The sequence below is a fragment of the Narcine bancroftii genome, chromosome 3 (assembly GCF_036971445.1).
Source record: "Narcine bancroftii isolate sNarBan1 chromosome 3, sNarBan1.hap1, whole genome shotgun sequence".
Lineage (NCBI taxonomy): Eukaryota > Metazoa > Chordata > Chondrichthyes > Torpediniformes > Narcinidae > Narcine > Narcine bancroftii.
This window is the reverse complement of record NC_091471.1, coordinates 43,119,791-43,403,646: the sequence shown is the minus strand read 5'-3', so window position 1 is coordinate 43,403,646 and position 283,856 is coordinate 43,119,791. Positions and strand designations below refer to the sequence as shown.

At 42.1% G+C, this 283,856-nt stretch overlaps 1 protein-coding gene and 1 pseudogene across 5 annotated transcripts; one reads left to right on the top strand and one right to left on the bottom strand.

Annotated features, from left to right (window-relative positions):
- Nucleotides 1-19,580: 19,580 nt before the first annotated feature.
- Nucleotides 19,581-103,509, bottom strand: poli (polymerase (DNA directed) iota). Of its 5 annotated transcripts, none has more exons than XM_069923912.1 (10): nt 103,235-103,509; nt 85,370-85,501; nt 83,243-83,407; nt 83,079-83,120; nt 43,290-43,445; nt 36,547-36,783; nt 35,746-35,924; nt 25,568-25,659; nt 24,355-24,488; nt 19,581-21,366 (listed from the first exon to the last, which is right to left on the bottom strand). In XM_069923912.1, exons 1-10 carry the CDS (start codon nt 103,464-103,466, stop codon nt 20,390-20,392), a joined length of 2,346 nt encoding a protein of 781 aa, XP_069780013.1. In that variant the 5' UTR covers nt 103,467-103,509; the 3' UTR covers nt 19,581-20,389. The 5 variants fall into 5 exon arrangements, with proteins under 5 accessions (XP_069780013.1, XP_069780015.1, XP_069780014.1 ...); XM_069923914.1 differs by having other exon boundaries at nt 43,341-43,445; XM_069923913.1 differs by lacking the exon at nt 83,079-83,120.
- A 13,498-nt stretch (nt 103,510-117,007) lies between these two features.
- On the top strand, nt 117,008-250,354 carry LOC138757120 (methyl-CpG-binding domain protein 3-like; annotated as a pseudogene).
- Nucleotides 250,355-283,856: the final 33,502 nt, after the last annotated feature.

Genomic DNA, 283,856 nt, shown 5'->3' with positions numbered 1-283,856 from the left:
ACACATTAAGAGAGTCACCCCGACGGTGAGTGGCATCAAATGGGCAATGTCATTGAACATAACTTTATTCAGCCAAGCACGACCAAGGCACACTGCTAGCTGAATATTTGCTCCCATCTTCACCAAAGGTCTATGTGTTACTTCAGAGAATATTTACTTCTACAATTTTACATTTTTATTTACATTTTCATTTATTCTTATTTATTTTATTTTTTTTATTAATTTATTATCCACAATATTTTTTTGCCGCTTGCTTGAGGTTGCCGGTTGCTTGAGGTTGCCGGTTGCTTGAAATCCAGACAACAGGGGTTTTACTGTAATATGTGCTGATTATTTTAGATCTTTGTTCATGCTGCTATGAAAATGCAAATTGAAGTTTTTGTTTTACAAATGGAACAAACTAATTTTCTAGTTTTAGAACAGGAAAAGACTAATTTGAAAACAATATGTGCAATCCAATAGGAAAGTGAGGCAGGTTAATATTCGATCTGTTTTCTCAAAAAAGATCTCAGCTAAGATCTCAGCTAATTCCAAACTACAAAGTTTATGCATTCATATTAGGATCACTGCAATGTAACTTGAGTAATTTGCTAATCAAAAATTAGTTTCTCTACTCACAACACAAAATCCACCTGAAAATGTCAGTTTTCCATCTAGACCTTTTAAAACTGAATAAAAATCTGCCCTCAGCTGAAAGTAACTGGGGACATGGGTGGGAAAATCATCAATTTGGTCAGGAAGTTATTCCACCCATTAATACTACTCCACCTGATGCTGGTTTGACAATTTCATGGATTTTGATCCTGCCTTGAAAATTTAAAAAATTGTAAAGCTGAAGGAAAACAGTAACTGCCGAGAATACTCAACAAATCAGATAGCATCTTTGAGGAGAGATGCAGCCTTTCATTTCAGATTATCAGTTAAAATTCATTAAATGATTTCTTATCCCATAGATTCTGCTGGATATAACCATATAACCACTTACAGCACAGAACAGGCCAGTTCAGCCCTACTAGTCCATGCCGTAACAAATACCCACCCTCCTAGTCCCACTGACCAGCACCCGGTCCATACCCCTCCAGTCCTCTCCTCTCCATGTATCTATCCAGTCTTTCCTTAAATGTAACCAATGATCCCGCCTCAACTACGTCTGGCAGAAGCTCATTCCACATCCCTACCACCCTTTGCGTAAAGAAATTTCCCCTCATGTTCCCCTTATAATTTTCCCATTCAATCTTAAACCATTCCCTCTAGTTTGAATATCCCCCACTCTTAATTGAAAAAGCCTATCCAGATTTACTCTGTCTGTCCCTTTTAAAATCTTAAACACCTCTATCAAGTCCCCCCCTCAATCTTCTACGCTCCAGAGAAAAAAGCCCTCCAGACCATCCTGCCACCTCTCGGCAGTAATGTCCTCCTTGACAAGCAGAGCAACTCCTCCCCCTTTTTTACCCCCTGATCTATCACATCTAAAACAAATGTATCCTGGAATATTAAGTTGCCAGCCCTGCCCCTCCTGTAGCCAGCTCTCACTAATTGCTGCAATATCATGACCCCAAGTATCTGTCCATGCTCTGAGCTCATCTAGCTTGTTCACTATGCTTCTTGCATTAAAATATATGCATTTCAGAGAATGACCCTCACATATATTCTCTTTTCTACCTTTTACCCTAATCTCCATCTTACCTTTGTTATCGTTATTATTCCTATTGAGGTGGCCATGCTCCCTTGACACTGCTCTCACACTCTGTTCCCCATCCCCCTGCCAAACTAATTTAAACCTTCCCCCACAGCTCTAGAAAATCTGCTTGCCAGCACATCAATCTGTATTTTCAGCATTTTCAGTTTTGTGTTCATCACAAAATCAATAAAGGAGGTTTGATACGACACCAGAAACCCTGGCAAATTTCTACAGAGGTGTGGGTGGAAGGTTGCTATCAGCTGCATTATGGTCTGGTATGGGGACACCAAAATCCCTGAGCATAAATCCCTCCAAAAGATAGTGGACATCTCAGGAAAAACCCTCCCCTCTATAGTGCACATCTACAGGGAACGCTGCCGTCTGCCAGTAGCAGCAATCATCAAAGACCCACACCACCCAGCGCACAGTCTGTTCTCACTGCTGCCATCAGGAAGGAGGTATGGGTGCCACAAGAGTCATATCACGAGGTTCAGGAACAGCTACTACCCCTCCACCATCAGACTCCTCAATGACAAACTCAGTCAGAGACTCATCTTACTTGTGCACTTTATAGATGTTCTTTTTGTTCTCTCTGTATTGCACAGTCAGTTTGGTTACATTTGCTATCTGTTTTACAGTTCTTTTGTTTACATGTTTAAGCTGTGTACAGTTTTTCATTTGCACTGCCAATTAGTAGTAATTCTGCTGCGTCCGCTGGAAAAAAGGATCTCAGGGTTGCATCTGCTGTCCTGCGTGTACTCAGACAATAAATCTGAAATCGGAAAAACTATAGCATGGAAAAGGCAGATCCGTGCTGAAGTGTTAAAATACAGAACTTGGGTCAGACTTTGTTCAATGAATATTTCTTGCTTCAAAGGGGATTGCTGACTGGTTCTTTGCTTCCTTATTGCTACTGTGCTTATACTAAGATCTTCCAAGATGGACATTGGAGGGAGGAAGCAGAGTGATCGTAGGCAACGCGTTCATGAGCATCATTATGTTTCTCAATAACTGTAGGAAAATATTCTTATAGATCAAGGCATCTGTTCCTTCCAACTGAATTTTGTATGCACAGCTTGTACTGTTAAGGGACATTACCTCAAAATAGTCTCCTGATGAAGAATAACTCAGCTAAAATTTGCAAGACAAGAATTCTCTGTTTCCCAAAGGCAATTAAATGAAATGCCCGAGTGCCAACATTAGATTGTACCTTATTTAATGTTGACTAAATTAGTTCCACAGATGACATTTTCAGGGCCTCAATAGTATTGAGCCTATATCAATCAAAGGACTATTTGATCTGTCATACCTCTTCTACTTTTAGTCTCTTTTCATCCAGGCCCTTTGTATCAGTTAATGAAACACTGCTTTTGAGAAAACTAGTGTCCACAAATGGATGCATGAATTTTTAAAATCTCTTGTCACATGAGGCTTTTAATTTTGAATTAATCATTAATTCTGCTGTTACGGCTTAAAGGTATTGACATTAATGAAATGTCATTGGGCAGCCTGAATATATTAGAGAGCAGAAGCACTCTGTGTCAGACAAAAGTGCTTTCAAATGGTACTCTAGAAATAAGCATGAAATCCAGGTTGATTCTCCAGTACAATGCTAAAGCAATGCTATCTTCATAATTTCAATTCAAATCTAAGAGACTAAATAGAGCACAACTGATAGAAATTCTACCCAAAGTCAGACTAAATGTAATATATCTGACAGAAATGTTTGTTCTTTAAGATTTTTATATTTCAATCTTAATGTAAAATAAAAAATGTCTAAAAAGAATTTTAACTCACTTAACTGACTTAGATGGTTCTTTAGTATAATACAGAATCATCTGCCTGTTTTTCCACATTCAGATGAAAGGCTCAGGCCTGAAACATAAATTGGTTTTCACTTCATATGGATCCTGTGTGACCTGGTGAGTTTTACCAGCACTTTTGTGTACTGCATTGGACTGAAGCATCTGCAGATTTTCTTGTTGAACTCCATGTCTCCTTGTCATTCATGTCAAATTTGATTCCAGTGGGAAGTCCTTCAATAAACCCCATGGTGGTGAATTTGCTGATGGCAGAATGGCCTTTAGTTCATTAAAAGTCAACAGGAGAGTAAAACTACACAGATCTGTTCCATCGGGTTCTGCATCAGGTAGCATGTTCAAGGAACACATGATTCATAGGACCAGACGAGACAGGAGCAGAATTAGGCCATTCATACTGGAAAGGGAGGTTAGTTCTTCTCCCTCTAACATGAAGTCTGAATAGATTGCTCCACAGAGCCAAAGTCAAGTTGTTAATTGTCATCTGATTGTACAAGTACAACCCACTGAAAGAATGTTATCCAGTCCTCGGTGCAAAACACAGCCCAAAAAATTAGCTGCAACAGAAATTCACTAAGGCAATGGCTACTTGAACAAAACTGGTTTTATTTTGTTAATACATAATAATAAGATCAATACTTAACATTACTATTAACTTACCCCCTTTCTAATTCTAAGCGCACAAATAATATTAATGTGTACAGGAAAGTTCTTTTTCACTGTCCAATCATTCGCTTTTAACTCCTCCAAGTTCACTGGTATCAGACAACCTTCCACACTGTGCACAGAATTAAACATTTATGATCTTCACCAGGCTTTGGTCCTTTAACTTAGGAACTTAGGAATATACCGCACAGGAGGGTCTTTGCTGGTTTTAAAGAAATAGACATTGTTCATTGGACACACAAACTGATCTCCTTCAATCAGCAACTGAAGTGTCTTACCGAAGAAACATGCCCCTCTTGGGTTTTTCCAAAAGATAACCTCTTCTTCCAGGTTACCACAAGGTCTTCTTTTTCCCCTATTTCAGGAGAAACAACATTAACCAGCTGCAATCTCTGCCATTGACCACAGAGATTTAGAATAGGATGAATTCAGAACTCAAATCTCTTCTTCAAATGGGGTCTTGCAGCAGGTCTAATAACTTGCAGCCTTCACACAAACTGTTGCAGAATACTCTGACAAACAATGATTGTATTAAATGCCGAGCTGAAGTCCATGAACAGCTGCCAGGCATATGAGGCGTTATTCTCCAGGTGAACCATGACGGAGTAAAGTTACAAGCCTACAGCATCTTCTGTGGAGCAATTTCTTCTATAAGATCATTTAAATGGGTTCTATGTCTCTGGGAAGTGTGCTTTGATGCCTTCTGTCACCAAATGTTCGAAGCATTTCATATGGTGGAGGTAGGTGGGCATGCCAAAGGAGGACTTGGTCATAGGTTACCATATTATATACATGTGTATAATGTGTTTGTATTTGTTGTTTTTGCAACACTGTTTAAATCTTATAAAAACAAAAATATATATATTTTAAACACTCTCTATATATATGGTAACCTATGACCATGTCCTCCTTTAGAATGGCCATCCTAGAGGTCAGTGCCACAGGGCAGTATTCATTGAGGCCTGTTATTGACACCCTCTCAGATTCCAGGATGATGATGGCTGTCTTGAACCCTGCAAGAACGATGGACTGCTTCAGTGAGGTATTGATGAAGACCTCTGTCAATTGGTCTCCACAGTCTTTCAGTACCCGACCAGGTCTGGTTCTGTCACCTTGTGTGGGTTCACCTTGGATAGAGTTCTCCTCGCTTTGGTCATGGCTATGCAGGGAGCCTGTTCATCAGGGAGCATTCTTTGGCATCATCCTGTCCTTCTAATCAAACTGTGCATAGAAGATTTTCAATCTGTCTGGAAGGGAGGTGTCATTGTTAATTGGCAAGGTAGATTTATGATCCATTATAGTCTTGATCCCTTGCCACATATGCCTCCTGTCGCTAGTGTCTATGGATCTTCTGTGCATAAAGCTACTTTGCCCTCTGATTGCACAGAAGAGTTCAGCCCTGGCTAATCTTAGTGCCGTCCTATACCTTACCCTGAAGGCAGCATCACAAGCTCCGAGAAGTCCCCAGACCTCTGCATCCATCCATGGTTTCTGGTTAGCCCTGATTGTGAAGCTTTTATATATAACCATATAACCACTTACAGCACAGAACAGGCCAGTTTGGCCCTACTAGTCCATGCCGTAACAAATCCCCACCCTCCTAGTCCCACTGACCAGCACCCGGTCCATACCCCTCCAGTCCTCTCCTCTCCATGTAACTATCCAGTCTATCCTTAAATGTAACCAATGATCCCGCCTCAACCACGTCTGCCGGAAGCTCATTCCACATCCCCACCACCCTGTGCGTAAAGAAATTTCCCCTCGTGTTCCCTTTATAATTTTCCCCCTTCAATCTTAAACCATGCCCTCTAGTTTGAATCTCCCCCACTCTTAATTGAAAAAGCCTATCCACATTCACTCTCTGTCCCTTTTAAAATCTTAAACACCTCTATCAAGTCCCCCCTCAATCTTCTACGCTCCAGAGAAAAAAGCCCTAGTCTGCACAACCTTTCCCTGTAACTCAAACCTTGAAATCCTGTCAACATTCTTGTGAACCTTCTCTGCACTCTCTCTATTTTGTTTATATCTTTCCTATAATTTGGTGACCAAAACTGTACACAGTACTCCAAATTTGGCCTCACCAATGCCTTGTACAATTTCATCATAAACTTCCCTATTCTTGAATTCAATATTCCGATTTATGAAGGCCAACATTCCAAATGCCTTCTTCACCACACCATCTACCTGAGTATCAGCCTTGAGGGTACTATTTACCATCACTCCTAAATCCCTTTGTTGCTCTGCACATCTCAATAGCCTATCATTTAATGCATATGACCTATTTAGATTTGCCTTTCCAAAATGTAGCACCTCACATTTATCTGTATTAAATTCCATCAGCCATTTCTCAGCCCACACCTCCAGCCTTCCTAAATCACCTTTTAATCTACGGTAATCTTCCTCACTGTCCACAATACCACCAATCTTTGTGTCATCCGCAAACTTGCTTATCCAATTCTCCACCCCTACTTCGAGATCGTTAATATATATAACAAACAATAGTGGACCCAGGACCGATCCCTGAGGAACTCCACTAGTCACCGGCCTTCAATTGGACAAACAATTTTCTACCACTACTCTCTGACACCTCCCATCCAAACATTGCTTAATCCATTGCTCTACCTCCTTATTTATACCTAATGCCTCCACCTTTTTTCCTAGCCTCCTGTGGGGAACTTTGTCAAAAGCTTTACTAAAGTCTAAATAGACAAGATCCACAGCTTTCCCTTCATCAACCTTTTTTGTAACCTCCTCGAAAAACTCAATCAGGTTTGTCAAGCATGATCTACCCCTGACAAAACCATGCTGATTACTCCCTATCAATCCCTGTACCTCCAAATGTTTGTAAATACCATCCCTCAGAACACTTTCCATCAACTTGCCCACCACAGATTCAGACTCACGGGCCAATAATTCCCAGGTTTACATTTGGACCCTTTCTTAAACAGTGGAACCACATGCGCCACCCTCCAATCCTTTGGCACTACCCTCGTGACCAGTGACATCCTAAATATCTCTGTTAATAGCCCCACTATCTGTCCACAAGCCTCCCTGAGTGTCCTTGGGAATATTTTGATCTTAGTGACATCCTCAAAGCATTTGCTGATGTAGCCATTCACTGAACTCATGTACTCATCTATGTTTACATGACCATTGATGGTATAGACTGGAAAAAAAATCTCACTCTTATTCTTTCTACTCTATAAACTTCAAGTCATCGAAAATTCTGTGATCTATCCCATCCAAGAACTATTCACCTGGCCATCTCATGCATATTGGCTTTCTGCATTCTCTATCACTGAACTAAATCATTCAAAATTACTTTTAATTGCCTTTGCAGCCATGCTCCCCATTGTTGTTTAAACTTCGTCCAGCCCAACAACCCATCTACAACTCTCCATTACTGTAGCTCTGGCTTCCCATTCAATTGGCCAAAGCAAATACAATAGAAGCATTTAAAAGGCTTGTAGGTAACTGCATGAATATGCAGGGAGGTCAGAGGGCAAGCAAAAGTCATTTGTTTCCTTTGGCAATGTGTTCAGCACAGACATCCTAGACCAAAGGACATGTTCCTGAACTTTCCTGTTCTCTGCGATGTTGAGCTTACATGTTTGTACGTCAGATTTTCAGATTTCAAATTTATTGTCAGAGTACATACATGACATCACATACAACCTTGTGATTCTTCTTTCTTGTGGGTGAGGCAGAATGACCACTTATTGGTAGTACAAAAAAACTGTACTGGACGTACACATGCAAACAAATGAAGAAATGTAATCAAACAGTGCAATACCGAGAGAAAATACGTCCATAAAGTGCAGAATTCCTTAAATGAGTCCCCGATTGAGTTTGTTGTTGAGGAGTCTGATGGTGGAGGGGTAGCAGCTGTTCCTGGACCTGGTGGTGTGTGTCTTGTGATACCTATATCCCTTTCCTGAATGAGAACAGGGTGTGGGCTGGGTGTTGTGCACCTTTGATGATAGCTGCTGTTCTCTGACAGCATATTACATGTAGATTTTCACCACGGTGGGGAGAGTTTTGCCTGCGGTATCCTGGGTGTGTCCATTATCTTTTGCAGGGACTTATGCTCAGGAGTATTGGTGTCCCCATACCAGACCGTGATGTAGCCAGTCAGCATACTTTCTACCACACATCTACGGAAATTTGGCAGGGTTTCCAATGTCACATCAAATCTCTGCAAACTTCTGAGGAAGTAGAGGTGCTGACTTGCGTTCTTCATGATGCCATTAGTGTATTGGGTCCAGGAAAGATCACCTGAGATAGTGATTCCCAAGAACTTAAATTTGCTCACCCTCTCTGCACTTCTGAAGAGAAGCAGAATTTATGAGCGAGGGATGGCTCATTCCCCACAAAACTGCAGCTCCATTCTTAGCTATGATTATCAAATGAAGATTTGGTGCAGAAGCATCTCAAGGGCTGGCAGGCTCGTGAGTGCATCTGATGGTCACACAACTAAAGGCATTGAATTCATCCTAAGGCTCCACAGTGCAGTAGGTGTGCATTTCTTGATAGCTGGCACAGAGGGGAATCGGCAATCTCAGCAAGCCAGGGCTCCCAGTTACTATTTCTGGTGGCTCATGGAGGTGGCAATTAGATTCTTTGCCTTAATCAAACATGGCATTATCTAAATAGCTGGAGGAAAGAAAGAAATGTAGATTCACTAATATTACTAATGATACTGGCAGCACGGAAAAGCCTGAAGCAAGTGAACAGCTCTGCTGGCAATGGGAGTGGGTTTTTTGGCAAAAGAAAGTTCGGGTCCATTGCATCGTCTCTGGTAAAGAACAGTTTTTCTACTCATTGTCTCTCTGTGAAGGGTAGGTACTAGTACTATATTTTGGAAGGCCCCCTCTCAGTGGGTTCCTTGCATCTGTGGTTTGATATAAATCATTATAGCTCTCGTTGTCTTCAAACATAAACATTTTAGGCATAAAATCTATGGAGACAAATTGCAGAGAAACACTGCAGAACAACGAGGTTCTGCACAGTCAATCATACTGTAGGGTGTCTCCATTTGCAGCATATTTTGCATTCACAATTATATTGAATATTTTCTCATATCTCTTGCCCAAGAGGTTTTTTTTATAGCAAGACCAGCCCTCCAGTCCAAGCAGGTCCCAGACTGATATTTCTCTCAATGAGTGCAAACAAGCCCTTTGATTCGCCATGTCTGTGCCAAACGTAATGCAAAGTTAGGTCTGCTGCCTGAGCATGGCTGTCAGAACGTAAGAAATAGGAGAAGGAGTAGGCCATCTGTCCTGTCAAACCTGCTCCACAATTCAATGGTTGATCCAGATGTAGACTTGGCTCCACCTATCTGCTTTTTCCCATCACCCTTGATTCCTCTGTTGCACCAAAATCTATGTAACTGACTTAAATATATTTAATGAGGCAGTCTCTACTGTTTCCTTGGCAGAAAACTTCACAGATTGAATACTGTTACAAACTAACTGACCCTCGTTAGTACTAACACAGGAATAGCAATGCAAGATTTTACAGACTGATAAATTCAAAATAATAGTGTTTATTTAAACATTTTATTAATCACATAACAGTTCTCACTTAACTCTAAAGTTATTTAACTCTAAGCTTAAACCCCACTCTGTGCAAATGTAATTGTATAAATGTGTGTGTGTGTGTGTGTGTGTTTCATTTTAAACTTGAGTCTGAAAAGTTATTTTTAAAGTATTGTTGAACTTGAGTATCTATTAAATTGTAGATCAGAAGTGATTAGAAAATATTAAGTTTCTTTAAATTGTTGCTTAGAGCTGCACTGTACTAGTATGTGTGTTAATACTGATTCAGTCCTTACTGTTGTTCAAACTCAAAAATCTTGCTATTTTCCCAGGAAGAAATTTCTTCTTTAACTCTCACACTGGTAATCTTCAACTCCCTCTTAGCTTCTTAAGTGTTCTGGAGCTTCTTTCCAATTTGAGGCTGCCTTCTAAACAAAAAGAGACAGTCAGAAGGGATCTGGCTTACTTTAAAGCCACTAAGAACAGCGCCTCCTCCTTCTCCAGAGAATACTGTCAATCTTTTCTTTCGGGTTTCTTCTGTTTTCTGCTTCTTTTGGGCTAACGATGCCCCTGCCTTCGGACACGCACGCACGCACGCACGCACACACACACACACACACACACACACACACACACACACACACACACACACACACACACACACACACAAAACTCCTTAGACTCATATGAAATAACAACATCAGTGAGGTAGACTTAATTTCTAGAAAATATGTGATCAGTTATTGGAATTTTAAACAGTTGCTAACTCCAGTTTCTTGTAAACCATGTGATTTTCATACCTCTGGCTTGTAGATGTAATAGCTCTGTTACAAGCCCAAAGGACCCCAAAACCCAACAGCAATAGACATTCACCAAGACAAGTGGCTTTCAAAACAAAAGTTGTTTTTAATCAACTTCAAACATGAAAGTAGAATCAAACATTAACTTAACTCTGTAATTAATTCCCCCAAATTAACCCCCTTCTAATTCTAAGTGCACCTATATGCAATGTGTGTGTAAATTCAAGAAAAGTTCTTTGGTTCACAGTTCAATCTCACTTCTCCTTCTTCAAGTTCTCTGGTTGCAGGCAATCACTATACTGTGCACAGAATTTAACATGTATAAAGTTCACCAGGCTTGGTACTTGAAAGGTAAATGTTTACCGCTCAGGAAGGTTCTTGTAGGGTTTGCAGAGAGAGATATTTGTTGCTCCAGGATTTCCACAACTGAAGTACCACCACTAGTCACCTCAGGGTCTCGCTGATGAAACTTGCCCCATCAGGGTCTTCTAGATGGTAACCACTTTCTTCAAGCTACCACAGAGTTCCATTCCTTCCTCTATTTCAAGAGAAACATCAGATAGATAGCTCTTCCAGCCATCTACTGCTCTGGAACTTGCTTTCATCAGTTTCAAACAGTTTTCCCTGGATTGCACTTGTCAGTGTCCCACACTGACTGACTGACCGACTGAGCTGTTAACTCAACTCTCTCTCTTTTCCAACTGCAACTCCAAAGAGAGCATGTGACCCATGTCTTGCAAAATCCGCACCTTCCTGAGCAAAACAATAAGAGTTCTTTCTTCTGCTCCCATCCGTTGTTAGATAAACAAAATCCAGGAGTGACCTTTCTATGAGCACTTTGCAGAAAGGGTACTGATAGACAGCATGACTCCAACAAGAAAATGGTCAAGCATTTTATGAAGTCAGTTCAATTAACACCCACTTGCGAAAGGTTCTTACATTCTCCTGAGATCTTGCAATGTGAATTCTTCATTCTTTCAATAAGATCTGTTTTAAAATGCGTGTATGTATGTGACCTACTCTAAATCTTATAAATTCTCCCCAAATATTAATATTGTTATAACTCCAAAAGATTATCTCACTTCTGTTTCAAAGGGTTAAGTTTATCACTCATATGGCTCTGAGTTTCATTTCTCTTGTTCAAGATGCCTTAAGTGGTTTAGTTTAAAAACAGAAGGCTTCCTTCAGCAGTTGTTATCGAGTACTTTGATATTTCTATTTTTAATAAAGAAAACACTCCATTGTTCTTGAATAATCAAGACCCCCTTCAAATCCATTAGCTGTCTTTCCAAGACACATCGACTCCGAAAATGAACACTCTGAGTTTAATAGTTCTCTGTAAATTTGCTAACATTTGTGTGACCATGTACCAACCCACAACTAACTTACTAAGAGTATATACACAATATTTTAACTCTGTGATTTACTTTAATAAGACATTTTTATAAGAAATAAAGCTTAATCATATATCTAAATATTACAATTAACACAGATCCATTACACTACTCTCTGTGAAAATGAATGTTCGTCAGTAGAGTGTCCAGACCCACCTTTTGCAAATGTGATGACATGTAACTTTTGCATGTAAGGCTTGTTTGGATCAAGCTACACATCAACTCTCTGGATCTGATTTGGGTGGTTTCCCCTCCCAACATTCCTCCACCCCACATTGAACTCCCACCGCCCTCAAAAGTTTATTCTCGACATCACATGTCATGATACCTATCCATCTGATCGGAATAAGGTGCAATAAAAAAAAAACAAAAAGGCTGGAGGAGCTCAGCAGGTCTCACAATGTCCATAGGAGGTAAAAATATATAAATAACATTTTGGGCCAGCTTTCCAGTATGTGTCTGAACATGAATTACATGTTGTATTGCAGTCAGTTTGTTTGGATTTCTTTGTTTGTTTACATGTGTACGGTTTCTTTTTGCACTACCAGAAAGTGGTAATTCTGCCTTGCCCACAGGAAAAAGAATCTCAGGGTTGTACGTAATGTCATGTATGTACTTTGACAATAAATCTGAAACCTGCAGCAGGCTGGAGAGGTAGTACCAGCACTGGTTTCATGATAGCCTCTAAATTCACTGGCAAGATCATTAATCTAACATCATTATCCCCTCCTGCATCGACGGGATCCTAATTACCTCAGTCAGCTCTGATAAGGAAGTCATGTTGTTCATTTGTTCTGCATTGGTGGACAGAGGGAACCAGCCATGGATAACTTCAAAGAACTTGCTTCTCTTTCTCTGACTGTAAGGAGTGCTTGGCAATCTCTGCTGATGGCGAATCTTTGCCTTAGGTTAGGCCAGTGGTTTTCATACTGCCCCTGAACTCACATTCCACCTTAAGCAATTCCTATTCCATAGGAGCTCTGTGATTAGTAAAGGATTGGTTAAGGTGGTATGTGAGTGGGAAGAAAAAGGTTTGAAAACCACTGTTTTAATCGTACCTAATTGACTTGTTATGTACACGGTTTCATAACTCCAAAGGAAATAGGCCAATGACCATTTTTCTCAAGCAAAATATTTCAGTAATAATTGGGTCTACAGCAGTGGTTCTCAACCTTCCCTTCCCACTCACATACCACCTTCAGTAATCCCTAACTAATCACAGAGCACAGGAATAGGGATTGCTGAAGGTAGAATGTGAGTTTAGAGATAGTTTGAAAACTACTGCCGCAAACTAAAGGAATTTCTGTGTAATATCACATTTCCTCTTTTATTAGATGACAATAAAACTATTTTGAACTCAAAAGGGAGAAGAAACATTTGAAATGATATTGAGAACCGAGCATGCCTCTTAAACTACCCAGCTCCTGCTCCTTTAAGCAGTCCCTCCCCCACCTCAGCTCTCCCTTGACCTCATCAGCCATATCAGAATCAATGTGTGATAGTATGGGATACTATCACCAATGTATGTATTTACATATAGTAGTTGTGATTGGCTGAGAGCTGTGGCCATGCCTACTGGCAGGTCATAAAGGGATGCTCCTAACCAGACCCAGGTCAGTCTGGACTGGTCGACCTCGATGGACTACGCTCCAGTCTTTTGTTAATAAAAGCCTTGGTTTGAGTCAAGAAGTCTTTGAATCATTCGACGCGCTACAATTTTATTGACAAAAAGTTTCAACAGATGGAGCGAATGCTGCGACCAGAACACCTCAGCATCGACCTGCAGTCAGCTACTGCCCAGAGTGATTTCAGGCACTGGGTGAGGTGCTTTGAGGCATATCTGCAGCGATCAGACCCCATCATGGAGGAAGACTCTGATAAAATGCTAGTTATGATCCCCATAATGTCCACGAGGGTCATGACCTCCTACACAACTGCCATGAATGTGCTGAAGGGACTCTACGAGTGGCCTGTGAATAAGGTCTATGCCAGGCACATGCTGGCAACAGAAGGCAGCAGCCCAGAGAGTCTTTCAGAACCTACCTCCAGGCACTGAGGTTACTGGCTAGACCTTGTGCATGCACCGACAAAACTGCAGCAGGGATCACCAACGGCCTCATCAAGGATGCTTATGTGCTGGAGTCTGATCCAGTGAGGTGAGGCAATGATTGCTGGAGCATGGGGGAGACAGCCTGACAGAGACCGTTCAAATCGCTGAAACGATGGAGGCTGCAGCCTTAAGCATGGACGCCTATACACAGGGCTGGGCCCCCCATTACATGTGAGTAGAACGCCTGCATTTAACCCAGCCTCCCCACATCCCCGTTGATGGCCTCGCCGCCACCTCCACACTACCTGACACAGCCCCAAAGTGCTACTTCTGAGGGAGGGAGGAGCACAGTCGATCCCTGTGCCCTGCGAGGAAGGCCTGGTGCCAAAAGTGCCGAAAGAACAGCCACTTCACCACAGTCTGCCGGTCCAAACTGGCCGCCGCTAAGCACACTGCCTTGTGCGATGCCCAACTGCCTTCCCCAAATTCAAATCACTCATCCTCAGACCTCTCATCCAATGAGAGCGAGGAATCGATCGGGCGGCAATGCTTGACAACACAACGCAAGCACTGGGCATGGAAGGCGCAACCCTCGCAACGCTCCACCCTCTCTGCCGCGATGCAGCGCTCTACCCTCGCCCGACGGACCAGAAGATCTCACTGGCCACCAAAGCCCACTCAACGGACATCAAGGGGTATTGTGTGGTGACCTTGAAAGTTCAGGGCATCAAATTTACAGGGTTTAAGTTGTTGGTCCTATCTCAATTATGTGCGCCTGTGTTGTTGGGGTTGGATTTCCAATGTTATTTTAAATTGGTATCACTGCATTATGCGGGTCCTCTCTCTCCACTCGTTGTCTGCCATCACTCTACCCCAGAGACCACCTGCCAGTGACAACCCACGCCAGTCCCCGCGACCCGATGCTCCTCTTGCAGCCTCTCCACCCTCCGGGTCGCTCCTCCAGCACTCTTCGCCAACCTCACCCCTGGCTGGAAACCGATTGCCACTAAAAGCCAGCAGTACAGCTTCGGGGACAGGAAATTTATTAAAAGTGAGGTGCGCAGACTGCTGGATGAGGGCATCATCGAGCCCAGCGCAAGTCCCCGGAGTTGGTAGTTGTGAAGAACGGGGAGAAGCTGCGGATGGTGGTTGACTACAGCCAACCGGTCAACCACTTCATGCTCTTGGACGCTTACCCTCTTCTGTATAGTCTGGTCTGGTATTCCACCATCGACTTCCGATTGGCCTACCATCAGCTCGCAATCCGCCTGGAAGACTGTCCTTTCATGCCCTTCGAAGCGAACGGGCATTTGTATTAATTCCTCAGGGTCCCCTTCAGTATCACAAATGGTGTCGCGGTCTTTCAGCAAGAGATGGACTGAATGGTAGACCAGAACATTCCCGTATCTGGACAATGTCACCATCTGAGGCCACGACACCAACCCTGAGAAATTCTTCCAAATGGCGAAACGGCTGAATCTGACCTACAATTTTGAGAAGTGTGTCTTCTGGATCACTTGCCTCATAATTCTAGGTTGTGTGGTGGAAAACGGGGTGGTACAGCCAGATCCTGACCACATGCGCCCTCTCATGGACCTTCCTGTGGTGAATGTCTGCCAAGCTGCCTGTCTCCCTTCTGGCGAGCCTTGCTGTACTAACATTGGCTGTGCATTATCTCTACTGTTAAGGATACTCCCCTTGGATATAACAGTATATGCATCTATTGTCTTTCATTATTGTACCATGAGTTTCTGCTAATAAAAGCCATGATTATTGTTTGACCATATCGTCTTTGTCTACTTCATCAACCGGCACTTCATTTCCACCGCCCCAAACCCAGAAGCCACTCAAACACTGCCTAGGGTTTTTTTCCTATTACGCCCAATGAGTCCCACAGTACGCTGACAAGGCACGGCCACTAATTAAGTCCATCTCCTTCCCCTTGTCAGCGGAAGCCAGAGCAGCCTTCGACTGCATCAAGTTGGACATTGCTGCGGCCTCTCTTCATGCCATAGACGAATCGATACACTTCCAGGTCGAGAGCGATGTGTCCAACTTTGCACTGGCAGCCACCTTAAACCAGGCCGGTAAGCCTGTCGCCTTCTTTTCTAGGACCCTCCAGGGCCCAGAAAGCCAACATTCCTCTGTCGAGGAGGCCCAGGCCATCGTAGAGGTCATACATCATTGGAGACACTATCTTGGAGGTAGGCACTTTACACTGCTGACCGACTGACGCGTGGTCTCATTTATGTTTAGCAGTAACCAACAGGGTAAGATCAAAAATGACAAAATTGCCACGTGGAGAATTGAACTCTCTACGTCATTCTGTACCGGCCTGGCAAATTCAATGACCCGCCCGACTCCCTTTCCCATGGGACATTCGTCAGTGTATAACTGGACAGGCTGCAGACACTGCACGAGGAGCTCTGTCACCTGGGGGTCACCAGGCTCGGCCACTTTGTAAAGGCCCGCAACCTGCCCTATACGGTTGAGAAGATCTGCTCCATGACCTGAGCCTGCCCAGTATGCATTGAGTGCAAGCCCAACTTCTTCCAGCCCGAGAAGACCCACATCATCAAAGCCACCCAGCCCTTCGAACATCTCAGTGTGGACTTCAAGGGGCCCCTACCATCGATGAACCGTAACACTTACATTCTCATAGTGGTCGACAAGTACTCCCACTTCCTGCTCACTATTCCCTGCCCGGACATATCTCGTCCTTAGTCATAATGCACTGCACAGCATCTTCGCCATTTTCAGGTACCCCAGTTACATTCACAGTGACCGGGGGTCCTATTTTATGAGTGCAGAGCTGTGGAAGTAACACGGTATTGCTTCGAGCAGGACCACGAGCTACAACCGCGTGGTAATGGGGAGGTCGAAAGGGAGAATGCTACCGTCTGGAAAGCAATCACGCTTTCCCTCCGTTCTAAAGGCCTCGCCACCACTCGCTGGCAGGACATCCTCCAAAACACCCTAAACTCCATCAGGTTCCTGTTATACACTGCAACCAATGCTACCCCACACGAACGTATGTTCTCATTCCCACAGAAGTTGGAATCAGGGACGACCACACTGGCTTGGCTTGACAGTCCCTGGACCTGGTTTGCTGAGACGTCATGCCCGGTACTTAAAAAATTACCCCTAGATGACTGGCCACGCCTACTGGCAGGTCATAAAGGGCTGTTCCTAACCAGACCTTTGAGTCATTCGATGCGCTACACAGATTGTCCTCATCCTAAAGGGAGAAGGAAACATGAAAGGCTATGCCCAAAAGGTGAAACTTCCAACTGCTAATGGGCTTGCTCTAAACTTGCATCAGGTTTTTCTGTAGCCTGCCCAACAGGTTCTATGCATATTCTTGCCCCAGGTTCTCCACTCCTTTTGGTTTATTCTTGTGATCACCCCCCCCCACCCCCCCGCCGATAAACAATTTCCTTTGCATTCACACATCAGATATAATGAGCTACTCTTTACTTCCAATTTATTTGAGCAGACCAAACAGATGATGAACCATTGCATGGCTCTTTGCCTTTGGCAGGAAAATTTCTTCTTTCATGTGTCCAAGATGCTTCTGACAGTCCTTCCTGTGTGAAAATGGCTTGGTTGTCTTGAATCATGATTTTGTAAAAGTAGGAAATTAAAAGGGACTTAAATTTGGAGGTGAATGAGAATAATGAAGTAATAGGGTGGCATGGTTAGCGCAACACTGTAACAGCGCCAGCAATTGGGACCGAAGTTCAAATCCCACGCTGTCTGGAAGGAGTTTGTTCGATCTCCCTGTGTCTGGATGGGTTTTTCCTGGGGGCTCCGGTTTCCTCCTACCCTTCAAAATGGTGGGGTAGGTTAATTGGGTGTAATTGAGCACCACAGGCTCATCGGCCAAAAGGGCTGTAAGCCTAAATTTAAATCAATTAAAATTAATTTTTTTTTAGATTGATTTTGATCAGAAGTGAGTTTCAAGCAGGGAAGGACTAAAAAAAATCCCACAATCCCAGAGCATTTTAGTTTACTGCTTCTTTTCTTGTTTGAATCAATTAAAAGGGGGTGCAGAGTGGCAAACCATAGGGAATATGGAGCAGTGTTTGCCCATCTGTCATTTCTTATGTAGGTTGTGGGGTGTTTAAGGATAGAAGAGACCGCTTAGAAGGGGTAACCCTATACCTCCTCCCCACAGTCCAATAGTTCTTAACGTGGCTGTAGAGTTTCTTCATTCTTCCCACCTCCTCCTAACCCGCTTAAGCTGTGTAAGAAAGTACCAGTGGTCTCTTCACTGAGGCCATGGTAAAAAAAAATGGCTCTTTGATTTAATAGGACCCTTAATTCACAATTAATATCTGCCAGCAAGTATTTGTCAAAATGAACAGCAACAAATCAGCTGCTTTGGTTTCAAACACATCAGGGGAAGCAAAATTCAGTTCCCCACCTTGACATTCAATACTATTGACAAATAATTTGTTATGTAAGCAATTTTCCATCCCCATCAATTTTTGTCATAATACAGGATTCCTAAGTATGGAGAGTGTTCGTTCTAAAGATGAGGATTCCTGGCACTATGCAGGGCATTGCATTTTTCACTCACAGCTGCAGTTACAGTCCATGGCTACCTGGTGGTGCTGCAAAGCAAGTTTCTCTGATTTTAACTCCAACCACTGAAGACCAAAGAAATAGTTGCTTTCATTTACGAAGGTCGTAGCTGATCAATTAAATGTTGCTTTGAAATGTATCTGATACTATTTAAACTTTTCTTGACCAATTCCTGTCTATTTGGGTTCCTGATCCTGATCTGTCCTTCGTTGGTGCTCCCTGCCATACTCTCTTCTATGGCAAATCCACCCCATCTATCCCTCTGCAATGCCCCCTTTCCATCTCCTCCATGGTACCTTTGTTGCTCCATAGTTTCTACGTCTTTTCCACAAAATCCTTACTCTGCCTTCCTCTCTCCCTCTGCGATCAGTTCAAGAGCCTTTTTATAAGCACACACCTTCCTCAGGAGTGGTTGTTTGCCTTTGCTCTTTGTAAACAATGAAACTCTGAGTCATTAATAATTCTTCTTTGGCACTCCTTCCCTTTATTCTCTCTTGGATATAGCCTACTCTTTTATTTACTCTTTCTCTTTTATTTACTCTGGGTTCATTCTCTCCTCAGATTTTGAGATCTGTTCTCTCTCCTAATGCTCTGACTCACCCTTCTCTCCTTGGCTGGCAACCATTCCCCCACCCCCCACCCCCCCCCCCCCCCCCCGTATCCCCACACACACTATTCAGCCTTCCTTTTCATCTTTCCAATGCCTCCTCATCTCATCCATCCTCTTCAGTCTGACCTCCTTGGGGACCCTGTGATATATTTCGAGGTTTTTTTTCTTTCCTGTTGGCTCCATTTCACAAGAACAGGCTTGGCCATTACCTCATAAAATCCACACGTCATTCTGTAAAATTAACCACAGGTGATTTATGTGAACACATTTCCACAATGTTGCTCATTCTCATTCAGGTTCAACTGAACTGTTGATTCAGAACAATGTTCTTAGAATCAATTTTAATTTAGTGCATTGTTACAGAATGGTAAAATGGCCAGAGTTACCTACATTCGCATGTCAATATCTTTAATGACAACAATTCAATTGGTTAACTGTATTTTTATAAAAATAGCAAGTTTATTATGATGAAACCAACGCTCTAACACAACAGTCTGTTGCAGTAGCAAAGAGGAGCAGTTGACCTGCAATGCAGCACAAACCACAATTTCCAGTGCACATCTAATGGTTTCTATGAAGGACATAATATGTTTTGAAATGCTCAGTCTTTTTGTTCCATCATTACATTTGAATGGGGTCACGTACATTGTTTATCAGGTTAAAATATTGAACATTAAGTCTCAGCAGCTTCTGTCTTTGGAAATCCACATTTCAGCTTTAATGATACAGTTTCCAGGTTGTCCTCAACTGCTGTACTATTTTCGGTGTGTGTGTGTGTTTGTTGGATGGACAAATTTGCTTTCATTCCCCACTGTTGGAGGCCTTCGAAGTTTGTAACAACTTTTCTGCTCACAGCAGGGTTAGTATTGTTAACACCTGGAAGCAGCTGTTCCCTCTGAGCAATTTGGGAGAAAATAAGGTGGAAAGAGGAAGAGAATAATCGCGTAGTCAAAGTATCTGGTTTGGGTTTCTTCTCTTTTGGTGCCTATTGGCAAAATTAAATACTTGCTTCTTATTACTTTAGGAGAAAAGACCCTTTGGTTTCAAATTTCAAAAGTATATTTCACCCACTGAAATATACTTTTCAATAAATATACCTTTATTCCACCAGTTTGGCCTCTTTGAAGTTCTAATACTGGTGCTGCCATTTTTGCCTCACAATTTTTAATTGGAAGAGATTCATCCTGTTTTGTGGTGTAAACGTAAAACCTTTGTATTGAGATGAACAAGAGAGACTGCCCGTTTTACCTTTTGCTAAAGTACTTCAGGATACTGTTAGACTTGGGAGCCTTTTGGGGATGTCTTGCTCCTGCACTGGATTTGACTTTGCTGGCTCGCTTTGCAACATTTACCTTTGACACAAACCTCTGCTGCTTCCAGTCAGTCAGCAGTTCTTTCTGAAGTTCAGCAGGCAATTCCAAAAACACCTTTACATCTACATTGGTGGGGAAGGGTGGGGAATTTTGATGGGTGGGTGCTCCACGATCCACCTCTGCAGTTGCTAAGGCTTTACATGGAGATTGAGGATCTTGCACATTAAGGGCACACACCTCTAGCTGGGTTCCAGGATTAGCCGACATCATGCTACAAAGATCTACATTCTGGCAATTAACTGCATTTGAAATGGACGGGCTACTCTCAGGGTCTGCTGATACAAAATGTTTCCTCTCATCCTCTGTTATTGTCCTGAAGGTAAAGTTGCCTTTACAAAGTGCTTTCTCAGTGCTCTGCTTTTGGCAACTGAGATATTTTGGCTGCTCGTGTAAAGTGCTAGCTTCTGTTAGAATTTCCTTCTGGATCGTAGTTGGGAGTTCTTTAAATATGTCAATGTCTATCTCAGGTGGTAGATTAGAATTTGAGAATACCTGGTTTAAATCGGAATGTGTGGCAGCTTTGGCATGCTCTGAAGCAGACTCAAGGTTATTTACCATTTTTTTCAATGGACTTGCGGTGCCTCCTAAACCCACACCATCAGATTCTTTGCAATGTCTGAAAAGCTGTCTACTCTCTTCTATCTTTGGACTTGTGCTTGATTTTCCAGGTGATTTCTGTGTTAAATAGAATCCAATTGATCCTTTGATAGGGGAGGAAAATGTGGGCTGAATAAGATTTGCAAAGCAAACGCTCAAAAGGCTCACAAAAAACTGAAATTTGGTGTCCACCATCTTTTGAAGCAACTTGATCAGGATATCAATCAAGGGAGTCACAAGCTCCCAATCACCTAGTAAACAAAAGAAAGAGGAAGAGTGATATAATGGGTGGAAAAGCCCATAAGTTTAATTTCCTTCCCCTCGATACCCATAAACTCCTTCCTCAATTCAATCCATTTCTTTACGCTTTAACAGTAAAACATTACCAATGCTGGAAATCTAAATTAAAATGAAACATTACTGGTAAGACTCTGCTGGTCTGGCAGCACCTTAATAAAAGGAAAAACAAAGGTATACAGTGGGGTTCATTGTCATTGCATGAAGCATTTACTCTGCTTCTCTCTTGATAGCTTTCTTGGATTGTATTTCCTCGCCCTTCTAACCCTGGACGGCTAAGCTTTTCGGACAAAATATTCCTGTCGCAAAACATAGCCGACACAATGTGCACTAAATGCATCTCAGCTCAAACCCACCTTCATCATTTGGTTTACATTTTCTGCTGGCTTCTCCTTTCTATGGCTGAGGGCACTGAATCTAGCTTCGGGCTGGAAGACTATTTGACTTTGAAATGAAGTGCAAGTTGTTTGCTACTGATCACCATCTGCTGAACTCTGTTAGATCATGGCTTTGTGCAGGTGCTAAATGAGGAGAAAATTATGCTCTCCTGGATTAAGAGAATCCTGGCATTCCTAGTCAGGGCTGCCAATGAGGAATCGTGACCTGCCTAAGAATTGCCTCAGTCTTTGAAATGTAGCACAGCAAGTAACTGCTTTGACAGAAGAGAAGTAAATAGAGAGGTAGCTTAAACATTCAGTTAAGTTCTAGATGAAATTAAAACTTTTGAAATCAGTTCTAAGCTTGTTAAAAAGAAATAGTAAGGGAGACACGGGGTGCAATGAATAATATGGAAAAACATTCCGCACAATTTGACATCCAAATGACCAATTCCTTTTAATACAGTATTCACAAATGCAAGATTTTAAATTATGAATTGAAGGATGTCACAAAGAAAATGGGATAAGCACGCAAAGTTTTCTCAAGCGGCACGGTTGGCACAGCAGTTAGCGCAACACCTTTACAGAGCCAGAGATTGGGTCTGGGGTTCGAATCTCACACTGTCTGTAAGGAGTTTGTATGTTCTCCCCATGTCTATGTGGGTTTTCCCTGAGGGGCTCATGTGTCCTCCACCATTCAAAACATGGTGGGGGGGTAAGTTAATTGGGTGTAAACTGGGCAGCACAGACTTGTAAGCCGAAATGGCCTGTTATCATGCTGTATTTCTAAATTTAAATGTCTGAATTTTTTTTAAAATTCACGTTGTTGGGACAATCCCAAATTTTAAAATGAAAATACAGTGTTGAATCAAACTTTCCTTAATTTCATTTGAATGCACCTGAATTTAAAATGGTAATTAATTAATAGAAACAATCAAAGCCTGAAAAAGTACAAGATCTCCTTTTAAAAATCCTATAAATGCTTCATGAAACCTCTCCTCCTCAATCTTCCCGAGAGTTATTAGACCTAATTGCATTGGTGAATCAAAGGTGCTGCCCTCCACCCACTCCATTCCTCTCTCGGTATGTTTCGAATGGTGGGAGGCAACCGGAGCCCCCGGGGAAACCTGCATGACATGGGGAGAATGTACCAACTCCTTACAAACAGTGTGGGATTTGAACCCTGGTCCTAATTGCTGGCGCTGTAAAGGCCTTGTGCTGACCATTACACCAACTGGTTTGCCCCCAGGTTAGTTGGATGAAGTATCTGTAAAACTTTGCCTGACCAGGAATCTCTGTATATGTTTTTACTTCAACCACGGTGTCTGTGGGACTTATCTCTGCATATGGCTCTGGATGGAGGTGAAGGGGGAGCTTATAGATGCCAGCATCTGCAGTTCTCGTGTCTCTTGAGAGAAAAATGGGTCTGTGGGACTAGTTTTTGTTGCTCTCCACATCAAGCAATTAGGACATACAACAAAGAAAGAAGTAATTTAACCTTTTTTGTTTCAGTCCTTCTATCCTATCTTATCTAATTCCATCAGAATGTTCTTTCATTTGATCATTCCTTCGTTTCCCCTCCTATCCCTTTATGTGGTTCCATTTTCTCCTCATTCGTTGGAGAGAGTATTTTCTTCTCAATTCTCTATTTGATTGTCTTATAATGGTAGACAGATTGCTCTGTCTGCTTTAAAACCTTACACGATTTCAAAAATTTTAATTTTTTTTCTCTTCATTATAAAATAGGCCAGGCACTCAAAAACTAACATCACTGTTTAGATACTGCTTGGTGGCTTTTGTTGACCTCCCACAAAAAAAAATTACCGATTTGCACATGATTTTCCCAAGTCCTTTTGCTTCTTTACTCCATTAAATTTTTTCCTTTCAAGTAATATGAGATCTAATTTTTCTTACATGTTTTAACATACTTTATGTAACTCATGCTGAAACGCATTTGCTGCATTTTCATCACCCTCATTTAACTTAAGAGCAATATTAGAGGAAGCTGGTCCTTGCTTTTGAGGTGTATATAAGTGTGCCTCAAAAAACCTACTCAATATTTAAAGCTGTGTGAGCTGTAACAAATAATTCTACAACAATGGCTTGTTTGGAGTTCCAGAAAATCAGGGTTGGCCTGCTGAAGACACAATTGCTGAAGGCAGCCAGCCTCCTACTCATCACAATGTAGTCCTACCCCTCTTTCAGTCAGTACAGCATTGGAAATGAAAATCAAGACCATGTAAGATTTTGCCTTTCTGCTTAATGGCAGGGTTTTGTCCTCCCTGAGTTCACCTTAGAACACCTGTCTTGCAATGCGACAGGAAGGTTATATCAACACGCTTCTAACCAGAAGCAAAATCCCTTTGGGATACCCCACTTCACCTCATCAGGTAAGTGAGAAGGGAGGAGCACAGTAGCACTGCCTCACAGCTCGAGCAACTCAAGTTCGATTCTGACTACTGTAGCTGCCTGAGTGCTCTCAGAGCTGACATTACCTCAGTCGGTTGAACAGACTCCTGCAAAGTTGTGAGGAAATGTGAGAAAGTTTAAAAATAACAACATCACCTGTGTTAAGTTTCTGCATGAGTTGGTTTGGAACAGGGCACTGTCGACTCTCTCGATTGAACCATTTGTTAGTAGTCGAAGAGCGTCTAATTGTTAATCTTATGGTCCGTGGTACTCGCCCATCTTTATGCAATCTGCAAAACATATCTACGATGTCTTCAAGGCAAATATAATCTGTTCACTGAAGCACAAACCCCCAGAGATATAACAAAAAAATTGTCACGCCATTGTGTTTAGTTCGATTGCTAATACCACCAGCAGGATCGACACCACATGTCTGGAACTGCTCATGACATATACTATTTCTTCTTTAAAAATACTTATTGCACACTTAATTTATTAATTTTATAACCTGATCATAAGATACACTAATGGTGGGAAACGCCACCAACTAGTTTTCACTGCAAATGATCGAGTACACTTCCATTCCAGGAATACTGGATCAATAACAACCTTATGTGGTGATTTATAAAAGCAAGTTGTTTATTTTATGATAGATTTTCAAGGTGATCGCTACAATGAGCGTAACATGTCTAATTAATGCAAAATACTTGACACATTTTGTGTTCAAGAAAAGGGAAACTCATAAACAAGCAATTGCAACATTCTTGAAATGTTACAATTAGTATGCATGGAAAGATAAGCAGTACTTTCTTCGTATTTAGATCTACTTTAATGAAGTATTAAGCTCCATCTCTTTTGCATTCATCTCAATAAATTAAAAACAGCACCTGTTTCCTTTTTATTATAAAGAGAAATTTTAAAAAAAGAGCAGCCAAAAAATCACTTGTGGCACTGGCAGATTAAGTCAGGAGCTTGCTCAAACAGCTGGAAACCAACGCTCAGCATAACCAATTAAAATTCTAACCTTGTGACAGGGTTTTCATATAACTTTGTGAAGGAATAGCCTTCATCTGTCTCGTACGAGGACAGTGATGGAAGGAAATGTGGAACCGGCAGAATCAAATGTCAACATTCCCACGATCCTTACAGCTTGCAAAAGTTGAATTACATCGTGTATTTTACGTTTTTTTTTTGTATTATGTGACAATAAAAGGAATCCTGAAATAATATGCTGGCATGAAATACCTGAGGAGGTGGCCCCCTCTGTTAAAAATTATGAATTATTTGTAGAAACATGGGAAAATATCATGATGTAAATGTCATTAGTCGTAAAGATTTTTCGAAGGTCAAGTGAAAAGGTCTCACAAACCTGATTAGAAGACTGATCAGCAGCTCTTCAAGTTTCTTTCTGATTTCAACTAATGAGGAACATTTCCTAAAGGAATCTTCATTACTGAGGGACTGAGGAAAATGTGCAGGTAATTAACGAACAGTTTTAAACCCATGCAGGAGATTAATATTAATACGCATGAAAAAGCCAACATTAAATGATGACTGATTAGTAAGTATCTGGAAAGGCTACACAAGAATCTAAACATTATTAGAAATTTCAATTTATATTGAGTTAGCTGAACATAGCGGGCTAATGATGGTGGGATTTCAGATCTTATCCAGTTCTATCCCTTTATGAATGTCGTTTGTTGCTTCATTACAAATGGTCTGAGTGTCTCATGCACCAACATATTTAAAATAAATAACCAGTGCTCCTGGTTGCAGTCAGAATGATTTCAGCCAGATTATATTTTGTACATGGATATTTAGGGTGGGGAAGAATGAGCTCAGGGGAAAAAAAATGCTTTCTTTCTACCTGACCCCACTCCTAAACAGTTGAACAACCGCCAATTTTCACTTTCAATGCTCACACATGACCGATAACCTGCTGAGGCACCAGTGAGCTGATAAATTCTGTGCAAGTAAACACAGGCGGAGTTTTTACTTCAGGAAGAAGGTCGAAGACTGGAAATCTAACACTTGTTTACAGGGTGGTCAGGGGAAAAAGGGAGATTAGAGGTACAATTCTAGATATTTGCAGCATAGAAGTGGACCATTTGGCAAACTGTGTCTATGCTGGTATTCACTCAATGCAACACCAGTCATTAATAAGATCAGGAAAAATAATGGCTGCACTGCCAGAGCTGCTGCAACAGCAGCGCTGCCGTTGTTGTGGGCCTGCAAAAAGTAGAGACATATCGCTCCTCCACAGGGTTCTACCACCCACCCAACTACCAATGATTCCATAAAGGCTTTAAATGACAGGTTAAAGGAACTAACAGTCGTTTAGTTTAAGATCCTGCGACCATAGGGTCTGAGCCCAAGATGGCGGTGCACATGTTCAGAAGAGGCCTCGAGGGGTTACAGATTCCGGGGAAGCACAGGACTGGCACAGCATACTAGCAACAGGGAGAACAAACCCCGTATGAGAAGGAGAAGCAGAGGAGATGACCCTACGGGAAAGGGACCAGAGTGGCGGACCAGTGACGGGCTCTGTAGATGAAGAACCCACAGGTGGCAGTCTGGTGGTGACTCGACGCAAAGAACCCACACAGGCTGAGGGATGCTAGTGACTGTGGTCAATGGACTCACGCCAGGCTGCGGACTGCTGGAGACTGGCTGAAGGGTACTAGGTATCGGAATCGGGATACGAGAGGGTGCCAAGGGTGCTGAAGCCTTCCTCATTATGTCAGATATTTGAAGCTCAGGCTGTCGATGGTTTGGACTAATTTTTGTGTGGCTGCAAAGGCTGCAGGAATGCTGGAGGCAAATCCATGGACACTCAGTGACTCTGAAGGGACTCTTTATATGACAATAAAAAAAATTGAAACTTGAAAATAGCACACAAAACAACATCTGCTTATTTCATTGGGTGACCTTCAGCCAAGCTTGAAATCAGTAACGCACTCTCTCTAATAAATAATGTAGATATCACTTGTAGAATCTTCATGATGCTATTAAAGTCTCTTAAAATGGTTGTACTTCAGCCTTGCATGACAAATTAGCCTGCAATGTCTTCCTCAATTTATCTTTCAGCTAACCATTATATGATTAATATTGTCCAGTTTCATCTGCAAACATTAAGGCTTAGCCTCATAAAAACTTGTCAAAATTCAATGGTACAAATGTTTTGGGCAAATTATTCTTTTAGGTTCAACGTGGTTCATTCTGAATACATCATTTAACCCTTGGCAAAATTATTTCCTGTCTCGTTGTCTCATGAACTCTCAGCTGCTTGATGGCTCAGTGAGATGGTACTTTTAGACCGTGACCAAGTGATTCATTGAGATGGATATGTGTTGGGGTCGAGAGCAGGGGAAGACCTGTTGGAAATTTATTGCACAGAAACAACAATGCGATAATAAGTAGGTCTTTTTGGTCAAATTGATTGACAAGAACATTAGAATATTCTTTTGACATTTTCAGGCATTTAACTAAAAGGCCAGGAAACCTAAAGTCAGATTTTCTTTCATGCAAAATAAGAGATATTTCCTTTTGGTCTTCTTCCCTCAAACAAAAGCATGCAAACAAAATGTTGCTGTTGGATATTCATTATATACAATAGCTATTTTGCCAGTATGAATAGCAGTCACTACATTCCATGAAAGAAAATCAGTAGATTTGAGGTTTCTTCTTGAAAAGTCATGTACACTTGTGCAATATATTCCAAATTTTAACATCAATTTTTTTTCTAGGTTTTCATGGGTACAAAGCCTTCCATTCCTTCAGTCTTTGCCATCCCTGCTATATAAATATGTACACACATATATACGCGTGCGCCTATATGTGTATGTGCGTGTAATACACATAGATGCGTGTAATACACACATACACATATATGAAATAAGAGTTATGGATATAATGCTAATTCAGCAATATATTTGTAATTATGGAAGCTCATACACATTTACAATGAAGTATTTGCAAAGTTTTACTTTCACTGTTTGATACCATTTATTCCCTTCATGAAATTGAAGGTTAACCAACGTATTAAACTGTATTATTCTTTGCTCTTCCTGTTTACATCCTCCTATTTTCAACTTCTCAAAAATCCTTGCACAATTTCCTTATCCCAATTCACCAACATCAACATTGATCTATGCACATGCCTTTCAGCAATAAACCCAATTTTCTGATCAAATTACCAGCAGATGCTATGATTGTAGTACAATACACAAAAGTGCTGGAGAAACTCAGCAGGACATCCAGCATCCATAAGAAGTTTTCAAAAAAGAAACCAAGATATGAACAAAAAACAGGCAGGTGCCTGAATAATGAGTTGAGGGAAGGAGAGAAGAGGAGGGAGGAAGGGAGGAAGAGTTCATAGGTGGATATAGATGGGAGAGAAGAAGAGAAAATGCTGAGGTGAAAAGGGGAGAGGACAGCTCTCTGAATGGCGAGGGAATAGGATGGAGAGCTGGAGGAAGGGAGTGAGAGGGATAGGGCAAGACAGAGAGACTTGGGGAGGGGTTTAATGGAAATTTGAGCTTTATGTTAATACTGTCTGGTTGGAAAGTGCCCAAACGGTTGTTCCTCTAATTTAAGAATAGCCTCGGTTTGGCAGCACATAAAGCATGGTTGGCCATGCCTTTTACTGGGGCATTCCTGTTACTGCAGCGTACAGAGCAGATGTGCTCAACAAAATGATCTTCCAGTCTGCGTCCCATCTCTCCAATGTAGAGGAGCCCACCAGATGACTCCCATACATCCACAAGTGAAGCATTGCTTTGGGGCCCAATTTTATTATGTCAATTTTACCACCATGTGGGGAAACCACTATTGTATATGTAAATGACATGACCTCATATGTTAGACCCTGCTCTCACTGGCTGCTCCCTTTTATCCCCCATGAAGCCACAAGCCTGCCCCCATTTCTTCCGAGTCAGGGAGAGCCAGCAAAACAAGGGATGCTGTCCATCTCTTGCTAATAAAAGCCTTCAGTTTCAGTAACTTCAGCTTTTATGTAATTGATCATGTTTCAATTTTATTAGCAAAACTTTGTTTTTCCGGAACATGGACAAATATTTGAAGCTGGACCGCCTAGAGATTGACCCGAGTGAACTGAAGCAGCCGACAAATTCGTGCTCTGGCGCCACTGCTTTGAAAATTCATCGCAGATTCTGCAGCTGTGATCCAGGACGATGAAGACAAGCTCCATCAGCTATTTTCATACATCGGGCATTGAGTCTACCAGATGGTCTGGGACTACCAGATCTACAGAAAAGCCATGGACACCCTGAAAGACCAGTATAAGGTACAGGTGAATGGTCTTTACATGGCACGTACTCCACTTGTGCAGGCAGCGACCTGGGGAAACATTCAATAACTGACAGGGCTCTGCAGGAGCTTGCAAGGGACGGCAACTGCCTGGCTGTGAGTGCAGAAGAGCACACACAGCTGCTGAACAGAGACACCTGTGTAGCAGGCATCTGCTTCGATTGCACGAGGCAGAGGCTACTCGAGCAGAAAAGACTGAGCCTACGTCAAACAATCGAACTGGCAAACACTCTGGAAGTAGCCATCCACAACGCAGAATCGTTCTCTAGCGAACATGTGGCCACCTCGTGGGGGACACATGCGCTGCCATCTTGGGAGGTGGGATCACAAACCCCCTCCCACTCCGAACTGACCTCCACAGCCGTTAGCGACCACCCAAAATGCTATTTCTGCGGGCAGGGCAAGCATCTGAGGAAATGCTGCCCTGCCAAATATTCCGTCTGCTCCAACTGTGGGAAAAAGGGACGCTTCCCATAAGTCTGTAAGTCGAAGCAAATCCCCAAACCCAGCAGCACTGCATGCGAATGGGGACTGCCATCTTCGATGCAGTCACTTTTGCCGCCACTTCCACGGAGATCACCAATCGCGATGACATCACTTCCATCTCCTCCCTCTTCCCTTCCAGCGAACGATGGCCAGGCCGCATGCGCGCCATGGGGCTGCCATCTTACCGGACTGCCGGCAGCCAAAGGAACTCCTCAGATGATGAGCTGACACTGGCATCAGTGACCCTAGATCAACGCAGACTACACCAACTTTCCAGAGTCATGATGGATGTTGACAGTGGAGGCACGGTGAGCTTCATTCACCCAAGAGGCACAGCATCTCCCTCGCCTCACAATCCAAAATGGCAAAAGTTCGTGGCAGTTGTGCTGTGACACTAACTATGCAAGGCACGGTATACTGTGACGTCAAGCTCTTAGTACTGCCACAGCTCTGTGCACCTGTCCTACTGGGGTTAGACTTTCAGTGCAACTTAAAGAGGTGTCACCATGGAGTATGATGGGCCCCACCCTCCCCCCACGGTCTGTAACGGACAGTTTATGAACTGCCTGCCCCTCTCTCACTACATAGCCGACCAGCAACCCCAATCCCATGGGGCCAATCAACAGCCACAAACTCAATCACTGCACATTCCGGAATCCACCACCCTCCCCCCACCCTCCCGACCCCTTGTTCGCTAACATCACCCTGGACTGTAAGCCTGTTGCGACTAAAATTCAGTATTATAGTGTCGGGGACAGGGTATTTAATAAGTCTGAGGTTAGACACCTCTTCGCCAAGGGGGGTGATAGAGCAGAGTATCAAAGCCAACATTGCAAAGGCCACGATGCATGCAGTGGATGAGTCCATCCCATTCCAGGTGGAGAGCAACGCATCAGACTTTGCCCTGGCCTCCAGACTTAACCAGCCCCTGGAGAGCCCAGGTCATGGTAGTGGGGAGAAATAATAGATGGTCATAGATTACTCCCAGACCATCAACAGGTTCACCTGGCTAGACGCATACCCCCTGCCCCGCATATCTGACATGGTGAACCGGATTGCTCAAAACAGGGTGTTCTCGATCATAGACCTTGAGTCTGCTTATCACCAGCTCCCCATCCTCCTTGAGGACCGGCAGTACACTGCCTTCGAGGTGGGTGGCTGGCTGTACTACTTCCTGAGAAATCTTTTTAGGGTCACGAATGGAGTGTCTATCTTCAAAAGGAGATGGATCGGATGGTGGACGAACACGGGCTGCGAGCCACTTTCCCATACCTTGATAACGTCACTATTTGCGGCCATGACCAACACCTCCAAAAATTCCTCCACATCGCGAAATGCCTCAACCTGACGTATAACACAGGGAAGTGTGTCTTCAGCACACATCACCTAGCTATACTTGGCTGCATTGTAGAGAATGGTATCATCAGCCCTAACGCTGACCATATGCACCCACTGTTAGAACTCCCTCCTCCCCACTGATCCAAGGCCCTGAAAAGGTGCCTGGGGTTTTTCCCCTATTACGCCCAGTAGGTCCCTAGCTGTGTGGAGAAGGTTCGTCCCCTCATCAATATCTGGAAGGCATTCGACCGTATCAAAGCCAACATTGCAAAGGCTACGATGCATGCAGTGGATGAGTCCATCCTATTCCAGGTGGAGAGCAACGCTTCAGACTTTGCCCTGGCCTCCAGACTTAACCAGGCGGGCAGGCCAGTTACTTTTTTTCATGCACCATGACCCTGAAATCCAGCACTCCTCCATTGAGAAAGAGGCCCAGATTATCATCGAAGCAATATGGCACTGGAAGCATTACCTCACCAGTAAGCATTTTACCCTGTGACTGACCAACGGGCATTCGCATTCATGTTCAACAACTAAAAGCGGGGTAAAATCAAGAACAACAAAATCCAGAGGTGGAGAATTGAGCTCTCCACCTACAACAATGATATACTGTACCAGCCCGGAAAGCTCAACGAGCCCCCAGTCTTAAGGGACATGTGTCAGTGCCAAGACAGACCAGTTGCAGGCACTGAACATCAGCCTCTGCCACCCCAGGATCACCTGGTTTTTTCACTTTATCAAGGCCTGTAATCTCCCCAACTCCATCAAGGATATCAGGACGAAAATTGCCGAGTCTGCATGTCTACCAGCCCAACAGGTCACACTTAATCAAGGCCACTCACCCCTTTGAACGTTTGAGTATGGACTTCAAAGGACCCTTAAAGTCCACATACCGCAATGTGTACTCTCAGTTCCCTTTTGCCATCCCCTGCCCGGACATGACAACAGGTACTGTCATAAAGGCTCTGAACATCCTGTTCACCATTTTCAGATACCCCTGCTATGTTCACAGTGATAGGAGTTCATCCTTCATAAGCAATGAGCTGCATTAATATTTGCTGTCCAAGGGCATTGTCTCTAGCCAGACCACCAGCTATAACCCCAAAGGGAATGGCCAGGTGGAACGGGAGAATGGCACAGTCTGGAAGCCCCTAATGTCCAAAGTCCATCCCCCACTGGCAAGAAGTCCTCCCAGACACCCTCCACACTATCCGGTCCTTCCTGTGTATAGCCACCAACGAGACACCTCATGGGAGACTCTACGTTTCCTAGGAGATCGGTGTCAGGAACCACTTTACCCACCTGGCTGTCATTCCCCAGGCCCATCCTACTTCGCAAGCACATGAGGACCCATAAGTCCAACCGACCCTCTAGTTGAGAGGGTCTAGCTGCTTCACCTTAACCCACAGTACGCCTATGTGGCATTCCCAGATGGATGCGAGGGACCCCCCCCCCAACCCCCCTGCTCCAGCTCTCCAGGGTTTCAGTTCCCTACCCCCACCACCCTGGCCAACCCGGAAGCTGACATACATGCTCCCACCTTTCCAGCTCAAACTAGTACCCCAGCCGTGCTAACCGAGATGGAGCAGCCAGAGCTGAAGGAGACCACTACAGACCCCCGGTCACAACGCCAATGGAGGCCACCGGACAGACTGAACTTATGAGGTCATCTCACCGCAACATACTCCTCGGGACTTGTTTTTAAAAATATGGGGTGAATGTGGCCTAACCATTATTGTATAACCAAATGACATGACCTTTTCTGTTTGACCCTGGTCTCACTGGCTGGCTTGTGACTCCTCCCCTTTATTCTCCATAAAGGCTGTCATGCGACAATCCTGCCCCCAGTTCGAGCCTGGGTCAGAGAGAGCCAGCAACACAAGTGATGCTCTCCATGTTCTGCTAATAAAAGCCTTCAGTTCCATTAACTTCAGTCTTTGCGTAATTGATTGTGCATCACAGCATTAATAACAAATCATACTAGTAGGGTTCTAGTTTGAGTGATTACAACTAAACTGGAAGGGAACTAATATTTTTGCAGGGAGGTTAAATTCTCCTACTTAGGAGGATTTAAACTAGAGTGGCAGGGGGATGGGAACTTGAGGAGTAGAGCAGCTAGTGGAGGTGATGAGGGGACAGCAAATGTTATGGCAAGTACATCTGAAAAGAAGGATGAGAAGGGAGGGGCAAATGAACACAGGGAGACTAATGGCCTGGTGTGTTTATATTGATGAAGCAGTATTATGGACAAGGTTGATGAACTAAGAGCATGGAATTATGATGTGGTGGCCATTACTGAGACATGGCGGCAAGAGGGACAGGACCAGCAGCTAAATGTTCCTGGGTTTGATGTTTTAGATGTAAAAGAGGCAGTACTAATTAGAGAGAATATCATGGTTGAGAGAATGTACTAGAGGACTCATTCACTGAGAGCATGCAGATTTTAATTTTTACCAATATTGATTGGACATTCTTGGTGTCAGTGGATTAGAATGGGGCAGAATTTGTTAGATACATTAAGGGGATTTTTTGAAGCATCATGTGGATAGTCAAATCAAGGAAGGGGTCACATTAGACTTTGATTTGGAAGCAAGCTTAGCCAGGTGATGGAAGTTTCAATGTGAGAGCAAAGTAGGAATGGTGATCATAATTCTTAAGTTTCAAGTTAGTTATGAATAAGAATAAGCCTAGAACTCGTAAAAAAGTACTAAATTGGGGGAGGGCAAATGAAAACATTTTTAGACAGGAGTTAGGGGGAGTTAGTTGGAAGCAGCTATTACAGCACGGGAACAGGCCCTTAGGCCTAACTCGCCCATGGTGACTAAAATGACCCAGCCACATTAGTCCCACCTGCCCATATCCCTGCAATCCCATCTTATTCATGTATGCCGTTTTTTTGTTGAACAATGCAATAATGCTAAACTCAACCATGTCCTGTTCCATACACTCAACACCCTCTGGTAAAAAAGTTACTCCTCAAGTTCCTATCAAATCTCACCCCCCCCCCCCCCACCACCACACACACACACACACACACACACACACACACACACAAAAAACTTACCTTATGTCCTCTGGTGACTAATTTCCTTACTCTGGGCAAAAGACTCTTTGTGTTTGCTTGATCTATTCTTCATGATTTTGTATACCTCCATGAGATCACCCCCTCATCCTCCTGTTCTCCAAGGAATAAAGTTCTAGCCTGCTTAACCTCTCTTTGTAGATCAGGTCCCCAAGTCATGGCATCATCCTCTTTCATCTTCTCAACACCCTATCCAGCTTGATCATTCCTTTCCTGCAGCACAGTGGCCAAAGCAAATAGAAAATCCACAGATGGGACCTCACCAAGAGATTACTCAACTGCAACATGATCTCCCAACGTCTATATTCACTACTCTGATGAAGGTCAATGTGCCAAAAACATTTTTGACCACCCAATATATACTTGCGATACCACTTTCAAGGTACTATGTACCTCTATTCCTGAATAATCACTTTGCTCTATAACACTCGCCAGATCCCTACCATTCACTTGGTAGGTCCCACCCAAATGTAGCAGCTCACATTTTTCTGTATTAAATTCCAGTGACTATTCTGCTATCCACCTGCCCAATTGATCAAGATACTTCTGTAACCTTCTTCATTATCTACAGTACCAAATACTTAATGTCATCAGTAAGCTTGCTAATTCTTTCTTTGTTTTACGTAATAGCAATAGGCAGTTTATCCTCTCATACATTTGAGAAAGAAACATTTGCAACTTATCATTTGGGTACAGATTTGTTTGCTCGGTTTTGAAACATCAACTAATTGCAGAGAATGATCACTCAAGATCACCAGCAATTGGTCTCAAAAACAACTTACCTAGTGGCAGCTTCTAAATGTTGTATCTATTCAGAAGATAAACTGGCGCACAGGTAATTAAGAAGGAAGAAAAGTAAATATTTGAGAGAGAACTAGTGCATGAAAGCAACAAGCCTGAATTTTGGAATGCAGGCAGGAGGTCCATCAGGGTTGTCAAAGATTTTTAAAAATGACAATTTGGTTTTAAGTCCTTCATTGGTCTCATTATATATTTAAAAAAATCCTGGTTCTGCTACTAAACAAAAATTAACCTGTGCAAAAACTTCACAATATGTACTCTATTTGGTTTATCAAAGTGTTGGGGATGGTTCCTCAATGATGTACAGGTTCTTCTATTCCAAATTTAAATTAAGCCTTACTACTTTCAGACAAGTGAAAGAAACAACTAAAATCAAGGAACAACTAGTTCCTGAAATGTTAGTGCAAGATGGACATAAAGCTTCATGGCCAGAAATCTTTTTTTTCTAAGAATGTTACACCTGAAAGACGTTTTAGAATTGCTCATGTGACCTGCAGTGCAGAAGAACTTACCTGGGGTGGACCTCTGGGGATAACAGGAGAGTCATCCTCTCCAAAGCTGAGTTTATTTATTCGTTGAGCTGTGCATACTCCCAGATCCTTCTCTAACAGATCCAAAGGAAATGTTTGTAGAGCATGTATGGTGTGAATTCCAAAAAACTCAAGGCGCTTGACAGTTTTAGGACCAATACCTAGAATAACAAAACAGACAATATTAAAAACAAAATTTAACTGATGAATATTCCAGCATTAAATATGTAGTCTTGCTTTCTAGTTATCTCAGTTTAAGCATGGCAAAGGCTCGAGGGTCCTTCATTCAATCCCAAGGTATTTTGAAATTACAAAAGGTACTTGCAAAATGTCATTGGGTTTCAGTCCCTCCTGAATATGCATTAAAATATTCATATATTAAAACTTTAGTTTGTTAACTGATTCCCTGTATGTAAAACATGCAGATAGAGAACAAGTGGCATCCCATTCACTAAACTAAGCATTCACTAGTGTCGCTACTGACATGACAACATGTGTGCAAGATGCAATTATTTCTTGGACTATATCTTACAAACTGAGAAGATCAAGGATTGCAAGTGCATAGAAACCTACAGGCTTTACTCCAAGTCACACAGAATCGAGATTCATAAATATGCCACGTATTGTTTTGAGAATGAAAAACTACTGCAAAGGTTTCTTCTACAATGCAATTGTAAAGGATCAAGAAGGTGGTTCACTGTCATTTCTTAAGAACAACAAAGATGAAAAATATAGAAATGATCAGATCCCACAAATGAATACAAAAACACCTGAAAGTCTTACCAGGTACTTGTTTGAGTTGCATGAGGTTCCCCATGCGGTCTTGAATGCTTTCTGGAAGCAATATGGTTTGCTGGTTGGGTTTAAATGTTCCTGAAACTAGCTTGGCCAACAGTTTATTGGGTGCAATTCCTGCACTACTGGTGAGACTAACCCTCTTGTATATTGCTGTTCGCATTTCAGCTCCAATTTGTGATCCAAGAGCCAGCCGAAGATGTTTTCCATCAGCTGCATTTAATGCTGTACAGAAATAAATCAATGAACAAGGCTTCAAAATCTTCTTCACTTATAATGGTATTATTGCCATTCCTTATGACAAAATGATGAAGTTAACTTAAATTTCTCACTGAAACTCAATATTGCAAACAGAGTATGAGCAATTTTCTTGCTCTGTAACACCTGTACATTTCTGAAAAAAGACTCAGGAAGTTTTCGATAATGCTGCACTTTGTAAATAAAATGAGGAAGTGTATGGTGTTACAGTAACATAGGTCTTAAAATATGTAACCCACACCACTTTTAGCATCCTTCCTGCTTTACTGAATATTTTAAATTACATACTGTTAGCTCTATCTGGGACATATACAATGGAATTTTAACTTAGGGAAAAGAACCAAGAACAATTACCACTGCCAATTCAAGGTTCAAATAAAATTAAAATTATGCTGATTTTTTTTGGAGCAGTGAGTGAGGAATTTATCCCTCGACCAAATAAGCAGGAACAGTGAGGAGTCAAGATCTGAAATCACTCCTGGGAAGAAGGAATTAGGGGTGAACAGCAGTTATGAGTGGACTATGTGAAGGGAATTTGGAAGATGTGGAGAGAGTAGGTAGGCTTCTTTCATGTGACAATTTAATTCCCCTCAGGATCTGCAGTTGGGGAGAGTACTGAACTTTACCATTTCATGCCAGGATATCAGTGGAGGTCATGCATCCCACAAGTGACAACTGTGTGTCATTTGTCATTTGAAATGTGCAGGTAGCATGACATAGGAAGGATCGGCACAGGGAGAAATGTCTTGTAGTCATTAAAAATGAACACCACAGAGTTTAAGAGGAAGTGGGCTGGTGAAGGACGGCAATAGTAATCACATTCACATCAGTGGATTTCTTTTCCTTCCATTTCTGCAAAACGAAGGTTGTTGATTCATTTAAATATCTTAAAATGTTTTCTCAATGGATTTTAAGTAATTTGCTCCCCATTCATTGCAGTCACTACACTTGTGGAGTACTTCAGGATCCATGGGATGTCCTCACATTGTGAAAGACACAAATATAAATATACCTTCCTTCTTTGTTTTATTCCTATTTTTTGTCCATTAGTACTTCAATTGTCTGCTAAACTCCACCGAAATTTCCATTTTATTTTGTTAGAACATTGTGCATTGGGTTCTGTAAGTTTGAAAGCATGTAGTTCATGTGGAACAGGCTCCATTTGAAGACAGAAACCATAATGAATGTTCTGATGCATATCCTGTCACACTTGACACAGTCACATGTTATATATGAAAGAGTTAAAAAAAATATCCAATGTATGTTTTAATCTTCAGTGCAAGAGGAACACTATATCATTAAGCTGGAAAGGATGCAGAAAAGATTCAAGAAAATATTGTCAGGACCAATAAGCTTAAATTATAAAGTGAGGTTGGATAGGCTAGGACTTCTTTCACTGGAGAGGTGGAGGTTAAGGGGAGACATTATAAAGTCATGTGGGGCATTGATAATAGGTATTTTCCCCGATGTTAAGGGAATCTAAAACTAGAGAGCATAGGTTTAACATGAGAGGAGAAAAATATAAACAGGTCCTGACAGGTGAAAAAATAGTGGGTAAATTAAATAAGCTTTTGGAGGAAGTGGTAGGCATCGTTTAAAAGACACTTTCAACAGGTACATGAATAGGAAAGGTTTGGAGAGATATGGTCCAAATACAGGCAAATGACACTAACTTCGTAAGCACAATTAAGTAAAAGAGCCCATTTCTGTGTTGTATAACTCTCTGATTCTGACATGAAGTACTTATCACTTGAGAGTACAGCACTTAATTAATGTCAGGTAAATGTTGAGAACATTTATTAATATATTTGTTGGGGTTAGAAATCCAGCTTTGCTTGCGGACAAGTTCTGTAAGTTAGAGCAAGTATTGTGCTTTTGGCAATTTAAATTATTTGAGCAATTCTTTGCACTTTAAAAATAAATAGCAAGAGATTTGTCTGGACTAAATAATATTTACTTATATTTCCAATAACCTTATGTAAAGTGTAATCCTATATTGTAACCCTGTGGGTATGCACATAGACTAATCCTTTGAAATTATATTATAGAGATTGATTGTGCTTTGATTTAAACAAGAATAAATGAATCCAAGTATGCCACTTTCAGGATAAATTAATTCTGATCAAATTTTGAGACCATATATGTGTAAATAGTCAAGTTTCCTCTGTAGGGCTTATCAATGACTAAATACATCTTAAAAGGAGGCCATTCAGATTGCCAGGTCCATGCCAGACCCATGTAACAGCAACCTATCTAGTCATAGTACTTTGCCCTCCCTTACATGGCCCTGCAAATTCTCTCCTTCAGATATTTGTACAGCTTCCTTCTGAAAGCTTAAATTCAATTTTCCCCTGGCAATACATTCCAGTCCATGTCCACAGAATGCATCATGAAGTTTTCTTTTTCCTCATGTCTCTTTTGATTCTTTTGCTGATTCCCTTCATGTTATATCTCCCCAGTTCTTCCACTAATGGGGGTAATTTGTCTCTATCTTCTTTGTCTCTACTTTTAACAGATCCCCTCAAAAACCCCTCTGATCCAAGGGGAACAATTTCAGCTTCTCTATATAATGTTATGCCTGGAATCATTCCAATAAGTCTCATCTACTTCCTTTCCAAAATCTTTACATCTTTCCCAAAACGTGGTGCCTCGAACTGAATACAATATTCCATTTGTGGCCAACCAGTGTTTTTCAATGTTCATTACGGCTTAACTTTCTCTTCTGCCCCGATGCCTCTACATTCTGCTACTTTTACTACTTTCTCAATCTGATCTGCCACATTCAATGAACTAGGTACATATATCCCAAGATTTCTCTGTGCTTGCATGCCTTTTAGAATTGTGTTTAAATTGCCTCTTCCTGCAAAATATAATACTGTACTTCATAGGATTATATTTCATTAGATACCCATTTGCCCTCCCATCATCCTGTTGACATCTCCTTGAAGACTATTTATACACTTCCACAAACGAGTCTGCAGCTGACGTGGACATTACCCCTCCATAAATCTTCATCCGCGAAGCCAAGCCAAAGAAAAGACTCTTCATTATACCTACATTCTATGTAACATCTGCAGATTTGGGAATTATGCCTTATTCATCCATGTCCAAGTTGTTAACATAAATAGTTACAAAAGTTGTGGTTCATGTACCAACTGCTGTACATCTCCCTTGTATAAAAGACAACCATTCATCCTACGTTCAGTTTTCTGTTAAAAAAGAATCACAACCTGAACCACTGATGAACCATTTCTCTCCAGGGATGCTGCTTGTCCTGTTGAGTCCCTCCAGCTTTTTACTGTTTGCTCAAGATCCCAGAAATGCACTTGAATTTCTCCATTTCACACCCCCTCCCATGTTAATATAGTCCATTTTAACCACATCCTTCAATATAGTTGACAAGCCACCTATGGGGCACTATTTTGGAAGTCACAACAATCCTCATTAAAAAAAAAATCCATCAAATTATAAAAAGCATGGTTTGCCTTTAATAAATCCACACTTTCTCAACTTAATCCTCACTTGTCCAATTAACAGCTAATTTTGTTCACAATTAATTGTTTCTATAACTTTCTCCACCACTGAGGCTATGTTTACTGAGTAAAAATGCTGGAAGAATTCAGGCGGTCTCACACCGTCTAATAGGATGTAAAGATGTTTCAGACCCGATCTTTTCTTTAAAGACATTTTGGTGATATATCTTTAGCTCCTATGAACACTGCAAGATCAACTGAGTTCCTCCAGTATTTCTGTGTGTTTTTACTGCAATCGCAGTATCTGCAGACTTTTGTGTTTCACTATCATTATTGAGATCAAGTCTATAGTCTTTTTTGAATGTAGGTGTTATATTTGGAATTATTTTGACCTTGGGCATCATCTCTAAGCCCATAGATATTTAGCCCAAGTTCTCTCTTTTTCCTCTGCAATCTTGGATACAGTCAACTGGACCAGGAGATTTGTCTACTTCAGGTGCAATTTTTAGCCCACTAGGAACATTAACTGCATCTTCCTCTGTTGACACTCCACCAGCAGGTTCTTCCTTAATAAAGCACTTCATCTTATGCTCAATGCAAACAACATGGACAAAGGACCTGGTCCTGCTGTGTACTGTTCAATGTTCTAACATTCTCCTTCTCCAACACTACAATATTTTCCTTGATCAATGTGGCCTCTACCCCTGCTGTTTTCCCCTATTTTTCCAGACTATTTTGTCAGAAAGAATATTTGGAACCTATTCCTAGCACTTATTACCACATGTCTGTTGTTGACATGACTTCATAATCCCATGGGGTTAATTGCAACTGCAAATAACTGATCCTGTTTAATATGCTTCTTCTTTTTATCTACGTTCACTGTAACCCAGCATTTCTGTACATTCTTGTAACCTGACCCTTTGTAAAAAAAAACTTTCCATTATGTGTTCTGCTATTTTCAAACATTGGTGCATTCCACTCAATCCCAGCATCTGCAGAATTTCTTGCTTAATTCCATTTTGTATTCTGATGCTCTTTTTTTCTCTCAATTTTTTTTTGCATCTTATTAATACTCTTTCCTGTGTCCATTTCTCTGTCAAATTGGTTGAAACCACACTAATCTCCATTCTGCTGAGGTGCAATCCACTAATCCAGTACACATTCTACCTCCCTAACTAGAAAATATTTGACAACTATTGCCTTCTTGACACTTCTCCTCTACCATTATGCAGTGGAGCCTCTCACGGTGTTCCAGTCCTGGTTCTACTTTCACTCTGCAGAACTAAAAACTGCTTAGAATGATCTTAGAGGCTTCCTGAACCACCCATGAAAGCTTTTTGTCTTCTGGCAGTCCTTCACCCCCTCTTTGTCAACACGCTGTTTAATCATGTCATTTTCCGGTCAACCTTGTAGATATTCATTATGACATCAGCTGCTGCTCCAACTCCTCCACACTTTCTGCATTTATGACTGTCCAGGGAGCATCCTGAAGTTTCCACAGACTGTAGAAATTTGTATTTCATGGGTGTGAGTTGCTCTACACTGCCACTATTTAATTCAATAGATACAAACATAACTGAAATAATCTACTATCAATATTAATTTACCTATCGGTACATAAGAGGCTATAGATGCTGGAATACTGAGCAAAAAAAACATCTGTTGGAGGAGCACAGCAGGTTGAGAGCAGCATCAATGGGAGAGAAAGAATGATCAACGTTGTCCCGGCCCAAAATGTCGACCATTCTTTATCTCCCGCTGACGCTGCTTGGCCAGCCAAGTTCCTCGACCAGATTGTTTTTTTTATTTACTTTTTGTTTTACTTACACTGAATACCAATGATTTTTTTTTTAAATCTTTGATTAAAGCAAATACTTGTTTAACCCAATGACATTGCTTCCCATTCTTCTTTTAAGATTAGTGGACCTGTTTCATACATTCCTTTTACTCTCTGTGCTAAAACAGTTCACTTGTCGAATGTGTTAGGAAGGCCCTCAGGGACCGTTGGCTAAATCAATCCAGAAATCCAGCTTCTACTCATTAGAAGGTGAAAAATACACATGGTATCAAGATTAAATGGTTGAAATAATCATCCTCCCTGTGAAATAGCAACACCCAACACTCACATATAAAGAATAAATCCATGAAGAAGAAGGTGGCCATTGACCACAGAATTACAGATCTGCTTGAATCAGTTCTTTAAATGCAGAAGCACAAAAAAGATTCGAGAGATTTTAAGAGAAAATACTTTGTGCATTTGAGTCGCTCAACTTAATGTGGGACAGCTTGTTTTCTGCAAAGTGTTTAATAACATTTTGTGCAGCAGTTGTAGGAAAGGAAAAACAAAAAGCTGTAGCGGCGGCTACACGGCTCCTGCAATAACACACACAACCGGACGGGTTGAGCTCAGTGAGCAGACTAGTTTATTGCAGGCTGCTGGGCTGCACTGATACTCCCAGCCCGGACCTGGCTGAGAACCGCGCTGGAGGGCGCTAACGTCACCTGGGCGTCACGTGGTCCCCCAGTGCGGGTTTCTGAGCCCCGTGCTGGAAGGAAGGGAAGCGCCCTCCCGACAGTGCCATTTTGGCCGGCTGTCCCGCCGTGTGGCTTACAAGATGGGCCGGTTTGCCTGCCTTGTGGTGAGCCGCCACAATGCTATGTTTGGATTTATTCCAATTTTTGATGAGCAATCACGAGTTGAAAACAAATAACCATACAACTTTGTTGTTCAGGGTGTTTATTTGGCATCTTTAATAAGGTAAAACAGCCCAGGGGTCTTCACATTATCAGACAAAATTTGATTCTGATTAACATAAAGAGACATTCGGGCATCCAATCAAAACAGGACAGAGAGGTAGATTTTAAATTATCTCAAAAAATACACAAAGAAGTAGAAGGTTAGAAAAAGTCAAAGACAAAATTGAAGTAATTGGACCCAAAAGGTTGAAGGAACAGCAATCAATAGCTGGACAATGCAGTTTGTGGTGGCAGTGCACTTACCCTGGTTACCATACACATGACCAGACACACAAAAATCTGCAGGGATAATACCTCTTTCAATCTGTTGCAATCGCTTCTCCACTAGTTCAGTTACGTCGACAAAATTTTCATCAAGGACTAGTCTTTCCACCAGCGGAGTGAATTCCTCCAATAATTCTGGAAACACATCGAGTCAATACAGAGAAGATTACTTTGTGGTCAATTATTGTGGAATATCAGCAGAGCTGGCCAATCTTGTGGAATTTGTCTGCAATACACCAAGTGGTCACATAAAACATCCTTGACATTTCAAAAAATGAATTCCTGTTGAAGAAAAGTTATGGAGACATTTATTACTTCTGTTCTACAGCGAATGACTGATTCCAAAACTGCTACTGCCTAAGGTCACCATGTTTTCGTGGCACCATATAGTGGGTTTGTTTCACCTCATATCAGATACTATTCAATGTCATATAATAAAACAGAAATATAATATTACACAAAATTGCCTTTAGTCTCCCATTAGGCAAAGATTCACCATTTGCATTAGCTTTGCCGGCACCCCTTCCATCAGAGAAAGAGAAGCAAAGGAGAGTCCTCCAGAGTCAGAGGGTCCATGGATTCCCGTAGCCTCTGCAGGTACACAACACTCCAGTTCATTTCAAACCATCGGCAATCCAAGCCCAGATCCAAACCTCCAACACGATGAGGAAGCCCTCAGTGACCAGGGCCCTTTGGGAGTCTGCCTTGCCCTCAGCACCCTCTCGAATCCTGGTTCCAACACCTGGTTCTCATGAGCCAACCTCCAGCAGTCCATAGCCTGGTGCGAGTGACATCAAGTCACTAGCAGCTCACCACCTATGAGTATTCTTCAGCCACAGAGCAGCTCGTTGGATCGCCACTGTTGCACCATCCTCTGTTTCTCCTTCTCATTCTTGCTGTTGATGCCCTGTGCCAGTCTGCTGCTCTCTAGAGTCTGTAACCCCCTCACTGCTGAACACAGGCTAGATCCCATGGTTGTGGGATTTTAAATTGAACACCATTGGCTCCTTTAAAGCCGGTATGGAGCTGTTAGCAGTCAGATTGGGTGGTAGGACCCCACAGGGAAGCGCTGTTTCTCCACTCCCCATATTCCCCAGATCAATGCCACTGGCAGCACTGCTGTTACAGCAGCTCCCGCATTCTTCTTATTGCGTGTTTCCCAACTTGTAAGAGGTTTCCCTTCTCTCTCTCGAAGAAAGGTTCCGACCCAAAATATTGACCATTTGTTTTCTCCACTGATGCTGGTCAGCCCACTGTGTTCCTCTAGCAGATTGTTTTCTGCATATTGGCCTGGTTCATCCAATTTCAGCTATTGCACACCACCATGTTCCTTTCTGTCTGCCCAAGCAGGTTCCTTCACCCCTCTTCTTTCCATCATCCCCCCTTATTTTCCCCACATTACCTCCAGCACGCTGTTTTCCTACCTCCCACTTCGCCCATCACTGGTTCCATCTCCCCTTCATCCATCTGGTTCTATTTATCCTTACTTATCAGATTCCAGAATCTGCAGCCCTTTGTGATCTCCACTTATCACCTTCTGTTTCTACCTCTACCTTCTTCTCCCGTGACCTGGCTACATTTGCTCATCATCACCTTCCCTTCCTGGTTCTACCTTCACCTACGAGCTCCTGTCTCACCACTTCCGTTTACCTCTTCCTGCCTTCCCACCACACTCACTGTCCTGGTGCATGATCTTGACTCAAAATCTCAACTATCCCTCTTGCTTCCACAGATTTCTTTCACATATGTGGTGGGAGCAGAGGGATAGTTGACGAAAAGGGTGGAGAACATGCACCAAGGCTGAGGAATCTTCAGCAGTTCGTGCATTGCTCCAGATTCCAGCATCTGCAATCTTGGGTGTCCAAGGCCCTGAGAGATCAAAATAGGTGAATGTGGAGAGATTATTTATTCTTGTGGGATAATCTGGAATTAGGTATAATTGTTTAAAAGCACAGAATATCCATTAAAATAGAGTAAGATGATTTTTTTTTCTCTCTTATGGATAGGGTGCCTATTGAACTCTTCCAAAAAGTGGAAGCATGGTTTTGTAGCGGCCCGCGCACGAAGACACGGACCGGCCCGCAAAATGGCTGAAGATTGCAGTGACTGAGCAGACCTCGGGGTCACACCAACCGTTATCCCAGGTGACCTCCGTATGTCGGAAAGTTGGGGAACTCTGGCAGGAACGCTGGCCAATCCCAGGCCAGCGCTCCAATGACGATGGGCCCTGACATCGGCGCCTGGGGCCCATATAAGTGTGACAGACAGAACAATAAACCAGTCTCGTTTTCCAAGGCTTGGGTGTGCATGTTGTTCTCCTCCACGCTCGCGTAATGCGAATGCTACCTTGGTGACCCTGACAGATCCAACTGGCAATTGAACCAGAAGATGACAGATCAAGCGGAGCCAACCACCATCTGCGCGGTCTCTTTTAGGATCCGAATGTTTTCGGTGTCGCAGCCACACATGTGGTTCGAGCAGGCCAAAGCTCAGTTCCAGCTTTGGCACATCACTGCCGACAACACACTCAAACAGGACACAATGGTAAGGGTCATAGATTTCCTATGGCAGCCTCTGGAGCAAGGCACATATGCAGTCCTCAAAGAGTTATTAACCCACACTTCTGGGTTCTCCCAGCACGAGCTGCATATGGACGGATTGGGGGACAGAGCTCCATCTGGCATAATGAGTGAGATGCTTGCTTTAACCAAGTGCCACAAACCTTGCCTGCACTTTGAGCAGATCCTTCTGGAGCAGTTACCTAAGGATATTCGACTCTTTCTCATGAACGAGGACTTCAGCGATCCTCGGAAGGTTGCGGCCCAGGCAGACATGCTCTGGAGAGCGAAGAAGGACACTAGCACCGCCATAGAAAACATCAGCAAGGTCCACAAACAGATGCCTGGAAGCAGGGCCCAGCATTGAGGGCAGTCAACAGCTTCTCAATTCGGACTTTTTGGACCCGCACCATGCTCCTTTGTTTCTGCAGCAGCTGGTTTACGTGGACCTTCACCCTTGCAGTCATGGCGTAACCGCTCCTAGGGGTCGACTTCCTTATCCCACTGCTTCCTTGTTAACCTTAAGGGACGGCACTTGGTGCACGTCAGAACTTTTCAGACTCTGCCTCTGGGAGAAGCCAAGCTACCCTCCCCCCCCACCCCCAAACCTAGATCTAAAACTCTGTCGGACAATGAATTTGCTCACATCTTGGCGTCACAGTTCTCTGCGGCTGTGCCAAAACACAGGGTAAGGCAGCACATTTTGACCAAGGGCCCCCCCACCGCTCCATGCCAGGGCTTGTCAACTCCCTTCCGAAAAGCTCACCTAGCAAAGGAGGAGTTTAAGAAAATGAAGGAGCTGGGGATTGTGAAGCGTTCCGACAGTCTCCTCCACTCGGTGTCCAAATTAGCAGGGGGTTGGAGACCATGCGACGACTACCGCCACCTCAATGAGACCACCATGCCTGACAGATATCCCATGCCCCTCATCCAAGACTTTGCTGCCAACCTGCGTGGGGCACGGGTGTTCTCCAAGGTGGACCTCATCTGGGCTACCACCAAATCTTAGTTCACCCCAAGTCTGCAATCATAACCCCCTTTGGTTTGTTTGAATTTATCTGCAGTCCCTTCAGTCTAAAGAACACGGCACAAACTTTTCAGCAGTTGATGGACGCAGTGGGCCAGGACCTTCCATCTATGTTAATCTATTTGGATGATATCCTCATCGCCAGCCACAAAGACCACATCGCCCACCTGACACAACTGTGCACCCGGTTGAGTAAGTTTGGCCTGACAATTAAACCCACAAAGTGCCAATTTGGCCTGGTCACTATCGACTTCCAGGGGCACAGGATTAACACACCTCCCTGAGAAGGTCAAGGCGGTTTGTCACTTTGCTAAGCCATGTATGGTAAAAGGGCTATAGGAATTCACCGGTATGATAAACTTTTACCACAGGTTCACATCATGCGTCCCCTCTTCGAGCTGATGGCAGGCAAGTCAAAAGACATTACTTGGGACAATGAGTCTTCCAGGGAGTTCAAGAATGCCAAAGTTGCAGTGGTCAATGCCAGCCTCCTGGTCCACCCCTGACCGGAGGCACCTACTCCCCTGACAGTCAACACCTCCAGCACAGCAGTAGGGGGCATGCTGGAACAGATCACTGAGGGTCAGTGGTAAACTCTGCCTTTTTCAACAGGCACCTCCGCACACCTCAGAGTTCAAATACAGCACTTTTGACCAAGAGCTATTGGCGCTGTACCTGGAAGTAAGACATTTCCATTACTTGCCCCTACAACAACCCAAGAGGGGCCCTACAGGGTCATCAGAGACAACGGTTCCACCTTCGTCCTTGACAACCGCAGGAAGGAGAAGTCTTTTACCATTGACCGCCTAAAACCGGTATATCTGGACTGTAATGAGCCAGTCTCCAGACTCCACTCTTCCCCCTTGATGCAAGGGCAGACCGCCCAAGGCTATGGACAATGGTCCATTTGCTGGTTCTGGGGGGGGGGTGGGTCTTGTAGTGGCCCACCCACAGAGACACGGACCAGCCCGTGAAATGGCCGACAAATGCAGTGACTGTGCGGACATGGGAGTACCACCGGCCGTTGTTCAAGGTGTCCTCCACACAATGGGAAGATGGGAACTCTGGCCAATTACAGGCCGGCACTCCAATGACGCGGGGCCCTGAAGTCAGTGCCTGTGGCCCATTCAAGTGTGATGGCCAGACAATAAATCAGTCTTGTTTTCCAAGGCTTTGGTGTGCGTGTTGTTCTTCTCCATGCGCGCGTTGCGCAAGCGCTATAGATTATGAATATTTTTATGGTGGTTTTTGTATGTCTGTGCATGATAAACAAGAGGGTGTACAGTTTAGTGGATGTGCGAAGTTGAGTACCCGGATGGACAGGAGGACACAGTCTCGGTAAGGGACCTGGCCCAAGCCGGATCAGGGGTCGTTTATGAAATGCTGAAGTAGACTAATTTTACTTCTTTTTCTGTCTTTATTTATTTTAACTTTAAATTTCCAAACTACTGCTGTCCCATCAGGAGTTAACTCAACACCAAAAGCAATCTATTTTATTTTAAGTCTCCATCCTCTCTTTAACATATGAACATAGAGCAGCCCAGCACAGGAACAGGGCCTTCAGCCCATTAAGTCTGTGTTGAGTATGATGCTGTAGTGCGCGTTGAAAGAACCAAAGACTCGTTTATCCAAACCAAGGCTTTCATTAACTAAAAGACTGGAGCGTATCACAAATAGGTCAACCAGTCCAGAATGACATGGTCTGGCTAGGAGCAATCCTTTAAGACCTGCCAGTAGGTGTGGCTACACTCTCAGCCAGTCACAGTCATCTGTACATATGTACATATACACATTGGTGATAGAATCTGTACTATCACATTCACCCCTTCTTTGAGAACCGACCGCAGGGTGGATGGAGGTTAGGGGCTGTACCGGTCAGGGGGCCTGACCATCCAGCGTGACCGCCGTGGCACCAGGATTGGGGTTGCCGGAGTCGTGTCGCCGTACACCGGTATGGTCATACCCGACTCGGATTTCCTTGGGAAAGAGAACATCCTTTCATGGGGGGTGGCATTGGTCACAGTGCATAGGAGGGAGCGGATGGAGTGTAGGGCGCTAGTGAGCACGTCCTGCCAGCGAGAGGTGGGGAGACCTTTGGATCGGAGGGCAAGCGTAACCGCATTCCAGATGGTGGCATTCTCTATTTCAACTTGCCCTTTACCACGTGGGTTATAGCTGGTGGTCCTGCTTGAAGCAATACTTGAAGCAATACTCCAGAAGGTACTGCCGCAGCTCTGCGCTCATAAACGAGGAACCCCAGTCATCGTGGATGTAACTGGGGTACCCGAAGATGGCGAAGATGCTGTGCAGGGCCTCTATAACTGAGGAGGTAGTCATGTCCGAGCAGGGCACAGCGAACGGGAAATGGGAGTACTCGTCGATAGCCTTAAGGATGTAGGTGTTACGGTTGGTCGACGGTAGAGGCCCTTTGAAGTCTACGCTGAGACGCTCAAAGGGGTGGGTGGCTTTGATGACATGGGTGTTCTTGGATGGAAGAAGTGGTGCTTGCACTCAGCGCACACTGGGCAGGCTTGGGTCATGGAATGAATCTCCTCGACCGTGTTGGGCAGGTTGCAAGCTTTGACAAAGTGCGCAAACCTAGTGATTCCTGGATGACAGAGCTCCTCGTGGAGTCTCTTCAGCCTCCCCAGTTGTATGTTGGCGCAAGTCCCGCTGGAGAGCGTATCTGGCGGGTCGTTGAGTTTACCAGGCCGATACAGTATGTCATAATTAAAGGTGGAGAGCTTGATTCTCCACCTGGCGATTTTGTCATTCTTGATCTTACCTTGCTAGGTATTGCTAAACATGAATGAGACCTGTTGGTCGGTCAGCAGCGTAAAGCACCTGCCAGTAAAGAAGTGTCTCCAACGACGTACTGCTTCGACTATGGTCTGGGCCTCCTTCTCGACAGAGGAGTGTTGGCTCTCCGGACCCTGGAGGGTTCTGGAGAAGAAGGCTACCGGCCGGCCGGCCTGGTTCAAAGTGGCTGCCAGTGCAAAGTCGGATGCATCGCTCTCAACTTGGAATGGAATGGACTCGTCGATGGCGTGCAGTGTTGGAGCAGTGATGTCCGATTTGATGCAGTCAAAGGCCGCTCTGGCTTTGGTGGACAGGGGAAAGGAGGTGGTCTTGATGAATGGCCGTGCCCTTTGTTGGCATAGTGTAGAACCCATTGGGCATAGTAAGAGAAAAATCCCAGGCAGTGTCTGAGTGCCTTCTGTGTGTGTGTGTGTGTGTGTGTGTGTGTGTGTGTGTGTGTGTGTGTGTGGCGGGGGGGGTGGCAAGTCCATGAGGGGATGCATGCGGTCAGGGTTCGGCATGACCACCCGTTCTCCACCACACAACCCAGAATTGCGAGCTGAGTGGTCCGGAAGACACACTTGTCGAAATTGTAGGTCAAGTTCAGCTGAACTGCAGTCTGAAAAAAATTATATAGGTTGGCATCATGATCCTTTGATTCATGGACGCAGATGGTGACATTGTCCAGATACAGGAAAGTAGCAGTCAGCCCGTTCTGGTCCACCATCCAGAAGACCACGACGCCATTTGTGACCCCAAAGGGTACCCTGAGGAATTGATACAGCCGCCCATTCACTTCGAAGGCCATGAAAGGTCGGTCTTCTTGGCGGATCGAGAGCTGATGATAGGCTGAACTTAAGTCCTGGATTTTCAAGGTCGCCACGCAGACCAAGTGCGATCTGGTTGCCAGTGAAATTCTCTGTGCAGTGGGGAGAATGGCTAGTCCGCAACGGTGGGCCAGGTCTGGGCGGATAAAACTGTCAGTTGACCTCGAGTCAAATAAGCAATTGGCATAGTGTCCATGCACTTTAATCAGTTCCATTGCTTTTGTGAGGGGTTGGAGGAAGTCCTGGTCGAGGGTTACTGATGCAGAGACTTGTAATGGGGACAGTGTTTGACAGCAGCCATTTTGGAGCGACAGACTACAGCAAAGTAGCCATTTTTAAACCACTTCTGGCACATGGCTTTTCTCGCCAGGCACTGGGACCTGCTGTGCTTGTTCCTCCCGCAGAAATAACACTTTGGGGTTGCATCGGGCAGCGTAGAAGCAGTAGTAGGGTAGAGGGAGGGCATCCTACTCACATCAGAGTGTGGGGTCCAGCCCCAAGCGTACATGTCCATACTTAAGACCGCAGCCTCCATCGTCTTTGCGATCCGGATCACGTCCTCTAGGTTTTCTCCTCCGTGCTCTAGCAGGCGCTGCCTCACCTCACCCCGGCCACATAGGCATCCCGAATGAGATCGTCTGTGGTCTCCACAGCAGTTTTGTCTGTGCAGACACAGTACCTGCCCATTGCCCTTAATGCTTGAATATAAGCTCTACAGGATTCACTGGGCTGTTGCCTCCTTGTAGCAAGTTTGTACCGAGCACAGACCCTGTTCACCGGTCGCTCGTAGAGCCCTTCCAGCACCTTCATGGCTGCGGCATAAGTGGTTGCATCCTGGACGCTCTGGTAGACTCTCGGGGACACCATAGTCATCAATATTAGTAGTCGATGGTTGTCCTCTAGCACGGCAGTCTTTTAGTTAATAAAATTTTAGTGAGCATCGAAAGAACCAAAGACTCGTTGATCCAAACCAAGGCTTTCATTAACTAAAAGACTGGAGCGTATCACAAGTAGGTCAACCAGTCCAGAATGACCTGGTCTGGCTAGGAGCAATCCTTTAAGACCTGCCAGTAGGTGTGGCTACACTCTCAGCCAATCACAGTCATCCTACACTACCATCTGTTCTTTGGCTTGGCTTCGCGGACGAAGATTTATGAAGGGGTATGTCCACGTCTGCTGCAGGCTCGTTTGTGGCTGACCAGTCCGATGCGGGACAGGCAGGCACGGTTGCAGCTGTTGCAAGGGAAAATTGGTTGGTTGGGGTTGGGTGTTGGGTTTTTCCTCCTTTGTCTTTTGTCAGTGAGGTGGGCTTTGCGGTCTTCTTCAAAGGAGGTTGCTGCTTGCCGAACTGTAAGGCGCCAAGATGCACGGTTGGAGGTGATATCAGGCCATGGCAGTGGTCAATGTGGCAGGCACCAAGAGATTTCTTTAAGCAGTCCTTGTACCTCTACTTTGGTGCACCTGTCTCGGTGGCCAGTGGAGAGCTTGCCATATAACATGATCTTGGGAAGGCGATGGTCCTCCATTCTGGAGACGTGACCCACCCAGCGCAGTTGGGTCTTCAGCAGCATGGATTCGATGCTTGCGGACTCTGCCAGCTCAAGTACTTCGATGTTGGTGATGAAGTCATTCCAATGAATGTTGAGGATGGAGTGGAGATAGCGCTGATGGAAGCGTTCTAGGAGCCGTAGGTGACGCCGGTAGAGGACCCATGATTCGGAGCCAAACAGGAGCGTGGGTATGACAACGGCTCTGTACACGCTGTACCCACGCTCCTGTTCGGCTCCGAATCATGGGTCCACTACCATCTGTACATACATACATATACATATTTGTGATAGAATCTGGACTATCACGGATGCCAAATTAAATTTAAACTCTGCGGCTTGGACATGATACATACCCCTCCATTTCTTGCATCTGGAAGCCTCTTAGGCACTATTTTCATATCTGCTTCCAGCACTCCTCCTGACAACCTGTTCCAGGCATCCATCAGTCTCTGTACAAAAAAGAACTTGCTCCACACATCTCCCCTAAAGTTTTACTCCATTCACTCTAATGACCTCCAATATTTGACATTTTTACCCTGGTGTAAAGATTCTGATTGGCTACCTTATCTATGCTTCATATAATTTTATAAACTCTTCCCTTAGCCGCCAATGCTACAGAGAAAACACCCTAAGATTATCTAACTTCTCCCATAGCTTGTACATTCTAATCCAGGCAGCATCCTTGAAGATCTCTTCTGAATCCTTTACAAAGCCTCCATGTCCTTTCTATAGTGGGGCAACCCAAACTGCACACAGTAAGTGTGGCCTAACCAAAAGTGACCTTACTCTTCCACTCATTGTTCTTATCAAGCACGTCATATCCCTGCTCTTTCACCCTATCGATTTTCGTGGTCTCTTTGCGGAAGCTATGATATTAACTATATTTATTCTCTCCCAAAATGCAACATCCTGCACTCGTCCGCGAAGCCAAGCCAAAGATAGAACCATACAACATTACAGCACAGAAAAACAGACCATTTGATCCTTCTGCTCTGTGCCGACTAATAAAACTAGCTAATCCTACTGACCTACTCTCATTCCATAACCCCTCAGGCCACTCCTATCCGTGTATTTATCCAATTTATTTTTAAAACTCACTACATCAGATGGCAGCTCATTTCACTCTCCTACCACTCTGTGAGTGAAAAACCTTCCCCTAATACCTCTCCCCTTTCAGCCTAAAGCTATGACCTCTCGTATTTACCTCCCCCAATCTAAGTAGAAACATCCTACTCTCATCTACTTTGTTCATACCCCTCAATCTTATAAACCTCTATTAAGTCTCTCCTCATTCTTCTTCGTTCAAGTATAGTCCTAACCTTTTTAATCTTTCCCAGTAACTCAACTCTGAAGATCAGGCAACATCTTTGTAAATCTTCTCTGCCCTCTTTCAATTTTATTGATCTCTTTCCTGCTGCTGGGCGACCAGAACTGCACACAATATTTGAAGTGTGGCCTCATCAATGACTTGAATAACTTCAACATAACATCCCAACTTCTATATTCAATATTTTGATTTATAAAGGCTAAAATGCCCAAAGCTTTCTTTACAACCATGTCCACATGCGACATCACCTTCAGGGGACCATGTCTATGCATTCCCAGATCTCTTTGCTCCTCCACACTCCTCAATGGCCTACATTTTACTGTGTACAACCTAGCCTGATTTCTTCCAAATTACGACACCTCACACTTATCTGCATTAAGTTCCATCAGGCATTTACTGGCCTAATTTCCCATCTGGTCCAGATCCCACTACAAGCTTTAAAAATCTTCCTCACTGTCCACTACGCCTCCTATCTTTGTCTTATCAGCAAACTTGCTGATCCAATTCACCACATTATCATCTGGGTCACTTATATAGATAACTGATCTATATCCTGCTATATCCTTTGATCACCTTTTTATCCTGTCCCGTGCTCCACTGATCTTTGTGTCATCTGCAAACTTACCTAATCCTCCTTCCTTGTTATTCATTCAAGTAGTCATATATATATATATATATATACATATTAGAAACAGGGGTCCCAGCACTGATCCCTAAGGAAATCCACTACTTATTGACCTCCAGCAGAATAACAACCTTCTACCACTATCCTCTGCCTTCTATGGGCAAATCAATTGTGAGTCCAAACTATCAATTCACCATAGATCTCGTGCGTCTTTATATTTTGCATCAGCTTACCACAAAAAAACCTTGTCAAATGCCTTTGTCCATGTGGACGACACCCTCATTAACTACCTCCATCACCTCCTCAAAAAGTTTAAATCAAATTTGTAATATTATTGCATGACAAAGCTATACGTTATAAATTATCACATCCCTCTCACATTTAGCTTTGTGTTTGTAAGATGGTTATGATACCATAAATTCACTATTACATAGCTGAACCCATGCATTGCACAATTTTTATGTTTGCTTCATATGCACTTCATGCTTACCATGTCTTAATGAGCTGCTATTACTCTAAATCACACATGTCAAACTCAGGCCCGCGGGCCAAATTTGGCCCGTGATATAATTATATTTGGCCCGCAAGATCATATCAGATATGTATTAGAGCTGGCCCGCTGGCTGCCGTGCCAGTATAGCGCATGCACAGCTAATACTACAAATCCCAGAATGCTTTGCAAATGCATTGGCACCGGCCCGTCAGCCCGCTAATCGCCCCCACCTCCTCTCTTTACTTTCATTAGCCTAACTCACATGTAATAAACCCCTTACGAAAAATGGCCAAACGAAAGACAGAAAACAGGACCTTTCAAGACAGGTGGGAGGCAGACTATATGTTCATCATTTTAAAAGACAAACCTGTTTGTCATTGAAGCAAGTTGTTATTTTTTTGACTTGTTGGCTTGTGAAAAAAAATACATTTAAAAGGAGTTTAAAGGCTATAGAGAAATATTATTTATTGAATATTTTATTTCTCATTTGTTAATGCTTCTTCTGGAAAGAGTTTAACCAAAACTATTATTAAACATTTATTTTAATAAGAAAAAGTTTAACATTACATATGTTGAAAGAAGAGAAAACATGCAGATGTTGTTGAAAATTTTCAATAAATATTTAGTTTGGCCCACGACTTAGTCCAAGTTTTTAATTTTGGCCCTCTGTGAATTTGAGTTTGACACCCCTGCTCTAAATCAAACACATTCCCCATGATACTTCAAAACTGTGAAATTCCTTAAGTTTTTCCATTTTCATTTCCTTCTAAAATCCAATATTTTGGGCATAACTTTGGTCTAACGTTTTGGATTATTGATTTTCATCTTCAGTAGTGTTCTCCTCGCCTGTTCACTGACATGGTTCAGTAACAAAAAGAATTACACCATTGATTCCAATTACAAGAACTCGAATTGAGATGTTCAAAGGAGAAACACTAGAACTCCAGATGCTGGAACCTTGAGCAAACAATGAGCTGCTGGAGGACTCAGCAGGCCAGGCAGCATCCACAGGTAGAAGTGTTTTGAGTTAGGGCCCTTTAACAAAACTAAAATAAGGAAGGTTGATGGTCAGTACATGGAGGGAGAATGAAGCTGGGAAGAGACCAAGAGATGATAGGATACTGATGCTGAATTCTTTTTCCTTTTTGTCCGCCTTCATGCCTAGATCTTGGTCTAGGAATTTCAAAATCCCACCTATGATCCTTTTACCCCTCTCCAACAGTCCTTCTCCTCTTGGTCAACCTCCTCCAGCAAGTTTCCTGATCTTCACCTTTTATCTCCAATTGCTGATGGAACACTAACTACCTGGCTTCTCCACGCCACTCACCCTAGGCTCAGCTCCTCTGAATGTGCTGCTCTCCACTCACTCTACAGCAACCCCAACTTCACTGTTAAAACTGCAGTCAAGGGAGATGGGGTGAAGGTAGAAGTACAACCAGTTGTGGTTGGTGTACTGACCTCCTAATAGGTAGATTGTGGAGGAACACGAGGCCTCCCTGTCTGGAACATTGTGGATTACAGACCTCCCTTTCTGAAACTTATTTGGAAGTTGCATCACCTGCCAATCAAGGTTGGACTCCGGCCATTCATTAGTGCATACCTTACCATGGGCTCATTTAAATGACTCAATGTCATCAATGGCTAGATGCCCAGCTCAGAACAGTATAAAACATCAATGCACACCATATTCTTTCTCTCTGCCTCTTGGTCCAAGCCCCAGACATTTCTCCATGCCAGGTCACCACTGTGAACGTTGCTGGAGAAGTCACGGGTAAGGTGTCCACTACACTGAGTTGAGCCATAGTACTGCAATGTATCAGTGTTTGCAGAGAGCTGCATCCCCATTGGTACAGGGAATCGGGAGTGCGTTTGAAAGTCCCTGTCTGTGAAGTGCATACACATGCAGGAAGAATGTGGTAGGGTAAGCATCCATAGATATTGGTGTCCCTTGTGCCCGATGTTCCTGCTTGCACTGTTATAGTTTTTGTCTCATACTGTGTAGAAGCCACTAGTATCAGAGTCCAACCTGGGTCTGATGTGAATGTCTATATAGTTATTTAGTAGTAGAGTAATTGTGTTGTTTGACGTTTTCCCTTTTGTCTCCTGTGTGTTCAATAACGTTACCTTTGATTGTAACACTTGTGTCCATACTCGTCTTTCTGTGAACCCACTGAACCTGATAGTTTCCAAACATAAAAGACCTCTACATTGCAGAGGCCAGACATCAGCTCTTGGACACCCCCTCATATCTATCCCTAAACTAAAATCACCTAACTCCCAACAATGATGGACCTCATTACTTTGGGTGATTCACCCCTAATCGCCTCAAATCAAAATTCACAAACAAAATAGACCCATTATTTCTGCCTGCTCCTGTTCCACTAAATTTATCTCCTTGTTCCTCAACACCATTTTGCCCCAATCCTCCTTCCGTCCAGTACCTTCTCATCAACATCCAGGACACCACCTCTGGAAAAATTCCAAATCTCCACTTTTTCATCTTAACTGTTTATGTGCAAGGCCCCTCTGCTTCTTTCTTGAAAACTAAACCATTCATTTGCTACCTATTAACACTCTCCCCCACTTGCTAGAAATTGTCCTCACCCTAGCAACTTTTACATCAACTCCTCCCATTTCCTCCAGATCCACTGTGTAGCCATGGGCACAAACATGGGCCTCAGCAGTGCCTGCCTTTTTGTTGAGTATGTAGAACAATCTCCGTTCCAATCCAACTCAGGTGTCACTCCCTGACTTTCACTCCAGTATCTCGATGGCTGCATTTCCGCCACCTCCTGCACCCATGCGGAGCTTGACAATTTCATTAACTTCACTGCCAAACTACACCTTCCTTTAAATTCACCTGGATCTCCCTCACCCCTTTCTGTATCTCTCTGTCTCCATCTCAGGAAAAAAGGTGTCCATGGACCTCTGTCACAAATCTACTGATTCCCAAATATATCTGAATTACCCCTCTTCCTGTCCCGTCTCTTGTAAGGACACAAAACCTTTCTTCCAACTCCACTGCATCTGTTCTCAGGATGAGGCCTTCTATTCCAGGACATTCAAAATGTCCTCTTTCTTAAATAAATATATATTGCTCCCTACTGCCAGTGATTAAGCCAGTAGCTGTATCTCCACCATCTTTTGTACTTCTACCCTCACCCCATCTCCATCCAGGGTCATAAACTGACTAGAGATAATGTACTTATTCTGCCCCCCTTCACATCGGTGAGACCAAACAAAGATTGGGAGACCAATTCGCTGAACACCTTTTCTCTTGTCAGTGCGTCTTAAGTTTGATCTTCCACTTGCCAACCACTTTAATTCCACACAATTCTTACACAAACATATCTGTCTTTGGCCTCATCACTGGGAGGGTGCGGGCAAACATAAACTTGAGGAACAACACATCACATTCCCCCTGCATGGTTTTAAACATCATCATTTTTTTCTAATTTTAGATAACCCCACCTCTTTCTGGATTTACTGTTTCCATCCCTTCTTTAACTACTCTCGTTCTTACTTTTCTCTCTAATCTCTCCCTCTACTGGTATTTCCACTTCTCTCACTGTCTGCCCAATAACCTCTCACCTTTTGGCCACTCCTCATCATCCTTCCCCCTTTATATACTTAATATTACTCTGTTGCGGCGGCTCCACGGCTCTCCTGCAATAACACACACGCAACCAGACGGGTTGACCTCAGTGAGCAGACTGGTTTATTGCAGGCTGCTGGGCTGCACTTATACTCCCAGCCCAGACCTGGCTGAGAACCGCGCTGGAGGACGCTGACGTTACCCGGGCATCACGTGGTCCCCCAGCGCGGGTTTCTGAGCCCTGTGCTGGAAGGAAGAGGAATGACTCGACGGCGCCATTTTGGCCGGCTGCCCTGCCACGTGGCTTACAAGAGGGGCCGGTTCGCATGCCTTGTGGTGAGCTGCCACACAGTTCCTCCCCCCCCCCCCCCAGAACCGGCGCCAATGTCCTTTTTTGCCAGGCAGCCTCGCTTCCTGTGCTGGGCTACGACCACGGGCTCGGTGGGATCGAGGTGCGCTAGCTTCAGCCTGTCCATGGTAAACAGCTCCCACCTGCCACCCATGTCCAGCGTGAATGTCGAGCCGCAACGCTGTACAACCCTGTACGGCCCCCGCCAAACAAAAACGTACTCTACGGAAAGCAGTTCGCCGGGAATGTGAGACGGGTGGGTGCAATGCCTAAGCGGCAGTTGAGGTTCGAAGGAGTCCAAGCGTGCCCTGAGGTGAGGAAGTAGTTCGTGCTGTGACCGCTTGGGATTGTGAGGTGCATTGATGAACTCACCAGTTAGTGCCAGTGGCGCACAGTAGATCAGCTCAGCTGATAACGCCTGCAGATCTTCCTTAGGAGTGGAGCGGATGCCCAGGAGAACCCAAGGCAATTCGTCAGTCCAGTCGGGACCGGTGAGGCGGGCCTTGAGCGCTGACTTAAGGTGGCAGTGCAGACATTCGACCAGTCCATTGGCCTGTGGGTGGTAGGCCGTGGTGCGGTGTAGCTGGATCCCCAACCTGTTGGCGAGTTGTGCCCAGAATGCAGATATGCACTGGGCGCCCCGATCGCTGGTGAGGTAAGCCGGGATGCCGAACCGGGCGACCCAAATATGCAACAGTGCTTGGGAGCAGGAGTCGGTGGAGGCATCTGGCATCGGGATAACCTCGGGCCAGTGAGTGGTGCGGCCCACCACCGTAAACAGGTAACGGATGCACCGGGAAATGGGTAAGGACCCGACGATGTCCACGTTAATGTGGCTGAACCGTTCCCGGACGTGATCGAATTCCTGTACGGGTGCCTTCTGGCCCAGCCTGCGATCTGCTTCCACAGCCCATGCCATATGAACCGTTCTGCCACCATCCAGACCATGGACCTGATGGATGGATGTGAAAGATCGTGGATGTGACGGAAGACCTACCTGTGCCACTGCTGGGGAACCACTGGCCGTGGGGTGCCCAAGGATGGTGCCTTCGCCGCTCAGAGTCGGGAGGTCTCGGAACTGCAGGCCGGTGATGGTGGTCTTGAAGGTCCTCGTCTCCTCATCAGCTTCCTGGTCCCGGGTGAGCTGGTCGAAGTTGAGGCCCGGTGTCAGCGTGTAGATGGCCGGTCATGACAGTGCATTGGCAACCACATTGTCCTTCCCTGCTTTGTGCCAAATGTCGATGGTAAACTCTGACACGAAGGAGAGGTGATGCTGCTGGCAGGCCGACCAGGGATCCTTTGCCATCACAAACACCTGGGTGAGGGGTTTGTGGTCGGTGAAAATGGTAAAAGTCCTCCCCTCCAACAAATAGCGGAAATGCCGCACTGCCAGGTACATGCCCAGAAACTCACGGTTGAAGGCACTATACTTGCGTTCCGGAAGGCAGAGGAGGTGGCTGAAGAATGCCAGTGGCTTCCAATGTCCATTCACCTGCTGCTCCAGGATGGCACTGACGGCTGGGGCAGAGGCATTGACAGAGAGTGCCATATGCAGGTTGGTGTGTGCGTGGGTGAGCATGGTGGCTTTCGCGAGGGCATCCTTAGTGGCCTTGAATGTGGTGGGTTCCAAGTGAGCGTCTTGTGCTTGGCTGCGATGAGGATGAACAGCAGCTGCATGATGTGCGCAGCTCCCGGGATGAAGCGGTTGTAAAAGTTGACCAGACCCGCGAACTCCTGCATCCCCTTGAGGCTGTCCGGGTGTGGGAACTCCCTGATAGCGGCAATCTTTGCAGTGGCGGGCGTGGCTCCTTCGGCCATGATGGTATGGCCCAGGAACTGCATGGACTCTTTCCCGAACTGGCACTTGGCCGGATTGATGTTAAGGCCAAAGTCGGCCAGCCAGGAGAAAAGGGCACATAGGTGGGCCTTGTGTTGCGCCCGGTACTTGCTGGCGACAAGGATGTCATCCAACTAAATAAAGATGAAATCCAAGTCCCTGCCCACAGAGTCCATGAGACACTGGAAGGTCTGAGCGGCGTTCTTGAGCCCGAATGGCATGTGCAGGAATTCGAACAAGCCAAAGGGGATGATGATGGTCGTCTTGGGTATGTCCTCAGGGTGCACCGGGATCTGGTGATATCCACGCACCAGGTCAACCTTGGAGAAGACCCTCGCGCCGTGCAGGTTGGCTGTCAAGTCCTGGATGTGAGGGATGGGGTAACGGTCAGGAGCGGTTGCCTCATTGAGGCGTCGATAGTCTCCGCCGGGACGCCAGCCTCCGGAGGCTTTTGGGACAGGTGGAGCAGCAAGGCCCACGGGCTGTCGGACTGCCGAATGATCCCCAGCTCCAACAGATGTGAAAACTCTTCCTTCGCTACCTGGAGCTTATCCGGCAGGAGCCAGCGTGCCTTGGCTTGAACTGGCGAGCCCTGGGTGGGGATGTGGTGGAACACCCCTTGGCGCGACGAGGCAGTGGAGAACTGTGGCTTGAGGAGTGTCAGGAACTCGTCCAGGATCTGCTTTAACTCGCCTCTGGGCGTGCTGATCATGGCCATCTGCGGTTGCTTCGAGCAGGAGGCGTCAAGGCGAACGACCTGGAAGGTTTGGGCATCCACCTACCTTGAACATCCACCAGAAGCCCGTGTGTGAGGAGGAAGTCTGCACCCAGGATGGCAGTCGGGAGGGACAAGACGGTGAACCTCCACACGAAATTCCGTTGGCGGATCTGGAAATGGACTGTTTCGGCTCCATACGTCCAGATTGCCTTTGCATTGGCCGCATGGAGGGGAGGTTCATGAGGTCGGTTCCTGGATTCGATGGCCGTGGCTAGGATGACGCTGATCTGGGCTCCAGTGTCAATGAGGAACTGCCGGCCGCTGACTGAGTCCTGCAGGTAGAGGAGACTTGTGTCCTTGGCCAGCCACCACAGCCATTAACAGCGGCCGGCCAGGATGTTCCCCTGGAATAAGCAGGGCTGAGGACACTTCCGAGCCTTGGCTCCCCAGTACTGGTGGTAGAAACAGAGGCCTGAAGCGGATACTGTGGCCTTGGTTATGCAGGGGCTGGGTGCTCTACCGCAGCGCTAGGGGCAGGCTTGGTGTGGTCGTGTCCGTGCCTCATGACCTGCTTGTCCATTGAGCCTTCCAAGAATCATGCGAGCCATAGCTCTTGGGCCTTCTGGGCGACCTTCCTCGGGTCAGTAAAGCTCTCCTGAACCAGCAGCGGGCGGATGTCCCTGGGCATATGTTCGAGGAAGATGTGCTCGAAGAGTGGGCAGTTGGTGTGCTCACCCATGAGCGCGAGCATCTCGTCCATCAGCTCCATCGGGAACCTGTACCCCAGGGCATCGAGGTGTACCATCCGAGCGGCACGCTGGTGTCTGGATAGTACGAGAGACCCGTTAAGCACTCACTTGATGGTCTTGTACTTGTCCTAGGCAGGTGGATGCTGAACAAAGTGCAGCACAAACTGGGTCTCCGCGTGGCCAAACCAGGTCTCCAGCTCCTGAACCCAGAATTCAGGCAGTTTTATCGCTATAGCACTGATCCCAGGCTCGCTCATGATGGGTTCAAAGACGTTTGAACCAGTCGGGATCACCAATTATAGCGGCAGCTACACTGCTCCTCCAATAACACACACAACCAGATGGGTTGAACTCAGTGAGCAGACTTGTTTATTGCAGGCTGCTGGGCTGCACTTATACTCCCAGCCCGGACCTGGCTGAGAACTGCGCTGGAGGGCGCTGATGTCACCCAGGTGTCACATGGTCCCCCAGTGTGGGTTTCTGAGCTCCGTGCTGGAAGGAAGGGAAACCCCCTACGGCGCCATTTTGGCCAGCTGCCTCGCCGCGTGGCTTACAGGCGGGGCCGGATCACCTGCCTTGTACATTGTAGATTAGACTACATGAAAAGGAAAGGTTTAGACGGAACACAGAAGAATGTGTTGAAAATTGGGAAAAAGTTTGTTTGGCATTTCTGTGCTTTAGCTCTAACTCTGTTGCGGTCCTAATTCATGTCACATCACCCATCACACTAATCAATGGATCAGTTACGCAATGCATCATTTTGTTATCATTCAAATTCAAGTTTTTCAAATGACTTCTTATCTCTGTGACCTTTTCAAGTCATAGAGAAAATCTTCCTCCAATTCAAGCCTATTTAGCATATTCAATTTCAGTTCACTGTTAACAGTCTTGATGCTACAAAAGGAACTAAATTAAAGGATTCACATCACAGACCAGATGCAGTGATTTCTCTTTTATTTCAAACGAATTGGAGGTAAGGAATGAATGAACATTATCATTGAATAGATGATAATGTTGCATGAGAACAATTTTAATCTCCTTTAACAAGGAAGGTTAACATCATTGAAAGAGGAACTGGAGTAGCACATTCAGGACCACAATGAATAGGATCATCATGGGTGATCTGGCTTTCGTAATTCATTTCATTTCATTTAGATATGGAGCACAGTAACAGGCCCTTCCAGCCCATGAGCTGTGCCGCCCAAAATCCTCAAATAGCCAACAACCCCATACATTTTGGTGGGAGGAAAACTATGAAGACACAAAATATGTACAAACTCCTTACAGACAGCCCCCGATTCGAATCCAGATCGCTGGAGATGGAATAGCATTGTGTTAAATGCTACATTAACCATGCCAGCTTCTTGTTCGTCTTCTTGTCCTTTCCCCATCATGTTAGAAACCCTTACTGAATAGAAATCTCAGCCTTAAATATATGCAATGGCTCTCTCCTTCTGTGGCAAGGAATTGCAAAGGCTCTTAACCTTCTGAGAGGATAAATTCTTACTAATTTCTGCCTTAAATTGATGGTCCTTAATTTTAAGGTTATGTTCTCTGGTTCTGGGCTGTCATGTGAGAATAATTCCTCGTGGCATACACTCAATCTGATCCCCAAAAATGTATACCTTTCAGGGTAATAGCCTCTTAATCATCTAAACTCAAGTGAGTTTAGAAGATTGAGAGGCTGTTTTATTTGTCCTTGAAGGTTAATCATCCATACCAAGGAGCACCTGAGTAAATCTTCTCTGAAGTGCTTTAAATGAAACACATTTCCTTAAAAAGTGGGACAAATAGTGTTTGCAGTACACAGCATGCAGTCTCACTAGTGCCTCGATTATTTTCAGTCACATCCCAACTTTTATACTTCAATCTCCTTGAAAAAAGAGCCAATATCCCACCAGCAGGTACAATTACCAACTATATTTGTGAGTTAGTTTTCTGTATTCCAAGGATCCCACATCTGCTCCAGGTTTCGATATTACTCCATCTAAATAATACTGTTTTTTGTTCTTCCTTCCAAAAAAAGAACATTACACTCAATTGGCCAAATTTTTGTCAATTAATTTAACCATCAATATTTCTCTGTAAACTGTCTGATTCTTTCTTGCAACTTGCTTTTCCATCTATAATTGTGTCATGTGGCTATCATTCACCTGCTGTTATCAGACTCTCATTGGTGTAAGATGTGCCCTTGCACCTGCTTTAACTGGACTTTTTTCGGTATCCTGCACTTTGTCATTATACCCTACACACTTTGACTTACTGTAACAGAACCTGCAATTTTGGGGTTTTTTTTCGCCCTACCTGCTGTACTCAAGCATGAGTTGACTTGCTTGGATAGTGCATACACTAAAGTTTTTCAATGTATCTTGGAACACTAACAATAAACAATTCAATTCAAAAATCATTCCTCAAAATAATCAGTTGTGGTCCCAGTATTGATCCTTATGGTACCCATTGATCATAAGTCTTCTTTGGCTTGGCTTCGCGGACGAAGATTTATGGAGGGGGTAAAGTTGTCAACCTGAAAATGACCTCCTTTTTCCTACTTGCCTCAAACAATTACCTTGCTATGTTAATATGTTACTTCCAACAGCATGAGCTCTCACTGTCTGACAACTTTTTCTGAGACATTGTGAGGAATATCTTTTGAAATTAAAATATTGGTTCTCCTTTATCAATTCTGGTCAAGACTTCCTTGACAAACCCTTATGAATTTGTAGATGTGATTTAATCTTCATGTCTCTTCCAAATGTGATTATGGGTTTCCAAACATATTGCCATTACTTTTTTTTTTAAATTTTTTATTTTTCACACCATAAATCACATTAGCCATGATATACACTATTTCTTTTTCACACATATACAGTGACTTTTTCTCCCCCCCCCCCCTTTCCTCCCAAACCACCCCCCCACCCCCCCCTCATCCATTTTAGGTATACAATCTAGGTTGCATTAAGCCAGTCAGACAATGTTGTCATTCAACAAAAATACACCAGCAATTCTACTGAGTCCATTCTTTTCTTTCCTTCTCCTTCCATCAACTTAGGTAATGTTTGTCCCCGGTAGGTTTTTGCTATTGTATTTAATGTAAGGCTCCCATACTTGTTCGAATATTTCAATATTATTTCTTAAACTATATGTTATTTTTTCTAATGGAATACATTTATTCATTTAAATTTAGTAGTTTCTTCCTTTTAATTTGGTTATGTATTCCATTAATATTTAAAGTCATATAGTTCAGCGTAGCCCTTTTATATTTTGTTTATCTTCTCTTTCCGTTTTTCTATCATTACCTTTCCTCCTTTTCCATTTCTGTTTTCTTATTTTCAACTCTTTATAAGACAACATTCCTACAACATCCAACATTTTCCTTATTCTCCTATTTCTATCTTCTTTATCCCCAATCTCCCCTTCCCCTCCTGAGTTGTCCTTTATCCCTTGTCGGACAACCACATCTCCCCTCTCCATTTGGATTTGCGAATCCACTCGCAAGCGTCAACTGATTTTGCAGTGACCGCTATTTCCCCTCACCCCGCCCCCCCCAGAAAAGATTTCACTTTTCATATGTCACAAAGGTCACTCTTTTAGTTCCCTCCTTATTCTCTCTATTCCATTACCTTCCCTTATTAATTCTTGTCTATACTATCTATATTTTCCTCTAAGTACAGATACATTCACGTATGCACATTGTCTCTATTCACTCTTATACCTCTTTACCCGCATACATATCAATCGTGATCATTTTTACTCTCATTACCCGTCTTCATCCCTCAGTCTATTTTTGTAATTGTTCTGCAAATTTTCGTGCTTCTTCCGGATCCGAGAATAGTCTGTTTTGTTGTCCTGGAATAAATATTTTCAATACCGCTGGATGCTTTAGTATAAATTTATACCCTTTCTTCCATAAAATCGCCTTTGCTGTATTGAACTCTTTTCTCTTCTTTAGGAGTTCAAAACTTATATCTGGATAAATGAAGATTTTTTGCCCTTTATACTCCAGTGGTTTGTTGCCCTCTCTTACTTTTTCCATTGTCTTCTCCAGTACCTTTTCTCTTGTAGTATATCTTAGGAATTTTACTACAATAGATCTTGGTTTTTGTTGTGGTTGTGGTTTAGAGGCCAATACTCTATGTGCCCTTTCTATTTCCATTTCTTGCTGTAGTTCTGGACATCCTAGGGTCTTAGGGATCCACTCTTTTATAAACTCCCTCATATTCTTGCCTTCTTCATCTTTCTTAAGGCCCACTATCTTTATGTTATTTCTTCTGTTATAATTTTCCATTGTATCTATTTTTTGAGCTAGTAGTTCTTGTGTCTCTTTAGTTTTTTTATTAGATTCCTCCAATTTCTTTTTTAAGTCTTCTACCTCCATTTCTGCTGCTACTGCCCGCTCTTCCATCTTGTCCATTTTCTTTCCCATTTCTGTTAAGGTCATCTCTACTTTATTCATTTTCTCTTCTGTGTTGTTTATTCTTTTTCTTAAATCCTTAAATTCCTGTGTTTTCCATTCTTTAAATGACTCCATGTATCCTTTAATAAGAGAAAGTATATCCTTTATCTTGCCTTTCTTTTCTTCTTCTATTTCACTGTACTCTTCCTCTTCTTCTTCCTCTGGGTTGGCCATCTGTTGTTTCTTTGGTGCCCTTTCCTTCTCTTCTTTCTTGTTTCTATTGTCTTCTGTGGTCTCTTCTTGCTGCAGGTGTTCTGCAGCTGTCGTTGCCGGCTGTGGAGATCGACTCCCCAGCTGGTCCCCCCTCCCGTCGGTGTGTTTTTTTTCATTCGCATCGCGCATGCGCGATTCCTCACGCATGCGCGGTTGCGCACTTTTACTCGGCTCAGCGAGCCATTTTTGTAGTCCATTATTTACCGACCTGAGGGAGCGGGTTTCTCTCTCCGCAGCGGGCCTCTTCGGACAGGTAAGGCCTTCACCTTTTTCCTCCTTTGTCTTCTCTTCCTCTCTTCTTACCGTTGCTTTCGATTTTTCTTTTTTTGTCGCCATCTTCTTTCCACCTTTATACTCACTTTTCTGTAACTTTTATTTCTGTGCCTTTGTGTTTTCCTTTGTTTTTCCCGACTTTTCTGGAGAGGGCTGGAGTTCACCGTCTGGCCACACTACTCCATCACGTGACTCCTTCCCACATATTGCCATTACTTTGATAAACATTTTTTTTCTGAGTCATAACTAATTAACCTATAGTTACCTGCTTTTTCCTCCTTTTTTCCAATAAGGTTGCCATGTTGATAATTTTCTAATCTAGCATTTTGCTAGAATCTAAAGCATTCATTATCACAGTTGTATCTTCTTTTAGAATCCTACAATGTAAACCACGAGCTCCATTTGTTTATCTAATAGAATTTATCTACTGTGGAGTTGGTACTTAATTCCTTCCCAGTGTTGTGCAGTATTAATGAGATGCTTGTAGTGGCCCGCGCCTTGGGCAACACTGAAAATGGCCATCGAATGTGGTGACCAGCAAGACCTCACATGGGCTGACAGGCCCATTTTCATAGGCTGCTGGTGGAACGGTGAAAGTGGCCAATCACTGCCGCTGGATCCCAGGGGGCCCAATTGGGGCCCGGAGCTAGAACCAACCAATCAGTGGCAGGCCCACTCAAGCCACACCCCAGTGGTAACATGGCCTAGCTCACTATAAAAAGCAGAGCTGTCCCTGAATAAACTCAGTGTCGAATTCATCTACCAGTATGCATGTCTTCTTTCTTCCGTGAGTCTTGAGCTACAGTCCAAGAGCTATAACCGTGAGCTGTAATCTGGCTGTAGCAGTAGCGACCCCACTACAGTGGTGACACCGACCGGTCCAAATGACGTTTTGGACCCGACGATGGAGCAACAACCCGAGATAAATACTATAGCATTGAAACTGCCCGCTTCTGGACCACTCAACCACAGGTGTGGTTCCAGCAAGCCGAGGCGCAATTCACCACTTGAAGAATTTCTGAGGATGACACGCACGATTACTACGTGGTCAGCACCATCGACCAGGACGTGGCAGCTCGGATGATCGATTTCCTCCAGCAGCCTCCGGAACAATGAAGGTATGTGGCCATCAAAAGCTACTAACCTGCACTTTCAGGATCTCAAAGCGTGAGCATGCTGTCCGTCTGTTGTATATCGACAGTTTGGGGAACAGGGCCCTATCCGCTCTCATGAGTGACATGCTCCCTCTCAACGATGGCCACACCTCCTGCAGGCTGTACCAGCAAATATTGCTGGAGAAGCTGCCCGAGGACATCAGCTGTTCATCGTAGATGAGGATCATGAGGACCCCAGGAAAGTGGCTGCCCGAGCAGATTTGCTATGGGTGGCGAAGAGGAATGCCTGCACTTCGATCGACCAGGTGACGGCACCACGTCAACAGCACCCGGCCATGAGGAACACCGACCAGCCATCCAACTGACCAACCAAACGAGATTCCCCACCACTGTACAGCTGCATTGTTATTATCATCAACGTGGGGCTCCGATGCCCGGCAATGCTGCTCCCCCAGCACGCTCCAGGGAAATGCCCAGGCCAGCTGTCCTTAATGGCTGCAATGACAGGGCAATTGTATAGCCTCTTAAGTATCCAGGACTCGCTGCTGAGTTGATGTTTCTTAGTGGATGCTGGGGCACAATACAGCGTCATCCTCCTCTTCAATCTCAAGGCTCACTGCGGCAAAATGCACCAAGAACTCCGGCATCAAACGGCTCCAGTATCCGGTCTTTTGGTACCTGTTCAATGCCCTTCCACTTCAGGGACTGCTGGTTCACCTGGAAGTTCACCGTGGCAGTCGTGCAGTAACCACCTTTAGTTGCTGACTTCCTGAGGGCCCGCTGCATCCTAGTGGACATCAGTGGGCATTGACTAGACATTCCAATCGCTCTCCCTCAATGGTACCAAGCTCACCAACCCCCACCTACACTCGGTGAGTTCTGCCACCAACGAGTTTGTCAAGATCATGGTGGATTTCCCCACTATCACCACGCCTCACTTCCATTCTGCAGAATCCAAACATGGAGTAAGGCACCAGATCATGACTGAGGGCTCTCCCCTCCACACCAGGGCGTGCCACTTCCCCCCTGAAATAAACTTAATTTGGCCAGGGATGTATTTTTAAAAATGGAGGAATTGGGCATCGTGTGGTGCTCCAATAGCCCCTGGGCCTCAACTCTTCACATGGTCCCTAAGTCAGCGGGTGGCTGGAGGCCGTGACTACTACTGTCTCAAAGAGGCCACTGTTCCGGACTGATATCCTCTGCCCCATATTCAAGACTTTATTGTGAACTTACAGGGAACACAGATATTTTCAAAGGTGGACCAGATCCCGGTTCACCCATGTGACATCCCAAAGATGGCCATCATAACTCCCTTTGGATTGTTTGAATTCCTCCACATCCCCTTCAGGTTTAAAAACATGACTCAGACTTTCTAGAGGTTGATAAACGCAGTGGGACGGGATCTTCCCTTTGTCTTCGTCTACCTCACCGATATTTTAATCGCCAGCCACACCCACGCCGACCATGCCACCCTCTTTTGGCAACTGGCTGAGCGATTTTGGCCTCACCATCAACCTGGACAAGTGTCAATTGGCCAAGAGGCTATCAACTTCCTAGGCCATTGAATCAATCATCATGGGGCCAGACCATTGCCAGCGAAGGTGGAGACTATCTGCACTTTCCCCATGTCTTCAATGGTGAAAGGGTTACAGGAGTTTGCAGGTATGACCAGCTTTATCTCTGGTACATACCTGCAGCAGCATACATCATGAGCCACTCTTTCCCCTCCTGGCAGGGCCCAATAAAAACTTACAATGGACCCAAGAGGCCACTGAGGCCTTCCAGGCCACTAAGAACACCCTAATCAATGCTGCCCTCCTCGTGCACCCCAGGACAGATGCCCCAACTGCCCTCACCATAGTCACCTGTAGCACAGCTGGTCGGGGGTGTACTGAGCAGCTCGTTGATGGACATTGGCAACCACTCGACTTTTTCAGTAAACACTTCAGGCCACCAGAACTCAAGTACAGTGCCTTTGGAAATTCTGCACTTTCATACTTCCTGGAGGGCACGAAGTTCAAAATATACACGGACCACAAACCCCTTACATTCACCTTCCTTAAAATGTCCGACCCGTGGCCAGCCAGGCAACAGCGGCACCTGGCCTACATCTCTGAATTTACTACGGACATTGAGCAAATAGCTGGCAAATCCAACATAGTGGCCAACACCCTATCCCATCCAGCGATTTCTCAGCACATGACCCTAACCCTGGCATCAACTATACGGCCTTGGCAGAGGCACAGCAGGCAGACCCTGACATTCCACCATACCGGACAGCGCTCACTGGCTTACACCTGGAGGATGTTCAGATCGCCTCCCGGCAATCGCACGCTGCTCTGCGACACCTCGACAGGTAAACCTTGCTCTGTTGTTCCAGCCACATGGAGGAGGCGAGTGTTCGACTCAGTCCACAACTTGGCTCACCCTGCCATCAGGACTACTGTTAAGATGGTAGCGAGCAGGTACATCTGGCACAGCCTCCGCAAAGAGGTCACACTATGCCAGGACTTGTACTCATTGCCAGTTGTCCAAAATTTAAGGCCCCCCACGGACATTTGAGCCGACACATCGCCAGTTCAGCCACGTGCACGTTGAGATTGTGGGGCCCCTACCTGTGTCCAGAGGCACACATTATCTCCTCACACTGGTCAACTGGGTGACCAGATGGACCAAGGCGGTGCCACTATTGGATGCTTCCACAGAGGCATGCACACAGGCCCTACTCAACACTTGGGTCATGTGCTTTGGGGTCCCCGAACACCTCACTTCAGACAGGAGGGCCAATTCACTTCTAGTCTGGGGACCGCCTTAGCCCATGCCCAAAGGACTAAACTCCACCGCACCACAGCATATCACCTGCAGGTCAACGGGTTGGTGGAGAGGTTCCACTGACATCTCCAGGTGACTTTAATGGGAAGGCTGACTGGACATAACTGGGCTGACAAACTTCCCTGGGTCCTGTTGAGGACCTCAAGGCATCCTCCACTGAGTTGCTCTATGGAACACCCATGATCATACCGGGCAAATTTGTAATGACTCTTGGCCGCCACCAAGCCTAGTCCCTATGGCCTGCCCAACACGTACATTTGCAAGGACTTGGCCAATTGTAAATACATATTCGTTAGGGGCGAGGCACTCCAGCTACCTCTCCAAAGACCTTATGAGGGGCCATACCATCTCATAAGAAACAATGGCTCCATCTGTGTTCTGGACATTAATGGCAGAGAGGAGACTTTTACCATTGACCAGTTGAAACTGGCCTACTTAGACTTTGACCAGCCCATCACCCATCCGACCCCATGGCACAGGGGTCGGCCTCTCAAGAACTCTGTTCAATGCCGGTTCGGGGGGGGGGGGAGGTGGGTGGGTGGTGTGGTGGCCCGTGGCCTGCACCTCGGGGCAACACCGGAAATGGCCATTGAACATGGTGACCAGCAAGACCTCGCTTGGACTGAGACACTCATTTCCATAAGCCGCTGGTGGAATGGTGAAACTGGCCAATCACCGCCAGCGGATCCTAGGGAGCCCCAATCGGGGCTGAGATGCTGGAACCAACCAATCGGTGGCTGGCCTGCTCAAGCCATGCCCCGGTGGTGACGCACCCGAGGTCACTATAAAAGACAGAGCTACCTCTGAATGGCTATAGCAGTAGCAACCCCGCTACATGCTTGCTAACACCATTTTCTACCTTAATGATTGATACAAAATATCTGTTTAAGCCTTTTGATTTCCGCGTTTCTTATATTCACTTGGATGTTTCTCTATATTGTAAAGATACATTTATTACCTGTTTTTTTTATTCTTGTCTGGTTCACGCTCACAGTTTATTTGCTCATTATGCATCATTTTTTCTCCCTTCCTTTGCTGAATTCTAAATTTATTCCAGTGTTACAGAGTTCTGTGTTGTGTATTGGCCTATGTGTTGTGTGATTTTGTGTTGAAAAATGACAGTTTGCCTTAGAAAGCCACGGTGAAGGTGGACTGCAGAGAGAGTGGGAGACGGACAGAGCATGTGCAGAAAATGATCTAAACATTTCTGGACTTGGACGATAAACCACCACTGGGTGGTGCTGTGGAGTGGAAGAAGGCCCAGAGCATGAGTCATGGTCCGGAGGACAGTTTAGAATGTTGGGATTTCCAAAAGGATGAACATTCTGAAGGCAGCCAGAAGGATCCGGACCAAGCCAGTTCCTCTCTCTGTGAGCAATACAAGACCACTTCGAATTTTGTGCTCTCTCTCTCACAAAGATCTTTTGGCTTCAGTTTACCAAACAAACTGAATTTTGTTTATGATCTTTGTTTCTGTTGAGATCGAAGTTTTGTGAGTCTTGTGTGTTTTGTGTCTCAGTTTTTCTGTGGGCTGGTTGAAAATATAACTTAGACTTTAATTGCATATGTTATATTTAGGCTGGGGAATTTATTAGTTTTACACTATTATAGAAATTTGCATAGTAACCAGTGGGCATTGTTATAAAATAGGGGTTTTAGAATTAAAGTTTGAAGGTGAATTTTTGTTAATAAAGTAATTGTTTATCTTTACCCCTGTGTGATATGCCTTCTTTGTGGTTGCTGGTTTGATCTTGTAACATAATTTGGGGGATTCGTCCAGGATCAAACCAATTTGGAAGCTTTAGGGGCGATTGACGTGCTTAGTTATCATTCATCTGAGTTTGACTCAACCTCCAGCTTGAAATTAAAAATAAACGGTGAATGTATAAATCACCAGCAGAAAAACCAGCAACTATGAATATTGACCAGTTCATAGCTAACCCTTCAGTGGTTAATTTAAAAATGGCTAAAAAGTCAGAACTGATGATTATAGTTGGCAAGTTAAAACTTCTTACAGTAAGAACTGGGATGAAAAAAAAGGAAATTGTCCAAAAGATTGTTACGCACTATGTAGGAAAGGGGGTATTTGAAGAAGCAGTTTCCAAAGGAGAAAACTTCAGAGGAATTAAAGTTGGCTTTGAGAAAACTAGGGTAAGAGGAAAAAAGAGAGGCAGAAAGGAAAGCCGAACAGGAAGTAGTAAGGCAAGCAGAAACGGAAGAGAGAGAGAGGAAAAAAAGAGAGGCAGAAAGGAAAGCCAAATGGGAAGCAGTAAGGCAGGCAGAAAGAGAAGAGAGAGTGGAAAAAAGAGAGGCAGAAAGGAAAGCCGAACGGGAAGCAGTAAGGCAGGCAGAAACGGAAGAGAGAGAGAGGGAAAAAAAGAGGCAGAAAGGAAAGCCAAAAGGGAGGCAGTAAGGCAGGCAGAAAGAGAAGAGAGAGAGGAAAAAAAGAGGCAGAAAGGAAAGCCAAAAGGGAGGCAGTAAGGCAGGCAGAAAGAGAAGAGAGAGAGGAAAAAAGAGAGGCAGAAAGGAAAGCTGAACAGGAAGCAGTAAGGCAGGCAGAAACGGAAGAGAGAGAGAGAAAGAATAGAAGCATGAGCTAGAACTAGTTAAATTAACGCTGAACCTAATGCAAGGAGAGGGAGAAGCCCAAAACCCACATGCTGGTCAGGAGGAGAGGTTTTTAGTCAGTAGAGAAGTGAGGTTAGTTTCTCCATTTGAGGAAGCTGAAATAGACCAATATTTTCATAATTTTGAGAAAGTAGCTGTAAATTTAAAATGGCCACCAGACCAGTGGTCACTCCTGCTTCAAAGTGTTCTTAAAGGGAAAGCCCAACAGGTGTATTCATGTCTCAAGATACAACAATCAGCTGATTATGAATTTGCAAAGCAAGGACTAAACTCTGATTTTATGAACTCGTCCCAGAGGCTTAAAGACAAAAGTTCAGGAGTTTAAAAAAAAGCAGCAACCCAAACTTACCTGGAATTTGCTTATAGGAAGGTTGTGTGTTTTGATCGGTGGTGTGCCGCAATGAAAGTAGAAAATAACTTTGATTTATTGAGGGAAATCATTCTGATTGAGGAGATTAGAAATTGTGTTCCTGACAAAATTCAAGTGTAATTGGCAGAGAAAAATATAAAAACTTGGCAAGAATTGGCTAAATACGCAGAGGAATATGCTTTAACCTACAAGCCTAAGTGGGCACCAGGGAAAACCTTTCAAAGGAATACTGCTGATAATCCAAGTAGAGTAGAAAGAAAATCTAGAAGTGAGGTTAAAGGAAGAGAGGAAGAGAAATGGGTGAAGAACATTTTTTCGAGTGTTATTTGCCACTATTGTAAGAAGCCAGGGCACAGAATAGCAAATTCTCCTGTACTGAAAAGGAGAAAGAGCAAGGGGTGGTACCAACCTACTGTGTTCAGAGTGAGAAAGTTAGGGATATTTTTAAACCATTCATGACTGAAGGTTTCATTTCAGTTAAAGAAGGATCCAATCAAGTGCTTGTTAAAATCCTGAAGGATACTGAAGCAGCCCAATTGCTTGTATTAAGCAACGTTTTGAATTTTGGTGAGGAGACCGATACTGGAGACATGAATTTAATTAAAGGCATTGGTGGTGAAGCAGAGCCTATACCTTTGCAGAGAATAGTAATGAAATCAGACTTAGTTAATGGCCCAGTTACGATAGGGATAAGATCAAGTCTGCTGGAGGATGGAGTTTCTCTTTTGTTAGGGAATGATTTAGCAGAGGGTAAAGTCATACCTGCAGTGAAACACACAAGTAAGCCATTGGTTTATGAGTCTGAAAAGGATTTGGAAATCAACCCTGCATGTGCCATTACTAGAGCCATGTCTAGAAAAAAGGTAGAGGTGGAGAAAGTCTGTGATGATCCTGTAGTGGAGGCAAGCATTGAGGACAAACCTAAGGATCCAGCATTGCTGTTGTCAAGAGAAGAATTAATAGCTAGACAAAAGCATGATCCTGATCTTGCTGGGATAAGAGATAAGATTCTGTCTCACCAGGAAATTGAAACTGTGCCAGTTGGTTACTTTGTTCAAGATGGAATATTGATGAGAAAGTGGAGACCACAAGTAATACTAGCCAGTGAAAACTGGGCGGTAATAAGGCAAGTTGTAATTCCCAAAACTTACAGGAATGAAATATTAAAGTTGGCTCATAGTACACTTTTAGGAGGTTATTTTGGAGAGAAGAAGATGGTAGAAAAGATAAGGAAACAGTTTTATTGGCAGAAATTAAGAAAGGATGTTGTGAACTTTTGTAGAACCTGTCACATTTGTCAACTGGTGGGCAAGCCTAATCAAGGACCACCAGTGGCACCTTTACAACCCATCCCTGCTTTCGGGGAGCAAAAGTGATAGTGGATTGTGTTGGCCAATTGTCAAAAGCCAAAGCTGGAAATGAATATTTGTTAACTCTCATGTGCACAGCTTCAAGGTTTCCAGAGGCTATTCCCCTGAGAAACATTAAAGCAAAAACAATTGTGAAGGCTATGCTAAAATTTTTCACACTGTTTGGCCTACCAAGGGAAATTCAATCAGACCAAGGGAGTAATTTTATCTGTGGAATATTTCAACAGGTGGTGTATGAATTGGGAACCCATCAAATTGTGTCGTCTGCCTATCATCCTGAAAGTCAAGGGGTCTTGGAAAGGTTCCATTTAACTGTGAAAAATATGATGAGGGCTTATTGCATGGCAAATAAAAAAGATTGGGATGAAGGAATCCATTTGTTATTGTTTGCTGTTAGAGAGGCAACTCAGGTGTCTCTTGGCTTTAGACCATTTAAGTTGGTGTTTGGTCATGAAGTCAGGGGTCCATTACTATTGTTGAAGGAACAGTGGATACATAATGATATACAATCAAATCAGTTGGATTATGTTTTCAAATTTAAAAACAGATTACATCAGGCTTGCAAGATGGCAAGGAAAAATTTAAAAACCGCTCAGGGAAAAATGAAAATTCGGTATGATCAAAAAGCAAAAATTAGGGACATTAAACCTGGCGACAAAGTATTGATTTTGTTTCCAATGCAGTCAACCCCTTTGAGAGCTCAGTTTTCAGGACCATATAAGGTGAAATCAAAAATTAACCAGGTTACCTATGTAATTGAGACACCTGATCGTCGAAGAGAGACACAGGTCTGACAGGTGAACATGCTTAAACCTTACTTTGTGAAAATGACTGAGGAAGAGACTAGGATTCCAACCAAGGTGCTAGTTATGGAGGAATGTAAGGAGGAGATAAGTTTCATGGAAGGTCATGGAGCACAGGCTGGAAAATTCTATAGTTTTGCAAAACTTAGACACCAAGTTAATGCATTTGCCTAAATCAGAAAGGGAAGAAATGAAGACATTACTTATGAAATTTAAGGATTTATTCCCAGATGTTCCAAGAAGAACTACTGCGGCTTGTCATGATGTGGTGGTCAGTGATGCTAAGCCTATTAAGCAGCATCCTTACCGAGTTAATCAGGAAAAGAGCAGATTGTTGGATCAAGAGGTGGATTATTTGCTCAAAAATGACATCATCTGAAAATCAAGTTCAAATTGGAGTTCACCCTGTGTTCTGGTGCCTAAGCCAGATGGCTCAATTAGGTTTTGTACAGATTATCGAAAGGTAAACATGGTGACAAAGACTGATGCGTTCTCTATTCCCAGAATAAATGATTGTATAGATAAAGTGGGGAAGGCTAAATTTCTTACAAAGATTGATCTCTTAAAAGGATACTGGTGTGTTCCTTTGACAGAGAAAGGCAGGGAGATTTCTGCCTTTATTACACCTTCAAAATTGTATGAGTATAATAGTATGCCTTTCGGGATGAAAAATGCACCTGGCACATTTCAGAGAATTATTAATGCAGTAATTCATGGTTTAGAGCACACAGGAGCCTATATCGATGATTTAGTAATTAGTATGGATGTATGGGAAGAACACATGCTTGAATTTGAGCAGTTATTTCAGAGACTGGGGGAAACCACACCCCACAGTGAATTTGCACAAGAGTGAGTTTGGACATGCCACTGTAATTTATCTGGGTTATGTGGTAGGACAGGGACAGGTGACACTGGATGGAGCGAAAATATTTGCTATCACTGTGTTACCTATCCCCGGTAATAAGAAAACTCTTCGGAGATTTCTAGGTATGATTGGCTACTATCGTAGATTTTGTAAAAACTTTGCAGAAATTGCACTCCCATTAACAAAACTACTTGGAAAGAATGAAAAATTTATCTGGTCAGATGCATGCCAGGAAGCGTTTCTGTAGTTAAAGGCCATTTTATGCCATTAGCCTGTACTTGTGTCCCCTAACTTTGAAAAGTCATTCTCTTTAGCCATGGACGCCAGTGACAAAGCGGTTGGTGCTGCACTGTTACAGAAGAAGGATGGTGATGGAGTAGAACATTCTATTTCATACTTCTCAAAAAAGTTTAACGACCGTCAACGAAATTACTCGACCATTGAGAATGAGTTATTAGTGCTTGTTTTAGCGTTGCAACATTTTGATGTGTATATTTGTACTGCTCAAAAACTGTTAATAATATATACTGATCATAATCCATTAGTTTTTCTGTCTAAAATGAAAAATAAGAACAGACAGTTATTGAACTGGAGCTTAATGTTACAAGAGTATGATTTAATTATTATACACGTAAAGATGATGGATAACGTAATAGCAGATTGTTTGTCAAGATGTTAATCTGGGTAGATATGAATCTAATCACATACTGTAAAAAAAAAGGAGTGTTTATTTTATTTATGTAATACTTCCATTAATTGTTACAAATTTGTTCTTGTGGACCAAATTTTTTTTTAGCAGGGGAAGTGTTACAGAGTTCTGTGTTGTGTATTGGCCTATGTGTTGTGTCGTTTTGTGTTGAAAAGTGACAGTTTGCCTTAGAAAGCCACGGTGAAGGTGGACTGCTGAGAGAGTAGGAGACAGACTGAGCATGTGCAGAAAATTGTCTAAAAATTTCTGGACTTGGATGATAAACCACCACTGGGGGTGCTATGGAGTGGAAGAAGGCCCAAAATATGAGTCATTGTCTGGAAGACAGTTTAGAATGTTGGGATTTCAAAAAGGGATGAACATTCCAAAGGCAGCCAGAAGGATCCGAACCAAGCCAGTTGTTCCTCTCTCCACAAGCAACACAAGAAGACATCTTCGAATTTTGTGCTCTCTCTCTCTCTCTCTCTCTCTCTCTCTCTCTCTCTAAGATCTTTTGGCTTCATTTTACCTAACAAACTGAATTTTGTTTATGATCTTTGCTTCAGTTGAAATCAAAATTTTTTGAGTCTTGTGTGTTTTGTGTCTAAGTTTTTCTGTGGGCTGGTTGGAAGTGTAGCTTAGATTTTGATTACATATGTTATATTTAGGCCTATATTTATATTTTTTTCCACCTTTAACTCTTTGGTTAATATTCTTTGAAGAAATAACAAAGCTTCATTGAATTTAATAAGATAGGAAAAATTATACCAGAATCAAAATCTATAAAAGATGCTCTGATTTTAAAACATTTGTTTAGTGTTTGGAATAAAGTTAAATTAAAAATTGATGGAAATCTTCTGTTGTTAAAAATGCCATTAATGAATCCTTTATTAATTTTTTTCAAAAGATAACTTTTTAAGTATATGAATTAAGAAAGGAATTTGAAAACTGGGAAATTGCTATGATCATGGTAGATTGATGTCTTTTTATCAATTAATAATTAAATATGATATTCCTCATAATACATTATTTTGTTATTTTCAGTTGAGAGCTTATTTATGAAAGAAATTAGGATCAGAAATGGTTTTGAGATATCTTTCAAATTTAGATCAAATTATAGTTGATGGAATGACTAAAAAATTTATTTCAATTGTGTATATTTTGCTACAAGAGAGGGAGAAGGAAGAAGGTTCAGAATAGATCAGAAAGCAAAGTTTGTTTGATTCAAGAGAAAGGTGGGAACAAGATTTAGATCCGATAATAGATCAGGAGGATTGGCAAAATTCATGTAAAGAAGTTATGTCTAATTCTATCAAGGTAAGATATAGATTAGTCCACTATAATTTTTTTTTACATCATTTGTACATTACACCTCAGAAACTGAATAGATGGAGATCGTATTTATTGAATCAAAGTTTTAGATGTGGAAGAGAAATTAGAACTTTATTTCATTCTACATGGTCTTGCTCAAAGGTTAATTCTGGGTCTCTGTTAGTAAATTTTTGCAATGTATCACTGGAATGATTTTTCTGTTAAATCCTGAATTATTGTTGTTAGGAAATTTTGAAAGTGTTACTCCTAAATAATCGTTATTGGATTTTCAATTAAAATTTAAGTTAGCTTTAGTAATAGCAAGGAAATGTATTGCTGTAAAATGGAAATCCAATGTTTCATTAACATTAGACAGATGGCATGCTGAGATTCAAAGTTGAATTCCTTTAGAGAAAATTACTTAAAATTTGAGGGGTAATTATTCTTTATTTCTGCAAATTTGGAGCCCATATGCTAGAGTTATGAGGTTAAAATTATAATTTATTTTTTTTTAAATTCTTCTGTCCAGTGAAGTTTTACTTGAATGAATAACAAATTTTATGTTAGTTGGTTACCTTGAGTGTTATCTGATGAAATCCGATTTAACTATTATGCAGTTGTGACATCATGTCTTTTAGTTATGGGATTAGATTAGGTTTAGAGGGTGGGAGGGTCTGGAGAGTTTTTTTATTAGTTTTAGTTTATTTTTTTATGTATATTTTCAGCATATATTTGTTTACATTGTATTCTGGTTACTTATTGTTGTTAGTTATTATGAGCTTATTAATTGATTAACTATGATATTAAAAAAGAGATTAACAAAGTTAAACAATGGATGCCTCCTCTACATCAGTGAGACTCTTGTTCATCTGTGGCAGTCATTTACTGCATCTGATGTGGCCTCCTCTGCATTGATGAGACTGGACGCAAACTGGGAGATTGTTTCATTGAACACCTTCGCAGGACAACCCATTTCACCTCCACACACATTTGCCACACTGACATGTTTGTTTTTAGCTTCATGGACAGGCAAACCAAGGCTCCCTGAAAGTTGGAAGTAAAGCACCTTCTATTCTGTCGGGGCACTCTCCAACCAGACACCATTAACATCTATTTGGATTTCTGTTCAACTCCTCCTCCGAGTCTCTCTCTCTTTCCCCATTCCCTTCCCTCACCTATCAGAGAGCTATCCTCTCCTCCTATCACTTCTCAGCTTTTTTTTCCCCTTTGACCTTCTCACCTGGATGCACTAATGATCTCTTTCTTACCTGTTAGCCTGTGCTCCTCCTCTGTCCTGCTTTCCCTCTACTCCTCTCCTCCTCCCCCTCCCCCACCATTTTAGATGCCAGTTTTTGCTTATTCTTGATGAAGAGCCCAGACCCTTTACTTCCTAATGATATCATGCCTCCAGCACGTTGGTGTATTGCTCATATTACAATGTTACAAAACATTGCATTTGGAAGGATGTGATTGAACTGGAACAGCTGTTAAGAAAATATTTGTAAGTACATTTCATAAGGAGAGATTGGATAGGTTGGATTTATTCCCCGCTGGAGCATGGGATGCTCTTATGGAGGTACATGAAATCATGAGAAATGTGGGTGGGATTGATAGTAAGAATTTTTTTTCATGACAGGGTGACCTCAAACAAGAGGACAGAGGTTTAAGGTGAGAGGGAGAAGGGAGAAGGTTCAGAAGAGATCAGAAAGCAAAGTTTTTCACACAGAAGAGGTGATGGAGGGAAATAATAATTGCAAAATTTAAGAGGCATCTAGACAGGCACTTGAATAGCTACTGACGTATGGGGACAGATGAGATTATTTTTAATTTTTTTAAATATAGATAGGTACAAGAGTTGGCATGGATTTGGTAGGCTGAAGGACTACATAATTCTACTTCTCTACTTCTCTACTCATTCCCTCCAAATCACACACCATATGACTGGGAAATATATTGCTATTTCTTTAATAATTGATCATTTCCCACCCGATAGCACTGCCAAAATGCCATCATATTGGCTGCAACAATTCAAATAATTGTGTATTGGCAATAAATACCAGCATTGCCATTGATACCCATACCTCACAAAATGCACTAGGTAGTTTCAGTTAATTAATTTTGTTTTCAATTAAGTTCATTGAAATATATATAGCATATAATTATTTGAGCATTTTAATTTTTTTTAATGAAATACATTTTACTGAAACATTTTTGTGCAGATATCTGTTATCAGGTCCATCAAAAATGCTTTAAATCAAGCTTTTCTGTTATTTTATCAATTTATATATGATTTGCATTTAACCAAAGATTCTTAAATGAGAAATTGTGCAATAGTCAAGATTTCCCATCAATGTTCCTACTTTGATTTATTATTTTTCTCCCTTTTTTTTGGTATCTACTAGGATCGTTATCTCATATACATTTTGAAATCAATGGAATTGAATGCTGGAAGGCTTCAAAATGATCAATGGATGCTATTGCACCCATTTAATCGGGTTTCTCTATTCCCATATTATTTTGTAGAAGAGCTTTAATTGATTAAGAGCAAAATATGTGTCAAACAAACTGAAATTACTGATTTTTCCCATATCAAAAATTAAATGTGTATTTTCTCACTTCCACATTTTTCTGTAGGGAAACACGATGCTCCGCAGTGGAAATTTTACTGATTATGGCACTATATATTTTTGCTCACTGTGAAGCAACTTTTGTTTTTGAACCATATTCAGCTGCGTTTACACAATGAAAGAAAACTTTTGAGTCCTTTCCATCTAAACTTGCAAGACCTCAGAAACACTTTCTAAACTCAAGATAAATCTGCAGAGTTTGTAATTCTGGGGTAATATGATAATATGCAACTGTTCAAACAGAACTATCATCAACATCAAATTCAGCAGAGGTATTTTAGGTAAACAAGCCAGCAATGCCAAGACACATCTTTCTGGTTATTCTCAGGCTTCTTACAGTCATGTAACAGCACAGGAACAGGCCCTTCAGCACATGTACAATAAATAATGTAAAACAACTTACTGCATTAAACTGTTGGACTCTCTTGATAACATTTTTGGAGGAGCTGAGTAAGTGTGCTGAGGGTATATGGACCTCACTGAGACCTCTGTCAAAGACGCACACAAGGGATATGTCCAAATAGCATCTACAACAATCCAAAATGGATTTGGTAAAAGGAGGAAGATGATGGTTGAGGAATAAGTCTTGATGTTGGTTGCAATCTGGATGTGAACGATTGGTAAATTCACAGATGGCTCAAAGATTGATGACATTGTTTCTAGAATGACGGCTCGTAAACTGTCTCATGTAATGTCAGGCTTTTGATTAATGACAGCTTCTATCAATGTCACTGCTCAGGGCACAGTGAACTGAAGTCTCAGGGATCGACAATTTTATTGCAAAGGAACACTGAATTTAATGGTACAAATTATTTTGCATAGCAGAATACAGCAAAACACTTTTCTGTGTTAAGTAAAGGAGATTAAAATATAACTACTAAACATAATTGGATATATACTGTGTGGTTCTTGAACAAGTCCAATTTGGTTCTTCTCCTTCATGTAAATGATGAGTTTACAATTGGAGATTATAAAGTAAAGGCCCTCAATGAATAGTTTAACAAAATTTTTATGATATTCATTTCAAAATATGCCACCTGTAAATAGCACAGACCACTCAAGCAAAAGCAAATCTTTATAAAGTAGGCAAGGCCCATTTCAAACAACTTATGGGTGATCAGCTTGACATAAGACCCCCTAATGATTTTTACTTACCTCTCTTCCCACACATCCCTCTCTCCCTGCAATAGACCTAGCCTGAGCACATCCCTACTTCTCCCTCAATGAGGTCCTGATCCACGACTTCAACCCAATTGAAGCTGGGACTCTTCCTATTCCACTTTCCTCAGGGTTTTCACTTGCAATACCCACCCATCCCAACTTGTTTTCCATTCATTGAATGGAGGATATTTCTAGACCAAGAGTATTACCATGTCCTTGAACTTGGCGAGAGAAACAAAATCAACCAGACTTTCTGTCCTTTGTCAGCCGTGTTCTATTTAAATTTAAAATGTACTTACAACACAATATAAACTGATTGCAGCCATTGAAACCCATGCTGCCCAATTACATCCAATTGACCTACAACCCTGTACATTTTTGGATGGTGGGAGGAAACTGGTGCACCCATGGAAAACCCACGGAGGTAATGGGGACAATATACAAACTCGTTACAGACAGCACTAGATTTGAACCCTGGTCGCTGGTGCTGCAATAACATCGTGCTGACTGCTACACTCTTTAAATTGAGCATAGAAGGCTCATCTTTAAAGCCTTTTAAGTTCTGTAATTTTATGATACTTATGAGACAAGAAAATATCTACCTGAATGAAGTATCTGAGAATGACTGGTATTTGAGAAACTGCCTACATATAAGAAGGGGGAAAGCAAAAAATGGAGTATCAAGACTTTTATACAAAAACAGCATGAAGAGAAAAAACTTTAAAATTACAAATATCTAGCTATTTTCTAGAGAGGATGCACGTACCTGTGATTTGGTATGATACTTCCCTGTAGGGTGTCAAATCTTCTCCACAGATAAGGATCACATGGGGGCACCTGTCTTTTGCTACATTGACTGACATTATTTTATTAACCCCATACTTTCTGGCTTCATAATTACAAGTGACTACTAGATGTTTTTGATGAACAGCTGAAAGAGAAAAAAAAGAATTTAAGGGATCAGGATAAAATTAATTTTTTTAATAGACACTCCTATGAAATGAATCTGTAGAGCATTTTCTGTCATAGATTCATTATTCTAAAATATTTTCAAATAGGTGTTAGCTGTCAACTCTTGGGGAAAGATGAAAGAGTTGCATGAATGAAAGGGGTGCAGGGCAATATACTTACGTGTACCTGTAGAATGCAGAGTCGTCAGCCACACATGGCAAGAATAAACCATACATGTATTTGAAGTCATGCTGAATGTGTAGAGGCAATAAAGGGCTCTACTTTTCACCTGCAAAGAGTTTCCTGACAAGCCTGGTAACCCAAATTTCACATTGGCCCATAGGAGTTTACATGCATTGTTTTAATGCTTACTCTTTGCAGGAGTAAACTATCCCAAATTGCATGTTCACGTCTTGTAACTTCAATTTGAGAACTGCTTTCTTAAGGGAGAAATATTTTCCTCATCCAATCAATGTGGCAGATATACCGCTTTAAGAAACATTCCTTGTAAAGAAAATCATCCCATCCACTCGAATTTGTGACAATTTTATGGATTCTCCAACCAGAGTAATAGTCTTTTACTTCCTGTTCAGGGGAACACAACCTAGTCCTCTTCGAGGGCTCAGTAGTGGAGAGGGTCAAGAACTTGAAATTCCTGGGTGTCAACATCTCCAAGGATCTGCAATCACAAAGAAGGCTCACCAGTGGCTATACTTTGTGAGGTGTCTGAGGGGATTCGGTATGTTACCCAAGACTTTCGTAAACTTCTATAGGTGCACTGCGGAGAGCATTCTGGTTTGTTGCATCACTGCCTGGTGTGGAGGCGTCAACTCTCAGGACAAGAATAAACTCCAGAGGGTTTTTAAGTCGTCCTGCGACATCACAGGCACCAGACTTCACTCCATCGAGGACAGATACAAGATGTGGGGTCTTAAAAAAGCAGCCTCTATCCTCAAAGACTCCCACCACCCAGGTCATGGCTTCTTCACTCTGCTACTATTGGGAAAAAGGTACAGGAGTCTAAAGAGGAGCATTCAATGGCAAAAGGAGAGCTTCTTCTCCACTGCCTTCAGATTCCTGAATAATCAATGAACCAAGGACACTGCCTTACTTTTCGTGCACTTTTTTTATACATAATAATGCTGTAAAATGGACAAAATATAAATGTTTGATGCTATGCTGCTGCAAAGCTTGTCCAAGACAATAAATTCTGACTGATTCTGAATACCCAAAGACATTTTGAAACTCTATATTAAATTTCTTATTTTAATGCTTCTGTTTCCTTAAGCATTGCCTAATTCGGACAAGAAACATTTGAATATTTAGCTAATTGCTTCACTCACTAATGCCTGGAGGCCGACCAATTTAGGTTAGGCAGGTACATTTACCGCTGTAGGACCAGAAAGTACACTCATGTTCCTCAAGACCCAAAAAAATCAACATTTGGGACCACTGGTATGCTGTGCCTCAACCTCCAGTTCCAAATCTCACCCAATTAATACCAACAATCTTCAATGCACCTTCCCACCAAGAATACCCTGACTTTCTGACCCAGCCCAGGCCCATTTATCTTTGCAGAACCAGGACTATGGAGTTGCTCTGGCAACCCAGTTCAAGTGGACAGCCAACTCCTCTCACTGCAGTTCGTCAGATTGTACATTTTCAACTTCCCATTTGGTGTTTCTGGTTCCTGGTTAAATTAAGTATTAGGGTGACAGAGTCAACTGGGAAGTCAACAATATGAAAATAATGGTGTTTGGAACTAAACACACACCATCATCTTCAGAGAAGATATCTTCCTGGGCTCTATGCATGATTCCAGACCAGTGATATGCTTAATAACAGACATTTTAAGTAGGCTTGCTACAGATTAGTATATTACAAATGCTAAAATTACAAAATGTGAAACAACCCTTTTTAAAACAATAAAATGTTTAATTACCTAAAGGCATTCCTTTGTATTCAGGATGTTTCATTGTTTCCACCTGAGCATAGAAGCAATCGATATCAATGTGCACAATTACCCTGAATCCCTGGACATCAGAATCTTGGAAGGTATCCTTATAACAATCACCTGCCAGAGAAAAACCACAATGTTCAATGGAGCTTTCCAAATTTGAAAATAAAACTACATACATTTCTGCACTCTGAGTGGGAAAGCTGTGCTCATGATAATAGTTTGATGAAGACAGGTTATGTGCAGATTATGGAAGGGGGTTAGATTAGTGCAGAGGGGAAAGTGTTTATTCCTACACGACCTAACCCACCCGCAGTGCTGTAAAGGCACTTACTCAAGCAATCCAGTTGGTGGAGGTACGATGACTATGGTAGTTGGGTCATGGTGATGAGTGAATGAAGTGATCCCACATTAAAGGGGTCAAAACAGAGCTGCTTGTCTTACACTTAATCAGATTTAAAATTAAACATTGCATGTTGGTTTGCCAAGGATTCAGAAAAACTGATAGAGGAAGAGAGAGAGGCAAGAGAGGCTGGGTAGCTCAGATATCTTTCAGAATTAGTCAACAGCCAGGAGCAGCCCTCCATGCACCCATAAACAACTTAACATTCCTTATCTTCCCCTGACATAACAATGACCCTATAAGGATGGGTTGATCAAATCGGATGCTTTTTTTAAAGTAGGTTGGTTTGATCAACTTTGAAAGGTGAATCCTAAGCAAACAGAACCTCAATAATATCAGTTACTTCGAGAATATTTGCACAAAAGCAGACTGACTGCCTGTTCTGTGTATATGCCAGGTGAAAGTTCCTTTCTACTATTATTTTTTTATTTTCCATCTTGACAGCTAGCTAGCATCTCAATCCTTGTTGGCAATGAATTAAAATGTAAAAGAGGTCTTCTTGAATGTTTTTTCACCTCTGAAGTATACTTGAAAAAGGAAAACCAAAGGACTATGGGGAAAGAGTAGAGAAGTGTGACTAATTTACAGCTTTTGCAACGTACCACATTGACTTGATAGATCAAATGGCCTCCTTCTACCTGAATGTTATTTTTTTAGTAAATATTATGTACTGTTCCTTCTCCTCAGAAACTTTTCAAAAAACTGATTTCATCAACTCACTCCTCATTACGGCATCTCAATCCATCAAAATACTACTTCATCTCTCATCTCTTTCTCCTCTCTAAATTTCTTGAATGTTTTGGAACCTGCCAAATCTGTGAATGTATTTTCTCTACTAACTCCATGCTTGATCATTTGACAACCTTTGCTGCATCAGATCAAACATTACTCTCCCTAGTCATCCATTTGACTGCTCTCACATGGTTCCATTCTTAACTGCAAGGGCCTGCTGTTAGTTTGAGTCCCTCAATAGTTTTTGAGTCCTCCAACTTCTTCACTACCTGTTTGCAACATCAAAGAAAATCATGACTGGTCACATGATTATCTTGATAGCGCCTGTTCACTCTAATCTTTTCTTTTGATCTCTCAATTTGCTGCACTGTGTGCCTAATGACTAATCCAAGTCAAGCAAAGGCAAACATGAGATTGACACTTCCTCACACCAAATATTAAGAAAACCAAAGTCGTTGTCCAAATTTGGTTCCTCTCAAACTTCATTCCTAAGCAATTCTCTAATGCTTTTTTTCACTCCTTTGACTATGTGCTTTTTAAAAAAAAATCTCAACTGCCTTTAACATCCCTGCAAATATGTTTTAAAATATTATATCAGAAAGTGTTTATTCCCCAACAAACAGTGCTGTTGGAATTTGGAGTGTCAAGCAGCATCTGTGGAGGTAAAATGTGACATTGAAAATTTTGTTTGAAACCCTGCATAGGATTAAGTGGGAACAGGAAAGATTGCCGATATAAAACAGTGCCTAGCGTAGGGAGGGAGTGTGTATGAAATAGAGGTTGCAGGTAATCGGTGCAATCAAGTTGGAAGAGCAGGATGGAAGATAAAGCTAGATGGGCAGAGTATGATGGGAATATGGAACCAGGGCATTGGAGAGATGGGAATAATGGGAGAAGAAAGCTAAATTGTGCGGGAGAGCACCAGGGTGTGTAGGTTACTAATTAAAATAATTTTTATTCTCTGTCCCTGCCACAGTCTTTGCCTGATGCAGATATTTAAAAATTTAGCATTCTATCTGACCACATTGACCATATCACCATCAGTTATTGAATCCATATCTTTTCCTTTCTAGAGTAACAGCACAAAGAACATAGAAGAGCACAACACACAAACAGGCCCTTTGGCCTACCATGTCTCTGCTGACCATGATGTCAATTTAAACCAATCCCATGTGCCTGCACATGGTCTATATATCCCTCCACCCAGTTCCAAAATGCCTCTTAAATGTTATTGTCATCTCTGTTTCCAACACCTCCCCTGGCAGTATTGAAATCTTGCAAATCTCCTTTAAACCTTTCTCCTCCAACCTTAAATCTATGCCCTCTGCATTTGACATTTCCATCCTGAGAAAAATATTCTGACCCTCTCCCCAGTCTATGCTCCTCATGTTGTTCTTCAGCTTCCAATGCTCGAGAGAAAACAATAAAAGTTTGTCTAACCTCTGTTATTACGACTACTCCCTAAACAAGGTGCACCTTTTCACCCCCCTCAAAGCCTCCAGATCCATTCTGTAATGCAGTGATCAGGAATGCATGCAACCCATTCCAATGTAAATGTGATATTCCATATTCCACTTTATAGCCACACACTGCAGATATTCAACTAAATTTAATTGAGCATATCCAATCTGAGGGCTCATTTATGAGAGGAGGCAAAAACTAGGTTCAATTACTGTCAGTTGATCTCAGCTATGGAGGGAGGGAGGGGAGAGTAGCAAGGGACTACCATTTGTCTCCGCATCCTTTGACTAAGGGTGAGGGGAAAATGTGTGCATTCACCTCTGGAGTTGCACAGAAACCAATTATTGTGTTTCTAGTTATGGGTTGGATCCTATCTTTACATGATAGTATAAAACTGACTGAAGAGTCAATGAAAACGGACACACAGTAAATAATGTGAGAGGCTAAAATTGAGTCACTGATTTACAAGCTTTTATTCACAATGGACAGGGACCTCCTCCTGTGCCGTGTCCTGGGCTTTCTAGAAAAGGATCAAGGGGTAGAGGGTTTATACAAGGTTTAAAGAGGGAGGGGCCACAGAATGGGGCAAAGCCAGGTAATCAGGAAGACAACAGTTCACCACGTTCACTCCTTGTTTTTTTTTAATTGTCTGGCAGGGTGACGAGGGTTACAAGGTCTTACAGGTTAAACCGGTCTGATGGCATTATCTTCCATACTGACTGGTGCAGCACTGGTTGTTGGGTTGCAGCTGGGTCTGCTGTCTCTCCTGGACTTCGAGCACTGTGTCAGTCTGCTGGGGGCATGATGGCTTGGCCAGAGTGACTGGGGTGAGGGGAGAGTGCAACGGTACATATTACACGTCTGTGGAAGTGGGAGGGGGGGTGCTGCTTGGATGGTATGCTCCTTGGGGGCCCCCACATGCATGAGGTCCCAGATGGAGACCATTTCCTCACGCCCCTCTGGGTAGATCACATATGCCTAATGGGGGTTCGCGTGGAGGAGCTGAATCCTTTCAAACAGGTGGTCAGTTTAATGGCACCTCATGTTTTCATACCAGGACTGGCCCTGGAGATGTCAGCCAGGAGGGTAGTGTGGTTCCTGATGCAGACTTCCTGGGGAATGAGAAAATTCTTAGGTGAGAGATAGCATTAGTGGCAGTACGCAGCAGAGATCAAGTGGCTTGGAGTGCCTCTGGAAGGACCTCCTGCCAGCGAGAGACAGGCAGTCCCCTGGACTTTAGGTCAAGGAGGATGGCCTTCCACATGGTGCCATTCTCTCTCTCTATCTGACCATTCCCCTGGGGGCTATAACTTATAGTTCTGCTGGTGGTGATAACCTTGGCCACCAGGAATTGGAGCTGCTCAACGGTGATAAACGAGGACCCCCGGTCACTCTGGCTGTATGACAGGTACCTGAACAGGGTGAACAGGTTGCTCAGGGCCCCAATGACTGTCAGGGCAGGGGATGGCAAAGGGGAACTGTAAATACTCGTCAATAACCATGCGGTGGTGCTGGGGCTAGAGTGCTATGATCGCATACTCTTGTATAGTGGCCCTTCTTCCTGAACTTGAAGCACATCACGTCTCTCTCTTGGGGGGGGGGAGTTTGCCTGACCAAGTAGCACTACGGGTGCTGCTGGGAGACAGCGGCTGTGGTAGTCTCATTAATTGGGCATTGTAGCAGATCGGTAGCACAATGGTGAATCCCGTGTTGGCCTATTTGCAGAACACTTCTGCGGTGCGGAAGGCGACCTCCAGTGACTTTGCAAGGTTGATTGCCCCTTTCAAGTCTAACTTACTCTGCTCAAGTAACCTCTGGTGCACATAGTCAGACCTGATGCCTGCAACATTGGCATCTCATATCATGTCTTCCATGTTTTGGGCTGTCAATAAAGCTGGAGGGCCCAGAGGAACTCATTGCCAGATTCGCTGTCTGCAGGTGGCCAGTATATGTCTGGCGTATACTTCGTTAACTTTCTCCCTGTATTGTCCTATTGTCCCTTGAGTATATCTATTGCTTCCACGTATGTGGTGGTGACCCTGATCATTGGGAACACTCGAGGTCCAACTTGGGAGAAGATGCAGTCTGTTTGCATTGGTGACCACAATGCTGGCTGAGTTTTGTAGGAAGACCTCGAAATAGCGTAGCCAGAGTTCGAAGCTGTCTGAGGCAACAGGCAACTGTGGAATAATCTCCAGCTTGTCAGGTTTCAGGAGTTGGCCCATTATCAGCGAGGAAATAAAAAAAAATTGTGAATAGAATTGACACGCAGTAAATAATACGAGAGGCTGAGACTGAGTCACTGATTTACAGGCTTTTATTCACAATGGACGGGGACCTCATCCTGTGCCGTGGCCCGGGCTTTCTGGGAAAGGGTCAAGGTGTTAGTGGCATTATAGAAGGTCAAAAGAAGGAGGGGCCACAGGTACAGTCATAGAATGGGGCGGAACCAAGTAATCAGGAAGACAGCAGTTCAGCATCTTACCACAAAAACAAAATAAGGAGAAATGCAAAACATGTTTGCAATAAACTATTTGCATATTGCACAAGTCAAGATCTGCCTCAGAGTGGGATCATTGAATGAAATCAAGACTAGAAAATCCTTATTATCCTAATTTTACTTCAAAGGTTGGTGAAGGACACCCAAGAATCCTACAACTGTAAGACAGAGGAGTGAATGTCTTGAAAACAGAGAGTAAAAACCAGTTGTAGCAAAAATAAATCTTTGATATCCTTCAAAAAGAACAGGATCACAATTGTTTGAACTGGATTGAAAGTATTGATTCTAGGGTTGAGATGACATTGACTCCAGGGATAAACAAGCCAGCAACTCTTGAGTTTTTATGAAATGTCTGTTGCATTTTTCAGGAAGATAAATAGAGATATCTAGCACAGAAACAGCCCCTTTGGCCCACCTTGCCCTTGTCACCCTGTATGTTGGATTTAAGCTAGTTCCATTTGTCTGTGCTTGGCCCATATCCCACCGACTCTTTCTTTTTCATTCACCCAGCTAAATGCATTTTATAATCACAATTGTACAGCTTCTTTTGGCAACTCATTTCATAAATCCACCACCCTCTGTGTGAAAAGCTTGCTCATCAAGTGCCTTTTAATTATTTTCCATCTCACATTAAACCTAAGCCCACTAGTTAATAACCCCGCTCTGCTTGGAGAATGATTGTGATTCTCTATGCACCTCATGATATTATTGTGGTGGTAAGTCATACATGATGTCATTACCCCACTAGGTCACCAGGTGGCTCACCTGGTGACCTTGTATATAAGCCGGGGGTAGGGGGGGGAGGGGGAATCCCTTCCCCCTCATTTGGGCCTAGGTTTGTACAGAGGCAAGACCAAGGCCTCAAAGCTTAGCTGTATACCAGTCTATTAAAACTAGTGTTTTACCTACACTCTGCCTCGTGTGGTTTGATGCTAGTCGCCTACAATTTAATAGACTGCTATACATCTCCAGAATGGACACCCCGCTAGACCTCGACTCAGCCGAGACCCGACTCGGGGCCCAGGAATGGAAACGGGCCCTGCGCACGTGCAGCCGAAAACGGACCGGCCAGAAAGCAGTGAGATCAGGATCGAGAGAGAGGGGGTAGCCCACCCCACAGTCGTGGTGTATTTTGGAGGGGTCAGAAACACCCCGGGACAGGTAACGAGCAGCAGATTGCCCTAGCACTTCACAAACGCACCGGGACCAGGATCAGCCATGCAGTACGCAGAGATCCCGGGGCAAGTAACGAGCAGCAGAGTGCCCTACCTGTTTGCGAACTCACCAGGGCAGCAGGTGGGGTACCTGGTGTACGACCAGGTGTCATGCCAGACATTGTCCAGCTAAGGAAAAGGACTGCTCGAGTTGTGGAAAGAAGAGGCAATATGCGAAAGTATGCAGAAGCCTCAAGGCTCCCGCGAAAGCCCTCTCTCATGCAAATGAGAGCCGGGAAAGATCTTCTCCTTCCCCCACAGGCAAGACGAAGCAGAGTGCCATGTGCTGTCGGCCATCTTGGAATGCCGGGCAGAGAACACAGTGACTAGATGACGTTTTCGGTACTGAGTATTGCGATTGAGGTTGGGATGAAAGCTCTTAACAGAATGGAGGTAGCGCCAGGCTGGCCTCATTACGACTGAATCAGGCGAGTCTGCATGACCTATTGGACGCGACTATTAGTATTAAGGTTAACGGGGCTACTGTAAATTGTTTGGTAGATAGTGGGAGTACAGAGAGATTTATAGACCAAGGGTTGGTAGAACACCTAACTTTAAAAATGTACCCCAGTGACCATCAGATCCTAATGGCATCAAACAACTTTGTGACTAAGGGCAACCACTTCTGCAGGATCACTCTGGAGATCCAGGATACGGCGTATGAGGAGTTTAAATTGCTGGTGCTCCCACACCTCTGTGCTCCAGTGCTGCTGGGGTTGGATTTTCAGTGCCAACTGAAAAGCATCACAATGGTGCACAACGGACCGCTTCCCCCATTAATCCTTAGAAGGAAGTGCTACAGCAACCTCACGGACCTGAACATAGAGCCCCTCCCTTTATTCATGCACCTTACGCCTGACTGCACCCCAGTGGCCACCAAGAGCAGGAGGTACAGTCCAAAAGGCAAGGAATTTATTGGTGCAGAAGTCAGTAGACTCCTGCAGAAGAACATTATTGAAAAGAGTTCCAGCCCCTGGAGAGCATAAGTAGTGGTTGTGAAGTCCGGGGAGAAGAGGCATATGGTCGTAGACTACAGTCGGAACATCAACAAATTCATGCAACTAGATGCATACCTGCTTCCGCGTATCGCGGACATGGTAAACAGCATTGCCCAGTACAAAGTGTTCTCCACCATCGACATCAAGGGAACGTACCACCAGTTGCCCATTAGAAAGAGCAATAGGATATACATGGCGTTTGAAGCGAACGGCAGGTTGTATCAGTTCGTCCGCCTCCCCTTTGGTATCACCAACAGGGTATCCCTGTTCCAGCGGGAGATGGACCGCATAGTAGATGAGTACCACTTAAAGGCGGTGTTCCCGTACCTGGACAACGTTATGATCTGCGGCCACTCACAAGCTGACCATAATGCTAACCTACAACATTTTTTTCAGACAGCAAAGGACCGCAATCTAACGTACAATAAGGATAAATGTGTTTTTAGCACCAGGAAGTTAGCGATCCTAAGCTACGTGGTACAAAACGGGGAAATCAGCTTGGACCCGGCCCGCATGCGCCCGCTGCTAGACCTCCCCATCCCTAATTCTCAAAAGACATTAAAGAGGTGTCTGGGGCTGTTTGCATACTATGCGCAGTGGGTCCCCAATTACGCTGACAGGGCCCGCCCACTCATAAAGGCCTCAACTTTTCCCCTCAGCCCTGCTGCTATCAAACCCTTCAAAGAGATCAGGGATCAGATTTCGAAGGCAACCCTGCGATCCATTGACGCGACAATGCTTCAGACATGGCGTTGGCTGCCACCCTGAATCAAGAGGGGCGGTCGGTGGCCTTTTTCTCGCGGACCCTCCAGGACCAATAATCCATGGCATTCATGTTCGATAACCAGAACAGGGGGAAGATAACGAATGATAAAATCTTACGCTGGAGGATAGAATTGTCGACATACAGCTACGACATCCTATACCATCCAGGGAGGCTCAATGAGCCCTCAGACACATTGTCCAGGGGCACTTGTGCGGCCCTTAATCACATGTCCAAGCTGCAGAGCTTGCACAACGAGCTGGGCCACCCGGGAGTCGCGAGGCTCTTCCACTTTGTCAGGGCCCAAAACCTCCTGTTCTCAGTGGAGAAGATACGGACGGTAAGCTGGGGTTACCCATCTGTGCGGAGTGTAAACCGCAGTTCCACCGGCCAGACAGAGTCCCCTTAATAAAAGCTACCAGGCCTTTTGAGCGGCTTAGCCTTGATTTCAAAGGCCCGCTCCCGTCCTTTGACAGGAACATCTATTTCCCAAACGCTATCGACAAATACTCATGGTTCCCCTTTGCTATCCTGTGTCCTGATGTCACCGCAGCCACAGTTATAAAGTGCCTGCAATCTATAATCAGTTTACGTGGGTACCCTAGCTACATGCACATGGATAGGGGTGCTGCCTTCATGAGCATCGAGGTCCAACAGTACCTCAGGGATAGAGGCATTACAATCAGTTGCACTACGAGTTATAACCCTAAGGGGAATGGGCAGGTAGAAAGGGAGAACGCCACCATCTGGAAGACGGTTCTACTATCTCTCAAAGCAAAGGACCTACCAGTAGCAAGGTGGCAAGACATGTTACCGGAGGCTCTGCACTCCATACGCTCTTTATTGTGTACTACCACTAACGTGACACTACTTGACCATATCTTCTCTTTCCCGAGAAAAGCCATGACAGGCACTGTGCTGCCTAGATGGCTGATGTCGCTGGGACCAGCCCTCCTCCGCAAGCATTGCAGATGCCACAAGACGGACCCGCTGGTGGAGCCCATGGAATTGTGGCACACGAACCCTCACTATGCCTATGTCGTGTTCGAGGATGGACGGGAAGACTCAGTGGCCACCAGGGACCTCGCACCGGCAGGAGACATGGGCGGCGCAGAAGAACTACAGACCCCTACAGTTCGGCAGGGCGGGACAGCAGACGACGCAGGAGCACCACAGGCTCCGGTGGATCAGCAGGAAGGAACCACGGTCTACGTGGGAGGGTCACGGACCCCCATGGAGCAGCATGAAGAGCGGCAGATGAACACACCCCCATGGCGGAAAACCCTGCAACCACGCACCATACCCTCACCCAGGGCCAAGACCCCCAGGCCCTGGCACCCCCCACCTCCCCCGCCCCGACCCCTTGAAAGTCCAGAAGGAAGAGGAAACCACGTCAAATACTGGACTTATGAACGGGTGCAAAGAGACAGAGGGGGTGGGGGGGAGGGCCAATCACAATTTTTTAAGGGGGGGTGGTGAATGTGGTGGTATGTCATGCATGATGTCATTACACCACTAGGTCACCAGTTGGCTCACCTGGTATATAAGCCCGTGGGGATCCCTTCTCCCTCATTCTGGCCTTGGCTTGTACAGAGGCAAGACCAAGGCCTCAAATCTTAGCTGAATACCAGTCTATTAAACCTAGTGTTTTACCTGCACTCTGCCTCGTGTGGCTTGATGCTAGTCGCCTACAATTATACAGCTTTTTAAGGTCACTCTTCAACCTTCTACACTCCGGGGAAAATAGTCCCAGTCAATGCAGCCTTTGCAGTTCCAGGTTAAGATCTACATGAATATTCTCCTCATCCTTTCTAGCTTAATGGCAGCTGAATGCCCAGAACTGCACACAATGAAGAAAATGAAATTAAATGTGCCCTATTATAGTTAACCAGAGGCTATTTGGCCCATCATGCTTGTGCCTTCTCTTTGAATGCCAGAGACTCAGAGTCCAACAGCAAATAGAACCTTCACCCCACATAGAATTGACAATGACAATCAAACATCCCCATAGATTTTATGAACCACCTACAAACACATTGGAGGCAATTTACAGTGGACAATTAACCGAAATGCTGGAGGAACACAGCTGGTCTTTTACCATCCATATATTGCCGATGTTTCAGGCCTGAGCCCTTCAAGGAATAAGCAGAATGAGCCAAAAACAAGAAATCTCAGAAAATCAGACAATGCTGGTTGGGGGAAGAATCCAGACCAACAAAGTGTTAACTTGATATGATAAGGGGAGAAGATTTATCATGTCTGTGCAAAAGGAGACAAGGACGGGAGAGACAGAGCTGAGGGAAGGGGATTGGGGAAGGAATAAGAACAGATGGGGTTGTAGGGGGTTTAATGAAAGCCAGAGAAGTCGATATTAATGTTATACGGTTGGAGGGTGCCCAGTCGGAAGATGAGGTGTTGTTCGTCCAATTTGTGGGTGGTCTCAGTCTGGCAGTGCATGAGACCATGGACAGATATGTTAGCAAGGGAATGGGATGGGGAATTGAAATGGGTGGCCACTGGGAGATCCACACTATTGCGGCGGCAGAGCCGAGGTGCTCAACAAAGCAATCTCCCAGCCTGCGTTCAGTCTCTCCGATGTAGAGGAGACCACAACAGGAACTCCAGATGCAGTAGATGACCCCTGCAGATTCACAGTGAAATGTTGTTTCACTTGGAAGGATTGAACACAGATCACTGGAGTGGTGAGAAAGCAGTTCTATGAACGGTACCACTGGGCTCTCCAAACAGCAATCTAATTTTTCCCACTTGCCTGTTCATTTCCTAAAACCTGAAAATTATTTCTTTAGAGTTAACTGAGGGCAGTGATAAATTTTAAATAGTCACAAATACTAATAAAGTGTGGTTGTTACTGTCCAAGCCCAAACGTTCACCAGAGAATATATTAGTTCTGTAGACAACTCTTACAAGCTTCAAATATTGAAAAAAAATCTATAATTTTTTCAAAAAGAAAAATAATTCTCACTAATTTTAGTTCAACTTTTATACACAAATACACAGTTTCCTTCAACAGCCAGGTGCAGAACATAACAGATTCAACAGATGTTGATTTGCACAACAGAAATATTCCAATCAAGCAAGTATACATAGAAGATAGTTGAGGAGTAGATCTTGTTGCAATTAAGATCTCTAAAAAGAAATATGCATATTTCCAATTTGGTTTGTGCCACTGGACACGTGGGCCATCCAGAAGCATTCTTTACCTACACCTGAAGCATCAATAGACAATAGGAGTGGGAGTAGGCCATTCAGCCAATCGAGCCAGCATGGCTATTCATTTAGGTCATGATTGATCTTCCACTATCAGTACCCTGTCCCTGTCTTCTCCCCATAACCCTCAATTCCCCTATCCACAAGAACCTTATCTAACCCCCGCTTGAACTTATCCAGAGAACCCTCCACAAGCATCCACAATTCTCTGCGGCAATGCATTTCACAGACCAACAACTCTCTAGGTAAAAAAAAAAGTTTTCTCATCTCTGTCCTAAAGGACCTTCCCTGTATTCGTAAACTATGGCCTCTAGTCCTGGTCTCCCCCAACATCGGGAACATGAAATGAGTTTCTATCGTGTCTAATCCCTTAATAATCTTATATACTTCAATCATATCTCCCCTCATCCTTCTAAATTCCAATGTATACAACCCCAGTTTATCCAACCTTTCAGCATACGTCAATCCCACCATCCAGGGAACTAACTTTGTAAATCTGCGCTGCACTCCCTCAATAGTGAGAATGTCCTTCCTCAAATTAGGAGGCCAGAATGGGACACAGTACTCCAGGTATGATCTCACCAGGGATCACCAACTGCAGAAGGACATCTTTTCTCCTATACTCTATTCCCATTTTTATGAAGGCCAACATGCCATTTTCCTTTTTCACAGCTTGTTGAACCTGCATACTAGCTTTTAGTGACTGATGTACAAGTACACCGAGATCACATTGCACTTCCCCACTCTCTACTAACTTGACTCCATTTACAAAATAATCTGCCTTCCTGTTACAGCCATGAAAGTAGATAACCTCACATTTATCCATATTAAACTGCATCTTCTATGCATCTGCCCACTCATCTAACCTGTCTAGGTCTCCCTGCATTTTCCTGACATCCTCCCCACACTTCACACTGCCACCCAATTTCATGTCATCTGCAAATTTGCTAATGTTATTTATAATTCCCCTTATCTAAATCATTAATATATATGATAAACAACTGAGGACCCAACACCGAGCCCTGCAGGACCCACTTGTCACATCCTGCCATCCCGAAAGTGACTTATTAACCTGTTTCACAGGTCAAGACAAGTATTTTGTCAGAAAGCATTGTGACAGAGTATATAGAGTATACAGATATGTTTTTGGGAGATAAATTGGGAAAGTTTTGTTAGAGTAGTTTACATACAAACACTTTAAAACAGATCTTATTTAAAATACTGGAGTTATGCCCATGGTAGAAGTATTGGCTCCAGAGCTTTTGCAAGAGCTTTGAAGAGTGCTCAAGAGACTTTACTAATGGATTGTTGTTTACAAAAGGCAACAGATGAAAGAGCATGTTGGAGCTGCTATGTCTGGAACAGAACTTGCTGTTCTGAGAGGGTCATGTGGATTTGCAAGCAGAGAGAGTCAAACATGCTTTCTCTCATAGAGTCTGAAAGAGAGAGAGAGAGAGAGAGAGAGAGAGAGAGAGAGAGACAGACAGACAGACAGAGACAGAGATCATTTGTACAGTTTTACAGCCAGCAGACAGCAGCTGGGACTGGAACAGGACAAGCTGGCAAGCCCATTATTTTGGAAGACAGCCTGGTCAAAGTCCTTGCAAGAGGAGAGGACTGGCTAGCTAATGTTTCACTTGAAATTAGAGAAACAAAAAGGAACTCTGTGGTGACCTGAAAGAAAGAGGATATCATTTGGAGAACCCTGAAGGGACATGTCTTTTCAGCAAGACAATGAAGTGGCTGATTAAAAAGGAATCAGTTGTGTGTGTCCAGTGTATAACAAATCTCTCTCTGAAAACTGACAAGAACCTTCCCAAGCGGTAACCATTTACCTTTCAAGCACCAAAGCCTGGTGAACTTTATAAATGTTAAATTCTGTGCAAAGTATAAGAATTGCTTGCAACCAGTGAACTTGGAGGAATGAGAAATGAGATTGGACTGTGAACCAAAGAACTATTCTGAACTTACACACACATTACATACATATGCGCTTACAGTTAGAAGGGGGTTAAGTTAGGTTAATTACATTATAGAGATAAGTTAAAACGTGATTCCGTTTTCTTGTTTAAAGATAATTAAAAGCAACTTTTGTTTAAGTAACCATTTGTCTTGGTGAATATCTATTGCTGCTGGGTTTTGGGGTTCTCTGGGCTCGTAACAGCATTTACTCAAAGAAACCTTTTACCATTGTACATATTTTGTATGTTTCATTTATTAATAAAGTTGATAATTATCTAATAGACAGGGCCTGTTAAATATTTTCATTACAGATAATTTATTTTCTTATTTCATACTTCTTACAAATTTCCACGTCAGAATGAATGGGCCAATTTATATGAGGCATAACTGGTGAGGAAAAAAGTCACTTCTGCATCTAACTAACATGGCGCTTCTAAGTGATTAGCAGGACTGAAAATCTGTGTGCTTCATTACAGTGAAGTACGACTGTGGCAAAATATACGCTTTGCTTTTTTTTCCACTTTATAGGGCAGTAATCACTGGGCTGCAGTCCACAATTTCCTATGCACATAAGGGAAGTAAAAATTATTCAAGCTCTACCCTCGCCCCACCTGCCCCGAGCAGAACAAGAACAGACTTCATCAGGTTCTCACTTTCCACCTATCAGCCTCTGCATCAGACACGTTAACCTCCAACACTTTTGCCAACAATAAGATAACTCCACTACTAGTCACATCTTCTCCTCTCCACCCCTATCTACTTTTCATAGGGTTTAGTTACCCTATTTTGTTTTTCTCCTCCCCCCCCAACCTTCCATCCCCTTAGGCACTTCCCACTCAAAGTACAGAAAGTTCAAAACTTGTCTCCACATCTCCTCTCTCACCTTCATCAACTACAGCTTGGCTTTCAATACCATCATTCTCTCAGTGTTGGTCTGTACCCCCCTCTCCAAGTGGATCCTTGATTTTCTCACTGGAAGACCACAATCAGTACAAATGGAGAACAACATCTCCTCCTCACTGATTATCGACACAGGCTTAGCCCACTGCTCTACTCATTAAACACCCATGACTGTGTGGCCAGGCACAATTCCAATGCTATCTTTAAATTTTGCCAATAACGACACCATAGTTGTCGGCAGAATTACCAACAGCAATGAAGAAACATACAGGAGGGAGAGAGATCAGCTCGTTGAATGGTGTAACGACAACAACCTTGTGCTCAACATCAGCAAAACCAGGGAGACGATTGTGGACTTCAGGAGGTAGTCAGGGGACATGACCTAGTTCTCATCGAGGGCTCAGTTTCAGAGAGGGTCAAGATCTTCAAATTCCTGGGTATTAACATCTCTGAGGATCTGTCCTGGAGCCTCCACATTGATGCAATTACAAAGAATGCTCGCCATCAGCTAAACTTTGTGGGGTGTCTGAGGGGATTCGGTATGTCACTGAAGACTCTCGTAAACGTCTTCAGGTGTACTGTGGAGAACATTCTGGCTAGTTACATCACTGGTATGGAGGCACCAACTCTCAGAACAAGAATAAACTCCACAGGGTTGCTAACTTGGCCTGTGACACCACAGGCACCAGACTTCAATCCATCAAGGACATTTACATGAGACAGTGTCTTAAAAAAAAGCAGCTTCTATCCTCAAAGACTCCCACCACCCAGGCTACGCCCTCTTCACTCTGCTACCATCGGGGAAAAGGTACAGGAGCCTAAACACAAGCACTCAGTGGCACAAGGACAGCTTCTTTCTGCTGCCATCAGATTCCTGAATAACCAGTGAACCAAAGACACTGCCTGACTTTTCAGGCACTACATTTTTTTGTAAGATGGTTATAATATGATTGTTTGCTCTATTGATGCTGCTGCCAAACACCGAGTTTCATGACTCGTTCATGAAAATAAATTCACAAACAGACCAGGTGAAGCAGAGCTTTACATGCACATCATCCAGCCTTATCAACTGCATTCAGTGTACCCAGTGTGGCCTCTTCTACATTGGTGAGGCCCAACACATTGGGTAGTCACTTCGCCAATTTGTTTGTGTGTCTAACTTCCTGTAGTCAATCATTTTAATTCTTGCCACCTATATACCCACAGTATTTGGGACAAAAACATTTTTTTTCCTTTATTTGCTCCAGTTTTACATTTGTAATCAAACAATTCATATGTGATTAAAGTTCACATTCCAGATTTTATTCATTTATTTGTACAAATTTTGATTTGACCATGTAGAAATTACATCAATTTTTGTGGGCTAAGTGGAAAAATGGATCAGCTCATGATTAAATGGCAAGGCAGACTCAATGGGCTGAATAACATATTTCTGCTCCTATTCCTTACGGTCTTATATTGTAAGCTCCTCTTCATTGGTCAGGGCATTGAGTAAATAAATCATGTTGCAGTTATATAAAATTTTGTTATGTCTCATTGGGAGTATTTTATGCAATTCTGATTGCCACAATACAGGAAGGATGTGGCGGATACAGAAGAGATTTACCAGGATGCTACCTGGATTAAAGGGTTTATACAGAGAATGGTGGATGCCTGGAAAGGGTTGTCTCGGGAAGTGATGGAAGAAGTTATGATTGTAGCATCCACACAAGTACATGAGAAATAGGAGCATGAGTGTGATATCTGGCTTGTCGAGCTCTCTCCACCATTCGCTAAGATCATGGCTGATCTAGCCCTGACCTTGTCTCCACTTATTTGCTTTTTCACCATCACCCTTAATTCCCTACAATGTAAAAATATATCTTATTCTGTCTTAAATAAATTTTGACGTATCCTCTCCTGTTTCTTTGCGCAGAAAATACCACAGATTCACTACTCGCTGGAAAAAAGGAGTTCCTCCTCATTTTTGTCCCAAATCTACTTCTCTGAATCCTGAGGCTATGTCCCCAGGTTTTGGTCTAACCTACACGTCGAAACAATTTTCCTGACTCCACCAAATCTATCACATTTATAATTTTATGTTACTATAGTATCGTCTCTTATTCTTCTTGTATAAGAAGCTCCGAGAGACACTTGTACATGCAGAGAAGAGAGGTCTATGAATCATGTGCAAGTCGAGTTTTAGCTTAATTTGGCCATCATTTTCAGCATGGACAATCATGGGCTGAAGGACCTCTTTCCTGCTGTCTTGTTTTGCTTGAGTTCATTAAAAAATGAATCATACATTTCTCTGCAATATTTTCCATACGCCAAATTCGGAATTCTTCCTGTGTTATGTAAAATGCACTTGAGGTCCATCCAGCCTTTTTCATCCATGTTCATTGCAGCTTCAGTGAATGGATCATGATGGGTCACACCAATGAACGAAGTGCTATGAAGCCAGCTGGGGCTTGTGGTGGTTCAGAAAGGTCTACATTTATTTTAAAAGTTGCTGAGTAAATGCAGAATACATGCCTGCACCCGCCTCAAATGTGGCCCTTTTACAGGGCTGCTCAAATTAATTCTGCAGTGCAAAACTGACATTTTAAAAGACTTTTAAAAAGATTCCCATGCCTCTAGACCCATAGTTCTAGTGACAAATATTGCTCCATGGAACCCACAGAAGCTGGAAAGATAGTTGCGGTAATGCAATATTCATGGCGGAATCAAGATTGAACTAATGATACTTAGTGGGGAGGAGGGGAGGGGTGAAGGAGGGAGGGAAGGGGGGGTGTATATTCAAAAGGGAAATGTTTGTGTGTATTTTGGTCAGCATGGTTCAGTGTAAAAAATAAAAAAAAATTATAAAAACACTTGATACTTTGACACTACTGCGAAGACTGATGAAGGTGGAAATCTTCTTCTTTGGCTTGGCTTCGCGGACGAAGATTTACGGAGGGGTAATGTCCACGTCAGCTGCAGGCTCGTTGGTGACTGACAAGTCCGATGCGGGACAGGCAGACACGGTTGCAGCGGTTGGAAGGGAAAATTGGTGGGTTGGGGTTGGGTGTTAGGTTTTTCCTCCTTTGTCTTTTGTCAGTGAGGTGGGCTCTGCGGTCTTCTTCAAAGGAGGTTGCTGCCCGCCGAACTGTGAGGCGCCAAGATGCACGGTTGGAGGCGAGATCAGCCCACTGGCGGTGGAAATAGTCCCTTTCTAAAGCTCAAACATCTGATGGGAGCAATTATAAATTGCCCTGATATAGGTCCAAGGTGCACAATACCCTCACTTATTCCCTCCCTGAAAGGCTCATCAACACCGTCAGGTCTCCCTCATTAGTAACAGCGTGATCATGTAACATAATCAGGCGATCACGTGACCAGTTTTTTTTTGCATGGGATCCCAGGAAATCCCTGCCTTGGGATGAGGCACTGTTAAAAATGGGCACATTTCTTTGGTTTACTTCTATTTTGTATGGACATGTTTCGGCTACTTTTCAGGCCTAAAATGAGGAGGAACTACCTTTTCCAGCGAGTAGTGGTAGATCCTGGGCAAAGCCAATAATAAAAGCCACGCTCTTCCAGGTCGCCTGCGCTTGGTTGCATCTGATCATCAAGTCCCCTGCAGGTCCGCTCCTAGTTTGTTGAGCCCCCCACCCCCCCTTCCCCTTGCCGTCGACAAGATAGAGGTTGCCTTTCAGTTTCACTGGTACCTTTCAATTCACTCCTGGCTTCTGCGAGGGTCCGACGGCCGTCAACTGTGCAACGCCATTCTCGATCGTCCTCCTCCTGCGAGCTGAAACGGGGGTCAGCTGCAGGTCCACTGTCATCTCGCTCCATCATCGGATAACAGACCTTCGACAGCATCGACCCGGAACTCCAGCGAAGCAGCAATAAACCCAGAAACCGCACAAGCGGTGGACAACCAAAATAAATAGCAACCATTGAATCGACACGTTGCCGTGATGGTGAATTGGCTCACGGCCACACACACACCCACACACACCCACACACACACACCCACACACACACACCCACACACACCCACAGACACACCCACACACACAGACACACACCCACACACACACACCCACACACACACACCCACACAGACACGCACCCACACACACACAGACGCACCCACACACACACACCCCCACAGACACACACACACACCCACACACAGACCCACACACACACACTCACACAGACACACACACCCACACATACACACACACAGACACACACCCACACACACACAGACACACACAAAGAACCCCCCATGCTTTTATTTCTTCATAGAAAATGCATTTCTTGAAAATCAATGAAAAGGCAACAATTAGACGAACCCTCAATGTTCGAACGTATTCTTAAAATGAACAAGCGTAACATTATCCCAGTACCACATCTGAAAAATCCTCATGGCCTTTAAGTCTCGAAATTATGACAGAGCAACTGGTTCCTTTCAGATGAAGGACTCTCCGAATAAGACAGAAAACCAAGCGCATCGAATGAAACTCGAAACAAATCGGATCAATCTTCAGTGTCACATTAGACAAGTTTCTGAGCTATAACATTATGCTGTTCAATGTCATTCTCTGACGTGCAACCCATTGTTCTCGTGATTAATATAATTTCCATTGAGCCTGAGTTCTGCCCTTGATGTCAATAAGTAAGCCTAATGTTTTTTTTAATGGAAATAATCAAAAAACTGTTAACAGATGGAAAAATACTGCAGACTTGCCTCTTGGTTTGCTTATTAGCCTCTTTGACCAAAGAGCTTGGACCATTATACACCAGTGTTTCCTGGAAATAATCAATTTCTCAGAACAAACAAGGTAAGGCTGTGGTGAAATGCAGCAGTGGTGGCCACTGAAGGAAGCTGTGTCTGCATCAACCATTGCCTCTAGCAGTTCACACTCTTCTGCCATGGTACTTTAAAAACTGATTTATTATTTTTGACATATTCCACTTCATGAGGCTGCAGATCTGTGCATTTTATTGGTTTCATTCTGATGTGCTCTTACATTGGAACTCCATGCAAGGCATAAAATCATACAAATTTAAAGCACTGAAGGAGACCATCTTGCCCAGTCATTAAAAAATGTGGCTGAATCCACTTCCAAATTGTCAGTCTATATCATGTCAATTTGAAAGTTCAATAGTTCATCCAGTTATTTTTTGAGCATGGTGATTGAGATATAAAAACAGGGATTTCCAGACACCAAGCTTGATTTGAATTACTTTTAATCAGCTCCTTTGCTAATCCTACTCAACATACCCTAAATCAAAACCACCTTGTTATTTACCTCATTCTAAAGGGAAATTGATCCTTCCATTTCACCATTTTCTTTGCATTTTGCAATTTTAACACTCCCCTTAACATTATTTACTCCACAGAAAACAACTGCAGGCCAGCAGATCACCCTCATGATCAAAATTCTCCAGATTTTACAAACTTAACTGAATCCTTTAGAGCACTGTCTCATTTTCTCTGTTCATGATGATCATATATGTACACCATAATCAGTTAGCCTGTTTATATAACATGTTCTTAATTTCTATGACTTTGCATAGGAAAGTAAAATTCCCATGCACATTTGTAACTACTTCTCCAAAAATGTGTGGCCATGCACTACATCTGCTCCATCTCCATGATCCATCTCCTTGAAACTTACCATTTATTATACAAGTAATGGATGTGGAATCGAGGCCAAAAGTCCTTGTTCTGTGCTGTATGATTCTATGACTCTATTGTTAAGTTCCCTGAGTGACAGAATATAGATATGTTTTTGGGAGATAAATTGGGGCAGGGTTTTTAGTGTAGGTCACATACAAACACTTCAAAACAGATCTTATTTAAAATACTGGAGCTCTGCTCATGCTGACATGTTGGGGCCAACAGTCTTTGCAAAAGCTTTGGAAAGTGCCCAAAAGACTTTACCAATGGATTGTTGTTTACAAAAAGGCAACAGAGCTGTCTGGAGTGGAACTTGCTGTTCTAGGAGGGTCATGTGGTTTTGCTAGCAGAGAGAGTAAAACAGGCTTTCTCTCTGTGTTTGTGTGTGTGTGTGTGAGAGAGAGAGAGAGAGAGACGTACACACACAGATCAGTTTTACAGTTAGCAGCAGCAACTAGGACTGGAACAGGACAAGCTGGCAAGCTTGTGGAAAACCCCATTTGGAAGATGGGTTGTGAGTGCTTAGTTCAGCCTGGTCAAAGACATTGTGGTTCATGCAAGAGGAGAGGACTGACTGTCAAATGTTTCACTTGAAATAAGGAAACATAAAGGAACTCTGTGGTGACCTGAAAGAAAGAGGTTATCATCTGGAGAACCCTGAGGGGGCACATTTCTTCAGCAAGACACTGAAGTTGCTGTTAAAAAAGGAATCAGTTGTGGGTGTCCAGTGTATAACAAATCTCTCGCTGAAAACTGACAAGAACCTTCCCAAGCGGTAACCATTTACCTTTCAAGCACCAAAGCCTGGTGAACTTTATAAATGTTAAATTCTGCAATTTCCTGCAACTAGTGAACTTGGAGGAATGAGAAATGAGATTGGACTGTGAACCAAAGAACTATTCTGAACTTACACACGCATTACAGACACATGCGCTTACAGTTAGAAGGGGGTTAAGCTAGGTTAATTCTTCTTCTTTGGCTTGGCTTCGCAGACGAAGATTTATGGAGGGGGTAAAAAGTCCACGTCAGCTGCAGGCTCGTTTGTGGCTGACAAGTCCGATGCAGGACAGGCAGACACCGTTGCAGCGGTTGCAGGGGAAAATTGGTTAATTACATGATAGAGATAAGTTAAAACGTGATTCCGTTTTCTTGTTTAAAGATCATTAAAAGCAACTTTTGTTTAAGTAACCATTTGTCTTGGTGAATATCTATTGCTGCTGGGTTTTGGGTTCCTCTGGGCTCACAACACCTGCTTTATGTGTTCTCCCCAAATGTTTTGTTCATCCTTCTATCGGCTGAATTCCATTTGTTAATGCTTTTGTCACCTGATTTGTTCATTTATAAAACTTGCTTCTTCATTATCACAACTGTATCAATCTTATTCTGAAATCTTCTTAATCATGGTCCTTACATTTAAATCAAAATCATTGAAATTTACCATGTAAAGGGGACAGCACGAGACCCACAGTTTCCAGTTAAAGTATCCATCATCCATTATCATTTGGTTTTGCTGCTGCAAAAGAGGTTTGAAGAAAAATTTCAATTGGCATATCCAGAATTTATTGTTATCTGTAATTGCCCATTAAAGTGTGGTGAATCTGTGTGGTATTTGAGTCAAGGTATTTCCACATTTCTATTAGGTAGGTATTTCCAGAACTTAGACCACATCAGTAAAAGAACAATTTGATTTGAAGTCAAGATTCTGCAAGACTTTGAGAGGAACCTGCAGTTGATGGTGTTTTCAGGGGCTTGCTGCCCTTGTCCTTGGTGGGAAAGAACATTGGTTTTGAAGATTCTGTCAGAGTATCCTGGCAAGTATCCACAAGGCATTTTATAGATAGTATACATTGCAGCTACGGATTAAGGAAATTAATGTTTAGGTTACAGGTTAGGCAAGGGCCCTCAACTCTTCCTCTGGTACTACATCAGGGCTACCTCATGCACCCGCAATGAGCTTGCCAACTTTATCCACTTCACGGCCAACTTTCACCCTGATCTCAAACTCACCTGGTACATCTCTGATAACATCCTCCTCTTCCTGGATCTCTCTGTCTCCATCTCGGGAGACAAGCTTTGCACTGTCATATACTACAAACCCTCTAATTTGTACAACTACCTGGACTACACTTCCTCACACCCATCTTGCAAGGATTCTGTCCCCTTCTCTATATTTCTATCTCTGCCGCATCTGCCCCCAAGATGAAGCCTTCCAGTCCAGATCTTCCAAAATATTGTCTTCTTCCACAAACGTGGCTTCCCCTCCACCATTATCAATTCAGTCCTCACCCACATCTCCTCAATTTCCCACTCATCTGCCCTGGCTCCCTTTGCACCCAGACACAACAAACATAGAATTTACTTCATCCTCACCTACCACCCTACTTCCCTCCACATCTAACACATTTTCTGCCGGATATTCCAGCACTTATTACAGGATCCCACTACCAGATACATTTCTCCTTCTCCTTGCCTCTCCACCTTCTGCAGGGATCACTCCCTCTGTGATTCTCTCATGCATTCGTCCCTCCCCAACTATTTCCCCCCTCCCCCCACCCAGGCACCTTCCCCTGTGACCGCAGGAGATCTCCTCCCTCACTACAGTTCAGGGCCCAAAAAGGCCTTTCCAGCGAAGCAACACTTCACTTGTATATCCACAGGACTTATTTACTGCATCCAGTGCTCCCTTTGTGGTGTTCTCTACATTGGAGAGATCGGTCGCAGATTGGGAAATCACTTCCCTGAGCACCTCCTCTGTCCGTTACAATAGTGACCTCCCAGTACCAACCATTTCAATTGTAAGTCACACTCCCAGACTCACATGTCGGTCGAAGGCCTTATGTACTATCCCACCCTGACCACCCACAAATTAGAGGAACAGCACCTTATTTTCCATCTGGGCACTCTCCAGCCAGATGGAATTAACATTGACTTCTTTGGTTTCAGCTAAACCTACTCGCCTTTTCTTTCCCCTCCACCTTTCCTGTCTTTCTAGTTCTCCCCTCCCTTCCCCCTTACCTACCCAGTCATCCCTCCTCCCCTTCATTGCTGATATCCCCTTCCTCCTTTCTCCACCTATCATGTCCTGCCTTTGCCCCCCCTCCCCCCCGCCCCACCCCCCGCCTTTACCTTTTTGATCAGACGCTTGCCAGGGTTCTCTCATATCTTGATGAAGGGCTCAAACCCGAAACGTCTGTTATGTATCTTTACCTTTGCTATATAAAGGTCACTGTTTGTTCTGTTGAGGTTGTCCAGCATTTTGTATTTTTACTTCAACCACGGTGTCTACAGAATTTTGTGATTTATTTAATGTTAAGGTTGATCGATAGCTCACTTATCAAGTGGGCTGCTCTGTCTTGGATGGTATTAGGATTTTCCTGAGCTGTTGGAAGTGCTCTCATATTTGTGGAAAGATTAGTTTGGCTGAAGTTACTTTCCTAGGAACAAAGGAGGCTGAGGAAATTTTAATTGAGCTGTGTATTTAGTCCTTAGTGAAGAGTGAAATAATTCACTTTTCTCAAGAGGTCAAATAGTGAAGGGGCATGGATATGTTAATTCTTCTCTTTGGCTTGGCTTCGCGGACGAAGATTTATGGAGGGGGTAAATGTCCACGGCAAAGACTCAGAAACCTGGCCAGGAATCCTGGGCAAGCATGGCGTCGGCAAGTGCAACGACAATGGGCGCCTCCTGTTGGAGCTCTGCGCAGAACAGCGGCTTGTCATTACAAACACCCTTTTTCAGCAGAGGGACAGCCTTAAGACCACCTGGATGCATCCCCGATCCAAACACTGGCACCTCCTGGACTACATCCTGGTGCGAGAAAGTGACAAACGAGATGTGCTCCACACCAGGGTCATGCCTAGCACGGAATGCCACACTGACCACCGGCTGGTTCGCTGCAAGCTCAACCTTCACTTCAAGCCAAAGCCCAGGAACAATAAAGCCCCCAGAAAGAGGTTCAATGTTGGAAACCTGCAGTCAAACGAAGCGAGAGGAAACTTCCAGGCAAACCTCAAAGCAAAGCTCGACGATGCAACCCGCCTCACGGACCAGTCCCCTGAAACCCTCTGGGATCAGTTGAAGACTACCATACTGCAATCCACTGAAGAGGTACTGGGCTTCTCCTCCAGGAAAAACAAGGACTGGTTTGACAAAAACAGCCAGGAAATCCAGGAGCTGCTGGCAAAGAAGCGAGCTGCCCACCAGGCTCACCTTACAAAGCCGTCCTGTCCAGAGAAGAAACAAGCCTTCCGTCGCGCATGCAGCCATCTTCAGCGCAAACTCCAGGAGATCCAAAATGAGTGGTGGACTAGCCTCGCCAAACGAACCCAGCTCAGCGCGGACATTGGCGACTTCAGGGGTTTCTACGAGGCTCTAAAGGCTGTGTACGGCCCCTCACCCCAAGTCCAAAGCCCGCTGCGCAGCTCAGACGGCAAAGTCCTCCTCAGCGACAAGATCTCCATCCTCAACCGATGGTCAGAACACTTCCAATCTCTTTTCAGTGCCAACCGCTCAGTCCAAGATTCCGCCCTGCTCCAGCTCCCTCAACAGCCCTTAAGGCTAGAGCTGGATGAGGTTCTCACCCTGGATGAGACATATAAGGCAATCGAACAACTGAAAAGTGGCAAAGCAGCAGGTATGGATGGAATCCCCCCAGAGGTCTGGAAGGCTGGCGGCAAAACTCTGCATGCCAAACTGCATGAGTTTTTCAAGCTTTGTTGGGACCAAGGAAAACTGCCTCAGGATCTTCGTGATGCCACCATCATCACCCTGTACAAAAACAAAGGCGAGAAATCAGACTGCTCAAACTACAGGGGAATCACGTTGCTCTCCATTGCAGGCAAAATCTTCGCTAGGATTCTACTAAATAGAATAATACCTAGTGTCGCCGAGAATATTCTCCCAGAATCACAGTGCGGCTTTCGCGCCAACAGAGGAACTACTGACATGGTCTTTGCCCTCAGACAGCTCCAAGAAAAGTGCAGAGAACAAAACAAAGGACTCTACATCACCTTTGTTGACCTCACCAAAGCCTTCGACACCGTGAGCAGGAAAGTGCTTTGGCAAATACTAGAGCGCATCGGATGTCCCCCAAAGTTCTTCAACATGATTATCCAACTGCACGAAAACCAACAAGGTCGGGTCAGATACAGCAATGAGCTCTCTGAACCTTTCTCCATTAACAATGGCGTGAAGCAAGGCTGTGTTCTCCCACCAACCCTCTTTTCAATCTTCTTCAGCATGATGCTGAACCAAGCCATGAAAGACCCCAACAATGAAGAAGCTGTTTACATCCGGTACCGCACGGATGGCAGTCTCTTCAATCTGAGGCACCTGCAAGCTCACACCAAGACACAAGAGAAACTTGTCCGTGAACTACTCTTTGCAGACGATGCCGCTTTAGTTGCCCATTCAGAGCCAGCTCTTCAGCGCTTGACGTCCTGCTTTGCGGAAACTGCCAAAATGTTTGGCCTGGAAGTCAGCCTGAAGAAAACTGAGGTCCTCCATCAGCCAACTCCCCACCATGACTACCAGCCCCCCTACATCTCCATCGGGCACACAAAACTCAAAACGGTCAACCAGTTTACCTATCTCGGCTGCACCATTTCATCAGATGCAAGGATCGACAATGAGATAGACAACAGACTCGCCAAGGCAAATAGCGCCTTTGGAAGACTACACAAAAGAGTCTGGAAAAACAACCAACTGAAAAACCTCACAAAGATAAGCGTATACAGAGCCGTTGTCATACCCACACTCCTGTTCGGCTCCGAATCATGGGTCCTCTACCGGCACCACCTACGGCTCCTAGAACACTTCCACCAGCGTTTTCTCCGCTCCATCCTCAACATCCATTGGAGCGCTTTCATCCCTAACGTCGAAGTACTCGAGATGGCAGAGGTCGACAGCATCGAGTCCACGCTGCTGAAGATACAGCTGCGCTGGATGGGTCACGTCTCCAGAATGGAGGACCATCGCCTTCCCAAGATCGTGTTATATGGCGAGCTCTCCACTGGCCACCGTGACAGAGGTGCACCAAAGAAAAGGTACAAGGACTGCCTAAAGAAATCTCTTGGTGCCTGCCACATTGACCACCACCAGTGGGCTGATATCGCCTCAAACCGTGCATCTTGGCGCCTCACAGTTTGGCGGGCAGCAACCTCCTTTGAAGAAGACCGCAGAGCCCACCTCACTGACAAAAGGCAAAGGAGGAAAATCCCAACACCCAACCCCAACCAACCAATTTTCCCCTGCAACCGCTGCAACCGTGTCTGCCTGTCCCGCATCGGACTTGTCAGCCACAAACGAGCCTGCAGCTGACGTGGACTTTCTACCCCCTCCATAAATCTTCATCCGCGAAGCCAAGCCAAAGAAAAAAAGAAAAAAAATGTCCACGTCAGCTGCAGGCTCGTGAAAGGAGTGGTAATTCTGGTGTATATTATTTTGCTATTTTAGTTATAGAACGAAGGGAATAATGGTGAAAGTTATAAATTGAATTGTACAATTCTTAATGAGGCTTGAATTTTGTTTGTGGTTTATGCTCCATTTGTTGAAGATATAGATTTCATTGTAGATGTGTTTTTATTATTTGGATATCTGAATTTTAACGTCATAATTGGGGATATTTAAATGTGGTATTGGAGCTTTTATTGGATAACTATTCAAGAGTAAAAGGGAAAAATGGTGGAAGAGTACTAAAATTGAATTGTACAATGCTTAATGAGGTTTGAATTTTGTTTTAAGATGGTGGTTTATGTGACTAATATGATGATAGATGTGAAGTTAGTTGATATTTGGTGAAGGTTTATCTCTATAGAGAAAGTTTTTTTTTCATGCTACTATTTTTTTTAAGAATTGATTATTGTTTAAGAATTTTTGATAGATAATGTTACTAACTTTACTAATTTTTAATATTAAGTTTGAGTTAAATATATGTTTCATCTTAAATATATGCATTTAAGTTTGATTTAAATATGTTTTTTTAAGTCTGATATCTTAGTATTAATTACTTTTCTTTTTGTTAGTATTTTAATCGGTTATGTTTTTGTTTTTTTTTGTAAGTGGGTTTTTTTTCTCATATATTATTAACTTTATTAATTCTTCACTCTTTATTTTGGGGGGAAGGGGGGGTTGGACTAATTTGAGTTGGGTTATTAATGTGTAATAATTATTGGGGAGGGTATAGTTTATTTAGATTACTGATATTGTATTGTAATTTTATTATTTTATTCTTAATTTTTTTTAATGTAATCCTATATGTTATTCATGTTATAAAATCTTAAATAAAGTTTAAAAAAAAGGAATAAACTGCCTGAATTGGTAGTGGAGACTAATCCTTGGTGGATTGAAAAAGTACTTGGATGATTATTGGTTGTGTCATAAACTATAGGGCTATGGAAACAGACTTGGGATTGGAATAAGGCTGGAAAGCTCTTTTTTGATGTCGCATTGATGGGTCTAATATTTTCTTTTGTGCCACCCTCAGACTGTGCTAACTTACCCACATGTAACCAGTTAGTCAGTGCTCACCATCATGTCTCACACATGCCGACTAGACATTTATTTTTTATGAGTTTTTAGCTTAGTATAAAAATAGATTATTTATTGATTTAGCTCTGAACTAAGAGGTTCACTGATGCTTTTCAGAGGCAGTTGTGAGTCAACCACCTGGCCTTGGGAATGGAGGGAAATAGAGGGTGGCGTGAACAGAGAAGACAGATTTTCCTTCCTCAAAGAACGTTAGATAGGTTTTTACAAAATCAGTAGTTTGAAGTTCACTGTTGTCAACACCATCTTTCCAGATTTATTGAAAGAAACCATTTCAAATTCCCTAATTAGTACCTGTAAAATAAATGTGAGCTCATATCTCACAATTATTGGTTGAGGTTTCAGTATTTCCATCCATCAACAAAACATAGAATTCCATTTTTGTTATTGTTTCTGATACAGCCAGCACTCGAACTTAATATCTGAGGCTCGGTTTTGCCTATCAGCTTGATGAGGGCACTTCAATGAGGAGAGAAGCAAATGTGCCAGAAGGGCAGCACCTTTAGCATCGGGGCAGCAATACTATCACAGCACAAGTCACCCAGATTCGAATCCAGCACTGCCAATGAGGAATTTTTGCATTCTCCCCATATCTGCATGGGTTACCTCCAGTTGATTCGGTTTCCTCCCACCCTTCAAAAAGAATTCTGGGATTGGGGAACATGGGGTTGTGGGCCAGAAGGGCCTGTTACTGTTAAATTTAAAAAAGTATATAGCAATAAGTACAACATCCAGAACAGCTATCAGTTTCTGATCTGAAACACTTTAAGTAGAAAGAAGTCGAGCAGAGTCCACAGAGCTTTTTGGTAAAGGAAGGAAAATTAGCATGGACAGTGTTCTGTCAACTCCTGAGAGTACCTGCAGGGATAACTTTCAATAGAAATAGACAAAAACATAAAGTGCAAATATAACAAAGCAGGTCACTTATTTTAAGAACAAATGCAAGATGCTAAATGGAAGAATAGAGAAAGGGAAAACAATTAAATGGGGGGGGGTGTCTAAAATATAGCTAGAAAAAGAAAGCAATAGCTGTTGAAACTCAAATGCTAAATTATTTTTTATATTTTCACAGAATATATTTTAAATAGATTTGTAATTTATTTCTCTTATTTGTTTTCACTCACAGGATATCCTTCTTGCTGATGACTTTGTAAAATGTGAAAAATCATAAAACTATTATTTACAACTCATGAAAATAATTTTTATAAAGTCCTATGTTTTTGCACCATGGAGGAGAAAATTATGGCCAGGAGCTGACAATCTCTAATTGTTAAAGAGCCACTGCATTCTCCAAGGTCCTTAATCAAATGTTTTCTTTCTTACAGTAACACAGTTTGGAAACCACTTTAAAATTTTAGGCAGTAAAAGAAACAAAACATAGTGAGTGTGTGTGTGTGTGTGTGTGTGTGTGTGTGTGTGTGTGTGTGTGTGTGTGTGTGTGTGTGTGTGTGTGTGTGTGTGTGTTGTGTGATGCTCTTGTTATGAGAGCCAATAGATTAGGAGCCTGCTTGTTAGCAAAACAGAAGAACAGACGTCAAGAAAAGATGTGTTAGCCGCCAACACATCCTGACATTATGCACATCCTGCCATGACAGTCATTCAGGAAACAAGTTGTGCAGTTAGCTTTGGCCTTGTTGGGTGTAGTGAGATGGTGCAAGGGATGGCTGAGGATCCCTAATTTTATCCAAATTTTGTCCAAATTATTGGTATGAGCAATCTTTCACTGATTAAGGTACTTCTTCTACAGAAATTCACTCTATTATGTCCACCAGGTTTCTCAAAATTCACTGCATTCACTGTGAAAATAATAAAGACATTGGAAAATTTACAATAAAAACAGAAATGTTGGAAATATATAACAGGTCAGGTTGCATCTGTGGTAAGAGAAATATGTGGCCTGACCTACTGAATATTACTGGCATTTAAAAAAAAATATTCCTGCATTGGTTATCTGTCAGGTTATTGCCCAGGAATGGTGAGCATTTCAGACAGAACACTGTATTTGGAAAAGCTTCCTGCTGCCCTGATGTAAAATGGCACTGTGGTAATTAATCTCTTTCTGAACCAATATTTACATCTTGGCCATTGCACTCTTCTGAGCATAAGATAAATTTAAGTTCAATGTCAGAGGTTCTAGCCCATTTTTACATTGTGTCAGTTTTTTTCTGATTTTAGATCAGTGTGTAAGATGAGCAAATGAGAAAATGTTTTAGGTATGCTTGTAAATCTGCTGTCACAAATACAGACATAAAAGATGACTGGAGAAATGTCTTTGAGATTGCTAAACCTTACGTTGGTATATTTTGGTTCAATTTGAGTTCATTGCATATTATGAATAATAAATATACTGCATCATGAGGATCTCGGTTCAGTCCTGATCTCCTGTGTGTCTGTCTGGAACTTGCATGTTCCCTGTGTCCACATGGGTTTCTTCTAATTGCTCTGATATCCTCCCACATCCTTAGTTAGCTCCTATAAATGGTCTTTTCCCCAGGATAGCGGATCAAAAAGTAGAGGGAATAGATTTACGGCGAGATAGATTTAAAAGGCACCTGAGGACAATTTTTTCCACACAGAGTGGGTATGTGCAATGAGCTGTCAGAGGGAGGTTGAAGCAGGGACAATTGTAATATTTAAAAATTATTTCGACGGATGAAGTTCAAGTTTATTATGATCTAGTTGTATATGTATAATCCGACGAAACAGCATTCTCTGGCTCTTGGTATAAAACATGCACACATAGACCTAATAGAGTGCACATACTGGCAAATGATACATGTGCACAGTAGGAATATACATATATTAAAATAAATATTATTATGGTGTTAATTAGCAGAGTCTCAGTCTTCTTGCCCCTTCCTGACAAGTGAGATATATGTTCAGCATAGGCCTGTTCTTAAGTGGACTCCCAGGAACTTGGAGCTCTTTACTCTCTCCACTACCAAACTATTGATGTGTAGTGGAGGGTGGTTATTCCTGGTCCTCCTGAAGTCCACAATCATTTCTTTCGTCCATGTTGAGACTCAAGTTGATATTCTTACAATACATCACGAGATGTTCAACCTCTTCTCTGTCGTGTGGCTCATTGTTGCTGATAACACCATCATCACTTTACTGCACACTTTATTCTTGGAGCTGGATCTGGCATTGCAGTTGTGGGTCAACAATGTGAACAGAAGCAGGCCGAGCACACAGTCCTGAGGGCTGCCAGTGCTCAGCATGGATGGTGCTCAATATTCTGCCGTCGATCCAGACTGTGGTCTTTCCATTAGGAGGGACAGGATCCAGTTACAGAGAGGGGTGTTGAGTCCCAGCGAGGACAACATCTCTGTCGGTGAATTGGTGCATTTTGGCGGCATGGGATCATGCTGCATCTCCAAATCAAAAATTTTAAAAAATAGCATCAAGCAGGAGAGCGGGGAATAGGATTTGACATTGATCTTTCTTTTTTGTTTTAAAACAAAGACTGAGTGCCGCACGGGCCAAATGCCAGTACGAAGGACTAGGTCCACTGGGTACTTTAGTCAGGCCAGAGGGGTTGGGCTCAAGGGTCTGTTTCCATGCTGAATAAACTGGGACTCTTCTCCCTTGTGCACAGGAGGCAGCGATGCCCTTAATAGAGGTTTATCCAATAATGAGGAGTCAAGATAAAGTCAATCGTCATGGTCTTATGTCCCCCCACCCATGCCACTTGAGGGCATGGAATTCAGGAGGTGGGGGTTGTTTTAAAAGGGATCCGAGGGCATATTTTTTCACGCAAGGGGGTAGTGGAGGTGAGAGAAGCAATTAAAACAAAAAGTTGTGCAGTACATGGGCAGGAAAGGTTTAGACTTTAGGGGGGCATTGGCAGGCAAAGAGGACCACCTGGTCAACCTGTCAACCTCCCAGTGGGGGGGGGGGGGATAGAATATTTATGTTGTTTTGGTTGATTTTAAAAAGAAACCCCTTCCCAACAGATGGGGAGGGGGGAGGGCAGCTGGAGCCCTGGCGTGGCGTCCCCCTTCCCAGCGTCGGTCACACTCGGCCACCAGTGACGGGGGGGGGTCCGGCGGAGGGATATCCTTTTAAAAACTTCGCTCTGCAAATAAATGTTTTAAAGTTTGATCGATGAGTTTATGACAACATTTTTTTTTTGATTCAAAAAAATATATATGGCATTGCTCGGAATTCCTGCGACGACATTCCCTTTGACCCGGGCACTACTTCGCAGTGCCTTGCGGAAGGGTCGGCGGCGGTTGCTAGGAGCGCTGTGGCCCCGTCTGCTCCAGCTCGTCGAATGAGGCGGAGGGAAGGAGGGGAGAGAGAGAGAGAGAGCTCCAGCGCGGAGGCTGAGGGGAGGAGGCGGGGAAGAGCAAGAGGGTCCCAGCGCGGAGGGCCCCGAGAGAGAGAGAGAGAGAGAGGTGATCCCACCGCGGTGAGGCGGAAAGGTCACGCACACGGCCCCGGCGCGGAGCGGCGGGAAAGGGCGGGTCCCAGCGCGGAGCTGGATGAGAAGGACAGAAGGTCCCAGCACGGAGCGGGAGGAGCCCGGCGCAGAGAAGGAGGGGCCCAACTCGGTCGCCTCGCCAGCTCACCCCCGCTGTCAGCTTAACTCTGACCGGTCGTCTCTCTTCCCGGAGGCCGCCACCATGGAGAGGAAGCGAACAGTCTGCCCGTGTCTACCCCCCGGGTGGAAAAAGGAGGAGGTGATCCGGAAATCGGGGCTGAGCGCCGGCAAGAGCGATGTTTATTACTACAGGTATCTACCCGGGGGGGGGGACCGAGACAAGTAGAGGTGGGTGGGGGGGGGGGACCGAGACAAGTAGAAGTGGGGGGGCCGAGACAAGTAGAAGTGGGGGGGGACAGACAGAGACAAGTAGAGGTGGGGGGGCAGAGACAAGTAGAAGTGGGGGGGGCAGAGACAAGTAGAAGTGGGGGGGGGCAGAGACAAGTAGAAGTGGGGGGGGCAGAGACAAGTAGAAGTGGGGGGGGCAGAGACAAGTAGAAGTGGGGGGGGGCAGAGACAAGTAGAAGTGGGGGGGGCAGAGACAAGTAGAAGTGGGGGGGCAGAGACAAGTAGAAGTGGGGGGGCAGAGACAAGTAGAAGTGGGGGGGCAGAGACAAGTAGAAGTGGGGGGGCAGAGACAAGTAGAAGTGGGGGGGCAGAGACAAGTAGAAGTGGGGGGGCAGAGACAAGTAGAAGTGGGGGGGCAGAGACAAGTAGAAGTGGGGGGGCAGAGACAAGTAGAAGTGGGGGGGCAGAGACAAGTAGCAGTGGGGGGGCAGAGACAAGTAGCAGTGGGGGGGCAGAGACAAGTAGCAGTGGGGGGGCAGAGACAAGTAGAAGTGGGGGGCAGAGACAAGTAGAAGTGGGGGGGCAGAGACAAGTAGAAGTGGGGGGGCAGAGACAAGTAGCAGTGGGGGGGCAGAGACAAGTAGCAGTGGGGGGGCAGAGACAAGTAGCAGTGGGGGGGCAGAGACAAGTAGAAGTGGGGGGGCAGAGACAAGTAGAAGATGGGGGGGCAGAGACAAGTAGAAGTGGGGGGGCAGAGACAAGTAGAAGTGGGGGGGCAGAGACAAGTAGAAGTGGGGGGGCAGAGACAAGTAGAAGTGGGGGGGCAGAGACAAGTAGAAGTGGGGGGCAGAGACAAGTAGCAGTGGGGGGGCAGAGACAAGTAGCAGTGGGGGGGCAGAGACAAGTAGCAGTGGGGGGCAGAGACAAGTAGAAGTGGGGGGGGCAGAGACAAGTAGAAGTGGGGGGGCAGAGACAAGTAGAAGTGGGGGGGCAGAGACAAGTAGAAGTGGGGGGGCAGAGACAAGTAGAAGTGGGGGGGCAGAGACAAGTAGAAGTGGGGGGCAGAGACAAGTAGAAGTGGGGGGGCAGAGACAAGTAGAAGTGGGGGGGCAGAGACAAGTAGAAGTGGGGGGGCAGAGACAAGTAGCAGTGGGGGGGCAGAGACAAGTAGCAGTGGGGGGGCAGAGACAAGTAGCAGTGGGGGGGCAGAGACAAGTAGCAGTGGGGGGGCAGAGACAAGTAGCAGTGGGGGGGCAGAGACAAGTAGCAGTGGGGGGGCAGAGACAAGTAGCAGTGGGGGGGCAGAGACAAGTAGCAGTGGGGGGGCAGAGACAAGTAGAAGTGGGGGGGCAGAGACAAGTAGAAGTGGGGGGGGCAGAGACAAGTAGAAGTGGGGGGCAGAGACAAGTAGAAGTGGGGGGGCAGAGACAAGTAGAAGTGAGGGGGCAGAGACAAGTAGAAGTGGGGGGGGCAGAGACAAGTAGAAGTGGGGGGGGACAGACAGAGACGAGTAGAGGTGGGGGGGACAGACAGAGACGAGTAGAGGTGGGGGGGGACAGACAGAGACGAGTAGAGGTAGGTGGTGGGGGACAGACAGAGACGAGTAGAGGTAGGTGGTGGGGGACAGACAGAGACGAGTAGAGGTAGGTGGTGGGGGACAGACAGAGACGAGTAGAGGTAGGTGGTGGGGGACAGACAGAGACGAGTAGAGGGTAGGTGGTGGGGGACAGACAGAGACGAGTAGAGGATAGGTGGTGGGGGACAGACAGAGACGAGTAGAGGTAGGTGGTGGGGGACAGACAGAGACGAGTAGAGGTAGGTGGTGGGGGACAGACAGAGACGAGTAGAGGTAGGTGGTGGGGGACAGACAGAGACGAGTAGAGGTAGGTGGTGGGGGACAGACAGAGACGAGTAGAGGTAGGTGGTGGGGGACAGACAGAGACGAGTAGAGGTAGGTGGTGGGGGACAGACAGAGACGAGTAGAGGTAGGTGGTGGGGGACAGACAGAGACGAGTAGAGGTAGGCGGTGGGGGACAGACAGAGACGAGTAGAGGTAGGTGGTGGGGGACAGACAGAGACGAGTAGAGGTAGGTGGTGGGGGACAGACAGAGACGAGTAGAGGTAGGTGGTGGGGGACAGACAGAGACGAGTAGAGGTAGGTGGTGGGGGACAGACAGAGACGAGTAGAGGTAGGTGGTGGGGGACAGACAGAGACGAGTAGAGGTAGGTGGTGGGGGACAGACAGAGACGAGTAGAGGTAGGTGGTGGGGGACAGACAGAGACGAGTAGAGGTAGGTGGTGGGGGACAGACAGAGACGAGTAGAGGTAGGTGGTGGGGGACAGACAGAGACGAGTAGAGGTAGGTGGTGGGGGACAGACAGAGACGAGTAGAGGTAGGTGGTGGGGGACAGACAGAGACGAGTAGAGGTAGGTGGTGGGGGACAGACAGAGACGAGTAGAGGTAGGTGGTGGGGGACAGACAGAGACGAGTAGAGGTAGGTGGTGGGGGACAGACAGAGACGAGTAGAGGTAGGTGGTGGGGGACAGACAGAGACGAGTAGAGGTAGGTGGTGGGGGACAGACAGAGACGAGTAGAGGTAGGTGGTGGGGGACAGACAGAGACGAGTAGAGGTAGGTGGTGGGGGACAGACAGAGACGAGTAGAGGTAGGTGGTGGGGGACAGACAGAGACGAGTAGAGGTAGGTGGTGGGGGACAGACAGAGACGAGTAGAGGTAGGTGGTGGGGGACAGACAGAGACGAGTAGAGGTAGGTGGTGGGGGACAGACAGAGACGAGTAGAGGTAGGTGGTGGGGGACAGACAGAGACGAGTAGAGGTAGGTGGTGGGGGACAGACAGAGACGAGTAGAGGTAGGTGGTGGGGGACAGACAGAGACGAGTAGAGGTAGGTGGTGGGGGACAGACAGAGACGAGTAGAGGTAGGTGGTGGGGGACAGACAGAGACGAGTAGAGGTAGGTGGTGGGGGACAGACAGAGACGAGTAGAGGTAGGTGGTGGGGGACAGACAGAGACGAGTAGAGGTAGGTGGGGGGGGGAACCGAGACGAGTAGAAGTGGGGGGGGGGAGGAGGGGGGGAACCGAGACGAGTAGAAGTGGGGGGGGGGAACCGAGACGAGTAGAAGTGGGGGGGGAACCGAGACGAGTAGAAGTGGGGGGGGGAACCGAGACGAGTAGAAGTGGGGGGGGAACCGAGACGAGTAGAAGTGGGGGGACGGACCGAGACGAGTAGAAGTGGGGGGACGGACCGAGACGAGTAGAAGTGGGGGGACGGACCGAGACGAGTAGAAGTGGGGGGACGGACCGAGACGAGTAGAAGTGGGGGGACGGACCGAGACGAGTAGAAGTGGGGGGACGGACCGAGACGAGTAGAAGTGGGGGGACGGACCGAGACAAGTAGAAGTGGGGGGACGGACCGAGACAAGTAGAAGTGGGGGGACGGACCGAGACAAGTAGAAGTGGGGGACGGACCGAGACAAGTAGAAGTGGGGGGACGGACCGAGACAAGTAGAAGTGGGGGGACGGACCGAGACAAGTAGAAGTGGGGGGACGGACCGAGACAAGTAGAAGTGGGGGGACGGACCGAGACAAGTAGAAGTGGGGGGACGGACCGAGACAAGTAGAAGTGGGGGGACGGACCGAGACAAGTAGAAGTGGGGGGACGGACCGAGACAAGTAGAAGTGGGGGGACGGACCGAGACAAGTAGAAGTGGGGGGACGGACCGAGACAAGTAGAAGTGGGGGGGACGGACCGAGACAAGTAGAAGTGGGGGGGGGGGACCGAGACAAGTAGAAGTGGGGGGGGGGGGGACCGAGACAAGTAGAAGTGGGGGGGGGGACCGAGACAAGTAGAAGTGGGGGGGGGAAACAGAGACAAGTAGCAGTGGGGGGGGAACAGAGACAAGTAGAAGTGGGTGGGGAAAGAGAGTGGTTAGAAGTTGGTGGGCTGGGGTGGTTTGGGCTAGATGATGATGGGAAAGGGTGTTTTGATGTAAAGAGTGGGATTAGCAGGCAGTGGGGTGGGAGGCTTTGGGGCAGGAATAGGTTGGAATGGAAGTAGCTTGTTGAGGTGGAGAGCTGGAAACGGGTGTGCAAAGTGGGTGATAAAACCCCTTGAGTCTTGGCCAACTGGTAATTGGAACTTGAATAAATAAGCCTTAAAACAAAGGAAGATTTTGTCTAATGTATTTTTGAAAGTAGAAAAGCTGTGATGGGAGTATTTAAGCTTCTTGAATAGTAATTGGTATCTTTGGCTTGGCTTCAAGAACAAAGATTTAGGAAGGATCGACATGGGCATCTCTTTCGAGCCTGCACGATGGATTTTTTGTTTCAGTGGATGGAAGTGTGTGCGCACTCGCCCCACCCTTGACACCCAGGGTTCATTTGCCGTGGCCCAGCACACTGGGGTGGAGGCGACCAGGTCCTCGGGTTGTAGGGGTTGACGTCAGAGTGTCCTAAATGGACGACCTGACGAATGAGCCCCATCTGCCTGGGTTTGAAATCAGTTTTCCTTCTCGTAGGTGGGCTGCCAACCAAGGCTAATGAACCTAGCCTACCCATCCAGTTATACTCGGTCTCGCCACGACATAGCAAACTCAGTGAAAACAGGGGACATCAACGAGAAGGTGTTGCTACAGACGCAGAAATGTAGGAGACCCTGGCAAGCCAGACGGTGGCAATCACTACAGCGAGAAAGGAAAGTGGGGGGGGGGACTTTCTCTGGGTGAGCAGGACTTCAGGCCCAGACCTCACTGTCCCTGGTATACAGTTAGTTTAAAATACATAGGTTTCTAAATTACACTTTGGAGATTTTACTTTTAACCAGTATAAGGAAAGCCCAAGAAGAGGGTGTTGGTAGGGGTTGTAATATTGGCTTCATAGAGGCATTTTGAATGTTTAATAGCCTGGACAGAGTAGATGTGGCAAGGATGTTTCCCATGGTATGTGAATAGAGGACAGGAGGCCACAACATCATGATAAAAGGTTGTCGATTTAAAACAGCAATGTGGAAAAATTTCTTCAGTCAGATGTCATGAGTTTGTGGAACGTTTCCAGAGGCGACTGTGGAAGTGAGGACGTTGGGAGTATATAAGGCAGAGATTGATAGGTATTTGATTATTCCGAGCATCAAGGATTATGGGAAGAAAGCTGGGGAGTGGGGTTGAGTGGGAGGATGGATCACTAATGGATTAGAATGGCAGAGCAGACTAAATGGGCCTACTTATGCTCCTTTGTGCAATCTCACCCCATTTTTATAACAAGACAATCTCGAGGTGCCTGGATGACAAGATGCTTAATCTTTCTAATTTGACAAAAAGTCTGGAAGAGGAATAGTAGGTGTAAGAATAAAATTGAGTAACTTGAAAAGTCAGGCGAGAATGTGAGAAATATTGACAAATAACATTTTTAAAATCCAAAGATATTTTTATGTTCATAATCACCGAGAGGATAACATGGGCCAATTAGGAACCAAATAGATAACTTGTGTGTAAAGCTATGGGTTGTGTGTATTGGCAACAAGGGGAATGATGGCAATTGTGTGGTTTCGGCAAATGAATATTAGATTTAGAGGAGGAAGTATTAAAGTGTTTATCATTGAAAATTGAAAAAGTACCTGATCCAGATGAATGTATCTTGATTTCTTAAAAGAAGCAAGGGAGAACATTGTCAAGGCTTTGACTACAAGTTTTCAATCTTTGTCTCTTGGAGAGGATCAAGAGGTGTGAAGGGCTTCTTGCATTCAGCTGTTGTTTTAAAAAAGAGATATGGGTATAAACTATACAATTGCAAGTCTGTTATCTTAACTATTGGTGGGCAAATTATTGCCATCCATTTGAAACAATAGAATACTTATTAGAGAGGCACATGTTAATCTGGGCTAGCCGCACAGATAGGAATTTTGAAGGAAATCATCCCTGCTTAAACTACTTTGATTGAATTATTTGAACAGGTGAAATGATAATGAGGTTCGGCCATTTGATGTATTATATTTGAATTATAGCGGGATGGTCAGGAAAATTAGTGAAAGCCAGATAGGTCCAAATTTGGCAAAGTAGCAGGAACTGTGCTGATGGTTGATGGTTGCTGCTGCTCTCCGATGGCAGTGTTCTCTGTCGATGTTCTCGTTCGTGGGAGGGTTTTGCCCAAGATGTCCTGGGCTGTGTCCACAATTTTTTGCAGGGCTTTACTTTTGGAGACATTAGTACCAGTCTGTGATGCAGCCAGTCAGCACACTTAACACCACACGTCTGAAAAAAAAAAAAATTGTCAGGTTTTTGTGATGTCATATCAAACCTCTGCAAAACTCCTGAGGAAGTAGAGGTGCTGACTTGCTTTCTTTACAATTCCATTAGTGTGTTGCGTCCAGGAAAGATCCTCTGAGATAGTGACTCCCAAGTACTTAAATTTTCTCACCTTCTCCCCTGATTTTCCCCAGTGATCACTGGATTGTACACCTCTGTTTTTCCCTTCCTGATATTGAGTGTGAGGTTGTTTGTGCACCATTCAGCCAAGTTTTCAATCTCCCTTCTGCATGGCTGACTCATCTCCCCTTTATATACAATCCACCACTGTGGTATAATCAGCAAACTTGTAGATGGTGTTACTGAGTCACACAGTGTAAGTGTGAACTGAATTGACTGCGGTGTTCATTAATAAGGTAGAAAGCATTAAACTGCAGGAAGGTATAGGTGGACCGTTCAATTGGGCAAAAGAATGGCAGATGGAGATTTCATGCAACAAGCCAATGGAATATACAAGAAGTAGGATATTGAATGGAATGGCCGCAGATGCTTGAATGTAACAAGACAGGTAGTTAAAAAATGGAGATGGCTGTTCGTCTCTGGTTGTGCCAGAGCACATGAAACCAGGAAGGCTATGGTAGAACAGTCTTCTTTGGCTTGGCTTCGCGGACGAAGATTTATGGAGGGGGTAAAAAGTCCACGTCAGCTGCAGGCTCGTTTGTGGCTGACAAGTCCGATGCGGGACAGGCAGACACGATTGCAGCGGTTGCAGGGGAAAATTGGTTGGTTGGGGTTGGGTGTTGGGTTTTTCCTCCTTTGCCTTTTGTCAGTGAGGTGGGCTCTGCGGTCTTCTTCAAAGGAGGTTGCTGCCCGCCAAACTGTGAGGGGCCAAGATGCACGGTTTGAGGCGTTATCAGCCCACTGGCGGTGGTCAATGTGGCAGGCACCAAGAGATTTCTTTAGGCAGTCCTTGTACCTTTTCTTTGGTGCACCTCTGTCACGGTGGCCAGTGGAGAGCTCGCCATATAACACGGTCTTGGGAAGGCGATGGTCCTCCATTCTGGAGACGTGACCCATCCAGCGCAGCTGGATCTTCAGCAGCGTGGACTCGATGCTGTCGACCTCTGCCATCTCGAGTACTTCGACGTTAGGGATGTAAGCGCTCCAATGGATGTTGAGGATGGAGCGGAGACAACGCTGGTGGAAGCGTTCTAGGAGCCGTAGGTGGTGCCGGTAGAGGACCCATGATTCGGAGCCGAACAGGAGTGTGGGTATGACAACGGCTCTGTATACGCTTATCTTTGTGAGGTTTTTCAGTTGGTTGTTTTTCCAGACTCTTTTGTGTAGTCTTCCAAAGGCGCTATTTGCCTTGGCGAGTCTGTTGTCTATCTCATTGTCGATCCTTGCATCTGATGAAATGGTGCAGCCGAGATAGGTAAACTGGTTGACCGTTTTGAGTTTTGTGTGCCCGATGGAGATGTAGGGGGGCTGGTAGTCATGGTGGGGAGCTGGCTGATGGAGGACCTCAGTTTTCTTCAGGCTGACTTCCAGGCCAAACATTTTGGCAGTTTCCGCAAAGCAGGACGTCAAGCGCTGAAGAGCTGGCTCTGAATGGGCAACTAAAGCGGCATCGTCTGCAAAGAGTAGTTCACGGACAAGTTTCTCTTGTGTCTTGGTGTGAGCTTGCAGGTGCCTCAGATTGAAGAGACTGCCATCCGTGCGGTACCGGATGTAAACAGCTTCTTCATTGTTGGGGTCTTTCATGGCTTGGTTCAGCATCATGCTGAAGAAGATTGAAAAGAGGGTTGGTGCGAGAACACAGCCTTGCTTCACGCCATTGTTAATGGAGAAAGGTTCAGAGAGCTCATTGCTGTATCTGACCTGACCTTGTTGGTTTTCGTGCAGTTGGATAATCATGTTGAAGAACTTTGGGGGACATCCGATGCGCTCTAGTATTTGCCAAAGCCCTTTCCTGCTCACGGTGTCGATGGTTTATAAAACACCAATTAGCTTGCAATTTGAGTACAGACAACCTTTGGTTGATAGCTGTTTTGTCCAGGCGAAGTTCTGTTACCTGAATTCACAAATCATGATCCAAACATTTGAGATGTAGCAGAAAGTTTGCTTTAGTGGAATTTACAAGAATCAAAGCAAGTAAATAAACATTTTTTTTAAAACTCTAGTTGTTTCAACCAAAGTTTCCTGCACTGATATTTAAAAAAAAATTAAATTTAAATTTAGACATGCTGCATGGTAACGGGCCATTTCGGCCCATGAGCCTGTGCCTCCCAATTAACCTACACCCCCGGTACATTTTGAGTGGTGGAAGGAAACTGGAGCCCCCGGAGAAAACCCATGTCGACACGGGGAGAACATACAAACTCCTTACAGACAGCGTGTGATTCAAACCCGGTCCTGATCCCTGGCGCTGTATTGGTTGTGCTGCAATTTTGTGTTACTGAAATCGCGATACAGAAAGTTTTCTAGAAATGCAACTTCCTTTTTTAAAACATTTTTAAAATTTTTCACACTATGAACCTTAATGACCAAAATACACATAAACATTTCCCTCTTGAATATACACAGTGTCATTTTCTCCCCTTTTTCCACTAAACATTTAACATATACGATACATTAAACCCATTAAACAATGTCGTCACACAATGAAAATAAACAAGAAATTTGTGTCTTCTACTTTTACATACTGGGTCAGTTCATTTCGTCGTCTTCTCATTCTGTCATTTTAGGTGGTGGAGGTCTGCGGTAGGACTTCTCTGTGTTCCATGTACGGTTCCCAAATTTGTTCGAATACTGTGATGTTATTTCTTAAATGTTATTTTTTCCAATGGAATACATTTATTCATTTCTATGTACCATTGCTGTATTCTTAGGCTCTCTTCTGATTTCCAGGTTGACATTATACATTTTTTTGCTACAGTCAGCATAATAAATCTTTTTTTGTGCTTCATCCAAATCGAGGCCAAGTTCTTTACTTGTATTACTTAGAAGAAAGATTTCTGGATTTTTTGGTATGTTATTTTTTGTGATTTTATTTAATACCTGATTTAGATCTTCTCAAAACTTTTCCACTTTCTCACATGCCCAAATTGCATGTACTGTTCCCGTTTCCTTCTTACAGTGAAAACATCTATTTGGTACTGTAGGGTCCCATTTATTGAACTTTTTGGGCGTGATGTATAGTCTGTGGGACCAATTATATTGTATCGTGCGTAACCTAGTGTTTATTGTATTTCTCATAGTTCCGGAGCATAGCTTTTCCCATGTTTCATTCTTTATGTTTAGATCTTGTATCCACTTTTCTTTGGGTTTACAGCTTATTTCATCATTCTCTTTCTCCTGCAGTTTGATATACATGTTTTGTTATAAATCTTTTAATTATCATTGTGTCTGTAATTACATATTCAAAACTGCTTGAAATGCAACCTCCTTAATGAAGGGAACATCTATATTGCATTTAGATCTGGTCACTGCATTATAGGAAAAATGTGAACAGGTACAGAGGAGATTTATTTTTGCCAAGATTGGAAAAAAGTAGCTCCAAAGAAAGATTGGATAAACTAAAATTTTTCTTAGAGCAGAAGCAAGTTGAATGGAGACATAATTTTTGTGTATCAAATTGAAGGGACATGATGGAGTGAATAGGAATGAGTTGTTTTTCCTTGACAGAGGGGTCAAAAACCAGGGGATTTAGATTTAAAGTAATTTGTAGAAGAAATTGATAGAAGCTGAGGAAAAGGCATTTTTCTCACTGATTGTTGTATGCATCTGGAAGCTATTGGCTGGAAGGGTGATTGGGACAGAACCCATCAATGTGTTTAAATATTACATTGATGAATACATGAAGGGTTGTGATCCACAGGCTTCACACCCAAGGTAGGATTAGGTTAGTTTTTTTTTGTTTGAACAACAGAGCCAAGATTGGAATGGCCTTCCATGTCATAGATTTTCTCTGATTTGGTGGTTCATTTGATAAGGTACTGTTATGAGCCCAGAGGACCCCAAAGCCTAGGAGCAATAGATATTCACAAAGACAAATGGTTACTTAAACAAAAGTTGTTTTTAATTATCTTTAAACGTTAAAACAGGATCAAACTTTAACTTATTACTATTAATTGAACTAACCTAACTTAATCCCCTTCTAATTTTAAGCGCACGTGTATGTAATGTGTGTGTAAGTTCTCAAAAGTTCTTTGATTCACAATCCAATTGCACTTCTCATTCCTCCAAGTTTACTAATTACAGACAATTTAACATTTATAAAGTTCACCAGGCTTTGGTGCTTGAAAGGTAAATGGTTACCGCTCAGGAAGGTCCTTGTTGGTTTTCAGAGAGAGATTTGTTGTTCGTTGGACACCCATAACTGATTCCTTGTAATCAGCCACTTCAGTGTCTTGCTGAAGAAACTTGTCCCATCAGGGTTTTCCAGATGATAACCTCTTTCTTTCAGGTCACCACAGAGTTCCTTTTTATTTTTCTTATTTCAAGTAAAACATTAGACAGCCAGTCCTCTCCTCTTGCATGAACCACAAGGGCTTTGACTCACAGCCTGTCTTCCAAATGGTGTTTTTCCTCCTGTTCCAGTCCCATCTGCTGACTGTAAAACTGCAGGACTGAATTCTCTCTCTCTCTCTCTCTCTCTCTCTCTCTCTCTGAGAAGAAGCCTGTCTTTCTCTTCCTGCTTGCAAAACCACGTGACCCTCTTAGAACAGCAAGCTGCACACAAGACAGCGGCTGCAGCTCCGACAAGTTCTTTCATCTGTTGCTTTTTTGTAAACAGCAGTCCATTAGTAAAATCCCTTGGGCATTCCCCAAAACATTAGAAAAGGATCTTGGAGCCTGACTGTCTAGCTTGAGTAGAGCTCCAATATTTTAAATGAGATCTGTTTTGAAATGTTTGTATGTGACTGACACTAAAAAAAATAACCGACTCCAATATATCTCCCAAAATCATATCTATATACAATCTTTCTTTGGCTTGGCTTCGCGGACAAAGATTTATGGAGGGGTAATGTCTACGTCAGCTGCAGGCTCGTTTGTGGCTGACAAGTCCGATGCGGGACAGGCAGACACGGTTGCAGCAGTTGCAAGGGAAAATTGGTTGGTTGGGGTTGGGTGTTGGGTTTTTCCTCCTTTGTCTTTTGTCAGTGAGGTGGGCTCTGCGGTCTTCTTTAAAGGAGGTTGCTGCCCACCGAACTGTGAGGCGCCAAGATGCACGGTTTGAGGCGATATCAGCCCACTGGCGGTGGTCAATGTGGCAGGCACCAAGAGATTTCTTTAGGCAGTCCTTGTACCACTTCTTTGGTGCACCTCTGTCTCGGTGGCCAGTGGAGAGCTCGCCATATAACACGATCTTGGGAAGGCGATGGTCCTCCATTCTGGAGACGTGACCTACCCAGCGCAGTTGGATCTTCAGCAGCGTGGATTCGATGCTGTCGGCCTCTGCCATCTTGAGTACTTCGATTGTTAGGGATGAATAATACCTAGTGTCGCCGAAAATGTTCTCCCAGAATCACAGTGCGGCTTTTGCGCAAACAGAGCAACTACTGACATGGTCTTTGCCCTCAGACAGCTCCAAGTGCAGAGAACAAAACAAAGGACTCTACATCACCTTTGTTGACCTCACCAAAGCCTTTGACACCGTGAGCAGGAAAGGGCTTTGGAAAATACTAGAGCGCCTCAGATGTCCCCACAAGTTCCTCAACATGGTTATCCAACTGCACGAAAACCAACAAGGTCAGGTCAGATACAGCAATGAGCTCTCCGGACCCTTCTCCATTGACAACGGCGTGAAGCAAGGCTGCCTCCTCGCACCAATCCTCTTTACTATCTTCTTCAGCATGATGCTGAAACAAGCCATGAAAGACCTCAACAATGAAGATGCTGTTTACATCCGGTACCGCACGGATGGCAGTCTCTTCAATCTGAGGCGCCTGCAAGCTCACACCAAGACACAAGTGCAACTTGTCTGTGAACTACTCTTTGCAGATGAAGCCGCTTTAGTGACCCATTCAGAGCCAGCTCTTTAGCACTTGACGTCCTGTTTTGCGGAAACTGCCAAAATGTTTGGCCTGGAAGTCAGTCTGAAGAAAACTGAGGTCTTCCATCAGCCAGCTCCCCACCATGACTACCATGAAAGTGTGAAGAGTTTGATATATCTGTGTTGCTTAATCATACAGTATCAAAAGAGGATGGAGCAGTATATAGGCTGGTTAAGCAAGTGAGATAAAGATGGCAGGTGGAATATATGTAGGATAATACATGTGAGTTGTGTATTTTGTAGGAAAAATAAGAATAAAAATACTTTTTAAACTAGATGAAATCAGTAAAACATTTGTTTACTGTGGTATGTTGATCTGTTAGTTTTTGAGATGTGGAAAGTTAACATGAAATTGTGAAGGCAAATGTTAGAGAAATGTCTTCAGTGATTAAGTACTGTATATTCAAGCCTCTGATACCAAACAATTTTTGAACCCCAGACAAATAGTGATTGAGCCAGAAAGCTGGAAATGCATTAGATTCATCCTTGTATCATTCAATGGCAGAGCAGACAAGGGATCTATGGGTCTAAACTTTTTAGATTTTTGGGGAGAACTGTGACTAGACCATTACTGTTGACAAGAGTCACTGTGTTTAGGTGTTTTAAAAGGTATAGGATAGGAGGTTAGAAAGGGGGAGGAGTAGGTTTACTGGTCAGGGATAGTATCATGGCTATAGAAAGGAAGGATGCTGTAGAAGGAGTATCCACTGAGATAGTGTGGTGGAAGTCAGAAATAGGAAGGAAGCCAAAACTCTACTCAGAGTAGTCAATAAGCCCCCAAATAGCCCTCGGGACACTGAGGAGCAGATAAGCAGGTAGATTTTGGAATATTGACTGGCATTTCTTGCCTGGAAGAGGGATAGATGGGGCTTAATTTGTCAGGTGTGTTCAAGAGGGATTCCTGACAAAGTATGTGGAACAGCCTACGAGAGAAGAGGCCATTCTGGGTAATGAACCTGGTCAGGTGGCGGACTTCTTGGTGGAGAAGCATTTTGGTGAGAGTGACCACAACTCTGATTTTTTGCATAGCTATGGATAAGGATAAAAGCAGACAAAATGGGATAGGGTTTAATTGGGAAAAAGCTTATGAGGATAGGATGAGGTAGGAACTAATGAAAGTGAATTGGAAACATGTTCAGGGTCAAAGCACAGAACTAATGTGGAGGAAGTTGAGGGACTATGTGCTGGGTTCAGGATAGGTTTGTCCCATTGTGACAGGGAAAGATGTTAGAAAAAGGGAACTTTGGTTGACGAAACAGGTGAGGCAGCTAGCTAAGAAGAAGAAGGAAGTATACATTAGATGTAGGAAGCAGGAAACAGGACGGGGTCATGAGAAATATATAGTAGCCAGGAACGAGCTTAAGAAAAGACTTGGGAGAGCTCGAAGGGGGCATGAGAAGGCCTTGGCACGTAGGATTATGAAGAATCCCAAGATGTTCTGTGCATATGAGAATAACAGAAGGATGACTTGAATGAAGGTGGGGCTGATAAAGTATAAAGGAGGCAACATGTGCTTACAGATGGAGGAAGTTGGGGAGGTCCTAAATGAATACTTTGCTTCAGTATTCACAAGAGAAAAGGTGCTGGAGGATTGGTCCCCTTTTTTTTAAAAAAAAAATAAATAGGGAGAATCCTGGGAAATATATGTTGGTGTGTCTTGCGTCAGTGGTGGGCAAACTATTGGAATGGATAATTAAGGATAGGGATCTGTGAGCATTGGGAGAAGTACAGTCTATTCACGGATAGTCAGCATGGCTTTGTGAAGGGAAATTCATGCCTCACGAGCCTAATTGAGGAGGTAACAATAAATTGATGAGGGTAGGGCCGTAGATGTAGTCAGTATGGATTTTAGTCATGCATTTGACAAGGTCCCTCATGAGAGACTTGTTCAGAAATTCATGAGGCATGGGATCCATGGAACCTTGGATGTGTGGATAAAAATTGGCTTGCATGTAGAAATTAGAGAGTAGTAGTTGAAGCAAAATATTCTGCCTGGAGGTTAGTGACTAGTGGAGTTCCACAAGGATCTGTTCTGGGACCCCTGTACTTTGTGATTTTAAAAAAAAAAAAAAAAAAAAAAAATGCCCTAGATGACGAGGGTCAGTAAGTTTGTGGTGACACGAAAATTGGAGGAGTTGTGGATGGAGCTGAATGTTGTCATAGGTTACAAAAGGATATAGAGCTGGGACTTTTCTCTTTGGAGCCTAGAAGGATGAGTGATATTTAATAGTTTACAAGATTATAATCCAGCGCCTTTTTCCCCAGGGCATGAATGGCAAACGTATGAACATAGTGAAAGAAAGGAAGTTTTTTACATAGTTGTCGGTGCCTGGTATGTCTGGCCAGAGATGGTGGTGGAAGCTGAAACAGTGGGGGAATTTAAGAGACTCTTCGACAGGCAGACTGGAAAGAAGTAAAATAGAGGGTTATGGGATAGGGAAGGTTTTGCACTTTTTTAAAGGAATATATGGGTTGGCACAATGTTATGCCAACATTGAGGGCTGAAGAGCTTGTACTGTGCTGTAGTGTTCTATTTGACAAGCGGCAGAATATTACCATAATTTCTTTGAGGGCAATTGAGGGAGAGGAAGTTGGTTTTACTGTAGAAATAGTGCGTAGTAATTTTGTAGCTGCTAGTTGCTTTGTAGTACATCTCATCTCTTATTTCCATCTCCACCCTGAGGTGGAATATTTAGAATTGAACACAATAACCCGCTAGTAGTCTGATCAGAGTTTTACACAACAGTAAATTTGACCCCTTCGGTTCCAGTCTTTTTGAGTTTAAAAAAAAAACAACATTTCAGTAGTCTTTTACATTTTGTACTTGCTTATTATCCTTGAGTAATTTCTCAATTCGAGCTTTAAATCCTCTGCGCTCTTGGAAATTTGCTCTGATTAGTCCATTTGGATCCAGAGTATATAGCTTCCCTGTTCTTCATCATTTTGGAATGCATTCTTTGGTGTGAAGTGCCTTCTTAAGACGGCACTGCTGATTGAGACCAAGGGTCGTGTTGGTCATTTCAAATTAAAAATGACAGGCTTTCAATGGAATGCCTGCCAAGTCATGCCTCTGGGCCTGCTGGCTGTTAAAGCTGTCAGAGATTATGTATGTTAAAGAACATTCAAAGTTATTAAAAATTTAACAGAGGAAAATGTGCAAACTTTAAAAATTAATAAAGATGAGAATAGAATCATGAAAACTGGAAAATGCTTTACGCACTAAAGGAACAGCAGTGTGGATTAAAGAAACGGTACTGGATTATGGATTAAAGAAATGGTACTGGTCTGCTGTAAATTACAACATTTTGTAGACACCGTGGTGGAAATAAATGAACACAAAATGCTGAGGTCCTCCCCCATCCCCTTCCCAGTTGTGCTGCTGTCTTCCCCCCCCCACCCCCCATCGCCCGCCCAACTTGTGCTGCCGGTCTCTCCCCCTCGCCGGACTCAAGCTGTTGGTCTTCCTCCCCTCGCCTGCCCAACTCATGCTGCCGGTCTCCCCCAGCCCCTCGCTTGCCCGACTCATGCTGCCGGTCTCCCCCCCGCACCCGACTCGCGCTGCCGGTCTCCCCCCCCGCACCCGACTCGCGCTGCCGGTCTCCCCCCCCGCACCCGACTCGCGCTGCTGGTCTCCCCCCCCGCACCCGACTCGCGCTGCTGGTCTCCCCCCCCGCACCCGACTCGCGCTGCCGGTCTCCCCCCCGCACCCGACTCGCGCTGCCGGTCCCCCCCCCCCCCGCACCCGACTCGCGCTGCCGGTCTCCCCCCCGCACCCGACTCGCGCTGCCGGTCTCCCCCCCCCGCACCCGACTCGCGCTGCCGGTCTCCCCCCCCGCACCCGACTCGCGCTGCCGGTCTCCCCCCCCGCACCCGACTCGCGCTGCCGGTCTCCCCCCCCCGCACCCGACTCGCGCTGCCGGTCTCCCCCCCCCGCACCCGACTCGCGCTGCCGGTCTCCCCCCCCGCACCCGACTCGCGCTGCCGGTCTCCCCCCCCGCACCCGACTCGCGCTGCCGGTCTCCCCCCCCGCACCCGACTCGCGCTGCCGGTCTCCCCCCCCGCACCCGACTCGCGCTGCCGGTCTCCCCCCCCGCACCCGACTCGCGCTGCCGGTCTCCCCCCCCGCACCCGACTCGCGCTGCCGGTCTCCCCCCCCGCACCCGACTCGCGCTGCCGGTCTCCCCCCCCGCACCCGACTCGCGCTGCCGGTCTCCCCCCCCGCACCCGACTCGCGCTGCCGGTCTCCCCCCCCCGCACCCGACTCGCGCTGCCGGTCTCCCCCCCCGCACCCGACTCGCGCTGCCGGTCTCCCCCCCCGCACCCGACTCGCGCTGCCGGTCTCCCCCCCCGCACCCGACTCGCGCTGCCGGTCTCCCCCCCGCACCCGACTCGCGCTGCCGGTCTCCCCCCCGCACCCGACTCGCGCTGCCGGTCTCCCCCCCGCACCCGACTCGCGCTGCCGGTCTCCCCCCCGCACCCGACTCGCGCTGCCGGTCTCCCCCCCGCACCCGACTCGCGCTGCCGGTCTCCCCCCCCCCCGCACCCGACTCGCGCTGCCGGTCTCCCCCCCCCCCCCCGCCTACTTGCCGGATTTTGGACTTTCAGGATTTTAGATGTCTGAATAAAGGATTGTGTACCTGTATAGCAAAGGTAAAGATACATAACTGACATTTTGGTCTTGATGCTCGTCTACTTGCCTGCTTGTAGGCAACCATTCACACACCACCATTGACACACAATAACTGTGCCAATAACACCATGTACAGGATACAGTAAAAGTCCTGAAATCCAGACTGCTCAGGTATTGGGTCAGTCTAAATTTTCAGATTTTCTGGATTCTTGGGCAGTTCTTTTAAAATTCAGATTTAAGGAGAATAAAGAGTTGAACACGTACATTTTAATAGTTTGTGAACAAAACATTTTTTTCATATAAAATACAAAGTACAAAAAAAATAATTCATTTCCATGTCTTCTGTGCATTGGATGCATCCACTCATGCAAATCTTGCTAAATTTAAAAAGTTTGAGAGTTTTTGAGAAGTTCCAATTCTCGAGTGGCTTGCATTTTTGGACTTTTAATGTACATTGCAGCAACAAATTCATGATCTTTACCAGCTGGAAGCACAAGGATGCCCAAACATTGTAGTGTCGTATCTGTGCAAGTTGCCATCCAAGTTGTATGCTTGGAAATGTATTGCTATTCCTTCACCATTGCTGAGTCAAAAGTCCTGGAGCTCTCTCCCTAACAGCATTAGGATATACTCACACATCAAGGACTGCAGTAGTTTGCAAAGGCAGTTTAACACCATCTTATCAAGGACAATTAGGAATGGGCAATTAAATGCTGCTTCGCCCAGTGATCCCTACATTACTTAAATGAAGAAAAAAAAACCATCAGTTCAAAACAAAATGTGTACAACTTCATGCTTGCCATATCTTCTCATTGAAATTAGCCCAGATTTCCCAAAGAAATCTGTGTCGGATTGCATTTTGCTACTGGATTCCATGAAAGTCCCTGTGCTGGAACCCAATGGGAAAACCCCAGTGACCAACAGTATGTAGATTTGGGACTAAAAATAAAAACACATTGCTGGGGAAACTCAGCAGGAGAAACTGTGAACTTGTATAGCAAAGATACAGATACAAAACCAATGTTTCAGGCTTGAGCCCCTCATCAAGGTAGGGAAAAATGTTGGCAGGCGCCCTAACGGAATGGTGAGGGTGGCGGGGTTTAGGTTTAGAACTTGAGCTTTTATTATTGATGCAGAGCTTGCATTCTCTTGTGACCACTTTGATTTTTTTTGTTCCTGCTTTCCTTTTTCTCAACATTGTATTGAAAGCCTGCATGAAAGCAACAATTTTGGTTATAAGAAGTTAAAAAGAGGCAAGGAGTAGGCCATGTCTATTCTGTAGTTTAATAACATCATGGCTGCTTTTTAACTAACTACTTCCATTTACTAACTCAATGTTTATTGATACTGCGGATATTTAAAACTGTGAACCTCTGTTTTGTACTTGGTCACTGAGCCAAGGCACAGCTCCAGCAATTTTGTTCTCAAATGCTGTCTGTGTAGAGTTTGCACATTTTCCTTGTTATTGTCTAGGTTTCATTTGCTCCGCTGGTTTATCTCATATCCCCAAAACCATGGTTAATTGGCAAAATAGATGGGTGGTATAGAATTACTGGTAGTTTAGGGGGAGAATAGTTTACAGAATAAGTTATTGGGTGAATGGGTTTGCTCTGAGAAGCAACATGGACTTATTTGGTCAAAATAGTCTCTTCTTATATTAGAGTCACAGCATGGACACAGGCCCTTCAGTCCAACTTGCATGTGCCAACCAAAATGTCCCATGCATACTTGACCCACCTGCTGAGTTTGGCCTATATCCCTCTAACCCATGAATACGAGATTCTTGGAGGATTAGTGTCGTTCAGTGTTCTTACTGCCCATGGGAAGAAGCTTTTCCTCAGTCTCGTGCTGTTGGTTCTTACACTCCTGTAACTCTTTCCTTACAGGAGTAGCTGAAAGATGCTGCATACAGGGTGGAAGGGATCCTCAATGATTTTGAACACCCTTTTCAGACAAGGATCCCGGATGATCATGTCGATCGGGAGTGGGGAAGCCTCTTATGGTCCTGTGGATTGACCTCTGATCCATTTCTCTGTAGCAACTGTACCACACTGTGATGCAGCCGGTCAGAATGCTTTCGATGGAGCTCCTGTAGAAGGCTGACATATGGTCCTGGTAGCCTTGCCCACTTGGGTCTTTTTGGGAAATGTAGTCTCTGTTGTGTCTTCCTGAGAAGTTAAGAGATGTGTGTCCATGATGGGTCCAAGGAGCTTGGTGCTCTCTATTCTTTTTTTCTACATAGTTGTTACTGTGTCATGGAGGGTGGCCGTTCCTGGTCCTCCTGAAGTCCACAATCATCTCTTTTGCCTTGACCATGTTGAGACTCAGGTTGTTAGTCTTGCACCATATCACAAGATTTTCCACCTCTTCTCTGTTGTGTGACTCATCATTGTTTATTGATGTTGGGCTGCTGACCACATTAATCATAATATAAGTTTCCTATCACATACTTTTTTTTAAGCAATCGCCTATTTTTGTGATTTCCTGTCATATTTTAAGTCGACCATTCAAACAAAGCCATGAAGTGCAACATTTCATTGAAAAATCATTTTCTACTTTTGCTGATCTTGGTGCAGTCAGTGATGAACATGAGAAAAGTTTCACCAGAACATTGCGACCATGGAAAAGCAGTATCAGGGCAACTGGAATCCATAAGTGCTGGCTGAGTGTTGTTGGACACTGACATGAGAGGCATCAGGAGCTGAGTACAAATGAAAATCATATTTGGGTCAGTTGAACTAATGCAACGTGTCAGCATCATTATGTGATTAAATGTTGTATAGTCAATAAAATTTAACTTAATTCTTCTCCAACTGCCTCCATGACGTAGGAAATCTGACGTTATCTTTGTGTTCAGGAAGAAAACTTATTGAAAAAATGTTCAGTTTTATTGGCTACAGTGCCAACTCACCTTTATATTTTCCACCTCTTGTAGCAATTGTGTCTCCTCTTGGGTTCAGTGAACCACAGGAGCTCCAGAAACTCCCTATTTCCTGCCTCCCATGTTGAAAGGACAGAGGAATCAGTACGAATTGGAAACAATGTCTCCTCCTCATTGACTGTCAACACGGGCGCACCTCAAGGATTGCATACTTAGCCCACTGCTCTTCTCATTATACACCCATAACTGTGTGGGCTAGGCATAATTCCAATGCTATCTACATAGTTTGCTGATGACACCACAATTGTCAGCAGAAACAGAAATGGCAATGAGGAAGTGTACAGGAGGGAGATAGATCAGCTCGTTGAATGGTGTCACACCAACAACCTTGCATTAAATGTTAGCAAAACCAACGAGATGATTGTGGACTTCAGAAGGAAGTCAGGAAAATACGAACTAGTTCTCATCAAGGGCTCAGTAGTGGAGAGGGTCAAGAACTTCAAATTCCTTGGTGTCAATATCTCCAAGGATCTGTCCTAGAATCTCCTTGTTGATGCAATCATAAAAAACACTTGCCAGCATCTATACTTTGTGAAGTGTCTGAGGACATCCGGTATGTCACCAAAGACTCTTCATAAACATCAAGAGGTGCACTGTGGAGAGCATTCTGGCTGGTTATATCACTGCCTGGTATGGAGGTGCCAAGTCTGAGGGCAAGAATAAACTCCAGAGGGTTGTTAGCTCAACCTGCGACATCACAGGCACCAGACTTCACTCCACTGAGGACATAGACATGAGGCGATGTCTTAAGAAAGTTCCTCTATTGTCAAGGATCCCCACCACCCAGGCCATTCTCTCTTCACTTTGTCACCATTGGGGGAAAAAGATAAAGGAGCCTAAAGAATTCAAGCACTCAGTGGCACAAGGTAGCTTCTTTACCTCTGCCATCAGATTTCTGAATGATCAATGAACCAAAGGCACTACCTTACTTTGACTTTTCGTGCACGATTTATTTATTTGTTGATTTATTTATTTTTATGGTGGTTTGTATGAATGTTTCCACTACGCTGTCAGAAAACAATGAATTTCATGACTTGTTCATGACAATGCATTTTGATTTGAATTTATGTCCTTCTTGATGTTTAATACCCAGTTAATTAAATCACTTCAAATCTTGAAGTAAAATTCCATCATAATGTGATCACTCTTCCCTATAGACTGCCATGCAGCGTGATTATTAATCCTGCTTTAGAAATCCATCTTCTAGAATCTCCATACATTTTTCTCTTTCCATGACTTGCAAGATTGGATTTGCAGGAATCCACTTCATAAAAATTCTCCCATAAGTTAAAGTGGCATTCAGATAAAAAGCTTACAGTTTTATTTTTAAACCATTTTCCATCAACGCTGACTCATTGGAGATGTTTCCACCTAAATTTTCTCCTCATTTCTTAGCTTCGCCCAGACTGATTTTTTTTAAAGTATTCTTGACCAGGTTTATTCTATCTACATTTGGCCTACCCTTTATTAGAAGTGCTCCTTTTACTTTTAAATTTACCCATTTTCAACCTGTAGCAATATCTCCTAAATTAAAGTTAGATCTTACTCACTTGTACTCATATGTGCCCTCAACTCGTATATACTCAGATAAAGAGTGTATTTTTAAAATATTTTTTTCAACTCTAACTCACATTGGAGGTAAATTAAATTTCTTTTGTCTGATCCTTTCTGACTTAATATGACCCATTTCAATGCCCTTCTCTATTACCTTGTCATAACTTGATTCCTCTTGACTTGAACCCTTGACTCACCATTTTGTGGAAAGCCTAATCCACATCCCAGCTCAGTTCAAAAGATGCCCATTCCATCAAAACTGCTTCTTCTTGCCCTTTTACTAGTGACAGAGCCCTGTGAGTTGAAACCTTTTTCTGACTCAAATATTTGGACCATCCATTCAACGCGCTGCTCTCATTTACAGCATGCCACTTTGCCTGTGGTCAGGTAGAAATGCAGAGATTACCTTTGTGGTTCTGCCTTATAGTTTAGTCTCTTGGTGTTTGAAACAGTTGTGCAGAACCCTCTTCATCCTCTACTTATTGTTTATCCCATCAGTTGGGTCACTCACGTTCATTGGTTCTTGTATAGATTGGCTACATTATCCAAACGTGGAACTTTGCCACATCATCTAAATGCACAGCCTATAATTCTTTAATTCCACTGAATCTCCATCGTAATGCTACCCATAATCAATCTAATGTAAGACCTGCAGCATCATTTCATTAACGAATACCACATAACATCATTACTTCTTTCATGAAAAATGCTTAAAATGAATGGGAGTATTTTGATAAAGTGGTTTTCTGAAAGTGGAGATGCACAGAAGACCCATAGACAGCTTTGTGACACTGACGACTGAGGAACGGGGGCCAAGGGATCAGAACTATTAACAGACGACAAGACAACCTTACGAGTCAAAGACCATGATTCCTCCCTTCTGGGTAGAATATCTTCTGTGCAAGGTTTTACAAGAACAGGCTGACACTGAAGAAAGCTCTGTATCTCCCTGATGAACAGGCCCCCCCTTGTACAGGCACCGCTGAGGTGAACAAGGCAACGGGACCAGACATCATACCCAGCTGGGTACTGAAAGACTGCTCATCAACTGTCGCAGGTTCTTACTGATATCTTCAACACATCATTGCACAGTCCTTTGTCCGCATGGGTGTCCCGACAGCCACCATCGTCCCAGTACCAAAGAGGACGACGGTAACAGGCCTCAATGGCTCCACCTAGTTGCACTAAGCACCACCATTATGAAATGCTTTGAGCGTCTGGTGATGGAACACATCAAAGCACTCCTCCCAGAGGCACTGGACCCATTTCAATTTCCCTACAGACTGAACTGTTCCACTGATGATGCTATAGCCTTGTCCCTCCACTCTGTCCTTACCCACCTGGAGAATGATAACTCGTGCACGGGCTGCTGCTCATCAAACTCAGCTTGCTCCTTCATACAGTCATTACCCAGAGGCTGTGGAGAAGCTGTCCTCTCTGGGACTCAACACCCCTTTCTGAAGCTGGATTCTGGGCCGCAGTCTGTCCGTTTTGGCATGAGGACATTTGGCACCATCACGTTAGTGTTAACACACTTCAGGACTGTATGTTCACTTTACTGACCCACGACTTCAATGCCAGATTCTTCCAACAGAGTCATAGTTTGCTGATGACACAATAGTTGGCCTCATCAGCAACAACGATGAGTCGCCCCACAGAGAAGAGATGGAAAATCTTGTAATGTGGTGTGAGAATAACAACCTTGAATCTCAACTGGGATAAAACAAAGGTCATTAGTGGCCATCTTATGTCAACCTTGTGTAGAAGGTCTGTTGAGAATGTCCTGGCATCTCAGGGTGGTGTGGTTGTTGCAGAGAAATGGATCAGAGGTCAATCCACAGGTCCATAAGAGTGACAGAGAGGATCACTGGAGTCTCCCTCTCTCCCCTCCATCAACGTGATCTATTAGGATCTTTGTGTGAAGTAGACATGCAAAATCATTGAGGAACCACCCCTTCCATCCTGCGCACAGCATCTTTCAGCTGCTCCTGGCAGGGAAGAAATACAGGAGTATCTGAGCCTGCACCACCAGGCAGAGGAACAGCTTCTTCCCACGGGCAGCGAGAATGCTGAATGACCAAAGGAACTGCTCATAAGAACTGTCTAACCATCCGAGGCTCTTGTATGTACAAAACAATATTTATTTATTTGTATAGATGAAATACTTGTCCTGCATATGTATTGCCTGCCTCTTTGTGCGTTATGTCTGATTGTGTGTCTGCATGTTTTGCACCAAGGACCAGAAAATGCTGTTTCATCAGATTGTACTTGTACAATCAGATGAGAATAAACTTGGGGATTAAAAAATGACAACTTCAAGCTGAACATAAAGGTAATTTCAGATTTGCTGTATCATGTTGGAAATTGGAGAAACATTAAATTTTATTGAACTTGGCATATTTAATTGCATAATGATGCTGACGTTAGTTCAACTGTCCTAAAAATGTTTTGTTTCTGATTTTCATTTGTACTCAGCATCTGATGCCTCTCGTGTTGGTGTGCAACAATAGTCTGCCAACATTGATGGATTCCAGTTGCCCTGATACTGGTTTTCCATGGTTGCAATGTCCTAGTGAAATGTTTCTCCATTTTTGACACTGACTGCTCTAAAGTCAGTAAGGTAGAAGTGCGAATACAGAAACTGAATTTTCAATGACATGTTGCCCTTCATGGTTTTGTATGCTTGAAGCATATTGTCAATCAGCTAGATGTAGTTTGGTGCTCTGTAGTTGCCAAGAGAATTCTCAACAACATATTTAAATGCCCAGACCTAAGACAACATTTGCATAGCACCTACCCAGGCATAGTTGGACTGACCAAAACAGCTTGCTTTGTGGGCAATATACTCGTAGACTTAAAATATGACAGGAAATCACAAAAATAGGTTATATCTTAAAAAAAAGTCTGTGATAGGAAAATGTTAAGGTGATGTTCGTGATCAGTAGCCGAAAATCCATAAAATACACTCATAACTCATAAGTGTTCAGGAAGCTAGTGTTCAGGTGCAAAGAGATAGACAGGATGGTAAGTGAGGTGGAGTTGCACTCTTAATTAAAGTTGAGCTCCAGGCAATAGTGAGGGATGATATAAGATCTAAAGAGCAAAATGTTGAGTCCATTTGGGTAGAGATAAAGAATAACAAAGGGAAAAAATTATTGGTGGGTGTTATCTATCGCCCACTAAATAACAATAGTTTAGTGGCACAGGAAATAAATAGAGCGATAAATGAGGCATGTAATAATGATACGGCAGTAGTCATGGGGGACTTTAACTTCCACATAGATTGGGAAAATCAAGTTGGTGGTGGGAGTCTGAAAGAGGACTTCATAGAATGCATCCGTGAAAACTTTCTTGAGCAGCATGTTAAGGAACCCACAAGAGAAAATGCTCTCCTGGATCTAATGTTGTGCAATGAGATAGGTAGAGTAAATGATATAATAGTCAGAATTCATCTGGGAAATAGCGATCATAGTATGATTGAAGTTCTCATTCAGATGGAAGGGGAAATAGTTAGATCTAAAACTAATATATTATGCTTAAACAGGGGTGACTACCATAGGATGAGGGAGGAATTGGACAGAGTGGACTGGGATCTCAGGCTAATTGATGAAACAGTTGAGGAACAGTGGAAGATTTTCAAAGAAATATTTTGTAATGCTCAACAAAAATATATTCCGGTCAGGAAAAAGGGCAGCAAGAGAGGGAAAAATCAACCGTGGTTAATAAAGGAAATAAAGGAGAGTATAAAATTGAAGGCACAGGTGTACAAAGCTGCAAAGAGCAGTGGGAAACTGGAAGAGTGGGAAAACTTTAAGAGACAACAAAGGGTTACAAAGTGGGTAATAAGAAATGGGAAAAAGGATTATGAAAGTAAATTGGCACAAAATATAAAAATGGAAAGCAAAAAATTTTATAAATATATAAAACGGAAGAGGGTGGCCAGAGTTAACAGAGGACCCTTGGAGGATGAGAAAGGAAAACTGGTAGCAAAAAATGAGGAAATGGCCGAGGCATTGAATGAATATTTTGTGTCAGTCTTTACGGTGGAAGACAAGTCCAGCATGCCCAAGTGCGGAGTTAAGGATGCGAATGTTGGGGAAGGCCTTGATAAAATAGTTGTTACAAAGCAAGTAGTGATGGAGAAACTAATGGGACTAAAGCCAGACAAATCACCTGGTCCTCATGATATGCATCCAAGGGTTCTGAAGGAAATGGCAGAAGTTATAGTTGATGCATTGGTGGTCATATACCAAAATTACTTGAATTCTGGGCAGGTCCCGGCAGACTGGAAGACAGCAAATGTCACACCACTTTTTAAGATGGGATGTAGGCAGAAGACTGGAAATTATCGGCCAATTAGCTTGACGTCTGTAGTTGGAAAAATGCTCGAAGCTGTCATTAAAGATGAAATAGTGAAACTTTTGGAACGTAAGGGTTCAATCAGGCAGACGCAGCATGGTTTTAGAAAGGGAAGATCTTGTTTGACAAACTTGTTAGGATTCTTTGAGGATATAATGGGTGTGGTGGATAGAGGGGAACAGGTTGATGTATATTTGGATTTCCAAAAAGCGTTTGATAAGCTGCCGCACAAGAGACTTATCAGCAAGTTACAGGAAAGTGGTCAGGGGAAGTATATTGGCATGGATCGAAAATTGGTTGTCTGACTGGAGGCAAAGAGTCGGGATAAGTGGGAGTTTTTCAGGTTGGCAGAGAGTGGTAAGTGGGGTGCCGCAGGGGTCGGTGCTAGGCCCACAACTGTTCATCATTTACATAGATGACTTGGAGGAGGGGATAAAATGTGGTGTAGCCAAGTTTGCAGATGACACCAAATTGAGTGGAAGAGCAAATTGTAATGAGGATGTGGAGAGTCTGCAGAGGGATATAGTTAAGCTGGATGAGTGGGCAAAGGACTGGCAGATGGAGTACAATGTTAGTAATTGTGAGGTTATCCACTTTGGCAAGAAAAACAAAAGAGCTGAATATTATTTAAAGGGTGCAAAACTACAGCATGCTGTTGTGCAGAGGGACTTGGGAGTGCTTGTGCATGAATCGCAAAGAGTTAGGTTGCAGGTGCAGCAGGTTATTAAGAAGGCAAATGGAATGTTGGCCTTTATCGCTAGAGGAATTGAATTCAGGAGTAGGGAGGTAATGTTGCAACTGTATAAGGTACTGGTGAGACCGCACCTGGAGTACTATGTCCAGTTCTGGTCTCCATATTTGAGGAAGGATATACTGGCTTTGGAGACGGTCCAGAGGAGGTTTACTAGGTTGATCCCTGGTATGAAGGGGTTGACTTATGATGAAAGATTAAATCATCTAGGATTGTATTTGCTCGAGTTCAGAAGAATGAGAGGAGATCTTATAGAAACATATAGGATTATGAAGGGTATGGATAGGATAGAAGTAGGAAGGTTTTTTGAGCTGTCCGGGGAAACTAAAACGAGAGGACACAGTCTCAAGATTCGGGGGAGTTGATTTAGGACAGAGATGAGGAAAAATAGTTTTTCCCAGAGAGTAGTGAATGTTTGGAATTCTCTATCCAATGAAGTGGTTGAGGCTGCTTCATTAAACATATTTAAAATTTGGTTAGATAAATATTTACATGATAGAGGAATTAGGGGATATAGGGAGAAGGCAGGTAGGTGGAGTTAGGTCATAAATTAGATCAGCCATGATCATATTGAATGGCGGAGCAGGTTCGATGGGCCATTTTTGGCCTACTCCTGTTCCTACTTCCTATGTTCCTATGTTCCTAAGCAAAATCTTCATTGTCCAGTGATCATGGTCTTTGCTTTGAACAAAATTGATGGTTGGTCCTCCATTGATCTTGGCGTAGATAATTCCAAAGATTTACCTTCCTCTGTGAAGAAATTTTTCTCAATTTCAGACAGAAATAAGGCTACCCCTTATTTTAACATGACAGCCACTGGATCTCGAGTAGTTAGCCATGAAAATGTTTGTGCATCCTTTGAGTTAAACACTCAAAGTATTTTAGTTGTTTCAATAAATTTCATTCTTCTAAACAAGAACATAGAGATTGAATTTACCCAACCTCTCTTAATATGATACTTGAAGAACCAGTTGGGTAAGTCTTTGCTTCACTCCATCTTGCACATAATATTCCAACTATGTTCTCTTATAACTATGGAAATGTATTTTTTTTCCTCTTGTACTCAAATCCTCTTGCATGTCCTGGTGATTTTTTTTTGCATTCCAATTTGAATGTGATTCTTGGATGGTTTGAATATGCATATTCATTATCTATATTTCAACACCCTATAATTCTGCATATTGTGTGTAGTTCTGATATCAGTGTGGCGACAGCCTGCGTAGAACTGCTTGGTGTGAGTCATTGACTTGTCATATTTTAGAATGAGGTGTGGTGTCAGAGGGAGCATTTTTTGTGTGTACTGAATTTGCCAAAAAAAATGATGGCAAACTTTCTAATTTCAAAGCAAATTTTACTGATTTAACAAAATTACCAGATGGTTATCTTGCTTCAAGTGAAAGATGGTGCATTAGAACCATAGAGGATTACTGCACAGGAACAGGTCTCTTCAATCCTTCTAGTCTGTGACAAACCATTTTATTATGCCTAGTCCCAATGACTTCCACCCAGTTCATAGCTCTCCCTCCATAACACTCCCATAGAAACATAGAAACATAGAAGATAGGAGCAGGAGTAGGTCATTCAACCCTTCGAGCCTGCTCCGCCATTCAACGAGATAATGGCTGATCTTAAAGTTCAGTACCCCGTCCCCGCCTTCCCTCCGTAACCTTTAATACCCTTATACTGAAGAAATAGATCTAATTCCCTCTTAAATATATTTAATGAACCTGCCTCTACTGCCCTCTGTGGCAATGAATTCCACAGATTCACCACCCTCTGGGTAAAGAAATTCATCCTCATCTCGGTCCTAAATGGTTTGCCTATTATCCTCAAACCATGGCCCCGGGTTCTGGATTTTCCCATCATTGGAAACATCCCATCTGTATCCATTCTGTCCAGTCCTGCCCGAATTTTATAGGTCTCTATGAGATCCCCTCTCAATCTTATAAACTCCAGCGAGTACAATCCCAATTTGCGCAATCTTTCCTCATCAGTCATTCCTGCCATTCCAGGTATCAGCCTGGTGAATCGCCTCTGCACTCCCTCCATTGCAAGAACATCCTTCCTTAGATAAGATGACCAAAACTGCACACAATACTCCAGGTGGGGTCTCACCAAGGCCCTGTACAGCTGCAGTAAGGTATCCTTGTTCCTATACTCAAATCCTCTTGATATGAAGGCCAACATACCATTTGCCTTTTTAACCGCCTGCTGTACCTGCAGGCTTGCCTTCAGAGACTGGTGTACAAGTACCCCTAGGTCTCTCTGCACTTCCCATCTCTTAATCTATTGCCATTCAAATAGTAATCTGCCCTCCGGTTTGTATTACCAAAGTGGATAACCTCACATTTATCCACATTGTAGTGCATTTGCCATGTATCTGCCCTGTCCCTCAATTGATCCAAATCACACTGGAGCTTCCTGACCCCCCTCTTCAGTGCACACAACCCCTCCTAGCTTAGCGTCATCTGCAAATTTGGAGATATTACATCCAATCCCCTCATCCAGATCATTAATGTAAATTATGAACAGCTGGGGTCCCAGTACAGATCCCTGCGGCACCCCACTGGTCACCGCCTGCCACTCAGAAAACGAGCCATTTATCCCAACTCTCTGTCTTCTACCTGCCAGCCAGTTCTCAATCCACATCAATACTTTGCCCCCAATCCCATGAGCTTTGATTTTGTAAGCCAGTCGTTTATGCGGGACCTTATCGAAGGCCTTTTGGAAGTCCAGGTACACCACATCCACTGGCTCTCCCCCATCTATTTTACCTGTCACCATCTCAAATAATTCCAATAGATTTGTCAAGCACGATTTACCTTTTGTAAATCCATGTTGACTCCGTCCGATCCCTTCTCTGCTAGTCATATGCTCCACTATTACATCCTTAATAATGGATTCCATCATTTTGCCCACTACTGATGTAAGGCTTACCAGCCTATAATTCCCTGTTTTTTCTCTACCCCCCTTTTTAAATAGTGGGGTAACATTAGATACTCTCCATCCTGAGTCTATCGAGTTCTGGAAAATAATTCTTAAAGCATCTGCTATCTGAATGGCCACTTCCTTAAGTACCCTAGGATGTAGATTATCAGGCCCTTGGGATTTATCTGCCTTCAATCCCATCAATTTCCCCAAGACCATGTCCTTAGAGATACTGATTTCTTTCAGTTCCTCCCTTGCATTAGTCTCTATGTTTCCCAACATCCTTGGGAGGTTATTTGTATCCTCTCTTGTAAAAACAGAACTAAAGTAAGAATTTAATTGGTCTGCCATTTCCTTATTCCCCATTATATATTCCCCTGATTCCGACTGCAAAGGACCTACTCTGGATTTCACCAATCTTTTCCTCTTGACATATTTATAAAAGCTTTTGCAGTCGGTTTTTATATTTGCCGCAAGCTTACTTTCGTAATTTATTTTTGCTCTCTTGATTAATCCCTTTGTCCTCCTTTGGTGCATCTTGAACTGCTCCCAGTCTTCGGTTGCGGTACTTTTTTTGGCCAATTAATATGCTCTCTCTTTGGACCTAATGCTGTCTCTAATTTCCCTTGTTATCCATGGTTGAGTCACCTTTTTTGGTTTATTTTTATGCCAAACCGGTATAAACGATTTTTTGCAATTTCTCCATTAGATCTGTGCATGCTTTCCATTGTCCATCCACAGTTAAACTCCCCATAAACACCACCCAATCAATCTTACTCAACTCCCGTCTCATACCATCATAATTCCCTTTATTTAAATTCAGGACCTTAGTCTCGGTTTTAATTTCATCACTCTCCATGTCGAGTGAGAATTCGATCATATTGTGATCACTCCTACCCAAAGGGCCTCGTACATAAGATTGTTGATTAGCCCCTTATCATTGCATAATACCCAATCTCAAATGGCCTGCTCCCGAGTTGGTTCCTCGACATATTGGTCTAGATAACCGTCCCGTAAACATTCAAGGAATTCCTCCTCCTCAGTATTTTTACTAATTTGGCTAGTCCAATCTGTATGCAAATTAAAGTCTCCCATGATGACAGCTGTTCCCTTATTGCACGCTTTTCTAATTTCTCTTTTAATGCCTTCCCTCACCTCTACACTACTATTTGGAGGCCATCCATGTACCTGTTCAAATTCTTCTTAAATGTTAAAATTGAGCCCACATACACCACTTCAGCTGGAAGCTCATTCCACACTCCCCGTCATGTTCACCCTAAACTTTCCCGTTTCACTCTTAACCCATGTTCTCTGGTTTGTATTTCACCTACCTTCAGAGGAAATAAGCCTGCTACATTTACTCTGTCTACCCCCCTCATCATTTTAAATACCTCTATAAAATCTTCTCTCATTCTTTTACGCTCCCGGGAATAAAGTCCTAACTTGTTTAACCTATCCCTGTAACTCAGTTCCTGAAGTCCAGGCAACATCCCTCTAAATCTTCTTTGCACTCTTTCTGTCTTATTGATATATTTCCTGTAGTTAGGTGACCAAAACTGCACACAATACTCCAAATTTGGCCTCACCAATGTCTTGTACAATTTTACCATAACATCCCAATTTATGTACTCAATATTTTGATTTATGAAGGCTAATATGCCAAAAGCTCTCTTTTTTTAACCCTATCCACCTGTGATGGCACTTTCAGGGAATTATGCATCTGTATTCCCAGATTCCACTGATTTACCACACTCCTCAGTGGCCTACCATTTACTGTGTATGCACTTTTGTCCTTCCAGAATGCAACATCTCACATTTGTCTGCATTAACTTCCATCTGCCATTTTTCAGCTCATTTTTCCAGCTGGTCCAGATCCCTCTGCAAGCTTTGAAAACCTTCTTCACTGGCCACAAAACCTCCAATCTTGGTATAATCTGCAAACTTGTTGATCAAATTTACCATATTAATCATCCAGATTATTGACATAGATGGCAAACAACAATGGTCCCAGCACTGATCCCTGAGACACACCACTAGTCACAGGTCTCCAGTCTGAGAAACATCATCCACCACTTCTCTCTGGTTTCTTCTGTCTAGCTGTTCGAATCTACTTCACTACTTCACCATGAACCTTCCTGACTAACCTCCCATGCAGGATCTTGTCAAAGGCTTTACTGAAGTCCATGTAGACATCATCCTTAGGCTTTCCTTCATCAACTTACCTGGTAACCTTCTCAAAAACTATAAAGTTGGTTAAACACGAGCTACCACGCACAAAACCATGTTGACTATCCATAATCAGTCCATGGCTATTCAAATAATTGTATATCCAATCTCATAAAACAACTTACAATAATTTACTTATTACTGACGTCAGGCTCACCAGTCTATAATTTCCAGGGTTACTTTTGGTTCCTTTTTTAAACAACAGAACAACATGAGCTGCCCTCCAATCTTCTGGCACCACACCAGTGGATAAGGACTTTTAAAGTATTTCTGCCAGAGCCCCTGCAATTTCTACACTAGCCTCCCTCAAGGTCTGAGGGAATATCTCGTCAGGCCCTGGGCCTTATTTGCTTTAAGAGACCAAGCACTTCCTCTTCTTTAATCTGTTTAGGTTCCATGATCACACTGCTTGTTTTCCTTACTTCCCATGACTCTGTGCCCTTTTCCTGAGTGAATTTAGATGGGGAAAAAAAATCATTTAAGATTTCCCCCATCTCTTTTGGCTTCGACAAAGCTGACTACTCTGATCTTCAAGGAGACAAATTTTGTCTCTTAATATACCTGTGAAACCCTTAGGATTTTCCTTCACATTGTCTGCCAAGGCAACCTTGTGTCTTTTAGCCTTTATGATTACTTTCTTGAAGTTTTTCTTGCATTTTTTATACTCATTTGCTCCATGTTGCCTATGCCTGTTATATACCTCTCTTTTCTTCTGAACCAGATCCCCAATATTCCTCAAAAATCAAGGTTTCCAATGCCTTGTAATGTGTCTTTGGTTCTTACAGGAACATACAAACTCTGTACTATCAAAGTATCATCTTTGGAGGTCCTCCACTTACCTTGCACATCCTTGCTTGAAAACAACTTATCTCAATACATGCATTCTAGATTTTTTTTTCCCTCAAAATTGGCCTTTCTCCAATTTAGAATCTCAATCCGAGGCCCAGAGCTCCATAATTAACTTGAAATTAATGGCATTATGATCATGGGACCCTAAATGTTCCCCTACACATACTTGTGTCACCTATCTTTTCTTGTTTCCTAATAGGAGATCCAGTATTGCACTTTCTCTAGTTGGTCCCTCCGTATATTGATTTAGAACTTCCCTGAACACAATTGTCAAATTCCAAGCCATCCAGCTCTTTTACAGTATGGGAGTCCCAGTCAGGATATGGAAAGTTTAAAATCTCCTACTAACACAACTTTGTGCATCCTGCGGCTGTCTGCTATCTCTGTACATATTTACTTCTCCAATTCTTGCTGACTATTGGCAGTCTATGATACAAACCCATGAGTGTGGTCATACCTTTCCCATTCCTCAGCTCCACCCATATAGCCTTTGGTCTGTCCTGCATGAGCACAGCTGTGATTTTCCCTGATGGGCAATGACACTCCTCCCCTTTCAATCCTTCCCATTCTATCGAGTATGAAGCAACAGAAGCCCAAAACCTTGAGCTGCCCCTCTTGCAAACAAGTTTCATGAATGGCCACAATGTTATAATTCCATGTGCCAATTTACATTGTTATGTCACGGACCAGCAACAATAGAAAATTGCCATAACAATGTTATTTTTAAAAATAATATTTTTTATTATTAATTACCAATAATATGACACCCTATCTAAACTTAATACCCACTATACACAAATCTACGTGCGTGTGTTTACCCAAACCCATTACAGCTTAGGCACAATTCTGGAAAGTTATTCCAAAGTCAGTCTTAGTGTAATGTATCTGTGTTAATATTTAGGTAATGTTAAAGCTGTATTAAATATGTGTATATATATTTTAGTAAAAGTTAGTTTTGGGTGGACAGGACTCATTTACATTCTACAAACACTCATAATTCTTTGTTGCTTGTAGCTGGTTTGAGCATCAACAAATGTATTTGCATTCTAAGTACCATTGATCACAGAAGCAAGATTGAAAGCCATAGAGTCTGCTGTTACATTGCAAGGAGAAGACATGAAAGATTTTTATGATAGTTCTTGAGAAAAGTGGAACATTGGATTGTTTGCTTGAGTATACAAGAAGCCATTTTGTTCGTAAATTTCAAACAGGCCGGAAACAGAAGAGAAACATCAAAGTTAATTACTTTGATTCTGTAAGTAAGTGGACAGAGATAATTTTAGCCTAAGTGTCGAGACATTATGAACTCCAAAGACAGAAATGATGTCACATATCATATGACATGAGAGATTTGCAAGAAATATATTAAAATGAGAGATGAAGAGATCAGTTTAAGGGAACTCGCCATCCTGTCCAGATAGGATTGAAAGCAACAATATTTCCTGCAGAGGTGGAAAAAATCTGCTGAAAAAGGGGAGCATAGAATAAGTGGAGTTGAAATAAGTAAGCCCACTTCTGACCGTCTCTTTTAGAAAAAGAGGGCAGTTCATTGTTTGGAACACAGTTTCTAAAGTCTTAATTGAAGAGAAGAAAACATCTGTGTGAAGAAAATCTCTTTGAAAGACAAATCATCGAAAGGATTGTGAGTTAGAGAGGACTGAAGATTTGATGTTTAAAAGCACTGCAGAATAAGACTCTACGAATGAGGTGGAAGAGACTGAGAGACTGAGAGACAGAAAACCTTCATGAGTTACTTCCAGAGCGAATCTCCTTTCAGATGAGTGGTTCTCACAACTCCCTTTTTCCTTTCGTCAGGGAACCAAAATGAGTGACTTTCATAATATTTCGAGAACCCAGACAAGGGTCAGCTCTCCTGCTTCCGATACCCATATACGGATCAGTCAAAGTGACCTTTCCTTTGGTCACAGTGGGATTTCGTAATTCCCCTTCAAAAACGACCTTTCCTTAGGACACGGTGGGGATCAAAACTTCTTTGGACAGGGAGAAACAAACATTACCACATCGAGCCACTCCAGCACAATGTTCCTTCAAAGGCCGCTGCTCAAAGTGCTGTTCCTTTAAAATGGCTGCTGATCACAAAATGTATGATCATTTAAATCTGTTGCTCACATGACTCCTCACACCTGTGCCTGGATAAAAGCAACAAACGTTCCTTTGCTTCCTCCAGAGGATAAACCTTGGGCACAGTCTGTTCCTGATTGTTGCCAACTCAGTTTGTGTTAGCCCTTGATTTGACAGGCACACTAAAATGAAATGCCTCGTAATACTGCTCTCAGCTCGCCTGTCTTTCCTTCAATACTCCTTGCCTAGAAATGGATGCACCTGAGAACATTTCCACTTCTAACAGTGCATGGAATTTAACATCACCTTTTCCTCCTCCACCCCTCTATCTTCTCTGGCACTGGTTCCCCTCCTGCAAATCTTGCTTAAGCCTACTGGAGCAGCACTAGAAAACTTTCCTGCAAGAATATTAGACCCCTTCCAGTTCCGATGCAAACTGTCCCATTGGAACAGGCCCCATCTTCCTTGAAGAGAGCCCAATGATCCAGAAACCTGAAGCCCTCCCTCTTGTGTCTTTAGCCACATGTTAAGCTGTATTATCCTATTTCTAACCTCACTAGCAGGTGATCTTGAGATCACTACCCTGGAGATCCTGTCCTTCAACCTAGTGCCTAACTCCCTGAACTTTCCTCACCCTTCCTACTCATGACATCTGGCTGCAAACCTTCCTCCTGAGAATGCTATGAATTTGGTCAGAGATATCTCGAATTCTGGCACCAGGGAGGTAATATACCACTGGGATAGTTGATCTCTTCAACAGAACCTTTTATCTGTCCCCCTAGCTATGGAATCACCTATTACTACAGTTTGCCTCTTCTCCCCTCTCTTAGTTACAGGACCAGACTCCATGCCAGCGACCTGATCTCCATGGCCTGTACTTGGTAGGTTCTCCCCATCCACAACATTTCCCCCCCCCACCCCAACAGTATTCAAAATAGTATACTTGTTATTGAGGGGGACAGCCACACTGTTCTCTTTCCCTCTCCTGACAGTTACTCATCTACCCTCCTCCTACCTCCCAGGTGTGATAGTGTCCCTGTAATTCCTGTCTATCACCCCCTCTGCCTCCTGAATCATCCAGAGTTCATCCAACTCCAGCTTCAATTCCTTACGACGGCATGTCAGGAGCTGCAGCTGGATGAAGTCGTCGGATTCTGTTGACAACCCACATTTTATACTGCTGCCATTCCCACTGTCGATGACTTAGAGAACAAAATATATGATATCTTTAAAAACTTGTCCTACCTGCTGAATCATTTTTGTTCCTTGAATATGGTGGCCCTTTCTAACTTCAACTCATACTATTCCTCACCTCTTAAATGTTCTCGCCAAAGCCTTACCATTCTGACTCAACCCACTCTGATGATGCCTGCTCCCTTGATGACTCCTCTACTCTTTTATAGGGATACTCAGCTTTTTCCTCCAATATTTTCAATGTTGAGCATCGTGCTTAAATACAGCCCTGTCACTCTCATTGCCTGGTCTTTAATCTGGCCATTGCCAGACCACAGAAAATGTTGGAAAGCAGAAATTGACCCCTAAAAGAACCCCCTATGTAAACATATCAAAGTTAGAACAAAGCTTAAAACAGGAAATAATACTACGGGGCAGTACGGTTGGCGTAGTAGTTAGTGCAATGCCCTTACAGCACCAGAGATCGGGACAGGGGTTCAAGACCCATGCTGTCTTTAAGGAGTTTATACTAACAGAGGCAGATTCAAATGTGTTGGACCATGGGAGTTGCCAAACCAGAGTGCCAGATAAGAGAGGTACAACCTGTGCTATGATACCCAAAAATAATTATCCTCTGGGTCTGCTCCAGTGTCTAGTGGTCCTTGATTTACAAATCAATGTTTATTTTTTTTTAAACTTCTTGGCAGTCACAGAACTTTGTCTGAAGTGCTAGCTGACAACCTGTGATGTCCCTCATGGGTTTAAAAAAAATAGTTTTACACTGAAAATACTTCTAAAGATTTCTCTTGTGAGCTTTCACCCCTGTCAAGTCATGTTTTTGACCCCCTGAGCCTCGTTTGTCCATCTTTTTGATTGATGATTTGGACTGTGCATCGTTTAGTCTCCTTTCTGAACTTACCTCCAATAAAAAGCAACAGATCTGTATTTATGACAAATCATTTACTGGCATTCCATTAGCATACAGTCATGGTGCAAGCACTAACTTTTCCAAGAAATTATGGCCATGTGTTTACTTCCTGGTATTTTCTTGCCTTCAATGCATCACGCATTACCGTATGTCTCCTCTCCCTATCCACATTTCCAAGAAAATGTATGATTTATTCTTCCTTTTGAGTGTTTTCCCTACCTTTTCTTATTTTGTTACATTTTTACTATTATTTAACATTTGTGTACTTTGGCCCTCATTTGTTTTTTCCAGTCTTTGCCAACGAAAGCGGGTACACCAGCTTATCAAGCCATTGTTTTCTGCGAAGTTCATTCACTTCGTATTTCCCACACCAATTGCACTTCTCCTAGGGTGGCCATTCCAAAGGAGGACATGGTCATAGGTTACCCCCAAAAGACTCAAAAACCAGCACAACAGAAAGATAATGGCTACTTAAACAAAAATGGTTTTATTTTCTAAAAACATAATAATAAGATCAATATGACTCAACATAACAACCCCCTTCTAATTTTAAGCATGCATGTATATAATATTTATGTGTTCAGGAAAGTTCTTTTTCACGGACCAATCATTCACTTTTCACTTCTCCAAGCTCAGTGGTATGAGGCCATCTTCCACACTGTGCACAGAATTAAACATTTATTATCTTCACCAGGCTCTGGTGCTTTAACTACGTTCTTACCGCTCAGGAAGGTCTTTGTTGGTTTCAGAGAGAGATATTCGTTGTTCGTTGGACACACACAAACTGATCTCCTTCAATCAGCCACTGAAGTGTCTTGTCAAAGAAACACCCCATCTTGGGTTTTTCCAAACGATAACTGCCCCAGGTTGCCACAGAGTTCTTTTTTTCCCTATTTCAGGAGAAACACATTAATCAGCCACAACCTTTGCAGTTGACTATAGAGATTTATAATAGGTTGAACTCATAACTCAAAACCCATCTTCAACACCAACAGCTGCTGAATCTCTCAGTCTCTCTCTCCCAAAGAATGAATATTTTCTCTGTTTGCAGCGTTCAACCAGCAATTTAAAGTTCTGGCACTAGTCTTAATAGCAAAAGATGTTCAGTTGTTGAGCTTGGGTACTGTATAAACATGCTGGTCCATTAACACCTACCTGTAAATATCTCACAAGTACTCTTCCATTGTCTCAGTAAAACTAGTTGGAGACATGGTCTTCTCCTGCATGGCACTTGAGATGTTTGTTTCAATGAACGTAGCGACTGCGCAGACCCCATGGGGGCCAACAACCTTCAACCCAAGTGACCACCCACACGGCAGGAACATCACCCTGTGGGAGATTGGCACTGCCGTGACATCACTCCTGATGTCAGGAACGAGGAATGAATGTAAGCAGAGCTACCAGTGCAGTAAATCAATCTTTCACTTCGACTCCTCGTGTACGTGTTTTCTTTCCACACTTTGTGGTAGCGCACACACTACATTGGTGACCCCGACCGGTCCAACCGGCAGTTGAACCCGAAGATGATGGAACAAGGAGCTCTCCATGTGGTTTCGTTGAAGCTGCCAATGTGTGATTCAAACAGGCCAAGACCCGGTTCCACCTTCAACAGATCAACACTGACGACACACGTTACTACTATGTGGTGAGCTCGCTCGACCAGGAAATGGCAGCAAGGGTCATTGATTTCCTATGGCAGTCTCCAGAGCAAGGCAAATACGATGCCCTCAAGGAGCTATTAACCAGCACTTTCGGGCTCTCATGGGGTGAACTCACCACCCGATTGTTGCATATGGACGGTTTGGGGGACAGGGCCTCATCTGCCCTCATGAGTGAAGTGCTTGTCCATGTTGAGGGACACAGGCTTTGCCTGCTCTTTGTGCAGATTTTCCAGGACTCTTGCTTGCCAATGAGGACTTCAGTGACTCCACAAAAGTTGCAGCCTGGCAGATGTCCTCTGGAGAGCAAAGAAAGAAAATGGCAACTTGGTGGTGTAGGAAACTAGGCTCTGCACACAGGCAGCAACAAGGCCATAGCAAACAGAGAGGCAAGTGGACCCCTTGACCCAAAAGTATTGCTATTATCATCAACGATCGGGTGCGGGGGCCCATCAATGCTGCCCATCTTGCATGTTTCAGGGAAATGCCGTGGTCAACCATTGTTAATGGCTGCAGTGGTTGGCCAACGTGACAGCCTCCTCTACGTATGGGACTCTCTGTCAGGAAGGTACTTTCTTGTGGCTACTGGTGCTGAAATAAGTGTTTCTCCCATTCTCTCCCCCCCCACCCCCCACCTCTGCCTATGACACCCAGAATGGCAATCTGGGCCTGGCACTGAGGGCAGCAAACAGCACTACTATACAAACGTTCGGCACCCGCATCGTCCTCCTCCGCTTCGGTAGCAACCGGTGCGTGCGGTCATTAATAATTGTGGTAGTGGCACAGCTGCTCTTGGGAGCAGACTTCCTATGAACCCACTGCTTGTTGGTTGTCCTTAAAGGGCGGTGATTGGTGTATGCCAGGACTTTTCAGACCACACCTCTGGGGGAAGCCAAGTTGCCTTCCCCCCACCTCGACTCTGTTTCGTTATCCAACAATGCATTCATGCGGATCCTAGCGGAGTTCCCTTTGATCCTTTGATCATGGTTCCACAGTTTTCTGTCACCGAGCTGAAACACAGGGTAAGGCACCATATACTCACTGGGGGGAGGGGCCCGTTCCATGACAGAGTGTGCCACCTACCCCCAAGAAGCTCAACCTCTACAAAGGTGAGTTTCTTTTAAAAAATGGAAGAGCTGGAGATAGTGCAGCGTTCTGACGGCACCTGGGGATCTCTGCACATGATTCCAAAGGCAGTAGGAGGGTGGAGGCCATGTGGTGACGCCACCTCAACAGGTACCCCTTGCCCCACTTCCAAGACTACCGCTAACCTACAAGGAACACGGACGTGTGTTTTCAAAATCCGATCTCATCAGGGGCTATCACCAGATCCCAGTCCATCCCGTTAACATCCTGAAAACCACCAACATTACCCCTTTTGGATTCTTTGAATTCATGAGAATGCCCTTTGGACTTAAGAATGCAACCCAGACCTTCCAAAGGCAGATGGATGTGATGGGTCGGGATCTCCATTCACGTTCCTCTGTTTGGACGATATTGCCAGCCACAGCAACATGGACCACAGGGTCCAGCTAAGGCAACTTTGCACCCAGCTACGGGAATTCAGGCTAATTATAAACCCCACTAAGTGCCAGTTCGTTGGAAACTATTGACTTCCTGGGGCAGCGGATCAACAGGCATAGAGTGAAACTCCTGCCCGAAAAGGTAGACTGAGGAAAAAAATTGACATAGACACGTCTAACAATGTCCAAGGCCAAGATGTGTTTTCCTGCACCCAGTGGATGTAACTTGGATTGCCAGTATATTCATACAGTAAAGAGCAGTTTGCAAATAGACTAATTGTAGGCGGGACATTGCCAAGCCCCACTGTATAATTCTGGGTGCGGCACCCACTCAAAGAGACACTATGACTATGGACTTTGTATGAAATGATAATTATTGAAAGAGAAAAAAGAAAATGCAACACAGAGCTACTTTGAATATTAAACTCTCCAGGTGATATGCACAGGCTTTCAGAAATGAATAAAACTGAACTCTTCATACTTAATCAGGAAGCTTGACTCATTTTCTCCCCGCCCACCCTCAAAAATCAATGTCCTTTGCATTTTCAGTTTTATCTGGGAATCTGACCTTGAATGCTCAAAGTGTAAAATTAGAGAAGTAGCCTGGACCAGGAATAGTAATTCAAAGAATCTTAAAGCCAGTTGTGCTTGAACTAGCTTTTTAAGAGCCGTTTGAAATAGGAGACAAGGCCAGTGAGAGACTTGGTGCACATGTTAGGGGCTTGGGTTGGGTTCTGGTTTGCATGTGCAGATCGAGCATTCCATGAGAAGTGGAGACTGGATGGATAGTGAGTCTTCAGCAACTGCTACTAGTTCTCCAATTCACAAAGGTTCACAGAATTATGAGATCAGAATATCTCCTTATATTGATGCTGTGCCCTTATGTTTCTTGTATCATCCATTTATGGGACAGGCAATTTTTCTTTCAATAGTAGGAAATCCTGAATAACCCAGGACTATTGGTAACTTTGTGTAGTCAGTTTGTAAAAGGGTTATAAACCAAGGCTGGGACACTTTTGGAGCTATGAGGAAATGTGCTCTTTTGAAAAGAGTGCTGACAATCTTGGGTAGCATCAGCACCATTGTTGGATTAATAATTTTTTTCCCGATGCTCTTCTGTTTCTTCACCTGATTTGTTGCTTTATCTCGCCCATTGAGGGAAATGTGATTGCTTAAATGGAATCTCAAAAATGGGTATTGTGAACCTCTTGGCAACAGATAAGGAGAACTGAATGGAGGTACAGGAAAATTCTGACACTATTCTCAAACCTTTGCATAGCAAATGTACAATGGTACGGAGTAAATATGGGGAGCTTTTGACAAAGGACTGGAGACGTCCTAATCATATTTGATGAAGATTGCGTGGCTGGTACTAGAAATGTTTATAACTATTGGGCAATAATAAAGATGCAAATCAGAGGGAGCTAGTTGAGTGTGAGGGTTAAAGATGAATTAAGGCTATGAAGCAATTCATAAACTTTGGCACATATTTTGAAATTGATGAATGTGCGTGGGCGGAGGGGGGAGGGTGGAGTGGTGCAATGGAGGTCAGTAAGAAGCAGTATGATCAACTAGTTGCAAACTTCTGAAGATGAGAAAGGAATTGCGATGAATGAGCCCACAGAAAGAATATTCGTTAAGATGCAAAGTTGGTTTCTGGTGGGCACATTTTTGACAACATTGCACTCAGACAAACTTAACAGATTTTGGCTCACACAAGTAGCGTTCTGTACATTTGATTCTCCTGAGAAAGTAATGTGGAATGTAGTGTATGACAGGAAATGAGTAAGATAGCTTAGCCCAGAGTGAGTAACTTGTGTTTAGGACACTGACTGTATATGATGAATATGGTGACTGAAGGGCTGCAAGAATAAGCCAGGAAATTCTGATAAGGGACAGGATCTGCATGTATTTGAAAAGGCAGATACTGATTAGAGAGTGTCTGCAAGGGAAATCGTATCTCATGGATTTAAATTTTCTGAAGAGATGTCTAAGAAGATGGATGAGGGCAGAATGGTTGGCAAGGCCTTTGGTAAGATCCTGCATGGAAGTCTGGTCTAGAATGTCAGATCACAAGATCCAAGGTTAGTTGGCCATTTGAGTGCATAATTTGTTTAGTAGTAAGAATTAGTGGGTGGCATTGGAAGGTTATCATTTCTGATTGTTGACATGATCAGTGATGTGCCATAAGAATTAGTGCTGGATCCACTGTTGTTTGTCCTTTACGTTAACATGATCATGTAGTTAGTGTGGTTAGTAAATTTGTGGATGACATCAGAATTGGCCACATTTAGTGGGTCGTGAAGAACGTGATCTGAGATTACAACAGGATTTAGGTGAACTGGGACTATGGGCCAAGGAATTACATATGGACAAGTGTGAGGTATTGCACTTTGGTAACTTAAATGTAGGTTGAACTTGCACAGAAAATGGGAGGGATTTGGACAGTGTTGTTGAACTTTGTGTAAGGACAGGGATCTAAACTAGACTGAAGAGCAGGGGACTGAGGCCTCCTCTTTCATTCACACTACTGGCAAATGTTCAGATTGCTTTATTGGAGATGGTTAAGACAAATGTCTGTTGTTTGCTAACAGAGAACACAAGGGATGCAGCGATTCGACTGGAGGGCTTCACTATTTACAAACTGTATTGGAACTCCGATTCTGGCAAAGAGAAAAGGGATGGTGTGTGCTTTTTAGTTAATGCTATTTGGCACCTGGACGTTGGCGGGTTATGTTGACCTCCAACTCCACTGCCTTGGAGCAAATATTAATTAAGCGCAGACCTATCTACCCCAAGAGGTCTTATCAGTGATTCATACCAGAGTTTATATCCCTCCTGATGCTGATTACAAACCAGCACTTGGGGAGCTGCACGATGTGATCAATAAACAAGAGATGGTCATCCCTGATGCACTACAAATCATAGTTGGTAACTTTAATCAGGCCCGTCTTAAAACCCTGCCTAATTTTCACAAGCATGTAACCTTCTGTAGTAGAGCTCCTACCACACTTGATCACTGCTAAACCAAGATGAGGAAAGCCTATTGTTCTTTCCTGAGAACAGGATTGCCTCAAGACAGTGGATTGGGTGGTGCTCAAGAACTCATCTGAGGATCTGAATGCTTACACCAGGCCCTGTTAAAGATGATGGACACATCACAGGCAAAACCCTTCTCACCATTAAGAACCTCTACATGGAATGCTGCCATCAGAGAGCAGCAGCAATCATGAAGGATCAACACCACGCAGGACGTGTTCTGTCTTCACTGCTGCCATCAAGAAAGGGGCAGAGATGCTACAGGACTCGAACCTCTAGGTTCTAGAATAGCTGCTACCCTTCAACCTACAGACTTAGAGACTTGTTTAAAGACTCTTACTTTACACATTATTTATTAACAAGTATGCAATTTTTCTGTATTTGCACAGTTAGTTTGTTTACATTTCTTTATTTATTTACATTTCTCTCTTTTGCATACAAAACTTTCATCTTGAATATAGTTTACAGGCACCGATAAGTAGAAATCCTGCCTGGCCCACGTGGCAAAGAATCTCTGGGTTGTATATGATGTCATGTATGTACGATGACAATAACTTTGAACAGAGAGAATGAGGGATTCACACACATTATTCAAAGAAGGTGGCGACACAGGTAGAGACAGATAAGATATTTTGAAAGGTATATGGATAGGAAAAGTTTTGAAGGATATGGTCTGAAAACAGGCACATTATATGAACATGGGTAGACAATTTAGTCAATATGAACGAATTGGTGATTGCTTCCATTCCATAAAACTCTGTGACTTTTTTACTCTATGAAAGGATGTGCTTGGAGCATATTTAAGCTCTATTAGAACTTTGAAGGAAGCTGAGGACTTTGAGAATGGCACAAAGAATTAAATGGCAGTCTCTTGAATGTGTCCTCACTGCTGCCATCAGGAATGGTTAATATGGAAGGTGAGGATACAGGAATTCCAACCATAGTTTGGCAGGCAGAGAGAAGAATGTTAAGAATAGTGTTGCATGAAAAAAAATTATTAATTTATCTGTGTGATGGTGTCATGTACAAATTCTTGCAATAACTCAATCTTTTTGAGGCATTCAATAGCATAGACATCATACCAATCACAATATTGGCATTAGGAATGAATAATATTTAGTTTTCACTTACTTTTCAATAATTTCTATTTTCTTTAATACTTGCACTTTCTTCCATTTAATCAACACAAAATTGTAATTTTTAATTTTTTTAAGGTCACAATTTTATTTTGTCTCTTAAATGAGACAAATATGTGTGTTCCCAAAATGCATTTTTTTTTTGTCTTCTGGAACAGTTTTGTGAATGGTTGTGAAATAACTGCTGTTAGAAGAGTGAATTAAAAAAAAATCATCCATTGAGCTATTAGCAATCAAATTTTTTGGCATGTTTGAATTATTTTTCACTCTTGACCTTTTTAATTTTTGGCCTCTGTATTACACTTGTAATGAGCCCAGAAGACCCCAAAACCCAGCAGCAATAGATAGATATTCACCAAGACAAATGGTTACTTAAACAAAAGTTGCTTTTAATTATTTTTAAAGATTAAAACAGAATCACACTTTAATTTATCAATATTGATTTAACTAACCTAATTTAACCCCCTTCTAATTCTAAGTGCACATGTATGTAATGTGTGTGTAAGTTCAGAAAAGTTCTTTGGTTCATAGTCCAATTTCACTTTTCATTTTTCCAAGTTCACTGGTTGCAGGCAATTCTTATACTGTGCACAGAATTTAACATTTATAAAATTCACCGGGCTTTGGTGCTTGAAAAGTTAATGGTAACCACTCAGGAAGTTTCTTGTCGGTTTTCAGAGAGAGATTTGTTGTTCACTGGACACCCACAACTGATTCCTTTTTAATCAGCCACTTCAGTGTCTTGCCGAAAAACTTGCCCCATCAGGGTTTTCCAGATGATAACCTCTTTCTTTCAGGTTATCACAGAGACCATTTTTGTGTCTCTTATTTCAAGTGAAACTTTAGGCAGTCAGTCCTCTCTTATTGCATGAACCATAAGGGCTTTGACCAGGCTGAACTAAGCACTTACAACCTGTCTTCCAAATGGGGTTTTCCACAAGCTTGGCAGCTTGTCCTGTTCCAGTCCCAGCTTCTGCTGCTAACTGCAGAACTGATCTCTGTTTCTCTCTCCCTCTCTCAGAGAGAAATGCTGTTTTACTCTCTACTTGCAAAACCACATGATCCTCTTAGAACAACAAGCTGCACTCCAGGCAGTCTGCTGCTCCGACAAGTTATTTCATCTGTTGCCTTTTTATAAACAACAATCCCTTAGTGAATTCTCTTGGGCACTCTCCAAAGCTTTAAAAAAAAAAGTCTCTGGGGCCGACATGTCTTGTACGAGCAGAGCTCCAGTATTTTAAATAAGGTCTGTTTTAAAGTGTTTGTATGTGACCAACACTTAAAATGCTTTGGGCTTGAGGCCTTTATCAAGGCATGAGGAAAATGTAGACAGAAGTCTGAATAAAATGGTGGGGGGGGGCAGAGGGAGGAGCACAGGCCCACAGGCAAGAGGGGAAAAAGGGCACAAGATAAAATTGGGAGGGGCGTGGTTCTGTAAATGGAGAGAGGAGGGGGTGGAGAGCAGGAAATGGGATAGGGAAGAGGAGGGAGAATGGGGAGTGGCCTAGCAGAAACCAGACAAGTGTTCATGTATTGCTTTACTTGAAAGGACTATTTGGCGCCCCAAATGGTGGTGAGGGAGGATGTGTGGGGGAAAGTCTGACACTTCAGGGGAGGTGTCAAGGGGACAATTAGTGGGAAAGGATGAATGGATGAGGGAGTCATGGAAGGAGAGGTCCCTATGGAAGGCAGATGAGAGGAAAGGGAAAGGTGTGTCTGTTGTTGGTGGTGGAAATTACAGAGGATAAGATAATGTGTTGAACACGGAGGTTGGTGTGGTTGTTGGTGAGGACAAGGGGTATTTTGATTTTGTTGGGACTCATGGCAGAGGGGGCCAGGACAGATGTGCGGGAAATATAGGAGGTAAGAGTTGAGTTGATGGTGGTGGAGGGGAAGCCTCTTTTTTTTGAAGAAGGAGAACATTTCAGATGATCTGGATTGGAAGACCTCATCTTGGGAGCAGATGCAATGGAGAAAGATTTGAGAGAAAGGAATAGAATAGAATCCTTGCAAGGGACTGGGTGTGAAGAAGTGTAGTTGTGGGAGTCGGTAGGTTTGTAGAACATGACTGCAGAAAGATTTTCTCCCAAGATGGAGAGAGAGAGAGAGAGAGAGAGAGAGAGAGAAAGGAGAGAGTGTTGCTGGAGAAGGACCATGTGAATTTGAGATCTGGGTGAAAGTTAGCAGCAAAGAAAATAAAGTTGACAAACTCATCATAGGTGCATGAGGCAGTACCAACGTAGTCATCAGTGTACTGGAGGAAGAGTTGAGGAGACTTGCGTCTATAGGCTTGGCTTGACAAAGCCAACCAAAAGGCAGGCACTGCTGGGGCCATTGCATGTACCCATGGCTATAAGTTTGACTTGGAGAAATTGGGATGAATCAAAAGAGAAGTTCTTGAGGGAAGAGTCAGATGGTGTTTGGGTTTGAGGTGCTGTTACCCTGAGATTTGCCGGTCTAGGAAGAGACCATAAATGCACGTTGGTGCACAGAATCCCACAGAAGCTCTTTGAACACATATTGGTTTGTTATGAACAAGCACCATTCCTTCATCACTGATCACAAATTCTGAGCACAATTTCTGGGTTCTTAATTTGGAAGACCCAGTGGCGGTGCAATTTGATGTTTAAATTGTGAATAGATTAGGAAATTAGAGAAATTGTTTTATAGTAGAGTCTCTTTGGCTTGGCTTCGTGGACGAAGATTTATGGAGGGGTAATGTCCACGTCAGCTGCAGGCTTGTTGGTGGCTGACAAGTCCAATGCGGGACAGGCAGACACGGTTGCAGCGGTTGCAAGGGAAAATTGGTTGGTTGGGGTTGGGTGTTGGGTTTTTCTTCCTTTGTCTTTTGTCAGTGAGGTGGGCTCTGCGGTCTTCTTCAAAGGAGGTTGCTGCCTGCCGAACTGTGAGGCGCCAAGATGCACGGTTGGAGGCGATGTCAGCCCACTGGCGGTGGTCAATGTGGCAGGCACCAAGAGCTTTCTTTAGGCAGTCCTTACAATTGAGTTAATTGAAGTCTTTGACTCTTGACTTTCATTTCTGAAGCTGCCATTAATGATATTATGAACCTGATCAACTGGACATTGCTATGATTCAAAATTCAAGATTCAATTTATTGTCATGTAATAAAACAGTGTCATATTACACAAAATTGCTTTTGCCTACGGCAAGGCAGATAGATTCGCCATCGGCAGAAACTGCCTAAAGTGCCTCCTAACAGTCAGAGAAAGAGAAACAAAAGACAGTTCCCCCCAGAGTCACTGAGTGTCTGTCGATTCATCTCCAACACTTCCACAGCCACACAGTCCAATCCAAAGCATTGTCAACTCGAGCTCCAGATCAGAACCTCTGACATCACACCCCAGTTCCAAAACCTGGTACCCCTTTAGCCAGTTTTGAGTCAGTCTCCAGCAGTCCACAGCCCGGTTCTAGTCCCGCAACAGTAGTCTCCATCAGCCTACAGCCTCTGAAGGTTCCTTGCCTTGAGTCACCATCAGCTCCCACTGAATGCATGATCTTTCAGGCCTAGAGCCACCACAGTGGTCGTCTCCTCTGTTTCTCCTTCTCATGCTGGTGATCTCCCCACTTTCTAGTGCCCTGTGCCAGTCTTCTGCTTCCCTGGAGTCTGCAACCCCTTGTGGCTGCAGTGCCATCTTGGATTTTAAATAAAACTACTGTCACCTCCTTTAACAGGCCTGTGCAGAGCTGACGATGGTTGACTGGGCGGTTGGACCCCGCAGGAGCGCTGTATCTTTGATCCTCGCTCTCTGTGGGTTTGTGGCAGCACCGTTAATTTTATCAGCTTCAGCTACCGACTAGTTCACACAGCAGGCTCTGGATTTGAATGGTATTTAAGTATTCTGCCATTTAGAATGAAATTCACATTTCCACTGTGGATTTCAAGGTTGTTAATATTGTGACATGCACCTTGCTAAGAGGCCCTCCATTAGCTACCACAGCAACACTTGGATGAGCTGCAGCTTCAGGTCTGAATGCAGTCAGACCTTCCCAATTTTTGGCATTTTTACATGAATTGAAAGTGTCGCATCCCAAGGCCTATTCTCCACACACTGCAATATTCCAATTTTAGCTGATTCATCATGGATGGGCACATAGTCAATACTATTTCTTCACCTATAGTTATTTATTTTAAACTTTAAAAGATAGAAGAATGGGTTTACTTCTGTGAAATATTACATTTGAATATACAGGAAGAATGATTTGAAAATATAAAAAAAATAGAAGGAACAGATTAGATACAACCATATAATGACAGCCTTCTGCATGAAGAGATAAGAGTTACCTGCTGAGACAATGTCTCAAAATATTTTAGAGAAACCTCATTACAAAATTGTGAAGTAGCAAGTTTTTGTTATTTTGAGTTGGCCTCAGTGAAGTTGAAATACATTTGCCAAATGCCCTTGCCCATTTGATGGCCTGAAAACTGATCTCTATTGTTCTCTCTATTGGGAGATGTTTGCTCACAAAGACGTTGCTAATGTTTTGGTGATGTTTGTGCAATTTTTTTTCCCTGAAACCACTGCTGCATGTCACAATTTTTTGATTTGATAATGTTACCAAACTGTATCTGCTGCTCCCTGTGAACTTCTATTATGGCTTAAATGCCTAGTTAGCTGTTAGTTTTCAGATACTGTATCAGCTCTGGAACAAAGTAACAAATACAAAGATTTTCTTTTTGATACAACTTTTGTTGAGAATAAATGTATCATTTGTATAGTGTACATGAACATTTTCTCTTGCATACTTTTGGATTGATCTTCAATGCGTTTTTGGTACTGTTATATGGCATGCATTTTCTTCATCAACTGGTACGAGACCAGGTGTTTTGTTATTTTCTCTTCCACCTTTCAGCCCAAGTGGTAAGAAGTTCAGGAGTAAACCTCAGCTGGCTCGATATCTGGGAAATAGTATCGACCTCAATAGCTTTGACTTCCGGACTGGAAAGATGATGCCCAATAAACTACAGAGGAATAAACAACGTCTTCGGAATGAAACAATGAACCAAGCGAAGGTATTGAATTTTTTCCATATATTGTTTCAGTTTTTAAATTTTAATTGATTTATGTATTTTTCTACATAATATTTGGAGCACAGATTACAGATTGGACCTTTTTGATTTCCTTCATGTGCATTCTGTTTACTAGTGATCATATAGGAAAGTCACTGGAGAAAGATTGTTCATGGTTAAAGTTTGTGTTGAATTAAACAATTCTTGCTGTTCTGCAAATACATTTAAGAAGGTGAAGCCTCCATATTAATGGACTGTTCATTCTATCTAGTAGGGTGAAATATACAAGTTTGGGTAACAGATCTTGTATTCAAAACCTAATGGAAGAATTGAACAAAAATTGAAATCCACAATTTTGCTATTGGCAATTTTAAGATCTCCATTATAATAAGCTATCGATGAATGTAATTTACTTCTTTCATTTAGCATTATTTATCTAATTTTTGCCTTTTTATTGTAATTGTATTTGATTGAGATGAACAAAATGGATATGTTTAATTATGGGATTTATTAGGTTTACTTTTTCACCCATTAATTGGGAAACGCTGTGATAACTGGCTTCTGAAGTGACTTTCTGCTCATTTCCTTAAATTTAAAAATCCATGTTTATATTAGTCAATTACAACATTTAATTTACCGTATAGGATCTATTGGAACAATTGCAGTGGATTCAAATGGTATTTTCAAGATTTCTCTGAGCTATAATGGCCTGTTCCCTTAACTAAGGATCTGCCACAATAAATCTTGAAATTAAACTGTGCCTGCAACTAATTTTGTTTTATAGTTGTGAAAGATTTGATTGGGGAGATCGTTTGCAACTTATTTATGTGGGTCTCGGATAAATTCCCGAAATACCCAGCACGTTGGAGCTTCCTAAACTTTCACTGTTGATAGCTGGTGTCTAACCTCTTGGGACATTGGAGTTCAAGTCCATCAAAAATTGCATATGCAGAATCTGTTCTCCATTAGAGCTGGTTAATTATCACCAGTTCCTCAGAATTACTGAAGGATGCACCTGGCTCAGATATCAAATTACCACAGCAAGTTGCTTCATTACAGCTGCACATTACGGGCCAGCTCATTTTGGAGCCACGCAAGATGCTTTCCCTTTTTCCCATATGCTTCATAATATTGAGATTCATCTATTTTTATTTCGGAGTCGTCAAGAGGAGATAAATATCTGTTTTTTTTTACCCCTTTTTAAGTTTTTCAAGAGGATTACAAATATAGGGCATAGTTTGTTTGTCCAAATATATGGGAGTGCTTTGTTGTCCTATAAGCACTGATCACATCAGTGCAGGTGCAAAGCCTTGGTGGTTGCTGGTTTTATTTTCTTTGTATTGGAACGATGATCAGCAGTGAACCTCAGAACCTATGCAAGGTGTTTTTAAAAAAAAAATATATCAGGACCCTGTTGGGCCCAACAGATGGCCTCCATAACGAATTTTAATGATAAAGCTTCTGCCGATGTTCATCTTTTTTAGTGTTTGTGCACTGAACTAAGTTCACCACAAAAGGCATTAATCTAGAAGACTGAAAGGGGATCTTGCTGATTGGGGTCTGATTTTGCCAGGATGTAGCCTTGCCAAGTACTCTGTACCAGTGGTTCTCAACCTTTTTCTTTCCACTCGCATACCACTTTAAGTAATCCCTATGCCATCGGTGTTCTGTGATTAGTAAGGGATTGCTAAAGGTGATATGTGAGTGGGAAGGGAAAGCTGAGAATGACTGCTCTAGACCCAACTGTTACTGAAATATTTTGCATGAGAAAAATTGCCATTGGCCCATTTCCTTTGGAGTTATGAAACTGTGCACATAATTAGTCAATTAGGTATGATTAAAACAATGGTTTTTGAACTTTTTCTTTCTACTCACATATCACCTTAAGCCAGGGGTCTCAAACTCAATTTACCCGGGGGCCGCTGGAGGTAGAGTCTGGGTGAAGCTGGGCCGCATCAGGTTTTCCACAAGAAAAGCTCTTACAAAAACATTCCAATGTTATCAAATGTCTTTATTTTTATTTTTTAAACACAAAATAAGATGAAAAAATAAATAAATTAACAATTCATAAGAAAAAAAATAAAATCAATCAGTAATAAATAAATAAAATGAAAATAATAATAATACAGCAGATATAGAAGACTGAAGAAACCACATATAGTTGCTGACTGGAGAAATGTAATTATTATTATTCAGATTCAAATGTCTGTATTAACAGTTCTTTAACCTTTAACTTTCTGAACATGAATGGAACATTGAACATAAACTGTTATGAACATGTCTTCTTCTGCCTACTTCTTACTGCTAGAGATCTGGCAGCGCTTCCTCTCGCATAGTCGAGCCACATTTGGCTTAAGGGAGGAGCAGTTGAGACCCTCAGTAGGGCTTGAAGATGCTCGTCAGTAAGTCTGGACCTGTACTTGGACTTATTGAAGTTCAAGGTAGAGAAGAGCTTTTCGCACAAGTATGTGCACCCAAAAAGACACAGGGTCCGGTCCGCTTGAACATTCGGGAAAGCTCAGGGAAGCTGGGGGGTAATTCTCTCAAAAATTGCCCAAGCTTGTCTGGTTTTCCACTCACCTCCCTGAACTTGGTTATGAGTTCAGAGTTGCACTGCAGGTCAATGAGCTCCATTTGAAGCACAGGAGGGGCATCTTGCACATCAAAGGAGAAGGGGTCTGCAAAAATTTGAAATGTGGCTCTGTGCATCTTGAAGTCTGCAAATCTGTGATCAAATTCCTCCTGTAGCTTCAAAATGACATCCACATACTTCTCATTTCTGAATGGTGTGCCTGAATCCATGAGTGCCTTGCATGCTGGGAAATGGCAAAGGTTTGTCTGAGAAAGCTGGGCTTTCCATAACATAAGTTTCGCAGAGAATGCTCTCACGTTGTCATAGGCAGCACTGACAAGTTGCCCCTGGCCTTGTAACTTCTTGTTCAGTACATTAAGCTCTTGTGTAATATCAACAAGAAAAGCTAAGTCCATGAGCCATTTGGGATCACTTAGCAAGGGAACAGCAACCCCATCTTTCTCCATGAAGGCTTTCACTTCTGCTCTCAACTCAAAAAACCTCTTCAATATGTTTCCCCTGCTGAACCAACGTACCTCGGTGAAGTAGAGCACATCCCCATAATCTGACTCCATTTCCTCTAAAAAAAGCACGGAAACTTCTGTGTTTTAAGCTCCTGGATCTGATTTGGTTGATGCATTTCACAACGACAGACATCACATTGTCAAACTTCAGGCATTTGCTGCAAAGAGCCTGCTGATGGATAATGCAGTGCAGAGCAATGGCCTCCTCCACACTCTCCTCTTCCAGTTTTTTTTTAACAAGTGCCACCAGTCCATTTTTCCTCCCTGTCATTGATGGCGCTCCATCGGTTGTTATTCCAACAAACCTCTTCCATGGCAATCCGGCATTCTCAATGGCATCACACAGCTGGTAAAATATCTCCTGAGCGGTGGTCTGGCCATGCATTGGAATTACTGTGAGCAACTCCTCTGTGACTTCAAAATTGTCATCAACACCACGAATATAGATTGCGAGCTGAGCAGTGTCGGTGATGTCTGTGGTCTCATCAAAAGCGACTGAGTATACACTGAAACATTTTGCTTTCTCACACAGTTGATCATAAACGTCACTTGACAGGTCAGAAACGCGCTCTGCCACGGTGTTGGCAGAAAGACTGATGTTGCTAAACTGACCTTTCTTTTCTGGACAGACAATTCTTGCAGCCTGTAATATGCACTTTTTGACAAATTCACCTTCTGTGAATGGCTTTCCTGCTTTAACAATCATCTCACTAACCACGTAGCTAGCTTCGACTGCTGCATCATTCTCTTTGGTTACTTTCTTAAAGAAATCTTGTTGCCTCACTAGACATGTTTTAAGATTAGCAACCCGGTTGGCTCTCTCATCTCCTTGGTATTTTGCATACTCCTCAGCATGTCTAGCTGTGTAATGACGTTTCAAATTGTATTCTTGTGCACTGCAACTTTTTCTGTGCAAATAAGACACGTCGGGATACCCCTGTGCTCAACAAAGAAATATTGCACTTCCCACTTTTCCTGAAATTGTCTGTGCTCATCACCAACCTTTCTCTTCACTGCAGGCTTTGAAAAAGACATGTTTGGGGCTGTATAATATATATAATTCCACTTGGTGACACTGTTGCTTTGAAGTTTCAGTGTTTAGCCGATGCGTCTTTTCCGCTTCTTTTTCTGTCCCGCTGAGCAACAACTTCCGGGTTCAGACTGGACGCCGAAGCGCGTTAAGCGGGAGCGGCAGTGGAAATTGCACATGTGCCGTGTGCATATAATGACAAATAGAAAATGCACACAAATATGCTTATATTCGCAATAAGCCCAGCCGATGTCCCGCCCCCGAGAGCAATATACCCCACCGTGATTGGTGGGTTCGTTCAGCTCCGCACACAACACTGAAAAGTGCCAATCAAACTCGCGGGCCGCACTAACATTAAACTTTCATATTAAGGCGGGGCCACAAACTATCGTCCCGAGGGCCGCAGTTGGCCCGCGGGCCGCAAGCTTGAGACCCCTGCCTTAAACAATCCCTTACTAATCAGAGCACCTATGGCCTAGGGATTACCTAAAGTGGTATGTGAGCGGAAAGAAAAAGATTGAGAACCACTGCTCTAGACTTTAAATGAGTAGAAGCTTCCATGTTTTTGAAACTGGTTGGAGGGAGATTTTAATGGAAAGGTTCCTATCTGCCTCTGTTTCACCTCTCTACATCCGCCCATGCCCACACAACCATTCCATCCTCCCTTGGAACCCAAAAAATGATTGAGTCCAATTAAGTTTTGGGCCATTTATAATTCCCAGGATCATCATGTTATGAGAATCAGTGATTTAGATGTTGAAGAGCTGAGGAAGCTGTGAAAATAATTGTGCCATTTAAACCAGTAGTTGTGAATTCAACATCATTGCAGAAATTTCACAAACATTTACACTAAGGAAAAGCAGCACCGTTAAAAATATTATCTTTTGGTTGAAACTTTAAGCAAGGTTCTGCTTGCTCTCCTTCATTGTCAATCTCAATGACAATTTTCAAAAAAGCAGTGTTCTAACTTGATCATTATTTATTCTTGAATAAAACATTATGTAGTCATTATCAGATTGCTACTTATGGGAGCTCACTGAAATTGGATTTTTTTGTTAGCTACGTGATATCTATTTCAAAATTGTCTCTATAAAGTGTTGTGGACTTTAAATTTAAAGTAGTCTTTAGATTGCAAGCCTTTAATTTGTAGATGAATAGATGTAGATGGACAATCCCACTTTAAATGTTGCAGCGGTGAGTTCTGGCTGCATTGTTATGGGTCCAGTAATGGCCTTCAGACTGAATATTACCAATAAATTTAGACATAGAGTACGGTAACAGGCCTTAAGCCCATGCCACCCAATTAAACCCAATTGACCTACGACTCTCATACATTTTTGAGGGTTGAAGGAATACGGAGCTCTTGGAGGAAACCCACCCAGACATTGGGAGAACCTACAAACCCCGAAAAGTCAGTGGTGGATTTGAACCCAGGTCACTGGCGCTGTAACCCCTTAGCGCTAACCACTCTGTTAAGCGTACCGCCTGCACTGTTGCTTGAATTTTTAATGTTTGTTTGCTGAACTAACTGCAGATCCAAAGAGATTGATCTAGAAGACAGAAAACGCGTGATTTCTTCTTGATGACGTTTTGTGCTTCTGGTATGTTCTCAGCTACTTTTCAGCTGACCTCCGCTGACCCCAGTTTTGCTTTAATCCTTGTTGTCATTTTGTTGAACACTGCCATATACCATTACTTTTGCATTTAGCTTTTAGTCTTAATCCAACTCTGAATCTGAGATGTGAATTTGAAATAAGTTCATTGGTTTTGGCAAAATTTGTTTTACTGCTTAGAAGATGGCTAACATAATAGTAATTATCCAGGTTAAATTTGGCCATTTTGAGATTATGCTTGAAAATGTGGGGATGCTTAGTCCACCGCTCTATTCCCTGGGCATACATGACTGCATAGCCAGTTCTGCTCCAATGCAAATTATCAATTCGCTGATTATGTTACCGTTGCTGGCCGAATTAAAAAGTAATGATTAGTCAGAATATAGGATGGAGATGGATAATCTGATTGATTAGTGTTAGGACAATAATCTTGCAGTCAGAGTCAGTAAGGCCAAGGAGTGTATTGTGGATTTTAGGAAGGAGAGAGCAAGGGACCACACACCCGTCTCTTTTCATTAGTGGTGTGATAGTGGAGAGGGATAGTACAGTAGAGTCCCCGTTATCTGACACCTATGGGGATCATGGATGTTGGATATGTGAATTTTCCAGTTGATTGAGACTCACTAATACACCTGCATTAAGAATGCACACAGTTTAAAAGACAAAGCAAAATGTGAAAAAATTAGTATTGTAGTCTTTAATTATGTAAAGTTCACTTTAATCAGATAATTCCTGTAACTTATGAAATTTATACACCCCTGTCACTGACTCTGTAACAGTGTTGCATAGCTGCTAAGCTAACCGTGCCGCTGTCATAATTACTCCCCCACCCAAGTGTTCAGATAAAGCCTTACTAATATACTTAATACTAATAAAGATAAAAGGCAGTTACTAGGCAAGGATAGGGAGCGGCATTGGCTGGATCTTCATCCTGTGCGCCACTATTTCATTCCAACGCAACGTATTGAAACATCACCACCTTCGTTGAGCTGACAACACTGCTCATTTCCACGCAAGTGTCCTGGTCAAGCCCTCGATGCATCTTCCTCGCGCTGACGACCTGACTCACCTCCACGCAAATGTCCTTGTCAGGCCCTTGGTGCAACCTCCTTGCACTGAAAACACGACTCTCCTCCTCGCAGACCCTCAGCACACTTTCCTGTTGATGACAACTTGACTTGCCTCCACAGCAGTGTCCCGGTCAGGCCCTCGGCAAACCTTCCTTGCACTGACAACCTGAATTTTCTCCACGCTTGTGTCCTGAACAGGCCCTCAGCGCACTTTCCCAATGCTGACAACCCGGGTCAACGCCACGCAAGTGGTGACAGCGAAAATATTGTGTGCGCATTGAGGGGCATTGCTAGTTCAGTAGGGCGAACTGCATGTTCAATGGAGTCTCAGCTCTCCCCTGCTGAGTCCTATTCATTCAGTTTATCTATCTATTTATTTATTTTTGCTGGGTATTTGAGTTGCTGGATGATTGTATTCTGGATAATAGGGATTCTTAAGAGTTGGAGGATCTTTCCTGGAGCCAGCACAAGCATACCAATGCCTCTACTTTCTAAAAAAAAATTAAGGTTTGGCATGTCTTCAAAAAACAGCATCAAACTTCTGCAGATGTTCTGTAAAAAGAATACTGACTGGTTGCATGATGGCTTGCTTTGGGACTGTTTTTGGGCACCATTCCTTAATCTACAAGTTTTCTTTAAACCAAGACCTGCCCTACGCATGTGAGACAATTGCAAGTTCCAGTGAAGAATTACCAAAGTATCAATTTTTTTTAATATACATTCCAGAGACGTTCATAGTCCATTAACCACAGATTTTCTACCTAAAATAGAATTAAGCAACTTCAGTGAAATGGTATATTTCTGTAATTTGAATGCTTCTCTAGATATTATAATATGTTTAACTGAGTCTTGATAAATTTACCATTGTAGTTTTACATTAATCTAATTGATGGGTTGAATCCAAGATTTTTGAAAAATGTTCATATTGCTGTTTGGTGATATTTTTGATTATAAATTTTTAGATAATTGAGTGCTATTGAAATGAGTTCTAAACTGGTGTTTTTTTAAAAAAAAAAAAAAAAAATTCCTTTAGGAGTTTTTAAATCCAGGGGTGGCCAACCTTTTAATTTTATTTGGACATACAGCAGTAACAGGCCATTTTAGCCCAAGAGTGGGGGGTGTAGGTTAATTGGGTGGCACTCAGGAAGTTCCAATTTTTAAAAAAATCTGCTAACATTTTCTCAATGTCTAATCTACGTAGTTGTTATAGTTTTAAGAAAAGTTCCAAGTGTAAGAGCGGAGAAGAGTCATGAATTCATATGTTCTGGACATAGTCTAGAAAAATACTGGAGTGAGGTTTTCCATACTGTATCAATAATTTTGAATATAGATTTAACGCCAAAACTTTTCGTGGCCTCCTTGGTACAACAGGAGGGAATGATTCTTCTTTATCTTTGGTTCAGAGTCGCGTAATTTCTTACACCTCTTTTGACGAGGCATACAATTTTACTTAAATGGAAAGATGCTGCCCAGCCTACTCATGATCAATGGTTGCATGACATCATGTCCTGTTTGAACATGGAAAAAAAAAATTGTTATTCAATTAATAAGATTCCAGAAATTATGGGGGTCACTATCTTACTTTATAATTTTATTATAATGTAATTAAATTGTTTGACTTGTATCTTTTATTCCTTTCCTTTTTTTATATTATTAGAGGTATTTTTTTCCCAAAAAAAGGCATGTACTATTTAGAATATGAATTAGATATGATTTACAATTTATATTTCTTAGTGATATACAGAATATCTTATTTAATTTATGTAACTGTCAATCCTTGATGCTTTTGAGTAATACAGTATGCAGCACAGAAACAGGTTTTCAGTCCAACTCATCCATGTCAACCAAGGTGCTTACCTTACCTTGCCCATTTACCTGTTTATAGTAAATCTTTCCTGCCCATATACCTACCTAAATGTCTTTAAACTGCAATTGTTATTGTCTCTACCACTTTCCTTGGTAAATCGTTCCACATATTTAATCATCCTCTGTTTTTTTTTTAAAACATGGCCCTCAGATCCCTTTTAAATCTTTCTTTTCTCACTTTATTGTATGCCCTCTAGTTCCCAAACCTGTGATCGTCTCGCTTTTCTTTTCCTGTCATGATTATGAAACTCAAAGATCAGAACTCAGCATCCTTCACTCCATGGAAAACTGTTCTCGCCTATTCAGTTTTTTCTTGTAACTCCAGCCCACCTGTCACAACAATATTCTTGTAAATCTTTGCTGTATCTTCTCTAACTTAAACCAATGCTACCATAAGATGTAGGAGCAGAATTAGGCCATTTGGCATGTTGAGTTTGGTCTGCTATTTGAATTAAAGGCAGTAGATGTACACCCTCAAACTGGAATTTTGCCATGTTATTGATTAGTACTTCTTGTAGAATTTATAACTAAAAATTGAATTAATCCAACCTATTGAAACTTGGATTGCAAGACACTGGAAGTGGCATATTAGTTGTCTGTGTGGCATTTTCACATTTGTTCTGTCAACATTAGTTTCTTCTGGGTGCTTTGGTTCCTTTTCACATCTTGAAATCATATGGGTTTCTAGATGAATTAACTACTATATATTGCCGTTGGTGTAACTGAGTGGTAGAATCTGGGAGAGGGGATGGGAACTGATGGATATGTGGGGAGAATAAACATAGTATTTGTGGAGATTCATGTCAACTAGTGCATGGTCAGTGTAAATATGCTGGATGAAAGAACCTGTTTTATGCTCAACAATTTGTTGGAATGACGTTTAGAATTTTGAGGCATAAGTAGTTGGTAACGCAGCCAGTTGTGGAAAGAAGGACGTGAAGAATTGAAGCAAGGTTAGAGTAGGAGCAGAAGCTTTTAAAAGTCTGTTGGTTACCATAATAAGAGGAATGGGCCAGAAACATTTTAATATGATGACTTTAATTTGGACATGCAATATGGTAGCAGGCCATTTTGGCCCTTGCATACATGCCGACCCCAGTATGTTTTTGAAGGGTGGGAGGAAACCAGAGCACGCAGAGGAAATACATGCAGACCTGGTGAGAATGTACCAACTCTTTACAGACAGCAGAAGATTTGAACCCAGGTCTCTGGCATTGTAACAGCGCTACACTAACCATGCTGCCCCACATATAAATGCTACCATCATGCCAAAGAGAGTGGACTTTTCTATTATACCTTACTAGTACGTGGGGGTAGATCACAAATCAAAGTCATAAAAATACATATCGATCATTGTACAAGATTTTTTTTTCATTACAATCTTGTTGTAATTATTTATTTGCTTTGTTTTACTTTAAACTTGCAGGGCAAGTTGGATTTGAACACATCCCTACCAATAAGACAGACTGCATCAATTTTCAAACAGCCAGTAACGAAAGTTACAGATCACCCCAATAACAAAGTAAAGATGGAGCTGCAGAAAGTAATAGAGCAGCCTCGGCAAGTAAGTTTAATTCCTGTGAATATTTTCATCATTAGGCATTTTTTCTATGTACACACACATACACATCCTTTGGTTTCATATTTCTTCATTGATCATCTTGTATTACCACTGACACCTATAACAAAATCTACTCTACTGGAAAAACAAATCAAGCGCTCATCGACCTGGCCTTATAAAGTATAGACATTAAAAATGTCGAAAAGTTTGAAGCATTAATATATAACCATATAACCATTTACGGAGCGGAAACAAGCCATGTTGGCCTTTCGAGTCCGCATCGGTTCACTGATTTTGTGCGCCCTCTTCAGGCAATGGTCCCGATGGGTTTGGCCCTTGAATTCCAACTTCAGTGGCTGAATTCTTCCGTTATTCCACCTTGGCAAACTCCAAGAGTCTCGTTTGCAAAACCTACAAATTGGGCAGATAAAGAGGTCCACGAGCTCCTTACCCTCCAAGCTCCATCAAACTTCTCCTGATGCACTGAGGAAAGTATACTGTCTGATTGGATCATAGCCTGGTTTGATTTAATTTAAGTGCTTAGATATGCAGAAAGTTGTACAAGGTAGCACACAATGCCAGGTCCTCATGTTCTGACCATTGCCGACATTAATGTAAGGCGCTGCCTCAAGAAGGCAGCCAACATCATAAAGGAATACCCATTGTCCTTTTCAGTGACCTCTTCTCATTGCTATCTTCAGGCAGAAGATACAGAAGACTGAAACCAGCACCTCTTGGTTCAAGAACAATTTCTTTCCAACAGCTATCAGGGTCTGAATCACCAATTTTTTTTGCTCTTTCCAGCATTTGTTCCCTGTAGCATGAAACAGATTTTTCCAGCAATTACTTGTTCTAATAGATTTTCTAACTGGTTTACACTGTTTTGAGTAGATCACTGGAGGTATTTAAAAATGAGGTAGTTAAAGAATGGTGAATTGATGGTTCAGTGGCACAGAGACAACCTTGGGCAGAACAGCCGTAATCCTATTGAATGGCAGGCAGGTTTGAGAAGCTAGGTAAACTATTTCTGCTTCTACTTTTGTATGTTGTTATGTTCTCCTGTTTGTCTGATCAATATATATCCTACAGATGACAGCATGAAAGAAGAGTATGTGGGCATCATCATCCATTTCAACTAAGGTGCTTACCTTACCTTGCCCATTTGCCTGTGTATAGTAAATCTTTCCTGACCATGTACCTATCTATGTGTCTTTAAACTGTAATTGTTATTGTCTCTACCACTCCCCTTGGCGAATTGTTCCACATACTTACTATCCTCTATGTTTTTTTTTAAACTTGCCCATCAGATCCCTTTTAAATCTTTCCTTTTTCACATTAATGTATGCCCTCTAGTTTCCAAACCTGGGGAGCAGTCTGTGATGATCTCGCTTTTCGAAGCCCATCATGATTATGAAACTCGAAGATCAGAACTCGGCATCCTTCACTCCATGGAAACCTTTTCTAGCCTATTCATTTGTTTCTTGTATCTCCAGCCCTCCTGTCACGACAATGTTCTTGTGAATCTTTGCTGAACCCTCTCTGACTTAAATCTGGCTGTCTCTTTTTCAACATTTCCACACTTTAATTAACTTTTGTATTTAGTCTTCTCCCTGTAAAGTGATATTCCATGGTCCACTATGCGCAGTTTTTTTTTTTTTTTGGACCTTATATTTGACTCTATGATATTTATTTGGTCTCTTTTGAAGGTCAAACTCAAGGAAACTTTTTTTGTTATTGAATTTTTGTTTTTGATGAATAAAGTTAATTTCAAAACTTGGGTCACCTCACTGCATATCCAGTGCTTTATGAGAGCAGGTGTTCAGAAATTTCTTAACTTACCAGTAATCTCATTACTTTGATAAATGAGTGGCTTGGAAGTTAGATATGTAAACAATAGTTAAATATAATAAAGCTGATCGTAGTTTGGTTTGAGGAAGTTCTCTCCCAGCTGCAGTTAATACAATTAAGATTTAATTGTTTTATATAGTGTAATGGTTTTACCTTTAATGTACAATGAATGAATATTCATCCATTTGGTAAAATGTGGTCTTTGGACCAGGCCTACAACTACGAAGGCATCCCTGAGGAATACATCATTGGTGTTTTAAAGGCTACAACAAATTTTCTATAGTGCAATACAACTCCTATTATACAAAATCCTCATTTATCCAAAAAAATTTTGGACCCGGAAGTGAATATCTGAAATCTTCAGTTATCCAAAATTTTGGACCCGGAAGTGAATATCTGAAATCTTCAGTTATCCAAAATTTTTCTGGAGCCAAACTGACTTCACAGGTTGAAATAAAAATCACCCAACATGAAATTAGAATGATGATTGTCCTCATTTCAGGTAACTCCAAGAACCAAGGTGGGGGGAGAAAGGAGGTATGGCATCAAGGTATTGTGTATGAATGCAAGGAGTGTAAGGAATAAAATGGATGAGCTTGAGGCGCAAATGGCAATGGGAGGTTATGACATTGTCGGAATAACGGAGACATGGCTGCGGGAAGGGCAGGATTGGGAAATAAATGTTCCAGGGTACACGTCCTTTAGAAAGGACAGAAAGTTAAGAAGAGGAGGTGGGGTAGCTCTGTTGGTAAGAAATGAGATTCAGGCGTTTGAAAGGAAGGACATTGAAACAGGTGAGGTAGAGTCTGTTTGGATTGAATTAAGAAATTGCAAGGGCAAGAGGAATATAATGGGGGTCATTTACAGGCCTCCGAAAAGTAGCTCAGATATCGGTAGTAGTATAAATCAGGAATTAAGAGTGGCATGTCAAAGTGGTAGCAATACGGTAGTTATGGGGGACTTCAACATGAAGGTGGACTGGGATAATCAGACGGGGGCAGGAACACAAGAGAGCGAGTTTATAGAATGTCTACGAGATACTTTCTTGGAACAGCTAGTGGAGGAACCTACCAGGGGGAAGTCGATTCTGGACTGGGTGCTGTGCAGCGACGCAGACTTAATAAGTGACCTTGATGTAGGGGAGCATTTAGGGAATAGTGACCATGGTATGGTTACTTTTAAGCTGCAATTAGAAAGGGAAATGGAAAGGAAGTCAGAAGCATCTGTACTTCAGTTAAATAAAGGGAATTTTGCAGCTATGAGGGAGGAGCTATCCAAAATAAAATGGGAAGATACACTAGCTGGGAGGACAACTGGGGAAAAATGGCAGGTTTTTATGGACATTTTTCACAGGATTCAGGACAAATTTATTCCAAAGTGGAGGAAAGGCTCTAGGAGATGCAAATGGCAGCCCTGGCTAACTAAGGAAATCAAGCGCATTATCAAGTCCAAAGGGAGTAATTATAAGATAGCGAAGCGGAGTGGGAAATTAGAGGATTGGGAAACCTTCAAAGAACATCAGAGGGTAACTAAGAAAGCCATAAGAGACGGGAAAATGAAGTACGAGAGGAAATTAGCAGATAATATTGCGGAGGATAGCAAAAGCTTTTTTAAGTATGTGAAGAGGAAGAAATTGGTTCGGTCTAAAATTGGCCCTTTGAAAATGGGCAAGGGTGAAATTATTACCGGAAACAAGGAGATGGCAGAGGAATTTAACAAATACTTTGCAACTGTCTTCACCAAGGAGGATATAGGTTATAGTCAGTTAGGGGGTAGTGGTCATGCGGTACCAAGAGACTTGGGGAACTTTACTGGGGAGGTAGGGGATCTAATGGATATCCGGATCCAGAAGCAGGAGGTTATGAGTAAATTGTTGGGACTGAGGGCTGATAAATCCCCAGGGCCTGATGGGCTGCATCCTAGGGTGCTTAAAGAGGTGGCTATGGAAATTGTGGAGGCACTGGTCGACATTTTCCAAAGTTCCATAGATTCCGGGGAGGTCCCTGAGGATTGGAGAGTGGCTGATGTGGTGCCGCTTTTTAAGAAAGGAGGGAGGGAGAAAACGGGAAATTATAGACCGGTTAGCCTGACATCAGTGGTGGGGAAAATATTGGAGTCCATCATAAAAGGAGAAATAGCAGAACACTTAGTCAGTAATAGTAGTATAAGGGCTAGTCAGCATGGATTCCTTAAGGGTAAGTCATGCTTGACTAACCTTCTGGAATTTTTTGAGGATGTGACAAAGAGGGTGGACTCGGGAGAGCCAGTGGATGTGGTGTATTTGGACTTCCAGAAGGCCTTTGATAAGGTACCGCACGGGAGTCTAGTGGGCAAGATCAGGGAGCATGGTATTGGAGGTAAGGTACTGACATGGATAGGAAATTGGTTAAGAGATAGGAAACAAAGGGTTGGAGTAAATGGGTCTTTTTCAGAATGGCAGGATGTGATGAGTGGAGTGCCTCAGGGATTGGTGTTGGGTCCTCAGTTGTTTGTAATTTATGTTAATGATTTGGATGAGGGGATTATAAATAACATGAGCAAATTTGCAGATGACACTAAACTGGGTGGCGGTGTGGGGTGTGAGGAGGATGTAAGGAAAATGCAGAGGGACTTGGACAGGCTGGAGGAGTGGGCGGCTAAATGGAAGATGAATTTCAATGTGAACAAATGTGAGGTTATTCATTTTGGGGGAAGTAATAGGAAAGCTGAGTATTATTTAAATGGAGACAAGCTAGGGAGTGGGGAAGTGCAAATGGATCTGGCTGTACTTGTTCACTGGTCACTGAAGGCTAGCATGCAGGTTCAGAAAGCTCTGAAGAAGGCAAATGGAATGTTGGCTTTCATAAAGAGGGGATTGGAGTATAGGAACAGAGACGCCCTTCTGCAGTTATACAAGGCCCTGGTGAGACCCCACCTGGAGTATTGCGTCCAGTTCTGGTCTCCAAACTTGAAGAAGGACATACTAGCTATAGAGAGTGTGCAGCGCAGATTTACAAGGTTAGTTCCAGGGATGGCAGGGTTGTCATATGCAGCAAGGCTAGAAAAACTGGACTTGTATCCATTGGAGTTTAGAAGGATGAGGGGGGACATGATTGAGGTATACAAAATCATCAGGGGGATAGACAAGGTGAAGTCTGATTACTTGTTCCCAATGATGGGGGAGACGAGGACTAGAGGGCATAGTTTAAGAATACAGGGTAGGCCCTTTAGGACGGAGATGAGAAAGCATTTTTTTACCCAGAGAAGTGTGAATCTGTGGAATGCTCTGCTACAGAGGGTGGTAGAGGCGGATTCGCTGACTATGTTCAAAAGAGAGTTAGATAAGACTCTTGTGGGTAACGGAGTTAAGGGTTATGGGGATAAGGCTGGAAAGGGGTACTGATGGTAATGATCAGCCATGATCTAAAATGGCGGTGCTGGCCCGACGGGCCAAATGGCCTACTCCAGCTCCTATTGTCTATTGTCTCCCGTATCTTTTTTTCCTTCCCCTATTGACTTTTCTCTCCAACACTCCTGTTATGAACTAACCGACCCCCGTTAGTTCTAACGCAGGAACAGCAATGGAAGATATGCCAGACGGTAGTAAATTCAAAATAATAGTTTTTACCTACTATTAATCACATAACAATTCTCACTTAACTCTGAACTTACTTAACTCGAGGCTTAAACCCCAGTATGTGCGAATGTAATTGTATAAATGTGTGTGTATATTAAAGTCCAAACTATTTCAGTTTAAACTCGAGTCTGAAAGGTTAGTTTTGAAGCCCAGTATTTTAAAGTTGTACTTAAAGGTCTATTTAAGAAGTGATTATGAAACATATACAGTTCTTTTAAATTGTTGCTCAAAGCAGTAATGAAATGTTCCTTAATATTGATTCAGTTCTTAGACTGTTCAAACTCATAAATCTTGTTGAGCTATTTTCCAGAGATTTCTTCTTAAACTCTCACACTGATGATCTTCAACTCCCTCTTAGCTTCTTAAGAGTTATGGAGTTTATTTCCTTTAAGCGGCTGCATCCTTTATCTTCAAAAGAGCACTTGAGAAATGGTCTCCCTATAGAAATCCACTTATTTCTATAGTCTCCCTTTGTTAGGAGTCACATAACAGCACTTATTCTCGTTACTGTAATTCAACCCTTTGCTTCACAAAGGTCTAACACCGGTGTGTCCCACAGGGACTCCTCCTATTCTGGCTACTGTGATGTAGTACTGACCAGTATCTCCCTCTCTTTCTAGAGATTACTGTTTTACTCCTGTGTGTGCCACAGGGTCTTCTTTTCAACTCCTCCAGTTTTTTTTTAATATCTAGCTTCAATCTGTTTTGCAAAATTTTTCCTGTTCCAACATTTGATTTTGCAAAGTCTGACACCTGTCAACTCAAAGGGATCTTGGGATTGCAGCACTGTGAGCACAAGGCTGAATGTATTGGCTTGTCTGCTATACTCTGCAATTCCAAACTAAATCTTTGCAAGATGAGAAAAAGTGGTAGGCCATACGGCCCATCAAATCAGTTCTTGTTCCCTCTTAGTGTTTGTCAAATGTGCTGTGTGTACCCCTGAAACCAAGCCGAGTTCATCACCCAAAATGTATAATTCTAAGTTAACTTCAAAGATTATCAACACATCCGTTACACTCCCTCTCAAATTACGTGGCACTGTCTCCCAGCCACAAGTGGTTAGAAGAATCCCGTGTCCCAGCATCATCAAAGAAAGTGGCCTCCCGGGCAGGAGCAAGAATATATCAGGCTCCTGGGCAGGAGCGGGACCTCGGTGGGAAGGGGGAGTGTGCCCAGGCGAAGACTGGGTCTGTGTCGGACTCCAACATAAAAAATACAAAGCTGGAACAGGGAGACAGGAACTCGCCGACTCACCACTGAGAGTTCCACCGGCCTGGGATGCCTCCCCAGAGATCGGCAGAACTGCTGGGGTTGTGTTGGGGTTTGGCGGCAGAGATTGGGAGGTCTTGGTAATTGGCGGCACTGTTGGGGATGTGTCTGGGATCAGCAGTGGCCAGTATTTTTTTTTAGAGAGAATTAAACATTATTTTAATGCTTAAAAAGCCTTCCTTTGTTGTTTGTTGTTGTTTAAGCATTGTTACAAATGATGTGGTGTTGCTACTGGGCTATTTTTTTTAAAATGACTGGTTATCCTAAAAATTCAGTTATTCAAACTAGGTCTGGTGCTGAGTTGTACTGTATTTTCTGTGGTGGGTGGCATTATGCATAATTCTCACCCACTAAATCACTCTGTTTTAAAACTATTACTCCTTTGCTCGGCATTTTCTCCAAGTCATATTCTGGATTAAAAGAACAAACTGCTGGAGGAACTCAGTTGGTTGGGGACCATCTATGGTAGGGGGAGGAAATTGTTGGTGTTAAGGAGAGAGAAGGAAGGATGATTTAACCCAGTAGGATATGGATGGACTAAAGGGAGATGAGAGATGAAGGAGATAGATGTAGATGGGAATGGGGGGGGGGGTTGGGAAACAGAAACAGGTGGGTCATAGGTAGAAGCAGACAATGGAGGGGGGGTGGTAACGGCAGTTAGAACCTGATTTAGAGAGTGAAGGTGAAGACAGCTGCTGGAGGATGATAGAAGGGGACGCAAAAGTGATCATGGGAATCGTTAAGGGAGAGCTGAAGGGCAGATGGAATCAGATGGAGTAGGAGATCCAGTGGGTGAAGTGTTTGACATCTAGGTGCTTAAATCCAGGATGGGAAAGAAAATGGGCAAGGGCATGCTGGATGAGGACCAGAAGTGGATCAGAAGGAAAGGGGTGGGGTGGGGAAACAGAATTTGGGAATTGAGGGTTACCTGAAATTGAATAAATCAATACTCATGCCATTGGGTTGTAGATAACCCAGGCAGAATATGAGCCATTGCTCTTGAGATATTCCAAGACAATTATCCCCATCACATTCAGCTTGGTGCAAGGTCTTGACCTGAACATCAACATTTTCTTTCCCTTCTCAGATGCTGCTTGACCCACTGAGCTCTTCCAGCAGTTTTTATATTTCAGATTCCAGCTGCGGAGGTTTCTGTGTCAGCTTGATGGAAAAAGTGATAGGCTTCTATTATATGATGCGATCTACTTCTGTTACATTAGGATGTTTATAATAAATGTATTGTTCACTTACAATTTGACTTTCAACTACCTGCACCTGAAACCTGTGTCCAAAATATCATTGGAATGAGCAAACATTATTCGGTCAACCTGAAGTGCAAGTGATGCACTCCCTCGCATACTATCACTGAGGATGAAGGACATTTTGTGTAATACAAGATAACTCCGATTATCTGAATTCGGATTCTCAGAAATCCTCATTTATCTGAAATGTTTTCAGAGATGAACTGACCTCACAGGTTGAAAAAACAAATCACTTGGCATGAAATAAGAATGACGATTGTCCTCATTTTGGGCAACTCCCTCCCCTCTCTCTTTCCATTTCTTCTTTACTTTCCCCTATTGACTTTTCCCTCCAACTCTCCATCTCAAAGCGTATGTCACTGTCTGCCAGCCGCAAACGGTTGGAAGAATCCCTTGCCCCGCATCTTTAAGGAAAGGAGCCTCCGGGCAGGAGTGGGGACGTCGGGCCCCCAGTCAGGAGCGGGGCCTCGGTGGAGAGATGTCGGTGATTGGCGGCAGCCAGCAATTTTGGTGAGGATTAAATGTTATTTTAATGCTTAAAAAGCTTTCCCTTGTTGTTTGTTGTTGCTTAAACACTGTTACAAGTGATTTGCTTTTGCCTCTGGGCTGTTTTTAAAAAATGACCAGTTATCTGAAAAAACGCTTATCCAACATGAGCCTGGTCCCAACCATTTCAGATAATCGGAGTTGTACTGTAGTACATATTCTGTATTACCACATGACAATAAAGGAATCTTAACTACCTGTAATTTTTAAGCATTATTGATTTTTGGAAGGTCGCACAATTTTTTTTTCATGAATAATCATTACTTGATGGAGCTGACATTTGCACAGGATGATAGCTTCAATTAAAATCCACTGTCAACAGATGCCAAAACTTCTTTGGATACCTTTCATCTTGGTTTGATCCTCTTGTAATGTGGAAATGTTTTCTTTTAAAAAAAGAAATTTTATCCTGGTAATTTCTTCATTTTTTGAATGACATTATATTCGCAGCATCGGGTTTCGATTCCATCGAACATGATCATCACTGAATCTTATCTTAAGCCAAGAGAACATCAGCTGATATTTCTGGAACTTGGGTTGAAAAAAAATCCTACCTCTTAGCAGTGATAGCAACCACTTCACTTGTCCATCTTAGCGTGTAAAAAGTCCTTGGATGCTTCACAGCTGCATTATCAGATTGATATCCAGACTTGTGTGGAGATGTTAGGACACTTATCCAAGTTCAAGTTCAAATTTATTTTCAGAGTGCATACATGACATCACATACAACCCTGAGATTGTTTTTCTTGCAGGCCAAGCAGAATTTTGACTTTTCAATCGTGTGAACTATACTCAAGAAAAATAGACATGTACAAAACAGAAAAATGTAAACAATGAAAGAAATGTGCAAATACAAAAAAATCAGCATGTAAAGTAAGAGTCCATAAGTGAGTCTGTGTCTTGTTTCGGAGTCTGATGGTGGAAGGGTAACAACTGTTTCTGAAGCTGATGGTACAAGTTTTGTGACACCTATATCTCTTTCCTGATGGCAGTAGCGAGAATAGAACATGTCCTGCCTGGCATGGATCCTTGATGATTACAGCTGCTGTCTGACAGCCACATTCCACGTAGATTTCCTGAGATGTACTAGGCTGCTTCCTTTACCTTTTGCATGGCTTTTCACTCAAAGGTATTGATGCCCCCATACCATGATGCAGCCGCAAAGCACACTTTCTACTGCACATCTGTAGAAGTTTACTAAGGTTTCCGATGTCAGACTGAACCTATGTGAACTCCTTAGAGTTTTCCCCCACAATGGCATTAATATGTTGGGTCCAGGAAAGGACCTCCGAGATAGTAATTCCCAGGAATTTAAATTTGCTCTACCTCTTATCTCCAATGTTCACTGGACCATACACCTCTGGTTTTCAGTTCCTAGTCTTATAATCAGCTCCTTTCTTTTGATGTAATTGAGTGAGAGGTTGTTGTTAGTTCACTATTCAGCCAAGTTTTCAATCTCGCTTCTGTATTGCCCCTTTTTATAAAGCCAACTATTGTGATAATGTCAGCAAATTTGTAAATGGTCCTGTCATACTGAGCCATGCTCAGTGTGCTCAAGTGTGTAAAACAAGTAGAGCAGGGAGCTAAATACTGAAACCTGTGGTGCCTCCTTGCTGAAGGACATTGAGGAGGAGGTGTTCTTGCCAATCAGCCCCGATTGGTGCTGGAAATAAGGAAATCCAGGATTCATTTACACACTTAAACAAAAAAATCTGCAGATACTGCGATTGTCGTTTACATGAAAATGCTGGAGAAACTCAGCACGCAGTAATGTAGCAAAACATCGGTTATGTTTTTTATCTTTGCCACATAAAGAACGCTGCATGACTTGCTCAGGTTCTCCAGCATTTTTGTGTAAACTCCATTTACAGTAGAAGCCTGAAAATCCAAAGTGTTTGAGGATTGGGTCGGTCTGGATTATGCACAATCTCGGGCAGTACTTTTAAAATTCAAATTTAAGTAGAAAATTGTTGCATTAGAACAGTATTGCTCACACCACATCTAATTTCTTAATTATTTCAAGTTTGTCGCTCATTTTCAACGTGTTCTTTCTCTTCACACCACAAAGATTATCTATTTTAGGTTATAGGTTTGTAAATACATATACTATACATGGTAAATGGAAAGAGTAGGACACAAAATTGTAGCATTGTCACAGTTGAATTGCAGTACATCTATGGCGCTTCTGCATGCATGCACACAAAAGCACGCTACATTAAAAAAAAATTGGGATTTTTCAAAAAGTCCGGATTCTCAGGTGGTCCAGATTTCTGGTATCTGGATTTTTTGACTTCTACTTTACTCAGTGAGGTAGTGAGGCCCAAGTCTTGGAATTTGCTGATCAATTTTGAGGGGATGGTGGTGTTGAATGGTGATTTGGAGTTAATAAAGAGCATATTGATTTATGCATCTTTGCTTTCCAAGAATTCCAGGGTTTCGTGTAGAACCAGTGAGGTGACATCTGCTGTAGACCTTTTGCTGCAGCAGACAAATTGGAATGGATCCATGTCAAAAGGTTAAGACTATTTTAAAGGAGAAAGAAATGTTGCAAGAAGGTTCCACAGGTTAAGGATTTGTTGGGAGAAGGAAAGGCAACCCAATTTTTAAACGGTACAATTCAGGATTGATTGAGCCCACAGATGGTGTTGATTTTTTTGAGGCCATTAATCTGAGAGGGATGATACCAGAAAGGGACTTGAAAACAAGGCTGAGAATTTTCAAATTGAGGTTCTGCTTAGCAGGGAACCATTGTAGATCAAGAAGCACAGTAGTGGGTGAATGATGTTTGGTCCTACGTTGAGAGCAAGGTTCAGGTAACCTTGATAGGTCAATTACAATGTTAAATAACTAAACTGTCAGTGAGAATTGTGTGGGTGATGTGGTTGGTCCAAAAGGCAACAAACAGGTTGCTGGATCCAGGGCAGTTTGGAAATTGGATGCAAATCTATCTTGGTAATAGGAAACAGGGAATGATGGTTAGGCCTTGTTTTTGTGATTGGAAACATGTGACAATCAAATATAATATGATTGGGTGCTGGAATTCCCTGCTATTTGTTATATGCAATAACATTTTGGATGTGAAATAAATCACTGATAAATGTTGTAGATGAAGATTGGTGCTGGTGATAGTGAGGAGGGTAATCTCAAGCAATAGAACATAATTAAATTGTTAGTAAGGTGGGCAGAGGAATGGCAAATTAAATTTAATCCCTCAAAATGTGAGGATCAATGAAGTTAGGATATATACAATGGTAGTTCTCTAGGAAGTACTGAGGAACTTGGGGATCTACGTATACATGTCCAAATAGATTAGGTGGGTTAGGAGGCCTTTTTTAACCAGTATTGTATCCTACCTACCCTCCACTAAGGATAGGTGGGAAACAAATCAGAGGGCATAGTTTAAGGGTGAAAGGGGAAAAGTTTAAGGTGAACATGAAGGGGAACTTCACACAGAGAGTGGTGGGAATATGGAACAAGCTGCCAGATGAGGTCGTGAATGCAGGTTTAATTTTAACATCTTAAGAAGAATTTGGCAGGTACATGGATGGGAGAGGTATGGAGGGCAATGGACAGAGTGCAAATCAGTCATAGACAGAAAAATGGTTCACATATTAGAAGGGCAGAAGGGGCCTGTTTCTATGATCTATATTTCTATAAGAACAGGGAGGTTATTTTGCACCTCATTAAACATTATTTAAGCCAAAGCTTTTGTATTTTGGACAGTTCTGGTTGTCACATTATTGGAGGAATAATTGTAGTGGAGAATAGAAAGGATATTCACCAGGTTGTTGCATGGGATGGAAGATTTTAGCTGCAGGGTAAGACTGGGTCGGCTGAGTTTGCTTCCCTTGGAGTTGACAAGACTGCAAGGGGAACTGACTGAGCTGTATAAAATTATGAGGGGCGTAGATAGGGTGGACAGTAAGAAATTCTTTCCATAAGCTAAGTTAGCAAAAATGTCTGTAACTGGAGGTCACTGGTACCAGTTAAATGGGTGGAGAGGAAGTGACATTGCTAGCAGAAAGAGTATCACAGCTGCAGAAAGGGAAGATGGATTTCAAATTTATTCTCAGATTGCTTGCATGACATCACATACAACCTTGAGATTCTTTTTCTAGCAGGTGAGACAGATCACCACTTATTGGCAATGTAAAAAATATTGAAACAGCATACAAATGTAAACAAATAAAGAAATGTAAAGAAACTGTACAATACAGAGAGAGAAAAAAATCAATAATTTGCAAAAGTCCTTGGCCATAAGAGTAGTACTGGAGGATTGGAGTATGGTGATTGTTCAAGAAACACGAGGGACAATCCTGGGAATTATATATTAGTGGTAGGTAAATTATTGGAGAAGATTTTTGGGGACAGGATTTGTGAGCATTTGCAGAATCATAAGCCCCTTTCACACTTGCCGGTGGTCCCAGGAATCGAACGCCAATTGGCCTTTAAAGTGGCAAGTGTGAAACCAAACTCTGCTCAACACCAGCGTCTGGTGATGTCATCTCACACTTGGGATTACCGGCCTCGACCCCTAGTACAATCCCCAGCATCTGCAGATGCCGGCGTTGAGATCAGGCAAGTGTGAAAATGGCTACTGCATTGCAGGCACTTCCAATTAAAGGTAGAACAGACCAAACACCGGAGATAAACCCTTGCAAGTGTGAAAGCATTCAGTGTCTCAGTTAGGAGTGGTCTAGTGTGAAAGCCCAAATCCCCCATTCCTATCCCAGGACATTGAACAGCCAATTTACTGGGATGCAAATGTGAAAGGGGCTATAGTCTTATTAGGGATAGTCCACATGACTTTGTGAGGAGCAGGTCATGCCTTATGACCTCAATTGTATTTTTTGAGGAGGTGAGAAAATAAATAGATGAAGGTAGAGTGATGGATGTGTATGTGGATTTTAGTAAAGCTTATAGCAAGGTTCCCCATGACAGGCTATTTCTGAAAGTAACGAGGCATGGGATCCATGGAGAATTGGCTGCTTGGATTTGGAATTAGCTTACCTATGGAAGACTGAGTGGGTAATAAATGGAGTGTATTCTGCCTGGAGGCATTCTGACCAGTCGTGTTCTGGGTCCCCTGCTTTTTGTAATTTTTATAAATGACTTGGATTGGGAAGTGGAGGAGTTGGTTGGTAAGTTTGTAGATGACATGAAGTTTGGAGGTATGTTGGATAGTGTAGAAGGTTGTCAAAGGTTACAGTGGGACATAGGATGCAGAGTTGCGTGGAGAAGTGGCAGATGGAGTTCAATCTGGAAAAGTATGAAGTCATACAACTTGGAAGATCAAACTTGAGGGTGGAATACAGGGCTAATGCTAGGATTCTCAACAGTGTGGAGGAACATGATGATCTTGGGGTTGGTCTCGATCCCTCAAGGAAAAGCTGGTAGGTTAGTGAAGGTGTATGGTATGCTGGCCTTCATTTGTTGGGTAATTGTGTTTAGACATTCTGCCCATGAAGTGACTCTATTTGCTTCTCTTTTTCACTCACGGTAGTGGAGCTGGAATTGTGATGTATCTTTGTGTGCCTTTATAGGCAAATGGTCATGAACAAATTTTGTAAATTTATGTACATATTTAGGTTAAGGTGAAAGGAATCATGATTCTTGACATGTGAGGTAATGTAGCAGTTCTATCGAACTGGTTAGACTGCACTTTGAATATGAGTTAATTCTAGTTGCTTCATCATAGGAAGAATGTGGAGGCTTTGGAGAGGCTGCAGAGGAGATTTATCCAAATGCTGCTGGGATTGGAGAATATGTCTTGTGCAAAAAGGTTGAGAGAGCTTTGGATTTTTCCTTTGGAGCAACAGTGAATGAGAGGTGACTTAATAGAGTATAAGATTGTGAGAGACATAGTTGGGTATAAAACCAACACATTTTACCCAGGGTGGCAATGGCCAATACCATCTACTTAAGGTAAGAGAGCAAAGTTTAAGGGGATGTCAGAGGTGGTTTTCTTTTTCACATGTGTGGGTGCTGAAATGTACTGCTGGGGGTGGTGACGAAGGTTGATACAATGGAAATATTTAAAGACTCTTCGATAGGCATACGGATGTAGAAAAAAGTGTTGTGGGTGCATGGTATGGAAGGGTTAGATCAGTGGTTCCCAACCTTTTTCTTTAAGTATTCCTATGCCATAGGTGCTCTGTGAATTAGTAAGGGATAGCTTAAGGTGGTATGTGGGTAGAAAGAAAAAATTTGAAAACCATTGTTTTAATTGTACCTAATTGACTCGTTATGTGCACGGTTTCAAAACTCCAAAGGAAAGGGGCCAATGACAATTTTTCTCAAGCAGAATATTTCAGTAACAATTGGGTGTAGAGCAATGATTCTTAACCTTTCCTTCCCACTCACATACCACCTCAAGCAATCTCTTACTAATCACAGGACACTGTTGGCATGGGGATTACTTAAAGTGGTATATGAGTGGAAAGAAAAAGGTCGAGAACCACTAGGTTAGATTGATCGTGGAGTAAGTTTATATTGATGGGCACATTGTGGGGAGAAGGCCTGTACTGGACTTTGCTTGATGTAAATTATAGATTTAGAAGGAATTTGAGGACAAATCTTTTTACCTCCATTTTGTTTGAAAGGTGAAAATAGTACCCGAGACAAATACCCTTACAACATTCAAATATTTAGATGGACACACAAAAGGATGCAGTATAGAGGCTATGGACTGTTTGGAGCAAAATGGAATGAGTGAACATGGATGTGAGTGGGTCAAAGGGTTTTTTTCTAAACCCTATGATTCTATTACCTCTAGCAAGTTGTTCGGCTAAACTGATACTTGTTCAGTGGCTGGGTAGGGGTTTGTGTTAGTTTATTGGAATGGACCTCACAATCAAATGAAAGAGATCTTTTGTGGTGCTTCGGAGACACGATTATGTAATCGGACATTAATATTCCAAGCTCAGCTTTTCAGTTAAATTACTGAATTATTATATGTCAAACAGTAAACTATCCAAATTCTGAGCAATTTTCTGTAAACTTCCAGCATGGTATGGTTAACTTTTACTTACCACATTCTGAAGACACTTGCCTTTAACTTGTTGCTTTATATTTGGAATTATAAGGCAATAAATTACAGTCTCTCCCATTTAAAAGGTAACCATTATTATCCATTACCTTGTCGGCGAAATCTACTTATGCAGACCAGTAACGGTGAATTATTTTCACTCTGATTTGAATCCTGAAGTCATTGCGAGACCTGTTGACTGCAGGTGAGATAGGAAGTGCATGGTGATGTATTTGGGTGGATGGTCTGACAGAGATTTGAGACTCTTGGTGCCATCTCAAATGTTTCTCCACTATTTTGAGTGGTAATGAGCCAGGAATTTCCATGTCAATGGGGTGTTTCAGTATGAAGTGTCTCTGAATGCATTCTTGAGTTGCTTTTGCTTTTCTGGTAATCTTTTGTTGTGATGGACTGGATAAACTAATGGAGGGACTGAAGGTGACTTTGATATTTTGTATATATCATTAAAAACATTGCAGATGCTCATTGAAGTAAATTATTTAGGTCAAACGATTTATATTGTTTTCACATGAATTTTTGTCATATTCTGAATAAATAATAAAACTTTAGAAATAGTGCAAATGACCTGGGATTGAATCAGCTGCTGTCTGTAAGGAGTTTGTATGTATGTTCTCCACATGTCTGCATGGGTTACCTCTGAGTCCTCAAGTTTACTCCCACATTTGAAACACTTGTGAGGTTGGTTTGTTTGTTAATTGGTCACATGGGTGTTTTTGGGTGGCATGGATTCATTGGCTGGAAGGGCCTGTTACTGCTCTATCTCTAAATTATATACTGTTGTGATAGTACAGATTCTATCACCAATGTGTATATGTACAGATGGTAGTGTAGGATGACTGTGATTGGCTGAGAGTGTAGCCACACCTACTTGGAGGTCTTAAAGGATTGCTCCTAGCCAGACCAGGTCATTCTGGACTGGTCGACCTACTTGTGATATACTCCAGTCTTTTTGTTAATAAAACCTTTGGTTTGGATCAACAAGTCTTTGGTTCTTTCGACACGCATTACAATTGTATCTATAAATTAAAAATTAAATACGCAATTCAACAATGGAACTTTGAGTTCGGCCATGAGATAATTGCATATTCAATTTTGTAAAAGTAACAGTGACCTATAGCACCATTTTACCAGTAGATGTCCTCAAAACTGCACGGTTGAACACTCAACTGCATTTGGGCCTAATAGTGGCATTTTGAGATTATACCGTCGTGACATATAGACTGGGCTGTGAAGACATGCTTGCATTAGAGGAACTTCAATCACTCAAGCTCCGTAGATTGGAATAACTAGTATTTTTTTTTCAAAACAAATAAAATGCTGGTGAAACTTTAAAAAAACGTGTTTTTTTAAGATTATTCGTATTCATTAGGCAATGCAGTCACATTCCTTTTAAACTCGTCAATGATTGGTTAAGTGCTGCAATTTTAATGGTGTTGAGCCATTTCGTGAACATTGACCCATCACAGATTAACCTCCTTTGTCAGAGTTTACCTTTTTTTAAACATTCAATGACCTGGCAAGAGTTTTCTTGGCTTAATTCCTCTAAATAATGGCATTAAAATTTTGTACATCCTAGAATAGGTTTAAAATGCAAATTTTCTGACTCAAATTAATTGCTAACAATTAAGTTGTAATATATTTTGTTTTAATTTAAATGCCAGAACTGAGACTTGTTCGGCTTCCTATTTGGGATGGGATTTCAACTTTTTATTATTAAGGAGTCGTGTGTTTTATCTCCACCCAAGCCCACAAGAGATCAGCAAATTGTGACCATAGCTCCAACCATCCCACAAAGCACCTCTCCCCCCCCCCCCCCCCCTATCAACTGCACCTGTCTTGGAAAAGCAGGTGAGATATTTAAGAGACATCTCCCATCGGGCCACATTTTCTTCACCCTTCCCTTGGAAAAGCAGGTGAGATATTTAAGAGACATCTCCCATCAGGCCACATTTTCTTCACCCTTCCCTCCCATCAGGAAAAAAGATCTACAAGTGTGAGATCACACACCACCTGAGTCAAGGATAGTTTCTTCCCTGCTGTTATTAGACTCTTCTCACTATTAAATCAATGTTACCTTTGCTCTGTACTATCTAATCTCTCTCTGTAATCCTGTACTGTTCTGTGATTTATTTAACATACAGTGTATGCATCACTTGCTGAGTTTCTACAGGATTTTTGTGTAAATATGTATGGGTTAACTAGCTGAACTGCTTGCTAAACAAGGTTTTGCATTGCAGCTCATGTGACAATAAACTTGATAATGCCTCTGCACTATCCTGCCTGATTTGAATGGAAATTCACTGAAAACAGAAATTCATTGGATTTTGTAAATTTTTACTATCCTGTTATATTGTCACATTATTTCTAAATTGTTTAATCCATCACAATAATGGATTACCAAAACTTGTGGCTTTGATTTGTCTTTATTTTAATATGATAAATGTATTTCTACTTGTACTTAAGAAATAAGTTGTATTGTTTCTGATTGAACCCTATCAAATGCATTTTTATTTCTTTAGACACTGGATATTTGAAGTTTGCTTTTTTTTTCATGCAGAGTCAATATTGAGTTAATGGCAGTGTAATGGGCAAGGGAAATTCACTATGGAGTGCGAGGTCTGGGCCATTTTAACATTCATTGTGTGGGCATGCTTTCTAACAATAATATAGTGACTAGTTGGAGAACTACTGTTGAAACTTGTTGCTTCTGGTGGGGAACCAATGGAATATTCACCCTTGTGGGCTAGAGGCTTGAGGGGAAATTCCTGTGTAAAGATGGGCTCCTTGTGGGGTTTGAGGCTTGACGAATAATGTATCTCTTCTGCAAGGTCTGCTAATTATGTTTAGTTGCTAGTCCCTTAAATTATTTTGAATCCAAATAATGTGTAAAATTTAATTACTGGCTGTGACTTTTCCCTATTTTTAAATAAATCCCCACACCCATGGATAGGTGCCCCTTTTTTTGTAAAAGAGTTAAAAGTGACATCCGTAGTTATTGTTAAATCCTGCCCTGGGCAATTCAAGTTAAAATTCTGTTTTCAAATTAATTAGATGATTATTGTAATATTTCTGGGAATTATGACCAGTGATTATGAAGTTTTTTGGTGAGAACTTCAACATCTTCTGTCAGAACCAGGAAGATGTGTATATTTTCACTGCTTCTGAAGATTTAACTCTTCATTTCTCATGCTAGAATTACGTCTTTTGAATGTGTCGTCACTTGTCTTTTTTAATTTTTTTTAATTTTTCACACTATGAACCATACTGAGCAAAATACACACAAACATTTCCCTCTTGAATATACTCAGTGTCATTTTCTCCCCTTTTCCCCCCTCCCTTCCCTCCCTCCTTCACCCTCCCCTCCCCATTCACTCAACGTTCAATCTATATGATACATTAAACCCATTAAACAATGTCATCACACAATGAAAATAAACAAGAAATTTGTTTCTTCTACTTTTACATACTGGGTCAGTTCATTTCGTCTTCTTCTCCTTCTGTCATTTTAGGTGGTGGAGGTCCGCAGTAGGATTTCTCCATTGTGTTCCATGTACTGTTCCCAAATTTGTTCGAATACTGTGATGTTATTTCTTAAATTATATGTTATTTTTTCCAATGGAATACATTTATTCATTTCTATTTACCATTGCTGTATTCTCAGGCTATCTTCTAATTTCCAGGTTGACATAATACATTTTTTTGCTACAGCTAAGGCTATCATAATGTCTTTAAAGGTGGTGATAATCTGCTTCCTTGTTGAACCAGAAATACAAATTTTAATCCATCCATAGCAGCTACAGAATTTGGATTAAAGAAATGAATTTGAAATTAACAATGTAGCATGGGTGATACCTGTTTAGTGCTAGACTTGCAGAGCACCGATTAAAAATCAGAATTTATCATCATGAACAAGTCATGAAATTCGGTGTTTTGCGGCATTACTGTATAAATGTTAAAATAATAGTGCACGAGCAGTAAAGTAGTGTCTTTGATTATTCAGGAATCTGATGGCAGCGGGGAAGAAGCTGTCCTTGTGCCATTGAGTGCTTGTCTTTAGGCTCCTGTACCTTTTCCCAGTGGTAGCAGAGTGAACTAAAGCGGCATCGTCTACAAAGAGTAGTTCATGGACAAGTTTCTCTTGTGTCTTGGTGTGAGCTTGCAGGCGCCTCACATTGAAGAGACTGCCATCTGTGCAGTACCGGATTTAAAGACCGTCTTCATTGTTGAGGTCTTTCATGGCTTGTTTCAGCATCATGCTGAAGAAGATAGTAAAGAGGGTTGGTGCGAGGACGCAGCCTTGGTTCACACCGTTGTCAATGGAGAATGGTTTGGAGAGCTCATTGCTGTATCTGACCCGACCTTGATGGTTTACGTGCAGTTGGATAACCATGTTTAGGAACTTGGGGGGGCATCCGAGGCACTCTAGTATTTGCCAAAGCCCTTTCCTGCTCATGGTGTCAAAGGCTTTGGTGAGGTCAACAAAGGTGATGTAGAGTCCTTTGTTTTGTTCTCTGCACTTTTCTTGGAGCTGTCTGAGGGCAAAGACCATGTCAGTAGTTGCTCTGTTTGCGCGAAAGCCACACTGTGATTCTGGGAGGACATTTTCGGCGATACTAGGTATTAGTCTATTAAGTTGCATGACATTCTGTTTTGCGCAAACTGCCAAACTGTTTGGCCTGGAAGTCAGCCTGAAGAAAACTGAGGTCCTCCATTGGCCAGCTCCCCACCATGACTACCACATCTCCATCGGGCACACTGAACTCAAAACGGTCAACCAGTTTATCTACCTCGGCTGCACCTTTTCATCTGATGCAAGGATCGACAAAGAGATAGACAGCAGACTCGCCAAGGCAAATAGCGCCTTTGGAAGATTACACAAAAGAGTCTGGAAAAACAACCACCTGAAGAAACACACAAAGATCAGCTTGTACAGAGCCGTTGTCATACCCATGCTCCTGTTCGGCTCCAAATCATGGGTCCTCTACCAGCATCACCTACGTCTCCTAGAACACTTCCATCAGCGCTGTCTCCGCTCCATCCTCAACATTCATTGGAATGACTTCATCACCAACATCAAAGTGCTCGAGCTGGCAGAGTCCGCAAGCATCGAATCCACGCTGCTGAAGACCCAACTGCGCTGGGTGGGTCACGTCTCCAGAATGGAGGACCATTGCCTTTCCAAGATCGTGTTCTATGGCGAGCTCTCCACTGGCCACCGAGACAGAGGTGCACCAAAGAAGATGTACAAGGACTGCTTAAAAAAATCTCTTGGTACCTGCCAAATTGACCACAGCCAGTGGGCTGATATCACCTCCAACCGAACATCTTGGTGCCTCACAGTTCGGCGGGCAGCAACCTCCTTTGAAGAAGACCGCAGAGCCCACCTCACTGACAAAAGACAAAGGAGGAAAAACCCAACACCCAACCCCAACCAACCAATTTTCTCTTCCAACCGCTGCAACTGTGCCTGCCTGTCCCGCATCTGACTTGTCAGTCACCAACGAGCCTGCAGCAGACGTGGACATACCCCTCCATAAATCTTCGTCCACAAAGACAAGCCAAAGAAAGAAGAACAGAGTTCAAAGGGCATGGCCTGGGTGGTGGGGGTCCTTGAGGATAGAGGCTGGTTTTTTTAAGACACCGTCTCATGTATATGTCCTTGATGGAGTGAAGTCTGGTGCATGCGATGATGCAGGCCATGTTAATAACCCTCTGGAGTTTATTCTTGTCCTGAGAGTTGGCACCTCCATACCACGCAGTGATGCAACCAGCCAGTGTGCTCTCCACTGTATACTTGTAGAAATTTACAAGTCTTTGATGACATACCTAATCTCCTCAGACTTCTCACACAGTATAGTCACTGGTTTGCCACCTTTGTGATTGCATCAACGTGGAGGCTCCAAGATAGATCCTTGGAGATGTTGACACTCAGGAATTTGAAGTTCTTGCCCCTCTTCACTACTGTGCCTTGGATGAGGACTGGGTTGTGTTCCCCTGACTTCCTCCTGAAGTGTACAATCATCTCCTTGGTTTTGCTGACATTGAGTCCAAGGTTGTTGTCATTACACCATTCAACGAGCTGATCTATCTCCCTTCTATACTCTTCTTCATTGCTGTTTGTGATTCTGTCAACAACTGTAGTGTCAGCAGCAACTTGTGGATGGCATTGGAGCATTTCTGGTCTTCCACTCTAAATAATCACAGGATGGTAGTATCCTGTACTCAAAACAGACATCCACCAGCACTAGAATCTGCATTTCCCACTACTGTGGGCTGCTGTGCTGGCAGCCTGGCTCGAACCAATGCAATTTATCACCCTTAGGTTGATGTGGAGCGAATGATGGTCTTGGTTGAGCAGGCTGGGATGCTCAGAACCTCAGAGCTAAGATGTGAGGCTCAGGGCTTCAAGTGTGTGGGCATTTGCTGGTGACTGTCAGCAGTCTGTTTATATGCAGTAGTCCACCTGGATCCGAGCGACTTGTCATCTATTACATGATGAAAGCTGATGTTGTCTCTTGTCTCTGCTGGGCATTATGACCCTGCAATCCCGATATTTCTCTTTGGTGAATTGTGCTGAATGGTGATTGCCTTTAAGTGATGTAATTGAATGAATCAACCTAGTCAATTAACTTTGCTTATCCATTATAAATTCATAATTTCCAGTTCAAATTCAGAATTCATAAAAGCTCCCTATAATTTGATAAATTTCGTCATTTGACATTGAAGATATACTGATTAAAGTTTGTTGATGTGGAGACTAAAAAAAAAATGAAGTTTTTTTTTACAGAGAGAAATAACCTGGAGCATATATTTCTTTTAATCTTTCTATATGCAGCTGCTAAAAATATAGCATCAATCATGAAGAGGCTTATAATCAAATGTTATATGAATAATTTGCCTTGTTTAATTCTCTGTTCCCTGAGCCCAAATAATCCACCATCACATCTTTAAACAATTATTTACTGTTGATTGGTGCATTGATACGGAACACTCCAGCACTGAAACAGGTCCTTCAAGTCTGTGCTAAACTATCATTTTGCGCAGTCACACTGACCTGTACATGAACTATATCCCTCCATAACCCTCCCATCCATATACCTGTCCAAATTTGCCTCCATTCACTAATTCAGCTGGCAGCTTGTTCCACACTCCCACCACTCACTGGGTGAATAAGTTCAAGGATCAAGTTCTTTTTATGGTCACTTAATAATATATTAAAAAGATAACATGCATGATGTACTTTAACTTTTGTCTGCATTCAGAGTCACCATGAGGATTTCCTGGCACCCCTAACAGTAGGAGGAATAGAAAAGTAAGTCCCTTCAGAGTCACTGAGTGTCTGTGGATTCACCTCCAGCACTCCAGCAGCTTCTGTAGCGCAGAGAACCCCGTTTGATCCATTGGCAACCCGAGCTCCAGATCCAAACCTCAAAATCAGGAAGCCTTCGGGAGCCCTCCTTGCCCTCCGTTCTCTCTCAAATCCTAGCTCCAACACCTGGTTCCCATGAGCCAGTCTCCAGTAGCCCTTGTGGGTTCCCCGATTGTGTGTTGTCCACAGCCGCTGAGCCCCTCGCTGGTTAGTTGCTGTGGTCACACTTCTGTAGGGTCATCTATGCTCCTCCTTCCCAACAGGGGATGTTTTCCCCATTTCTGGTACCCTGATTCAGTCTGCTGCTCATGTGGAGTGTGCAACCCACGAGGTCGAACACAGGCTCTGCCATTTTGGGTTGCATGATATTAGCCTGTTCTCCCTCACCCAACCAGTATTCCCTTTAAACTTTTCCCCTTTCATTCCGTGGTGAACGTCTGCCAAACTGCCTGTCTCCCCTCTGGCAAGCCTTTCTGTACTAACATTAGCTGTGCATTATCTCTACTGTTAAGGACACTCCCCTTGGGTATAACTGTCTATGCATCTATCGTCTTTCATTATTGTACCATGAGTTTCTGCTAATAAAAGCCATGATTATTGTTTGACCACATCGTCTTTGTCTACTTCATCAAATGGCACTTCAATTTTATTAGTAGAAATGGATGCAGCACTCAAGCCAGATAGGCTGATAATCGACCCGTCTGCCCCGAGGGCCAGAGAAATTTTCAACCACTGGATTGCTTGTTTCGATTACTACGTAGCTCAAAACAACGTGGTCGATGAGGCGATACAGTGGGGCCACCTGAACTCTCTGGTGGGTGAGGTCCCTTTTGCTGTAACACAAGGAGCTACCACTCTGGCTATAGCCCGGGAACGTCTGTCTGCTTACTATGCAGTGCCACGGAATGTGGTGCTTGCTCGACACCAGTTGCTGACTAGACGGCAGAAACTCGGGGAAAGTGATGCTGCCTATGCACTGGCTCTCGACTCACTGGCAAATGAATGTGATGTAAGGGCAGTCAATGTGCAACCACACCGCAATGCCTTGAAGCTGGATGCTTCAGTCAAAGGGATTGACTCCAGTTACATCTGACAGAGGCTGCTGGAGATGGAGCCCGGACAGTCACTCTAGCCAAACTGAGAAGTGCCATGCGGACCAGTGAAATGCTAGAAACCGAAAACATCCAGGAGTGCTGGAACCCCGAAGGAAAGAAAAAGGCGAACTCCTGAAAAATGCTACTTCTGTGATAAGAGCTGGCACCCCAGACAGAAGTGCCCGGCTTGATTTGTTACCTGCAGCTATTGTGGGAAACTCGGCAACTTCGCTAAAGCGTGCAAGGTGAAAAGTACTCCCACTGATAAGAAGAAGAAGAAGATAAAATGAGTCCTGGAGCTGCAGGAATGGAAGACAACTGTGAAAAGGGGGAATCTTCAGATGAGCAGGCTGAATTGAATTCAAATGACGGCGAGGTGAGATCCCCTGTGATAGCTCAATTGACTCCAAAGCTTTAGGGATGTTACGGACTGGAACGGTTGACTATGAAGGGGGAGATGAATGCTGAGACTCTTGATTGTCTAATAGACTTGGGGAGTGCTGACAGTTACATCCATGAGAGAGTTGGCAGAACCTTAAATTTGCGGAGATATCCAGCGAACCAAAAGATATCGATGGCTTGTAGTGAACTTACGAAAACTGTATGGGACAAGTGTAAAATTACTTTAAATTTGCAGGGACATTGCCTGGCTGCTGTGTGGCTCTTTATTATGCCAGAGCTCTGCGCCCCTGTGGTACTGGGGTTAGATATTGAATCTCAGATGAACAGTGTAGTGTTAAATTTCGGTGGGCCACTACCCACACTTACCATCCCCCACGCTAGTTACTGCGGTCTGTCCACATTAAAGATCAAAGTTCCCTCCCTTTTCAGTGATTGAGTGTCGGCTGATTGCCACTGAGCTGTTTTTACAGCAAAGAGGATCGTGAGTTTATCAAAGCTGAGACCCAGAGATTGCTTAAAGAGGGTGTAATTGAACCCAGTAAGAGTCCGTGGCGAGCCAGGTGGTAGTTGTGAAAATTCACACTAAGAAACGACTGGCTATTGGCTACAGCCAGACAATCAACCGTTACACTAACCTGGATGCCTACCCCCTGCCACGCTTCAATGAAATGATTCATCAGATAGCGCAATAGAAAGTGTACTCCACTATCAACCTCAAAGCAGCTTACCACCAAATCCCCATTTTAAAAAAAGGAACAACCCGATACAGCCTTTGAGGCTGATGAGGGGTTATACCAGTTTAAAAGGGTACCTTTTGGAGTCACTAATGGTGTGTAAGTGTTTCAGAGGGAAATGGATAAGATTGTTAGGATCATCAGCCATGATCAGCCATGATCGTATTGAATGGCGGAGCAGGCTCGATGGGCCATTTTTGGCCTACTCCTGTTCCTACTTCCTATGTCCTATATATGAGTTACAGGGTACGTTTCCATCTCTGGATAAAGTCACTATCTGTGGGAAAACACAGGCTGAGCATGACAACAACTTAAAGAAATTTTTAGCAAAAGCAAAAGAACTCAACCTTACATTTACCGAGGGCAAATGTGTGTTCAACGTGACAGAGCTACCCATTCTGGGCTACATTGTCCACAAGGGCAAAATTTGCCCTGAACCGGAAAGAATGGCCCCTTAAGAAGTTACCACCCCCAAACACAGCAAAAGCCCTTAAAAAGTGTATGGGATTCTTCTGCTACAAATGGGTTCAGGACTACGCCATGAAGGCACGCCCTCTGATTGACACTAAATCTTTTCCTCTCTCTCCAATGGCCTTGAAGGGTTTCGAGAAAATTAAAGCTGATGTTCCCAAAGCTGCACTCTCGTCCATTGACGAGGATGTCCCATTCCAAGTGGAAACTGATGCTTCAGATTGTGCCGATCCCTTAATCAAAAGGGCTGACCTGTGGCATTCTTCTCCCGCACGTTACGCGGACCTGAACTTAAACATCCTGCCATTGAAAAAAGCCCAGGCTATTATTGAAGCTGTTCGCTACTGGAGACACTTTCTAGCTGGCAGAAAATTTACTCTTGTCACTGATCAGAAATCTGTAGCCTACATGTTCAGTACTAAGCTCTAAAGTAAAATCAAGAATGATAAGATGGCACGCTGGCGAATCGAACTCTCAACTTATAATTATGAGACCGGGCAGGGTAAATGATCCCTCTGACACATTGTCACGATCTGCTGCTGGTGCTCAGCTGGAAGGGCTAAAAGAGATCCATAGCAGACTGTGCCACCCAGGAGTCACGAGATTCTTCCACTACATAAGGGCTAACAACCTTCCTTACTCTCTGGAAGAAGTCAGGAAACTGACTAAAAGCTGTCCTGTTCCCCAGAATTCAAACTGCAATACTTAAAAGCTCCGGAGGCCACTCTCATCAAGGCAACTCAACCTTTTGAGAGGATTAGCTTAGATTTTAAAGGGCCGTTACCTTCCAACAACAAAAATGTATATTTCCTTACTGTAATTGATGAATATTCCAGGTTTCCCTTTGCGATACCCTGCCTTGATATTTCGTCAGCGTCTATCATTAAGTCACTTGACAGAATTTTCAGCATTTTTGGTTTTCCCAATTACATTCATACCGATAGGGGTCAACATTCATGAGCGTTGAACTGCGGCGAGCCCTGCTACAAAAGAGGATTGCCACCAGCCGTACCACGAGCTACAACCCACAGGGCAATGGGCAGGTTGAAAGGGCTAATGCTACAGTCTGGAAGACTGTTAATCTTGCTTTAAAAACACATAGTTACCCTGTTACCCGGTGGCAGGAGGTGCTGCCTGAGGCTTTACATTTTATTCGGTCTTTATTGTGTACTGCAACAAAGCAAACACCTCATGAACATATGTTTGCCTTTCCTAGGAAATCAGGAATTGTGATGGACTGGCCAGCCTGTTTATCTGAGCCTGAAACCATGCTGCTGAAGAGCCACGCCGGGGCGCGTAAAACAGACCCCCTTGTCCAACCAGTTCACCTACTGCATACTAACCCTAACTACGCTCATGTTAAATTCCCAGACGGGAGTACTGACATTGTACCCCTAAGAGATCTGGCCTCACCTGGTTCGCCCCTTCCTCACACCCCTACTCAGAGTGAGCCTGAAAGGTTGGACTCACCCCTAGTGACCCCTCGTAAGCTTTCAGATGGCCATGCTGAGGCTCCACTGCCTCACGCTGGCGATTCTGGAATGGTTCCAGAAGCCAGTCCTTCCCACACCACAGACCCAGGACCTGTTCCAGTTTCCAAGGTTGCAAAAGAGCCACCTGTTTTGATACGAAACACCAGAAGTCATAAACAACCTGATAGGCTGACATATTCATAAAACATCTCATTATATTTCGATTGCTTGTTGGATACTGACGTACTTTGGCTGTTAGAGTATCTCAAGACCAAACATGGTATCCATGTATCGCTTGCTTCAGTCTTTCCTAGCAGCTGTCCTTTAGATTTTAACCCTTCTTCTGCCGGGGGGAGACTGTGGTGAATGTCTGCCAAGCTGCCTGTCTCCCTTCTGGCGAGCCTTGCTGTACTAACATTGGCTGTGCATTATCTCTACTGTTAAGGATACTCCCCTTGGATATAACTGTATATGCACCTATTGTCTTTCATTATTGTACCATGAGTTTCTGCTAATAAAAGCCATGATTATTGTTTGACCACATCGTCTTTGCCTACTTCATCAACTGGCAGTTCACATTCACAACTCACTTCCTCTCATTTTTATCTCAGTGAAAAAAGCCTGCTTTGTATACCTCTATGTTCCAGAAAATAGTCTTAATCTGTTCAACCTTTCCCTGTAACTTAGTGCTTCAACATCCTCAAAATATTTCTCTGCACTCTTTCAAACTTATTGAAATTCTTTCTTACGTTAGATGACTAAAACTGTACACAATACTCCAGATTTGGCCTCACCAATGTCTTGTGCAAATTCACCATATCATCTCAGCTCCTGTACTCGATACTTTGATTTTTAATGCCAATGTGCCAATAGCTCTTAATGACCTTTGTACCTATGATGCCACTTTCAGGGAATTATGTATCTGTATTCCCAGAACTATCAGTTCCACTCCTCTACTGTTTATGGTTTAGGACCTACCTTTGTTTGTCTTTCCAAAGTACAACAACTCACATTTGTACACATTAAATACAATCTGCTATTTTGTAGCAAATTTTTCCAACTGTTCCAGATCCATCTGCAAATTTTGAAAGCCTTGCTTGCTGTCTGCCATACCTCCAATCTTTGTGTCACATACAAACATGCTGATCCAATTTACCACATTATCATCCAGATCATTGATATAGACAACAAACAACAGTGGACCCACCACTGATCCTTGAGGAACACCACTGGTCATGGATCCCGGTCAGAGAGGCAGTCATCCATTACTACTCTCGGGCTTCTCCCATAAAGCAATGTGTAATCCAGTTTACTATCTCACCATGAACATTGAGCAACTGAACCTTCTTTTCAAACCTCACAAGCGGGACCTTGTCAGAGGCATTACCAATCTCCACGTAGACAGCATCCATGGTCTTTCTTTTATCAACTTTCCTTGTAACCTCCTCGAAAATTCTCTAAGATTGGTTAAGCGCAACCTACCATGCACAAAGCCATGTTGACTATTCCTAATCAGTCCCTGTCTATCCAAATATTTGTATATTCAATCTGTTGGAACACCTTACAATAACTTGTCCACTACTTATGTCAGGCTCACTACCCTGTAATTTCCAAGATGATTTTTTAAGCCTTCGTTAAACAATACAACATCAATGATACCCTCCCATGGCTAAGAATATATAAAATTAATCTGCCAGAGCCCTGCAATTTCTACACTAGCCTCACTCAAGGTCTGAGGGAATACCTTGTCAGTCCTTGGATATTTATGCACCCTTATTTATTTATTTATTTGTTTGTTTCTTTAGACATACAGCTCAATAACAGGCCATTTCAGCCCCCGGGCCCTGTGCCACCCAATTGACCTACAACACCCAAAACGTTTTGAACAATGGAAGGAAACCAGAGCCCCCAGAAGAATCGCATGCAGACATATGGAGAATGTACAAACTCCTTACAGACAGTGCAGGATTTGGACACCAGAACTGATGGCTGCCACTGTTACAGCATTGTGCTTACTGCCACACTAACCGTGTTCTTAGGATTTTCACTGACCGTGTCTACTAAAGCATTCTTGTGTCTTTTAGTTCTCTTGTTTTATACTTCTCCAGTACTTATTTGCTCATTGTTGCCTATACCTGCTCTACACCTCTCTCTTCTTCTTAACTAGATCCTCAAAAACCAAGGTTCCTTTGCCTGTTACCTTTAAGTTTACTCCTGGTAGGAACATACAATCTCTGTACTCGCAAAATCTAACCTTGAAGGCTTTCTGCTTATCAAGCACATCCTTTCCAGAAAGCAACCTGTCCCAATCCATGCTTTCTAGATCCTTTCCCATTTCCTCAAAGTTGGCCTTTCTCCTAGTTAGAATCTCAACCCATGGACCAGACATATCGTTATCCATAATTATCTTGAAACTAATGGTGTTATGATCACCAGACCCAAAATGTTCCTCTGCACACCCTTTTGTCACCTGTCCTGTCTCATTCCCTGATCAGGACAGGGTGTAGGGTGGCACTAAGATTAGCCAGGGCTGAACTCTCCGATGCAATCCAGAGGGTAAAGTGGGGTACACAAAGAAGGTCCACAGATAGCTGTACTGCACTGGTGATGTGATACACATGTGACAAAGGATCAAGACAAAAACAGATCTTAAGGTAACCTTGTGAATTAAGGAGAATGACACCTCACTTCTGAACAGACTGAAAATCTGTGCAAAGTTTGATGAAAAGTACTGGATAACACCAATAAAAGCTCTGTGTCCCCTTGATTAAAGGGGCTCCTATATATCAGTGGCTGAGGTGAGGAAAACCCTATCTAAGATGAACCCACACAAGGTGGCGGGACCAGACAACATAACCTGAATGGGTACTGAAGAACTGTGCAGACTATTGACGGAGGTCTTCACAGACACCTTCAATACCTCAAGGTGTAGCAGTCCATCGTTCCTGCAGGGTTCAATGCAGCCACCATCCTCCTGGTACCCAAGAGGACAACAATAACAGGCCTCAAATGGCTACTGCCCTGTGGCACTGACATCTACCATGATGAAATGTTTCGAGAGTATGGTAATAGAAGGCATCAAAGCACACCTCCCAGAGATGCTGGACCCATTTCAATTTGCTTATAAGAAACTGTTCCATAGATGATGGTGTAGCTTTGTCCCTTTACGCCATCCTGACCCACCTGGATAATGATACCTTGCATGTCAGGCTGCTGTTCGTTAACTTCAGCTCGGCATTTAATACAATCATTCCTCAGAGGCTGGTGGAGAAGCTGCCCTTGTTGGGACTCAACACTCATTTTTGTAACTGGATCCTGGACTTTGTAACTGAAAGACCACAGTCTGTCCGGGTCAGTAGCAGAACATCAAGCACCGTCATGCTAAGCACTGGCGCCCCTCAGGGCTGTGGCTCAGCCTGCTCCTGTTCATGCTACTGACCCATGATTGCATAGCTAGATCTAGCTCTAAGAGTGTCATCAAGGTGACACAACAGTCATTGGCCTCATCTGCAACAACAATGTTACACTACAGAAAAGTGGTGGAAAATCTTGTGAAATGGTGCAAGAGTAACAACCTGAGTCTTAACATGGACAAGACAAAGGTGATGATTGTGGACTTCAGGAGGACCAGGAACAACCACCCTCCACTCTGTAGTAGAGAAAGTGGTAAGTACCAAGTTCCTTGGAATTCACTCAACTAGCGACCTATCATGGACACTCAACATTTCCTCACTTGTCAGGAAAGCACAACAGTGACTGCATTTCCTGAGAAGAATGAAGTGGGCAACTTTCTACGGGAGCTCGATTGATAGTGTACTGGTCAGCTGCATCCCAGTGTGGCACAGTTGCTGGAGAGAAATGGATCAGAGGTCAATCCATATAAACATAAGAATAGCAGAGAGGATCACTGGAATCTTCCTCCTCCATCGGCGTGATCTACTGCAATCTTTGTCTGAAGAGTGCGCACAAAATCATTGAGGGGCCCCTCGCACATTCCTTCTTTCAGCTGCCCTCTCAGGGGAAGAGATGCAGGAGTATCAGAGCCCATCACTAGGCTGAGGAACAGGTTTTTCCCACAAGCAGTGAGAATGCTGAACGATCAAAGGAACTGCTCACATTAACCATCCAAGACCCTCATATTCATGAAACAATGTTTATTTGTATGGATAAAGTACTTGTCCTGCATAGGTATTGTTTGTATGAGTGTTGTCTGCATGTCTGAAGGCTGGAGAATGCTGTTTCGTCAGGTTGTACCTGCACAATCAGATGATCAGAAACTTGACTTAACTTGACTGTCTCATTCCCTAATCAGAGATCCATATTCCACTCTCACTAGTTGGTACCACTGTATATTGATTTAGAAAACTTTCCTGAACACATTTGACAAATTCTTACCCATCCAGCCTTTTTACAGTATGGGAGTCGCTGTCAATATATGGAAAGATAAAATCCATTACTATAATATCTTTGTTTTCTGCAGCTGTATGCAATCTCTCCTTGATGAAGAGCTGAGGCCTGAAATGTCAGGTATATATCTTTACCTCGTATGGATGCTGTGAGACCTGCTGAGTTTCCCTAGCATTTCTCTGTTTTTGCTATCTCTCTGCAGATTTGTTCTAAACCTTGATATTGATCTTGTTCAAACTGATGCTATAATGTGTTACTTCTGTTCCACGATTTGTTGAGTTAACTCTGCACTGATTAGCTAAGATCTCTGTCGCTGTCTCGCACACACACTCTCTAGCGTGATAAGATGACGAGTTTATTATTGTTTTCTGTACATGCGCACCAAGATTCTTCTTTGCTTCAGGTCCTTCATTAAAATAAAACTACCCTAGTATACAGTACATTAAATTGTTAATATTGAGTACTAAGATCACATAGTTGATCACATTGTCTATTCAATGTATTCAACTACAGTAAACCACATGTGTAAATCCAATTAGATGTTCACAATTCCAATCTAACAGATGGGTTGTCCTTGGAGATTTTTATTGAAATTTAAGAATATTTCCAGCATGCTGATAGTTGGAAGAAAAATATAGGAATGCAATTAACATTGCTGTCCAGGACATTAAATAGTTAACATGATTGAATAAAGAAAGTGTGAAAAATAAAAAAAATTTTTAAAAAGACTGAGAAGAAAGAGGAAAGATTGCCTGTATATAGTGTACTGACAATAACCACAACAGCAGTACGAGTATAAGACAGCTTTAATATTCAACTAATATGTACACTAAGAGGTCTTGTCTCTGCAAGACAAACGTGGAAGGCTAGACTGTAGCTCTGGACTGCTTTATATACAAGGTCACCAGGATGACCCCTGGTGATCTAGTGGTGTAATTACATATCACCACATATAGCACCGGGAAGAAGGGGAGGGAAAGAAGACTACAAGTCATAAGTGGAAATGGATGGTATGATGCATAGATGGATCCAGGTAGGGGAAGGATGAACTAGAGGAGAAGAAAACTAGGTAAACAGATGAATGTATGTGGGAATGGGGAAACCTGAATTGGGAAATTTTACTGTTCATCAAATTTGGGTTATGGGCTATGCAAGCAGAGTATAAGATTTTGATCTTCCAATTTGCTTTTGGCTTCTCTGTAGAAATGGAGAAGGCCAAGTCAGTGTGGGTGAGTTAAAAAGATATTTAACCATAAGCTCATGGCACTGCAGAGCACAGGTATTCTGCAAAAGGTCAGTTAGTCTACGTATAGTTTTTTTTTTAAATTTTGAAGAGGCCAGATTGTGAGCAGAGTGCAATAGATGAGACTGGGAGAAGTACAGATGAACCTCTGCCCTCTTGGAAGGGCTGCTTAGGTGTCTGGATGATGGTGATGGGAATGGGGGAGAGGAGATGGGACAGGTGTCAGATATCTGCCTCTATCCCACCTTGGGTATCTACCTATCATTTTCTCTCACTCTGCTTCTATCATCACCTACCAGCCTCTATCCCATCTTCCATCACTACATGCTGCCAATTTTTCTTGTTCTTTCTCAGACCAGATGTAGGGTCTCGACTTGAAACGCCCACTTGTACGATCTGCCCCCACTGAGTTCTTGCAATGTTCAGTTTTTTTTTTGTTCCATATTCAGCATCTGCAGTCTCTTCTGTCTTGAATCACAAATTGTATTTCTTTAGGGTAAACATTGCAACCAGTTTGCTCACAGCATGGTCTGATGTAACCAATGAACGTTAGCTATCTTTTTATGTTAATTGAAGAATAGAACAGGGGCCCTCCATCTTCTCTGAAGAACTAGCAACCTATCACCAAATTATTACCTCACCTCGAATGGTGGGGCCCCAGTAATACTGAATTGTTGGCATAGATTGTGTAAGCATTCACTGATAATAAAATTAACAGTGTCGAAGTCCTTGAAAAATATTTATTTATAGACAAGCCTGGAGCCTTTCCCCGGTTTATTTCTTTTCATCACCTGATCATAACCCATGGAAGTCTATATTAACTGTATTTAGTATGAACGTCCCTAGCACAATATTTTTTGGAATATTTTATTTATAGTTTTCCAGGTTCGGACTCAAAAGTTTACAACTTTGTCATCAACTGTAGTTACAAATATGTACCATTTAAAACTTATCCTTATCTAATCTATGTCGATTTTTGCTCGAGTCAAAAGCTAATATCCCTTCCCCTCTCTCCCTCCTCCCGTCCCATTCTCTGGACATCAATCACTTAAAAAGGAACATTTAAGACATTAAAGCATCCATAACATGGGAATAAATCATATCGGGAAATTATAGGTCTGGCCTGATCAATCAGACAGAGATCAAGCTGATTTTCCTTTTTTTTTCCCCCTGACTTTCTCTGGCTGGACTGAGGCTGACCCCTCGGCCCCCCCCCCCCCCCGAAATTGGGGTGAGCCAGGCCCCAAGGAAAAATTGTCCTTTTCACAACTATATGGTTCAGGTACGTCTTCCAATTTTTTTGGAAGGTGCCGTACCTTTGCCTCAGGTTATAGGTAGTTTTCTCCAGGGGAGCACAAACTTTCATCTCCTTGCTCCATTGCACAATACTCAGGCAAAAGTTGGACATCCAGGTAACTGCTATGCACTTCCTGGCCACCACCAATGCAATCATTATAAATTGAAATTTGGACAGCTTCATTGTAAGTCTTGTGTCCAATTTGTTGCCCAATAGGAACAACTCTGGTTCCTGGAGAAGTTCCTTACCTATAATTTTCCCTAGGACTTTACCTAGCTCTGCCCAGAATGGCTTCACCTTGGTTCCTGTCTCAATGCCACATCTAAAACATTGATTCGACAGTTCTGGCTTAAACCTGTTAATCTTTTCCAGTGTCAGATACAGCTGGTGCAAGAAATTATATTGCACCAGCTTATTTTTTTTCTTTGGCTTGGCTTCGCGGACGAAGATTTATGGAGGGGGTAAAAGTCCACGTCAGCTGCTTATATCTCACATTGATTACCGCAGTCATGCTAGTCCGATGCAGGTCGGACCAGCACCGTTCATCACTCGTTATTCCTAAGTCTGACTCCCACCTCTGTCTCGATTTATGGAGACCTCATTTATGTCCTTCTGGTTGGAGCAGGAAATACATTGCCGAAATGAATTTCCATGTGATTCCCCCTTTGAATCATGGTCTCTGTGTCATTGCACTGTGATAGGCCATAGTTGGACCTAATTTTGTCCTGCAGAAAAGATCTTATCTGAAGGTAGCAGTGGAATATCTTGTTTGACAAATCATATTTCAGCCTGAGCTGTTCAAATGACATTAATTGCCCCTGCTTGAAACAGTCCTCTCTGGACCTGATGCCTTTCCTGTGCCAGGTGTCTAGGATATTGTTACCTACCGTCAAAAGTAAAAACTGGTTTGGAGTCAGGGTCATTTTTGGTGACAGCCTCAGTTTTATTTCTAAATATCGATTAATATCACTCAAAATATAAATAATTCACTTTAATATGGGGCTGTCTGTTTTTCCAGATAGCAATTTGGCATCCCATTTGTAAATAAAGTCCTCCGCTACCATCTCACCCATCGTGCAGCCCAGGATGGTACCTCATCCCTGCCTCACCCACACCCCCGCTCCCCCCAAAAGAGTGAGGAGATGTACCTTGACTGGGCTGCCCAATAATATATATTTTTTAAGTCCAACATTCGCAATCCACCTAGACTATAGTCCAAGGTCAATTTCTCCATAGAAATCCTGGCTACCTTACCATTCCATAAGAATGTTCTTAACTGTGAGAACAAGGTTTGAAAAAAAAAAACCCCTGGGCAATGCCATAGGTCAGGTCTGAAAAAGATACTGGAGTCTTGGCCACACATTCATTTTCACACAGTTGACCCTGCCCACCAGTGATATGGGCAGGGACATCCATCTGTTTAGGTCCTCCTCGACCTTTTTATTTTGACTCCTAGTTACTTAATCCCATTTTGCGTCCACTTTAGGTAACTTTTTTTTACATTGACTATAATCCCATCCTGTAAGCAGCATAATCTCACTTTTATCCCAATTTATCTTGTACCCAAAGACCTTCCCATAGCCTTCCAGAGTAAATCGCAGCTTGGGCAACAAGTTTACTGGGTCTGTCAAATATATCCATACATCATAGGCAAATAAACTGATCTTGTGTTCTTCCTGGCCTACTTGAAACTCCTTAATGTCTGGATCCTGAAAGATGGCCTCAGCTAATGGCTCCATAGCCAGTACAAACAGAGCTTGAGATAGTGGGTATTCCTGTCTGCTTGATCTTGTGAGTGGGGAAGCTGAAGAAATTTGATCGTTGGTCACAATTTTTGCCTTGGGCGCATGGTATAGCACCCTTATCCAATTAATAAAAATTTCTCCAGAACTTTAAATTAAAATTCCAACTCTAATCTGTCAAATACCTTTTCTGCATTGAAAGCCACGGCAAGACCCCTCTCATTTCTGGTTTGTGCTAAATGCATTATGCTTAGTAATCTGCCCACGTTATCTGTCACCTGTCTTTGTTGTACAAAGCCCACTTGACCTTTGTTAATTAGTTCTGGCAAATGCTTCGCCGATCTATTTGCCAGGGCTTTGGCTATTATCTTGTATAGCGAAATAGGTCTATAAGAGGACAGCTTTTATGGGTCCTTATCTTTTTTCAAAATCATAATGATTGCTGTCGAGAAAGATTCCAAGAGTCTATGAGTGTCCCATTGCCTGATCTGTCACCTCCATATAAACAGGTATCAACAGATCTTTGCTAGCACAATTCTTGTAGCATTTCAGATTAATTAACGACAGGTTTGATTCTTCAGTATTATGGCCTAACAAGGATTTTGTATGGTGTCAGAATGACTTTTAATCCCATGTATACCAGTCACTGAAAAGGCCAGCAATTCAGTATCCTTTTTGATTTTGCTTTGCGGCTGTCTTTGCATCTCTTAACCTATGTTCTCGGATCCCATGTTTTAATTTAGGATGTCCCCCGTTTCTAGTTTTTCACCATTTTTAAAATGATAGGCTCTATCTTTTGCATTGCCTAATGCAAAGCTCCATGTTTCAAATTTTCTCCAGATTCACTGTCATAACCTCAGTCATGGCACAATGTATATGGCTTGTCTGTTCCTTTGGTCTTGGGTACAGACAGAACTAACTTTGACAGCTCTCACGTTACTTTTGATATGCCTATATCCTTCCAGTTCCACTTTGTTCTCTGCCTAAGGCTGTCTCCTTTCAAGCCTTGCTTTTAGCTCTCTTTTCTGCTCTAACTGCTTCCAGTCCTCCAGCTGGGATACCTTGACATTGCTGTTATGTTCAGTACTTTTTCCCAATTTCTAATTGAATCTTTTTTTAAAACGTCCGATTTTGAACCAATTCTCATTTCTCGTTCCTTTCATCCACCATTAGCAGTCATGTCCTCCAACTCAGAATTTCAGGGCACCGGAATTATTTCCGTAACTTCTCCACCTATCTTTTCTTTCTAAGATTCCCTTTAAAGCTCAAACTTCTGACCACATTCAATGTTTTTTTTTTGGTCTCTTTTTATATTTAGAAGCTCTGTAAATTCAAGATTCAAAGCTGTGCTCTCCTATTCAAGTATGTCTGGACAGTTACTGCAGTGCCTCTAATAGATAGTTTAATTATCAAAGAATAAGAGCACCTGACATATCAATGAAAATTACATTCCTGGTATTACACTGAAAGGAAGGCTTTGCAGTTCCACCTTGAGATTTGAAAGATGCTTTGAATCTTAAATACAATAAATGTACTTATGTAATGGAGAATTTATTTTCCTTACCAGTCAAGGATTAATTAATAGCAAATGTCAAATTGACATTCTGTTCGAAGAAATTTAATTTTATTAGGATTCAGTTGCTCAAATTTGAATAGATTTTCTTGAAATGCCTAGTGTGTAAGTGTAATGTCATTTTGTAAGCTTGTTCATATATGAAGTCTTATTGGTGAAATCTCTCTTATCATTGCTCTTGTGACCTGTCATTTAAATTTCAGTGTTAAAAAAAAATCATTGTGAAGACTGAACATGGTAAATAAGATGAACATGATAAGGCACAAAATCCTTTTAACTTTTTTCTCCACATAATGGCATTTAAAATGAGCTTGGCTAGCTGTACAAATAGTCAATCATTTCATTTCAAAAGGCAAAGATAACATTTTTCAAAAATTACTTACCACTCTACGTAGATTAATATTCCTATGATTTAAGGAAGTATGGATGGCAAAAAGGGGACAGGAGCTAGCTCTGGCAAATAACATGAGGATAATCCCAGAAGGGGAGTCGGTATCCAAAAGACATAGATTAAAGATGAAGGCGTAATGATTTAAGGAGCCTAAGGGGTACAGATGGTGAGTATTTGGAACAGGCTACCAGAGGAGGTGGTTAGGCAGGTTCTATTGCATAATTGCAGAAAAAAATGGAATGATACATGGTTAGGATAGGTTTGAAGAAACGTGGGCCAAACACACGCAGGTATGATTAATATGGGTGGGACATTTTGGTCGGCATGGCCAAGTTGGGCTTGAGCCTATTTTCACGCTGTACAAATCTGATAAAATGATACAACAGTATCATTTTTTTCTCTGTTAATGAGATGGAGGAAGGGTTGGGTGTTTTCTTCTTCCCCGCCTTTATTATAAATGATGACATAAATAGCAAATCACTTTATTTAAACTTATTGATAAAGCTTTCTGTCACTTTTAAAATCATGTCATAAAAATCGAGGATGTATTTTTTAATACCAGTATAATGTGTTCAATATTTAAACTTTACGCATTCTCCATCCTAATCTAATATGTGTAATTTCTGTATTGAATCTACAGCTATTGATTTACAATAAAAAAAGCTTTGAGATATGGTTATTATGGCATCATGATAAACTTGATAAATTATTTTATTTTTATTTTCTCTTAGTCAGTCTTTGATGACCCCTGTAAGGTTATTCACTTCCCGTTAAAAGTCTTGTCTGAATCAATCATTTGACTCATCTCAACCATCCTGTGACTTGTATGCCCAACTAATTTCAGTTTGTCCTTTGGCAATTAAATCCAACTCATCTTGAAATTATATGAATTCACTGAAAAAGTGAAAGGTCACCATTGAGATTTTGCATGAACTAATTACCAAAAAAAAAACCCAAATAATAAAATTTTAGATCCTTGGATTGTCCGTATTGAACTCTGAGTAATTCTTTCATCATAAAGCAGTCATCCATTTTGCATTGGGTTTTACAATGTCGAGGAGATCTCGTTGTATAGATTAGATTGAAAGATTGTTTAGATCCCGAGATGCTCGGAAGGGAAGAGATGAAGGGCAATTGCTACATTTACTATTCACCAAGAGTAGACATGCAAGATACACCAATTACATGAATTACATTATATTATCACAATGAGCTATGAGACAAAATAATAAATATAAAAGGATAGTTAAATATTCTTAATTGCAGTTAGTACAGAAATAAATATGGGAGTTCCAGGACCTTGTTATTCCCTATCTTCACACATTTTTAGTGGATCGTTTAGCAGAAAAGACAAAAAGATGTGTTTATTTATTAAGTGTCGTGATGTAAAAAGCCTATGGAGTTAAAAACTACCTGTTGCAGCACCTGTAAAAATTTCCTACCTGTTTTGAATTGTCACAATCTAGGTCTGCCATCAAAATGGAGGCAAAACTATAAAGAGGAAGGGAATTGAGTGAAATGAAGTTTGATTTAAGATCAATTAAGAAAGGGTTACTAGATCAGTTCAGTTTCCGTATTTCTAATTTTAATGTCGCTCCATTTTAAATATTAAAAAAATTATAATTGTTGAAATCTCAATATGCTGCTTCATGTTTGCCCTCTGGTTTGCATGGTAGAAAAAGAGAGTTTTTGTGGTTTTAAAGCACTTATTTCTTCCTGCAAATTTTTTTTTAAATAGCTTTTCTGGGAGAAGCGACTACAAGGATTGAGTGCATGTGACATTGCAGAACAGATCATTAAATCAGTAGAACTTCCCAAAGGGCTTCAAGGTAAGATCCGTTGATGTGATGATCAAGAGAATAATGCAATAAAAGCAATTTGTTCCAGATTTGCCAATTTTGTGAATAGTTTCTGACTGCCAATATCGAGTTTTTTAATGGTTATTCACAAATTCTTGGTTAGACTTATCGTGAAACATTTTCACATGCATTCCAAGTAAGTCCACTCTTAAAGCTGTGATATTTCAGTAAATCTTGATTTGAGATACAAGTTGAGTGTGCTTTTTTAAAATTCTAACTTCGAAGACAATTCTTGGGCATGGAATTGTAAAATTGAAATGTGGTCAAAGTTTTACATTTTCTGTTCAATTGGTCATGAAACTGCTTTCTTGTCATTTTTTTTTCCCCATGCTTTTTCTGAAAGTAGTTAACTTGAACATTTCCTTTTATTGGTGTAGGCAGGTTAGAGTCCTACAGCATGAAAATAGGCCCATTAGCTGAGCTTGTCCGTGCCAAATAACGTGCCCACTTGCTGTCATTCCACTTGTCTACATTAGGCCTGTAACCTTCTAATCCTCTCCCATCCATGCAGTTCTACAAGTATTTTTTTAAAGAAAGATAACATACCTGTCTCCAGCACTCTGTCTGGAAGCATATATCCACCTTTCTCTAATGAAAAAACATGTCCCAACACTTCTTTTAAGTCCCACCTCCTCATCTAGTTTTGCCTTTTTTGTTTGAGATTCTCCCACTCTGGGAAACAGACTGTCACTATTCACCTTATCTATATCCCTCCTGATTATTTAAACTTCAATAAGATTCCCTCTCAACCTGAACTATCTTAAAAAAAAATGCCTGGCATTTCCAGTTTCTCATGATATCTCAACCTTCCTAATATGGGCAACAACTTCACAAATCTCTTCTGCACCCTTTCCAACTTTGTAATATCCTTCCTATATGAATAGGTGACCAAAACTGCACAAGTATTCCAAATGTAGCCTCACCATTAGATTATATAACTTCATCATGCTGTCCAACACTTGTATTCAGTGAAAGCACAGAAATGCTGGAGGAACTTGGCAGGTTTTGTAACCTCCATAGGAGGTAAAGATTGTGACAGAGTATATATGTTTTGGGGAAATAAATTGGGAAAGGTTTGTTAGAATAGGTCACATGCAAACACTTTAAAACAGATCTTATTTGAAATTCTGGAGACATAGTGGCTTCTCACACCTTTTTGCAAGAGCTTTGAAGAATGCTCCAGAGAGATCGCTAATGGGTTATTGTTTATCAAGGTAACAGATGAAAGAGCAGGCTGGAGCCGCTATTGTCTGCAGGAGAGTTTTGCTGTTGTAAGAGGGTCATGTGGTTTTGCAAGCAGAGAGAGCCAAACAGGCTTTCTCTCAGTCTCAGTGTGTGAGAAAGAGAGAGAAAAAACAGAGATCATTTGACAATGTCAGCCAGCAGAAGTTGCTGGGACTGAAGCAGGACAAGCTGGCAAGCTTTTGGAAGACAGCCTTGTTGAAGCCCTTGTGGTTCATGCAAGAGGAGAGGACTGGCTGTCTAATGTTTCACTTGGAATAAGAGGAACAGAAAGGAGCTCTGTGGTGACCTGAAAGAATGAGGTTATCATCTGGAGAACCCTGATGGGGTAACTTTCGTCAGCAAAACACTGAGGTGACTGATGGAAGTACATCAGTTGTGGATGTCCTGGAACAACACATCTGTCTCTGAAAACCAACATGAACCTTCCTGAGCAGTAACCATTTACCTTTCGAGCACCAAAGCCTGGTGAACTTTATAAATGTTAAATTCTGTGCACAGTATAAGAATTGCCTGCAACCAGTGAACTTGCAGGAATAATAAGTGAGATTGAACTGTGATCCAAAGAACTTTTCTGAACTTACACACAGATTACGTACACGTGCACTTAGAATTAGGAGGGGGTTAAGTTTGGTAAAGTAAGTTAATAGTGGTAAGTTAAAGTGTAATTCTGTTTTCATGTTTAAAGCTAATTAAAAGCAAGTTTTGTTTTAGCAACCATTGTTTTGGTGAATAGCTACTGCTGCTGAGGTTATGGGTCTTCTGGGCTTGAAACCAGATAAGAACATCATTTATATATCTATACCTCCTATGGATGGTGTCAGACCTGCTGAGTTCCTCCAGCATTTTTCTGTTTTTACTATAATTACAGCATCTTCAGACTTTCGTATTTCACGTGTTTTTGGTGCCCTAACTGATGAGGGTAGGCATCCCAAATGTTCTCATCGCTGCTCTGCCTAACTGTGTTGCCATCTTTAAAGAGCAATGCACTTGCACCCCTAAGTCCTTCTGCTCCAAGGCACTCCTGCTATTGAGTCGTGTCCTGGTTCATTTAATCCAAATCCAGAACCTCACCCTTCTGAGTGAACTGCATTTGCCATTCCTTAGCTTTGAATGTAAACAAAAAACAGTGTGGCAGAAAGGATAATGGTAGCTCCATGAATAAAATGAAAATACTTATCACCAGGTTTATCTTCCCTTCTCCCCCACCTCCCTCTACTTTTCCCTTACACTTTTATCAACTGTGTATGTCAAAATTACCAGAAGGATAGAAAAGACTAATTGCTATTACATTACGTTATAAGAAGGAAAAAAAATGAGGTCGTATATGCATAAAATCAATTTAGTTGTGATATAATCTGAAGGCTACTGGAGGAAATTGACTTATATATTAAATGCAAACATTAATTTAAATCTTTCCTTTCTTTTTAAATAAAGGTATTGGTCCTGGCAACACGAATGGCGCATTATTGTCAGCAATAGCAAGTGCCTTGCACACTAGTTCTGGACCCATTACAGGACAACCATCTACAGCTGTAGAGAAAAATCCAGCAGTTTGGCTTAATGTGTACCAACCAATGTGTAAAGCATTTGTTGTCACAGATAAGGACATCAGGTGGGGCTCAAAGTTCAAACAAATTTTAAACAAGAAAGCTCAATAGTTCGATATTTTCATCAAGTCAGGCTATAAATAAAATAAAATGCAAGCTCTTCTATTATAGGAAGTATAATTTTAAAATATGCCATTTACTGGAAACCATTATTTTGATGCAAAACAATAACCTGTAGTTCATCAGGGCACTAATGCTCTCTGGTACTTCATGTACAGTAAACCCCCTAGTATCCGGAATTCAAGCAACTGGCAAAAAAAATAGGAAAATAACTAAATAAAACAATTGAATAATTAAAATTTAAATGGAAGTTTAAAAATGTAAAAGTACATTTTCCCTGAAGTAACACGTATACCTTTGGCGAAGATGGGAGCAAATATTCAGGCAGCGGAGGGCCTTGGTCATGATTTGCTCATAGCAGCTGTTTAAAGTTGTGTGAAACAGCAATGGAGTTGGCCAGGATGAAGAGCTGATTGATGTCACTTGCCATTGGTGTGATTCTCTTAAAGTGTCTCTTTATCCTCGCTTAGTAAGTGTCTTTATTAGTATATTATTAAGAAAATGAGTAAGGCTTTATCTGTAAATTTGAAGAGGGGTTTATTATGTAGAACAATACCTATGATGTTATTTAAATTAAATTAGACATACAGCACTGTAACAGGCCAATTCGACCCTATGAGTCCATGCCACCCAAATTACACCCCATTAACTTACACCCCAGAACATTTTTTGAAGGGTGGAAGGAAACCAGAGCGCTTGGAGAAAACCCATGCAGACACGGAGAGACTGTACAAATTCTTTACAGGCAGCACGGGATTCAAACCCAGGTCCGGACCCAATCGCTGGTGCTGTAAAGGCATTGTGTTAACCGCTATGCCAACCGTGTCACCCTATTGTTTGACTTTTGGTCACCTCCATGTAGGGGGAGGAACCTGCAGCAATAGTTAAATGTTTTCAAAGAATGTGACTGAAAATAAAGTAAAATGCTTAAAGGTTTATATATTCAATCAAGTGAATTTTGTTCAGTGTAAGTGCAGTATAGTTTTTTATTTAACTTTCATAAGGTTTATTTTTAATGTAGGTGTATTAATTAGGTATTGCAAGAGTAAGTCTCAAGGAACTGTAAAATACACTTATCCGGCATTTACCAATCCCCATAGGCGCCGGATACCAGGGGCTTTACTGTATCTGTTTTTAACACAGTTACCTGCGCACTAAATATTGCTGGTGGTTTGTCGCTGAAGGATATCATGGCAAACCAATCGTTTCTGTTCAAGTTGTTGTTTCTTTGCATCTTGATGGAGTTGCTTTTTGAGTTACTGGTTTTGAAATTCAGGTAATGAAGTAGAACTTCAGCTCTTTGAACTTTTACTATATTGACTGTAGAATCCCGATTAATGCAATTAGACCACATCTGTAAGTTCCAATGTTACATATAGGATCTGCTTCAAGGGAATCAACTATAGCAGTGGGTGCCACATAGTAGCTTGATGGCACCAATATTTACTTTTCTTTGAATCTGTAATTTTCTTGAGCTGATATTTTCAACATTGGAGAATAAGAAGAAGAAATTAAATGTTCATTTACCAGCTCTACATTCTGTCCCTCTGCAATTTTTATTGAGGCATCCATGTGAATTTAAGATTTTCTTTCAACCTTGAATAAGTTTGATCATAAGTTTGTGCAATTCAATTGCATTATTGATACTAAGTTGCAAATTATGATTCCCGTACTTGCACCCCAAAAATCATATCACTTGTACATTATATTGCACGGAAATGGGCTCTTTGGCTCAATTCGACCATACCAGCCAAGTTACTGACCTGAGCTAGTTCCATTTGCTTGTTTGGCCTGTATCTCTCGAAATCTTTCCTGTCTATGTTGTTGTCTAAATATTTTTTTTAAATGTTGTAATTATGCACACTGGTGCCACTTCGTCTGACATCTCATTCCATGTCTACTGCCATCTATGTGAAAAAGTTTCCTCTGAGGTCTCTAATTTTAGATGCCTCTACACTGAGAAAAAAAAGACTGTGACTATTCACCTTGCTCATGATTTTATACACGCCTATTCACCCTACTAAGCTATTGGTGAAAAATGGCCCTGCTTTGTCGATCTCTCCTTATAACTCAGGCCCTCCAGTCCCTGCATCCTTTTCCGCGTATTAACATATTTCAAATTGCCAAGCTACCATAACTGCACACAATACTCCAATGTGCTCTCAATGAAGTTTTATATTGTTGTAACATGCCATCTCATGTCTTGAACTCAATATCTTCACTAATGAAAGCAAGCACACCATTCTTTATCTGTCTGTCTACCTATGTCACTACTTTCAGGGAGTAGTTCCATACTACTTACCTGGGCCTTGCTGTTTATTGTGCAAGTTCTGCCCTGGGCCTGGTTTTACTTCCCAAAATGTAATACCTGACACTTTATATTTTTTTAATTTAGAGTTACAAAATGGTAATAGTCCCTTCTGGCCCATGAACTTGTGCCACCTATGTACAGCAATTAACCTACAAACCCCATATGTTGTTGGGAGGAAACTGGAGCACCCAGGGGAAACGCATGCTCCTTACAGGGAGCACCAGACTCGATCCTAGGTTGCTGGCATTGTAATAGCGTTGCGCTAGCAGCTATGGTAACCATGCTGCATGCTGTCCTTGTATGCTGACTGTGCCACTGAGCAAGTTAAATTCCATCTGCCATTCCCAGGCCCACTTTCCCAATTGATCTGGATCCTGTTGTAAGGTTAAGTAATTAGGTGGCCATTGTAAAGGAGAACATGGTCATAGGTTACCGTATATTACTGTACAAACGCACGTGCGCATAGTGTTTGCATTTGTTGTTTTTGCAATACTATTTAAATCTTATAAAAATATATTTATTTTAACAGTGTGTGTGTGAATATATATGTGTATGTATGTGTGTACATCTCTCTATCTATCTATCTTCTGGCTATCCATCTCACAGGATGATGATGTTTCCTTTCAGTCAGTTTGTGGAGTTTGATATGAGGATACCCCACTCCTTAGAAAGGAACAGCATGTAAGTGAATGGATTTAGGTGAGTAGGGGTTGCACAGGTCCAGACCCACCCTCTCGACATCTCCTCCCAGATCCAGCTTTATGGTGAGGTCCAAGATGGCTAGGGAAGTTCTGTTGCAGTGAATGGCCAGAACAGGTTTTGATGCAAGGGATGCCCTTTCCACACCTCACACCATGTGTTTATTAGATGACCATTGACCCGACAAGAGGGTTCGTCCATCCTTTGGCAGGTCTCGTTTTTCATCTTGCAGGGTGTCTAGCCACCCTCTGCACAAGGCAAGCCTTGTGGGGGAGTCGGTTTAGTCGCTGACCACCCGACCATGCAACAGGTAGTAGTGGGTTACATGGAACCAGTAGCACTCAGACAACTGGTAACCTATGACTATGTCCTTCTTTGGTATGGCCTCCCTATTAGGTAATTTTCTTCTATATATCATCACTTTTGGTGTTGCCCGCAAACTTACCATGCAAACTACCTTCCCTTCCTATCGTTATCATATATTTCAAACAAGATTGGACCAACCACTGATCACTGAGGTACCCCGTTGGTCACAGGCCTCTAACCTGAAAACAACCCTCTACTTTCACCTCAGACTCTTTCACAGAGCCAATTTTGTATCTAGTTGACCAGCTCACCCTAGATCCATGTATACCAGACCAGCCTACCGCAGGCAATTTTGTCAAAGACCTTGATGGTCCATGTACATGTCTACCATTTTGCCCTCATCAATCCACATAGGTGCCTGTTCTGTTCGTTTAAGCCTTTCCAAATACAGGTAGATCAGAATCCTTTCAATAAATTTCCCATCTCTGATGTTAGGCTTACTGGCCTATGGTTCCATGGATTATCTTTGCATCCCTTCAAAAATAAGGACTATATTTTTCACTTCACTTTGTTTCACCTTCCCATTCTCTCTCCTCACTCCTCCCTCCCCCCCCCCCATCCCCACTGTACCTTTCAACAAATCAAGTGACATTCCATCATGCATAAATGATGAGCTTTGAGGAATTCATAACAGTGATTTAAGTTAATCTTCTCACTGGGAGACTTATTACCTGCTCCACATTATTAGGATCATGCAGTCATTCAGTTACTTTGGTCTGGATTTCAGGTTCAAGCATGTCTGTTTTTTTTTTAAATGCTTGAGGTGTCATCATTAATCGTGTTACTTAGCTTTTACCATGTTTTGTGTGATTTCTTAAGTCCAAATTTGGCATGACAGAGTGGCAATTTTTTTTCGCAATGTCTGGCTCGCACACATTTTCACTGTATCTCTGTGTAACAAACAAACTTGCTGACCATTGCTGAAGGTTTACATTGGACATTGAGTGAAACATTTCAACAGCCATTTCTTTCTCTTGGTGTCAGGTTTGGAGGATTCTCTCCCAATGACATTACATAACTATGTAAAATGTGTGTGCTTAATTGGGTATATCAAAGGAAGAAAATAAAATACAGTTGTCATTAGAACAAAGAGAAAACTGAAATGGGACAAGATGTACCAAACATGAGAATTACTCCAAGGAGGCAGCAATTATTGAATTGGAAAAGGATTGTTGAAGTCAATTCCTGGGCAAGAATAATATTTTAAGCACTGATTGTTCAAGATTAAGTTTATTATCATCGGAGTGTACATGTACAACCAGACATACAGTATTTCTCCAGACCATGGTGCATGCACACATTCACACAATAGCAGCACATAATAATCACATAGACATGAATATATAATATAAAATACATGTATGTAAATATACTCATTTACAGAATAGTTAATAAATCTCACAGCCTGCAGGAAGAAGCAATTTCCCAGCCTGGGGAAGTCCTCATTTTGATGCTCCTGTACTTCCTTCCTGATGGTGATAGTGTGTGATGGATGAGAAGGGTCCTCAATAATACTTTGAGCTCAATTTTTAAATTAAATTTAGATACACAGCATGGTAACAGGTCCTTCTGGCCCAAGAGCCCATGCCCCCCAATTACACCCAAAGGACCTAAAACCCCTGTACTTTTTTTTTGAAGGGTGGGATGAAACTGGGACACAAAGAGGAGACCCACAGACACGGGGAGAATGTACAGACTCTACCGTGCTGCCCTGATTTAAGCAATGCTCCTGGTGAATTTTGTCAATAGAGGGAAGGGAGACACCAGTGAAGTTCTTGGCTGTTCCATTGATCTTCTGTATTGACTTGTGTTCTGATCCTTTGCAGCTACCGTACCACATAATGATGCAGCCAGACAGGACACTCTCAATTGTGCTCCTGTTAAATGTCATCATGATAGAGTCTGGTAATTATGGTCTGTTAGATCTCACAGTGAATGCTTTGAGGCATTGATGACTATGTGGGGGAAAGTGAGCCTCACATTTGTGTTGGCTTAGGGGATGAAACATTAAAGGTTAGGAGCAGTTAAGCAGAGGCCCTGTTGATTTGGAGACAACTATGGAGATGGAGGCTCTGTGAGTTTAAAGGTGATGTGGAAAGCAGGAGTTCCCTGGGGTTTTGGGGAAGCACCATAGACGGAAGCCCCATCAATTTAAAATCAATGTTGGGGACAGAGGCCTTTTGATTATATATGTTCAGTAATGATTGATTTCAACAGAACAGTTATGTTTCACACAAGTTCATAGAGTGGTAAAGATTCATTGTGCGAGAAATTGAATGTAAAAATAAGCAAGTCTTGTTGCAGCTCTATAAAACGTTAATTAGACGGGACTTGGTATATTGTGTACAATTCTAATTATTCATTACTATTTTCCTTTTCCAATTTCTTATCCATAATCCGATAATACCAGGGCTTCAAGCAAACTTGTTTTCAAATGTGGATAAGGTTCCTCCTCACTGTGCCTGTGCTTTTCTGCAGATTCACTAGGCCTTTGCTTAAAAGAAAATTTCTTCACTTTTACTTTGAATGCGTAATGAACATACAAATGGGAGAATTCGGAAAACTCCAACACTGTCCAATAAAACTACAAATATTATGCAAGTGATAACCAAAAGGTCTCAGAAGCAATTAAACGATTAATTTTAAATTAAAGCTGACCAATAGTGAGCTATTTCCATGTACATTGGGTACCGCACGGATGGCAGTCTCTTCAATCTGAGGCGCCTGCAAGCTCACACCAAGACACAAGAGCAACTTGTCCGTGAACTACTCTTCACAGACGATGCCGCTTTAGTTGCCCATTCAGAGCCATCTCTCCAGCGCATGACGTCCTGTTTTGCGGAAACTGCCAAAATATTTGGCCTGGAAGTCAGCCTGAAGAAAACTGAGGTCCTCCATCAGCCAGCTCCCCACCGTGACCACCAGCCCCCCCACATCTCCATCGGGCACACTGAACTCAAAACGGTCAACCAGTTTACCTACCTCGGCTGCACCATTTCACCTGATGCAAAGATCGACAGAGATAGACAACAGACTCGCCAAGGCAAATAGCTCCTTTGGAAGACTACACAAAAGAATCTGGAAAAACAACCACCTGAAGAAACACACAAAGATCAGCGTGTACAAAGCCGTTGTCATACCCACGCTCCTGTTCGGCTCTGAATCATGGGTCCTCATCGCCTACAGCTCCTAGAACGCTTCCATCAGTGCTGTCTCCGCTCCATCCTCAACATTCATTGGAATGACTTCATCACCAACATCGAAGTACTCGAGCTGGCAGGGTCCACAAGCATCGAATCCATGCTGCTGAAGACCCAACTGCGCTGGGTGGGTCACGTCTCCAGAATGGAGGACCATCGCCTTCCCAAGATCGTGTTCTATGGCGAGCTCTCCACTGGCCACCGAGACAGAGGTGCACCAAAGAAGAGGTACAAGGACTGCTTAAAGAAATCTCTTGGTGCCTGCCACATTGACCACCGCCAGTGGGCTGATATCGCCTCTAACCGTGCATCTTGGCGCCTCACAGTTCGGCGGGCAGCAACCTCCTTTGAAGAAGACCGCAGAGCCCACCTCACTGACGAAAGACAAAGGAGGAAAAACCCAACCCCAACCAACCAATTTTCCCTTCCAACTGCTGCAACCGTGCCTGCCTGTCCCACATCGGACTTGTCAGTCACCAACGAGCCTGCAGCAGACATGGACATACCCCTCCATAAATCTTCGTCCACGAAGCCAAGCCAAAGAAAAAAAAAAGACTTTCCTGTTATAAGCCCTCCTTAAAGTTCATAAAAATGTGAGAATTCAGTTTTTTTTTTCTGCTGGGTCATGTTTCTTTCATAAGGAATGGGTTATTCATTTATATTTGAAGCTTAACCTAATATAGCTGTACCCACATGAGGATTATTTGTGGAATGAAAACAATAAATGTGAAAAGGAACATGGCTTAAAAGTGAATTATTGCAAAAGTCAATTTTTGTTCAAAGCTGATTCACAAACTTGTTATTTATCATGACACGTATCAGCAGGTGTTCTTAAATTGCAAGATTTATACTGGATGATGTAAAGCCATCGAAATACTGACAAGCAAATTGATGTATAAACTTTTCAAGTGTGTGCCAATTCCGCAACTACCCTCCTTGTCTATTAAACATTATTATGGCAACTTCAAGGTTGAAGAGTTACATTTTTCCTGTTTGTTTTGACACAGAAATTCAAAGCAATAGATCAAATCAATAATAATAGAAAATAACTCACTTGGAAGTACATTTATAATTTAAAGTTAAAAAAAATTGATCTGTACATGTGCATTACTAGAACTGTGTTTATAGATTACTAAGAATATATTCAGTTTTCTAACTGGCTGGAAAGTTGCATTGTGAAATATGATACCCGAAACATACCACTTGCCTCCACTCTGCTGTCTTAGTCACTTGCTTACGGAGTACTCCCCACCCTTGCTTCAATCTGCTCTTTATCACATTCATGTAAAGCTTTATAAAGTTAATTTATTCTTCCAAAGAAGCTTGCTTGGCTTAGCAGGCAGCAGTTCATGACAGGAAAATGTATATAATATAAAATTGTGTGCACAAAACATGACAGGGAAATTATCTTCATCTATAAGATGTTGAAGGACATTGATAGAGGAATTTTAACCAAATTGTTACTTTTATGATGTAATTGCTGAAGATATGAACAATAGATCTAATAATTGTTAACCACAACTGGAAAAGAAATGCTCTGGAATACATGTTACATGGATTCTGATTAGCTTCTTTAACATATAGACAGGATCCTGAAGAAGCGAGAGACGCACAGGAAACTGCAGTTGCTGGAATCTGAAGCCAAACTATCTATTGGAGCAACTCAGTGGGTTGAACTGCATCAGCAGGAGTAAAAAAGAATGCTCAATGTTGAGTCAGAATTATTCATTCTTTTTCTCCCACCATTGCTGTATGACCCATTGAGTTCCTCCAGCAAGTTGTGTTTGGTGGTTAGTGAAGAAGCAAGCTTGCCTTCACATCAGTTCAGGTGTACTTTGGAGTATTGTGTAGAGTACTGGTCACCACTCTACAGACAGGGTGCAGAAAAGATTCACATGTTGGCTGGAGTGGAGGGCTTGAATCATCAGGAGTGATTGAATAGGCTGGAGAAACAAGAGAGTACAGATTCTGAAACCTGGAGCAAATAGCAATCTTGAGGAGGAACTCAGCAGGTCTTGATGAAGGGTTCCAGCCCAAAACGTTAATTACTCTTGTCTTCGCGCTCATATTGCTTGATCTGATAAGTTCCTCCAGCAGATTATTTTTGAATTGGATAGGCTGAGAATTGGACATGATTGACGTGTTTACAATTATGGGAGTCATGGCTAAGATAGCGAGAATTTGCTTCTCATAGAAGGGGTGTTTAAAAAAAAAGGTAGAGGATATAGCTTAAAGGTGAGAGGATGAAAGTTTAAAAGGTGAATTTTTCACATAGTGTGATTGGTATCTAGAATGAGTTGCCTGGAGCAGGAACAACACTTAAAAGCCAACTGAGCAGGTACTTGAATGAGTAAATCATAGAGAGGTGTGGAATTAATCCAGGCTGGTGGGATTAGTACAAAGAGGCTTAATGATTAACATGGATGTGGTTAGTGAAAGCCTGTTTCTATGCTGTACAACTTTATGACTAAAGAAAGCAAAAGGAGAAAAGGCTAGGTAAATAGCAAAGAATTCAAAATCAGTTAAGTTGACCTCAATTCCTAGTGTCTTGGAAAATCTTAAAGTTCAATGAATCATTTTTGTCTGTGTATATTTTATTTTAATAAAGGAGACACCTGATAGTCTTAATTGTGTGCAGTTGAGTCTGAAATATAAGCATAGCTCAGCAATGATTTTGTTTTTACATCAGCAGAAAATGTTCAGGTTTTTCAGCATGTATTCTCAAAGATTACAGTTCTCAATCTTTCATATTTAGCAGCTAGCATGCTTCTATAAGGCAATGTGAGGTGGCCTGAACTTCAGCTCTATCTGTGCTCCACTTCACTGCCTTTAACTTATTGTTCCTTAACCCTTCCAACCTCTCACCACCCTGCACTGACTCTCCATGCTTCATTTAATACCAGCATCCAACAGTTTTATCCCTCCTCCATTATCCTTCTTGATTATTTTCACTCCTCATCCTGTCCTCTGACTACTTCCACCTTTTCTCTTGTAACTCCTCCCTGGTAGAGTAAGTTGGGAGAAATAAGTTTTTCTGGTAAGAGGATATAAAATATCTAGATGGAAGATTCAAATTCTTTTGCATTGCAAACTGCTGTCTCAGTACAATTGAATCCAACAGCAGTTTAATACAAGCATGCATATAGAAGAGGGCAAATTTTCAGGAAAGAGAAGATGTCATTATAGCATTTCATTCAAAGAAGCAGCTCTTGCATAATTGCTAAATGGGAGATTATGTGCTATAAAACTGATTGTATGACTTTAATTCCAAGATTCCTCTTGAGTTTTTATGTACAGATGGATTAGAAGTAATTTGGTGAGATGTTTGGCATTTATGTTGTGTAAAACACTATAACACAGTACAGGCCCTTCGGCCCTTGAAGTTGTGCTGACCCATATATTCCTAAAAAGATTACTAAACCCTCCCTACCCTGTAACCCTCAATTTTTCTTCCATCCATTTGCCTAAGAGTCTCTTAAATGCCCCTAATGTTTCAGCCTCCACCACCATCCCTGGCAAGGCATTCCAGGCACCCACAGCGCTGCATAAAAAAACTTATTCCTGATGTCTCCCCTAAACTTCCCTCCCTTCACTTTGTACTCATGTACTCTGGTGTTGGCTATTCCTGCCCTGGGAATCAGCCACTGGCTGCCACCCTATCTATGCCTCTCATAATCTTGTAGACGCTCCAAAGAAAAAAGTCCCAGATCTGCTAAACTTGTCTCATAAGACTTATTTTCCAATCCAGGTAACATCCTGATAAATCTCCTCTGCACCCTCTCCATACCTTTCACATCCTTCCTGTAATGGGGTGTCCAGAACTGAATGCAATACTCTTAAGTGTGGCCTCAACAGAGTTTTGTAGAGTTGCAACACGACCTCTCTACTCTTGAACTCCATCCCCCTATTAATGAAGCCCAGCATCCCATAGGCCTTCTTAAATAACCTATCAAGCTGTGTTGGAACCTTGAGAGATGTATGGAACTTGGCCCTCAAGGACCCTCTGTTCATTCATACTCTTAAGTAACCGACCATTAACCTTGTACTCAGCCTTCTGGTTTGTCCTTCCAAAATGCATCACCTTACACTTATCCGGATTGAATTCCACTTGCCACTTTTCCACCCAACTCTGCATCCTGTCTATATTCTTTAGTAACCTTCAACAACCTTCAGCTCCAACCTTTGTATCATCCACAAAGTTACTTACCCATCCTTCTGCCCTTTCATTCCTCTAATCCTATTGAATTCCTTATAGTGGCTGTTTTATGTTAAAAATGCACTTCACACTTTCAAAAAAAGTACAGTAAGATCTGCGATGCATTTTAATTTGCATGCATCTTGGATAGAAGATAGATGTGGCAAGCTGAAATTTTTAGATGTCAAACACACAGAACTAGACTGAAGGTTGGCTTTAATTGGACCTTTGCAATAAGAGTGAGAATAATTTTTAAAAAATAAGCTAACCTTTCCAGTTCTGTATATTGTTCTTGGCAACTGCATAAGTGGTGAGATATTTAATTTCGGTACTGGTAGATATGTCGTTTTGTAGTAAAAATGTGAAATAAATAGTTATTAAGCATATAAAACATATTTATTTCTACAGTACATCCATTAAACCAGCAGATGGCACTTGTATATTCTTCTTCTTTGGCTTGGCTTCGCGGACGAAGATTTATGGAGGGGGTAAAAAGTCCACGTCAGCTGCAGGCTCGTTTGTGGCTGACAAGTCCGATGCGGGACAGGCAGACACGATTGCAGCGGTTGCAAGGGAAAATTGGTTGGTTGGGGTTGGGTGTTGGGTTTTTCCTCCTTTGCCTTTTGGGTTAGGGTTAGGGTTAGGTATATTAACCATGATAGATTTAGCAAAATTAGGGAGGCAGCCATTGCCAGAATTTCACCCTATATGGCTGCCCATGGTTCTACCAAGAAAATTTTTTTAAAAGATACATTGTTTCCATCTGTATTTGTGAACTATAATACTTGAAATATGAAGCTTGGTCAAACATTTCATATCAATTTATATCCCTTTTATGTGCAATCCATCTCCTTAGAAATAAAAATAAGCAGAATAACCTCTACTCAAGTGTTTTTTAATTTAAAAGAAAATGCCAGGAAAATTAGAAAAACCACACATTTATTTGACAATGCAAAAAATAATTTTGGATTGGTTAGCTTCAAGTGAGCTGTTGAGACAAAGTCACAGATGGTTATTAAATGCTGGAGGACATTGTAGTATCATGGGGGACCATTAAGGATTGCAGTACTGTATGAGGAACCTCATAAAGGCGAGACATTGATGGCAATGTTTTCCTTGAAGTTGACATTTCTGTTATTCTGTAGACCAGGATAGGAAAGAACTTGGAAGTTAATTTTGGTGGCCATGGAGAAGGAAGAGGTTTTAATGCTTGGGCAGGGTACAGCCAGGGTGAGGCTGGCAAGGACAAAAAAAAACTAGAGCTCATCTCTGGAGTGATGTTGGAGTTGATGGGCAGCTACACTCATTCACATGCGAGCATTCATAGTAATTAATGTCAACATTAAAAAGTCTTGTGGGTTGAGAATGGCTTCCAATGGCATTGTTTGTAGTCTGTGTGAGGTATTCGGTGCAGGGCTTTGGCTCTGCAGAGACTAATGATTGTTATTGATGAGTTTTTGAATATCCAAAGTAAATCAGACCTACTTTTGGCCTATTGTCCCTTTCTTTAAGAGAACTGGAGGTGAGGATTTTGAATTGGCATCATTTTGCAAGATGTTGAAACTGAAATCGCACAATTTCAATAACATCTATATTGGAAGTACCATAAAATCGAGTATTTTGTTGAGACATTGTGCAACTCCTGCAACTTCTCTTTTTAAGTGCATAATCTTGCATTTTAATAGACTACAAAACCAATGTACTGAATTTCATGGGCTTTATTGCATTTTAAATAAAACCTTTAACAGGCATTGTGGACACTAAGTAAAATTTTTAAAACTGCAGATGGTTGAAATTTGCAAGTACTAAGATTGATTTTTCTTGTAATTTCTGTGCAGTTAAATCTGGAATAGCAAATCATGACTGCAAAGTAAAATTCTGCTCTGCGCTTTAGGAAACAAGAAGAACGAGTACAGCAAGTGCGGAAAAAACTGGAAGAGGCTCTCATGGCAGATGAGTTGGCTCGTTCAGAGGAAGTCACAGAGGAAAGGCATGCCGAACAAGAGCAACAAGATGCACAAGGGTGAGCTGTTAGTTGCAACATAGGAGTTGAGTCGACTGGGGAGTCATAGGTGATAATCTTAAAATAAATGTCACTAATCTGGACCAAAAATAAAGGTAATTAATTTGGTCATCTTGGAACACTGATAAAAGGGAGAGTGCAGAAATGTGTAAAGCTTGTACAGTTACCTTTCTAGTTTTTATTAACTATTAAATATGTGCAATTGAAGATTGTAAATATATTGTGGTGATTCATGTTGTTTTCAGTTATTGGCATCTGAGAATAAGGCATGCTGCATATTGTATGGCTTGTAAGTTGCTAAAATAAAATGGAAAATTATTAAAACTGAGGAGGACAAACAAGGATGTTTTGAGATACTGGCTATGCTATTCTCTGCAAGCTTCCTGCTCCAGCACTAAATTTCAAATCTGTCAGTATCTCAGAAATTTCTACATTTTAAGACCAGAAGACTGTAAGATTGAGAAATTGGGTCACTGACCCCATAAGGTCTATCCTGCTATTCTCTCCTTTTCAACTCCATTCTCGCTGTAATCTTTAGTTCCCTTCCTGATCAAGAGCTTGTTTACCTCTACCTTAAATATATTAAATGGCAGCCTCCACAGCCGTCCGTGCAGGATATTCCAGAGATTCACCACCCTTCTGGTAAAGAAATTGCTCTTTCTCTGTCCTGAATGGATGTTTCTGTACGTCATCGTAATTTTTATTTGCCTCTTCAGAAGTTTCCCTTTTCGTTCTTTCCTAATGTTAGAAGCATTATTCTAACCGTTTTCTCAGTCTTTGATTTCATCCTTTGACACATCTGTTCGTTAATCTTTTATGCTTCGATCACAATCCTTTAACCTTTTAACATGTGAATGCTTAATTTTCTTTTTCCATCAGATAATTTTCTCTCTTGTGTTCTCTGTTTACTGCAAGGTAATACAGTGTGGTGCTGCTGCCAAACAACCCCAGTTACACTTGTTCAGTCCTGACCTTGGGTGCCACTTGCATGGGGTTTCAATGTTTTCCATGAATGTTTCAGATTCAGAGAGAGATGCAGTGCAGAAATAAGCCCTGTAGCTCAACAAGTCCACACCAACCATCAATCACTCAATGCTGCATTCATCTCAGATTTTTATTTCTTTACGAGCTGTCATCAACTCCCCCCAGATTCAACCACCCGCCTACTTACTAGGGATATTTTTCAGTAGCCAATTATCCTAACAGCTCAAGCAAATTTGAAAAGTGGGACAAAACTGCAGCAACCAGAGGAAATCCATGTGGTCACAAAGACTCATGTAAACTCCACGGAGAGGGCCCCTGAGTTCTGGATTGAACTCTGGCACTATTTCCCTCAGTTGCTCTACATTTCCCCCACCTCCAAAGATGTACTGTTCAATAAATTAATTTGATGCAATAATGTCAGTGGGTGCAGTTGAGAGGCATGTGAAAGAAAACTCAGAAGAAAAACTGGGGGAGATGGGACAGATGGAAAATTTCTGTAGCTTGGCCTTCAAGAACATGGGACTGTGCAACACAGGAACAGACGTTTTAGCCCACTTTGTCTGCACTGACCATGATGCCAAATCTAACTAATCCATTTGTATTCTGACATTCCTTGCTTGTTCATGTGTTTGGCTGAAGCATTTTAATCCCTGCATTCATATCTGCTTTGACCACCTGCCCAGGCAAGGTGTTCCATGTAGCTACAACTCTGTATCCTTAAAAAAAAAGCCTCATCTATCTCCTGTAAACTTTGCCCATCACAAATTAAACTTATACATTTTACTGTTTCACATTTTCATCATGGAAAAAGTCTCTGTCTTCTCTCTGCCTCTCGTTATTTTGTATATTTATGTCAGGTTGCCCTCTCAGCTTCTGAAGCAGGAAAGAAAACAATCTCTGTTTTACCATCTCTCCTTGAACATACAGCATACTCTCCAATTCAGACAACATCCTACACTCTTCCAAAGCCTCCACATCCTTCCTTTTGTGAGGTGATCAGAACTGCACACAATCCTCCAAATAAGGTCAAACCAAATTTGTGTACAGCTGTAACATGGGCATCCAACTTTTATACTCAATGGCTCAAGAAGGCAAACTTTCTTGACTGTCTTCTTTACTCCTGTTCTTGTCCTATTCTGAAAGTATATATTAAAAATTAATGCAAGAAGTCTTGATCGTGTTCTGAGCAACCCACATCATGACATAATCTCAACTCAGCTAACATTTGTGGGCCTAGCTCCAATCCTGCAGCACTCTACTTATCACTGATTGCTAACCAGAGTTTCACTCATTTATCCCAACTTTGATTTCTGTTGTTTAACCAATCCTATCTCCATGCTAATACTTTAACTCCAACTGCTTACATCCTTACTCATGGGTAAGTCTTCAGTGCGGTACCACATTGAATGCCTTCTGGAAATCCAGGTGCATCTACCTCTATCCATTGTGCTCATGACATCCTTGAGGAACTGCAATCAGCTTATCAAATGTGACCTTTCTGAGTCCATGCTTCATCTGCCTGATGGATCAATTTCTGTGCAGATTTTTCTGACGCATCGCCACAGCTGCTATCTGTGATGTTCTCAGCATTCTGGATGATTCTGAGTGCATATCCAATAACTTTTAATGTATTTTGTTTTGCTCTGCAGCTAGTCAATTTTATAGTTTTGTGGGAGAGGTGTCGAGGGATAACTGTGATGCAAAGTATCATTAAAATCTTGTTTTTCAAGGAATGCAAAGGGATCCTTTTAAATTGAAGCAAAATCTTGGTTTAATGTTTCATACAAAGAAATATAACACACCATTAGCAGCATGTCACGCCATATTATATGCTCCAAATGAGCCTACAACTTTGATATTAAAGCAAGAATGTAGTCAAGGAATGTTATTACCTTGATTTTGCAGCATTTCCCAAATACATTCAGTCATATACAAGTTCTACTGTTATTGCGAATATGCAACTTCTGATTACTGTTGTGTATACATTCATTGGATTTCATGATGTTCAGTGCCTGCTCTCCTTTGCATGTTAACTTTTTGGCTAGTGTTCTTTTTATATAGTTTTATGTTGCTTAATCCTGTAACATTTTTTATATAGGACAGATATCGTTTAAAATTTGACAGTACCTACAAAGTCTGGAAATTTTATTCAGACATCCCACATCGTGCATGCCTTTCCTTTTTGTTCACATGGATCCATCAATGACTTGGTATCTAAAATATATATAACTTTTGTACTTGATCTACTTCCTTGTGGTAAGCAAGAAAATCTGCAAATTAATATCTTAGGCCTGAAACGTCAACTGTCTTTCACTTCGCATGGATGTTGCATGACCCGAATATCTCCAGTACATGTGTGTACTGCACTAGATCTACTTCCTCATCTTTTTTTCAAATTTTGGGGGGAGGATACAGTGAGTAGGGGTTGCACAGGTCTAGACCCACCCTCTCGACATCCCCCTCCTGGATCCAGCAGCTTAATAAGGTCCAAGATGGCTGGGGGTTCTGTTGGAGTAAATGGCCAGACCAAGCTTCGATGCAAGGGATGCCCTTTCTGTGCTTCACAACACGGGCTTTCTTGATGGCCGTTGACACTACAGGAGGGTTCATCTGCCCTTTGACAGGTCTTGTTTTTCAATCTGCAGGGTGTCTAGCCACCCTCTCCACAAGGCAAGCCTTGTGGGGGAGGCAGTTTAGTCGCCGACCACCCAACCATGCGACAGGTAGTACTGAGTTACATGGTACCAGTAGCACTCCTACAAGTGACCTGACGCACACAAAAATATATCAGAAGTACGGACATTGATAGATTTCAATTCAAGGCTTTCTTTCAGTTTTTTTTTGGGGGGGTGTTGTAATACATGTCAGGATGACATCTTTATTGCACTCCACAACAGTGTTAATACTGAATGGATGTTTGCATCATTATTTAAGTATGTCTTCACTAAGACCATTTCTCACTTTATATATGGCCATACACCAATACAAAAGAGTCTTATTGCTGAGCCTCCAATAAACCTTCCTCATTTAACTTGAATTTCACTGCTCACATTCACTTTAATGTGTAAGACTGCTGCAAATGGAAAACTGATCTGTGAACACTAGGCATTACAACTCAGCAGGCGATAAAAGAATGGTGCGATTGTAAATATGAGTAAATCTAAAAAACCTTACCTTGAGAGTATTGTGCATGAAAATAGACATGGCGGGTTCAACATATGTGTAATTCAAATTTTGAACACATGGTTTTCTACGTTTAGTCTCGCGATTTATGACAAGTTTGGAGAAAGCTCATTTTGACTGTATATTCCTCACAGTAAAATCAACATGTTCATAGGTCAGGTTTCATTACTACATGTTTTTACCTTTATTACATTGTAGTGTAATATTATAGGTGCAGGTTTTGTCGGTTTGATCTCTCATTATTTCCTTTTCATTTATCACTGAACTTGCTTTGTTTTGTGTGACTAATGCAAACATGAAACAGTACAGTAGAGGAACAAATTAAACTAATCCTACATGTCTGCATTTGTCCATATTCCTCATTCCTTTTTACATGAACATTGATTTTTTTTCTTGTTTTGGATAACCACATCTCTCTGGTTCAACAGTTTCCTTTTCCTACTTGCAACTTACTTATCTCTCCAACCTTCCCCCACCCCCCCCACCTCAGTCTCCAGCTGTCTCTCCATCTGTCCCATCTTCAACATTCAATACCCTATAATCTCTTAGCCCTTTTGCAGCTTCTTCCCACACCTTTTTTCCTCCCTATTGATCTACAGTATTTGCTATCTCTCCTCCTCAAAGTTGTATTGATAAAAGGTCCTGACCCTTGCATTCCAGGACTGCATTCCTCGTACATCTCCTCTGTACTCTCTCCAACATCAGTACAGAGGAATAGACAGGGTAATCAGTCTTTTACCCCAGGGTGTAACATACTATAACATAGAGCTTTAACGAGAGAGGGGCAAGTTCCAAGGAGATGTGTGAGGCCTTTTTTTAATACACCATGGTTGATGGCTGAAATGACCCACAGGGAGAGCAGTAGAAACACATATGGTATTGACATTTAACAGGCATTTAGACAGGGAGGCAATGAGGGGAAACACCAAAATTGTAGATGCTAGAATCTTGACTAAACAATGAGAAGCTGGAGGAACTCAGAGGATCTGTTCTGAGACCCCTGCTCTTTGTGATTTTTATAAATGACCTGGAAGAAGAAGTGGAGAAGTAAAACATGAAAGTCTGCAGACCTATTGATTAAAGTTAAACACAATACTAGGGAAACTTGGCAGGTCAAACAGCATTTCTTACATCGCAAAGATAAAGATACATAACCAACATTTCTGGCTTAAGCCCTTCATCGTGTATGAGCAAAATGCAGGTAGGCACCTGAATAAAATGGCGGGGGGAGGGGCAGAGGGAGACTCTTAGGACCACAGGCCAGAGGTAATATGCAGATAAGAAGTAGAGGGATGGGTCAGTAGGTTTGCAGATGAAATGAAGGTTGGATGTGTTGTGGATAGCATAGAATGTTGTCATAGGTTATACCAGGATATAGACAGGATGCAGTGTTGGGCACAAAAGGGGCAGATGGAGTTCAATCTAGATAAATGTGAAGTGATGCATTTTGAAAGGTTGAACTTGAAGGTGGATGACATTGTTAATGGCAGGATTCTTAACGGAGGGACCTTGGGTTCCAAATACATTGATCTCTCAAGGTTCCTATGCAGTTTGATAGGGTAGTAAAGACAGTTTTTGGTATTCTCGCTTTCATTAGTCGGGAGATTGAGTTCAAGAGTCGAGAGTTAATGATACAGTTCTATAAAACTCTGGTTGGATCACACTTATATTATGTTCAGTTCAGGTTGCCTCATTACAGGAAGGATGTGGAAGCTATGGAAAGAGTCCAGAATAGATTCACAAGAATGATGCCTAGTTTGGAGAATGTGTCTTATGAGGCAAGGTTAACAGAACGAGGGCTTTTCTCTTTGGAGCAATGAGGGATGGGAGATATCTTAATAGAGGTCCACAAGATTATGAGAGGCATAGAGTTGGGGGGGGGGGGGGTGGAAACAGCCAGCACCTTTTTTCCCTCAGTCGAGATTAGCAAACACAGATGTTCAGGGGAGATGTCAGGGGTAGGTTTTTGCTTTTACACAGAGAATAGAGAGCACTTGAAATGCATTGCCACAGGTGGTGGTGAGGTTAGTACAATTGGAACTTTGAAAAGGCTCTTAGACAGGCACATGCATACAAGGAAAATGGAGTGTTATGGGTGTAAGGTAAGAGAGGATTAGTTTGTTGAGTAGGTTTCTACAGATCAGCACAACATTGTCGGCTGAAGTGCCTGTGCTTATAAAGATTTTATCCTTTCACACACAAAATCACACAAGATAAGGGAACAGAAGTAGGCGATTCAGCCCATCGAGTCTTCTCCGACACTACTATGAGCGAAACCATTCTCACATCTAATTCCAATTTCTTGCCTTTTCCCCATATCCCTTTATTTATTTATCTATCTATCTATCTATTTATTTTTCGCGCTGTGAACCATATCAATCAAAATACATACATTTCCCTCTTAAATATACACAGTGGCATTTTCTCCCCTTTTTTTCCCCCCTACCTTCCCTTCCCCCTTCCCACCCCCCTCCAAACCCATTAAACGTTCCACATATACAATACAATAAAACCATTAAACAGTGTCATCACACAATGAAAATAAACAAGAAATTTGTGTCATCTACTTTTACACACTAGATCAAGTCATTTTGTCTTCTTATCATTTTAGGGGGTGGAGGTCTGAGGCAAGCCCTCTCTGTTATGTTCCATGTACCGTTCCCAAATTTGTTCAAATAATGTGACTTTATTTTTTAAATTATATGTTATTTTTTCCAATGGAATACATTTATTCATTTCCATGTACCATTGTTGTATTCTCAGGCTCTCTTCTGATTTGCAAGTTGACATTATACATTTTTTTGTTACAGCTTAGGCTATCATAATAAATCTTTTTTGCGCTTCATCCAGTTTGAGGCCTAATTCTTTACTTATATTACTTAGAAGAAAGATCTCTGGATTTTTTGGTATGTTGCTTTTTTGTGATTTTATTTAATACCTGATTTAGATCTTCCCAAAACTTTTTCACTTTCTCACATGCTCAAATTGCATGTACTGTTGTTCCCGTTTCCTTCTTACAGCAAAAACATCTATCTGATAATGTTGGATCCCATTTTTTTTAACTTTTGTGGCTTGATATATAACCTGTGTAACCAATTATGCTGTATCATGCGTAACCTTGTTTATTATATTCTTCATTGTTCCAGAGCATAAGTTTTCCCATGTTTCATTTTTTTTCTTTATGTTTAAATCTTTTTCCCACTTTTGTTTGGGTTTGGGTTTCATCATTTTCCTTCTCTTGCAGTTTGATGTACATGTTCGTTATAAATCTTTTTATTATCATTGTTTCTGTAATCACATATTCAAAGCTGCTTCTTTCTGATAATCTCAGTCTGTTTCCCAATTTGTCCTTTAAGTAGGCTTTCAGTTGATGGTATGCAAACATTGTACCATGAGTTATTCCATATTTGTACTTCATTTGTTCAAATGTTAATAAATTATTTCCCAAAAAACAATTTTCTATTCTTTTAATTCCTTTTCTCTCCCATTCTCTAAAGCAGGCGTGTCAAACTCAAATTCACAGAGGGCCAAAATTAAAAACTTGGACTAAGTTGTGAGCCAAATTAAATATTTATTGAAAATTTTCAACACCATCTGCATGTTTTCTCTTCTTTCAACATATGTAATGTTAAACTTTTTCTTGTTAAAATAAATGTTTAATAATAGTTTTAGTTAAACTCTTTCCAGAAGAAGCATTAACAAATGAGAAATAAAATATTCAATAAATAATATTTCTCTATAGCCTTTAAGCTCCTTTTAAATGTTTTTTTTTCACAAGCCAACAAGTCAAAAAAATAACAACTTGCTTCAATGACAAACAGGTTTGTCTTTTAAAATGATGAACATATAGTCTGTCTCCCACCTGTCTTGAAAGGTCCTGTTTTCTGTCTTTCGTTTGGCCATTTTTCGTAAGGGGTTTATTACATGTGAGTTGGGCGACAGGTCGCAGATGCCAATGAAAGGAAAGAGAGGAGGTGGGGGCGATTAGCGGGCTGACGGGGCCGGCACCAATGCATTTGCAAACCACTCAGGGATTTGTAGTATTAGCTGTGCATGCGCTATACTGGCGTGGCGGCCAGCGGGCCAGCTCTAATACATATTTGATATGATCTTGCGGGCCAAATATAATTATATCACGGGCCAAATTTGGCCCGCGGGCCTGAGTTTGACATGAGTGCTCTAAAGGAAAGGTTATCTATTGTAAAAGGGATTCGCTGATTTTGCGTCAATAATAATTTTGGTAGTTGGTAATTTGTTTTTTATCCTTTCTAAGTCGATCTTCTTCTATTTATTGAGTAAATGATGCAGTACTGGTGAGCTTTTATATTGCACCAGCTTTTCATCCCACTTATAAAGTATATATTCCGATATCTTTTCCCCTATTTTATTTAGCTCTATCTTAGTCCAATCTGGTTTTTCCCTTGTCTGATAAAAATCTGATAAATACCTTAATTGTGCTGCTCTATAATAATTTTTAAAGTTTGGGAACTGCAAACCACCTTGGTTGTACCGCTCTGTTAATTTATTTAACGCTATCCTCGGTTTCCCCCCTTTCCATAAAAATTTCCTTATTATTCTCTTTAGTTCATTGAAGAATTTCTCTGTTAAGGGAATTGGTAATGATTGAAATAGTATTGTATCCTTGGGAAGACATTCATTTTAATGCAATTTACCCTCCCTATCAACGTTGGTGGTAATTATTTCCAATGTTCTAAGTCTTCCTGTAATATCTTTATTAATGGCTGATAATTTAATTTGTACAGGTGGCTTCTTTCTTCTTTGGCTTGGCTTCGTGGACGAAGATGTATGGAGGGGTATGTCCACGTCTGCTGCAGGCTCGTTGGTGACTGACAAGTCCGATGCGAGACAGGCAGGCACGGTTGCAGCAGTTGGAAGGGAAAATTGGTTGGTTTGGTGTTGGGTTTTTCCTCCTTTGTCTTTTGTCAGTGAGGTGGGCTCTGCGGTCTTCTTCAAAGGAGGTTGCTGCCCGCCAAACTGTGAGGCGCCAAGATGCACGGTTAGAGGCGATATCAGCCCACTGGTGGTGGTCAATGTGGCAGGCACCAAGAGATTTCTTTAAGCAGTCCTTGTACCTCTTCTTTGGTGCACCTCTGTCTCGGTGGCCAGTGGAGAGCTCGCCATATAACACGATCTTGGGAAGGCGATGGTCCTCCATTCTGGAGACGTGACCCACCCAGCGCAGTTGGGTCTTCAGCAGCGATGAAGTCATTCCAGTGAATGTTGAGGATGGAGTGGATGGAAGCATTCTAGGAGCCCTAGGTGATGCCAGGAGAGGACCCATGATTCAGAGCCGAACAGGAGCGTGGGTATGACAACTGCTCTGTACACGCTGATCTTTGTGTGTTTCTTCAGGTGATTGTTTTTCCAGACTCTATTTGCCTTGGCGAGTCTGTTGTCTATCTCTTTGTCGATCCTTGCATCAGATGAAATGGTGCAGCCGAGGTAGGTAAACTGGTTGACTCTTTTGAGTTCTGTGTGCCCGATGGAGATGTGGGGGTGGGGGGCTGGTAGTCATGGTGGGGAGCTGGCTGATGGAGGACCTCAGTTTTCTTCAGGCTGACTTCCAGGCCAAACATTTTGGCAGTTTCCGCAAAACAGGACGTCATGCACTGGAGAGCTGGCTCTGAATGGGCAACTAAAGTGGCATCGTCTGCAAAGAGTAGTTCACGGACAAGTTGCTCTTGTGTCTTGGTGTGAGCTTGCAGGCACCTCAGATTGAAGAGACTGCCATCCGTGCGGTACCGGATATAAACAGCGTCTTCATTGTTGAGGTCTTTCATGTCTTGTTTCAGCATCATGCTTAAGAAGATAGTAAAGAGGGTTGGTGCGAGGCTTAAATTATTATCTAATCTAATACCTAGGTATCGGATTGCTTGTGTTTGCCACTTAAATGGTGATTTTAAAAAAAATTCTGTATAATCCGCATTACTCATTGGCATCACTTCACTTTTATTTGCGTTGCTCTTTTGCCCCGATATTTCTCCATATTCCTTCAATTTCTTATGTAGTTCTTTTATTGATATTTCTGGTTCTATTAAGTTTACTATAATGTCATCTGCAAATATATAAAGCTATACTCCTTCTCCTTTATTTTTATCCCTTTTATTTTATTTTCTGTTCTTATCAGTACTGCCAATGGTTCTATTGCTAAAGCGAACAGTGAGAGAGATAGTGGACATCCCTACCTAGTTGACCTATTTAATTTAAATTGGTGCGATACATATCCATTTACTGTCACCTTTGCCAATGGTCCATTATATAAAGCTTTAATCCAATTAATATATTTTTCTGGTAGATTGAACCTCTGTAATACTTTGAATAAATAATTCCATTCTACCCTGTCAAAGGCTTTTTCTGCGTCTAAAGCAACAGCCACTGTTGGCATCTTATTTCCTTGAACTGCATGAATTAAATTTATAAATTTACAGACATTATCCGCTGTTCGTCTTTTCTTAATAAATCCAGTTTGATCTTGTACTATTTTTGGTACACATTCGGCCAATCTGTTTGCTAATAATTTTGCTATTATAATCTGAATTAAGTAGAGATATTGGTCTATATGATGCTGGTGTTAGTGGATCCTTCCCGGTCGTTGGTATTACTGTAATTATTGCTGTCTTACTTGAATCTGGCAAGTTTTGTGTTTCTTCTATCTGGTTCATTACTTCCAGGAGAGGAGGAATTAATAACTCTTTAAATGTTTTATAGAATTCTATTGGGAATCCATCCTCTCCAGGTGTTTTATTGTTCGGCAGCTTTTTTAATATATCCTATACTTCCTTTATTTCAAATGGTTTTATCAGCTTGTTTTGCTCCTTGCAATTTCAGCAGTTCAATTTTAGCTAAAAACTCTTCTATTTTGTCAACATTGTTCATAAAATTCCTTAAAGTTCTCATTAATCTCCATTGGATTATATGTAATTTGTTTGTCCTTTTTCCTTGATGCCAAGACAGTCCTTTTAGCTTGTTCTGTTTTAAGTTTCCAGGCTAATATTTTGTGTGTTTTTTTTCTCCTAGCTCATAATACTTTTGCTTTATTTTCATTATGTTCCTCTCTATCTTATACGTTTTTAATGTTTCGTATTTTTTTTGTCCGCCAATTCTCTTCATTTTGTTATATCGTCCCTTGTTGCTAGTTCTTTTTCTGTACTTACTATCTCCCTTTCCAACTGTTCTATTTCCCGATTGTAATCCATTTTCATCTTGGTTACATAACTTATTATCTGCCCTCTAATGAAGGCTTTCATTGCATCCCATAATATAAATTTGTTTTTCACTGATTCCGTATTTATTTCAAAGTACATTTTAATTTGGCGTTCAATAAATTCTCTAAATTCCTGTCTTTTAAGTAGCATGGAGTTTAATCTCCATCTATATGTTCTTGGTGGGATGTCCTCCAGTTCTATTGCTAATAACAGGGGTGAGTAATCAGATAATAGTCTAGCTTTATATTCAGTTTTCCTAACTCTCCCTTGAATATGGGCTGACAACAAAAACATGTCAATTCTTGAGTATGTTTTATGCCTACTCGAATAATATGCGTATTCCTTCTCTCTTGGGTGCTGCCTCCTCCATATATCCATGAGTTTTATTTCCTGCATTGATTTAACCATAAATTTGGCCATTTTATTCTTTTTGTTAGTCTTTTGTCCAGTTTTATCCAACATTGGATCCAAATTAAGGATAAAATCCCCTCCTATCAATATATTCCCCTGCGTATCTACAATCTTCAAAAAAAATCTTGCATAAACTTTTGATCCTCTTTATTAGATGCATATATATTGATCAAATTCCAGAATTCTGAATATATCTGACACTTTATCATTACATATCTCCCTGCTGGATCTATTATTTCCTCCTCTATTTTGATTGGTACATTTTTATTGATTAATATAGCTACTCCTCTGGCTTTTGAATTATATGATGCTGCCGCTACGTGCCCTACCCAGTCTCTCCTTAATTTATTATGTTCCACTTCAGTTAGATGTGTTTCCTGCACGAATGCTATGTCTATTTTTTTCTTTTTTCAGGAAATTTAATAGCCTTTTTTGTTTAATTTGGTTATGTATTCCATTAATATTTATAGTCATTTAGTTCAACATGGCCATCCCATATTTTGTTTACACCTCATTTCCGCTTCCTCACCACCACCATCCTCCTTTTCCCCATTTTCATCTCTGTTTTCCTTTTTTGAACTCAATATATGACAACACTTTTAAAACATAAAATACTTAAACAACTCCCACATCTAAAATTCCCTTAACCCCAAATGTCTTCCCCCCCACCCCCCACCTTGAGTTGCCCCTTGTCCCTTGCCGGGCAACCACAACTCCCCTTTCCATTTGGATTGCAAACCCACTCGCAAGCATCAACTGATTTCACAGTGATGGTTATTCTCTCCCACCCAGCCCCCTCCAGAAAAGACTTTTATCTTCACATATAACAAAGCTCACCCTCTTTATTTTTCCCCTTACTTCCTTTCTTCCCTTTTCTTTCCCTTCTTTAGTTCTTACTTATACATTATTTTTACATCTTTACATGTATTTTGTCGTCGTTCTTCGTTCTTGTTACATCTCTTCATCTCTCCTTCTGTCCTGCGGGCATTCTGCAAATTCTCGTGCTTCTTCCGGATCCGAGAACAGTCTGTTTTGCTCCCCCGGGATAAATATTTTAAGCACAGCTGGATATCTTAACATAAATTTATAACCTGTTTTCCATAGGATCAACTTTGCTGTATTAAATTCCTTCCTCTTCTTTTAGAGTTCAAAACTTGTGTCTGGGTAAAAAAATATTTTTTGACCCTTGTATTCCAATGGTTTTTTGTCTTCTCTAATTTTATTCCTTGCCTGTATATTTTCTCTTGTCGTGTATTTCAGAAATTTTACTAAAACGGATCTTGGTGTTTGTTGTGTCTGTGGTTTCAGGGCTAGTGTTCTGTGTGCCCTTTCTATTTCCATTCCTTCCTGCATTTCTGGCATTCCCAGGACTTTTAGGATCCACTCTTTTATAAATTATTTCATATTTGTGCCTTCTTCATCTTCCTTTAGGCCCATTATCTTTATGTTGTTTCGCCTACTATAGTTTTGCATTATTTCAATCTTCTGAGTTAAAACTCTTGTGACTCTTTAACTTTTTTGTCACTTTCTTCCAATTTTCTTCTTGTCATTCACTTCTATTTCTACAGCTGTTTCTTGATCTTCCACATTTTCCAATCTTTTCCCTATTTCTGTCATGACCAGCTCTATTCTACTCACTTTTTCTTTTGTATTTTTCTTTTCATTTCACTAAATTCTAATGTCAACCATTCTTTGAATGCTCTCAAAATGCTCAGAGAGCCATTTTTGCAGTCCAGCGGTCGGGAAGTCACGACTCTGTGGGGTCGTCACCAACCTTGGGGAGCGGGCTCTTTTCTGCCGACGGCTTCCTGTTTCTTCATGCAGGTAAGGCCTTCTTCTTTCTCTTCCAGCGTCTTTTCTTCTTTTTTTCCCATTGTTTTTACTTTTTCGTTCTTGGGTGCCATTTTCTTTCTTCTCTCCACAACTTTATCTTTTATTTGTTATGTTTTGTGTTTCTTGAACTTTGTATTTTCTTCACTTTATTTCTTCTTTTCTGGAGAGTGCTGGTATTCTCCTTCCGGCCACTACTCCATCACATGACTCCCCCCCATATTCCTGATACCCCGACTAATTATATACCTATTTGAAATCTTGCTCAGTTTATTGAATTTCAGGATCTAAGTGCCCTTTCCTAATTGTGCTACTAAAGGTAATGAATCACCTCATAAACGTCTGCAATCCTTCAGGTGAAAGTTGTTATTAGAACATAGAAGATTACAGCGCAGTACAGGCCCTTTGGCCCACAATGTTGTTCTGACCTATATAAACCTATTGCATAAACTAAACCTTCCCATTCTTGCACCCTTAACCCTCTACTTTCTTGCATCTATGAGCCTATCTAAGAGTCTATTAAATACCCTTATTGTACCAGCCTCCACCACCACACATGGCAATGCATTGCCAGCACTCACTACTTTCTGTGTATGTTTAATAAAAATGCCCGTGAGGTCTTCCTTAATCTTTTTTCCCCTCACCTTGTACAGAAGTCCTTTGATGTTTGCTGCCTTCATCCCAATCACCTCTCATCCTCTCCACTCCAAGGAGAAAAACACTATTTAGCCTATGCCCTCTGCCTTTTGCTATTGCCTAAGTATCAGAAACAAGAGGCCTTGGGTTTAAAGTGAGAGGAATTATTAATAATGGGGATCTAATTAGTCAGGTTAGTTTTTATACAAAATGGAATATATTGCCATAGCAAATGGTAGAATTGGATACAATTATTACATTTAAGAGGAGTTGAACAGACACTTTGATAGGCAAGGTATGTGGGCACAAGGAATTAGTGTGCATGGACATGGTGGGCCAAAGACTGTGTGACTAATTATAAATGATGTAAAATGGGCTTTCCTATTATTTTCTTCCCTGTGTTTTTAAGTAATGAAAAGATCTGTCACTGTGAGGTTTTGAAAATGTATGACCAAAACAGTGCAATTTCCAAATCTACTACCCTGGATTTGTACAGTACTGACTTGAACTCCTGAATGTTCCTTTTCAAACATCATTGTACCAGCTATTCCAGAACAGATTCAAAATCGCTGCAAATTGGCATTTTTACACAGAAACATCTGAATTATTCAGAAAAAAGATTAGCATACTTACCTCTGGTGTATCCCGATGTGGGACACTTTTAAGAGTTTGTCAGAAGGGGAACATCGTATTCATTAGGCTTGTTTCTTACTGCATGGCTGTGGTCAATTTTCACTGCAGCCACCCTGTAAAAATGTGTAGGATTATGAGTGGAAAAATTACGGGATGGAATTTGCATTAAAAAATTCTGTCCTGACATTTTACACTACCGGAGTAGGAATTTTCCTGAAATTTTCTGCTGTTCAGTTGCTCTGTTAAAGTGCCTAATTTAAAATTTTTCTTTTTGTTTTATCCAGAAATGTAAAACAAAAACAGGAAATGGGTCAAATTCACTCTTAATTTGGGGAACATTGCTGGATTGTGCATCCAGCTGAGGTAATAGCTTAAATTGGTTTAAGTTGAAAATAGATTTTGTATTTTTGTGTTTAATGGCCAAGTGTTAGTTATAAAAATATAGTTTGAATAAACTCTAGATAGATGCATGCTAACTATCAATAAAATGTTTGGCAGTTCAATTGCAGATTGGGGCAGAGAAATTACTTTAATCAGGACAAGTATGAAGTGTTGGCTTTAGAAAGGGTACAGAAGCGATTTATCAGGATGTTGTGTGGATCAGTGGGTATGAGGTTGAACAAATGGGTTGTTTTCTGTAGTTCATAAGTGGCTCAGGGATCACCTGAATGAAGTTTATAAAATTATGAAAGGCATTGATATGGTGGTCGGAGTCCCTTTCCTAGGGTAAAAATATATATAGAGGGCAAGCATTTAAGGTGGGGGGTAAATTTAAATGATATATACATAGCAAGTTTTTTTATAGTGGTAGGTGCCTAGGGTAGTGGTGGAAGCAGATGCAATGGTAGCAAATAAGATGCTTCTAGACAGACAAATGAATATGCAAAGAATAGAGAGAGATGCATCATGTATAGTTTTAGTTGAATTTGGTATCATGTTCAATGATGAATCATGGGCTGAAGTGCCTGTTCCTGTGCTGTATGTTCCATGTTTTACCCCTCATCTATGCAACACAGACTGTGGTTGTAAAAGTAGTCCAGATGAGATTTATTTGGATAAATGATTTAGTCTCGATGAAATGCACTAATTTCAGATAGTCAGCTGCAGTAAGGATTTTGCAACTGGGGATGACAAATGAAAATTTGAAAGATAGTAAAATCTACAAATTGATGCTGTGATAAGATAGTGATGGATTTTACCATTGATAGACGGGGAAGTAGCAACTAGATTTACAGATGAGGTTCTTGATAATATAAAGTTCTTCATTACCTACAATTTTTGTTCATTGCATGCATGGCAGTAATCTGAAGGAAATCACAGTTAAAATAGTTTGAAAGTTTTCTTTTAACATGATAAATTAACAACTCTGTCAACTGATTCTGGAAAAAGATCATAGTGAGACCAAATGAAGGGTGTATTAATATGAGATAAGGCAACAGTAATGCACTGTATCCAAATACAGTAAAAAAAAAACACTGGTATCTGGCACCCATGGGGATTGGTAGATACTGGATAAATTAATTGGATTGGCAAACTTATGGTGAGGCATGTCTATTTTATACTATCATATCTTTTTCCCTGTTTATTTTCATCTTTTTTTTGCCAGTTGCTTGAATTCTGGATAACAAATCATTTATGTTCTGTTGTATTGGCTCAGCTGAACTTGAGTTAATGGGGTGAATCAAGGTGCCTTGTGATATAGCCAAATCTCTCACTTCTGTTACTGCATCTACAAGTTGTACAATTCATAAAATACAGGAGGAAGTCATTTGACTGATCTTGCTTTTGCCTGAAAGAAGTGTTTAATTCAACCTACTCTTGAATTATTTCCCTGCTACATCAGCTTCCACCACCACAGTGAATTCCAAAATATAATCAGTCGTGTTTTTATAAAAATGACTTTATATCACCTCTGGATTTTTTGCCATTTTCCTTGTTTCTGGTTGTTAACTTATTTGCCATTGGAACAGTTTCTCCTAATTCATCAGAGTCCTTCAAGGTTTTGAATATCATTGAATTGTTTCTTAAAGAATAACATTAAAGGACAACAGTAATTTAAAAAAAGTATTCGTTAGAGATATTGGGGAGAAATGTGTTGGTCTGGTTAAAAGTGCTACTTTATTATTATGTTTCTGTAACTAATTTTTATCTGAATTGCAATTTTTTTCTATCTTTGCAGGTAATTGTATTCTATTTGCACTGAAAAATCTCAAGCCCATTAAATTCAAGGCTATGTGAAAACAGGATTAAAAGAAATCTGAGCAATTGGGGCAAAGACATCAAGGATTCCAATGAAGTACTACTTTGATCTTTCTTTTATTTTTTAAGGCAGAAATGGGCAGAGAGGCATCAAGATTTATATAACCACTTTATCAATTTCCCTCAAATGTGCCCCTACATTCATTTTTAGATCATATTGAAAAGGGCAGAATATTCTCACTTTTGTGCATCAGATTCTTGAATGGATTGGGTGTGGTCCTTTATTTCTGCAGAATTTTGAAGCCTTTCATAAACCATTGAAAACAATTCTGGTTTTTACACGCAGGAATTAATATTGACTGTTGGCCCACAGTAGCAGTTTATGCAGTATGATTCATTTGTAAAGAAGAAACATTGGAGCTTGAATACATACTTTGAGTTCCATTATTTCTTTAATTCCTTCCTGTGACTTTCCCATTCCTACATCTAATAATCCTCTGCTCCCCCTCCCCACCCACTCTCTCAACATCCTGACCACCACCATTACTACATTGAAAGCTAAAATTAAAATCTCATGAATGACATGATTGACAGACTATATTTGTATTGCTGAATTCATAAAAATGAGGGGTTTCTCCAATTGTGGAAAACTTACAGTGTTATAAGGCTAAATACAAAGTGATTTTTTAGCGCATCAGATTCTGTTTAATTATTGAAATATATGATAAATATATTTTTAAAGTCAGCTCCTTTGGTTAATAATATCTTTGTAAAAGTAATTTGATTCTGTGACACTGTGCAATGTAACATGCTCTTCTAGATATCAGAAATATTTTTGTGCTGTATATAAGTAATTTGTCCATTTATCATGTGGCCTGGGATTCAATAATCTGTGGCTTTATTACTGAGTAAGACAAAAAAGGATATATATATATATAAATATATATTTAAAAAATATATATTATTATTTACTTAAAGCACTTGTACAATCTATGACAAAATAAAGGTTTACATTTGGGAACTTGCATTGTTGTTGGTAAACTATTTGGTTTCGAATTACTCACTGAGATTAATGAATTTGCAAACATGCAAATATTTATTTATTGCAGTTCATCAATTACTTCTGAATAATTGATGACCAAATTTTTTTGTTAGGGGTATTTTTACTTCACTCTGCTCCTCTTCACAAATTTTAAACATTGTATTAACAAAAAAGATAGAAGTGCCATTGAATTTGAAGTAAATTCTGTTATTGTTTTACCAGGAGAAACATGCATAGGCTGCAACATTTTTTTTTTAACCTGGCTTGTAAAAGACCCAGAGGTGAACTTATTAAGGTACATAAATCCTGAGAGTATACATTAGGAAATGGTCTACGTCTTCTTCCCAAGTTAGAAGAGTCAAGAACTAGAGGGCTTCAGTTTGAGGTTATGGGGACCTCAGGGGCAATCTTTTCCACACAGAGGTTAGTCCTTTGGAATTCCCAAGGGACTTGGGAGTCCTAGTGCAGGATTCCCTAAAGGTTAACTTTCAGGTTGAATTGGTAGTGAGGAAGGTAAATACAATGTTGCATTCTAGAACATAAGAACATCTAGAACATAAGAGCAAGGATCTAATTTTGAGGTTTTATAAGGTGTTGATTAGACCACATTTGGAGTATTGTGAGCAGATTTGGGCTCCATATCTAAAGTAGGATGTGTTGACACTGGAAAGGTCCAGAGGAAGGCTATGAGAATGATGTTGGAGATGAGAGGGTTAATGTATGAGCATTAGATGCGTGTGGGCTGTACTCCCTGGGGTTTAGATGGATAGCCGGGATGGGGGTGGGGGGGGTGTGGAAATGTTGAAAGGTCTAAATAGACTGGACGTGGAGAGGATGTATCCGTAGCTGGAGAGTCGAGGACCAGAGGGTACAGTCTCAGAATAAAAGGACAACCCTTGGTAATGGAAATGAGGAGGAATTTCTTCATCCAGAGGGTGGTGAATCTGTGAAATTCAATGCCACAGATAGCTTTGGAGGCCAAATTATTGGCTATATTTAAGGCAGAGGTTGATCGGTTCTTGATTAGTAAGGGTGTCAAGGGTTATGGAGAGAGGGCTTGAGAATGAAATTCAGAAGCTGAGCAGAATGGCCTAAATGGTCTTGAATAAAGTCAGCTCATAAACTTGGAAAAGATGATTTTAGAAAATTAAAATATCTTCTCACTATTTTTACAAAATCTTGTCACTCTTTATTTGTGCTCCACTTCAATTTCCATTACATTTCTAAAAACACCTAATTACTGCAATTAACAGTTCTTAAATGGAGCTTAAATATTAGGATTAAATTCTGTAACAGTAACAACAGGCAGTATTTTAGTGTGAAGAGAAATCAATTAAAATTCTAAGCATTAACATTGGAAATGAGTGTAATGGAGTTTTATGGCACCATGATTGCCATTCATCAAAAAAGTATTGCTTCTGCTGTGATCTAATTAGTCATTTGAAATAATCTGCTGTTCAAAGTGTAGAAACAGTGTGTAAATAGGTTGGAATGAACAGTCCTACTTGGCAGAAAATAATTAATTTGGAAGCTTTGGTAGTCATCACAATGTTTGGGAGGGGCTATTGGACCTCCATGAACATGGTAGTTGTTGGTTTGGATGAACTGTAGGTCAAAGATGATGTGCATCAATCAGAAGGTAGAGATAGGATCTAAGACTTTGAGAGGATGGATTGGGACTAGAGAGATCCAGGATAGGGAAGCTGCTGGTCTTAAATGTGATGGCTGGAGGTGGTGATACTGGGATGTGGTAATGGGATGGTGATACTGACCAATAAACTAGATCAGAGTCATACAAGAAAGATCGGGATGCTGGAAATCTGCTGCAGCACACAAAAACTGGAGAAACTCAACAGGTCAGGTAAGAGGTAGTCAAAGTTTTGGGCTGTAACTCTTCAGAAATAGGAAGAAAAGAGCAGAAGCCCAGATAAAGGGGTGAAGGGGGAAGATTACAGACTGGAATAAAGAATATAGGTGGAAGGCGGAAGGGAATAAAAGAAAGAAACTAGGAGATGATAGGAATGGGCCCAGGGCCAAGGAAAATGCACTAAGGTGAGAGGATAGTAAGTTGGAATGAAGGGAAGGGGTTGGGAGCTGATCGAAGGAAGGAGTGTATGAGAGGGGAGGGAAAAGAGAAGGAGCAAAGTGGTCAGAGAGACAAAGCAAAGAAGGCGAGAATTAAAAAAAAACAAGGGGGAAGGTTACTGGAAATTGGAGGTCAGTGTTGATGGTATCTGACTGGAGACTGCAAAGATGGACCCATAGAATCTGGTAGGTGAGGCAGAAGGAGCAGGAGTCAATGGAGCACAAGTACCTGGGAACCATGTCAGGGCCATGGGAAGACTGGCAACAGAGCTGGAAGCCATGTGGCACAAGGTGGCAGCAGAGACAAGTAGGAAGGACGTGCAGCTTTGACTGGATCAAACTTCTACAGTTTTCCCATTCCTGGTCATAAATATTAGTGGGCAATTAAACAATTAGCAACAGGAGGAGGGTCCATGGGTTTTCCCCTTGTCAGTGATGGTGGCACCCTGCACATGAATACAGGGTATTCACAAAAAGTCAGAAATGCTGAGGTAATGATATACATTTGGTACAGCAAAATACATGTTCAATAGCATCCCATGTGCTCCAGAGCTAATTGCCAGCTGTAGTCGGTGCACAACAAACAACAAAAATCCAATGTAATTTCACTCCAAGAGTTACCGCGGACCTCCACCCCCTAAAATGTCAGAAGGAGAAGAAGACGAACTGAACTGACCTAGAATGTAAAAGTAGATGACATCATTTTCTTGTTTATTTTCATTGTGTGAGGACATTGTTTAATGGGTTTAATGTATCATATAGGTTGAAAGTTGAGTGGGTGGGGAGGGGAGGGTGAAGGAGGGAGGGAAGGGAGGGGGGAAAAGGGGAGAAAATGACACTGTATATTCAAGAGGGAAATGTCTGTGTGCATTTTGGTCAGTGTGGTTCATAGTGTGAAAAATAAAATTTAAAAAAAACTAGTGAAATAGAAATTTAGGAAATCATCACATTCTTTGGGCTGAATGTCAATGTGTAGAACCTGATCATGTAATTGAAACGATCTTTTGTCTTGATTAAAGCAGAAAATTCTGACAAAAAAAAGAGTTGGTGACGTTCACTTCCTCTGCAGTGGGAGGTGACCACAACAGTGTTTATACCTTGTGGATGAAACAAAACTTTTGCACTTCAAGGGATGACAATTGGAGTTCATAGGAAAAGACTTCTGAAGAACCTGGATGCGTATTTCTTCCTTGCTCTCAAATTCTGTGATGTAATGTCTGACTGTATCAACACATCTAGAGGGTATGCAGAAAAGCATATTAAATTGTACTAATTCAGCATTAAAATTTGAAGTCAGTAATATCAGAAACATTCTCAGTTGTACATTGGATCAGGAACAGAGATGATTTAACTCCAAGTTTTGGACATTGATTCTCTGAGTAAAATTAGTTAGACCACTGTCTTGCATAAACTTATACCTCATTTTGTTCGTTTTAGATTGGTCACAGTGTTTGAGCTACCGAAAGAAAATAGACACACACACCGAGAGCAGTTCGGTTTATACAAATGTTTATTACAAATTCAAAAGCTGATTTCAAACTACAATACGCAAGCCCTACCCAACTATACTTATCAACGCTTGGACTGGTCCAAACTGCCGAAGCGAGGCAACAACTGCACACTTGTAGTAGGTTATCAAGGCGCCGGTAGCAGCTTCTCCATCTCCCCTGAGTTGGCTGCACTCTAGAACTTCTTCTTGCTGAGAGATGTTGCCACCTCTCGGAGAATCTCAAACTTCAGCAGCGGGACCATGGCTTATATTACCCAAAAACTGCTTACCCAAGCACCTATTCCCAGCACAGCAAGAAAGATAAGCGAACATGCCTAGGTTTCTATCGAATAACATAATTTTCAGCTTATCACTTTGAATACAACGGTTTATTTTGCATCCAGGCTAGGCCTCTGACAGTCTGTGACCAAAACAAGCAGGAAGATTAAATGTTCTTGGTACACAGATGTTCTTTCGTCAGATAACAGCATCTCTGGCCCCTCGGTGGAATTTAGCTTATGTCTGTTGATTCTAAAACACAAGCAGGTTCTCAGCCTTGGAGAAGCAAAGGCTGCAAAAGTAAGAAACACGGTTAGAATCTTCCATTACTGGCAGTTTCACATATATTCCCTTTGCTGATTCAGATTTTTGGTACAAGTTGTGGTACAAAACCTGCTGTAATTTGTCATCTATCTGAATCTCAGAAATTACTAATAGACTAATGGTTGATTTAAAGCTTGAAAAAAAAATCCAGATTTTAATTACATGGAAGGAAAAGAAAAACTTAGAAGCACAGAATGAAAACAAATTTTTTAAACATTTGTTATTTATATTTACAAAATTAAACCTAAATTTGGGCAAGTAAAAAGTTTTGCAATATTCACTTCTAAAATGCTTGTGTGGCCTCGAGTCATGGGGAGAAACGTGAGTTGTTGCATTTTGGTATGTCAGACCTGGGAAGGACATGGGAGTGTGGTAGAAGAGAGAGCCTGAGGGGTACAGATACATAGTACCCTGAATGAGGTAACATAGACAGACAGAAGGATGAAGATATTTGGCATGTTGGCCTTTATCAGTTAGGGCATTGACTGTGGAACATTTGAAAGAACCAAGGGATCATTGTGAAATTTCAAAACCTTTAAAATAAACAAACAGGTACTGGCCCCTCCATAATTCCACTGATTAACTCTTCTAGGCTACCATCCAAGCTTTATGTAATTACATTTTTTTAGTAATTTCGGCCATTCAATTTAAAAAAATTCCAGAATAGAGTTTTGCAGTTCAGAGCTGGGATAGAACACAGTACTGGGATAGGTTCTTGGCCATCTCGTCAGCGCTGAACATGATGCCAATATAACTAATCCTATCAGCGGACATAGAGTCTATATCCCACTATATGTGCATGTTCATTTATTAAAAGGGGCAACATATGGAGGGAGATTGAGAACTTGGCTGAATGGTGCACCAACAAAAACTCACTCAATTTCACTAAAACCAAGGAGCTGGTTATTGTTTTCAGGAAGAGAAAACAAGTTGTGTATGATCCAGTGATCATTGCGGGATCAGAGCTGGAAAGGGTGAGCAAATTTAAATTCCTATCTCCAAGGATCTTTCATGAACAATGGCATCTTGAAGAAAGCACATCATCAAGAGTTTGCAGAGATTCGGTATAGCATTGGAAACCCTGGCAAATTTCTACAGATATGTGGTGGAAAGTGTGCTGACTGGCTGCATCACAGTCTAGCATGGGAACACCAATACCCCTGAGCATAAAGCCCTCCAGAAGGTAGTGGACACAGCTCAGGACATCACAGGAAAAACCCCACCATTGCGAATATCTACAGGGGACACCACTGTCAGAGAGCAGCAGCAATCATCAAGGATCCACACCACCTAGCACAAACTTTGTTCTCACTGCTACCATCAGTAAATAGGTGTAGGCGCCACAAGACTCGCACCACCAGATTCAGGAACTGCTGCTACCCCTCCACCATCAGACTCCTCAACAGCAAACTCAATCAAAGACTCAATTAAGGACTCTTACTTTTGCACTTTATTGATTATTTTTTCTGTATTGCCCAGTTTGTTTACATTTCTTTATTTGTTTATATATATGTATTTTTTTTCACACTATGAACCATATCAATCAAAATACACACAAACATTTCCCTCTTTAATATACACAGTGGCATTTTCTCCTCTTTTTTCCCCCCTACCTTCCCTCCCATTAATAATATGTATTTTCTTGAGTACAGTTTTTTTTGCACAACCAATAAGTGGTAATTCAGCTTCACTTGCAGGATAAAGAATCTCAGGGTGGTATGTGATACAATGTATGTACTCTGACAATGAATCAAAAATGTGAATCTCTTTAAATGTTGCTATCATATTTGCTTCTACCACGTCTCCTGGACAGAATATTCCAGGCAACTTCCACTCTCTGTGTATAAAACAACTCACAAATCTCTTTAAACTTCCCCCTCCCTTCCTCCAGTATTTGACATTTACTCTCTGTGGGAAAAAAAAATACTTGACTATCTGTCCTACCTGCACCTCCCAAAATTATATACCTTTCTTTATAGCGAATACTCTGCAATCCAGAAAATATCATGACATACCTCCTCTGAGCCCTCCGCAAAGCCTCCAAATCCTTCCTACAGTATGGTGACCAGACCTGTGTGCAATAATCCAAACGTGGCCTAACTAAAGTTTATACAGCTGCAACGTCATTTCCTCATTTTTATATTCATTGCCTTGAATGATAAAGGTAAGAATAACATGCACCTTCTTTGTCCATGTGTTTGTGGTGGTACACCACCAGCCTACTGCAGGGGGCAACCTCTGTACCTGCAGGAGTGTACCACCAGCCTACTGCAGGAGGCAACCTCTATACTTGCAGGAGTGTAAGGGGACAGGACAACAACCAGGCCAGCTGCCAATCAGTCGGCCTGAATGGATCAAGCCCCACCCGGTCGGGTGTCAATCACCCTCTGGGATATAAGCCTGCGCCGGCCTCCCGAGGCCTCACACTGAGTTGCTGCAGCCACAGCCAGCCTGGCTCTGTGGAAGTCTTTGTGGATTCAAGCATGTTGTACAGTCTTTACCTTGTGTGTGTCTGATTCTGGCTAACAGCGCACCACAATTTAATCCACAAAATTTTCCCAAGGTGGCCATGGAAAAACTCCTGAGCGCAGGCAGCCTTCACCCGCATCAGGCAAGACATCGCGGATGCCACGATGCAAGCTGTGGATGAGGATTCCCCCTTCCAGGTGGAGAGCAATGCCTCTGAGGTGGCTCTCGCTGCTACCGTCAACCAGGGGGGGGGCACCCCATCGTCTTCTTCTCCAAGACCCTCCATGGCTCCGAGCTAGGGCACTCTGCCATTGAAAAGGAGGCCCAGACGATTGTGGAAGTGGTCCGCCACTGGCGCCACTACCTGGCCGGCAGGAGATTCACGCTCCTCACAGACCAGTGGGCCGTGGCGTTCATGTTTAACACTTTCCACAAGAGCAAGATCAAGAACGACAAGATCCTGCGCTGGGGAGTCAAGCTGGCAGCCTACAGCTGCGACATCCAGTACCGCCCCAGGAAGTTTAACGATTCCCGTGATGCCCTCTCTATGCATGACGACAGGTTGCAGGCATTGCATGAGTCCCTTTGCCATCCGTGTGTCACCCGGTTGTAACATTTAGTTAAGTCCCAAAATCTGCCGTACACCATCAGGGACATGACAGAGGCTTGTCGGGTCTGTGCAGAGTGTAAACCCCGCTTCTTCCATCCCCTCCCAGGTCCACATTATAAAGGCTACTCAGCCTTTCAAGCATCTTGGCGTGGTCTTCAAAGGGCCCCTACCTTCCACGAACCGAAACGTCTACTTCCTCACGGTAGTGGATGAGTACTCACGCTTCCCTTCTGCCAACCCTTGTCCGGACACCTCCACGACCACCGTCATCAGGGCCGTGGGGCAGATTTTCACCATGTTTGGCTATCCCGCCTTCATCCACAGTGACCGGGAGGTCTAGTTTCATGAGCAATGATCTGCGCCAGTACCTGACGGCGAGGAGCATCGCGACCAGTCGCACGACAAGCTATAACCCGAGAGGCAACGGGAAAGTGGAATGTGAGAATGGGGTGGTTTGGAATGTAGTCCTCCTGGCTCTCAGGGTTAAAAGGGTGGGCCGTTGAGTACTGGCAGGACGTCCTGCCCGAGGCGCTCCATGTCATTCGGTCACTGCTGTGCAAGGCTACTAACGAGACCCCTCACGAACATCTGTTCTCATTCCCCAGGAGGTCGGCGACTGGAATGTCCCCGGGACCGATGCTTCTGTGTAAGCATGTACGGACACACAAGGCCGAAGCCCTGGTAGAGCAGGTTTTCCTCCTTCATGCAAACTATAACTATGCTTACATTAGGTTCGGCAAAGGCAGGGAGGACACTGTCTCAACCAGGAACTTGACACCATCAGGAGCACCCACCACACCACGCCACCCTCCAGCCCAGGACGACGCTGACCGGGCATACATCCCCGTCCCCAGGCAGCTATGGGGCACACAGGGCCTCCTTGACCACCAGGGGCCCACTTCAGCCTTAGGAGACGAACCTGCCTCCCACCCATCCAATACGACCCACATACGTCAACCCTACCTCCCCTAGCCACCCCTCCGCATGGCACCACACCAGCCACACACACCCCAGCTGCCATCCCCCCCCAACTTCCTCTCTGACCAGTGACCAGGAGCCAGTCCTACGATGGGCAGAGAAACCCCGGCGGCTGCCAAATCATCTCAACCTGTAAATATTGTATGTACATAGTGGGTGCAATTCCTTGTTACTGCACCTGCCCAGGACAAATTTAAAGAAGGGGTTGAATGTGGTGGTACACCACTGGCCTACTGCAGGAGTGTAAGGTGTAAGGGGACAGGACAACACCTGGCCAGCTGCCAATCAGTCGGCCAGAATGGATCAAGCCCCACCGGTCGGGTGTCAATCACCCTCCGGGATATAAGCCTGTGCTGGCCTCCTGAGGCCTCACACTGAGTTGCTGCAGCCACAGCCAGCCTGGCTCTGTGGAAGTCTTTGTGGATTCAAGCCTGTTGTACAGTCTTTACCTTGTGTGTGTCTGATTCTGACTAACAGCGCACCACAGTGTTATCACACAGACACCATCAATTCCAAACTGAGCCATCAAGTGAGCTTTTTAAAAACGTGCACATTTTTATAGGTACCGTAGGCATTGGCATTTTTAATGTTACTACTGTTGTCTGCATTGTTGTGATATGTATTTATTTTGTATTTATCAATTTGGAAATGTTGTATCTCCAGGAAAACTTTCTGGCTAACACAAGTAACATATGTTCAGTAATTAAAAACACATTTGGTACATCCATGATATTACTCCATTTTAACCAATGGAAAGAAAAGTCTGTGCTAGTTATTGGCTGAAAAAATTGACTAAACTGTTCTAGATAAATATCTGGCACCAGTGCAGAGAAAAATAAATTTATTATTAATCCATCAGAGATCAAAATCATCAATAGTGTAAAGATTAAAATTTTGTCTGTAAGTGGCCAGGCCTACAAATCAAATTCAGTAAAAAATTGGATCAAACTTTACAGAAACAAGTATTTGCATTTATTGAGTGTATTTAGCACTACAAAACTTCCCAAGATGCTTAGCAGGATGACACAGGTGAATCCAGTAGAGCTGCTAGCTCACAGTTCTTATGACACAGGTTCAGTCCTGACCTTGGTATAGTTTGTGTCGAGTTCACAGGTTCTCCCGGTGACTATGTACTTCCCCTATGTGCTCTAGTTTCCTCCCACCTCTCAAAGACTTGCAAGTATGTGGGTTAACTGGTCATTGTAAATAATCTCTGGTGTAGATAGATGTAGAATTGGGGGGGTGGAGGGGGGAGGTAATGGAATGTGGGGAGACTAGATTACAAGAAAAATTGGTTTTGTAATGAAATATTACAAAATATTATATCCATTAATAATTTGACAGCTAAGTGAAGTGTGTTGATGGAATTAAGTGAAGGAGAGAGGAGAGAAGAGGAGTTCCAAAACTAGGATTCTCAGCTTCCAAAGATACATCAACCAATGGCAGAGTGAGGAGAAGCAGCAAAGCTCAACAGGCCTGAAACAGAGGAATTTAGGGATGGGGCTAGACCAAGATTTCAGAAATGCTCTGAAGCCTGGCCGTAGAGTGAGAATTGTATCTTTAGCCAACCTTATCGATGGATGAATGGGATTTTTTTTAAAATGAATTGAGATATTAGATGAGAACATTTTTGATATCCTTATATGAAGAGCAGAATGAGTGTGAGTGAAAATGTGGCAACTACTACATTAAACAATAAACACGAATGAAGGTTTTAGCAGGAGATGAAGTGAAGGAACAGTGGAATTTGCTATGGATGTAAAAATGCACTATATTTGAATGTGATAGCTTGAGAAGGTCAGAGAGGGGGACTTTTTTTAATCAGAATCACAGAATGCCATTTGTAATGTTCATTTGAGTTGCAAAAATATATGTATCTATTGCCTTTGAAGAGCCGAAACAGGAAATTGCTTCATAATGTTTTCAAGAGATATTGAGACCCTGGTTAAGAAGCAGAAGAACGGGACCATTGCCTGAAGAGGGCGCACAAAATGAGTGAACCGGTGCGGACTCGAAAGGCCAACATGGCCTGTTTCCGCTCCATTAATGGTTATATGGTTATATGGTTACTCCCACGTGCTTACATTTGTTCACTTCCTCCAGTTACCACTTAATTTCAGATTCAGAATTTATCAGAATACAAATTTATGGTCATGACTATGTCACAAAATTCATTGCTTTGTGGCAGCTTTTACAAGCACAAATATTGCTTTAAATTAGATTTTAAAAATAAATAAATTCAAGCAAAAGAAGAGAAAATAGTGTCTGTGGTTCATTGTCCATTCAGAAACCTGATGGCAGAGGGGAAAAAAAGCTGTTTTTGTGCCACTGGGTGTTTATTTTCAAGCTCCTGTACTTCCTTCCTGATGGTAACAGGGTGAAGAGGGCATGGCCTGGGTGGTGAGGGTCCTTGAGGACAGAGGCAGCTTTCTGAAGACACAGCTTCTTGTAGATATCTCGATGGAGTGAAGGCTGAATTCATAACTCTCGATTGTCTTTTCATGTCCTGTGAATTGTCACCTCCATATCAGATAGAGATGCAACCAGTCAGAATGCTCTCCACAGTACATTTGTAGATATTTGCAAGAGTCTTTGGTGACATTGGGAAACTGAGTTCAACAATTGAAGACAATGGAGTGGGTTGAGCCAGAGTGGTAAGGCTTTGGCTCAACAGGCTTTGGAGAGAACAGGTAAGAGGCCAAGAATATTCAGAGTAGAGTTAGAAAGAGCCACCCTATTCGAGGAACAAAAAGGATGAGCAGGTAGGAACAGGTAAAGGCAGGTTTTATAGACAAAAATTTTGTTCAGCTGGTCATAGACAGTGGGCATGGCGGCCAAGGCAGGGGAATGCTCCTCTTGCAAATTATGGGTCATCATTGGAAGCCAGCAGTATCCCAACAAGCGCTGTTCCCTCTAAGTTGTACACATGCGCACGCACACACACACACACACACACACACACACACACACACACACACACGCGTTTTGCAACCAGCGCACAAAAGAAATTAATGTGCACAAAAAGTTTAGTTACCTAAAATAATGTAGTAATTTGTAATTATACTTGTATTATATTAAAACATGCCAAACCAGCTTTATTAACCTTGAGAGAGAGGCTTTGCCAAAAACAATTTCACATTGACATTTACACATTGACATTTGCACAAATACTCAGTGCGCACATACTTTAGTCAAGGTAAAAAAATTTCCACAACATTAGGTTTTTATGCACACTGACTATTAAAAATTAGAGGGAACATTCCTGTCAAGCCGAGTTAAGGAATTGGAGTTGTATGAACTCCATATCATTTGGGGGGGGGGGGGGTGTGATAGACAGGAGTTGCAGGGACACTATCACACCAAAGATGTAGGAGGAGGATAGATGGGTAACTGTCAGGAGAGGGAAAGGGAATAAGCAGACAGTGCACAGCACCCCTGTGGTTGTCCCTCTCTATACTATTTTGGATGCTGTTGGGGGGGTCAACCTACCAGATACAAACCATGAAGATCAGGTTTCTGGCATAGAATCTGGTCCTGTGGCTAAGAAGGGAAGGGAGGAGAAGAGACAAACTGTAGTGATAGGGGATTCCATAGTTAGGGGGACAGATAAGTGGATCTGTGGAAGAGATCGAGTATCCCGGATGGTATGTTGCCTTTCTGGTGCCAGGGCCCGAGATATATCAAGAGGGAGGGTGAGCAGCTAGATGTAGTAGTTCACGTAGGAACCAATGACATGGGTAGGAAGGGTGTGGAGGTCCTGCAAGGAGAGTTCAAGGTGTTAGGCACTAGGTTGAAGGAGAGGACCTCCAGGATTATGATATCAGGATTTCCACACGTGCCACATGCTGGTGAAGTTAGAAATAGGAGGATAATGCAGCTTAACACATGGCTTAAGATATAGTGCAGGATGGAAGGCTTTAGGTTTTTGGATCATTAGGCTTTCTTCCAGGGAAGATGGGACCTGTTCTGATGGGACAGTTTGCATCTGCTTTGGAGGGGACTAATATCCTTGTGGGGAGGTTTGCTAGTGCTGCTCCAGAGGGTTTAAACTAGATTTTCAGGGGGAGGGGAACCAGAGGGCCAGTGCAGATAGAGGAGAGGAGGAGGGAAAAGATGATGTTAAAAATTGCATGCACTGTTAAAAGTCAATGTGTTGAATGGCGTGCAAGGAGTAATGTAGGAAAGGCAGAGGAACTTAGAGCATGGATTGGCTCATGGAATTATGATGTCATGGCCATTAGTGAAACTTGGTTGCAGGATAGGCAAGACACAGCTCAATGCTCTGCATTTCCATTGCTTTAGACGTGATAGAATAGGTGTTGGGGGGGTGGGAGGGGGGAAGGGAGAGGAATGGCATTATTTGTCAGGGTAAATATCATTGCTGTGCTCAGGCAGAACAGACCAGAGGACTTATATTACTGAGGTTATATGGGTGGAGTTGAGAAACAGAAAAGGTATGATCACACTCATGGGTTTGTATCATAGACTGTCCAATAGTCAGCAAAAATTGGAGGAGCAAATCTGTATAGAGATAGCAGACAGCAGCAGGAAACTAAGGTTGTGATAATAGGAGATTTTAATTTTCCACATATTCACTGAGACTCCCATAATGGAAAAGGTTTGTAGGGGTTGGTGTTTGTCAAATGTGTTCATGAAAGTTTTCTAAATCAATATATAGAGGTACCAACTAGAGTGAGTGGAATACTGGATCTCCTATTAGGGAATGAGACAGGACAGGTGACAGAAGTATGTGGAGGGGAACATTTTGGGTCAAGTGATCATAATGCCATTAATTTCAAGTTAATTATGGAGAAGGATAGGCCTGAGCCTCGGGTTGAGATTCTAAGCTGGACAAAGGCCAATTTTGAGGAAAAGAGAAAGGATCTAGAATGCGTGGATTGGGATAAGTTGTTTTCGGAAAAGGGTGTGCGAGGTAAGTGGAGGACCTTCACAGGTGACATTTCAAGATGACTGAGTTTGTATGTTCCTGTGATGATCAAAGGCAAGGTTAGGAAGCATTGGGAACCTTGGTTTTCGAGGGATATTGTGGATCTGGTTCGGAAGAAGAGAGGTATATAACAGATATAAGCAACATGGAGCAAATGAGGTCCTTGAGGAGTATAAAAATGCAAGAAAAATCTCAAGAAAGTAATCAGGAAGACAAAAAGGAGACATAAGATTGTTTTCCCAGACAATGTGAAGGAAAATCCTAAGGGTGTCTCCAGGTACATCAAGACCAAAAGGGACAAAATTCATCTGATTAAAGATCAGAGTGTTCAGCTTTGTATGGAACCAAAAGAGATGGGAGAGGTCTTTTAAAAATTTTCAGTAGTATTCACTCAGGAAAAGGGCACAGTCTTGGGAAATAAGGAAAACAAGCAGTGAAGTCATGAAAGCTATACAGATTAAAGAGGATGATGTGCTTGCAGTTTTAAAGCAAATAAGGGTGGATAAATCCCCAAGGCCTGACAAGATCCTTAGACCCTGAGAGAGGATAGTGTAGGAATTGCATGGGTTCTGGCAGAAATATTTAAAATGTCCTTTGCCATGGGTGTGATTACCAATTGTGCCAATGTAATAGCCACGCTCATGTCAAGGTACAAGACGTATAACCAAACCACACAAAACAACACACAAATTTTATTTGAGTCAAGCAAGTGGGAATGAGCAGTATTTAGTGGTGGGTAGACAAGGTCACCTCATTAATACTGATGAATCTCATTCAAAGAACTCAGTCAGAAGGTACAATATTTAAGGTATTCTCTTGCATACAAATTCTTGCATTAAAACTCATTGTTACAAGCTTATATTTTACATCTTGCATATCTCATTTTAAAAGACAGGAAAATGGTTTGACATCAATCATTTATTCACATGTACAAGTCACAATTAAGAGATATCCTTCTCACATAGAAAATTAACAGAAGTCTGGAAGAATTGGTCCCAGTAAATATTGACATCCGTTCTCTGCTGGCCTGATTTTTGGTCTTGAATTAACATATGTAAATGGATGGTTTCTCACTAATATTGTCATTGGGGCTGGGCTGGAGTTGTTAGAGACATTGCGTGCATTCTACAGCCTTTGACAATTCAAATCGCGTCTGACAGGTAGTGGAATCAATTAGCTGCATTTGGGCGGGAAGCTGATTTATGAATGGGCTGCCTGTGACAGATCATTGACGTGATTGGTAGTCAGTTAGCGCCTCTGTGTTAAAGATATTTTGGAAGGCATTAAGGGATTCTGGAGCCTGGGGGTTATATGATTAGAAGGTTTGCTAGGCTAAAACTTGTATCTTTTCCTCCCAGCATGTTCTCTAGAAACCTGTGACTTTATTTCTGTTACTGATGAAAATCTATGCTGGCTTTCTCATAGTGGATATTTGTAGCTAGCCGATAAACACAAACTTCTACAATAGGTTGTGTTTAACCAATCTTATAGAGATTTTTGAGGAGGTTACCAGGAAAGTTGATGAAGGAAAGGCCATGGATGTTGTCTACATGAACTTTAGTAAGGCATTTGACAAGGTTCCACATGGGAGATTAGTCAGGAATGTTCAGATGCTTGGTATTCATGGTGAAGCTGGGAGCATATTGAGGCAGACCTCAATAAATGAGTTTTGCTCACTGAACTCAACCCATCTGGTTGTGAGATCCTTCAGTAAGTAGAGTAGCCGCCGTTACAGTCATCTATATCAATGATCTGAATAATAATGTGGTAAATTGGATCAGTAAGTTTGTAGATGACACTAATATTGGAGGTGTTGTGGACAGTGAAGAAGGTTTTGAAAGCTTGCAGAGGGATCTGGACCAGCTGGGAAATGGGATGAAAAATAGCAGATGGAATTTAATGCAGACAAGTGTGAGATGATGCTTTTTAGAAGGACAAACTAAGAAAGGACATATGCGGTAAATGGTAGGGCACTGAGTAGTGCAGTAGAACAGAGGGATCTGGGAATACAAATACATAATTCCCCAAAAGTGGAATCGCAGATGATAGGGTTGTAAAGAGTGCTTTTGCCATATTGGCTTGAATATTGAATATTGGAGTTGAGATGTTATGTTAAAATTGTATAAGACATTGGTGAGGCCAAATGTGGAGTAATATGTGGAGTTTTGGTCACCTAACTACAGGAAAGATATAAATAAGATAGAAAGAGTGCAGAGAAGATTTACTAGGCTGTTGCTTGGACTTCATGAACTGAGTTCAACAGATTAGGACTTTATTCCCTGCAGCATAGAAGAATGAGGGGAGATTTGATAGAGGTATTTAAAATTATGAGGGGAATGGACAGAGAAAATGTAGATAGGCTTTTTCCACTGAAGGTACATGAGATACAAATCAGAGGACATGGGTTGAGAGTGAAAGGGGAAATGTTTAGGGGGAACATGAGGGGGAAACTTATTCATACAGAGAATGGTGGGCATGTGGTACGAGACAGCTGAAGTGGTGAATGTGGGCTCAATTTTAACATTGAAGAGGAATTTGAACAGGTACATGGATGGGAGAGGAATGGAGGGCTATGGACTGGGGGCAGGTCAGTGGGACTAGGCAAAAAAAAATGGTTCAGCAGAGCCTAGAAAGATCAAAGAGGCCTGTTTCTGTACTGTAATGTTATGTGGTTCTACATACTGAATCTCCTCAAAGTCGTCACGTAGTATAGCCGCTGACGAGCCTTCTTCAGGATTGCATCGGCATGGATGCCTCTGGATAGACTTCAAAGATGTTTACACGCAAGAATTTTAAGTTCTTAAACATTTGCACTGCTGACCCCTCAATGACGACTAGTTTGTTTTCTGATTTTTCCTTCCTCAACTCCACAGTCAGCTCCTTCATTTTGCAAAAGTTGAGTGCAAGTTGTCGTGACACGACCCAACTAGCTATCTATTTCTCTCCTGAATGCTTGCTGTCTGTAAATCTGCTGATAACTCTGGTGTCATTGCCATACGTGTAGATGGCATTTGAATTTTGCCTAGCCACATAGTCATGGATGTAGAGCGAGTCGAGCAGTGGGCTAAGCACACATCCTTTTTATAGCAATAATAACATGGTGGGATCTACCTTTTGGCAGCTGGTGAATTGGAGGGAGAATTTAGTGATTAAATGGAGAGCTAAAATAATTCAAATGTAAAGTGTTATGAATCTTGGACTATCATCAATGACCTCGGAGTCAACTTTGAGCCACAATGCACATTTTCTATGATCACTGATCTAATGACTTGGACCATTTCTTCCACAAGAGAGAAATTGCAAACCAGAAAGGCTTTTGCAGATAAATGTATGAAATGCTGCAAACTCCTTATGAAGAACATTCCACTTCATGTCTATTACTTTATTTTGTTAGTGACGCCCAGTAATCTACTTTTGTTAAACCATGGTGTAAATTCAATGGAGGTTTAGCCAGAACCTAATTTTGTGGCATCAATATGCACAACACAACAGCTGCTTGTGTTAAAAAAATATTTTCGCTCTGGGAAATTGATGTGAGTTATGTATACCATCAACCAACAACCTATCTGAAAATGCAATTTTGAAAATCTGCATCTGTACTGTCTTCTGCAGCAACATTTTCTGCCAAATTACTTCTTGGGTAAATGCTAACAGTTACAGTCATAAAATTAATTACATTATCAGAGGCTTAAATTCAAAAAGTGTTGATCGTCTGAGACTGAAATTATTATTGAATCACATCTTGACTGTTTGAACAGAACAATCTGTTTTTGAAGTGAATCATTTTGCTGGTAGGCTTCTCTGATGAATTTGTTGGATGACCCTAACATCAATTTAGGGAATATGTCATAACAAGACCAGGAACCTTTCAATTTACTCCTATTCTCTGCTGCATTATCCTATTTAACACAAGATAATTGGAGGGTACTCCAAGTATCATATGGTCTCTGGCAGCATATGCTAAAGATTTTATTACTGATTACTATCTAGTTTGCATATCAAGCCACTACCTTGGGATCATTGCTGGTGTTAAATAGATGTCCTCCTATAACATTTTTAAAGGCAACCCGATTTAATAATTTATCCCAGTTATTTCTCAGTACTTGCAAGTCAGGAAAGTGGCATTAAACATTGAAGGGCCTAGTTCCAATTTTCTAGAAGATACCAGTAATATGTCAATCTTACTTGCAGCTAATCTAGCAATAGTAGTGATCTATCAGCTAAAGGGTCTATTTTGTCATCCCATCAGAAATGATAGAAATTGGTGAAGAGCTGATGGGAATGTACCTCATCTCATTTACTGTCTCCATTCAGTGTAAATGAGCTTAGTGATACCAAGGACAAAATGAAAATAATTTGTGTTTGGCACAATTGTATTCAAACTTTGGTGACTTAGCCATAGGCACTGGGGATGGTCCAAAAGCCAGAGTTGAATGAAAATATAATTCAGGGTATATAAAGGTTTCTTAACAATGAATCTTGAATCTGCTCTTTGGAATTGGATTGTATTTACTTGTTTATTGCTATTCACACAAAGATACAGTGAACAGCTAGCTTTGTTTTGTGTGCTATCCAGGCAATTTGAATCAAACTTAATAACCAACACATATTCGTTGGTTGTAGACACTTTTTTTTTGGATGGACTTTGCAATTCAGCTGTCATTTGAAGACAAGAATAGTGGAGTTCCAACAGCTTGATTGGCTACATGGATTAAGAGTAGACTAAAATGGCTAAATATTTTTTGTTGGATATGGAATATTTATGATTGACTCTAAGATAGACTAGATGAGGCTTAGTTCCACCTCTAACAAACCCCACAATCAGGAACATCTCTGGCCAGGACATATTTTGCTGCAAGTCTAACAAGTGCTATGCCTCAGACCAGCAACAACAGAAGACACAATTCAAAAGGGTTAAAATTTAACTCTACATTAATTAACGATTATTATCAATGTAATTTCTTAACCCAATTAACCCTATTATAAGTATCTATAACAAATATACAGATATCTCATCTTTATAAATAGTATAAATGTCAAAAAAACCCCAGACCATTACAGTCTGGGCCCAAAATTTAAAAAGAGAATAAATCCCACCCAAAAAAATCTCAGGTCAGTCAGTCAAGTAAGTCAGTCCAAAAACACAGTCCACAGAATTCAATCTCAAAGTTCAATGTCCAAATTCAGTTCTTTAACTGAAGAACAAAAGGACGTTGTATTGAACTTTGGAGAGAGAAATGGCTGATGTTGTATTGTCGTAAGCTTACAAATCCTTTTTCAAGGTTTCCTTAGATTACTTAGTTTAGTTCTCCAATTGTGGTTTTTAACCTTTCATTAACATGAGGCATGTGCGGAGGGAGTCACGTGATGGAGTACTGACCAGTAGGAGAATACAAGCCCTCTCCAGAAAAGAAGAAAAAAAGTAAAGAAAAAGCAAAGCCACAGACACACAAACCACAACTAATTAAAAATAAAGGTGTGAAGAAAATGGCACCAAAGAAAGAAAAGCCAAAAACAACGGGAAGAAAAGAAGAAGAAAAGACATCGGAAGAGAAAGGTGAAGGCCTTACCTATACGAAGAGGCAGAGGCCCACTGTGGAGAGAGAAGCCCGCTCCCTGAGGTTAGTGGAAACCCCGAGCGTAGGACTACAAAGATAGCACATGGAGCGAAACAGAAGTGCACCTCGCGCATGCGCGATATGTATGACAAAAACAACACCGACGGGAGGGGGGACCAGCTGAGGAGTGGATCTCCACAGCTTGAACAGACAAGAATGACCCGACAGCAGGGCTCCCAGCAGGAAAACACAGAAAATAATGGGAACAAGAAGGAAAAGAGTGAAAAAAGGAAATCAGAGAAACAGCAGATGACCAACCCAGAGGAAGAGGACCAACACCAAGACACCATTAATAAAAACAAAAATACCCAGCAAACTGAGATAAACAACCCAACAAGAAAATCAGAAGAGAGAGAGGTAAAGGACACGAATCCTGGAGTGGACTCAGAGGAAGAGGAGGGAGAACATCAAGATCTACACAGAGAATTGGAAGATGAAGGGAAGGGACAGTACATGGATTTTAAAAAAAAATTCAAGAATATATGGAAGCATTAAAAGAATGGCTGACATGAGAATTCAGTGAAATAAAAAGAAGAATAAAAGGTACAGAAGAAAAAGTGAATAGATTAGAGATGGTCATGACAGAAATAGGAAAAAGAGTAGACAAGGTGGAAGAACGAGAAACAGCCATAGGAATTGAGGTGGACAACTTAAAAAGGAAATTGGAAGAATCTGATAAAAAAAAGTTAAAGAAACACAGGAGTTGTTAGCTCAGAAGATAGATATAATGGAAAATTATAATAGGAGAAACAATATAAAGATAGTGGGCCTTAAGTAAGATGAAGAAGGCAAAGATATGAAAGAATTTATAAAAGAATGGATCCCCAGGGTCCTAGGAATGACAGAATTACAGGAAGGAATTGAAATAGAAAGGGCACACAGAACATTAGCCCCTAAACCACAGCCACAACAAAAACCAAGATCCATTCTAGTAAAATTCCTGAGATATACGACAAGAGAAAATATATTGGAGAAGGCAATGAAAAAAATAAAAGAAGACAAAAAACCACTGGAATACAAAGGTCAAAAATTTTTTTTCTACCCAGACATAAGTTTTGAGCTCCTGAAGAAGAGGAAGGAGTTTAACACAGCAAAACTGACCCTATGGAAAAAAGGTTATAAATTTATGTTAAGATATCCAGCGGTGCTTAAAATAGTTATCCCGGGGCAGCAAAGCAAACTGTTCTTGGATCCAGAGAAAGCACAAGAATATGCGGAACGCCTACAAAACAGACAGAGAGATGAAGAGATGTAACAAGAACAAGAATGACGACAAACTACATATAAAGAAGAAGAAGAAAGTATAAGTAAGAACTAAGAAGGGAAAGAAAGGGAAGAAAGGAAGTAAGGGGGGAATTAAGAGAGTGAGCTTTGTTATATGTGAAGATAAAAATCTTTTCGGGGGGCTGGATGGGGAAGAATAACAGTGGAAATATTTTATGTTTTAGAAGTGTTGTCTTACAATGTGTTCAAAAAAAGAAAACAGAAATGGATAAGAAGAGAAGGTGGTGATGAGGAAACAGAAAGGAAAGATAAACAAAGTATGAAATGGCCATGTTGAACTATATGACTTTAAATATTAATGGAATACATAACCAAATCAAAAGGAAGCGGCTGTTAAATTTGCTGAAGAAAGAAAAAATTGATATAGCATTCATGCAAGAAACACATCTAACTGAAGTGGAACACAAGAAATTAAAGAGGGATTGGATAGGACATGTAACAGCAGCATCATATAATTCAAAAGCCAGAGGAGTAGCTATATTAATCAATAAAAATGTACCAATCAAAATAGAGGAGGAAATAATAGATCCAGCAGGTATGCAATGATAAAGTGTCAGATATATTCAGAATTTTGGAATTTGCTCAATGTATACGCACATAATGAAGAAGATCAAAAATTTATGCAAGATATCTTTTTGAAGATCGCAGATACGCAGGGGAATATACTAATAGGAGGGGACTTTAACCTTAATTTGGACTCAAAGATGGATAAAACTGGCAAAAAAGACTAACAGAAAGAACAAAGTAACCAAATTTATGGTTAAATCGATGCAGGAAACTTTTGGATATATGAAGGAGACAACACCCAAAAGAGAAGGAATATTCATATTATTCAGGTAGACATAAAACATACTCAAGGATAGACCTGTTCTTGTTATCAGCTCACATTCAAGGGAGAGTTAGGAAAACAGAATATAAAGCTAGATTGTTATCGGATCAATCACCCTTGTTATTGGCAATAGAGCTGGAGGACATCCCACCGAGAATGTATAGATGGAGATTAAACTCCATGTTACTTAAAAGACAGAATTTTAGAGAATTAATTGAGCGACAAATTAAAATGTATTTTGAAATAAATACGGAATCAGTGAAAGATAACTTTATACTGTGGGATGCAATGAAAGTGTTCATCAGAGGGCAGATAATGTTATATAACTAAGATGAAGAAAGACTACAATCAGGAAATAGAACAGTTGGAAAGGGAAATAGCAAGTACAGAAAAAGAATTAGCAATAAAGGAAGATACAACTAAAAGAAGAGAATTGGCAGACAAAAAAAAATAAAATATGAAACACTACAAACATACAAGGTGGAGAAGAACATAATGAAGACAAAACAGAAGTATTATGAGCTAGGAGAAAAAATGCACAAAATACTAACGTGGCAGCTTAAAACAGAATAAACTAAAAGAATGGTATTGGCATCAAGGAAAAAGGACAAACAAATTACATATAACCCAACGGAGATCAACAAAAACTTCAGGGAATTCTACGAGCAATTATATCGAACTGAAAACGAAGGGAAAGAAGACAAAATAGATGAATTTCTAACTAAAATTGAACTACTGAAATTGCAAACAGAGGAGCAAAATAAATTAATAAAACCATTTGAAATAGAAGAAATGCAGGAGATATTAAGAAAACTACCGAACAATAAAACGCCGGGAGAGGATGGACTCCCAATAGAATTCTATAAAACATTTAAAGACTTATTAATTCCTCCTCTCCTGGAAGTAATGAACCAGATTGAAAAAACACAAAACATACCAAATTCATGCAAAACAGCAATAATTACAGTAATACAAAAGACAGGGAAAGATCCACTAACACCAGCATCGTATAGACCAATATCTCTACTTAGCATAGATTATAAGATAATAGCTAAACTATTAGCAAACAGATTGGCCGACTGTGTACCAAAAATAGTAAAACTAGATCAAACTGGATTTATTAAAAAAAGATGAACAACGGACAATATCTGTAAGTTCATTAACTTAATCCATGCAGTACAAGGAAACAAGACGCCAACAGTGGTGGTTGCTTTAGATGCAGAGAAAGCCTTTGACAGAATAGAATGGAATTATTTATTCAAAGTACTACAAAAATTCAACCTACCAGAGAAATATATTAATTGGATTAAAGCATTATATAAGGTACCATTGGTGAAGGTGACAGTAAATGGATATATATCAAACCAATTTAAATTAAGCATATCAACTAGACAGGGATGTCCACTATGTCCCTCACTGTTTGCATTAGCTAAGAACAGAAAATAAAATAAGAGGGATAAAAATAAAAGAGAAGGAATATAAAATCAATCTATATGCAGATTGTTAAGTATACTTAACAGAAGCAGAAATATCAATAAAAGAATTACATAAGAAATTGAAGGAATATGGAGAAGTATCGAGGTACAAGATCAACGCAAATAAAAGTGAAGTGATGCCAATGAATAATGCGGCTTTCACAAAGTTTAAGAAAGAATCACCATTTAGATGGCAAACACAAGCAATTTGTTACCTAGGTATACAACTAGATAATAATCTCAGCCATCTATACAAACTAAATTATCAACCATTAATGAAAAAAATTACAAGTCGACTTAGAGCACTGGAAAGACTTACCACTAACACTGATAGGAAGGGTAAACTGTATTTAAATGAATATCTTTGCAAGGATACAATACCTATTTCAATCATTACCAATTCACCTGACAGATAAATTCTTCAAGGAGCTAAAGAAAATAATAAGGAAATTCTTATGGAAAGAGGGGAAACCGAGGATAGCACTAGATAAATTAACAAAATGGTACAAACAAGGGGGCTTACAACTACCAAACTTTAAGAATTATTATAGAGCAGCACAATTAAGATAACTATCAGATTTTTATCAAACAAGGGAAAAACCAGATTGGACCAGATTAGAGCTAGATAAAATAGGGGAGAAGGTACCTGAACATATACTATATAAGTGGGATGAAAAGTTGGTGCAACATAGGAATTCACCAGTACTGCACCATCTGCTCAACATTTGGAAGAAGATTCACGTAGAAAGGAATAAAATAAATTACCAACTGCCAAAATTAATGTTGACACAAAATCAATTAATCTCTTTCACAATAGATAACCTTTCCTTTAAAGAATGGGAGAGAAAAGGGATCAAAATAATAGAAATTTTTTTTTTGGGAAATAAATTATTATCTTTTGAACAAATGAAGGACAAATATAGTATAACTCACGATACAATGTTTGCATACCACCAACTGAAAATCTACTTGAAGGACAAATTGGGAAGCAGTCTGAGGTTACCAGAAGGAAGCAATTTTGAATATGTGATTACAGACACAATGATAATTAAAAGATTTATAACAAACATGTACATCAATCTGCAAGAAAAGGAGAACGAGGAAACAAGGTGTAAACCTAAACAAAAATGGGAACAAGATCTAAACATAAAGATAAAGAATGAAACATGGGAAAAGCTATGCTCCGGAACTATGAGAAATACAATAAACACGGGGTTACACATGATACAATATAATTGGTTACATAGGCTATACATCACACCCCAAAAGTTAAATAAATGGGACCCAACTGTATCAGACAGATGTTTTCGCTGTAAAAAGGAAACGGAAACAACAATACATGCAATTTGGGCATGTGAGAAAGTGGAAAAATGTTGGGAAGATCTAAACCAGGTATTAAATAAAATCACAAAAAGCAACATACCAAAAAATCCAGAGATCTTCCTTCTAAGTAATATAAGAAATAAAGAACTTGGACTCGATTTGGATAGAGCGCAAAAAAGATTTATTATGATAGCCTTAGCTGTACAAATAAATGTATTATGTCAACCTGAAAATTTAGAAGATAGCCTGAGAATACAGCAATGGTACATAGAAATGAATAAATGTATTCCATTGGAAAAAATAACGTATAATTTAAGAAATAACATCACAGTATTCAAACAAATTTGGGAACTATACATGGAGCACAATAGAGAAATCTTACCATGGACCTCCACCACCTAAAATGACAGAAGGAGAAGACAACGAAATGAACTAACCCAGTATGTAAAAGTAGAAGACACAAATTTCTTGTTTATTTTTATTGTGTGATGATGTTGTTTAATGGGTTTAATGTATCATATAGATTGAACGTTGAGTGAATGGGGAGGGGAGGGTGAGGGAGGGAGGGAAGGGAGGGGGCAAAAGGGGAGAAAATGACACTGTGTATATTAAAGAGGGAAATGTCTGTATGTATTTTGGTCAGTATAGTTCATAGTGTGAAAAATAAAAAAAAATTAAAAAAAACATGAGGCATATGCCTTTCAGAGAGCTCTCCAGTTGGTCTCTGCCACAACAACTGCAGTTCTGCTGCTCCAACTGCCACTCCAACTCTGTTCTGAATGTTCCATTCTCACTCTGCACAGTTCAACCCAGAGGCACCCAAGTCACACAAAGTTACCAGCAGGATTCCATCCTTTATGATGACAGTCAACAGTCCAAAATGTCAGTCCATGGTCCAATGACACCACCCACTCACAAAGAAAATTTTGGTGTGCAAGAACAAAATTTTAGTAATTAATTTTCATGTTATAATATAAAGCAAAACATTATGTTCATCTACAAGCACACATGGTAATTAATTTCCTTTACAAAATTTAGCAACTAGAAAGACAATCAGCATCACATTATCCTTTCCCATAATGGATGTTATCATCAAATCATATTCTTATAAAATAAAACTCCAATTTAACAACCTTCTATTCTTATTCTTAATTTTAACAAAAAAAATCAATGGATTATGGTCAGTATACACCATAAGCAGTTTTTGAGCTGTACAAATGTAAACAACAAAATATTGTACAGCCAACACAAGAGCTAACAACTCCTTCTCAATGGTGGAATAATTCTTCTCATGATCATTATACTTTTTTGAGAAGTGGATAAAGGATGGTCAATATCATCATCATTCTTCTTCTGTGACAGCACTACCACCGACAGCTTCATCACTGGCATCCACGGCTAAAGAAAATGGTTTCTCTAAGTTAGGTGATGTAAGCACAGGTTGATGGCATAAAATGGCCTTCACTTTTATAAATGCTTCTTGGCAACATTTCGACTAGACAAATTTTTCTCCCTTCTTAAGCAGTTCTGTTTGAGGGAGTGTAATATCTGCAAAATTTTTACAAAACATGTGATAGTATCTAATCATGCCCAGGAACCTTCAAAGAGTTTTCTTACTAATTGAAAAAAGGGATTCAGAGATAAAAACCTTTGTCTCAACTGGCACCAACTGCCCCTGTCCTACAACATAACCCAGATAAGTCACAGTCGCATGATCAAACTTACTTTTACATAAATTGACTGTGAGATTTGCTTTTGAAAGTTGATTAAGCAATTTTTCTGACTCAAGGACACGCTCTTCCCATGTGTCACAACTTATAACTAAATCATCAATGTGAGCACCTGTGTGCTTCAACCCTGAATTACAGAATTAATCATCCTTTGAGGTGTCCCCACAGCATTCTTCATGACATGATACTCATTCAGGCCAGAATTTGTTACAAATGCAGAAATTCTTTATCGCTATCTGTTAAAGGAACACATCAGTCACCTTTCAACAAGTCATATATAATCATCCACTCTAGGAATAGATTAAGGATCTGTCTTTGTCACAGCATCTACCTTCCATTAGTCCCTGTAAACCCTACCAGTTCCATCTGGTTTAGGCCCTAAAACACAAGGTAAACTCCAATTTGAAGTAGACTTTCAAATGATACCAATTTTCAACATATAGTCAATTTCCTGATCTACTAGTCTGCATCTGACAGGGATGTTGTCTAGCATCACCTACGTCAACATCATGATAAATTAGGGACATTTTCTGAGGTACGTTTAGAAATAAATTCTCAAATTTTAAAAATAACTGTCCCATTTCTTTCCTTTCTGATGTTTGGAGGGGAGCTAACTTTGTCTTCAGGTCCTGCAAAACCATAGAATTTTCCAATCTTGGGCTTATCAATTTTTATGTCTCATGACCTTCCCAGAAACCATCACCTCTGGTGAAAGTCTATTCTCACTGTGAGGCACCTGCTTAAAATGTGGCTTAATCACATTTTATATGACAGACCTGAGTTTTTAGTCTGTGATTAGGTATTTCATTAACATAAGTGGCCTTATTAATTTTAGACTTAATTTCATAGGGTCCTAAAAACCTAACCCTAAGAGGATTTGTAGGAAATAGAACCAACACTTTGTCACCAGGTTTAAAATTTCTCATCTTTGCCTTCGTCTTCTGTTGAATGGCATGTAGATTTTTCTTTGCCATTTCACAAACTTTATGCAACTGATCTTTAAATTTAAAGACAAAATCCAACAAATTTAAATGCACATCATTATTAACCCATTGTTCTTTTAATAGTATTAAAAGACCTCTCACTTCATGTCCAAAAACCAACTCGAGTGGACTAAAACAAAATGATTCTTGGACAGATTCACTTACTGCAAATAAAAGGAAATGAACTCCTTCATCACAATCGTTTTCATCTCAAAACAACAAGTTCTCATCGTGTTTTTCAGGGTTGAATGGAACCTCTCCAAGACCCCATGAATCTCTGTATGATATGCATAAAATGCAATCTGTTTAACTCTCAATTCATTAACCACTTATTGGAATAGCCTGACAGAAAATTACTCCCTTGATCAGACTGAATTTTTCTAGTCAGGCTAACCAAGGTGAAAAACTTTAACAAACCCATCACAATTGTGTTTGCTTTAATGTTTCTCAGAGGAATGGCCTCTGGAAACCTTGTGGCTGCACACATAATTCAAAATTCAAGAAACAATTTATTGTCAAATAGTAATAAAACAGTGTCCTATTATATGAAATTCTCTTTTGCCTGCTGGATGCAGACAGATTCACCTCTGGCAGAAATGACCTAGATGTCTCCTACATTTCTTACAGTCAAAGAAATAGAAGTAAAAGAGAGTCCCCCCCAGACTCACTGAGTGCCCATAGATTCCCCTCCAGCACTTCTGCAGACTCTGCAGCCACCCAGTGTCCAGTCCAAATCATTGGGCAACTCGAGCTTACAACATCCTTCATAAACTGGGTCAATAAAATTGTTTTGTTGTTTTATCCATAGTTTTCTTCGCCCCAAAGTGACCACCAAAGGGTGTTCTATGAGCCAAATATATAATTTTATTCTTATAGGCTTTATGGATTGTGAGCCTCTGGAACTAACTCATAAGTGTGGAGTATAGCTTTTTCTCACAATTTCTTATTTATCAGCTTGCTCTGTGGTGAGAGCAGAATAAGCTTGTTTAGCTTTTCCTTTAATGACACTTTGTAACATAAAAGACCATTGGTTTTGAGGCCAATTTAAATTCACAGCCAGTTTCTCAAAGTGCTGAAAATATTTATCTATATCACTTTCTTCAAATGGAGGAACTAACCTAGCTTCTCTACTGTCCATAAACTCCTCATCATGATCATGAATTTGATCTTGGGTCTCTTCTCTCATTTTCCATTCTAATCTTTTTAGCGAATGTGACCTAATTTTCTGCTCTGCCTGTAGTTCTAATATGTTCAGTTCTGTTTCTAATCTCTTCGGTTTCTCAGCTGCTTCCATTTCTAATCTCTTCTGTTCCATTTCTATGTCCAATTTCTTTTGTCTCTCGGCTGCCTCCAATTCTAAATCTCTTCAGTTTCTCAGTTGCTTCCAATTCTAAACTCCATAATTTCAATGGCATTTTCTCAGAAGTTTTACTCTTGGGAAACTGCTCTAACACTTCTTTATCAAACTTTCCCTCTTTCGTGGAGTATTTTGCAAGTTTCCTCCCATTCTCCACTTTTTCCATTTGTGGTTCTACTGAAGCAATTGCCAACTTGTTGGCCAGTCACCAATCCGTGCTTTTTAATAAATCACAAAATTCTGTGGACACCGTGACTGAAGTAAAAACACAAGATACTGGAGAAGCTCAGCAGGTCAAACAGTGTCCCTTATGTAGTAAATGTAAAGATACATAACCCACGTTTCGGTCTTGAGCCCTTCATCAAAGTACGATAAAATGCCAGCAAGCGACCGAACAAAAGGGTAGGGGGTGGGAATAGCAAGGCAGGAAATAATAGCTGGAGAAAGGAGGGAGGGAACAGCAGCAATGAGAGGGAGCGGGGATGGTAGAGCTGTGTCGATGAGAGAACTGGAAGACAGGAAAGGGGGAGGGAGGGAAGAAAAGGCAAGCACGTTTAATGGAAAGCAGTAAAATCAATGTTCATGCCATGTGGCAGCATTGTTCCTCCAATCCGTGGTGGTCAGGGTGGGTCAGTACATAAGGCCATGGAGTGAATTGACCTGTGCCAGGAGGGTCTTTTTGGGACGCAAAGTTCTTCATTTTGATTGTGATTAACAGTGGTGGTCACTTGGAGGAACTGCTTCATTTTAAATGTGACTAATAGTGAAATTACTTGGAGAGACTGGTGCCAAGGTCTTGGAAGCTTTGTGGAGGCCACCCAGTTGGATTCCTGCCTACAAAAAGGCCAGGAGTGCTGTGACCACAGCTCGTGTGGTTGGACATTTCTTCAAAGGCAAAGCAAGGAGAATTCATGAGTCTGTAGTAGCCACAGCTCCAGTCTTCCCATCAGTTCAACGTTAACTCTGAACATCAAATTTCAAAGACCTATGCTTCAACACTGAATACGAAAGATTGAACTTTGAAGTAACTTTCTAGATTTTGGCCTGGACTTGAACACACACACACACACACACACACACACACACACACACACACACACACGCACACACACACACACGCACACACACACACACGCACACACACACACACGCACACACACACACACACACACACGCACACACACACGCACACACACACACACGCACACACACACACACACACACACACCACACACACACACACACACACACACACACACACACACACACACACACACACACACACACACACACACACACCCCACATAGCTGGGGATAGATTTAGTGTCAAGGATTGTTTAAACATAAAGACTATATTTAGAAATAAAATTAGTATTTTAAAATTAAAATTAAACACTGTCTAGTTCATTGCCTATTGCTACTTGTTACGAGCGGTTCGTAACAGATCCTTTAAGCTCTGCTGTTCTACTTGCAGAGAGGTTTGGGCTTCAGAACTGCAGTGTCTTCTTCTAATGCCTCCAGACAAGAGACTCTCTAAGAGCTGAAAAAAAGTAGCCAAAAATTGAAAAGCTGTGCCAGACTCCTGGAATCAAGGAGATGAAGTGGAAATCACCAAATAGACAGACATGTTGAAAATAACCATTGAATTAAAGCAGTAGATATTTTAAAAATTTGTCCATGCTTTGAAATCATTCATTCATGAGTTGTGGATCTTGCAGGTTGAGCCAGTATTTAATTGCCCATCCCTAATTGCCCTTTGACAAAGTGGTGGAGAGCTGTCTGCTTGCACCACTGAATACCCAAGAGCTGTGGGAATACTCACAATGCTATTTGGAGGGAGTGCCAGGATTTTGAGCTAGCAACAGTAAAGGAAATATTTCCAAGATAGGATGGGGTGTACTTCAGAAGGCAACTTCCAGGAGGTGGTATTCCCATGCTTTTGTCTCTCTTGTCCTTTTGCCTGCTAGAGGTCAGGGGGTTTGTAAAATGTTGTTGGAGGAGATGTCTTTCTCATATTGCATTAGGAAGGATGGTTAGCGTAGTGGTTAGTGCCATGCTGTAACAGAGCCGGCGACCTGGCTTTGAATCTGTTGCTGCGTGCATTCTCCCCATGTCTGTGTTGGTTTCCCTGGATGCTCTGGTTTCTTCCCGCCGGTCAAAAAATGGTCAAGATTGTAGGTTGATTGGGTGTAATTGGGCAGCATGGCTGGTGGGCCAGATCTTGTAAACATGAGGTATGTCTAAATTTATAATTTAAAGATGGTGCTGAGCCACCTCTTGAATCATTGCAGTTCTTAGGATCAGCATTGAGCTATTTGGAAGGGATTTCCAAGGTTTTGGCCTCTTGATGATGAAATACCAGTATATTATTTATGTCAGGATGGTGCGCGATCCCCACCAAAATGACAAAGATAGATACACCCTCATCCATATCTTAAGGGGCAATCCATTTTTCCCCATGTTATTTAACTTTATTCTAGACATTTTATTATGTTTTTAATGTAAGGGTAGGTATGATTTCTATTTAGCATTTGACAATACACATTGCATGTCCCTAGCCTTGTGCAACATTGTCCTTGTCCTTGTGTGTGATTCGCACAAGGGCATGTCGTGAAACAGGAAGGATTATGTGGCTTGACCTATTCCTCACAGCCCTTGTGCAAATGCGTATGTCCACAGAGGTAATGGTAGTAGTGACTACTGTGCATCCCTTATGGAGAAATCCTGCCTTCACATGGAGGACACTCTTAACTTCATTGTGTGGCACCACAGTCATGAAAAGGATAGACTCTGAACAGAGCTAGCAGCTCAAAATCAAAAGGACCTCAAGAAGCAGTGTGGACAATCATAGAACTGTACAACACAAAAAGTGGCCTTTTGGCTCAACTTGTCTGTGCTGACCAAGTATTTAAACCAGTCACATTTGCCAGCATTTTGCCCAAAGCTCTCTAAACCTCACCGATCCATGAACTTTTCTCAATGTCTTTTAACATTTCCGCTCTTGCAGCAATATACATAGCCATAATCTGAAGTGACATGATCCATAATTCCCATGAAATCAAGTGATCAACACCAGCTTAGTGAAGTGCAGAAGGACATTGCACGAGCAAAACCGAAAACTGAACGTATAAGATTGCAGATCCTAAATATGGGGTCGTGATACAGGGTCTTGACTTGAAACATCAACAACTCCCTCCACATGTGGTGCTCATTCTGCTGAGTTCCTCCAGCAGTTTGATTTTTTTACACTGAAAGATAAAGTGTCAAGCTGTAACATAAGAGCATGAGCAAACTAAAGAGCAGAGGCAGTGTGGAAGTTTCGGAACTAAGTGATCTCACAAGCAATAGCTTTGATCAAGCCTCTGGAGTCTTGCCACATTTAGTAATGAATGATGATGGTCAACTAAACCATTACTAGGAAGAGCAGGCTCTCATAATGTGCCACGTGATAGGTTACAGCATAGGATAAGAGTGCTTGGGGTTGAGGGTAATCAATCAGCATGGAGCATTATAAGGATCATACTTGGTATCATTTGGATTATACAAATAGTAAGAAATCTTCCCCATGGTAAAGGTGTCTAACACCAGACAGGACAGGTTTAGGGCAATAGGTAGGAGGTTTCAAGAGGACCTAAGGAGGAATATTTTTCACCCAAAGGGTAGTTTGTAGTCTGGAGAATACTGGCCTGAGTAAGTGGGAAGCAAGTACTTTCTCAACATTAAAGAAGTATCTAGACTGGCCATTGAATTGTCAAGAGATAGAAGCGAGGGACAAAGTACTAGTAAATGATGAAGGGCTCAGGCCCGAAACATTGGTGATGTATCTTTACCTTTGTACATAAAGGCCCTGTTTGACCTGCTGAGTTTCTCCAGCATTTGTGTGTATTTTCACTAGTAAATGTGATGAGTCTAAATGGCTCTTTACTGTAATGGTTGGCATGGTGGGGCAAATGGCTTGTTTTTGTGATGTATGGCTTTGTAATTCCAAGACAATTAAAATGGTGAGGATTAAGAATGGAATTTTTCCATGGAAACAGACTTGGATGAGTGCAGGATTGGATTTAGACAAATTATTTCATTGCATCATTATTGATCGCCACTTGAAGAATGTAAAGGTGAACCTCATAGAAATATTCGTGATGGTGTGCCATCTTATTCGATTAATGTTTGTGACAGAGGAGTAAAGTATCACAGAGTTATATTTTTTCTTCATCGTTATGCCCATGTAAACTGATGCTAGCCTGGCAATATGATTGTTTTTATTCCATAATCCCTGGATCACTCTATCAAGGATAGAGATTTCTCAGATCGATGGAGTTTAATCTCTACATTCTGTTTATTTCCTTTAGAACTAGTTTTCAGTTAACAATTTTTGAACACAGTAGGTATTGTTCTTGACGGTGAGAAATAAAACATTTTTAGAACATGATTTCCATTACATTATATACCAATACGATTAATTATCTGTAGTGTGGCTGTTGATAGAATATGTATCAATTTATATTTGTGATTTATGTTTGAATTTCTATCTCAGCTAGTAAACAGACAAAAAAGCTCAGCATCATTTTAATACTCCTTCATCGGGATCATAATTCTGTCTGTTTTTTGTGTTTTGGCTTTCTTTTTTTTAAATTAAACTTTATTTATTTGAAGAATCATTAGTAGTAATACAGAACACATTCCATAAAGAAAATTTTATATGAATATATATATATATATATAAATTAAAAAAAAAACAAAAAGAAAGAAAAACAAATAATAAAAAAACCAAAAAGTTACATCAAATCCCCACCACCCCCCCACCCCACCCCATCAGCCAGCTCTCTTAAGGAGAGCCAAAAAATGTATAAACAGAAATTAAGAGTATATAATAAATCAAAATATATCTAAATGCATATATTCCAAATATGTTAACCACTTATTAACAAAAAAAGAATAGTTATCACGCAGATTATACGTAATTTTTTCCATAACAATACAAGCTTTCAATTCATTATGCCATCGCGTTATATTAATCACTGTTATCTTTCCATGTACTTGCTACACATTTTCAAGCTACAGATAATGCTAAATATATAAATGCAATTTGAAATTTATCCAACCCTAATCCCTTTAAAGGAATCATATAACCCATTAAAAAAAATAGATGGATCTAATGGTAACTTAAAATTATATATTTTTTCCAAAATTAACTTAATTTCATCCCAGAATGGGAAGATCAAACAGCATCTAAAAAAGTTCCAGTATATACACCACATCTAAAACAAGAATCCGAATTACTAAAACCATATAGGAACATAGGAACATAGGAAGCAGGAACAGGAGTAGGCCAAAAATGGCCCATCGAGCCTGCTCCGCCATTCAAAAAATCATGGCTGATCTAATTTATGACCTAACTCCACCTACCTGCCTTCTCCCCATATCCCCTAATTCCTCTATCATGTAAAAATTTATCTAACTGAATTTTAAATATGTTTAATGAGGCAGCCTCAACCACTTCCCTGGTTAGAGAATTCCAAACATTCATTACTCTCTGGGAAAAACTATTTTTCCTCATCTCTGTCCTAAATCTACACCCCCGAATCTTGAGACTGTGTCCTCTCATTTTAGTTTCCCCAGCCAGCTCAAAAAATCTTCCTACATCTATCCTATCCATACCCTTCAATTTTTCTGGGGTTAAATACAACTGATGTAAAAAGTTATA

What these genes read in the sequence shown, in the direction of transcription:
- poli (XM_069923912.1), bottom strand. Translation starts at nt 103,466, where the DNA reads ATGGTTGCTATTTATTTTGGTTGTCCACCGCTTGTGCGGTTTCTGGGT. An exon ending in TTCTCAGATACTTCATTCAG is followed by an intron (nt 43,446 to 83,078) that starts GTAGATATTTTC and finishes ATGTGTTTCCAG; the next exon opens with AATTATTGGAGGAATTCACT. An exon ending in CATGCAGAAACTTAACACAG is followed by an intron (nt 21,367 to 24,354) that starts GTGATGTTGTTA and finishes TTTGTTTACTAG; the next exon opens with GTGATTGGGAGCTTGTGACT.